Below are 288,358 nucleotides of genomic sequence, written 5' to 3'. Positions count from 1 at the left end.
AAACAAAGTACCCAACATCCAGTTTGGTCCAGACGTTGGGTACTTTGTTTATTGAATATTACCTGAATCTTATGAATTAAAATGGACAATAGGGGGTCATTATCTTAATTTCTCAGATTAAATTCTATTTCAACAAAATAATGTTTCAGGAATGCTAATCGTATCAGTTACTCACTACTGAAACAATTTCAGAAAAATCTGGAGATTGGTGTCGAAATCCTCTTGCGCTTTTTGAGGTGGAACGACCCTGCATCTTTGGGCATTTAGTGGTAAGTTGTGTCTAATAACCACCAAAAGATGGGGCACTTTTTAGGGTTTAAAAACCCTATTTGTTTACGGTTTGCATTTCGATGTCCTCTGACCTATTCTGACATATGTGTGAATGCACTGGTCTGGGACCAAGACATGCCACTGTAGAAGACAGCCATGCAGTCAGTAACATACACTGTGATAAACATTATACTTCCATACTTATAACTCCACTATCATCGTAAGCCTCTGGTCATTTCAACAATACAAAAACGTCAATGAAACTAAGCCATCAGTGCATGCACCAAGCTGTCTACAGAGTAGTAGGATAAAACAAAAGTTAATTCATATTACGTACAACTATTGTCTTTGTCAGCATTATGCATTCTTTTAAATATTGTAAAAATATTCCAATACTATGTAGTGATTATTTACAATTCAGTAAGGCATGCTAGTCTCCGCTGTGTAAGTTGTTAAGAGCTATTGTTCTTGTGTTAGTGGTTTACATTTCGGCGACACAACTCAACCCTTCTTCATGATCCAAACTAGGACATCAATAATACTTAATGGAACGAGCTTTATGTCAGCCTGTTGACCTTGACGTGTGTCCACCGGCTTAGCTGTTGGTGGGGTTCCCTGGTATCAACTAGTCCACAACCAAATAACAACCTTTTATCTCACACAGTCCTCTCCACCGGCTTTGCTGTTGGTGGGTTCCCTGGTATCAACTAGTCCACAACCAAATAACTTTTTATCTCACACAGTCCTCTCCACGAGGCTGAAGAGCCACAGAGTGGAGTTCGATCTATTGACAGATACAGTCCAATAACAATTCTCACCATTACAAATGCATCACTTTTAAAGTGGAGGCAGATACAGTGGCCCCTGTAAAGGTATTTACAGAGCATGTTCTGTTTTAACAAATTAAGTACATTCAGGTTGACCACTACCAATCACATTGTCTAACTTGCTTTGGTTCATGTGAGACATCTTTTTAACTTCATAAACATGATTAGCCATGTAAGACAGACAAACCCACAATTCTTCAAGAGGTTACAAATGAGAAAAGAAAACCAAGTACAAATTCTACAGGCCCTTCCAAAGTAAAAGTGCAATGGTAAACTTACAGCATACTAAAAGATTCCAACGATGAAAGTGAGTAACCACATAAATTGCATAATGTAACATTTTTGCATGTATAATCAATATGAAATGACCAACATTAAGATCCTAGCTAAATGTTTTGTGAGATGTATTCTGCCACCCAGTGGCAGACCAGATTCTACAGCTATTGACATCAGTCACACAAAAAACATCACAAAACTGATCAACAATTAGTCACTAGACTGCTGTGTTGACAATAAATGGTGCATCAGATCTCTGGAGCATAGCTGCCATGTCTATAAGTATCTGTTATAACAGCCTTTACTGTTCTTAAAGTCTTTAAAACAGAAAAATAGTTCTAATAAGGCAGTCAGATATGGCTCTGCTACACACCACAGGTCTCACACAAGGTGGCCTATGTGTAAAATATGGTTTTCTGACCCATTCTATTTCTGTAACAAATGGCCATTAGACTTTTGAGACCTCTGTCTTTGTAAATCATGGTTTCAGGTGATATTTTAATTTCCTCTATATCGCCTGATCTCCAAGGGACTTTCTTCAGTCTCAACCCCTACAAACATCTGGATTTCTTCATGGTTGGCCAGGGGCAGCAGTTTACTCTTTAGTTAAGTTATCACATGACTGTGATTGTGCACCATTCGCTTGCTATATGATGGTAACAGGGTGCTAGGTGGTGTTAATACCATATTTCTCACATCTACTCAGTTGTGGTACTCAATCTTTGAGAGTAGATGGAGAAGTGCACAGAGGTGAGGCTAAAACATTGTTTGAAATTGGGCCTTCTGTACCTCAAAAGATGCTATGCTTTTCAAACAGTCATGCAAGGACATGGTCGAGCTCTCCACCAGTGGCAGAACAGCCAAAACGAGGCAAACATTCTAAATCCTGTAGTCTTGACAAAACTGTTGGGGGTCTCTGTTCTTGTGGAAGATGAAGAAAACTCAGCAGAGAGAAGGAAGGATGGCATTGTGGGAGGACAGAGGAGGCTAGTGGGATGAGCTGCCGGCGCAAGTGCTCATTGTAATGGTTGGTACCATTCCAGCCATTACATTGAGCCCGTCCTCCTATAGCTCCTCCCACCAGCCTCCTCTGGTGGAGCTCCAATGGAGATGATAAGAGATGGATCCTCCAGGGGAGAAGCTAACTCAACTCCAGCAGAGGGTCACTGATAGTAGCCAGCAGAAGGTAAAGGTCAGGGGTCAGACGTAGATGCCTTCAGGGTTGAGGCCTGAAGACACTGGACTCTGCAGAGTCCGGAGGTCACTGGGGAGGAGGCGGGAGGAGCCCAGCCGTTTCAGTGAGCCTGACTGGAGGTCTGGAGAGAGGGGAGGAGGAAGTCAAAGTCTACATTAAGTAGTATTTTTTATTTTAAATTATACTTCTTTACTTTCAGGTTGAGCAGTTAGTGTGTAGATTGGACTCTGGCGTGACAAAACGTAACATTACTAGCCAAATAAAGAGCTTTACAAAATCCTGACATGGTGTACTAACTTCCACTAGGGGGTAGTGTTGGATAATACAATAATGTTTGAAATGTCTGAGCCAAGATTGGGCAAAAACATTCTGACTAGGATGCTTTGTAATGCTTGTGTGTACCGGTCTTATTCTTCTGGTCATTGAGCTGGGCTGGTAGAACGGTGACCTTGGTGCCCGTCTGATGGATGAACTGCTGAAGGTTCACCTGTCTCAGCTCCCTGGTCAACTGCTCCAACTCATGCTCCTTCTCCTGCAACAAACAACCACTCAACTAGTCATTTACTTGCCCTGCAGTTTCTACTGTCAGTTCCACTTCCCTGTATACTTGGTTTGTCCACTGATGGGGGCCCGCCTGGCCACTCACGCCTAACAAGCAACTTTATAGATTCATACGATGTTTAAAATATACTTTTCTCTTGTGGAATGTTATTCCTTTACATTTAAGGCTATTTGCAGGTGGAATTGTTGCATTGAGAAGAACATTTAAAATCAGACAGTTTACCGTTGCAGGTTGTTAAACCCACTAATAAAGGAGCAGTTTTCTAGGAATAGTTGGTTCAAGGGAAAGAGTCATGTAAGTCTGGTGGAGTAGATCTGCAGTTCTTTTCAGGCCTCAACATCACCAGTTGTATACAAAACTCACCACCCGATTCTTTAAAAAACATTTTTTACCTCACGCCCACACTATGGTTGCCTTTAGACAGGCAGTCCAGATTTTTTCAGGGTGGAGTACAACATATAGGCTGCGTTTTGACAGGCAGCCAATACTGATCTTATTTTCACTAATTGGTCTTTTGACCAATCAGATCAGCCATGATAAAGAGCTGATGTGAAAAGATCAGTTTTAATTGGTCAAAGGACCAATAAGTGAAAATAAGATCAGTATTGGCTGCCTGTCAAAACGCAGCCTATATGGTGTACTCCACCCTGTAAGTAAACATTACATCATGAGGACTAATAAGAGGCCTCCAAAATGTTCCTACTAAAAACACAGGGCCCTTTTCAATCAAACACAGTAACTTCAAAAACATTTGTCCCAAGCAGTGAGAAACGATGCTTGAATTAATAAAACAGTTCTGTTTCATTGTAAACATGGTTTTGTCAAGTCGGAAGTTTACATACACTTGGGTTGGAGTCCTTATAACTCATTTTTCAACCACTCCACAAATTTCTTGTTAAGAAACTATAGTTTTGGCAAATTGGTTAGGACATCTACTTTGTGCATGACACAAGTAATTTTTCCAACAGTTGATTACAGATAGATTATTTCACTGTATCACAATTCAAGTGGGTCAGAAGCTTACATACACTAAGTTGACTATGCCTTTAAACAGCTTGGGAAATTCCAGAAAATGTCATGGCTTTAGAAGCTTCTGTTAGGCTAATTGACATAATTTGAGTCAATTGGAGGAGTACCTGTGGATGTATTTCAAGGCCTACCTTCAAACTCAGTGCCTCTTTGCTTGACATCATGGGAAAATCTAAAGAAATCAGCCAAATTGTAGATTGAGACCTCCACAAGTCTGGTTCATCCTTGGGAGCAATTTCCAAACACCTGAAGGTACCATGTTCATCTGTACAAATAATAGTACGCAAGTATAAACACCATGGGACCACGCAGCCATCATACCACTCAGGAAGGAGACGCGTTCTGTCTCCTAGAGACATATGTACTTTGGTGCAAAAACTGCAAATCAATCCCAGAACAACAGCAAAGGACCTTGTGAAGATGCTGGAGGAAACAGGTACAAAAGTATCTATAACCACAGTAAAACGAGTCCTTTAAATCAACATAACCTGAAAGGCCGCTCAGCGAGGAAGAAGCCACTGCTCCAAAACTACTATAAAAAAGCCAGACTACGGTTTGCAGCTGTACATGGGGACAAAGATCGTATTTTTGGAGAAATGTCCTCTGGTCTGATGAAACAAAAATAGAACTGTTTGGCCATAATGATCATCATTATGTTTGGAGGAAAAAGGGGGAGGCTTGCAAGCCGAAGAACACCATCCCAACCGTGAAGCACGGGGGTGGCAGCATCATGTTGTGGGGGTGCTTTGCTGCAGGAGGGAGTGGTGCACTTCACAAAATAGATGGCATCATGAGGCAGGAAAATTATGTGGATATATTGAAGCAACATCTCAAGACATCAGTCTTGGAAGTTAAAGCTTGGTCACAATTGGATCTTCCAAATGGACAATGACCCCAAACATACTTCCAAAGTTGTGGCAAAATGGCTTAAGGACAACAAAGTCAAGGTATTGGAGTGGCCATCACAAGGCCCTGACCTCAAAATTTGTGGGCAGAACTGAAAAAGAGTGTGCGATCAAGGAGGCCTACAAACCTGACTCAGTTACACCAGCTCTGTCAGGAGGAATGGTCCAAAATTCTCCCAACTTATTTTGGGAAGCTTGTGGAAGGCTACCTGAAACGTTTGACCAAAGTTAAACAATTTAAAGGCAATGCTACCAAATACTAATTGAGTGTATGTAAACTTCTGACCCACTGGGAACGTGATGAAAGAAATAAAAGCTGAAATAAATCATTCTCTCTACTATTATTCTGACATTTCACATTCTTAAAATAAAGTGTCGATCCTAACTGGCCTATCACAGGGAATTGTTATGTGGATTAAATGTCAGGAATTGTTAAACTGAGTATAAATGTATTTGGCTAAGGTGTATGTAAACTTGTGACTTCAACTGTGTGTATTTACACTGCTCAAAAAAATAAAGGGAACACTTAAACAACACAATGTAACTCCAAGTCAATCACACTTCTGTGAAATCCAACTGTCCACTTAGGAAGCAACACTGATTGACAATACATTTCACATGCTGTTGTGCAAATGGAATAGACAACAGGTGGAAATTATAGGCAATTAGCAAGACACCCCCAATAAAGGAGTGGTTCTGCAGGTGGGGACCACAGACCACTTCTTAGTTCCTATGCTTCCTGGCTGATGTTTTGGTCACTTTTAAATGCTGGCGGTGCTTTCACTCTAGTGGTAGCATGAGACGGAGTCTACAACCTATACAAGTGGCTCAGGTAGTGCAGCTCATCCAGGATGGAACATCAATGCGAGCTGTGGCAAGAAGGTTTGCTGTGTCAACGTAGTGTCCAGAGCATGGAGGTGCTACCAGGAGACAGGCCAGTACATCAGGAGACGTGGAGGAGGCCGTAGGAGGGCAACTACCCAGCAGCAGGACCGCTACCTCTGCCTTTGTGCAAGGAGGAGCAGGAGGAGCACTGCCAGAGCCCTGCAAAATGACCTCCAGCAGGCCACAAATGTGCATGTGTCTGCTCAAACGGTCTGAAACAGGCTACATGAGGGTGGTATGAGGGCCCGACGTCCACAGGTGGGGGTTGTGCTTACAGCCCAACACCGTGCAGGACGTTTTTCATTTGCCAGAGAACACCAAGATTGGCAAATTCGCCACTGGCGCCCTGTGCTCTTCACAGATGAAAGCAGGTTCACACTGAGCACATGTGACAGTCTGGAGACGCCGTGGAGAACGTTCTGCTGCCTGCAACATCCTCCAGCATGACCGGTTTGGCGGGGGTCAGTCATGGTGTGGAGGGGCATTTCTTTGGGGGGCCACACAGCCCTCCATATGCTCGCCAGAGGTAGCCTGACTGCCATTAGGTACCGAGATGAGATCCTCAGACCCCTTGTGAGACCATATGCTGGTGCGGTTGGCCCTGGGTTCCTCCTAATGCAAGACAATGCTAGACCTCATGTGGCTGGAGTGTCAGCAGTTCCTGCAAGAGGAAGGCATTGATGCTATGGACTGGCCCGCCCATTCCCCAGACCTGAATCCAATTGAGCACATCTGGGACATCATGTCTCGCTCCATCCACCAACGCCACGTTTTACCACAGACTGTCCAGGAGTTGGCGGATGCTTTAGTCCAGGTCTGGGAGGAGATCCCTCAGGAGACCATCCGCCACCTCATCAGGAGCATGCCCAGGCATTGTAGGGAGGTCATACAGGCACGTGGAGGCCACACACACTACTGAGCCTCATTTTGACTTGTTTTAAGGACATTACATCAAAGTTGGATCAACCTGTAGTGTGGTTTTCCACTTTAATTTTGAGTGTGACTCCAAATCCAGACCTCCATGGGTTGATAAATTTGATTTCCATTGATCATTTTTGTGTGATTTTGTTGTCAGCACATTCAACTATGTAAAGAAAAAAGTATTTAATAAGAATATTTAATTCATTCAGATCCAGGATGTGTTATTTTAGTGTTCCCTTTATTTTTTGAGCAGTGTATATATGGTACCAGTCAAAAGTTTGGAACACCAACTCATTCCTGGGTATTTCTTTATTTTTACTATTTTCTACATTGTAGAATAATACTGAAGACATCAAAACTATGACATAACACATATGGAATCATGTGGTAACTAAAAAAAGTGTTTAATAAATGTATATTTGAGATTCTTCAAAGTAGCCACCCTTCGCCTTGATAACAGCTTTGCACACTCTGGTACTGTATATGTTCCAGATTGTCTTACTTCATTATATTGTTTTCTGCAAAAGGTATCATCACAGTATAATCCCCATCATCCATTTTACATAAGGTGTTTGTGTGTCTTCCAATCAATGATAAATGTTGTTTTCAACCCCATTTTGATAAATGTTGTTTTCAACCCTATTCTGCAGAATTTGTGGTGTTTTCCTATACATTTTTCCTTCTACCAAAGCTCACCTGTAGTTTCTTGCTGGACTGTCCAAGTGAGCGGTCCACAGCCCTGCAGCTGCTCTCTAGCTGCACACTGTGTTGAACCTGCTGCTCCAGCTCCGCCCTGAACTTCCCCAGCTGGGCCCGGGCCTCCTCCTCGTCCACCTGCCTGCTCTGCTCAGTCTCCTGCTCCAGGCCAGCCTCCATGCCCTGGATACGGGTCAGGTACTCCCCCAGCCGGGCTTCACACTCCCGCACCCGTCCAATCAGCTCCTGGAGCTGCTCCCTCAGCTGCCGCTCGCTCTCCTGCTCGATCTGCAGCTCGTTCTGCCAGAACTCCTCCTCGGACATCTCCACCTCGTTCCTCCGCAGCTGCTGCTCCAGACGCGCCAGCTCCTCCTCCAGCACACCGACGCCCTCCTGACTCTCGACGCACACACCACCATCACCGCTTTCCCAGCCATGTAGCTCCGCCTCACAGCCCTGTAACCGGCTCTCCAGTAGTTGGAGCTTGTCTTTCTGCAGCTGGACCAGGCACACCAGCTCCCGGGCTGGACTGAGGGGAACAGACACCACCCCCCTGCCCTGGTTCAGTGCTCTCTGCTGCTGCTTGGCCTCGGCATCTCTGCCCTTCCCAAAAATATCCCTCAAGCCCTTGGACCCAGCCGTGAAGGTGAGGGACTTACGTTTGGGATCCCGACGCTTGAGTGAGCGGTCATTGGCCGACGGGCGCAGCTTGGCCAGAGGAGGCAGGCTCTGGCGGTAGAGGCCGCGCTCGGGCACACGGGATGTGCCGTCGGAGTTGGGACGTTCGCTGAGGGAGGGGCCGGTGCGCTGGAGAACCAGCTGCACATCGCTGGCATACTGGCCCCACATGTTGAGGGACACCACAGGGTTCTCATGAGGAGCCAAGTGGCGTTCCGTCTCCCGCCATCTCTCGATCAACGTGTACCTGCCAGTGCGCCCTGCAAAAGAGTGAAATAATGATTTGATCAGATTAATTAATTGAAGCTTTACTAAATAACTGGGCTTAGATGACCAATGTACAGTAGTCACACGGCAACGTTGTTTGCTATTTCTTGCCAAATACCAGCCGGTGACCAGTTACATACAGACCAGTAGCTAGACTACACTCTGCAGTAGCAGCAGATTAGAGATCATCTACCATTGACTGTGTCATTGTTATCCCCTCCTGCATTCAGAAACACAGCCACAACCCTAATCTGAACTCTTTACCTCCGCTAAGAACAGGGAAACTCTATGGAAGAGCCATTCACAATTACCCCACTTGCTTTCAGACACAGTTTAGTGGATGTGCACTGTGCAGTGTTTTCAGAGTAATGGGTTGTTTTTTCTAGGAAGAACAGGGATTTCTCTATTCAAATATAGGAGCAGTTGTTCAGTTCCCATTCATGCTAGGGTTGGCGTAAGGTTCAATAAAAATTCCTCCAGACCCAAATCTGTGTGTGTGTGTGTGTGTGTGTGTGTGTGTGTGTGTGTGTGTGTGTGTGTGTGTGTGTTCTGCGGCAGATAAGAGCACAAGCCACAGTCTTTCACCTCTCAACAGCAGAACCCCTATGAAGGGAACACAGTTGTCACTACAGCTGAATCTGGCTGAAGACCTTTCACATCAAAGTACCCTGGGCCAGACAAAAGACTGAACACATACAAAAGAGGCCCTGGACCATAACTCCTGTACTGTTTATGAAGACACAGCATTTAGCTGTTAGTCCTACAATTATGTATCTGTGCATGGATCACAATGGAATAGCATGTACAAATCTAATGGATTCATTTAACATGAACATGACTAGGACCATTTAACATGAACATGACTAGGACCTCCAAGTATTTTCTCTAAGAGCAAATGACCTATGTAAACCATGACATCTCCACATCATTTTGCTTCTAAGCAGCACAAAGTGCAAGTGCAAAACTGTGCCAGTATGAAATGACAACAGTATTTTTTTTTAATGTTTTAATCTTTATTTAACCAGGTAGGCCAGTTGAGAACAAGTTCTCATTTACAACTGAGACCTGGCCAAGACAAAGCAAAGCAGTGCAACACAAACAACAGAGTTACACATGGGATAAACAAACGTACAGTCAATAACACAATATAAAAAAATCTATATACAGTGTGTGCAAATGTAGTAAGATTAGGGAGGTAAGGCAATAATTAGGCCATAGTGGCGAAATAATTACAATTAGGCAATTAAGCACTGGAGTGAGAGATGTGCAGAATATGAATGTGCAAGTAGAGATACTGTAGTCCAAAGGAGAAAAAAAATCACAATATGGGGATGAGGTAGTTGGCTGGGCTATTTATAGATGGGCTGTGTACAGATGCAATGATCGGTAAGCTGCTCTAACAGCTGATGCTTAAAGTTAGTGAGGGAGATAAGACTCCAGCTTCAGTGATTTTTGCAATTCATTCCAGTCATTGGCAGCAGAGAACTGGAAGGAAAGGCGGCCAACATAGGAGTTGGCCTTGGGGATGAGCAGTGAAATATACCTGCTGAGGCGCGTGCTATGGGTGGGTGCTGCTATGGTGACCAGTGAGCTGAGATAAGGTGGGGCTTTACCTAGCAAGGACTTATAGATGACCTGGAGCCAGCGGGTTTGACAATGAATATGAAGCAAGGGCCAACCAACGAGAGCATACAGGTCGCAGTGGTGGGTAGTACATGGGGCTTTGGTGACAAAACGGATGGCACTGTGATAGATTACATCCAATTTGCTGAGTAGAGTGTTGGAGGCTATTTTGTAAATGACATCGCTGAAGTCAAGGATCGGTAGGATAATCAGTTCTACGAGGGTATGTTTGACAGCATGAGTGAAGGATGCTTTATTACGAAATAGGAAGCCGATTCTAGATTTAATTTTGGATTGGAGATGCTTAATGTGAGTCTGGAAGGAGAGTTTACAGTCTAACCAGATACCTAGGTATCTGTAGTTGTCCACTTATTCTAAGTCAGAACCATCCAGGGTGGTGATGCTGGTCAGGCGTGCGGGTGCAGGCAGCGAACGGTTGAAAAGTATGCATTTAGTTTTATTTGCATTTAAGAGCAGTTGGAGGCCACGGAAGGAGTGTTGTATGGCATTGAAGCTCGTCTGTAGATTTAACACAGTGTCCAAAGAAGGGCCAGAAGTATACAGAATGGTGTCGTCTGCGTAGAGGTGGATCAGAGAATCACCAGCAGCAAGAGCGACATCATTGATGTATACAGAGAAAAGAGTCGGCCCGAGAATTGAACCCTGCGGCACCCCCATAGAGACTGCCAGAGGTCTGGACAACAGGCCCTCCAATTTGACACACTGAACTCTATCTGATAAGTAGTTGGTGAACCAGGCGAGGCAGTCATTTGAGAAACCAAGGCTGTTGAGTCTGCTGAATGCGGTGATTGACAGAGTCGAAAGCCTTTGCCAGGTCGATGAAGACGGCTGCACAGTATTGTCTTTTATCGATGGCGGTTATGATATCGTTTAGGACCTTGAGCGTGGCTGTGGTGCACCCATGACCAGCTCGGAAACCAAATTGCATTGCGGAGAAGGTACGGTGGGATTCGAAATGGTCGGTGATTTGTTTGTTAACTTAGAAAGGCAGGGTAGGATAGATATACAGTGCCTTGCGAAAGTATTCGGCCCCCTTGAACTTTGTGACCTTTTGCCACATTTCAGGCTTCAAACATAAAGATATAAAACTGTATTTTTTGTGAAGAATCAACAACAAGTGGGACACAATCATGAAGTGGAACAACATTTATTGGATATTTCAAACTTTTTTAACAAATCAAAAACGGAAAAATTGGGCATGCAAAATTATTCAGCCCCTTTACTTTCAGTGCAGCAAACTCTCTCCAGAAGTTCAGTGAGGATCTCTGAATGATCCAATGTTGACCTAAATGACTAATGATGATAAATACAATCCACCTGTGTGTAATCAAGTCTCCGTATAAATGCACCTGCACTGTGATAGTCTCAGAGGTCCGTTAAAAGCGCAGAGAGCATCATGAAGAACAAGGAACACACCAGGCAGGTCTGAGATACTGTTGTGAAGAAGTTTAAAGCCTGATTTGGATACAAAAAGATTTCCCAAGCTTTAAACATCCCAAGGAGCACTGTGCAAGCGATAATATTGAAATGGAAGTATCAGACCACTGCAAATCTACCAAGACCTGGCCGTCCCTCTAAACTTTCAGCTCATACAAGGAGAAGACTGATCAGAGATGCAGCCAAGAGGCCCATGATCACTCTGGATGAACTGCAGAGATCTACAGCTGAGGTGGGAGACTCTGTCCATAGGACAACAATCAGTCATATATTGCACAAATCTGGCCTTTATGGAAGAGTGGCAAGAAGAAAGCCATTTTTTAAAGATATCCATAAAAAGTGTCGTTTAAAGTTTGCCACAAGCCACCTGGGAGACACACCAAACATGTGGAAGAAGGTGCTCTGGTCAGATGAAACCAAAATGTAACTTTTTGGCAACAATGCAAAATGTTATGTTTGGCGTAAAATCAACACAGCTCATCACCCTGAACACACCATCCCCACTGTCAAACATGGTGGTGGCAGCATCATGGTTTGGGCCTGCTTTTCTTCAGCAGGGACAGGGAAGATGGTTAAAATTGATGGGAAGATGGATGGAGCCAAATACAGGACCATTCTGGAAGAAAACCTGATGGAATCTGCAAAAGACCTGAGACTGGGACGGAGATTGGTCTTCCAACAAGACAATGATCCAAAACATAAAGCAAAATCTACAATGGAATGGTTCAAAAATAAACATATCCAGATGTTAGACCAAATCAAAGTCCAGACCTGAATCCAATCGAGAATCTGTGGAAAGAACTGAAAACTGCTGTTCACAAATGCTCTCCATCCAACCTCACTGAGCTCGAGCTGTTTTGCAAGGAGGAATGGGAAAAAATGTCAGTCTCTCGATGTGCAAAACTGATAGAGACATACCCCAAGCGACTTACAGCTGTAATCGCAGCAAAAGGTGGCGCTACAAAGTATTAACTTAAGGGGGCTGAATAATTTTGCACGCCCAATTTTTCAGTTTTTGATTTGTTAAAAAAGTTTGAAATATCCAATAAATGTCGTTCCACTTCATGATTGTGTCCCACTTGTTGTTGATTCTTCACAAAAAAATACAGTTTTATATCTTTATGTTTGAAGCCTGAAATGTGGCAAAAGGTCGCAAAGTTCAAGGGGGCCGAATACTTTCGCAAGGCACTGTAGGTCTGTAGCAGTTTGGGTCTAGATTGTCTCCCCCTTTGAAGAGGGGGATGGCCGCGGCAGCTTTCCAATCTTTCGGGATCTCAGACGATACGAAAGAGAGGTTGAACAGGCTAGTAATAGGGGTTGCAATAATTGCGGCGGATAATTTTAGAAAGAGAGGGTCCAGAATGTCTAGCCCTGCTGATTTGTAGGGGTACAGATTTTGCAGCTCTTGAAATGAAATGACAGCAGTATGAAATGAAAACAGTATGAACTGAAAGCAGGGTATTGTCGGGCTGAGCCATACTCACACAGACAGTTCAATACATCTCCATAATGCAAAAGAGGTGAACCTTTAAAAGTGGCTCCATGCTGGTTCTACAGCTATTTCTCCCTAGAAGCGGTGGGAACAGACAGCTTCTTTCAATCTTATTTTGTTGCCTCTACATGTGGGCTGGGGTAATAGCTTCTCATACATAAATGCGGTATCATTATGGGAATACAATAGTCATCATGTAGTTCTCTCTTCTCCTCAGCGAGCATCTCAATGACATCTACGAATCATCCCAACACAGTTCATCTTGATTCTCACAATATCTGTTCACTCCGTCAACTCTAATCTTGATTCTCACATTCTCGTGATCAACTCCCAGTCATCTCGCATCTTGATTCTCACAATCTCCGTTCACTCCCAGTCAAGTCTAATCTTGGTGCACTCTACCATCTATATGTGGATGTGGATGTGTGTCCTGCAAAAGGATCCATTCTCACACGAAGTGTGGTAAGGCTTAATTAAAAGGGGTACAGTAGTTCACTTTAGTTTAATCTTATTTCAATTTATCCCTTGAACTCTCTTTAATTATATATTTTTTGTTGAGTTTTGGACAATATTGCAGGATGAATTGACTCACCAATGGCCTGGGCCAGGGCGATGACCACCTCCTGGCATGTGGTGAGCTCTGTGACACCACATACGATCCGCTGCACTCCATCCACCCACACTTTCAGCTCCATGGCTCTCATCGAAGGGGCGTCGTCATTCCTCATCCACACAAGGGGGCGCTACACAGGATCTCTCCAGCATTCTATAGAACAGAGAGACTGTCAAATGCTGGGTTTACTACAGTATATAGCTCTGTGAGTTCACTGTATTCCAAAATGCACACACACAAACACTAAAATACAGACACTCACAAACAATGCTAAATTATCCATCTTGCTCAGTAAGCTTAAAAATGTACAAATCAGAGGTTCTGGGAAATTGCAACTTTCTTGATGACTACAATTGAGATGAGACAGCAAAGAAGATGCCAGTTCATTGATGTGAATTAAACCACTCAACATCACTTCGTATCTTTGACCACATTGCAGCTGTGCCAATAATCACAATAACAAACCTACTCTGGTGCAGGGTTTCCCAAACTTGGTTCTGGGGCCCCCTCCACCTGGGTGCACATTTGAATTTTTACACTTGCACTTCACAGCTGATTCCAATAATCAAAGCTTGATGATGAGTTGTTATTGAATCAGCTGTGTAGTGCTGGGGAAAAAAACAAAACGTGCACCCAGGGTTGGGGCCCAGGACCAAGTTTGAGAAACCCTGCTCTAGTGTCTTATTTATTTGTCATATTCCTCTCCCATTACTGCTACAGTCACTATTGGCAGCCAGCCAATCCCATAGAATCAGAGCATTGAATTTCCAAACCGATGGGGGTTACATGGATAGAAAAAAAGCTTAGAAATCAAAACCGCAGTCTCTCAACAATTAGGAATCTGTTGCTGCACTATATGCACTTTAAAGCTAGTTCAGGAGTCCCTCTGTAGCTACTAGCAAGGACGAAGAAGAAACTTCAGCAGAAGTTCAGTTGCAGTTTCTGGTTTCGAGGTACACATTTAATCATTGGAATAATGGGTTTAATGCAGTGTCTGTCGGTCTGTCTCGAAGGCCCTATCTGAAGATGGCGGTTATATTTGGTAATGCCTACGGGAAAGCTTTCTCTGGTCGCTTGCATGAGGAACCCTTTAAACTGCTGACACAATCACCTTAGCTGAAAGGCACTCATTACAGACCTGGCAAGGCATCAGGCAGATGCAACAGTGCAGCTCTGAACCACCAGCCTCCCGGGCTAGGGAAACACAGATGCCCGGAGTTTAAGCGTCATTTTTTATCCCTCTCTCGGAACGGCCATACGTTTTCCCGTTTCGTCTCATTATCTACTTTCTGATCCTTAACTCCCTAATGACACGTGAGGCGGCAACAGCTCCCTTGCCTCTTTAAGCATCTTCATCACACCTGCTGCCAGCCTCACAACAATTCCCTGTCACGTTCCCTCTGGTTCGACACCATCCTGCCGCGGGTATCCCTCCGAGACGCCTCTGGTTACTGAGGCCTTCCCTGACTGAGCTAGCCATTCAGGGGCACCACGCTACGTATACAGGCCTTTGGACTCCCTGTAGACAATTACTGCAGAATCCCCAGGCCAGAGCCGCCTGGTAACTGGCTGTTAATAGGGCCATTCCCATGCTGCACACAGCCCAAGGGTAGGAGAGTGAGGTGCAGACTACCAGGTATTAAACGTTCACATGGAAATGATATTTTGGGTGGCAGAGGTGTAAATATATGGGATTATATGATACAATGTAGAGGTTTGGTGGTTTTCCAATCTAATAAATTCCATTCCTCAAGCATTTGATAAGATCATAAAAAAATACCCTTTGTGGAATACTGAGAAATATGGATTGGGGTATACAATCTTGACCACAGGACCTCTGAAGGCAGGGGCTGGGTGTCAGACTGAGGAGCTCCCTGTGAGATCTCTCTCCATCCTCTATTCAACATCTGTCACATGTTAAGTTGAACTGAAACCACCCTTCTTCAACTGAGAGCCTTGATGGAAAAAGAAGTTTGACTACTAAGGATGAAATATGTCATTACTTCACAAGGGCGAAATTGTGGTGTACATATTGGCGGGGAAGAGGGGGGGACATGTTGGGGGACATTTTTAAAACCCAAAACAAAGAGCAAATGTAATCCAACAAATGTGTAGAGTCACACGTTTGATGCAGTCATTGTGTGCTATGAATATGGGAACAAATACTTAACTTTCTACTACTTTAATACACATAAGTGAATGTCACAATACTTTTGCTCCCCTAAAATGGGACTATGTACAAAAAGTGCTGTCATTTCTAAACTGTTCACCCGATATGGATTCAAATGCTCTCAAATTAAAGCTGACAGTCTGCACATATGGAATTCCATGTGTTATTTCACAGTTTTGATGTCTTCACTATTATTCTACAATGTAGAAAATAGTACAAATAAAGAAAAACCCTTGAATGAGTAGGTGTCCAAACTTTTGACTGGTGCTGTATATATATTTTTTGTATATGCTCTGATTCTATGGAATTGGCTGACTGCCAATATTGACTGTAGCAGTAATAGGAGAGGAATATGACAAAGTAATATGACACTAGAGCAGGATTTCTCAAACTCGGTCCTGGGGCCCCCTCTGGGTGCAGATTTTGGTCCCCTTTGGTAATTTTGGCTGTTACTTTATCCTGTAAGGCTCACACTCACATCAGCACCCATACACAGTGTGAGGGCCCTGAATTTTTCTGAACCATCTCAGTGCTTCTCCTTCCAATAGGGCGCTTCCCCTTCAATCCCCAATTAAATAGTGCTTCTCCTTCCAATAGGGCAATTCCCCTTCAATCCCCAATTAAATAGTGCTTCTCCTTCCAATAGGGCGCTTCCCCTTCAATCCCCAATTAAATAGTGCTTCTCCTTCCAATAGGGCGCTTCCCCTTCAATCCCCAATTAAATAGTGCTTCTCCTTCCAATAGGGCAATTCCCCTTCAATCCCCAATTAAATAGTGCTTCCCCTTCAATCCCCAATTAAATAGTGCTTCTCCTTCCAATATAGGGCGCTTCCCCTTCAATCCCCAATTAAATAGTGCTTCTCCTTCCAATAGGGCGTTTTCCCTGTAATTCCCAATTAAATAGTGCTTCTCCTTCCAATAGGGCGTTTTCCCTGTAATTCCCAATTAAATAGTGCTTCTCCTTCCAATAGGGCGCTTCCCCTTCAATCCCCAATTAAATAGTTATTCTCCTTCCAATAGGGCTTTTTCCCTGTAATTCCCAATTAAATAGTGCTTCTCCTTCCAATAGGGCGCTCCCCTTCAATCCCCAATTAAATAGTGCTTCTCCTTCCCATAGGGCGTTTTCCCTGTAATTCCCAATTAAATAGCCAGCATCAGCTGCGCAAAAGTGGGGTTGTGATGGAGACGTGAATGAGGATGTGTTCAACCCTCAGTTCCGAAGCGTCTCTATTCCGTTTGTTTAGTTGCCTTTAAAACGTGTGTTTTGTAGCCTAATAGAGTTTTACCCAGGATCGGATCCACTCTTTGCGTCCGTGGACTACACCTCTGTTCTTCGTGGCCTTTCTCCGCTGGAGACCTGTTAGCGGATTGGATTGTCTGATTTACCGACTACAATCTTTTTCTATACGGTATTTCATTTGTTTTGATGTGATGTATACTGTGATGATTTATGTAGTTAGTTGTAGTTGAGGACTTAGTAAGAGTTGATATGCTTTAAAGTTCTGTGGTAAAATAATTGTTATATTGATTGTATGATTTAATACTGGGTTTACGCTACACTTGAATGAACGGACAAACATTGCGTGACAAAGGTCACTTGAGTTCCCCGAAGTCCTTTACCGGGCTGGACTCTTTTTAGGCCCGAGGTACAGGACATTTCTGGAGGAACCAGAACTCATTGTGTTATGTGTGTGTGTGTGTGTGTGTGTGTGTGTGTAATCATTTATGTTGGTAATACAACCCACGCAAAATAATCTAGTTGTTTTTGAAGTTCTTTCCAATGTTTTAAGGGTTTATGAAAAGTTTCCATCCTGACTTTTACATAAGTCCTTTGGATTGGTGTAGACTTGACGGACCAGATGGGACTCATTCCCTCCCAAACCAAAAGGAGAAACCAATGTTTTCTCTGGTAGGCACAACCTACCTGGCACCCCTATAAATAATAACCTCTAGTCAAAACCGTTACAACAGGGACTACAAAATGTATGAATTAGCACTTAGATCAAAGTTATTTATTTAATGCCAAAGTATTTGCTTGGGATGAATATCAACAGTCATGGTTCTTGGTTCTTTGGTGGATCATGTATAAATGTCATCTGACTCAGAACTCTTCGAATTGGCTTTGTAGAAAACATCTGTCTTTCATCAAAATATTGATGTGAATTTGGATGCTTAATGCCTTAATAGATGTTATGAAACAATGAAATACATAATCAATTATCATCAATGTGGAAAATATGCTGTAATGGATGACACATTGCTAATCAAACACAGTACTACTGTTACTGTCTTAATGCCAACTGACACTCCATCATAGTTTTGACCCGAGTTGAACTACCAAAGACCACATACACACAATATTGTGTGTTTCTAATTACCAACAGGACATGGTATGGACACATCTATGAGAATATTTGTGCTGAAGTCATTTGCCCCTCCATCGTAAGATTATCACTTAGTGCTGGGCATTAGGCAACCAGATGCAAGCACAGCCTCAGAATTGGCAGTGGAGAAACTTGAGCCCTTGAGCGTCATTTAGCCTACTTGCAGTGTTTGAATGCTTCACAGACAAATTAGTATACCTACATGCATAAAACATTTGTTAGTGTGTTTTCCTCAATACCTCAATTCTGGTGGTACCAAATTCACTTTCAGGGAAATGGGAAATCTGGACTTTTCTTCTGTACAGACCTACCTTGACTATAACTAAATCATGGGGCCAGTTTAGGCAAGAGATTGTGAAGCACGATGACCAAAAGATGGCAGGTCTCCTTGGACTTTGGTGGATCCCTGCTCAGGGACTGAGCACATGGCTGAAGCCTGCTTTCCCTGACAGCTGAGGGGCTACAGTATCTACAGTTTACCCAAGAAGGGTGGCCGTCTGGCCTGGCCTCCACTGAAAACCTGGAGCTAAACTTAGGGTTCCCTTTAGCCTGGCCCTCTATTCAACCTGCATTCTCTCCATGCCTCAAAGGCAGGGGGAGGGGAATTACTCTACTGCACAGTAAGCTCACAGAAGAGTAAAAGGTTGGCTGTTTTGCAAAGCTTCGCACGAGAGAAAATGTGAGAATAGAAGTTGGTGTGGTTGAGCCACATAATAAATTGCTCTTTGATATCATGATGTTGCCTGTTGAGTTATTTCTTTAGGAAATCCAAATACTAATCCATTGAAAGAACAGTTGATAAAATACAGATATTGTTCCAGATTTTCCACTGGCAAAACTAAAGATGGACCTGAGTGATAGACCAATGCACTACGGAGAGAACTTTAAAGGGTCCAAGGATTTGTTCACAGAGGAGGTTGGTTGGTTGTTCTAACAAGTGGTACACAAACAAAGAAGCATGCTGATGAGGGGACCGCCCACATGGGCAGTGCTGGCATGACTGGATGAAAACAATATCTCGCCATGGCAACTGGCCCCTAGATTTGTAAGGCCCCAACAACGCTGACCGGATTGGTTGGCTCAGCCCTGGGAAAGAACAAACATTCACTGGCAATTAGGAAATAATCCATGTTTTTCTGTCACTTCACATGTTTTCTACAATATGGTCAGAGTGGAGTGGACTAGACTGTGGATAAGCATAAACTCTATCAAAGCTAGAGGTAAGAGTTCCTCTGTGCAGGTTTTGTCTGGGTAATATATAGATTTTTAAACAATACAGGAGAGGAAAAGTGGTGCAGTGGATGACATTGAACACAATGACATCATTCAGCATTTTTACCCCAGGTCAGCAATTGATGACCGTCAGTTACATACTCATCACACACACTGACTCTGGCCTACATCACAGACACATCTGCAGAATCATAGACAAAAACACAGCCACAGCAACAGACAAAAACAGAAGCCATGTTAATGATGCCTGGGGTGAGGTCTTGGTGCGAGTATTTTTTTAAAGGGGGCCAAACAGAGCCCTCTTAAAGCTGGAATTCGCAGTTGAAACAAAGTGACACTGCCTCGGTTTTGGTAAAAAGCTGAGGGATGGGACAAATGTTACCACTCTCAAATTCATAGAGTTAAGGATGCAAGGACTGACCACATGTCCTTAATGATTACAAGCAACCCATAACATGATGCAGTCACCACTATGCTTGAAAATATGGAGAGTGGTACTCAGTAATGTGTTGTATTGGATTTGCCACAAACATAACACTTTGTATTCAGGACATAGTTAATTGCAGTATAAATGTACTGTGTTTTTTTTCCAAACAGGATGCATGTTTTGGAATATTTCCTTCTTTTCAATGTCAATTAAGTTAGTATTGTGGACAGTGGCATGTATTCATGGATGCCAAGGGAAGTCAGGATTCCTCCAAAAATGTACCTAGAAAAGAACATAAAATGATGTATATTTTGTCTCTCTATATTTTATACCTTTCCTACAATTCGCAAGAGGCTGAATGAACAGTGCCTTGCGAAAGTATTCGGCCCCCTTGAACTTTGCGACCTTTTACCACATTTCAGGCTTCAAACATAAAGATATAAAACTATTTTTTTTGTGAAGAATCAACAACAAGTGGGACACAATCATGAAGTGGAACGACATTTATTGGATATTTCAAACTTTTAACAAATCAAAAACTGAAAAATTGGGCGTGCAAAATTATTCAGCCCCCTTAAGTTAATACTTTGTAGCGCCACCTTTTGCTGCGATTACAGCTGTAAGTCGCTTGGGGTATGTCTCTATCAGTTTTGCACATCGAGAAACTGAATTTTTTTCCCATTCCTCCTTGAAAAACAGCTCGAGCTCAGTGAGGTTGGATGGAGAGCATTTGTGAACAGCAGTTTTCTGTGGATTGTTGGATTCAGGTCTGGACTTTGACTTGGCCATTCTAACACCTGGATATGTTTTATATCTTTGTTTGAAGCCTGAAATGTGTCAAAAGGTCACAAAGTTCAAGGGGGCCGAATACTTCGCAAGGCACTGTATGTATGTGTATGTGTATGTGTGTATGTATATGAGAACCCTTTGAAGAACTCCTTTTGGGTCCAGGTATAACCATGTTTGTTCCAGGTAGAACCCTTTTGGGTTCCACATAGAACCCTTTTCCACCCTCTTTTCCACCTGTGGAAAAGGTTCTATGTGAAAGAGTATCACATCGAGAGAAATTCGTCATTAACAGAAACAACTTTAATTGTTGCATCTTGCGTTATTTTCCTAAATTAGCCATGGATGGAGGTAGGAATTTGGACTTGTGGTTTTACTTAATTCTCCATACTGGCCAATGATTATAATGGCGATTCTGATCCAACCATAAATATATACATTGTGCCCCTGGACTGAGAGGATGGAAGTTCAATATGAAACTATATGTAGAAGGCTAATGTTAACAAGCTAGCATTGCCCATGAAAGGAAGTTAGTCTAGCGAGCAAGCATTTTAGCAAGGTAGCCTAGGACAACAACAAATAAAAGCATGTACTGTATGACAGAGCCATAGACAGGATGGCATTGGTGTTTCTCTCCAAGTAGGGTGAGTCATGTTTTTTTCTACTTGCATGCTTGCACACACAAAAAAATCTGAACCATGGACAACCACATATTTATCTTATGTTGTTTGGACTAAATAGTTTTTAGTATCTTTTAGTTGTCACTGTATTAGACTAAGCAGAGGTGATTTGATGATGTTGAAATGTTGAAGTTGAAATGGTGCTGGAATAGTGGAGGGAGCTCCTGTTTTCTTTGTGACTTGCGGTAACTCTCCATAGTTCTAAATCAATAGTTGTTAAGTAGTCTGAATTTTTTTTGACCATGCAACTGTTTTTTTTACATGCAATATGCTTTGTGGACTTCACCAGACAGAGGTTGCTCCCCGGTTTTATGATGAAACGAAGGTGAGGTTTAATTTATTCTACCCATGTCTTCTTATTGTCTGGGCCTTAGTTCATATGCCTTGCGACCGTGATATAGGCAGAACAGATTTAAAAGCAAACAACGCAATTATTGGCTTCCCCAGTGATTTGGGGCGGCAGGTAGTCTAGTGGTTAGAGCGTTGGACTAGTAACCGAAAGGTTGCAAGATTGTATCCCCGAGCTGACAAGGTAAAAATCTGTTCTTCCCCTGAACAAGGCAGATAACCCACTGTTCCTAGGCCATCATTGAAAATAAGAATGTGTTCTTAACTGACTTGCCTGGTTAAAAAAATATGTTTTACCCACACACCACTACTGACTGCGGAGTAACTACAATGTTTTGATCCATCCTCAGTTTTTTCTGATCACACTCATTAAACTCTGTAGCTGTATTAAAGAAACCATTTCCCTCATGGTGAAATCCATGAGCGGTTTCCTTACTCTCCAGCAACTGAGTTAGAAAGGACACCTGTATCTTTGTAGTGACTGGGTGTATTTATGCACCATCCAAAGTGTAATTAATAACTTCACCATTATATGTAGGCCAGTGACACAATCTAAATGTAATAAATGTTAAATTCAGGCTGTAAAACAACAAAATGTGGAAAAAGTCAAAGGGTGTGAATACTGTCTGAAGGCTCTGTATATCTTTCATTTAGAAGTCCAAAAATGGTTGTAGTAACTAAGGATTCTAGATTTACAAGCTCTCCATTGCAGAGAGTTTATCAGCCTAATTGTGCTGACATTTTTTGCATGTATTTTATACTAATTGTTGGTATGGTGACGATGCCTTCATGCTTCAGAAACCAAGCCAAGGGAACTCTGTCCTTTGAAACAGCTAATAGAAATGTCAACGTGGGCGGCTAGTCTTTCAAGTGTGAAAAACTGGAAATGTCAAGATTTTACCTCAACATATCCCTTGGATAAAGTGATATTTCATTTTGAAGCAAAGATGGTTTGGAATTGAAACGTGTAAAATGCCTGACTCATTCCACCATAGCGAGAAGAAGGCCTAAACAGACAATTGATGTTAGGGTGCTGTACTGGAAATAAAATGGATAGTATTGCTGATTGGCACTCTGCATCATCAGACATTTGTCAAATATCTCCATCCCCAACTGTTGCATTCTTCACAAGACATGCGATATTCAACAGGTGAAATTTGCACAGGTGTAAGCCCCTCAGCACGAGGACAACAGACTTGTCCCACTCTCTGCAGAGGAGTTCCTAGGATGGTCTTGCCTGGAATTATATCACAAAGATTTCCCAAAATGTCTCAAACTGGGTGTTTTCAACACTTGTTACAACATGTGACTGAGATTTCTTTCTCACAATACCTGAAACGTGAGCCTAGACTTACCTTTCCAGCAGTGAACAATATGCACTTTGCCATACAGAGAGATGTCAGTTTTGTTAGAATCAGGGGATATTATTATTACTAGTAGATTGGTAGCCTTACACTCAGTTCAGAGAAGTTCATTTAAATTCACAGAGTGAGGTTAATGAGGCAATAATTTACTGCGCCGTTGTGATGACTCACTGGGCACAGCGAGAATCTATTTCTTGATCTCATTCAGTGCTGGAAATGACTGAGCAAATGCTGCTCCTAGAAAAATTCTAGCACTTGGCTGTTAATCTATAGTTGGACAAGATTAACGTTCAAATCAATTCCATTATATAGGCTTTAAGAGTTCCAAAAATAAATGACCTTTCCTAGTAGGCCTTTTCTTGAAAGGTCACAGGATGCGTGAATGAGCTCACTCAAGTGTTGCGTAGTTGGACTGACAGGGTGGTACTGGCTAGTCTTGCTTGGCCAGATTTACTAGATGACTTTACCTGAATAATGGAAGATTTGCCTCAAATTATAACCAAAGCACATGCTTAGAACCTTGTGTTTTGGAAGGGTTCAGTACAAAAGAAGAGACACATGGTCGAGTCCCACATGACCAAGTGTGGCTGTCAAGATCTAACTCAGTCTGCTCTGAAGGGGTGGGAGGGGTTGCAGGATTAGTGCCTCATGGAGTAATTGAAGGCAAAGACTGCAGCTTCGAATAAATCTCAAATTTCAGGAGGCCAGGGGTAGTTCAACAGGACACGATATGAAGAATCTTCAAATTAAAACACAAAATGTGCCTTCAACTGAAACTCAAGCTACTTCTACAACAGTCTGGTGGTCTACTGTAGTCGGCAGACATTATCAAACCCATATCTTCCACTACTGATGACAATACCAGTGTAAAAACAAAATAGATGTTTGAAATTGCATGTTGGTTCTGAAACAGTTTTTTTTTATAAATGCACAGCCGCCTTTTCCAGTTCTAAGGCCAACCTTAACGAATAGTGAACTAAGACACATGGCTAAATCTGCTCACTTTGTTGGTCACATGCTTAAACTCCCATCACTCAGGATGGCGCACCTAATCATCTTCCACGGCATCACTCCTAGTGAGAGAATGTGGAGCCTCAAAAGGTTGAACGTAAGCAGCTTGGGGAGAGCAATAAGCTGATAACATAAGCTCCTTTTACAGGGTTAACAACAGGGACGGAGAAAGCCAAGTAGTAGTAAACAAGCCACAGCGTGCAATCTGTCATGTGTTTTCACAAGTTCATCTGGGTTCTCAATAGTCCTTTCATTAACTGGTATAACAAGCCGCTCAATAGTTAATGGAATGTATGAAACATTAGGAACACCTGCTCTTTCCATTACACAGACTGACCAAGTGAATACAGGTGAAAGCTATGATCCCTTATTGATGTCACTTGTTAAATCTACTTCAATCTCTGTAGATGAAGGAGGAGAAAGGTTAAAGAAGGATTTTTAAAGCCTTGAGACAATTGAGACATGGATTGTGTATGTGTGCCATTCAGAGGGTGAATGGGCAAGGCACACTGGTTTGAGTGTGTGGAACTGCAACGCTGCTGGGTTTTTCACACGCAACAGTTTCCTGTGTGTATCAAGAATGGTCCACCACCCAAAGGACTTCCAGCCAACTTGACACAACGGTGGGAAGCATTGGAGTCAACATGGGCCAGCATCCCTGAGGAACGCATTCAACACTTTTGCAGGCTATCGGAAAACCTCCCTGGTCTTTGTGATTGAATCTGTGTTTGAAATTCACTGCATGACTGAGGGACCTTACAGATACTTGTGAATCTAGGCTAACAATTTGAATCAGCTGTGTAGTGCTAGGTCAAAAAACAAAACATTCACCCAGAGGGCTCCAGGACCGAGTTTGGGAAACACTGTCCTAGGCCACTATTGTGAGCTTATTGTATGAGGAGGATTTCAAGTAGGCTAGCAATTTGTGCTAATGTATAACAGCATCTAGATCAGAGATTCCATGCATGGGTGAGAGGCAGGGGTACACAACTCCTGTCCGGCTAGAGGACCACAGTATATGCCGGGTTTTCCACCTTGGCCTTTCACAGACTAATTAAGACCTGGTGTGTAGACCCTCAAGACACACTAGTTGAAATAATAACTAGCTCAGCTAATAATTCATTGCTATATGGAGTGTGTACACTTTACCTTTAAAAACATAGTTTCATCCAAAAACAATGAGCCCTAAACATGTGCAACCTTCCAAAACCCCCCAGCTATGCTCGACAGAGTAGAGTTTTAGCCCATGTGCAATTTTCACTTTAAAATGTATGCCAAACAAAAACCAATGATTGCAAAGTTAAACAAAACATACAACTCTATGCACAAGGACTAATTTTAACAATTTCCACAGAACATTTTACAAAAACACATTTACTTGAAGAACAGTGCAGATGCAATGTTTGGTAACAGAATGACAGACAGCACAAACAGTCATTCTGTTACCAAACTTTGCATCTGCACTGTTCTTCAAGTAAATGTGTTTTTGTCACATTTTCCATGTATGTGGTTAAAAAGTAGTCCTCATTCCTTTGGTTTATTTCAAGGATGAACTTTAATTCCAACTGTGGGTCCTGGTAGGCCACCTGTAATTACAGCCCAGTGTATATACTCTAGCAATGAAATAAGATCCACGACTCTGGAGAAACATGCTCAGTCTCCCCACAGGGGGAAGAGGAGGCCTACAGTGCAGGGGAGTAAATACTGGTCTCTCTTGATGTCTGAAGCTGCCTGAAAAACAACCGTTTCTGCCCCACCCACTGTACAACCCTAGTAATCCCTCAAAGATGTTTGACCCTCTGATAATTCAAATTTGTTTTAGCTAAAAGACAGTATAAAAAGTACTTCATCCCCAAAGCTGGTCTGCTCTTTTAGGTTTAGCAAAGGACGTTTTCTAGTGTTGTTTCATTCCAGCGGTACTGTATGCCTCCGTTCACCTCTTCCCAGTATTTTAATGGCAAACTGGAATATTTAATCACTGCTGATAACATTCAGCAAATCCACCTGTATAACATGAACAATGCCTCATTTCCTGTGATGCCACTCATCAGGTGTCACTATTAACAGGGATTCCATAAAACCTGTGTTTGTGTTGTTCACCGGCTGTGCCTCAAGCAGTTTCACAGTCCTTTAACTCACAGATTAGCACCAATCCTAAAAGAGCTTTGGACCATTACACAATGTAAATTCATGACTAACACAGCCCCATACACAGACAGTGTATTGATGTGAGGAGAAAAGTGCATGGAAGTTTGTCAGTGACAGTACAAATGTGTTGGTACTTACAGTAGTCTGCTTGAGTTCAGTGGATTGTCTGTGTTTGATTGCACATTGTCATACCATGTAAATCATCCAGTAGCTGGTTGTTCACTTGAAGGGCAAAATAACCAAACCAAAATATATTGGAGTATTTTCTGACATTTTTGTATTTATTTATTTGATTAACTTTTACTCATTTTTCTCCTCAATTTCGTGATATCCAATTGGTAGTTACAGTCTTGTCTCATCGCTGCAACTCCAATACGGACTCGGGAGAGGCAAAGGTCGGGAGCTGTGCGTCCTCTGAAACACAACCCAACCAAGCCTCACTGCTTCTTGACACAATGCCCACATAACCCGGAAGCCATCCGTACCAATGTGTCGGAGGAAACGCCGTGCATCTGGCGACCGTGTCAGCGTGCACTGCGCCTGGCCCGCCACAGGAGTCGCTAGTGTGCGATGGGACAAGGACATCCCTGCCGGACAAACCCTCCTCTAATCTGAACGACCCTGGGTCAATTGTGCGCATGGGTCTGCCAGGTCGCGGCCGGCTGTGACAGAGCCTGGACTCAAACCCAGAATCTCTTGTAGCACAGCTAGCAGTGTGATGCAGTGCCTTAGATCACTGCGCTGCTCAGGAGGCCCTCTGGACTGTTTTAAATTGTAAGAGCAAACAGCAACAATTTGAAAAGATGTGAGTGTTTGCTTTTTCTGAAACTTCTGCTGTCCCTTTTACAACTTGTAGTTCTATTTTCAGTGGCTCTTTATTTTACGATAGGCCTACTATTTCCACAGCTTTAATAGGAAATTACCGGTATGTATATATGTAGTAACAATGTGTACTTTTTGGTAAATAACTAGTAACAACATGGCATGGTATGGTGCCTAGTGGTACCTGTTCAAATGAATACCAAAGAAACAAACAATTAATTGGTTATTGCATTGTGTGATTACCATGGTACCCTGTAACTTTCAGTAAATACCTGGTAACTTATGTACCATGTAATGAAGTGCTACTCTAAATGTCCTTGGCAAGAAGCTCAATAGGGACAGACTCCAACTTGTTAGACAAACAGTCAGCAGAAAACATAACTGCCACATCAAACAAATAAATGAGACGGAAGGTTCAATTCAAACAAGCACTTATGCTTGTGTTTTTTCACCACTGTCACATAAAAAAGGTGCCTTCAGAAGTATTCATACCAATTGACTTATTCCACACTTTGATGTGATACAGCCTGAATTCAAAATGGATTAAATAGATTTTTTCCCCCCTCACCTTCTTCTACACTATTATGTTTGCAAATTCATTGAAAATGTCTCATTTATATAAGTATTCACACCCCTGAGTCAATTGGCCCAGCGTCGTCTGAGGTAGGCCGTCATTGTAAATAAGAATCGAAAGAATCAATAGATCTATAAAATAGGTTCAGAATATTAGGGGTCAAAGACAGAAAGGCATCTACAGTGCCTCCAGAAAGTATTCACACCCCTTGACTTATTCCACATTTTTGTTGTGTTACAAACTGAGTTCAAAATGTATTAAATTGTTGTTTTTCACACATCTACACACAATACCCCAGAATGACAAAGTGAAAACATGTTTTTAGACATTTTTGCAAATGTATTGAAAATGAAATAAAACATTTATGTAAGTATTCACAGCAGAGTCAATATTTTGTAGAATCACCTTTGGCAGCGATTACAATTTAGTCTTTCTCTAAGAGCTTTGCAAACCTCAATTGTACAATATTCTTCAAGTTCTGTCAAGTTGGTTGTTGATCATTGCTAGACAGCAATTTTCAAGTCTTCCCATAGACTTTCAAGACGATTTATGTCAAATCTGTAACTAGGCTACGCAGGAACATTCAATGTCATCTTAGTAAACAACCAGTGTATATTTGGCATTGTGTTTTAGGTTATTGTCCTGCTGATGCGTGAATTTGTCCCACAGTGTCTGGTGGAAAGCAGACTTAGGCAAAATCCTAGAGGAAAACATGGTTGAGCTTAGCTCTATTCCGTTATTTATTTTTATATCCTAAAAAACTCCCTATTCCTTGCCGATGACAAGCATACCCATGACATGATGCAGCCAACACCATGCTTGAAAATATGAAAAGTGGTACTCCCTGATGTGTTGGATTTGCCCAACACATAACACTTTCTATTCAGGACATAAAGTTAAGTTATTTTTCACATTTTTTGCAGTTTTACTTTAGTACTTTATTGCAAACAGGATGCATGTTTTTGAATATTTGTATTCTGTAGAGGCTTCCTTTTGTCCACTCTGTCATTTAGGTTAATATTGTGGCGTAATGTTGAACCATCCTCAGTTTTCTATCACAGGCCTCAGGGTTTCCTTCCTCTCCAGCTGCTGAGTTAGGAAGGACACCTGCATCTTTGTAGTGACTGGGTGTATTGATAGACCATCCAAAAAGTTTAAATAAAAACTTCACCATGATCAAAGGGATATTTAATGTTTGCTTTTTTATTATTACCCCTCTACCATTACGTGCTCTTTGTGAGGCATTGGGAAAACCTCCCTGTTCTTTGTGGTTGAATCTGTGTTTGAAATTCACTGCTCAACTGAGGGTCCTTACAAATAATTGTATGTGTGGGGTACAGAGGTGAGGTAATCATTCAAAAATCATGATAACCACTTATCACACACAGTGAGTCCACACAAAACATTTTTACTGCTGACTCAAGACATTTCAGCTTTGCATTTTTTTTTTTCTAAAAACATAATTCCCCTGACATTATGGGGTATTGCACATAGGCCAGTGACACACAATCTCAAATTTTAAATTCAGGCTGTCACAACAAAATGTGGACATGTTAAGGGGGTGTGAATACTTTGAAGGCACTGTAGATTCTTTTCAACACAGATGCTTCCAGTTATGGCACAGTACAGTCATTGAAAAAGCCTATTGCATGAACATGATGACAGGTTTGATTGAATCCAGCCCCTTGTGTCACACAACTTTCACATGGGATGGAGCATTACACAATATTTCTAGTTGTTGAATACATTTATTAAGAAATTGCTCACCAATGTTTAATATATATTTGTAGTCATTTTCAGATCCTGTTGACAAGTTGAAGCGAGTTACAGTAGTAACAACACACGCACACACTTTTTCTTATTAATCCAAATTCTATTGACATTCAAATTGGCAAGGTATTCTCTCTGCAACTAGTCCAGATAGTCCAGAGATTTGTTTAGGTCACATAGCCTACTCAAGGGGGCCCTACATCCATAGGCTATTAAATTAGGGAAAATGTCCCTAATCACATCTGGCAGTATTTTTTTTTTATATGATCACTCTTTTTTGGAACCCAAACTTAATATTTGGGGCCAAACAAAATGTATATGGGTGTATTTCTCTTGGTAGAAATAACATAGATTAATTAATTTAGTGAGAATGAAAATGCATTGGCTGTACCACAGGTAATTTTACATTTCCAGCTATAAGCACCATCATACTTGAGTTATGGTGGGCTCTTTTTTTGCTCTTAACGCTGGAATCAGGAGCGGTCTTCGCAGTACAGTGTTAAGTATTGGCTGCGCCTATTGCAAAATCCATTTACCTCTTTCCAGCCGCAGTCCTCCGGCTAAAAGTGTATGAGAAGCTCCCCTCTTTCTCTGGTACCACTCTGAATTTCCTCAGACATTCAATCCGGTGATATATAATTGTTCTCGGCGGCTTATTTTATTGCATAATCCAAAGGTTTATATATTGTGCAAATAGGCTACATAATTAAAGTTTGCGCTCTGCATATCCACGCGTGTTTACTGTGCAATCCGTGGTAGGACATCTGATTCCAGCTCCTTTTTGTGTAATGTTGGCAACTGTAAGGGGACCGCGGAGTACGTATCCCTTCCGGGTAAATTCCTTCAGCCTTCACAATAAAGGTCCCTCGTATAATAAAAATAAAAAAACATTATAAAGGGGAATACCTTGTCAGTTGTTCAACTGAATGTCTTCAACTGAAATGTGTTTTCTGCATCTCTCTGAATCAGAGGTGAGTGGGGCTGCCTTAATTGACATCCACGTCTTAGGCGCCCTGGGAACAGTGGGTGACCACCTTGCTCAGGGGCAGAATGACAGATTTTCAGCTCAGGGATTCGATCTAGCAACCTTTCGTTACTGGCCCAACGCTCTAATACAATATTAAGCTATATTTAGTCAACTATAAGTGAGGTTTGTACGTTTTTTGTTTTAATCAAGCACATTATGCCTACAACATGTGTTATGCACATGTTGAACTTTTTTTAAATTTTTTTAAATTTTTTAAACCAGGTAGGCTAGTTGAGAACACGTTCTCATTTACAACTGCAACATGGCCAAGATAAAGCAAAGCAGTGCGACACAAACAACAACACAGAGTTACACATGCTATAAACAAACATACAGTCAATAACACAATAGAAAAAGTCTATATACAGTGTTTGCAAATGAGGTAAGATAAGGGAGGAAAGGAAATAAATAGGCCATAGCGGCTAAATAATTACAATTTAGCAGTTAAACTCTGGAGTGATAGATGTGCAGAAGATGAATGTGCAAATAGAGATATTGGGGTGCAAAGGAGAAAAAAAAATAGAAAAAAAATAACAGTATGGGAATGAGGTAGTTGGATAGGGTATTTACAGCTGGGCTATGTACAGGTGCAGTGATCTGTGAGCTGCTGTGACAGCTGGTGCTTAAAGCTAGTGAGGGAGGTAAGAGTCTCCAGCTTCAGTGATTTTTGCAATTCGTTCCAGTCATTGGCAGAAGAGAACTGTAAGGAAAGGCGGCCAAAGTAGGAATTGGCTTTGGGGGTGACTAGTGATATATACCTACTGGAGCCCGTGCTACAGGTGGGTGCTGCTATGGTGACCAGTGAGCTGAGATAAGGCGGTGCTTTACCTAGCAAAGCCCTATAGATGACCTGGAGCCAGTGGGTTTGGCAACGAATATGAAGCGAGAGCCAGCCAACGAGAGCATACAGGTCGCAGTGGTGGGTAGAATATGGGGCTTTGGTGACAAAACGGATGGCACTGTGATAGACTGCATCCAATTTGTTGAGTAGAATGTTGGAGGCTATTTTGTCAATGGCATCGTCGAAGTCAAGGATCGGCAGGATAGTCAGTTTTACGAGGGTATGTTTGACAGCATGAGTGAAGGAGGCTTTGTTGCTAAATAGGAAGCTGATTCTAGATTTAATTTTGGATTGGAGATGCTTAATGTGAGTCTGGAAGGAGAGTTTACAGTCTAACCAGACACCTAGATATTTGTAATTGTCCACATATTCTAAGTCAGAACCGTCAGGCGGGCGGGTGCGGCAGCGATCGGTTGAAGAGCATGTGTTTAGTTTTACTTGCAATTAAGAGCAGTTGGAGGCCACGGAAAGAGAGTTGTATGGCATTGAAGCTTGTCTGGAGGTTAGATAACACAGTGTCCAAAGAAGGGCCAGAAGTATATCGATTGGTGTCGTCTGCATAGAGGTGGATCAGTGAATCACCAGCAGCAAGAGCGACATCATTGATGTATACAGAGAAAAGTGTCGGCCTGAGAATTGAACCCCGTGGCACCCCCATAGAGACTGCCAGAGTTCCGGACAACAGGCCCTCCGATTTGACACTCTGAACACTTTAGGAAGGCAGGGTAGATTAGATATAGGTCTATACGGGTTTGGGTCTGGAGTGTCTCCCCCTTTGAAGAAGGGGATGACTGCGGCAGCTTTCCAATCTTTGGGGATCTCAGACGATACGAAAAAGTGGTTGAACAGGCTAGTAATAGGGGTTGCAACAATTTCAGCGGATAATGTTAGAGAGAGAGGGTCCAGATTGTCTAGCCCAGCTGATTTGTAGGGGACCAAATTTTGCAGCTCTTTCAGAACATCAGCTATCTGGATTTGGTTGAAGGAGAAATGGGGGAGGCTTGGGCAAGGTGCTGTGGGGGGTTGCAGGGCTGTTGACCAGGGTAGGGGTAGCCAGGTGGAAAGCATGGCCAGTCAGAAAAATGCTTCTTGAAATTCTCAATTATCGTGGATTTATCGGTGGTGACAGTTTCCTAGCCACAGTGCAGTGGGCAGCTGGGAGGAGGTGCTCTTATTCTCCATGGACTTTACAGTGTCCCAAAACGTTTTGGAGTTTGTGCTACAGGATGCAAATTTGTGTTTGAAAAAGCTAGCCTTCGCTTTCCTTACTGCCTGTGTATGTACAGTGGGGCAAAAAAGTATTTAGTCAGCCACCAATTGTGCAAGTTCTCCCACTTAAAAAGATGAGAGAGGCCTGTAATTTTCATCATGTAATTTTCACCTTTACCCAAATCCAGACAGCAGATGTTCTGAAAGAGCTGCCAAACCTGGACCCGTACAAATCAGCTGGGCTTGACAATCTGGACCCTCTATTTCTGAAACTATCCGCCGCCATTGTCGCAACCCCTATTACCAGCCTGTTCAACCTCTCTTTCATATCGTCTGAGATCCCCAAGGATTGGAAAGCTGCCGCAGTCATCCCCCTCTTCAAAGGGGGAGACACCCTGGACCCAAACTGTTACAGACCTATATCCATCCTGCCCTGCCTATCTAAGGTCTTCGAAAGCCAAGTCAACAAACAGGTCACTGACCATCTCGAATCCCACCGTACCTTCTCCGCTGTGCAATCTGGTTTCCGAGCCGGTCACGGGTGCACCTCAGCCACGCTCAAGGTACTAAACGATATCATAACCGCCATCGATAAAAGACAGTACTGTGCAGCCGTCTTCATCGACCTTGCCAAGGCTTTCGACTCTGTCAATCACCATATTCTTATCGGCAGACTCAGTAGCCTCGGTTTTTCGGATGACTGCCTTGCCTGGTTCACCAATTACTTTGCAGACAGAGTTCAGTGTGTCAAATCGGAGGGCATGCTGTCCGGTCCTCTGGCAGTCTCTATGGGGGTGCCACAGGGTTCAATCCTCGGGCCGTCTCTTTTCTCTGTATATATCAATGATGTTGCTCTTGCTGCGGGCGATTCCCTGATCCACCTCTACGCAGACGACACCATTCTATATACTTCCGGCCCGTCCTTGGACACTGTGCTATCTAACCTCCAAACGAGCTTCAATGCCATACAACAGTCCTTCCGTGGCCTCCAACTGCTCTTAAACGCTAGTAAAACCAAATGCATACTTTTCAACCGTTCGCTGCCTGCACCCGCACGCCTGACCAGCATCACCACCGTGGATGGTTCCGACCTTGAATATGTGGACATCTATAAGTACCTAGGTGTCTGGCTAGACTGTAAACTCTCCTTCCAGACTCATATCAAACATCTCCAATCGAAAATCAAATCAAGAATCGGCTTTCTATTCCGCAACAAAGCCTCCTTCACTCACGCGGCCAAACTTACCCTAGTAAAACGGACTATCCTACCGATCCTCGACTTCGGCGATATCATCTACAAAATTGCTTCCAACACTCTACTCAGCAAACTGGATGCAGTTTATCACAGTGCCATCCGTTTTGTCACTAAAGCACCTTATACCACCCACCACTGCGACTTGTATGCTCTAGTCGGCTGGCCCTCGCTACATATTCGTCGCCAGACCCACTGGCTCCAGGTCATCTACAAGTCCATGCTAGGTAAAGCTCCGCCTTATCTCAGTTCACTGGTCACGATGGCAACACCCATCCGTAGCACGCGCTCCAGCAGGTGTATCTCACTGATCATCCCTAAAGCCAACACCTCATTTGGCTGCCTTTCGTTCCAGTTCTCTGCTGCCTGTGACTGGAACGAATTGCAAAAATCGCTGAAGTTGGAGACTTTTATCTCCCTCACCAACTTCAAACATCTGCTATCTGAGCAGTTAACCGATCGCTGCAGCTGTACATAGTCTATCGGTAAATAGCCCACCCATTTCTACCTACCTCATCCCCATACTGTTTTTATTTATTTACTTTTCTGCTCTTTTGCACACCAATATCTCTACCTGTACATGACCATCTGATCATTTATCACTCCAGTGTTATTCATCTGCAAAATTGTAATTATTCGCCTACCTCCTCATGCCTTTTGCACACAATGTATATAGACTCCCCTTTTTTTTCTACTGTGTTATTGACTTGTTAATTGTTTACTCCATGTGTAACTCTGTGTTGTCTGTTCACACTGCTATGCTTTATCTTGGCCAGGTCGCAGTTGCAAATGAGAACTTGTTCTCAACTAGCCTACCTGGTTAAATAAAGGTGAAATAAAAAAATTATAAAAAATAAATACAAATCATAGGTACACTTATGACAGACAAAATGAGAAAAAAAATCCAGAAAATCACATTGTAGGATTTTTAATGAATTTATTTGCAAATTATGGTGGAAAATAAGTATTTGGTCAATAACAAAAGTTTATCTCAATACATTGTTATATACCCTTTGTTGGCAATGACAGAGATCAAAGTCTTCACAAGGTTTTCACACACTGTTGCTGGTATTTTGGCCCATTCCTCCATGCAGATCTCCTCTAGAGCAGTGATGTTTTGGGGCTGTTGCTGGGCAACACAGACTTTCAACTCCCTCCAAAGATTTTCTATGGGGTTGAGATCTGGAGACTGGCTAGGCCACTCCAGGACCTTGAAATGCTTCTTACGAAGCCACTCCTTCGTTGCCCGGGCGGTGTATTTGGGATCATTGTCATGCTGAAAGACCCAGCCACTTTTCATCTTCAATTCCCTTGATGATGGAAGGAGGTTTTCACTCAAAATCTCACGATACATGGCCCCATTCATTATTTTCTTTACACGGATCAGTCGTCCTGGTCCCTTTGCAGAAAAACAGCCCCAAAGCATGATTGTTTCCACCCCCATGCTTCACAGTAGGTATGGTGTTCTTTGGATGCAACTCAGCATTCTTTGTCCTCCAAACACGACGAGTTGAGTTTTAACCAAAACCGTACCTATGATGAAAATTACAGGCCTCTCTCATCTTTTTAAGTGGGAGAACTTGCACAATTGGTGGCTGACTAAATACTTTTTTGCCCCACTGTATTTTGGTTCCTAGCTTCCCTGAAAAGTTGCATATCGCGGGGCCTATTCGATGCTAATACAATACGCCATAGGATGTTTTTGTGCTGGTCAAGGGCAGTCAGGTCTGGAGTGAACCAAGGGCTATATCTCTTCCTGGTTCTACATTTTTTGAATGGGGCATGCTTATTTAAGATGGTGAGGAAAGCACTTTTAAAGAATAATCCGGAGGCATCCTCTACTGACGGAATTAGGTCAATATCCTTCCAGGATACACGGGCCAGGTCGATTAGAAAGGCCTGATTGCTGGTGTTTTAGGAAGTGTTTGACAGTGATGAGGGTTGGTCGTTTGACCACAGACCCATTACGGATGCAGGCAATGAGGCAGTGATCGCTGAGATCCTGGTTGAAGACAGCAAAGGTGTATTTGGAGGGCAGGTTGGTTATGATGATGTCTATGAGGGTGCCCGAGTTTACGGATTTGGGGTTGTACCTGGTAGGTTCAATGATCATTTGTGTGAGATTGAGGGCATCAAGCCTAGATTGTTGGATGGCCGGGGTGTTAAGCATGTCCCAGTTTAGGTCACCTAACAGCACGAGCTCTGAAGATAGATGGGGGGCAATAAATTCACATATGGTGTCCAGGGCACAGCTGGGGGCAGAAGGCGGTCTATAGCAAGCGGCAACGGTGAGAGACTTGTTTCTGGAAAGGTGGATTTTTAAAAGTAGAAGCTCAAATTGTTTGGGCACAGACCTGGATAGTAAGACAGAACTCTGCAGGCTAACTCCGCCCCCTTTGGCAGATCTATCTTGTCGGAAAATGTTATAGTTAGGGATGAACATTTCAGGGTTTTTGGTCTTCCTAAGCCAGGATTCAGACATGGCTAGGACATCTGGGTTGGCAGAGTGTGCTAAAGCAGTGAATAAAACAAACTTAGGGAGGAGGATTCTAATGTTAGCATGCATGTAACCAAGGCTTTTACGGTTACAGAAGTCAACAAATGAGAGCACCTGGGGAATGGGAGTGGAGCTAGGCACTGCAGGGCCTGGATTAACCTCTACATCCCCAGAGGAACAGAGGCGGAGTAGGATAAGGGTATGGCTAAAGGCTATAAGAAAGGGTCGTCTAGTACGTTCGGAGCAGAGAGTAAAAGGAGCCGGTTTCTGGGCACGGTAGAATAGATTCAAGGCATAATGTACAGACAAAGGTATAGTAGGATGTGAATACAGTGGAGGTGAACCTAGGCATTGAGTGACGATGAGAGATGTATTGTCTCTAGACACCATTTAAACCAGGTGAGGTCACAGACTGTGTGGGAGGTGGAACAAAAGGGTTAGCTAAGGCATATTGAGCAGGGCTCTACAGTGAAATAAGACAATCACTAACCAAAACAGCAATGGACAAGGCATATTGACATTAGGGAGAGGCATGAGTAGCCGAGTGATCATAGGGTCCAGTGAGTAGCTAGGCGAGCTGGAGGTACTGCGATTCAGACAGCTAGCGGGCCGGGGCTAGCTGAAGGGCCTTAGAGAGACGTTGCGACGAAAGAAGTCTGTTGTAGCCCCCTCATATGGTTACGTTGGCAGACCAGTCGTGATGGATCAGCAGGGCTCCGTGTAGTAAAAGGGTCCAGGCCAATTGGCAAAATAGGTATAGTGGCCAAAGAAATTGGCTGATGGACCTCTTCAGCTAACCGTCTGATATGCTCTAGACAGCTAGCGGGCCGCGGCTGGCAGGCTAGCAGATGGACTTTCAGGGGACGTCGCAATGGAGAAGCCTGTTGATAAAAAACCTCGGCCAGATTACGTCGGTAATCCAGTCGTGATGAATCGGCTGGTCTCTGTATTGGCAGTAAAAGGGGTCCAGGCCAATTGGCAAAATAGGTATTGTAGCCCAAGGAGTGGCTGATGGACCTCTTCAGCTTGCCGGGAGATGGGCCTAGCATGGGCCTAGCATGGGCTAGCTCCAGGCTTTCTTTCGGGACAGAGACGTTAGCCAGTAGTAGCAACTTGGATTGCAGCTAGCTAGCTGTAGGAATCCAGAGATATGGAGAAGAAGTCCGATGGGTTGAATCTCGCTGTGCAGACTGGCACAAAGTTGTCCGGGCTAAAGGTTAGCTGATGACTGCTAGCAGTGGTTAGCTGACTATAAGCTAGTGGCTAGTTAGCTGGATAGCTTCTTTGGGGGTTCCGGTTCTAAAGTAAAGGAAAATAGCAGATCCATACCACATTGGGTGAGGCGGGTTGCAGGAGAATATGTTGAAGTTGAGGTTAGTTGAGGTTAATAATATATGAGAAGAAAAAAGTTCTAAAAAGATATATACATGGGACACGACAAGACGAAGACAAAGAGGCCTGACTGCTACGCCAGTGGAATAGAAAACAAATATTGATTGTGTTTCTGGGTAGATCCCTACTTTCATGGAAGCACAATTAATTTGTTGTACAGTCCAAAATGTTTTTGCAATACAACAAAATAAAAATTACATTTTAATAATCTAACGTAGCAATTAAACTGAGATTGAACTGTGGGCTGGACTCAAACTCAGGTCCCAGTCTAGTTCTAAGGGTAGGTAGCCTACAGTGGTGGCTAGCGGCACTTAAAATGGGGAGGACGGCTAATAGTAATGGCTAGAACAGAATAAATGGAATGGTCTCAAACACATCAAACACCTGGTTTCTATGTGTTCTATGTGTCCGTTCACTAGATTCACTGGGGACTTTTATTTTGATGGCAGCTATCGGAATAAGAAGTTATATTATTGCCAGTTGTTGGTTATTGTTGCCAGGATTACAGATCTCTCACTGCTCACACTTGTAAATTACATTGTAATGTAGATTGGACACTGCAAGGCATTGTGGACAGGTTTAAAGCCGCACATACCAATTGGAACCGCAGATCCACTTTTCCTCAGGTTCTGAGCACTTAACAGTCAGCAATGTGCAGGAATGTGCTGTTAATCAGTAAACTCATTAACTGTCCCATCTGCATCATCCTAAAATTGTTTTCTAACCCAACATAAACGATGGATGTGTGGTGAACTTTTGGTTGACGATGTAAAAATGATCTACAACACTACCAATGTTATGCTCTTGAGGACACCTGCCTTTAACTAAAAGGCCTTTGATTCTCTGCATATTCAACCATTTTTGTTAAAATGAAAAGCTAGCAGGAGGTGGGGGGGGTTGTTGAAAGCCTAAAACTAAACAAATGATATACAGTGCCTTGCGAAAGTATTCGGCCCCCTTGAACTTTGCGACCTTTTGCCACATTTCAGGCTTCAAACATAAAGATATAAAACTGTATTCTTTTGTGAAGAATCAACAACAAGTGGGACACAATCATGAAGTGGAACGACATTTATTGGATATTTCAAACTTTTTTAACAATCAAAAACTGAAAAATTGGGCGTGCAAAATTATTCAGCCCCCTTAAGTTAATACTTTGTAGTGCCACCTTTTGCTGCGATTACAGCTGTAAGTCGCTTGGGGTATGTCTCTATCAGTTTTGCACATCGAGAGACCGAAATTTTTTCCCATTCCTCCTTGCAAAACAGCTCGAGCTCAGTGAGGTTGGATGGAGAGCATTTATGAACAGCAGTTTTCAGTTCTTTCCACATAACTATAGATAATCATACAATTTTAGACCTTAGGGGCTTTGGTGTGTTATTTTTTTTAATTCACTTTGACACTTTCATACATCAATACGGTACGAGACACAACAGCATTGGGGACAAATATATAACACTGTAGGAATGATATTTTCTTTGCTTCTATAGATTGTTTAGACTTAGTCTTTCAGTTGAGAGCTGTGAATCACTGGCCTTCATACTCCCATCAGCAGACTCACTTCTAAAAGAGCTGGACCTGAGGAGAGTTATGGTGAGGGCAGACTGTGTTCTCTTAGCTGGACTGAAACAATCACACTGTAAACTAGAGACCTTGAGGTCAGTGTCCTGTCCAGGGGGTGTGCTTCTACATAAAGCTGCCTCATGATATAGAAACAGGAGATAGGCTCCTGCCACATGAACTGGTCTGGCTCGCATAAGGCTACTTACTTCACATTATGATAGCCTTTAGATCTCTTAATTTTTGGACAGTTTGTTGGGGTCAAAATGTCTCCTGTTTTGTTCTAATAATTATTTTTATTGGTACTCACACACCTACAGTCACATGCATACAATGAGTATACAAACATTAGGAACACTTGCTCTTTCCATGACATAGACTGACCAGGTGAATTCAGGTGAAAGTTATGATCCCTTATTGATGTCACTTGTTAAATCCACTTCAATCAGTGTAGATGAAGTGGAGGAGATTTTTAAGCCTTGAGACATGGATTGTGTATGTCTGCCATTCAAAAGTTGTTAAGTGTCTTTGAACAGGGTATGGTAGTAGGGGCCGGGCACAGAGGTTTGTGTCAAGAAGCTGCTGGGTTTTTCATGCTCAAAAATGTCCGTGTGTATCAAGAATGGTCCACCGCCCAAAGGACATCCAGCCAACTTGATACAACTGTGGGAAGCATTGGAGTCAAAATGGGCCAGCCTCCCTGTGGAATGCTTTTGACACCTTGTAGAGTCCATGCCCCCATGAATTGAGGCTGTTCTGGGGGCAAAAGGGGGGAGGGGTGCAACTCTATATTAGGAAGGTGTTCTAAATGTTTTGTACACTCAGTGCATGACTACAACCGATGACCCAAGACATGGACTTATCTCAACAGAGGACCACTTTCGAGGTCTGAATAGATTTCACGAAATGAACGTGATTTTGGGATGGAATGTCCCTTTAATTGTTTTATCTCTAATAGTAGACACATCAATATTGGATTTCACTCATTGTATTAAATGTAACATTTATGTTTCATCCATAGGATCAGATGGTTGACTATCACAAGATGGCAGGTAAAATATGTCACCAATGGCAGTAGGGGTGTGTGTCAGCATACAGTATGTAGGCTGCTGTAAATCATATCTTAAACCCTCTATTGTTGCCTGGTCTTATGGACTTCAAGCTGCCCCATGGCAACGACAAACAAGCCCTTGACAAAGAAACTCCTGCAGCATGGAAACACAGAGAGGTCCAGAAAACAAGGCGCACATTAATGTTACATTACAAAGTGCCTGAAAATATGTCACACATGCTGGTGAGTTTGACATTTTCAATCGCCTTACAGAAACTTGACTCTTTTTCTCGAGCCTTTCTAAGAAAGAGAAAGGTTAGGTTCTTGTTCAGTCACACTGTTCATATAAAGGGAGATGGACATGTATGCACAAAAACATAAACAGTTTTGAATATTTCATCTCTGAATTACTGTGGACCGAAATTATGTTCTTTATATAGACTTCAATGTTTACATGGTGGATCATTTTGGTCTATTTTCAGTATTAATTTCAGTTTGATTAGGAGCAATCTGTAGCATGACCAGTGAAATGTGGCATATCAGGGGAGGAGGAAAATATCCATCTATCTTGTCCTCCTCTCCAGGGTGGTTTTTAGAGTCTTGGTCAGAGCAGGAGGACTCTTCTACTCATTACGTTATACAGTACATTTGCTCTTAAGGTAGGGTCAGGGTGATACCAAAACATGACTTTATGCTGTGTACTGTAGTATTGTGTTTAGTGTTCTGTTTAGAGGCTAAGTTAGCCTGATCCACCTGCCTGACCACTGCGCTGAACTTATGTACGTTTGCGAGATCAGGATGGTCGCGCGAGGCTAACCCTACTACTGTAAGTAGACACTAAACATTGTTGTAACATTGTCATAAGAATGACTATATACCTGACAGGACATGAAATGACAAGCAATGACACACTGAAGTGATTTCCTCTGAAGCATCATGGCAGTTTCTTAAGAGTGTTCGTAAGGAACACTAGGAACCAGCTGGATTGCATCCGCAAAGAGGGACCTTTTGGCTTGCACATTAGGAATAGCAACCACAGTTGTAGCTATAGCAATGTGCCCTTAACTGACCCTGTAGAGTGGTTGTTTTATTACTGGGATATATATTTAATCCTGGCTATATCACTGACCCTAAAGCCTGTTAAAAGATGATCAACACAACATGGCAGTATTAGATTTGAAAGTGAGTGTATTTCCACTGTAAACTCTGAGACTGGTAACTAGATTGAGGGATGTAGAAAGCAATTCTCATTCTAGAGTAGTATGAGCATTAATCATGAGCCCTGCGTGTGGTGCTGATCAGGCAGAATCCTTAATCACTTCTCTCGCGACCCTCATTTCCGCTTATCCAGCCCACTCCCTATACATGTGTAAGCAGAAAAAGAGAGGGTGTGGGAGTATGATGTGGTGATTAAGAGCACTTGGAGGGAATCAATATATTACAAAGGACGATATATAAATATATATATATATATATATATATATAAAAAAATTGGGGAATAATATTTTTAAAAAAATGTACATTTACATTAAACATTTTTTTATGAACAACAACTTACAGACACACACAAACAATGACTACATGTCATCTGCTCAGACCCTGTCACGACTTCCGCTGAAGTCGGCTCCCCTCCTTGTTCGGGCAGCGTTCGGCGGTCGACGTCACCGGCCTTCTAGCCATCGCCGCTCCATTTTTCATTGTTCCATTTGTTTTGTCTTGTTCCCCGCACACCTGGTTTTCCCCGCAATTCCCAGAGACGGGGAGTCTCTCCGTCTTCCAACACCCCCGCTCCGGTGCCCATGGAGCTGGGAGGGGCTGCGCTTAGGGAGACTGGAGGAGGGGCCTTCACTGCACCATCTGTGGCCGCAGAGGGCACACTGCCGGTCGGTGCCGGGTTGTTCCCTCTGGGAGTCGAGGCAGCAGGCAGGGCTCTCTGGCATCACCCCAGGTGAGTCTGAACCACTCTCATCCAGAGCCCTCTGTTGACCACCTGTTTGTGCATGTTTGTTTTCCTGAGTTTTCCCTGCATTCCCAGCATAAGGCGCTCGTCGATTCAGGTGCGGCTGGGAATTTTATCGACAGCGCGTTCGCCCTTAGTTTAGGGATTCCCATTGTTCCTGTGGTTAGACCATTCCCGGTACACACTCTGGATAGTCGACCATTAGGGTCTGGGTTAATTAGAGAAGCCACCATCTCCCTGGCCATGGTGACGCAGGGGAGTCACGACGAGAGAATCAGTCTCTTCCTCATTGACTCTCCTGCGTTTCTCGTGGTACTAGGCCTTCCCTGGTTGGCTAGTCATGACCCCACCATTTCATGACAACAGAGGGCTCTAACGGGGTGGTCACCCCATCGACGGGGAGATTGTGCAATAAATCTCCTAGTAGACGCTGCACTTCACAGGAGTCACGTGTATCCCCTGTCGCAAGCGGAGACGGCGGCTATGGAGACATGTCTCTGAGACATGCCTTCTCGAGTTTCTTTTTCGTGAAGAAGGAGGGAGGTCTGCGCCCGTGCATTGACTATCAAGGTCTCAATCAAATCACGGTGAGGTACAGCTACCCGCTACCTCTCATCGCCACGGCAATTGAGTCAATGCACGGGGCGCGCTTCTTCACTAAACTGGATCTCAGGAGCGCTTACAACCTGGTGAGTATCCGGGAGGGGGATGAGTGGAAGACAGCGTTCAGTACCATCTCAGGGCATTATGAGTACCTCGTCATGCCGTACGGGTTGATGAATGCTCCATCAGTCTTCTAATCCTTTGGAGACAAGATTTTCAGGGACCTGCAAGGGCAGGGTGGAGTGGTGTATATCGATAACATTCTGATATACTCCGCTACACGCGCCGAGCATGTGTCCTTGGTGCGCAGGGTACTTGGACGACTGTTGGAGCATGACCTGTACGTCAAGGCTGAGAAATTCCTGTTCTTCCAGCAGGCCGTCTCCTTCCTAGGCTATCGCATTTCCACATCAGGGGTGGAGATGGAGATTGACCGGAGGTTTTTAAGGTTTGCCAATTACTACCGGGGTTTTGGCCAGGTGTCTGCTCCAATTACCTCACTGCTGAAGGGGGTCCTGTACATTTGCAGTGGTCGGCTGAGGCGGACAGGACTTCTGGGCACCTAAGGGCTCTGTTTACCTCAGCTCCCATGCTGGCCCATCCGGATCCCTCTTTGGCGTTCATAGTGGAGGTGGACGTGTCCGAGGCTGGGATAGGAACCGTGCTCTCTCAGCACTCGGGCACGCCACCCCCAGCCCGGTGGAGCGGAACTATGATGTGGGAGCTGTTGGCTGTCGTCAAGGTTTTGAAGGCATGTAGACATTGGCTTGAGGGGGCTAAACACCCTTTCCTCATCTGGACTGACCACCGCAACCTGGAGTACATCTGGGCATCAAGGAGACTGAATCCTCGTCAGGCAAGGTGGGCCATGTTTTTTACCCGTTTTCTGTTTACCCTGTCCTACAGACCAGGCTCCCAAAATGTTAAGGCAGACGCACTGTCCCGGCTGTATGACACAGAGGAGCGGCCCATGGATCAGACTCCCATACTCCCGGACTCCTGCCTGGTAGCGCCGGTCGTTTGGGAGCTGGACGCGGACATTGAGCATGTGTTGCATACAGAGCCTGCTCTCTCCAGTGTCCCGTCGGGCGTCTGTACGCTCCGTCTGCTGTCCGTGACCAGTTGATCTATTGGACCCACACGTCACCCTCCTCTGGTCATCCGGGGATCGGACGGACGGTGCGTTGTCTGACTGGGAAGATGTGAGGGTTTATGTTTCCTCCTGCTCAGTGTGCGCCCAGTGTAAGGCTCCTAGATACCTGCCCAGAGGTAAGCTACATCCCCTACCCGTTCCACAACCGCCTTGGTCACACCTGTCGATGGATTTTCGAACCGATCTTCCCCGCTCACAGGGAAACACCACGATCCTGTTTTTTGTGGATCGTTTCTCTAAGTCCTGTTGTCTCCTCCCTCTGCCCGGTCTCCCTACGGCCCTACAGACTGCGGAGGCCTTGTTTACACACGTCTTCCGGCACTACGTGGTGCCTGAGGATATAGTGTCTGATCGAGGTACCCAGTTCACTCCGAGAGTCTGGAGGGCGTTCATGGAACGTCTGGGGGTCTCGATCAGCCTCACCTCAGGTTTTCACCCCGAGAGTAATGGGCAGGTGGAGAGAGTGAACAAGGATGTGGGCAGGTTTCTGTGGTCTTATTGCCAGGACTGGCCGGGGGAGTGGGCGGCGTTCGTGCCCTGGGCTGAGATGGCGCAGAACTCGCTCCGCCACTCCTCGACTAACCCTCCCCCTTTCAGTGCGTATTGGGGTACCAGCCGGTTCTGACGCCATGGCATCAGAGTCAGACCGAGGCTCCTGCGGTGGACGACTGTTTCCGGCGCGCAGAGGAGACATGGGAAGCCACACATGTTCACCTCCAGCAGGCCGCGCTGAGAGTGAGTGAGGCCCCGGTGTTCGCACCAGGTCTGGCTCTCGACCCGAAACGTACCCCTCCGCCTGCCCTGCCAGAAGCTGGGTCCGCAGTTTGTGGGGCCATTCAAAGTCCTGAAGAGAGTGAACGAGGTGTGTTACAGGTTACAACCCCCCCCCCCCCCCCCGCCTACCGCATTAACCCCTCGTTCCATGTGTCTCTCCTCAGGCCGGTGGTGGTTGGTTCGCTGCAGGAGTCTGAGGTGCGGGAGGTCCCTCCGCCTCCTCTGGACATCGAGGGGGTCCCGGCATACTCCGTCCGTTCCATCCTGGATTCGAGGCGTCGGGCTGGGGGGCCTTCAGTACCTTGTGGAGTGGGAGGGGTACGGTAGAGAGGAGAGGTGCTGGGTTTCGGTGGCGGACGTGTTGGACCCTGAAATGCTGCGGGAGTTCCACCTTCTCCAGCCGGATCATCCGGCGCCTCGCCCTCCGGGTTGTCCCAGAGGCCAGTGTCAGCACGCTGCTGGAGCCGCGCTGTCACAACTTCCGCCGGAGTCGGCACCCCTCGTTGTTCGGGCGGCGTTCGGCGGTCGATGTCACCAGCCTTCTAGCCATCGCCGCTCCATTTTTCATTGTTCCATTTGTTTTGTCTTGTCCCCGCACACCTGGTTTACATTCCCTAATCAACTGCATATATATATTCCTCTGTTCCCCCCCATGTCTTTGTGTGGGATTGTTTTGTTACGTGTTTTGTATTGACGCGCCTAACTGGTTTTTCCCCGGGTACTATGGTTCAACCCGGAGTATGTTTAATTGTTAAACATTTTTGCTTATTTGTGACTGTCGCGCTTTGCACTCTTGCCTTTGGCTGGAGGTTTGTTGGACACTGTTGCGTCTGTCTGTTGTTTGCTTCTGCCGACTAAAGTGTGCGCCTGATCACAACTCTCTGCTCTCCTGCACCTGACTTCAGCACCAGTAGCGTATACGCTGACAGACCCACATGCTCACACCCCCATCCCTAGTGCTTGCATTATTGTTTGCCACTTGGCCTTAGATTGTACCAATCTGTTTTTCTAAGTCATTACATATTGTATCATGCAAGATGTTTATTAAGGACACCCCATCAAGGTTGTTCAGGTATTCCCAATGACCTGTGTTATGTTCCAATAGGGTAGAAGGGATTTGATTTGACCTCACCCTCTGAACCTACAGGAATTAAAAGGCTCCATGTTTTGACCTTGCCTGCCTAACCAGATGAAGCCTCTAGGATCTTTGACAGATGTTTGTCTACAGCTTTCAGGATATAGTCAATGTTACAAAATAACGGACTACTCAAGACTTAAATACCTCCGCTCAATTACCTGGTTATTTTAAATTACACCAGTCTTCCAATCAAATCAAATTTTATTTGTCACATACTTCGCAAAAAACAGTTATAGACTAACAGTGAAATGCTTACTTGCAGTTCCTTCCCAACAATGCAGGGAGAAAGAAAATAGCAAAATAATAGAAATGTAATAACATGTAATAGTAAAGGTAATAATAAATACACAATGAGCAACGATAACTTGTCTATATATACAAGGTACCATTACGGAGTCAATCTGCAGGGGTAAGTGCATTGGCTATGATGTCATTATGGTACAAAGTCCATGATCAGCTCTTTCATTCAGAAACTAGGCTCGGATTTGGATTACGAGATTGGATGATGTTTTATCGTGTTTGCAATTGTGGAAGATCCCAAAGGCAATATGCAATGCCATCTGTTTGCTATTACAGTATTGTTGGATGTTAATACTGTGGGTGGATTTAGTATTTCATTTGATTTATTTAGTATCTACTGTTGGTTGACATAAAGACAGATATGGTATATAACAGTTCACTAAAGCCAGATACAGACATAGAGGAATACTAAAGAAAATCCACAGTGCCAAAAATCCATGTACCGTGTTTTATATACACGGTACACCACAAGTGATAAACAAATACAAATAAAATATTAAAGTTGTGGCCTGTGAGACTGCCTGAGAATGTTGTATGGTACATGAAATTACTTTAAGCTTGTCCTTTAACTTGATTTGTGACTGAAATGTCCTGCCTTTGTGACTCCCATTTTGGAGGAGAGCCAGATGAGAGACGGAAGGGTCTGTGTAAGTTACTGACCTACTCTACTCACACAAACAAGATAGCGTGTGTAAATCAAACGTTATTTTATCAACTATTCTCTATAGCTTAGCTTGCTTTGTACAATAGTTTCAAGATCGTTCTCGTGTGTGTGCGTGCGTGTGTGTGTGTCACTGCTTGGGAAAGAGCTGGACTGAAAAGGAGGGATGTGGGGAGGACACACTGATTCATAGTATAATCGATAAAATCTCCTCTCTCTCTCTCAAACCCCCGCTGCGATTTCCTCCCCAAAAGTTTCAATCTGTGGTCAAACCCGCCAGGAAGAAACGGTGACCTCAACAAGATGATATGGTGTTTAAAAACCCTTTCAAACCCCCTCTCAAAAAGGTTCTCGACAAAGAACAAAAACCTTTGCATACTTAGTGGTTGCCATGGCACGGCCTCACAATGTTTGTTACATCATAGAGGGTGTTACTAGATTCCATAAATTCTTAAGAGAACAGAGGGATATTTTGGCGTGTTATATGCGCTCCACCTCATGAAGCTGATATATGGAACAACTCTCCACAATGCTGGGGTGAGTGCTGCATAGTACAGGCCTCAATGACTTCATTATCTTCCAGAGTCCTTCTCTGCGTGAACGTACTTCAGTGGATGATAATTCCCTCTATGCAGAACACCACTAGCAGTGAGAGTCGGTGTGGGGGATTAGGAAAAGAGACAAGACTCTGCAAATTGACTCTGCATGCCTTGGCTTTCATCGCGGGTTGCCTTTCAAAAGATCCCGAAAATACAGTTGTTTTTTTCTCCATCTATGTCTGAGAGTTGAATAACAACTACAAAGCAGAGGTGGAAAAAGTACCCAACTGTTATACTTGAGTAAAAGTAAAAATACCTTAATAGAAAATTATCCAGTAAAATACTACTTAAGAAAAATATCTACCTTTATTTAACTAGGCAAGTCAGTTAAGAACAAATTCTTATTTCCAATGACTGCCTTGTTCAGGGGAAGAACAACAGATGTTTACTTTGTCAGCTTGGGGATTCAATCTTGCAACTTTTTGGTTACTAGTCAAACACTCTAACCACTAGGCTACCTGCCGCCCCACTACCTGCCGCCCCACTTGAGTAAAAATCTAAAAGTATTTGGTTTTAAATATACTTAAGTATCAAAAGTAAAAAAATATATAAATAATTTCAAATTCCTTATATTAAGCAAAACAGAAGACACCATTTCTTGTTTTTTTAAATGTATTTACAGATAGCCAGGGGCACACTCCAACACTCAAATATAATTTACAAACAAAGCATGTGTGTTTAGTGAGTCTGCCAAATCAGAGGCAGTAGGGATGACCAGGAATGTTATCTTGACAAGTGCGTGAATTGGACCATTTTTCATGCATTCAAAATGTAACAAGTAATTTTGGGTGTCAGGGGAAATGTATGGAGTAAAAAGTATATTTTCTTTCGGAATGTAGTACAGTAAAAGTATATGTTGTAGAAAAATATAAATAGTAAAGTACAGATACCCACAAAAACTACTGAAGTAGTACTTTAAATGATCTTTACTTAAGTATTTTACACCACTGCTACAAAGACAGTGCTCCACCCAAGCAAACTAAATACTTGATTGAAAACATCTGGCGCTTATTTAATGTAGACATCTTGAGGGAGTGCCAGATATGACTGGTGGTTGACTTTAGAGATGCAAAGTAATGCCTGAACATAATGGTTGTGTTTACATCACTTCTCACATAGTCAAGTCAAGCACACGTTCATGGACTGCTTTCAGTCATGTAATGGATATAAGACACAGTAGGCTACTGCACAACATTTGCTAGTCAAACATAAGCTCCAAACACTGTAAACAAAGACTGCTCTTCACGTTCCAATAGTTCTTAGAACATCCATATTGGAGCCTCAAATGAACACATTCATTGTGGTATCAGTAACAAAACAAAAGGCTTGACATACAAATGAGAGTTGACTTTAAAGTATAACTTGTGCATGTTATCAAAGGTTTGGTGTTATAGGTATGTGGCTACTAGGAAAGCATCGGCAAGAGCATTTCATTGGGGATGTGACTGACGTTAACTGGCTTCAGCAACTCTACGTGACAACTGAATAAACTTAAAGGTCCTGAGTGTGCTCGTGCAGTTGGTGAGGTAACGTTGTCGGCTAATTGTATTAGATTACATCACTCGATACAGATTGATCCATTTAGAGCTCTGTGGAATGATTACAGGGATTACACATTTACCTCCAGGAAAAGATGTCTGTAGCCTCAGTAATGTATCACTTTCTGAGGAATGAGAAAACAAGATAACACCTTACTTGATTGGAAGAATGATAGGTGGTGATATAATGTACAGCCCACCATAGTGTTTTTAGAAAAATAGTTGTATGTTGTTTTGCTTTGTAAAATGGATCAAGGCACAGATGCTGATGTTACGTGGTAGTGTTAATTATTGTTGCAACATTGCCCTCTGTAGGAAAGATATAGGAATGCCTGACTTGTGGTAGAAAAAGACAGTCAGATCATTGTGTCAGTTCTGCATATTACATTTCTATGTCCAGATTTCCAAACCTAAAGGATGCTGTATGACTGTTTCTGTTGATGCTCCAGCTTGGTCTTTTGAAGTGACATTTTAACAAATAAATAAAGTGAAGCCAGTTCAGAAGGGAAACCAGAGTGTGTTGGCATGAAATCAAAAAGTGTCGACCTTACCGTGAAATGCTTACTTACAAGCCCTTAACCAACAGGGCAGTTCAAGAAGACCTTACCGTGAAATGCTTACTTACAAGCCCTTAACCAACAGGGCAGTTCAAGAAGACCTTACCGTGAAATGCTTACTTACAAGCCCTTAACCAGCAGGGCAGTTCAAGAAGAGTTAAGAAAATACTTACCAAATAAACTAAAGTAAAAAATAAAAACAATTATAAAAAGTAGCACAATAACATAACAATAACGAGGCTATATGCAGGGGGTACCGGTACCAAGTCAGTGTGCGGGGGTACAGGTTAGATGAGGTAATTTGTACATGTAGGTAGGGGTGAAGTGACTATGCATAGATAATAAACAGTGAGTAGCAGCAATGTACAAAACAAATGGGAGGGGGGAGGTAATAGTCCGGTGGCCATTTGATGAATTGTTCAGCAGTCTTATGGCTTGGGGGTAGAAGCTGTTAAGGAGCCTTTTGGTCCTAGACTTGGTGCTCCGGTGCCGTGCAGTAGCAGAGAAAACAGTCTATGACTTGGGTGACTGGAGTCTCTAACAATTTTATGGGCTTTCCTCTGACACTGCCTATTATATAGGTCCTGGATGGCAGGAAGCTTGGCCCCAGTGATGTACTGGGCCATACACACTACACTCTGTAGCACCTTACGGTTAGATGCCGAGCTGTTGCCATACCAGGCGGTGATGCAACCGGTCAGGATGCTCTCGATAGTGCAGCTGTAAAACCTTTTGAGGATCTGGGGACCCATGCAAAATGTTTTCAGTCTCCTGAGGGGGAAAAGGTTTTGTCCTGCCCTCTTCACAACTGTCATGGTGTGTTTGGACCATGGTAGTTCGTGGGTGATGTGGACACTACAGCCCCGTCGATGTTAATGGGGGCCTGTTCGGCCCGCCTTTTCCTGTAGTCCACGATTAGCTCCTTTGTCTTGCTCACGTTGAGGGAGAGGTTGTTGTCCTGGCACCACACTGCCAGTTCTCTGACCTCTCTATTAGCTGTTTCATCGTTGTCGGTGATCAGGCCTACTACCACTGTTGTGTCGTCAGCAAACATAATGATGGTGTTGGAGTCGTGTTTGGCCACGAAGTCGTGGGTGAACAGGGAATACAGGAGGGGACTAAGTACGCACCACTGAGGGGCCCCAGTGTTGAGGATCAGCGTGGCAGACGTGTTGTTGCCTACCCTCACCACCTGGGGGCGGCCCGTCAGGAAGTCCAGGATCCAGTTGCAGAGAGAGGTGTTTAGTCCCAGGATCCTTAGCATAGTGATGAGCTTTGTGAGCACTATTGTGTTGAACGCAGAGCTGTAGTCAATGAACAGCATTCTCACATAGGTATGATCTAAGGCAGTGGTTCCCAAACTTTTTATAGTCCCGTACCCCTTCAAAACATTCAGCTTCCAGCTCCGTACCCCCTCTAGCACCAGGGTCAGCACACTCTCAAATGTTGTTTTTTGCCATCCTTGTATGCCTGCCACACACACACACACACACACACACTATACGATACATTCATTAAACATAAGAATGAGTGTGAGTTTTGTCACAACCCGGCTTGTGGGAAGTGACAGAGCTCTTATCGGACCAAAGCACAAATAATAACATAATAATAATAAATTATTTGGCTCTTTATTTAACCATCTTACATATAAAACCTTATTTGTTCATCAAAAATTGTGAATAACTCACCACAGGTTAATGAGAAGGGTGTGCTTGATAGGATGCACATAACTCTGCAATGTTGGGTTGTATTAGAGAGAGTCTCAGTCTTAAATAATTTTACACACACACAGTCTGTGCCTGTATTTAGTGAGGGCCGAGAATCCACTCTCGCATAGGTCCGTGGTTGCAAAGGGCATCAGTGTCTTAACAACGTGATTTGCCAAGGCAGGATACTCTGAGCGCAGCCCAATCCAGAAATCTGACAGTGGCTTCTGATTAAATTACATTTTCACAGAACCGCTTGTTGCAATTGCGATGAGGCATTCTTGTTCAAATATCAGTAAGAGGACTGGAGGTAGGGCATGAAAGGGAAAACTAATCCAGTTGTTTGTGTCATCCGTTTTGGGAAAGTACCTGCGTAATTGCGCACCCAATCACTCAGGTGTTTTGCTATATCACATTTGACATTGTCTGTAAGCTTGAGTTCATTTGCACACAAAAAAATCATACAATGATGAAAAGACCTGTGTGTTGTCCTTGTTAATGCAGACAGAGAAGAGCTCCAACTTCTTAATCAAAGCCTCAATTTTGACCGGCGCATTGAATATAGTTGCAGTGAGTCCCTGTAATCCTAGATTCAGATCATTCAGGCGAGAAAAAACATCAGCCAGATAGGCCAGTCGTGTGAGAAACTCGTCATCATGCAAGCGGTCAGACAAGTGAAAATTATGGTCAGTAAAGAAAATTTTAAGCTCGTCTCTCAATTGGAAGTCAGTCATGTCTACCGACGTGAGTGCTACGGGGCGGTAATTATTTAGGCAGGTTACCTTCGCTTCCTTGGAAACAGGGACTATGGTGATCTGCTTGAAACATGTAGGTATTACAGACTCTGTCAGGGAGAGATTGAAAATGTGAGTGAAGACACACACTTGCCAGTTGGTCTGCGCATGCTTTGAGTACACGTCCTGATAATCCAATCCAATCTTAATCCTATATTGACGCTTTGCTTGTTTGATGGTTTGTCTAAGGGCATAGCGGGATTTCTTATAAGCATCCAAATTAGTGTCCCACTCCTTGAACGCGGCAGCTCTAGCCTTTAGCTCAATGCGGATGTTGCCTGTAATCCATGGCTTCTGTTTGGGGTACGTACGGTCACTGTGGGGATGATGCTGTCGATGCACTTATTAAGACGATAACTGAGGTGGTAGACTCCTCAATGCCATTGAATGAATCCTGGAACATATTTAAGTCTGTGCTTGCAAAACAGTCCTGTAGCGTAGCATCCGCGTCATCTGACCTCTTCTGTATTGAGCGAGTTACTGGTACTTCTTGCTTTAGTTTTTGCTTGTACGCAGGAATCAGGAGGATAGAATTATGGTCAGATTTGCCAAATGGATGGCGGGGGAGAGCTTTGTATGCATCTCTGTGTGTAAGGGGTGCGTACTGGCGGCAGAGAAGTCAGACACAGGAGAGCAAAAACTGTGTTTCCAACGGCGCAGTTTAATAATAAAACCCACCGGAAACAATAACAATCAACATGGGTCCATAACCCGACACACACCAGGACAGATGTGCACAAGCACTTACGATAAACAATTACCTGACAAGGACATGTGGGGAACAGAGGGTTAAATACACAACATGTAATTGATGGAATTGAAACCAGGTGTGTCGGAAGACGAGACAAATCAAGTGGAAAATGAAAGGTGGCTCGGCGATGGCTAGAAGAGCGGTGACGTCGACCGCCGAACGTCGCCCGAACAAGGAGAGGGACCGACTTCGGAGGAAGTCGTGACACTGTGTGTGGAGTAAAGGTGGTCTAGAGTTTTTCTTCCTCTGGTTGCACATGTGACATGCTGGTAAAAATGTGGTAAAACTGCCTGCATTAAAGTACCCGGCCACTAGGAGCGCCGCTTCTGGGTGAGCATTTTCTTGTTTGCTTTATGGCCTTATAGAGTTGGTTGAGTGCGGTCTTAGTGCCAGCAACGGTCTGTGGTGGTAAATAGACTGCTACGAATAATATAGATGAGAACTCTCTTGGTAGATAGTGTGGTCTACAGCTTATCATAAGGTACTCTACCTCAGGTGAGCAATCCCTTGAGACTTCTTTAATATTAAAACATCGCGCAGCAGCTGTTACATCAGAGAATATTGCACCAATTGGATCCGCACTTACATGCCGTCCATGTAAATTGACCAGTTCTACCTGGTCTACACATGCTACCTCAATGCCGGATGTCGCACACACACATGTGCTGGTGTCTCTTGCTGCTATTGCTGTTGCTGCTGTAACTAGCTATTACTTGCTATGCTTGCTGTTTTCTGATATCCCAGGGTTCTGTGTTTCTTCATTCAGGGGATTTGGTATAGCATATCGTGCTCACTACCTGTAGTTATTGGATCACCTTTATATGACGCTTCACTCTGGCAGTGAGCTACCCTGAAGGAGCAGAGCCCAAGACAATGCATTGTACTCTTTTCTAATATATGATTAAATGGTTAAACGTACACGTGGTGTTTCCTTTCTGAACTATGCCTTACTGATACACATTAAATGAAGTTGACATATGGTATTTGAGAGAATAGCTTGTCTTATCAAGGATATTTTTTTTAAACTGTACCAGACCTAATTCAGTATACATATGGAATATAATCTCTTCCACACAGGCAATGTGGAAGGTGCCCTGGGATACCCATGGGACTTCAGCATTGGTCCCCAGGTAGGAAACACATAACATATACAAATATATGTGCATTTGTGTGTGCACAAAGTTTCAAGTTTTCCACCTGGTCCATCCCCAAAGACAGGCCCATGTGAAGAGACCTGCTACAGCTGCAGACATCTGCCCCAGAAAACCGCATCAGGGAGCAGATAGCAGTATGTATTTTTGCATTTGAATATAAGTATTGAGTACGCAGACTAAAACATTCAGGCAACAAGTCAAGTACTGTCATATTTAACAAACTAATTGTTTAGTTTCTATACATTGTTCTTCTGCTTCCAAAACCTAAACCGAGTGTGTGTGAAAGACGTGTAAATCAGCATATGCTGGGGTGGTGTCTGTATACCTAGTAGAGACAGCTGCTCATCAGTAACGCCTCGATCACACCAACAGTGTTTTTGCGCAAAATGGCACACAGCATCATCTTGATATGTGTGCAACAAAGGTTCAACATTCACCTTCTGCTGCCATTTATGCCAAGCCTTCTACACATACAGTCGTGGCCAAAAGTTTTGAGAATGACACATTAATTTTCACAAAGTCTGCTGCCTCAGGTTGTATGATGGCAATTTGCATATACTCCAGAATGTTATGAAGAGTGATCAGATTAATTGCAAAGTACCTCTTTGCCATGCAAATTAACTGAATCCTCAAAAAGCATTTCCACTGCATTTCAGCCCTGCCACAAAAGAACCAGCTGACAACATGCCAGTGATTCTCTCATTAACACAGGTGTGAGTGTTGACAAGGACAAGGCTGGAGATCTCTGTCATGCTGATTGAGTTCGAATAACAGACTGGAAGCTTCAAAAGGAGGGTGGTGCTTGGAATCATTGTTCTTCCTCTGTCAATCATGGTTCCCTGCAAGGAAACACGTGCCGTCATCATTGCTTTGCACAAAGGACTTTACAGGCAAGGATATTTCTGCCAGTAAGATTGCACCTAAATCAACCATTTATCGGATCACCATGAACTTCAAGGAGAGCGGTTCAATTGTTGTGAAGAAGGCTTCAGGGTGCCCAAGAAAGTCCAGCAAGTGCCAGGACCGTCTCCTAAAGTTGATTCTGCTGCGGGATCGGGGCACCACCAGTACAGAGCTTGCTCAGGAATGGCAGCAGGTAGGTGTGAGTGCATCTGCACACACAGTGAGGTGAAGATTTTTGGAGGATGCCCTGGTGTCAAGAAGTGCAGCAAAGAAGCCACGACTGTACAGTTTGACGCATATGTTCGATAAATCCAACTGTGCACCACACAGAACGCACTGAAACTGCCTCTGAAACACAAGGCAAGTGCAGCGTTCCATTGGAAATGAATGTACTTCTGGTGTACCAAAATGCATTTTCACTGTCGGTGTGATCGAGGCGGAATCTTAGTTCGAGGTGTGTCCAATCTGGACTATGTTAGATGGACAACCCATGCCAATGTTCAATTGTTTAAAAAAGTGATGGTCCACAAAAATGAAACAAAAAATCCAAACTCTCCTCTTCTTCACCAGGTGAAAGCCAGCCTAATAATGAGTTTCCAACATATTATTTTTTACCTGTTAAGTCATTTCCAATCAACTTCAAATGCCTTCGCAGGTAGGGACAAAATGGTTGCTCGTGCCAGGCGTTCTGAGTCGGCTGAGGACAGTCGAGCCGGATGCACCACAGATATCTGGCACTCCCTGACAAAGGACCTGGTGGAGGAGAGCATTCCCTGCGGGACACAGGAAATGAAGAGGAGGCCGTCCACAGCCAGGCAACACAGGCATGAATACTCCAGGTATGACCCTTGAACACAATAAGTTTGGGAGTATGAAAGTGTCAAGTCATGCCAAGGTGACTGTGGTGCTGGCTTACTGTGATGATTAAGATGGTGATGATTGTGATGGTGATGGAAATGATGATGATGGTGGTGGTGTTGGGATGTGCTAAACTTTGAACATTGAGATATTAAATGAATGATAGGAAATGAAAAAGACTGGGTTATGTTAGAATTTAATGGTTCTCAGAAGAAAGAAGGCTTTGGAATGTGTTTGATGGAGGAGAGGAGAGCGATGTGTTGATACAGTGGAGACAGATGGACATCTGTGTATTAGATGAGAGGGGTTGAGGTCAGGAGGTGAGGACAGATTCTCTTAAGAGAGTAATACATTTTTGGAATCCTGTTACCCTATTTTTTTAGCTTCCTGTAGTGCCATAAAATGTAAGGATTGGAGAGAAATTGGAGTGTTTTAAGTAGGATGCATATAAACTGTGAAGTCTAAAATCTTTTGCTGTCTGTTTTCAGCTGTACAGAACCTTTGGGGAATGTTTAAACTTGGTTAAAGCTTCTATAGTGTCTGAGTAATTTACTCTGAAAAATAAGGACCTAACAGTGGTGATGAGGATGGAGGTGATGAGGATGGAGGTGATGAGGATGGAGGTGATGAGGATGGAGGTGATGAGGATGGAGGTGATGAGGATGGAGGTGATGAGGATGGAGGTGATGAGGATGGAGGTGATGAGGATGGAGGTGATGAGGATGGAGGTGATGAGGATGGAGGTGATGATGAGGATGGAGGTGATGATGAGGATGGAGGTGATGATGAGGATGGAGGTGATGATGAGGATGGAGGTGATGATGAGGATGGAGGTGATGATGAGGATGGAGGTGATGATGAGGATGGAGGTGATGATGAGGATGGAGGTGATGATGAGGATGGAGGTGATGAGGATGTTTATGATGATGGAGGTGATGATGATGATGGAGGTGATGAGGATGTTTATGATGAGGATGTTTATGATGAGGATGTTTATGATGATGGAGGTGATGATGATGGAGGTGATGATGATGGAGGTGATGATGATGGAGGTGATGATGATGGAGGTGATGATGGAGGTGATGATGATGGAGGTGATGGTGATGGAGGTGATGATGATGGAGATGATGGTGATGATGACTGCGGTGCTATGCAATAGTGCCTCAGGCAGTGTGCGGATCACGGATGTCCAGCTGCAGGGTCTGTTAGTGAGGCTGGGAAACTCCTCCCAGAGAGAGCAGGACATCGGGGGATTCCGTCTCCAGCAGAACGTAGCAGGACGTCCCATCGCAGAGTTCCTCTTCCCTCCCAGAACACTCCTCCAGCCAGCTAGCTCTGTTACGGTAGGCCTGTGATGAAAACACAGACATTAATCCTTTGGTGAACATTGGTATAGGTTGTCATAGTATATCAACTTTTGTTTACAAAAAAAGCCTCATTTAATTTTCAATTTAACAACTTAATCAATCATTCTAGGAGGTAGTTTATGCTTTGACAGAGGTTTATGAAGTCGACTCAGTTTTGACCGTGATTTGTACTGTAAGGTTTGGTCTGAAGCCTCTGGAAGGAAGACACAGAGCCCAGGGGACTTCCTTTGGGTTGGGTTGGAGCGCATCATGTTGAGACCAGAGTGCACCACAGTCCTATGCAAAGACAATGGCCAAGTGAGAACACTGTGAGGGGTGAAGGATGATTGAGTGTTCTGCCCCTATGGTTTGATAGACTGATAGTATATAATTGATCCAGGACTACATTATTTGCCCTTTTTCACATAATTAATCTAAAAACACATTTCCTACAAGTCTCTTGTATGTTAGCATTGAATGTGCTGTATACATAACATGTAATGATCTGCATACTCTGGTGGGTGGGGTGGCTAGGCCATAGCATGGTACACACCTGCACGCTGTACTGGGATAAAGCCACAAAAGGCCTGGGCTGAGCATCATGAAAAAGTGGAGAGCTGCAGAGAGGACACTTTGTCCTGTGAAGAGGCAAGCATCCCTGCTACAGAGATCAACTGCCCTGACAACACACCCTTTCTTCTGATTAAAAGGTCATCTGTGTATTCAAATGCAACATTCAACTAATGCTCTGTTGACGTACCATTAGAACAAGAATTGATTGAAGCATTACATAAAGTGATACGATTTCTTTAATGCTAGTGGTTTGATTTTCCTACAGGAAGAAGCATGTGTTTAGGGTGTGCCACAGTCCGTGGACCCAGAACCCTTCATCCATAACCCATCCCTCCTGCTCCCCCTGTGCTCTGCTAGACTTCCGGGCCCAGCCCCAGAGCAACCCTGCAAGGAAGCACACCGGTACAGATCTCCATAGTTAAAGTCAGAACTCTTATTCCGTCATTGAATTGAATTACTTTTTTTCTTCTGATTCCTTAATTGAATTTAGAATGCGTGACACATTGAACTTGAGAGATAAGTATCATAGTATGGTTCTCAAAGTCAAACTATGTGTGTACCATCACATGCAGCCGGTGTCCAGGCCAGAAGACCTGCCACTCTACGTTCCCAGGGGACTGGAGTGGGGGGAGGGCCTGTTCGATCAGCAGGGGTATGTAGATATTACACATGCTATTTCTTCTTGCTGCTGACACTGAACAATGTAACCGGTAATTTTGTGGATAGAGAAACTATATGATTCAGTAGGGGACAATTCAAAGTCAGTGTTAGTAACATCCCACTGGGCACAGATATCAATTCAATGTTAATGTAACTGAAATGACGTGGAAACAATGTTTATTCAACCAGTGTGTGCCGAGTGGGATGACCATTACCCAGAGTACAGTAAACATATGGCTGTTTTGTGTGTTGTGTCTCAGCCCTGTGTAGGAGGCATGATGTTCCTTGGCTCTCAGCCCCCCTGCACCTCCCTCCTCCAGCAGTACCGCACTGCAGCTAAACTACACAGCCACAACATGGTTATTACTGCTTAGGTGCATGAAAGTCAAAGCGGTAGCTACTGCTGCACAGGCACATGACTGTCCAGGGACTACGGACATGAGACTGAAACCACCTTGGGCAAGCAGCAGAAACAGAGCCCCACTCTAATCTTCATCTGTTTCATTAGATCTACTTAACAGAAGATCCTCTGTACTGTCAGCTTTGGCGTCTATTGGTTGCCTGTTTAAAAATAAAATACAATGTACATGGTTAAATAATCACAAATGTCAATATTATTCAATTGGATAAAATAGTTTTTTTTTTTTTTTTTTAAATAGGCAGGTTGCAAGTTGGGATGTATTTTATTTTCCTCCAGGTCAAAGAGGTGTAAGAAGTTCAAATGTATTATTCTCAATAAAAAGTCTAACTATAACCTGTCCTTTATCAAAAAGCATTCCACGTAATTTAAAAAGACAGTCAATTGACAAGGTCACGAAGGTGCTTCTACATCTGCATGGCTTGTTGTTAGGGGTTGTAGGTTGGGTTTCTGTACAGCACTTTGTGACATCTGCTGATGCAAAAAGGGCTTTATAAATACATTTGATGAATTGATTGAACCAAACCAACACAGGTGATGGAACAGGGTCAAGGGGAAACACCACAACAGTGTAAGTGGATCTAGAGCTGTCAATCACTGTCAATCATCCAAATTCTATCTCCTGGTTTTTCCTCACATAACAAAACAACAACTCCCCAATACTAACTCTAACCCCCCCCCTCTCAGGAACTTTAGTTTTGTTCTTTATTTTATCAAGTTAGAAATTATACTATAAACAAAAGATGTATTTTATTTATTAATGTAATCTTTAAAACATAGGTCCCAGCCCTCCCCAATAGTAAAGCTGGACTCAAACATTGTAGATAAAGAGAGGCTTCGCAGCAGGACTCCTAAATGAAGTGTCAACTCCCTTCATCCAGGTCACGATTTTAAGCAAATCAACTTTCGCCAGTTTTCCCAAGTGATCTGTCTTATATTTCCTTCATATTTTCATTGACCACTGGCTCTATACACTCACTGGACTCTACCCACACACACTACACTGACACGCCAACACACACACTGATGCCACACACTCACACACAGACAGAGTTTCACACTCTTCGCATACACTGCTGCTACTCTGTTTATTATCCATCCTGATTGCCTAGTCACTTTTACCCCTACCTACATGTACATGTTACCTCGTACACCTGCACATTGAGGCAGTACAGGTACAACTTGTATATAGCCTCGTTATTTTGTGGAGGAGTGTCATTGTATCCGAGACGCTGTAGAAGGCCAGAGTCCCTGCCCTGCTGTCCAGATACACTCCTACTCTGGTGGAGCAGGGGACAGGGATATCAGTCCTATTCTTATTGTGCCAATAGGAACAACTCGAGTTGTGACACACCAAACTCCAGGACTGATCATTGGAACCAAAGCAACATTCCAATCCGCCCTTCCTGCTGATGCTTCTGTATGTGATGGCTACCTCACACTCCCCCCTCCTATCCACCTCACAGTAGCGGGTTCCAGACAGATCCTCTTTACACAACACCTGGTAGTGGTCTGTGAATCTGTCTGGATGGTCAGAATAAGACAGAGCCTTGTCACTCCATGACACTTCTCTATTGCACTCAGACAGACGCAGGTGTTGATACGCCGAGTTGGGATCCAACGTGAGATGGCAGTAGTCTAAGAAAGTGAAAAAATTAAATGAAGGTGAAATATGCATTCGTGATAAGGTGTGTGTGTGTGTGTGTGTGTGTGTGATATTACTTACTCTCCAAGAACTCCACTCTGGTCTTGGGCTCATGATGGAAATGTACTTCAGCAGCAGCCATTACTATATAGAGTAGGGAGGTATATTAATTAATTCATGTTTTATTAAGGAGCATTCAACACAAATATATACAACATTTAACCAAGATTAAATATTCAATTGTGTGTGTGTATTACTCACATTCTGGGCTTGGGCTGAGGACACAGACTTCGGAGGCAGCCGTTACTATACAGGATAGGCAGACAAATGGATGTATTCATTTATAATCAAGAAGCATTTAACAGAAAGTTAACCAAATATTTTATCTTCGCTATATCTGGTACACTTACCTTTTCCAGGTATCTGGACCATTTCCTCCTTCAATACATCCTCCAATCGCTCCATCTTTCCAGAGATGGAGCTCTTCACTTCTTCAAAGGAGAAGTGCTGGTTGGCAGTGATATAGGGTAAGAGCTCAGATGCAGGAGCCACACAAAGAGACTGGAAAGTCTACAGCGGGAGAGAGAGAGTAGGAGAGGAAAAATAGACAATAAGAAAATATGAAGAATTCTGGAGCTCAGAGGTTATATGTTGTGTAGAAGTAAGGAATCCTGGGTCATGCTTGATGGGCACAAATGGGGAACATATTATGACACAAAAATAAACATTCTTATTGAACAAGCTCGGGTAGTTTTGTGCCTAGCTCTGAACACCACCCTGCCACTGTGGATAGAAAGACGTCACCTTGAAGAAATTAATGTTATCCTCTGTTTGTGCGAGCTGCTCCAGATCCTTATCTCTCCTCTTCAGCTCAGCTATCTCCTGCTCCAGTTCCTCCAGGAGTCCTTCAGCCTGGCTTACTGACGCCCTCTTGTGGGCACTGATTAGCTCCTTCACCTCACAGCGCCTTCTCTCAATGGAGTGGATCAGCTCAGCAAAGACCAGCTCACAGTACTCCACTGCTGCCTTTGCAGAAAGCTGTTACGAGAGGAGAAGGACGGGGGGGGGGGGGCATTTTAACCAGCACATTCACTCTGCTCTCACCTAGACCCATAGAGATAGATAGAGCATTCCTCTTTGTATGTGTGTCATTGTAGTGTCTGTGACAGCATGGGCAGTGCAATTGAGTCAGTCTCCATTTTGAAGTAGTACATTTTCTTCCTCACAATTGGCTAATCCCTCCTGATGACACAGTTGGACATGACTCCAACAAAGTCACCAGGAGTGATCAGCCAATGAAGTTAGAAGTCCCACCCAGTTAACTACATTAAAATAGTGGAAGCCCTTAACGGCGCTGCCCACACTAATTCGGCCTTCTGGCCACTAGAGGCCTCTATCATTCTCTATGCCTAGACCCCAGACAATCTGTCTGTTCCCTATAGTGTGTCCCAGTGGTATTTGGCTCCTCCCTGGTTTTAGTTCAGGAATAGTATGTAACTTTCTGCAAAATAAATGTACATACTCTAAATGGTTAATAAATAGTGAAAGGGACATCACCGCCTGTCTTATGTCCTGCATCTCCTTCTCTCTCACACAGATTCTCAGCCCGACTTGCTGCCGTTTCTCACTCAACTGCCCCTGTACCAAAATTAAAACAGTTTTCATAACAGATTTCATAACAATTATTATGCTAAACAAATCACTTAGACTAATTTAACTGATAAATGAGTGCCTTCAAGACAAAAAGGTTACGATAGTTCAGAGTTCATGCCTCTGCAGTGTATGTAAATGAGTGACCTTTGACTTTTGAGGATATGGTCTGGATGTTATCTGGCCCATCCTGCTGTTTTCTGTAATCTACTCCATCCTTTGTTTGTTTTAAAGTGATTTTGTTGTGACAGCCTATTTTGTCTAACATAGTTGGTTTTTCACTCTATCAGTCAATTTGAAAGCAGAATAGAGAATTTACAAATAAGAACCTAATTGTGGATTATGTGATACTGACCCCTGAGTGTATGTCACTGGAAAAAACTCAACTTTGGAGTTGGCTGGAATTTCCTGCTCTTCCAGTTTCTGGCAAAACAGTAAGCAATAACGAAGCTGATCTCTAAATATAAAACATTATAGATGGCAATATTATGTTCCAGATCCATAGGCCTACCTGTTTCTCAGTCATCTCTGCTGCTGCGGCTGAGTCATCATGATCATACTTCACATATTCAGGTCCAGGGAAACAAGAAGCAGAGGGAACCGTTTTGAAATCGGTCTTCAATTTCTCTACCAACTCAGCCAGCAGAATGTTTCTGTTCAGAGCAGGTCTTGGGGTGAAGGTCTGTCGGCACTGGGGGCAGCTGTGAATTCCCTTTTGGTCATCAAGAGACCAATATCCCTTGATACAGCCTTTACAGTAGCTGTGTCCACATGGAATAGTCACTGGATCCTTCAGTAGATCCAGGCAGATCGAACAACTGATCGAGTCCATGGTCTCGACTATTCTGGTGCACACACCAACCAACTGAGTCCCAAGTGGTGAATGCTGAGGAGTCGAAGAGAAGGGCTATCACGTGCGCTGCTGTTACGTTAGAAGTGTTTACACTTCCAGTTTGGGTTGGGTCGTGGGTAATCTCGGAAAACCCACATTTGTGTCCGCTTTGACGGAACATTGATGGGGTTCGATTCATCCTGTCCGGGCGCCCGTGTAGGCGTATTTCGCTTCGGCTGAAAATGTATTGCATTCGATTTGGAACCGGGCTGCCTCCCATGTGGGGTACACCCGGTACGGGTGCCCCGATCAAAGGTCCGTGCGAAATCGGCTCAAAACAAAAGTGATGTCCATAATGCTGAAGCTGATCTAGAAGAGAGGAGGGAAAAAGGGAGAAAAAAATAATAATAATAATAATTACAAAATACTAAAAATACAAAATAATACAAATAAAGAAAAATGTATGAAAATGTGTAGATATATGTGATCGCACTCCTTAGCACCCCGACCCCTCTCCCCATGCACAGCTGTGAGCTACAGTTTTAATGAAGTCCTTTTATCCCTCTTATCTTTTACCTCTATTTTTAAAACAAAACACCACGAACTCATGTCGGGAAAAGCAAAAAGGCGAAACTAACCGTTCTGATAAAAACCTTAGGGCACTCAGCCTCGGGGGATGCCCTGCTGACCACACCCTTCTTCCTTGTTCCTGGCCTGCCCTGCCTCTTCCACTAATCCAATTGTTTTTTATGGACAGAAAAGAGCAGAGGCTCTGAGCTGTCCGATCAGGTCCATTGTCTACTTGTCGAAAACAAAAGTGACGTAGGGCTAATTAAAGCACGTATAGTAATTAACAAGGATTATGTGTTTACCCATGTAAAATTGATTACTTTTGATAAAAACGCGTTATGTGCATGCCATCCCAATGAAAACTAGTTAGGCAATTCTACAATTTTATGGATAAGATTGTTATGTTTGTGGACGATGCCTTGACAAAATGACCGAGTGGTGGAGATGACTATTCAATTCGAGAATGGAACGCCTCCCTCCCCGCTTTCGCCCAATTACGTTACTGGTTCATGCCCGGTGCTCCGCGTTTCAGCATAATCGAATCTGCCCATTGGTAACATTGTAGAATAAGAAACCATGTATATCTGCGACGTTCGTGGCTCTGTTAGATTGATTGACCCCCCCAAAAAATATCCATGATTGTGGACATTTGTAATAGACCAACAGGTAGTTAATTTAATATAGTTTACAACCAACTATGTTAACATCAAAACTATATTTTACAACTTCAGTTAGTTACTTCAGTTATGATATTAATTCATAACATACAGTAGATAATGTTACCCTTATCTTGTCTTCCACTTCTATGCGGATTCATTTTCTTCCTCAAAATCCTTCCTACAAATGGAATTCAAGTCATTGCTGATCCTCCATTTTAGTTTTTAATCATTGTTTTTCCCCATTGTAGACAGCTTGGTCTGCTACCAAGAGCTTTCAGCAATTGTTGTTACTGGAACACACTCACACACAGTGGAGAAGTCAACACACAAAACAAGTATTTTATAAAAGCAGTGAATTGAGTCATCCAAGTGCACACAGAAGAGAAACTACACTATTGCCTCAATCAGCACAATGCTATGTGATTGTCCACTTAGTCCCGTATTTAATGTACAGCCTTTGATGTCCTGCTGTTGACGAAGTCTGCTTTCTTAGATCCAGCCTACCAAATGATGAGAGGAAAAGCAACACAGATTAATTAAAAACTATTGTCACCACACAAAATGTTTCTTATCCTTTGAGGTTATACTGTGTATGGGGCCTTATCTTCCTATAGGCCCTGTGGAGCTCTGAGTGGCTCCACATGCTGTGTAGTAGGATGCAGGCTGCCTGGCCAGCCCTGGTGGGACCAAACCTAAAGGGACACAAGGTTAAGGTCATTGGACATAAAATGAACAGCATAAAGCAAGGAGAAGAGGTTTAACAGATTCAAATAAATTCCCTCCAATCCAACTCATAATGTTCAGGAATAATACAGTGCATTTTAAGCCCATCTAGTCTTTGCATAGCATCAACCAACAGTGCCACATCGACTGTGCAGTCGGGCATCAGATTACTATGTACAGTATATCATGTGGTTAGTGGACATGTTAAATCCAGACAATGTAGTCAGCCTGGAACGCAGCCGTGGTCTTCAGAAGCTACCCACTGACCCGTTGTCCTTTGCGCTGATGTTGATGATCTTGGGCAGCGCCCCGTGGTTGACGATGGCCCTGACGTGCTGCGTCTCGTCCTGGCTCAGGTTGATGAGGATGTGGCACAGGGACACAGTCACCTCTGTAGGCAGGTCTGTGCTCGTGTCTGAGTTGGGTAACATGACCACCAGCTGTGGCAACAACTGTTTGACTACAGAGAGTGGAACGCTTCGTGAGAGATTGATTTTCTACAGCAGCAGGTTTATGCTGCTGTGCTTTTACATACACTTACAAGTCCAAAGACAAATACTTTGTGGGACTTATGTAGGACTAAAACAATGCAGTTGATGAGTCAATTGACAGCTAACCAATGTGAGCGTGAAGCTCTCTGTAGCGTGAGATGTTACATCGCAGGGACACAGCAGTCTTCTTCACAACCATCCCTCCTTCCTGGAGCATCTTCATGGCCTGGAGTAGACCATTCTCCCGCTCTACTATGGTGTGGGCGATGGCCTGGGATACCTGCCCAAACAGAGCCATGAGCCCAACATCACCAACTGACAGTCAATATAGTAATGCATAATATAGTATTCACATCAATTTAATACTTGCCATACAGTCAAGTCATGACAATATAATAGATGTGTGGCTGTATTGTAGTTATTCCAAATCAAACCCATGGGCAAATCAATTCCACACTCCCAGAAGTGTACATAGCCCATAGAAATCGGATCACAGATCTGTGATATAGCCTTACCAGGCCGTTCCCAGCTGTGATGTTCTGTAGGGCTCCGATGGCAGCCTCCTGGGTGTAGGGACAGATGCTGCGTGCCATGATTGACAGGTACATGCGCACTGTGATGGCGCTCCACAGCCACTCTATCCCACAGGGACTACCCTTCTCCTCCAGCAGAGGGCACTTTGGTTCAAGACGCTTTAGGACCAAAACAGCCAAAAAACGTTGAATTAAAGGGCTTCCTGTTAACTCCCAGATTTCACATAAATGTTCAATTAACGTGTATAAGGCTTTTAATAAATACATTTGTCAAAGAAAACCGGGCTTAAAGAGTTCGTTCAAAACATATGCTTTACCACTTACCAAGGCGGATTATCCATAACATAGGAATTGCTCATTTTCTTTAGTGGTAATAACTTACTTATAACCAGATATAAACAGTGCATGTCAAGTACATAAGGGCCACAAAGATGATAACAGCCACAACATAGAGGTCATGGGAGCCCACCTGGATGATTTTGGCACTGCGGGAGCCGAAACAGCCGGGGGTCTTGTTCTTTGGAGCCAGGTTGAGTCGAGACTCATGGAGGTCGCTGGCATACTTCTGTGGAAGCTCCACCTGGTAGGAGAGATTGTGTAGGATGCACACACAGTTCTCTGTGGACTGTGGGAGGTAAGAAGTGGTTCTGATCAGGGGACTATGATTTTAAGATCAAACATTCTGCAGATGTCTGTTGCACAAAAATTAAATTGGAGAACAGAGCTGGTTCATGATGTTCTCAATATTTAACACTAAAAGGAGAGATTAATAAGTTGTTCTAGAGACATAAATTAATCAAATATAGGCAAAAACAGTCTTATTTAATTTCCCTGTGTCAATATTTATTCCACCTACAAATGTTCAGTAATGCTTGTATGAAAATAAACAAGTGAACACTTTGCACAAAAGGGATGTAGTATTACCACTGAGTCAATAAGGTTCTCACACTGCCACATGGCTGATCTCCCTTCTGGACCAGCCGAGCTTATGTTTCTGACAACAACAATGACAGGTTGTCATTATCGCCACTAGGCAACAACAAAAGCATTCTTTACATTCCAGACATTGGCCAAACTGGCTAAATATCTATCCTAGCTGTTGGCCGGATGAGCCAAATGTTTATGTAACGGAGAGATATTTGGAGTACTTTAAAGTGTTTTTGTTAACGTCAAGCCAAATACATTAACATTAGTGATGACCCAAGGTTATGGCTGTGAGTTGGAGTGTTGGACTAGTAACCGGAAGGTTGCAAGTTCAAACCCCCGAGCTGACAAGGTACAAATCTGTCGTTCTGCCCCTGAACAGGCAGTTAACCCACTGTTCCTAGGCCGTCATTGAAAATAAGAATTCATTCTTAATGACTTGCCTAGTTAAATAAAAAAAGTTTTTGTTTTAAATCATGCCAAAGACTGAGGAATTCCTCAGTGTTACACAAGTCAATGGTTGCCAGGGCTTGATAGCACCAGCCAATATGGATTCAGAGGTTTCAACTCTACTAGAGCCACTAAGAGGGAGAGGGCTCCATTAATAATTTAGTCCCTGCCTGTTTTCAGTTGTATCGGTTGCTAGGCAAAAGCAAAACACTCCTTGTTATACCATGTTGTGTTTGTCAGGTGGTATAGTTGTGCCAAACCAAAGGCTGTCAGATCAACAGGAACACAAGGTATGCAGGATATTGTTTCCAGCGCATTGCTGCTCCATCGAGGTGATGCTGCCTAGGCAGAAGTCATCATGCCTGTTTTGCCAGGTAGAAAGGAGTAACAGGATGACGCTGGCCCTTTGAGGAACCTCACAGTTCTCACTCATGGTGAGGAGGCTGTCAGAGATAAATATAATGATCTTGACAAAGCCTTGTGAGATGTAACACTGTGGTGAGAGATGGATTGCTCATGAACCGCCTGGGTCACCGTATAATAATCAGCGCCTTAAGTATTCACACCCCTCGACTCTTTCCACATTTTGTTGAGTTAGACAAAATTTAAAATGAATTCAATTGAGATTGTGTCACTGATCTACACACAATACCCTGTAATGTTAAAGTGGAATTATGTTTTTAGCCATGTTTATAAATGAATTCAAAATGAAAAGCTGAAATGTCTTGAGTCAATAAGTATTCAACCCTTTAACAGCAAGCCTAAATAAGTTCAAGAGTACAAATGTGCTTAAGTCACATAATAAAGTAGCATGGACTCACTGTGTGCAATAATATTGATTAACATGATTTTTTTAATGACTACACCTTCTCTGTACCCCACACATACAACTATGTGTATGGTCCCGCAGAGAATTTCAAAGATTGAACGAAAATGACCAGGAAAGTTGCTTTTTGTTGCCAATGCCTCGCGAAGAGCACCTATTGGTAGATGGGTAAAAAAAGACATTGAATATCACTTTGAGCATGTTGAAGTTATTAATTACACTTTGGATGGTTCTTGAGTGGCCTAGTTACAGTTTTGACTTAAATCAGCTTGAAAATCTACGGCGAGACTAGAAAATGGCTGTCTAGCAATCATCAACAACCAATTTGACAGAGCTTGAAGAATTTTTTTCCATTAATAAGTAGACAAATATTGTACAATGCAGGTGTGCAAAGCTCTTAAGAGATTTCCAGAGAAATACTCACAGCCAAAGGTGATTCTAACATGTATTGACTCAGAGGGTTGAATACTTATCTAATCAAGATATATTAGTGTTTTATAGTGCAATATTATATCTTTTTTTTAATCTTCCACTTTGACAGAGTATTGTGTAGATTGTTGAATAAAAAAAATATGACATCCATTTTAATCCCACTTTGTAACAACAAAATGTGGAAAAAGTCAAGGGGTGTGAATACCTTCTGAAAGCACTGGATACCATTTAGCAGAAGCTTTAACCAAAGCGGCTTACAGTCATGCATGCATACATTTTACATACGGATGGACCCGGGAATCGAACCCACTGTCCTGGCTTTGAAATACACCACGCTCTACCAACTAAGCTACAGAGGACCATCAATCAAGAAATTATTTCATGATCATTCCAAACATAACTACTATACCCCTTTCTGCATCCCACTGCCTAGTGTCTATCCCAGGATGCCCTAAGATGGATCCCTAGAAATACTTGACCACAGATACTACATAGGTCAGTGTCAAACACACAAATGGCCAATAAACGCCTTTGTCCAGACCAGACGACCTACCGGAGGCAGCCAGTGGCGTTGTAAAAGGTGTCTGGGTCAGCCAGCATGGCGTCTTTGGGGTTCTCCCCCTCAGACAGGCCTGAGCAGGGCACCAGCACAGAAGTGGTCAGGATCTCCATGGCCTCTTTGGAGAAATGCTCCTTCAGCAGGTCATGGGAGGATAGGTTCCACAACAGCCCTGTGGAACATGTTTCATTCTTAGGTTACTACTGTGTCATTACCATTTTACCATGTAAGTTCATGTCAATCACATATTCACAAAGCGTCTCAGAATAAGAGTGCTGATCTAGGATCAGCCCCCCCCCCCCCCATTCATTGTGATTTAAACGGCTAAACTGATCCTAGATCAGCTCGCATGCTCTGAGGCACTTTGTGAATACGCGCCCTGGTCATTAATAAAGTTCTACGACGATTTCTTTCAGATCTACATGAGCAGGTGTTCAAACTAACCAGTGAGCTGCCGCCGGGTCGCTATGTCGCGACTTCTCCTGAGCAGACACAGTGCAGGGGCCACGCCCTCGTTGTCCTTCATCTCCATCTTGTTCTCGCTGCTCTCGAAGACGACGTTTCAGAGCGCCCCCGCCACTATGCGCTCCAGCTCAGCTTTGATCAGCTTGGGTATACCGTGAAGGTAGAACACCTGGGGACAGACAGGCAGAGATCTTCATCTACACTGGTTTCCTATGAAGAGTGAGCTCAACATGAATTTCTCATGCAAATCACCCACATAATCTCAATATAAATTGAAGGGTAAATACCCCTACCAATCCAATTATTTGAAAATAGCACATACTGTATAGTCAACATCAGCTGTATTGTAGGCCTCCAGCCTGGGAACCTTTAACCTTAATTGAGCGGCCAAGTCAACAGTAGTAGAGATGGGCCCCAGCTCACCATCTTCTTAGCGTCAGCGCTGTTGAAACATTGGTCTGTATCTCCTCATTCTCTTGGCCCAGCAGGTTCACTGCCCTCTCCAATGTCAGCTCAGGCACCTTGCTCTCTGGCTTCCTATGTATGGGAGAGAGAGCAATGAAGAGGAACTTCCGGTCAATGACACACTCAATTTATCAATCCCAAAGGCTGGTTCATCCAATTTCTCATCCCCACAACGCTTTCCATTGTATTCATGTATATACACCCATTACAAAATCTAGGTAAATCATTGATCTGAAACCACAGATAAGCAACTGAACCACCGATAATTCTCTGGAAGACTCTTTTATAACAGCTTTAGTGCCAGCCGAGATAAGTCACCGAAGTCTGGAACCAACAGGACCCTGAACAGCCATGAAACTGCTAAATAGCTAGTTACATAGTTAACCAAATAGCTACCTAGACTGCTACCTTGACCCGTTTTGCTGCTGTTTATTATCTATCCTAGTCACTTTATTCCTAGTTATACAGTATGTACATATCTACCTCAATTACCTGGTACCGCTGCAAATCAAGTCGGTACTGGTACCTCGTGTATATAGCCAAGTTATCCTTACTCATTGTGCATTTATTATTACTTTTGTATTATTTCTCTATTTTCTTTCTCTGCATTGTTGGGAAGAGCCTGAAAGTAAGCATTTCACTGTTAGTCTACGTGCATGTGACAAATTACATTTGATTTGAGTTGTTGAGAACTAAATTAATTGCCAGATGTAATCAACTACAGGTTTGTGTAGAACACATAAGCCATCTTACAGCGCAGTGACTTCCTTCACGTCTGTCTGCTGGATCTCTGGTTCCGCCGCCGCACTCATCTGGCCCATGTCCACCTCCATGCTGACCAGCGAGGCCGGGTACGAGCGAGGCCATTTGGCTCCCACATGCTTCTGGCTCTTCCTCCCCACCTGGCCCAGCCAGGCCAGGCCCTCTGCTCTCTGGGTAGCATTGAATGACCCATAGCCTGTTTGTCTCCTCGCCCCCCTTTGAACCTCCATCAGGTAGGGGCTGTTGTCGGTGCGAATCGCAGGGCTGCTGCACAGGAATGAGTGGTCTGCAGAGAGGGGCTGAGGCCCTCGAGTCTGTCTGAGGGACTGGCCCCAGTGGTAGTTGCCGCCGTTAGCCATGGGGTGCGTCCTTGTGCTACTGGCCACTTCCGAATGGGCATAACGTTGCATCAAGTCTGTCCCGTACGACCGCTGCTCTGAAGTCCATCATGGGCGGCTGGCTAGGGCCGGGGAGGGTGCAGGTTCCAAAACTGAGTTTCCCGTAAGCCAGATGGGAGCGAGGTAAATCGGGGCTGGTGACTGGGGTCAAATCCACCCTCTTAGGTGGACTTCTTATGTTCTCTTTCAAAGACGACAGGCTGCTGAAGTCCCTGCCTCCGACCTGGCCAAAAGATGAGTGTGTCTACATGGAAAGGTGAAAAGCAGAGGTTGCCCCGTTTCAGAAGGCTCACAACTGAATCAACCCTAAAGACATTTCTGGTAATAATGCTAAAACACCTGTGTAAAGCTGTTGCATATAATTGGACACAGTCTTGATGACTCAAAGCAACACAAAAGGTTTAGGGAAAAAGATCCTACAAAATGCTCTCTCTGATGTCTGAATAACCACGGTTCTGTTTGTATTGTTACATCATCCCGTATTGTGTGTTTTAAAGCCACACTTTAGGTTTCCTCTATGAATTATAAAAGCTATTATTCAATAAAATGCAGTTCCATCCATTTGTCTATGTGAGATGATATCATTTCAGCGTTTGGTAGAACAGACAAAGGGGTGATAAATATGTCATGTGTGTCAGGAGGAAAGGCTTTATTTGTCAAATTTTTTAGATAGAGTTAGATACCCATCTCTGCCCTATGGGCTTGGGGCTTACAATAGAGATGGGTATCTAACACTCTCTGCCCTATGGGCTTGGGGCTTACAATAGAGATGGGTATCTAACACTCTCTGCCCTATGGGCTTGGGGCTTACAATAGAGATGGGTATCTAACACTCTCTGCCCTATGGGCTTGGGGCTTACAATAGAGATGGGTATCTAACACTCTCTGCCCTATGGGCTTGGGGCTTACAATAGAGATGGGTATCTAACACTCTCTGCCCTATGGGCTTGGGGCTTACAATAGAGATGAGTATCTAACACTCTCTGCCCTATGGGCTTGGGGCTTACAATAGAGATGAGTATCTAACACTCTCTGCCCTATGGGCTTGGGGCTTACAATAGAGATGGGTATTTAACACTCTCTGCCCTATGGGCTTGGGGCTTACAATAGAGATGGGTATCTAACACTCTCTGCCCTATGGGCTTGGGGCTTACAATAGAGATGAGTATCTAACACTCTCTGCCCTATGGGCTTGGGGCTTACAATAGAGATGGGTATCTAACACTCTCTGCCCTATGGGCTTGGGGCTTACAATAGAGATGGGTATCTAACACTCTCTGCCCTATGGGCTTGGGGCTTACAATAGAGATGGGTATCTAACACTCTCTGCCCTATGGGCTTGGGGCTTACAATAGAGATGGGTATCTAACACTCTCTGCCCTATGGGCTTGGGGCTTACAATAGAGATGGGTATCTAACACTCTCTGCCCTATGGGCTTGGGGCTTACAATAGAGATGAGTATCTAACACTCTCTGCCCTATGGGCTTGGGGCTTACAATAGAGATGGGTATCTAACACTCTCTGCCCTATGGGCTTGGGGCTTACAATAGAGATGGGTATCTAACACTCTCTGCCCTATGGGCTTGGGGCTTACAATAGAGATGAGTATCTAACACTCTCTGCCCTATGGGCTTTGGGCTTACAATAGAGATGGGTATCTAACACTCTCTGCCCTATGGGCTTGGGGCTTACAATAGAGATGGGTATCTAACACTCTCTGCCCTATGGGCTTGGGGCTTACAATAGCTGCACATCCCGGAGACTATCCAATTTGTTTTTTATTCAAACCATATGGGCGGTACATTCAAAACCAACGCAGCCCACAGTTTATTTTAGGGACAATAGATAGATACCATCTCATTTTCCTGCTGTTTCTTGTGAAGTTCATCACCTCGGTAACCCACTAAATAGGGAATTCAAGTTTTTTTTAATAAATAAAAATTAACACACTTCACGTAACCTCCAGACACATTGCACATTGCCATGTAGGGTGAAGTCCCTTGCTCCGGTGTTGAATCGCGTAGCTGTTCATTCTAACATTCAGGCTCTCTGATGAACTAAAGCACCTGTGACTGTGGATAGTGTGTATATTAAAGGACTGGCCGTACCTTCATGTTTGACAAGATAATTGATGGCTTTCTGGATAGATGAAGACTACCTGAAAGATACACCACATGTGTTCTGAAGGATCATGCCATCTCGCCAATTCCCTAATTACCATCTGGCTGCACGCCCTCTCCTATTGGAAAGGTAAATGGGAAGGACTGCAAATACAGTAGACTAGAGGAGATTGAATATAATAGTTTGCTGACATGATTGCAAACATCATGACAAATACAATGTCACTAAGAATTTGACACCAATGACCAGGCCTGCATGTCCATTCGGTTGCGTCTGGTTTCGACCCGTCCTGTATTTCCTGGTAGACTATGCCGAAACATTTTTACCCCCCAATCATCAACTTCTGATTCCCTTGGCGATTTCAATAGGCTAATCTTGCAGACCTTGTTTTTTCGTACAGACTCAATGAAAAACACATGTTAGACTACCATTTTACCATTGGACGTTGTCTTTTTGCCCTTACGAGCAAGTGTGAGCTGCACTTGTTGCTGACCACGAAAACTCTGGTCGTTTGATTGGGTATATGTATAATCCTCTGGTGGTAATACCAAACTCGTGTCATCTGCGTCAAGTGTGAATGAGTCTAGTGCAGGTAAAACCGACTTATTAAATTGTGACTCTTCCATGATTCCGTAGCTCTCCAAACGTGTAATTCCATAAAATAGCCCGCAGATTCATCAAAAGTGTCACTATCGTCCTTTCCCGACCCGTTCATATACAGTGAAGTACTCGGGTGAGTCTGTTCCAGTGCAAGTGAGACAGTTGAGTTCATTGTCACTGTGGTGTGGTCTGTATTAGTCGACACCTGTCATATCATTTTACAAATAAGGAAGCGAGGACACGCTGGGGAGAATGCCAAAATATTATCGTTGATAGGCTACAAGGCCAATTCTCTGGCAAATAGCAACCCTTGTAGATCCGGGATGGGCAACTGGCACCCTCCCCTTTATAGGCCCGCGGATAAGTCTCCCCCCAACCACTTTTTTTTTTTAGGAACTGTCAGGGTTTCAATTTACTGTTGATAGTTGGACTATTAGAAAATACAATATGCTATTTCGAAATGTGGTTGTGCATCAGCAGTTTTTCTCTTATGTCAGTTACTGACTGTCACTCACTTAGTTCATATCAGCAAAACTTTTTTAGATTGGTTTGTTAGTCTAGCGCCCAGCTATCTAATCATGTTCGAATTATCGACCGGCCCCCATTGACCGGCCCCCATTTCGCCACCCTATGGCGAAATGTAAAAACATTGCAGGAAATTGTCTGTAAAACTGTAAATGTTTCTCTCTGCCCAACCTGGTCTCAGAGCATTTTGTATTATTATGTATGTAAATTAGAGACATTCCATTTAGTATGATATGTTATGTTTAGTATGGTATGTATTATTTTGTGGATGCCCATCATCTATTTCTTATATGTGTTACGAATGACAATTCGTATGAAACTAATTTGCTAAACTTATGATATGTTACGAATTCCAATTTGTTGTGATTGTCGTTAGCTAGGTGGCTCACGCTAGCTAGGCTAGGGCTTAGCGGAAGGGTTAGCTAACATGAAAAGTAGTTGAAAAGTTGCTAAAGTTATACACCCACCCATCCACCCTGACCAACCACCCTCCTTTTATTTTTGTCTTAAGTAACCTGTCTTGTGTAATTATACCATACCAAATAAAACATATCGTACTAATTTGATTGTCTCAGATTTACATTTACTATGTTACATATAGCCTGAGACCAGGCTGCTCTATTGAAATAAATGAGCAGAATTGCATGAAATGAGTTATACAATTGCAAAATCTTCTCTCTGGCCCATGGCAAAATGTGTAGAATTGCAGGAAATTAATTCAAACTTCCATTTTCTCTTTGCTGTCAAGAGGGGGGGCTGATAAAATGTTTTGCTTGCAAGGTGGGGGGAGGGGCAACTTCACATAAGACACCCAAAATGCTAGAGCCGGCACTGACTGCACTTGTAGGTTAACAAACCAGCGAGCCACTGCGGCCCCTCATGAGTGCCAAATGTATTAATTCCGTTTTTTGTGGTGGCCCCACCCCCATCAACATTGCCCATCCCTGTTGTAGATCAGTGGTTCCCAACCTTTTTCGGTCACTATACCACCAACTGAATTTTTCTGTGCCCGAAGTACCCCTGAAATACCCCCTCGTGCATTTTAACAGTAGGCCTATGGTCTCTGAGTATTCTCAAGTACCCCCTGTGGATAGGCCAAGTACCCCAAGGGCTCCTAGTACCCCTGATTGGGAACCACTGTTGTAAATTATGCAGAATTTCTGGATGAGGTCTTTTTTTTGCCATTGTTTCCATTTACTATCCAATCATTTCTGATATGCAACACCTGTATCACACCTGTCAATTACTAATACCATTTGAATCTCACAAAGTCACACTTTATGATTTCTATACCAAAGTTGGGTAGTTCTGTGTCATAATCAAGCAAAAGTTTTGTTTATGCCTGAAGAGCAAGCAGGCAGGCATGTACCTGAAAAGGAATGTAATGCTCCTAAGCATGTGACGTGTGTGTTGTGTGTCAAGTTGGGTACTGTGACAAATATCAAGAATATTAGTGCAAATGGATAAAACAAGTATTTTATTAAACTAATGCACATTAGTAGTAACAAGTGTTATAGGCACGACCATTCACCTCGCTGTGTAATGGCTCTCTACATTTTCATTAAAGGAGATGTTCCCAGTGCTGTACGGCACTAAGTATGACACAGCACTGCAGATTCTGGTGTGGGAGTTCTTCTCCAGATTGGAGGAGCTGCTGCTGGTACCCAGTTTTACACAGGTACTGATATGACTGCATCTTCATCCTATCAATTAAAATGTGAAAAATGTTGCGTTTACAGTTATGAATGAATGAACCCCCTTTAATAAATGAATCAATGGATTGAACATTCACACATTTCCAGTGGGTAGGAGCTAGGGGTTGATTTGGGATTGGACTGCACTCTCCTTTTCCATTTTAACTTTAAGTTTGTCTCTCTCACCCTCAGACAGCATCTTGTCTCAGCCTTGCCTTCTCTGACCTGGAGGAGTGTGTTCAGTCTGTCTCTGACCTTGAGCACCTGAAGACACTGCTACAGCATCAAAGACACCTGGGACACCTAAACAGAAGTAGGTAGCCTTCAGGTTATCCATACTGAACAAAAATATAAATGCAACAATTTCAAAGATTTACAGTTCATATCAGGATATCAGTCAATTGAAATAAATGCATTAGGCCCTACATCTATGAATTTCACATGACTGGGAATACAGATATGAATCTGTTGGTCACAGATACCTTCAAAAGAAAGTAGGGGCGTGGATCAGAAAACCAGTCAGTATCTGGTGTGACCACCATTTGCCTCATGCAGTGTGACATCTCCTTTGCATAAAGTTGATCAGGCTGTTGATTGTGGCCTGTGGAATGGTGTCTCACTCCTCTTCAATGGCTGTGTGAAGTTGCTGGATATTGTCGGAAACTGGAATACGCTGCCATACATGTCGATCCAGAGCATCCCAAACATGCTCAATGGGTGACATGTCTGGTGAATATGCAGGCCATGGAAGAACTGGGCAATTTTCAGCTTCCAGGAATTGAGTACAGATCCTTGCGACATAGGGCTGTGTATTATAATGCTGAAACATGAGATGAATGGCTATAAAATGCTATTTTATTTATTGTCTGTAGCTTATGCCTGCCCATACCCTAACCCAAGGGGAGGCAACGTACTTTAATCTGGCCCGCAAAACATTTTAAAATAATTAAAAAAAAAATATATATATATATATATATATATATAAATATATATATATACACTGCTCAAAAAAATAAAGGGAACACTAAAATAACACATCCTAGATCCTAGAAACAAGTCAAAATGAGGCTCAGTAGTGTGTGTGGCCTCCACGTGCCTGTATGACCTCCATGGGACCACGCAGCCATCATACCGCTCAGGAAGGAGATGCATTCAGTCTCCTAGAGATGAACGTATTTTGGTGCGAAAAGTGCAAATCAATCCCAGAACAACAGCAAAGGACCTTGTGAAGATGCTGGAGGAAACGGGTACAGAAGTATCTATATCCACAGTAAAACAAGTCTTATATCGACATAACCTGAAAGGCCGCTCAGCAAGGAAGAAGCCACGGCTCCAAAACCGCCATAAAAAAGCCAGACTACAGTTTGCAACTGCTCATGGGGACAAAGATCATACTTTTTGGAGAAATGTCCTCTGGTCTGATGAAACAAAAATAGAACTGTTTGGCCATAATGATCATCGTTATGTTTGGAGGAAAAAGGGGGAGGCTTGCAAGCCGAAGAACACCATCCCAACCGTGAAGCACGGTGGTGGCAGCATCATGTTGTGGGGGTGCTTTGCTGCAGGAGGGACTGGTGCACTTCACAAAATAGAGGGCATCATGAGGATAGAAAACTATGTGGAGATATTGAAGCAACATCTCAAGACATCAGTTAAAGCTTGATCGCAAATGGGTCTTCCAAATGGACAATGACCTCAAGCATACTTCCAAAGTTGTGGCAAAATGGCTTAAGGACAACAAAGTCAAGGTATTGGAGTGGCCATCACAAAGCCCTGACCTCAATCCTATAGAACATTTGTGGGCAGCACTGAAAAAGCTTGTGCGAGCAAGGAGGCCTACAAACCTAACTCAGTCACACCAGCTCTGTCAGGAGGAATGGGACAAAATTCACCCAACTTATTGTGGGAAGCTTGTGGAAGGCTCCCCGAAACGTTTGACCCAAGTTCAACAATTTAAGGGAATGCTACCAAATACTAATTTAGTATATGTAAACTTCTGACCCACTGGGAATGTGATGAAAGAAAGAAATGCTGAAATAACTATTTTTCTGACATTTAACATTCTTAAAATATAGTGGTGATCCCAACTGACCTAGAACAGGACATTTTTACTTGGATTAAATGTCAGGAATTGTGAAAAACTGAGTTTAAATGTATTTGGCAAAGGTGTACGTAACCTTCCGACTTCAACTGTATTTATAATTTGTTTTACCCCTTTTTTCTCCCCAATTTCATGGTATCCAATTGGTAGTTACAGTCTTGTCCCATCACTGCAACTCCCGTACGGTAGAGAGCCGTGTGTCCTCTGAAACATGACCCAGCCAAGCCCCACTGCTTCTTCTTGGCACAATGTCCTCTTAACCCGGAAGCACCAATGTGTAAGAGGAAACACCGTACACCTGGCGACCGTGTCAGTGTGCATGCGCCTGGCCCGCCACAGGAGTCACTAGAGCGGAATGGGACAATGAAATCTCGGCCTGCCAAACCCTTTCCTAAACCGGACGATGCTGAGCCAATTGTTCACAGCCTCATGGGTCTCCCAGTAATGGCCAGCTGTGACACAGCCTGGGATCAAACCCAGATCTGTAGTGACGCCTCAAGCACTGCGATGCAGTGTCTTAGACCATTGCGCCACTCGGAAGGCCCCCGATTTGCCCATTAAATTCTTTGACAACAGCTCTGGTGGACATTCCTGCAGTCAGCATGTCAATTGCACGCTCCTTCAAAACTTGAGACATCTATGTCATTGTGTTGTGACAAAACTGCACATTTTAGAGTGGCCTTTAATTGTCCCCGGCACAAGGTGCACCTGTGTAATGATCATGCTGTTTAATCAGCTTCTGATATGCCACACCTGTCAGGTGGTTGGATTATCTTGGCAAAGGAGAAATGGTCACTAACAGGGATGTTATCTTTTTGTGCGTATAACATTTCTGGGATATTCTTCGGCTCATGAAACATGGGACCAACACTTTACATGTTGTGTTTATATTTTTGTTCAGTGTACATGGTAGTTGCATGAGCAGACACCTTACTATAAAGCACCTTGTGATGTCTGATGTAAAAAAGGGCTTTAGAATATCAATTTGATTGACTTTTTTCCAACTTTATTTTCAGTTCATTGGGCTGCAGCCTATCGTTCTTTCAACAACCCTAAAAATATTGAAGGCCAGTATGTCTCATGCACCCCTCCTTAGTGCCCTGGAGCAGTCATCTTGAGTCCCTTTCCATGCAGCATCATTGTGGACTTCCTGTTCTATGCTGTCTTTTTAAACAAACACAAAGTAACACCTGACCCCACCCACTAACACCTCCCTCACACAACCATGCACCAACAACCTACCAAAAGACTGGGAAAACACTGAACAAAATGAGTAGATACAGTACAGACATTACAGACAGAATGGAGTCAAGTAATTCCCTTTTAATTCATTATTATTCCAAACAGAATAGTCTTCAATCTACTTTATCCAATTTCACTGTTCATATGATCATAAAGGAAATTCTGTTTGCATTGATAAACAAGTGAGTTCTTCAAGACACCTTAGTGAGAGAGTGCCTGATCAGCACACATTCACAGCAGTCCCCCACCCATTCATTATACAGGGACTGTTTAGTGTCAGTAATAAGGGACCATGGGGGTAATTCATTCAAAATAAAACTATAGCTGCTGTACATTTTCCACTTTTCCCCTGCAATTTTTTTAAAAAAGAAGGTAAAATTCAGAACAAATAGCATTCATGTCCTTACTTTCCTTCCTGAATGTAGTGTACCAGTATGCATAAATTGTTATATCCATAAAAAATACAACCGGTTCAAGGTGATAGTTTCATGAATAACCATGTTGCTTTGAAATCCTTAGAACATTACCAAATGTACCAATTATTATTATCATGTATTAGACATGGCTAGAGTAAGTAGATTTTGACTTTATCATTCTGCCTGGCCAACAATACCAAACATTTGTAATTTGGCACAGGATCAATATTTATTTGTCACACAGACACAATGTATGCAACAAAAAACACATGTAGTCTGACCAAGTGGCAGACATTATCCAATGACAGGTTTTATAGAAAGACTGGACCAGCCAGATGACTGTCCAATCAGACAGGCCGGTGAAATCTTTTCATGCAACAGATTTTAAGAAGGGTCAATATCAAACTCACAATAGATCCCACCTTCATCTTTTAACACTTTCTTGGGTTATTTACTTGCTCCTAAACACTCCCTCCCAAAAAACTGCTTTGATGAAGCATGAGCACAAATTAAAACAAGCATTATCCACAAGGGCAGACCCTGGTCAAGTACACTTGTAAAATACAGTGCTCTTGATTTAGCTTACCTAGTAAAATTGAACCAATGGAATAATCCCAAAAGTACAAACTCCACCCACCCAGCAATACCTCAAGTATTTGAAAGTTGACATACTGGTATGTATTTGACAATGTCTGCCTCAGAGGGGTATTCTTGTGATAAAATGAATGCTGGGAGTCTGGGTGAGATAGTGGTTGAGTGATAAGATTAAAAAGTGAAACCACTTATGTTTGTGTAATCTCCAGTAAAACACTACAATTTCTCAACTACAATATCACACATCCATGTCCATCGTAAGAACATTTCCATGTTCAGCCTAACCATCAGTGTCGTTCCACCATGAATCTAACACGGAAAGCACTCATTTCCATCCATTCCCTTTCTCTTTCAGACTACTTCCCTATTCGTTGTTCCATGTCATCTCATCTCTGTTCTCAGGTGGAACTGAAAGACTGAAAGGGGGGAAAAGTTTACTGTCACACCTTCACTACAGGGCACAGCATTTTCTCCATGAAACACTTTTTTTTTTTTTACATCATTAGAAAAACAATTGCAAATATGGAGGAGAAAAGTTAATATGGTTGCATTTCTGTTAACCAGACACACAACTCTACACTTCTCTGCAACAGAGTATTTACAGGTCCCCTGTGTGGGGGGGGTTCCATGCTCATTCAGCGCTCAGACAAGATGCTCAACTGTGGATTAAGGTACATTATCTCAGCATAGAGGAGACATCATTTCTGGAAATTTAATGAAATATAGATATTATTATATTAAAGAGGGCCTGCCTTCAACTAGTAAAGAGACTATTTTGAAGGTTGACCAGATCATATATGGGGCGGGGGTTAAAAATTAAATTAGTATATCAAATTATTGTTATTTATGATGATGATAGATGGAGAAACTGATGACAATCAAGGCAACACAATTAAAGGCAATTAAATGTGAAATTCTCCATATAAGAAATTCAAAATGTGTTGTTTTTACAACTAAACTTGAAGAGCACCAATTACTGAGGTGAACGGGGAGGGACAATAGTGAGCCCTTGTCTTCTGCCCACACAGTATGGTACTACTTGAAGTAGGTAAACAGTCATATTTTTGAGCTGTAGTTTGTTTGTACAGTTTAAACACCAGCCAAAGGGAATCTGACACCGTGCTAAGACATCCTTCCAGTGCTCGTCCAACTGAGGTAGCATCTCTTTGTTGTCAACACTGCTCCAGCTCCCGAGGTCCAATGACACTGTCATTTTCCATCCTATTGTCAGCCAATGACCCATTTTCTGTGGCAGCCATGTTGTGTGATGTTCTTAATTATGGATGAAAATAATAATACAATTGACCCCAATAGAACATTCTTAAAGACGTTACTGAAAGGCATTCCTTAACTGAATCATCCAGACACAGTTCCAAGTATGGCTTTGGTTTGTCCAAGTATACAGTAATATACATACATGTGGCGTGAGCCGTGACTCTGAGGATTTGTATATTCATGCAAAATGTCAGTTTTCAGTGTATCTGTACAGGTAGAAGATAGTTCATAGGCGTGGGAAGGGGCCAGTCCTATCTGCGCGAGGGGCCCAGAACAGATCCTGTGGTGAGGGGGCCGTAACGGGGGAAGTTGTCATTAGGGGGCTGGCTGGGGAGCAGGGAGTTCCCATTAGTTGGAGAGCAGCTGAGATGAAGCCGCTTCAAATACTCAGCGTGGTCCGGCTTGTGGTGCTGCAGGACTTTGATGGCTTCGTCCACTGTGAACCACTCCCGTTTACGACCTGCAGGGGGAGACAGAGACTGAGTGTCAATCACTCCTGCTGTTGACCACAGGAGGGGGGGGGGGGTCTTTAATACACTCCCAATAACCAATCAGCATTCAGAACTACTGGGGTTTTCCACATGAACTTAGTGTGACATTTGCCCTTTGAGGGATGGGGATCTTCTCACAAAGAAATGGGATCAGGATCAACCCCATGTGGCACTGTCAATAAAATATTCTGGTATCCCCTTACCAATCTGCAAACATGCCCAACATTTGTCATCTAAACATTCAAAATGCCCCTATTAATTTCAGCCTACCAAAAGTCTTGTGAAGGGTGCTAATAGCCCATTTGAATACATGTTTCCAGAATAGATGTTATCAGAATACATTGATTATCTCTAACAACAGCTACATTGTTATTGCGTGAAGATGAGGCCATAGACATGAGCTCATTTAAAGGTCATTCATAGTGGCATGCTTTAACAACATTCTTTTTGAGGAACAAGTTGTAGCCCATGTTTGGTAATCCTGTGTGTTAACAGGAATGAGTTTTATTAGTGCAAAGGAACAAATATTGGTGCGGATAAGTCGGTAAACAAAACCGAAAGAAAGACTGAGGCTGATATTCTGCCTACTGTAAGATCTATAAGGACTGAAAGCTCCAGCCACCCAGGAAAAAGACTGATTAAGTCTAAAGGATGATTAATGGATTTCATCTGCTCGGTAATCCAATTGCACGTTCACATTTTACTCTACCTTTGACCAGCTATTTTAGTCCACCTCTCCAAAGCCAGCAGGCTGGTGTGATTTAGCTGTTAGCAGCATAAGTTGAGTCTTAATCAGCCACTTTGGAATTGATGTGTTATGACTCCAAACTTTAGATTAGGTGAAGCCGGATATTATTGGAAAAATGTTGAACTTGTTTGTTGCTTGTTTTCTGTAATCCCAGGCCTTTTAGTCAGTGAGTGGGATTTCATTATTTAGTCTGTGAGGCCTGTTGGAACTGGCAATATCCTTCCTGGAAAAACATATTATTATACTAGACATTGAAGTCCTGATTAGAGGTCGACCGATTATGATTTTTCACCGCCGATACTGATCATTGGAGGACCAAAAAAGCAGATGCCGAATAATCGGCCGATTTTTATATATTTGTAATAAAGGCAATGACAACAATACTGAATGAACAATGAACACTTTTATTTTTACTTAATATAATACATAAATAAAATCTATTTAGTCTCAAATAAATAATGGAACATGTTCAATTTGGTTTAAATAATGCAAAAACACAGTGTTGGAGAAGAAAGTAAAAGTGCAATATGTGCCGTGTAAAAAAAGCTAACGTTTAAGTTCCTTGCTCAGAACATGAGAACATATGAAAGCTGGTGGTTCAATATTCCCAGTTCTTCAAAATTCCCAGTTAAGAAGTGTTAAGGTTGTAGTTATTATAGGAATTATGATGCATCGACTATTTCTCTCTATACCATTTGTATTTCATATACCTTTGACTATTGGATGTTCTAATAGGCACTTTAGTATTGCCAGCCTAATCTCAGGAGTTGATAGGCTTGAAGTCATAAACAGAGCTGTGAAGAAAGCATTGCTAAGAGCAGCTGGAAAACACAGTAAAGTTTGAATGAAAGCTTACAAGCTTGCTGCCGCCTACCACCGCTCAGTCAGACTGCTCAATCAAATCGTAGACTTAATTATAATATAATAAACACAGAAATTCAAGTCATTAATATGGTAAAATCCAGAAACTATCATTTCGAAAACAAAACGTTTATTCTTTCAGTGAAATACAGAACCATTCTGTATTCAACCCTAAGTCTTAATATTCCTGTTACATTGCACAACCTTCAATGTTATGTCATAATTATGTCAAATTCTGGCAAATTAGTTTGCAACCAGCCAGGCAGCCCAAACTGTTGCTTATACCGACTCTGTGTGCAATGACCGCAAGAGAAGTGACACAATTTCCCTAGTTAATATTGCCTGCTAACATTACATTTTTTAACTAAATATGCAGGCTTAAAAATATATATACTTCTGTGTATTGATTTTTAAAAAGTCATTGATGTTTATGGTTAGGTATGGTTTATGGTTAGGTACATGCTTTTTTCACGAATGCGCTTTTGTTAAATCATCCCCCGTTTGGCAAAGTAGGCTGTGATTCAATAAAAAACCACATTGATTATACGCAACGCAGGACAAGCTAGTTAACCTAGTAATATCATCAACCATGTGTAGTTAACTAGTAACTATGTGAAGATTGATAGTTTTTTTAATGCTAGCTAGAAACCTACCTTGGCTCCTTGCTGCACTCGCATAACAGGTGTTCAGCCTGTCACTCAGTTTCCTCGTGGAATGCAATGTAATCGGCCATAATCGGCGTCCAAAAATACAGATTACCGATTGTTATGAATACTTGAAACTGGCCCTAATGAATCAGCCATGCCTATTAATCGGTCGACCTCTAGTCCTGATGTCATGTGACCATAAACTCACCTATGTTGACAGAGTCTTCCCATGCTTCCAATGTCTCTGTCACTGTCAATACGTAAACGTACGTTCGGTGCTTTCGGTCTTGATTCTGCTGTAAAGTTGAAAAGAAAACTACATTTCAAAATTCAGGTTGGAAGAATCTCTACCTGTGGCACCTCAAGAAAAAACAGCTTCTTTCAGAGGGTGCACATGCTTTAGGGTAGTTTATCAACCCTTGACTAGGCATCAACCAAATCCACTCATTTTCTATTCTTGAATTCCATTCATGTGACAATTTACACAAGAGAGCAATGACAGTTTTTCAGGGAGTAAAAATGTAACTGTCTTATAATTACTGTCAGCCCAGAGTCACACCTTACCTCAAACACACCTAGGAGACGTCCCAACTTGCCTTTCACTCCTGCCTGGTGGGAGAGAGGCATTAGGGGGATGTGAGATGAAGTATTGGGCCTATGGCTATTTGACAAACCAAAACACTTGTGTTATATTAAAAAGGAAAGTAGAGAAATCCCAATACTGAGTGGGGGTTTAGAATGAAAACCTTTGACTGGAGTTAGGAGTGTGTTTAGATGTTGAAATGTGAAGATAGAGAGAGTGTGTGTGTGTGTGTGTGTGTGTGTGTGTGTGTGTGTGTGTGTGTGTGTGTGTGTGTGTGTGTGTGTGTGTGTGTGTGTGTGTGTGTGTGTGTGTGTGTGTGTGTGTGTGTGTGTGTGTGTGTGTGTGTGTGTGTGTGTGTGTGCGTGTGAGATCAGAACACGTTGACCAATATAACATGATTGAATATCACAACACAAATCCAGTCCTGCTGTATATTTAGAGGTCAAAATCAGAGGTTACTGTTTCCAAAAAAACACATGACCCATCCCCTATTCCCCTTCCTGCCCCTTTATCAAGCTTCACAAAGAATCTGCCCACGTCCACTGGACAGGCTTTAGGACCCGTGAATGTGCTGGAATCCAGCAGGGAGCCAAGTTTAGCCTGCTGACGTACCCAAGTACGTTAGGTTTCCCACCAGCTGGACCTTTGGAATACCACGAGCTCCTCAGTCCTTTCTCTACAAACTCACTTTGGACCCACCAAAATGTACCTCCCAATTGTGTCATGTCATAAGTGAGTTCCCGTCACCCACTATCATTGCATACATCAAGTCTCTCAGAATGGAACCCTTTTTAGCTGTGAAGCCACTTTGGAGAGGACATGCTATGAAGTGCCAGTGAGATATCCCAGGAGATCGACAAGGTCAGTCACATGCCACAAGGAAGGCAGTGGTGAATTATAGAGTGTCTCTCTCTCTCTCTCTCTCTCATAGTGTATATGAGAAAATGTAGGGCCTGCACGTTGCCTTTAAATGACCAATCAGGGGCCAGCAATACTTTTGATACTCATATAGATGACATGATCACTACATGACTTGAAGCCAGAGTTTACAACTAACACATTACAATAGTCTCACCCATCACTAAAAGGCATGTTCTTTACAGACAAATCAATGAATGACCATCAGATCAATGTGTGTTTTGTGCGTGCATATAGCTGTTACACACCCACTTTGTGATTCATTTCAAATTCATCATCACTGATGATTATGGTGATGATTGATTGGATTAAAGTAAAGATCCAATCATTCTGAATGTGATATTGTTTTTGTGCATCTCTGAGCGATGCTCTATCGACTCCCAGGTCATTCTTTAATTTTGATGTGCATCTGAAAAGGTTTTGCATCATATGAAAACATGAAATGACCCTGGGAATTGACAGAACATCGCTCAGAGATGCACAAAAACAATATAACATTCAAAATGGTTGGATCTTTCCTTTATCTGATGATGATGATGATAGGTGAACTCACCTCTTCAAACACTTCTCTGACCGCTGCGCCACAGGGCTCCTCCTCAGGCTCCATCCCTCCACCTGGGACGATCCACTGGTCCGGGTGCCGACTGCTGCTCACCAGCAACACCTGGAACAGGAAACACAATAGTTCTGTGAGTCCAGCTCCACCACAGGGCCCTCTGCTCCACCTTTGCTAATCGATTGACCCAGATCAGGTCCTTTTGGGAGCATCGAAGCAGGTGCCTGAGCTTAAATTACACGACAGTCTTCCGTGTACAACAATCTGAACAGATTGAATGAGCCTGTATCTGCATTTTCATGATGCAATAGACACACATGACCTAAACACACTCACACTCATGAACTATGGGGCTCATAGTTGCTCAGTTGTCTCTTTCACCATGCTGAGGAAACATCCAACTCAAGTCAGTCGAATACGACATACGACAGTAATGCAGCGTCAGCTGCAGCTAATGTGGCTTTCACCTTCCATCTTTTCCCCATCCAGACCCCTCTATACGGGACCAGTCTGTCAGCCTGACAGCCATGTAATATCAGCTAGCAGCTCGGCTTTGACACTCCTCTGTGCTGCTCTAATGGGATTGTGGGATTGCTGGAGCAGACTTGTTGTGGTCCGAGCTTGGAGCCAGGTAGTGACAAGTCAAGTGGCCAAGAGAGGCCACCCAGTGGATACGGCACGTGTCACCCTTCCACTCTGGGTCCCCATGTCATGTTCCCGGGCCTTAACTGAGCCAACATCTCATCTGGCTCGTCCCGGGCTAAGAGGGGATGGAGGGTGGACAGGGAGTGGGACGGTTAGCTATATTTACGGGCACCACATACAGATGAGGGGATCCAACTGAAGCAGCGGGGTAGACCAGACTGTCTGCTTAGTACCCTACATTATAAAGCCATAAACCATGGAGATAGAATGAACCTACTAACCTATTTATAACAGACTGCTAGCGCTTCAGAATGTGAGTGTACATGTGTGTACACAAGTGTTTGTGTGTGTGTTGGGGGGGTACTGTCTGTGTTTATATATGGGGGTGGGGCACCGTTGTGTGCCTTTTGCAAATATATTTTTTGGGGAGCAAGGCTTTAAGCTGCTCAGGGATGTCACTGTGTTTAACAGTGTCTGCTGTGGAGTTTACAAAACAAAGCTAGTTATACATCCTGCCAGTGTTATTTTTGCCTCATTTTAAGCCCTATTTTTTCTATTTCTTGCTCAAAATGTGGTTGGATATGAAATGTTACGAATGTAACTCTTTCCAGGAAAGACATAAGGCTTGTCAGCACCTCATACAAATTCATGCAATATACAAAACAATGTTCATGTCATTTATGTCAACAGCTTAGGCTAACAAGGTATGTCCCACTGAAAAATCATGTCACTGAGGAACACTCGGAGCAAAACCCTATACCAACATATTAGATAGGTCAAAGGTTAGGTGCAGATGGAGGGGGGAGACCAAAGGGAATAGAGCAGCATCTCCCAGCGAGATTCCAGTGTGTTTTGTAAGCCTGCTAAACGGGCCAGGAATATCAGGGAGGAAATAAACACCGACTTTCTCGGAGGAGCAACACTGTGGCTGTCAAATAAACCAGTCTCCCACATGCCAGCCTAAGGAGGTCTGACGTTTTAGACAGGAGTATTTTAATGCATTAGGAGAGTGGTTAGTCATAACCAAAATAGACCTATGAAGTAAACATACAGAAGTTTGCTGCCCCTTGTTTTACACCAAATACTCCTACTTTCAGCCTAGTCGGTATAAAAAAACTAAGCCCAAATATATGCCAATTCCAGACAACACACATTCAATACAGCTTTAAATTCTATCTAGCAATGTACAAGTAGGGCAACATCATTTGCCTTGTAATAGGCTACCCTTTAGTCCATCCAGACCAACAATAAACCGTACTTCAACTTTACCAAGCGTCAACAAACCCTTAGTCTTGTAGTGACACAATGGACTGAAAACACACAATGTACTGTAATACAGTCTCAGGGAGACACCCATTGCTGGATGAAGGCACCCATAACAGATTGCTCCTACCCTCCGGCATGAACGCTCTTCTAGTCTCTACTGTTGTTGGAGGCAAATGACCCACCCACTGGCCCTGAGGGATGTCATGTTCCTGTTTTCCCTTGATGGACTTTAAACCTTGTCACTGAACACCTGACCCAGGGGGGTCCTCTTTCTCCTTTTCCATTCCTTAAACAAAGTCTCTGACATCACAGAGTTCCTATTAACCTACTCAGGCACGCTCAATGGGGGGTCGTCTAACATGTCATGTGTGTGTGGGGGTGGGATTCAACAGCATGGGATTGGCACAAAGAGGTGGTATTGGCATAGACAGTATCGGCCACTCGGGAGCCACAGAGGCTTTTCTCCTATTCAGGCTTAACGAGTTCATGCAATTACGACAGAGTAGCTGGACAGACCCAGAGCAAACTCTGTAAAGATGTTCCTGGGGATGGGCTCTATACATTACAACAGCTCAGTAACAGTTGAACAGACACAGGCGAAGCATTTCTTGACCTAACAATATCCTTGACCAGAGACACAAGTGGGTGATTGAAGATGGTCTCCATTTGTTCCACCACAGGTATCTTAAATATTAAAACAAGCTAAGATATTACACAAAGGTTGACTTGTTTTATAGCATCACAAATTAAATATCAGCAACAAGATTGTATGTGTAGATAATTACTAATGTTAATAAACATTTCCCAAGTAAAAATCAAAAGGGAGATTGGGATGCAGTATTGAGACTGAGATTGGGCAGTCTCATTAATATAACTCAGTGAGAAAGCCTTCCAGCTACCCAGCTGCCCTACCACAATGTAATGTGCCTATGGCACGGAACACACTGATACACAGCAAACTGATATATCTCTATTCCTTGTTCCTGAAAGAACCGGCTATACATGAGGGAGGGAACTCCCGCAGTCATAAGGGACAACAGTTTCTCCTTCAGGCCACCTCTCTCTCTGTGTGTGTGTGTGTGTGTGTGTGTGTGTGTGTGTGTGTGTGTGTGTGTGTGTGTGTGTGTGTGTGTGTGTGTGTGTGTGTGTGTGTGTGTGTGTGTGTGTGTGTGTGTGTGTGTGTGTGTGTGTGTGTGTGTGCGTGTGTGGTACAAATACTTGAGTGCTCTGATAGAGTTCTTCATGACAGACAGATAAAGTCTGCAGCTTATTTATTGCATAACAGTGGTGCAGGGAAGTCAGAGGCTGCAGTGTCTTGAACTGTCTGATACAGATTTGGATTTCTATCAGACAGTACAAATGTAGGAGCTGTTCATAAACAAGGCGTGTGGCTCAGTAAGAGATGAAGAGCATCACCACTTTTACAATAATGACCCGCCTTAATAGTATTCTCGATTTTAGTTCATGCACTGAAAAATGACATAATTTGCTTACTAAGTCTCCTATGACAACAAATCAAATCAATCCAATTGTATTTGTCACATGCGCAGAATAGAACTGGTGTAGACTTTACCGTGAAATGCTTGCTTACAAGCCCTACCCAACAATGCAGTTTAAATAAAAATAGTAACACAACACAATGGAATAGGTCCATAGATTTTGGTTATGATAAAGTGGGCCAATTTAACTTGTTACGGTAGAAGATATAAGTCATATCTGTATAAATTGTGCCTTTAAACATTTAAATAGACCTAGGCAGAAACAATTGGAACATGCTATATTGACTGAAAGGACACATGCACAACAATATAGCCAATTACATGGAAATAATTGCTTCTGATTTAATCAAATGTTTTTTTTAAAATAAAACATGTGTGGAACGAGTCCTATATGTTGTTATAATTTCGGGGAAATTGACTTTGGTAGATAGTCCATTTTGTCAAACCATAGACAGTGAACGCTTGCATCATGGTGGTACGTAGGCTATGGTGAAGCCCGTTAAAAACCAGAAACTATTACGAGGAATATGTCTAGGTCTACAGCAGTTTGTTAAGAATATTCTCTCAAACCAGAAATATAAAAGCAAAGCCTTGATTGAGACTACTTTTCAGTAGACTACCTTTGGTTTCAGCCTAGGATACTTGAAAACCTGTCTTACAAAATGGCCACTTCATCAATAACGTATTTTCATTTCATTTTTATGAGGCAGCAGAGATTATAAGGTGTAAAATGATGACGGTGATATTGTTACTAGTATTTAAACTCGTATGCATTAGTACAGTGGTATCGTCATACAATGTAGCAATGGCTGGACTGATGTCCCGCCCGTCAAATGAAACATGCAACAGAGCGCCTCGACCCCCTTGCATTTTCTCAAACTAGCCCAAACTGGATAGCCGCGGGCAGTCACACAACACCACTGAGGATGTATTCCAAAAGCCATGGAATGTAGGCTAAAAAAGCGTATAAATAGACTATAACACTCCTGGTTTTTTTTGGGAGGGGGGGTTGTTTACCATCAAGCCTACTTCTCTAATCATTAGGTTTGAAAAACCCGCAGAAGCATTTATTTCAGACACGGCAAGACAGCCCCCCGCACATCGACATTTTCTGAGTAATTAAGTGGTAAACCCACAATAAAAACCTATTTAAGTCTATTACAATTGGCAAATATAGATAAAATATTAACAAGTGTAGGATATAGCCGAGAACAGTGGTTTGGTTTAAAGACAGGACAGTATCGGTCCCCTGAACTGTCAATGAGAAATATAACCATCTAACGTTATACCTCTTCTTCACGTTCGTTCTTGAAGCACAAGCATGCCGCTCGTTTCTTGAAGCCCTCGCCATCATAAGTTCTGGTCTGGTTCGGCTTGAACTTCATTATGTAGGTTACTCCTCTCCTCACCGGGCAGGCAACGAAATCCAGAAAATGAACGAACGAAGAGTGAGTCACCAAACCAAGATTCTGGATGGCGAAGAGAAAACCGGCATATGTGTATCACTGAGGTACAAGAACGCGATATACCGGCAATCTACCCATTTACGGTGTATTTTCCCATTCACTCCAATTGCGTTTAGTGCGTTCGTGTCAGGGAATTCCCTCCGTGATGTTAGGTTAATGGATGCAGTTCAGTCCCCCATAACCTCCACTTCTATGTGCAATCTCTTATTTAAGTAGAGTAAGTCGATAATGTACCCTCCTCCGAAGTCCTCCCACCTTAGGTAGTAGCCTACAAGGTAGGCTTTGCGCAGTCGCTGACTGTAAATAGACAGAAGGCAACCTAGCGGAGCGCTGTTACGCACCGCACCATACGTCCGATAACTGTTGGAGGATAGGATAAAAGAAAGTAGGACAAATCTAGCTGTGATTGAACACCTATGCACTGCTCACTCCATCTGACTTTATGCTTTCTTAAAAAGTAGCCTATCCTGTTTGTATCATGGGCCCACCCATATGGATAAGCAATCTAGAAAATAGTAAGGTTACCATTTTTAACCCTTAAGCCTATAACTTCATCAGAGTATTTTCTCAATATAAGATGTAATGTATTGCCCTGAAATGTCAGTAATCAAGATATTTAAAAGACTCCTTATAATAGCCTCCACTATAAACGTCTGTCTTGGGATTGGGGGTGGTGGAAAAGACGGTTTCTGACCTTCCACTTTTTCTGTATTCACATCAGAATAATAATTTCACAAATAAAGCACTGTCAATTTTATAGCCTACCTTAGCTACTCTGTGACGACTATTCATGCTATTGACTGAAAGCAAGTTGGGGGTATAGATCTAGTCTAGGTTTGTTCTGTTTATAGCCTATAAAGGAAGGTGGGCCCACTTGAAGAGGTCTAGTTTTGTGTGTTAATGTATAGCTTTTACGTTATAGAAGACAGGTCAGACAGGTCTACCTTACCCTCATAGAAAAAGGTTCTATATAGAACCTTTTGGGGGTTCCATAGATGAAGCAAGCGATATAACCCTTCTTTTTTAAGTGTATACACATACAAAGACATGTTGTATAGGAGTTCCTCTATCTTAGTCACTGCATTTCACTGTTAGTCTACAGCTGTTGTTTACGACGCATGTGACAAGCATTTGCTGAGGGTGTTGTCAAAGTAGAAAATAGTTATTATTGAGTCAATGTTTTAGCAACTGTAAATGCAACTTTGTTTTGTTACTTACTGAAACTAGTATTGCATAGCAGTAGATAAATTGTACAGACTATACATTCAACAACATCTCTACCGGAACCTGAATATTATATTTGTCATTACTGCTACAGGGTTCCTTTAGTTGGTATTGAAATACAAAGTCTCCTGGACAACACTGTTTTTCCTCTGCAGAATCTTTTATCAATGTTTCGGTCAGAGACCTTTGTCAAGACAACGTGAGATTCACACAAACATACACATTTATGGTATATATACACACTTCTGAGTTCATTCATTACACCTGTGTGCTGTAACTCTCTGCACCACAAGCGAGAAAAGCATGTAATTGTAAGTGTTAACCCTTCACCTCTAAAGGTTTTTGCTCTACCAGTAAGGCCAGTGTAGTCATCTGTCAAACCTGTGTTCTTGTCAAAATTGGAATTCAACGACTGAATCAAAAGAGCTGTTAACTTGATTGACTTTTCTAACTGGCTGCCAGCAGGACAAGCATCCTACCTCACACTCTTCATCAAAGAGATGTCACTCACAGAGTATCAGAGTTTTGGAACTGACAACCAGTGTATCGTGATTGTTTTTAAGAGAGGATGGATTGAACTTCTTAAAGAGAGAAACATTGATTAGGTCATGGGGTGAGATAGCCTGCTTTTTCTTAATATAATTGATCGTTACAGTTTGAAATGACTAGTCAAAATCTTATTAGGGTCTTACGTCAGATTGAGCAATGATTCCGCCTGCACTGAGCGAGGAGCGTTGAGTGACGAAAAGCAACGGGGTAGCCTTTGATGTGTAAAAATATGAGCGGAATTGCAAAGATGTCAGACTGTGTTGTGGAACACCAAAATAACATATGCCTCGATGTTCTCTTCCTTGTCTCAATGGATCTCTACCATCTTTCCATAACTCGAATTGGTCTCTAAAATCACTTTTACCAAAATAATAACTTCTTTCTACCCTCTTCTCTTACACAAAGTACTGTATATCTCTGTCATTATCTTAGAATAGACAGGGTCTCAAAGTCAACACTCCCAAAGAATAGACAAAAAGTCAATATCGTCATCTAACCCAAAAGCAGTCATCTACAGCATCATCTTGCCCAAAGTAGAAAGGATATCAACAACCCATAATATTAGCTGCAGTCCAAGTGAGAAGGAGAAGGGGGATTTGATTTCACATGCTTTAAGGATGACAGAAAGATTTGTATGAAGGTACCAGATTTGAACCTCTGCCCATTCCTGTCACCACTCTAATGATAGTGCCGCAGTCTAACACATCTGTTCTCTGCCATCGCCAAGGCAATCTCAAAACACACACAGAACACACACAGCTAGGCTAATCCGACTGTTCTTCATCGATTCTGTCACTTTCCTCGTTTGCTAATGATCCACTCTCTCAGCACAGCCGGCTCGGATTGCCCTTTGTGCCAATTAGAGTTTGAGATGATCAAGTCACTTGCTGTAAGTCCCTTTTAGACAGTATTAAAGGGGAGGTGCTTTGGTCTTTGAATCTCCCAGAATCATGAGGGCATGGGCCATTGCCAGTTAATTCTAAGAGCAGCAGGCTCTTGAGCAGCAATAGCACAGCCCCCACCACGACCCATAAACCTTTCCCTAAAATGTCACTTTAGGATATTTATATATGGCTTGTTAAGCAGCATGGGGTGTAATGTATAGGTCACTACTACTGCCTGGATGGGTTAGCGAAAGCTAATGGTCCTTTAAGCATAATTTATCCTATATCACACATCCACACTCTCTCTCAAGCACGCACGCGCGCACACACACACAAACACACACAAATGCTGCAACCAGACTCGTATTTACTATTGCTAATACTGCTCAATTTAAACACTTGTCCCCCAATGCTCCCTTCTCTGATAAATGTGTACATTTTGGACTATAAATTGTATTCTATTCTACTGAGTCTTTTACTTTATGTTCCTATTCTTATCTTCTATTATTTATTATTGTTGTTGATTGTCGAGAAGGAGACTGCAAGTCAGCATTTTATTGGACAGTGTATACCATGTGTATCCTCTACATACGTCTAATAAAAACTTACAACTTGAAAATGAAACTATATATCATCCGTACATCTAGATATTTGAAGTGTGTGTAATTTGAAATCATACCACTATTACTACGAAGAATAATAACAGTAATCAAAATATCATTGTTATATCTATTCTTTAAAATATTTCTACATGTTTTAATGTTGAGACTGTTGTTTTTTTTCTCTCTAGAGAAATCAAATCAAATTGTATTTGTCACAAGCGCCGAATACAACAACCTTACAGTGAAATGCTTACTTACAAGCCCTTAACCAACAATGCAGTTTAAAAAAGATATCTACAAAAAAAATAAGAATAAGAAATAAAAGTAACAAATTATTAAAGAGCTGTAGTAAAATAACAATAGTGAGGCTATTTCTGAGCAATAATAGATATCCATCCACTTGATGCGAGTTTTTCTTGATGTCATACTCTGACAGTGTGTCCTCATTGAGAGACAAATAACGGATGATTAAGTGCTTCGACGGCCATGATGGATCTGTTGCTGTTGTCACTATTGAATATAGAACTCCCCTCTATCTGTGTGAAACATAATCCTCTGCCTCCATATCAGTATTTACCAATGAATGATCAGTGACCCAAAAATAGAACCACAAAGAGCAAAATCATGCAGCGTCATTCTAGGTTACCATATAAGGCTCTTAAAAAGCCTTTATAAGCATTACATGAAACATTTGTATACATGTACTCACAGCAATTGTCATAACTGATCACCAGGAAACCTGGTAGATGTTCTATACCATACCAAACAAATGGCTGTTGGCTTAATTTGATATATATTTTTTTTCTTCCCTGACCCTAAGGTCAATAGTACATTGCCCTCTGACCCTAACTCTATAAATTGAAGGGTCAAACAAGCAAACAAACAAAATGATAGGATTAGGGAATGTCACAAGGTAAAGGAAACAGAGCAACTATTTGACAGGGAATGAGGCCATAAGTAAACACAGCTTTCACAATCCTTATATCATCACAATAACCTGCTCTTACAGATATAAGACTAACAATGGGTGTTTATCACGGCCAGGTCTTTCTCATGGCCTTTCATTAGGATAGGGGAAACATCACTTAGACACGGACCACCTGACATTATAAGCTACGCTATTATGTGTGTGTCTCTCTGTGTGGGTATATGTGTGCATATGTGTGTGTTTATGTGCCTCACTGTCTCTCTGTGGGTGTCTCTGTGTGAGTGGGTGTGTGTCTGTGCGTGCGTGTGTGTGTGCGCATGTATGTGTAATGGTATTATATTACCAACTACAGTTACTTATAGGCCTGTTTTACCTCCCCCTGCGGAAAACAACCTAGTCCTCTGTTGTGTTGCACTCACAATGATAGCACTGTCTCCTTGAGCTGGAACAAACATGGACATGCTGTAATCATGGGCAGAACAGTGTGCTGAGACGTAAACAAGGCCAGGGAGCGACAGTGTAATTGCTAGATTGTGGGAAAGTTCTCTGAATCAAAATACACAGCATGGACAGGGGATATTGTGGAGAACAGTCTGACCTCCTCCAGGTAGACAAAGGCAGTTCACTTCATTCTTTGAATGGGCAGTGGATTAATATGTGTTTTATTATACTTAGGGCTTCTGAAGTAGACTTAAACTGAAAAAGCAACTTTTATGGTGTGGTGTCTTGTGGGGTAGAAACTTAACGGGTAACTAGTCAGCCTGGAACGCTCATGCTGGGGTAGAATAATAAACTATATGGATTTTTTTAAAGAAGGTCATACCGAAGATAAAATTCCAAATCAAATAGCTAAATTAAGACTCCTTGAAGTATAAAAATTATATTTGATGAAATACATTTTTTGGCCTTACTGCTATTAGCCCATTCAAACGCATTGAATAACAGATTCACTACATGGAACAACAGGTAGTCCCCCCACCAAAATAAAATCTAAGGAAGTTTGTTCTGAAGTGTCTGTCCTATATCTGAGAGATACCCCTTATTTTTGGCGCCAAACCGTTTGGACTCTACAGAAGATTTTGTGAGAAGAACGATTTTCGGGATGTCTCATGGTCTGACAAACACCACTTTAGCTCTGTCACCTTTCACCGCAGATGCGGAATTGCGAAATCGGCGAATAGAGACTCATCCAATGCAAAAAAAACAGATCTCTCTTAAACTAACAGATTTTACGGGATTTTTTTTATTACGCTAGTTAGATTTATGCGGGGGCTCATTGAGGGCTTGATGATTAGTTGACAAGTTGATCAGGTGTGCTCACAAAAAAATGTGAGCTGTTGAGGGTACTAAAGGACGAGTCGGGAAAAACTGGTTTAGAGGAGAGGACTGAGAGCAGGTAGCTCTGTTCGCATGTTTGTGTTGCTGAACATTTACGTTTGATTCATTATTGATTCTTTAGGTTGTAAACTTCATAGGCAATAAAGCTATTTTGTTTTGACTTTACCCTGTCTCATGAGCCTCTGTAGTGGAAGCCTAGATCTGGCCATTGTGCTGACACAATGGCTTTAACCTGGCATTATAGTTTCAATTTTTTTTAACTAAACAGAAATTATGTTCAATCTATGACAAATTTTACCATGAATAACACTAAGCAGAATGACACATCTAATGTGACTGCAGAGGGGGTTTAGACGGACAGTGGAATCTTGAGCAGGTTATATTATAGCGCAGTACACTGTGGCTAAAAGCCTGAGTGAACAGATGATACGCCTGAAGGACAGCATCATCCATCCTGCCTGGTCAGCCATAGAACTCGCAAGATGAAGAGGTGACAATATAAGAAGCTCCATGACATGAATTGTAGCCCTCCCTCTAGTGTTCAGAGTACCTTGCTACTTATGTAATGCCCCATTCATAAATCAACATCAGCCTGCTGGGAAATGAGATGCGGACTCAGTTCTGGATTTGGAAGTGTAAAAGGGGTCCTTGCTATCTGGAATCCTTGGGACATCCCTACCCTATTGAGATTGACAAGTTAAGGTAAGGGTAAAGGTTAGGATTAGGGTTTGGCAAGGGTTATGATTAAGGTTAGGGGTTATGGTTTAGGACGGGGACGGCCCAAGGATACCAGATTTTTTTGTATTTTTTTGTATGTTCTATAGATAGCACTAACCGTGTTGAAATGGGCAGTCGGAAAACAGGAATTCACTGCAGTTTGTAAATCTGTCTTTCTCCCAACAAATCCTAGCATTGGTTGTGTGTTGCTAGCAATTAGGTAAGAGTCATACTCATTTCTCTCCACTTTTAAAGCAAATTATTCCTCCTCTGTTGACATTGTTGGGCAATGTCACCCATACTAGCTACCTAATCTCTGTCCTCTGAGACTTGTGGACTGGGTTTGGGTGTTCCATAAGCACTGATCTACAACATATTCAAATAGTGTCATATAGCTATTATCTAATCACTCACAAAGCTCGCCTACTGAGTAATATCATATTCCAATAGATGTCACAACACTTTGACCCTAAATGTCCAACCCCTGCAATCAGTACGTCTACACGAAAAAAAAGTAATAATTTCTATTTGAATGTAACAGGACAGGTAAGTCATCACTGCTATAGTTGTTATTGTAACGGCTGTCGTGGAACCCCCTCCAAAGGTGCGGACTCCGGCCGCGAAACCTAAACCTATAGGGGAGGGTCTGGGTGGGTGTCTGTCCGCGGTGGCGGCTCTGGGGTGGGACATGGACCCCACCCCTCACCGCCGACCTCGGACTGAGGACCCAAGCCACGGATCCCGAATGGACAGGAGATTCCGGCAGCACCGGACGGAAACTCGGGAGTGAAGGGTGGCTCCGGCAGCTCCTGGCTGACCGGCGACTCCGGCAGCTCCGGACAGGCGGGAGACTGCGGCAACTCCAGACAGGTGGGAGACTCCGGCAACTCTGGACAGGCGGGAGACTCCGGCAACTCCGGACAGGCGGGAGACTCCGGCAGCTCGGGACAGGCGGGAGACTCCGGCAGCTCGGGACAGGCGGGAGACTCCGGCAGCTCGGGACAGATGGGAGACTACGGCAGCTCGGGACAGATGGGAGACTCTGGCAGCGCTGGGCAGGAGGAAGACTCTGGCAGTGCTGGACAAGCGGGAGCACCTGTAGGGAGGAGACGGAGAGACAGCCTGGTGCGGGGGGCTGCCACCAGAGGGCTGGTGCGTGGAGGCGGCACAGGATAGACCGGACCGTGGAGGCGGCACCGGATAGACCGGACCGCGGAGGCGCACTGGAGGTCTCGAGCACCGAGCCTGCCCAACCCTACTTGGCTGAATGCTCCCCTTTGCCAGGCCAGTGCAGCGAGGTGGAATAGCCCGCACTGGGCTGTGCTGGCGAACCGGGGACACCATGCGTAGGGCTGGTGCCATGTACACCGGCCCGAGGACACGCACTGGAGACCAGATGCGCTGAGCCTGCTTTATGGCACCTGGCTCGATGCCTACTCTATCCCGGCCGATACGAGGCGCTGCAATGTACCGCACCGGGCTATGCACACGCACTGGGGACACCGTGCCCCTCACGGAATAACATGGTGCCTGCCCGGTCCCTCCATCTCCACGGTAAGCACGGGGAGTTGGCTCAGGTCTCCTACCTGACTTATCCACACTCCCCGTGTGCCACCCCCCCAATACATTTTTGGGGCTGCCTCTCGCCGCCGTGCAGCCTCCTCATACCACCACCTCTTGGCTTTCGCTGCCTCCAGCTCAGCCTTGGGCGGCGATATATTCTCCAGCCTGTGCCCAGGGTCCCTTGCCGTCCAGAATCTCCTCCCATGTCCAGGAGTCCTGCGATCGCTGCTGCTGTCCGTTACCACCCTGCTTGGTCCTTTGGTGGTGGGTGGTTCTGTAACGGCTGTCGTGAGAAGAAGGTGAGGACGGAAAGTGTGTTCATCTTATTATTTAATGAAAACTGAACACTGAATAACAAAACAACAAAGAAACAACCGGAACAATTCTGTCTGGTGTAGACACACAAAGTCTGAAAACAACCACTCACAAAACACAATCGAAAACAGGCTACCTAAATATGGTTCTCAATCAGGGACAACGATTGACAGCTGCCTCTGATTGAGAACCATACCAGGCCAAACACAGAAATAGAAATTCATAGAAAAACTAACATAGACAACCCACCCAACTCACGCCCTGACCATACTAAAACAAAAGACAAAACAAAGGAACTAAGGTCAGAACGTGACAGTTAAGATGTATATAGTGCTATTTCTATTGTTTTATTTACCATTTTAATTATTTTATTTCACTAGTTTTACCACTGAGCTGTGGTTTATTTCACCAGTGGTTTTACCACTGAGCTGTGGCTTGTTTTCTTCCTGATAACACACTCAGTATTTCATAACCTAATTTCAAAATGTACAATATCTACAGGAAGAGAGGATATGAATCATTGGCATTGAACACAATTGTGTGTGTGCTTCTTCTGTACCTTTGTTTGTGTCTGCTGTACATTCTGATAATATAATGCAGTGAATCGCTGTTCATACTGCATCACACCCATGTCATCCTCCTATCTTGTCACACCAACACCAAATAAGACATCTTGCACCATTATTCCATACAGCACTCTTGGAGGCCATGCACTACCACCCTTTCCCTGCAGTCTCCACCTTGGTGGCTGGTTATATGTAAAGGTCAGCGAAGGAGAACCCTGACACAGAAGTCTGTTATCCCACTGCAGATGAAATATTCACAGGAAGAGATCCCCCCCCCCACCCACCCCTCCCTGTCATGTGGAGAGTGGATCTCCAGGCAGTGCAGACATTCATAGTCACAATTGACTCTCATACTGACTGCAGAAGGTGAGGAATCCCATCACAACAAACAAATACTTCATAATGACTTCAGATCAAAAACAGTTATTACCATGCAACCACTAAGACTAGAGCATCACACCACAAATAATGTATTTCTACTAGTGAACAAGCAGAAAGTGTTATATTTCCGTGACACATTGATGACGCGACATCCAAAACATACGGTCTACTGTGAGTGGCCAGACAGTGTTCTACCCTGTGCCGTAAGCACCTGGTGATGAGTAATGTTCACCTGTCAGGTCAATAAATCAATGCCTGTCACAAAGATTCTGTTTATATTTGGAAGTTTTTGAGCTGTCAGCAGTAAGTCACCTAATATCAACAGATCGCCTACCCTGTAACAACGCCCTGTAACAATGGATAATCTAATATCCCCCCTTCATGACTTACTTTGAGGAAAAATTTACTTACTATGACTGGGATGTGGTTGTCCCACCTAGCCATCTTAAGATGAATGCACTAACTGTAAGTCGGTGTGGTTACGAGTGTCTGCCAACGGACTAAAGTGTACAAATAAAAAATAATAACAAAGTGATGGACTAATTTCACTGACAAATCTTTATTGCTCTAAGGTTAGTTAATGTTTAGTCTCTAAAAGATAAGACAAGGAATAAAATCCTGCATTTATATTCTGAGGATTAGTTCCTACACTGAGTGACTCACTGTTGCCATATAAACGAAGACAGGACCATAATACAAGGAATAATTTCCTGCATTTACATTCCAAGGATTGGCACATGGGTCATTCTATGAAAATGGTATCTTTCCTTTCCCCACCTTAAGCACCAGGGAAAACACTTAAGTGTCAGATAATGACACAAAATGTTTGTTTTAATTGAAGTGTTTTGTGTTAATAGACAGTATATACAGGGCGTTCTGAAAGTATTCAGACCCCTTGACTTTTTCCACATTTTGTTAATTTACAGCCTTATTCTAAAATGGATTAAATCCATTTTTCTCCTCATCAATGTAGATTGATGAGGGGAAACAAACTATTTAATGCATTTTAGAATAAGGCTGTAACATAACTAAATGTGGAAAAAGTCAAGGGGTCTGAATACTTTCAGAATGCTCTGTATATAGTACAACATGCTCAATACCATGAAATTGGCTTGTCATACTCCCTAGGGTCATCAATGAGTTGTGGTTTAGTGACATATTTTGAGTAAAAATATATTTTTCTCTCGCACCTTAAAATGTTATAATATAAAAGTATTTAGTGGAATACTTCAACTAAAATATCAACTAAATAGTATAATTTACAAGGAATAGCTGTCCCTCAATTTCATGTCACCTGTGTTACCCCGTTATAGATGACCACTTTGAAAACAATTCAACATCTTTGCCAACTTCTTCCTGGGTCAAAGGTTCATTGGAGGCAGGGCTGTTTTGAAAGGAACATGGTGGGTCTGCACTCTCTCTCATTTTAGCAATTTTAAGATTAATTTGGTAATTTCATGCTAAACCTTAAAGACATGCTCCGGAACTTTGGCAACTAGCATGTTTTTTTTTTAACCTCCCGCTTTGGCCAATGTGGTCAGTTTATACATGCATAATCCAGGAGCAGAATTACAGTCTCACCTTGATTTGCCACAAAATCTCTAGTTGAAAGTGACTGTTTCTGGAAACTGTGCAACAACATTTTCTCTTTTCCCCCATGCAATTCGAGTTTCAGGCAATGAGATTCAGCCCCTTGCCATTTGAGTGACAGCTAGCAAGATGCACACAGCAGGTCGAGAGAGCAATGACACATCGGGGACCGCTTTTGGCTAATGAGTGCTACTTTCAGAACTACTACCAAATAAGTACCGGAGTGTTACACAGTTTATAGTAAAGGGAAAGGAAAGTTGATTACAATAATTTACAAACACAGCTGGAGCTCGGCCACCTTCCACCGCAGATGCGGAAGGCCGACATAGGTGGATGCCGTAGATTGAAACGCAGCCCATGCAAAAAGCCAGATATCTTAAATTGACAGATTTTGATGGGGATTTTTTGTTGTTGTTACTTAGATTGATGCACAGGTGCGTCAATAGAAACTTAAGAATTACTTGATTTAATAACAATTTAATAAGTGTGGTTTGAGCTACTGTGGCCGACAGCTATGCCATCTATCCTGCAAATTTGTCACTGGTGTTATTGTAAAGTTAGTTTGAAGTAAATTACTAATCAAAACATTTTCTTAATATTATCATTAACCTTATGTCTTTGATTATATATGCAAATTAAATAGTCAACTTACATGGAAAGCCCGAGTTGTCATTAAAATATATCTAACACCAGTGACAAAAAGGGAAGGCATAATTTTCAGGGAAATGTAACAAATTAAAATGCATTAAGCTGTCATTTATGGTGATCTACAATGTTACGGGGTGTTAACTATTATCTGACTATGTTTTGGTTAAAAACATTTTATTTTAATTGCTGGTCAAAAGCCATTATTTTCATGGAACGACCCCCACTGAGTGGCTCACTGTTGCCATATAAACAAAGACTGAACAATAAAACTATTGTGACATACTGGCCCCTAAAGACAAGCATGGCCCTGACATACAGGTATCCATCTACTCCGACAGAGCAAGGGTGTCAATAAACAAAACAAGTGTGTCGTGTCCCCTCCCCAGATACACAACAGCACAGACACATTCACAGGAGTCTTACTCAACTTGTTTTATTTACAGGAGCCACGTATGCAAATGCATTGTTTTTTTCCCCCATATAATTTCAGACACTGGTAATACACAATTATCTTTGCCTTTTTCACATGAAGAGTTGACTAACCAGAGACATGGAAGCCATTCTCAATCTAAAGGCCAGACATTTGGATGACGAATCATTGATATTTAATTCCAAATCCCTTAGAAAAAGATAACAAATAAATTAGAACATTCTCTGACTTTCTCCCCTCTTTCAGGATGTTGGTTGAATTAAACATGAATACACTAGCAGTAGAGAATTGTAGAAAAGACACTGGTGAGGACATAGTATGGGAAAAGCAATGAAACACCACCTACCAGAATATGTAGCTAGCAAGAAAGAGATCAAACAAAATGGCACAACAAAAATATTTTTACTACAACATAACATTTACAGAAAAGCAGTACAGAAGCAACACAAGCCTGTGAGGATCTCAAGCAATGAAGTGACGATGATAGTATTGTGACTCGTTGTTTCATGTCAGAATTGGGTATACATTTCCCCCCCATCAACACCCCAAAAGTGATACTTCTCAATATCAATACAGATCAAACTAGTTAGAACAGTCATGTTCTGAGCTTGGTTAAGTACATGCTTTTAATGAAGTATCATAGGAGGGGAAAAAAAGAGACACCTGAAAAAAAATATATAATAAAAATCGACATTAAAAGAAAATGAAAAGAACGCCATTATCCCCAGAAGGGCGTCGTAACAGACACCCTTACCTCCCTAATCTGAGCTTCTGCCAAGGACTTGCAAACACAGGGCTTCCGAACCCACAACTTCAACTGTCTGAGGGAAACAAAGGTTACGGTAAATTCAACAAGAGACTAGGCGGCAAAACCTCAAGTGGACATTTTTCAAATGGGTGGGTATTTGGTGGCTGTGTCACAAACTCCCTCAATTTATTGACCTTTGAATAAACTGACCCATTGTATGACTGTGGGTCCAGGGCGACTTTCTATGTTTGTAACCCCTAGGTGGTGTGCCGAGACTTGTTCCCCCCCCCCCCCCCGCAGAAAAACAGAAAGCATCAGCCTCTGTCCATGCATTCGAGCAGTGAGCCGGGACAAAAACAAAACGCATTGCCATGTGTCATAAAATCACCAGAGGGCTGCAGTAGTCTTGTTTTCTTTTAAATATATTCTTTACCGTTATTTTTTTGCTTGCTTTTATTTTGTTTTTTTGTCTAAGACTGTGTCCTTTAAATGCAAATAAAGGAGATCTTAGGTTGTGATAACATCCAGTGCCCATCTTTTCTTCTATACCTCAATGCTGTTTCCCGCGTAAAGCCTGGTCCATGTCCGAGCTGCAAGGTGCACAGAGAGGGGGTTCATTAACTACAGGTATTAGCATTCTTCTTGAAGGAATGTCTTGCTATCTCTGAATTGATTTGACCTGCAGTGGAACTTTAGGAGGCTGAAGTGAAGAGCACTACAAGAGCAGTAAGTAATTGGTTCCTTCTCACAATCACTGCCTCTGTTTAAAACAAGGCTTTGTTCACATTCAGAGATAGGTACTCTTGATCAGAAGATGCAAAATCATTTAAATGCCAAGGGGTGAGAATTTAAACTGAGTTCACTTCAAAACATGACATGTGCGTGCGCTGTCTCACCTGTCTCAATGGCTTGGGCTTCGTTTGATTTCCACTGCTCTGCAACATCGTTTGCAAGTGGGTCATCAGGGTTAGGAGCGCTTAATAATGCTTGGATTGATAGCAGCACTGTGCGGATCTGCAAAGCTGGGGACCACTTATCTGTGAGAGAAAAAGAAAATGGTGGAGGAAGGAGTCATACTTTGAGTCAGGTCATGACTGTGACCAATGATAACTGAATCTGGATAACTCACCTTTCAAGATGTCTAGGCATATCCTACCCAGCTTGTCCACATTGGGATGGTAGATTTTGGTCATGAATCGCACTTTGGGAGCTGCCATGGGATATTCTTCTGGCAGAAAGAGTTCAAGTTTAAAGGTGCCTCCTTCGAAAGGGGAGTCCTGGGGTCCTGAAATCACCACATGGAAGTAGCGTGCATTCGCCTCATCAGGCTCTGCCTTTATTCCAGGAACGGGTTCGGCCAGCAAACGCTGAGTCTCCTGAACACAGACAGATATACAGATCGAGACATGCAGGTAGATAGACAAACACATGCAAACAGAAACGTGTCATGTTCATGTTTGAAGTGAACCCAGTTTAAATTGTCTCAAGCAGAATGAGACACACATGTAGCGAGACTGACAAGCGCCAACAACCAGATGTCAGGGTCAATAGTTACCAAGGTTTTGGACAACTATGTTTAGGTGCAAGGACAGCCATTCATACATTCAAGGTCAGGTTTGACATTCTGTTTCTGAACTTTTTGGGGGCAAAGAACATCCACTCGGTCTTGTCTCTTTCAAGAGCACAAAATGGTCACTCGCCCAGTGTTTTAGATCCTCAGCTAAGAGCTCATAGGATACATTCTATTGCAGTTAAATTAAAGGTGAAATAAAAAATATATAATAATTACATGCCTGGATGTGAACTTGCTGCAAAGTCTTTTTTGTTAATTATTCTGAAGCCTAGTGAGAACCAACATGTAACATCTTCATGGTATGACCGTCATTCTGATAAAAATAGATGTATTAACAATAACTTTCAAATAGAACTCTGATAGCCCCATGTAAACTATAACACCCACTGTAAAATGTTTGTCTTCTCGGTTTTTGTATTCAACAACTAGGCAAGTCAGTAAGTTAGGCAGTTGAGTAGGCTGATAATTGAATGTTTCTGTCAAACATTTGTTTTTGTAGCCACCTAGTATATGTATGACAAACTATTGTCCCATGTCGCTTCATTCATTTCTGACACAGAACTCCTGCAAGACAAACAAGATCTCCTGATCATTGGGCCTAGACACAGTTTGAGAGAAATACCTGCACTGCCACCAGTTTCTATACTACAGCCAAGTTAGCTTTGCTACCCAAAGCACTTTCATACACAGTAAACCAAGCAAGTAAATGTGAGTTTATAATGCATACTCTGGAGTCCAGCAAGTTCTACCAATATCTAACTAGCTAAATCTGCTAGCTGTATGTACGTTGCTAATGTTAGCTTGCAGTGCCAGTCGAGTGTCACTGTTGAGATCGTTAACTTGAGACCATAGAAAGGTTACTTCAATACATATATATACTAAGAAAATTATTAATTTCAACACAAATAGACAATTAAGCAGACTTGGGCCTATTCAGCAGGAAGGATAATACATTTGACCAAACATTCCTCTGACTTGGGGCTGAGCCTGAAACACAGTACCTAGCTAACGGAAGTACCGTTAGCTAGCAAATACATGGCAATGCACGTGCCTAGTCGTATTTTTCTTCGCAACTCAAAGGGGACCGAACTACGGCTTGTGAACCATTTATCGCATGTGGTTTTTGGAATTACCTTTATAATCCTGCGGGGTAGTCCTGCCATCTTGTTTTACTGTATACAGTATTTTTGTATGTTCACTCCTTCGTCGCCGACAAACACGCCTTCCGGTGAATGGTGTTGGCCTCTGACGGTATTGTGAATGCTGGGAAATGTATTTTTGTCAAGGACCAGCGCGAACATATTTCAATTAAACGAACTTAATGTTCCAGTAGTGGGTGCTTTCGAAATCTTAGAGAAAATACTAGAAATATGAACGTACTCTTTATTGTAATTTCTTTGAATCACAAAAACCTGAAAGATATGGACTGAATTGAAATGATCGTAAAAATGGACAGTTCTCACAAATCAATGTAATATTGTTCTGCACCGTATGAGCCAAAGTTTGAGTAGTCCCAGTTGCAGCTTTGTCTTTCTCCCGTTACACTGGTCCCCATTGCAGTGCTCTCCTTCCACAATAACATGCAAATACCCTAACCATGTCTCAGAATTTCATGAAATACAAGGTATTCAGCAAATAGGGAAAATATATATTTCACTGACAGTTTTGGTAATCTGCTTCAAAACAAGTGCGCAACTTCAGATATGTTAATTTTTATTTTACAGCACAATTAATTACACCAAAAAACAGTTTGGGATTTGGAGGGTGAGCCAAGCTAATAATTATGTAAGGTATCAATGATTCTGAAGGTAAGAAACTCCTTAACAACTATCGGTCTTTTGGGGGATCTCTCTTTCTGCGTCGTGTATGGTACCTAAGAAAAAAAAGGAACAAAAGTTCAAATGTTCAACATACAGTGGATTCCGAAAGTAAGTACAGCCTTATTCTAAAATATTCTCTTGATCTATACACAAAATACCCCATAATGACAAAGCAAAAACAGGTTATTAGAAATGTTAAAAATCTGAAATATCACATTTACATAAGTATTCAGATCCTTTACTCAGTACTTTGTTGAAGCACCTTTGGCAGCGATTATAGCTTCGAGTCTACTTAAATATGACGCTATAAGCTTGGCACACCTGTATTTGGGGAGTTTCTCCCATTCTGCTCTGCAGATCCTATCGAGCTCTGTCAGGTTGGATAGGGAGTGTTGTTGCACAGCGATGTTCAGGTCTCTCCAGAGATGTTCGGTTGTGTTCAAGTCCGGCCTCTGGCTGGCCACTCAAGGACATTCAGAGACTTGTCCTGATGCCACTCCTGCATGGTCTTGGCTGTGTGCTTAAGGTCGTTGTCCTGTTGGAAGGTGAACCTTCACCCCAGTCTGAGGTCCCGAGTGCTCTGGAGCAGGTTTTCATCAAGGATCTCTGTACTTTGCTCCGTTCATCTTTCCCTCAATCCTGACTAGTCTCCCAGTCGCTGCAAAACATCCACACAGTATGAACCTGCCACCACCATGCGTCACCATAGGCATGGTGCCAGGTTTCCTCCAGACGTGACGCTTGCCATTCAGTCCAAAGAGTTCAATCTTGGTTTCATCAGACCAGAGAATCTTGTTTATCATGGCCTAAGAATCCTTTAGGTGCCTTTTGGCAAACTCCAAGCAGACTGACTGTCATGTGCATTTTACTGAGGAGTGGCTTCCGCCTGGCCACCACCATAAAGCCCTGATTGGTGGAGTACTGCCAAGATGGTTGTCCTTCTGAAAGGTTCTCCTTTCTCCAGAGGAACTCTGGAGCTCTGGCAGAGTGACCATTGGGTTCTTGGTCACCTGCCTGACCAAGGCCCTTCTCCCCCGATTGCTCAGTTTGGCCAAGCAACTAGCTCTAGGAAGAGTCTTGGTGGTTCCAAACTTGTTCCATTTAAGAATGATGGAGGCCACTGTGTTCTTGAGGACCTTCAATTCTGCAGAAATGTGTTGGTACCCTTCCCCAGATCTGTGCCTCTACAGAATCCTGTCTCAAAGCTCTATGGACAATTCCTTTGACCTCATGTCTTGGTTTTTGCTCTGACTTGCACTGTCAACTGTGAGACCTTATCTAGACAGGTATGTGCCTTTCCAAATCATGTCCAATCAATTGAATCTACCACAAGTGGACTCCAATCAAGTTGTAGAAACATCAAGGATGATCAATGGAAACAGAATGCTCCTGAGCTTAATTTCTAGTCTCATAGCAAAGGGTCTTATTTACTTAAGGTTTCTGTTTTTTAATAAAAATGCTAACATTTTTAAAAACCTGTTTTCACTTTGTCATTATGGGGTATTGTGTGTAGATGGATAATGTTTTTTCCTCAATTTTAGAATAATGCTAACGTAACAAAATGTGGAAAAGGGGAAGGGGTCTGAATAGTTGCAAATGCACTGTATAGGTGATTTTAAAAAGGACTGAGTGAGGATTGTACCCACCTTCATGCAAGTTTCTCACTCAATACATTCATTTCACAAATTAGCAACATAAGGTACATTTTGAATACTTAAAAAGCCCAATGCAAACATTATCTCAATATCAAATCATTTCTGGGTAACAATTAAGTACCTTACTGGGATTATTTTCAATCAAAATTGTCAAAAACAAACAAAAATAGCTTCTTAGCAAGAGCAATTTCTCAAGCAAGAATTTTGCTAGAACTTTCGGAGTGGGGAGGGGAAAACCAATACCAATATTTAATATGGAACAGGTGTGGCTTTATGTATTGCCCTGCTTTGAGCAATCAACAACATAATTTTCCCCTTCTGAGCATCTTTATAATTTAGACAGTGATAGTCAGTACTAACTGGGCACTAAAGTGATTCAATCATAGAAGGTGTACTTACTGTCCCACTGGGTACCAGCGGTGCTTGGTGGTGTGAAACATTTTGCTCAGCTCCTCGATGGTGGGGGCCTGTTTGTTCTGCAGCACCTCCCTGCCGAGGTGGGCCTTCAGCACCTGGTCATGTGTCTCTGCCGGATTGGTCAGGGGGTCTGGCCGTAGAATGGGCTACAGTGTCACAAATACATAAGCCCAAAACAATCAAGGACCATTTATGCTGTTTTTCAACTTAAATCGTAGGGCTTATTTTGCCATTTAATAGCCGCCATGATGAGAAAAGGGGCATATTGCTGGCAGGGAAATCGCGGTCTTCCACAGACATCATGATTTTACAGATCAACCTGCAGGGCTTATTGTGTTTGCAAGTGCAGTATTTACAGTATTTAAGTGGTTTCCTTTTCCTCATCAGCTCTGTTAACGTCAGTATCGGCAAATCCAAGTTCTAATTTATTACCTGGGTAAGTTCATAAGGAACATCCTCAGAGGGATGGTAGCACACTATGGTCTTCCCATCAGATGTCACACCAATTTCCACCTTACTGCAATGAAGGTGACAAGAAATTAACAAAGTCATCACAATACACACAGTTACAAAATTATGATTTACTGTAACTAAGGCAACATAGCAAGCTATCTACTTACCAATCATCATCAATGGAAGGTCCACGGATAGTTGACTTGTGAAGGACAGGCACAACGCCTGTTGTGGATATATTGGTTTACATAAATCAAAAGGTACAGTATGATGTGATTAATAACAGCCAAGCTACAGTCACAAGATTGCTAGCTAGCTGGGTTCTCTGCCTCAGAAATGCTTACTAATATATGTGCGCTAACATTAACTATATAGCTAGCTGACAAAATCATTTCAGCACTTGAGATTGTGTTCACAAAACGTGTTCCTCAATCTTGCAAGTTTTAAAATAGACAGTACTCACCTGTGCAGTGTTTCAGTTGAGTAACAGTTGAAAACCGTGTAAATAAACAACTCAACCTATTTAAATGACCTGTAGCAGCCATGCTCAACAGAAATGTTGCATTTGTGTTTGATGGAAATAATTCCGTGTGAAAACGTAAATCCTACATTCAGTTCCGCCATACAAACCTTTACGAACAAATCCTTTTTCTTTACCAAAGCCAAAGTAAAAATACAAAAATAAAACAACTGGGGCAGTTTAACTGTCAAATTTATTTTGGGAAACGTATTTATCACATTTGTAGAAATATCTTTTTAGAATTGGAATAGAGTAAACTGAGAAATAATGGGATTTTAACATTTTGCTAATTCGTTAACATGAAACTCCAGTTGCAGCATTGCTCTTAACCTCCATATAATGGCAACTGACATCGAAAGGGTTACCGATGTGACGTCTTACTGGAACCCTCAGTATTCCACAGTTCCACAGCCAATGGAGGAGGGGAAGGCAAATGTATCAGTGAAACTTCAGCCAGAGATTTTTAACCCATTCATCCTGTCTCCTCTGCCAGAACAGACGATCCGTGATGTTCTTGTTGACTGGGTGCAAAACAAACATCTCTTTTCACCCACTGAAGCCAGAGGAATGGTCATCACTGACGTAACCCATGAGGTTGCATACTGTTACAGACTGGAAACATTTACAGAGCACAGGTCTGTGTGCTTAAGATTTGAACCGCAATGCAAAACTTCCAAAGCAACAGTGTCTCCAAAACCAGCAGGGGAAGTACAGGAGCCACAACCCTGGATGTTCCACAACCAGGTGTTAAATTACAGGCTGATTCACACAGACCGAGTGACCGGGTGCTCTTACTGCCAGGAGCAGAAGTGGGTTATGTGCAAGGCCTGCTATGCCTCTACTAGGGTGAGCTTCCCTGTGTGCCATGGGCGAGGCAGGGGCACCAAAAAACCCTGCAGAGATGCAAGGGTGAGAAGATGGTGCCCTGCATGTCCCTGGGCCGGGTTTGCTGTGAGATGTGCGTGGGAAAGGGCCAGATGTGCTACTTCAAAGAGCTGCAGGTGGACTACTATCTCGACAGATACCTGCTAGGTGTCCCAGGCAGCATCCCAGAGGAGAGGATTTCCCATGCCAAAGGGGAGATCCTCCACAATGGCTTGGGCCAAAAGGTGTGCCCCATTAGTACCTTCTCTGTGGAAGAGGTCAACGCAGCCTCATGGCGGATGGTGCGGTCGTCCCACTCCAGCTGGCCCCAGTGCCGCATCATTCAACAGAGACATCCACTGAGGGCAGTGCCAGTGACTCGAGTCCAGTATCGCTGGAGGGATACTTCTGGGAGTGTGTTTATTTTTGGAGTAGACCACTCCATCTATTGGCCAGACTACCCAGAGAGGAGGATCCGTCTCTGGTTATAGAACTGGTAATGCTCAAATCCCAGATAAAAGCTTCCTCAAACACATGCGTATGATAACAAAAAGATTTTCATCCTTTCCTTTTCAAATATCAGATTTACTACAGTACCAGTCAAAAGTTTGTACACATACTCATTCAAGGATTTTTCTTTATTTTTAATATTTTCTACATTGTAGAATAATAGTGAAGACATCACAATTATGAAATAAAACATATGGAATCATGTAGTAACCAAAAATGTGTTAAACAAATCAAAATATGTCTTATATTTTAGATTCTTCAAAGTAGCCACCCTTTGCCTTGACAGCTTTGCACACTCTTGGCATTCTCACAACCAGCTTCACCTGGAATGCTTTTCCAACAGTCTTGAAGGAGTTCCCACATATGCTGAGCACTTGTTGGCTACTTTTCCTTCACTCTGCGGTCCAACTCATCCCAAACGATCTCAGCTGGGTCGAGGTCATTTGATTGTGGAGGGCAAGTCATCTGATGCAGCACTCCATCACTCTCCTTCTTGGTCAAATAGCCCTTACACAGCCTGGAGGTGTGTTGAGTCAATGTCCTGTTGAAAAACAAATGATAGTCCCACTAAGAGCTCACCAGATGGGATGGTGTATCATTGCAGAATGCTTTGGTAGCCATGCTGGTTAAGTGTGCCTTGAATACGAAATAAATCACAATGTCACCAGCAAAGCACCCCCACACCTTCTCCTCCATGCTTCACGGTAGGAACCACACATGCAGAGATAATCCGTTCACCTACTCTGCGTCTCAAAGACAAGGCGGTTTGAACCAAAAATCTCAAATTTGGACCAAAGGACAGATTTCCACTGGTCTAACGTCCATTACTCGTGTTTCTTTGTCCAAGCAAGTCTCTTGTTCTTATTGGTGTCCTTTAGTGGTTTCTTTGCAGCAATTCGACTATGAAGGCCTGATTCGCACAGTCTCCTCTGAACAGTTGATGTTGAGATGTGTGTTACTTAAACTCAGTGAAGCATTTATTTGGACTGCAATTACTGAGGTGCAGTTAACTCTAATGAACTCATCCTCTGCAGCAGAGGTAACTCTGGGTCTTACTTTCCTGTGGCTGTCCTCATGAGAGCCAGTTTCATCATAGCGCTTGATGGTTCTTGAGACTGCACTTGAAAAAAAAGTTCTTGAAATTTTCCACATTGACTGACCTTCATGTCTTAAAAGAACGGACTGTCGTTTCTCTTTGCTTATTTGAGCTGTTCTTGCCATAATATTAACTTGGTCTTTTACCAAATAGGGCCATCTTCTGTACACCCCTACCATGTCACAACACAACTATTTGGCTCAAATGCAGTAAGGAAAGAAATTCCACGTTAACGTTTAACAAGGCACACCTGTTAATTGAAATGCAGTCCAGGTGACTACCTCATGAAGCTGGTTGAGAGAATACCAAGAGTGTACAAAGCTGTTAAGGCAAAGGGTGGCTATTTTGAAGCATCTCAAATACAAAATAGATTTTGATTTGTTAAACTCTTTTTTTGGTTACCACATGATTCCATATGTGCCATTTCATAATTTTGATGTCTTCACTATTATTCTACAATGTAGAAAATAGTAAAAACAAAGAAAATTCTGGAATGAGTAGGTGTGTCCAAACTTTTGACTGGTACTGTAAATGTTTCACAAGTTAGTCAAATCCTTATTTCTTTACAATTTTTCTCTGATGGGCCTTTCAGTAAATGTTTGAGTAGGTATTTCAGATTTCACACATTTCTCTTTGAACCAATGCAGGAATGTCAATGACACAATACATAGTTTATTCTGAGGGAGAAAAATAATAATCATCTCAGGATTTCAGGCCAAGATCAGCAAATTCCTACACAAATAATCATTGATGACATTAAACCAGATACCTGTGCCTTCAAAATCACATTTCAATAGTTATTCCATTGATTGTTAGTAAAAAAAAAAAATCTATTGAAATATTTAGACATATATTCAGATAAATATTCACCTTCCTTGTTGCAAAGACATTTTAGCTCACAAAAACAAATATTTGTGGTGCTTAATTATTAGGAGATGTTTTAGAAGAAAAGTTTGAAGAGAGAAAGTCTATCCACAGTTCTGGCAATGTTCTTGAAGTGCCTTCTTGGCCTCGGGTTGACCGAAAGTCTTTGGCTATGTGGATCTCTCTGTGCGAGTCCAAGGTGTCGCTCTATGTTGATTGGAAGTTGGTCCAGAGTGGTTCACTAGGAAAGCTCCATATCTGCTGTGGAGGAAGTGCTGCTGGATGCCTCAGGCGCTGTGGTTGCCACCAACCGCTCCCGATTGCCAAACACCTCAGTGACTGGAGACAGCACATACATGGATGGCACGCAAAGTTAGTGAACATACTCGGTCACGTACACACAAACACACCATGTTGATAACCATCAGCTACTGATCTAACACCTCAGTGGCCAAGCAGACACACAGATATACAAACCCATGACTCTACTACCAAGCAGGAGAGATGATAGCTATATAAACATAACTGTCAAAGCCCATAATAAATAGATGTTCAATACAGAGGGAGAGAGATACTATCCCTCTATTGAACAGGTAGTTTTTTCATAGCCACTGTGCTTCTACATCTGCACTGCTTGCTGTTTGGGGTTTTAGGCTGGGTTTATTTGTGACATCAGCTAATGTAAAAAGGGCTTTATAAAAATACATTTGGTTGATTGATTAAAAAAGTGTAAAGGCTAGTTGCCATATTCTAAATATATATATATTTTTTTCTGGAACAAAAAGAAAATACATGATAGACTCGGCTCCTTGTCAGGCCTAGAGCAGAAGGTAATGACATTGAAACTGTACCTGCTGCCACATCACTTATGTCCCAAACCCGCAGGCCATCCCTCTGTCCTCCAAATGCATATACAAAGGGCATGTCAGGACAGCACGCTGCACAGAACAGCACCCCCTATCAACAGAAAGGGAGCATTTCACCACAACAGCCACATATACAGCACACATCCAAACATTCGCTGTTAGACCGAAAAGTGACGGATCTTAATGCAATGACATGGCAATGATTACAGCGACAGAGAAACCATCTTTACCATTTTCATGTCCCGGGTGTGAACCAGATTGGGCTTGTTCCCCAAGATGTCCCAAATCTTGACGTGTTTGTCTGCTGACGAGGTGACCAAGCATCCCCGGATCTGGCTGCTAAGGTCCAAGCCTATAGGGTCAGAGACAACCGATTTCAATTCTGTTTCCCTGACTTTGAATGCCATGTTTGTGTACCAGTACTCATCCAGTATTTTAAAGTCTGAATATGAAGGGGTAGGGGCTAGAGGAACTGGGGGCAGAAATTGCCCTGTCTCCACACCCACCTGACACCTCTCCGTCATGTGCCCTTAGTGTAAACACCGGCTTGTCCGAGCGTGCGTCCAGACAGTAAACAAAGCCATCCTCTGTGCTCGCCTAAAACACAGCCAACCGTCAGTGAGAGTGGAAACAGGAAAGTGCACCAAGCATTTTCCATGTGAAAGTTAGCCAATATGCAATGCTATGTGAGAGGTGGCAAGAGGGCAGCTTACCAGGAAGTTGCAGGGCGAGAAGTGGTTCCAGGCGACCCTTTCCACCTGCCCGCTAAACCTCCAAGTGCGATGGCTGCTGTCCGGGCTGCGGCAGTCATACAGGATTGCCGACCTAGCCAGAGGAAGAAGACACAGGTTAAGACTTGTTCGTTTTGTACAGTCACAATCCCAACCTCCTATATACAGGAGAAGACATTATTATTTTTTTATATATTTTTTTTTACAATTTTAGAGGTTGTAATAGATAAAGTTTGGACATACTTATCGTATGATCCTGATATCAGGGTCTGAGCTTCAAAGGGGTGGAACATCAACGTCTGGACCTAAAAGGGACTTGACTTTAATGTTCGAGATCAACATTACAAGTAAGCAGGCGAGGCTACATCCAAAATCAATTTCACATTTTATTTGTATTATTTATTTAGAGTAGGCCCATTATGGGAAGTTAAACAGGCTGTGATGACTGGATACGCGTACCTTGTCAGTGTGTCTGCACAGTGTTGTGGCCGGCTTTCCCTGTGCCAGATCCCACAGGATCACTGTTTTGTCGGCTGACCCACTGGCCAAGACGTTGCTGTGGAAAAGAGAAGCAACACACAGAACCTCAGAGTAAAGGTGGAGGGTAGGTTTGTGACAACGCAAGTGACATTGTCAGTAACCACATGAGTGGAAAGGTCTGGGGCTAGGGGTGAGGGGTAACGGGTACCACTCCAATATGACTCACCGGACCAGTTTGTTCCAGGATAAGTCGAGTACAGCGTCTGTATGACCTTCCACTGGCTCTGCTGCAGCCTAAAAATTCAAATTGCATGTTAGGATTCAGGCCATAGTGAGGAGACACCAACACCATAAACATAACAGTAGAAACTACCACATCCAAGTCCTTGTGGGAAAATGACCTTTTTGCTTTTCTTTTTCTTCTTGGAGGCCTTCTTGCTCCCCAGAGTGAAGGCAGGCTCTAGGCAGTCCACCACATCCAGGTCCCACACGTCAATCTGCGGTGTCATGTTGCCTACAGCCGCATAATTGCCTGTACAAACAGATGGGATTAATGTGAAGTCAAAAAAATCAATGTTATACACTAAGAAAACACTAAATTGAATGTCCATTTCGCAGAGTCGGGTTGAGATAAACTGCTGTTTGAGTTTAACTCAAAGTCAAATCTGAGAATCCATTCAACACTATAAAAAGTGAAAACACTCACCTGTGCCTTCTGGACTAGGGTCAAAGTTAAGCCACTCCACACACAGTGGATAGGCTGGCAGGAGTATGTCATGGTGAACATAGAGGGATTCCTCCTCAGCATTGTATACTGTGCAGAGGCAAATAAATATTTATTAAAAACAACCTTTGTTTTTACACTGGCATGTACACAGAGTATACCAAACATTAGGAAAACCTTCCTAATATTGAGTTGCAAACCAAGCAGTGTTGCAAGTCTTGACACAAACCATTGCGCCTGCTACCATACCCTGTACAAAAGCATTTAAATATTTAGTCTTCCCCATTCATCTGATTGGCACACATTCACAATCCATGTCTCAAGGCTTGAAAATCCTTCTTTAACCTGTCTCCTCCCCTTCATACTGACTGAAGTGGATTTGACATCAGTTGAAAGCTATGGATCACATGTTGGTCAATCTATGTCATGGAAAGAACATTTTTTGTACAGTCACTATGTCTACACTGATACACAAACTCCCGCTTCACAACATCAAATAGTAAGTTTCAGCTGAGAATCAAATTGCCAGTTAGAACAACAGTCTCTGCAACTCACCGTGAATCTCCAGGTTGCAGCAGTCCTTCTCTGCTCTGCCTGAAATTACAAGGTTATCATTGGGCTTGATTTGAAAGTCCTCTCGCTCATACTGGTCCTGGAGAGACAAAGAAAAGATGCCAACAACTATGTCTGAATGACACAGAATTACCAGAAATTAAGAGCTGGGACGATAAACCGAAAATTATCAGTACGACCATTTATCGCAAGCATTTTGCTGATATCATTCATCATGAGAAGTAGCCTAAACTAGAGAAATGTGATGTTTGAAATTAAATAAGTTGGTTTAATGGGACAATTGATGGCTACAACCATCAAACTAGTAATAGTTGTTTAAAGGATAATAAATAAATAAAATACTGTAGTGCACATTATAAACTTATTGTTACTATTTATCGGTATCACAACAATTAGGTCATTTTTCACAATATGGATTTTTAAGGTGGCAGGTAGCCTAGTAGTTAGAAGGTTGGGCCAGTAACCGAAAGGTCGCTGGATCGAATACCCGAGCAGACATGGTGAAAAATCTATCGATGGCCCTTAAGCAAGGCACTTGACCCCAATTTGCTTCAGGTGCGCCGTACTACTACGGCGGACCCTGTAAAACAACACATTTCACTGCACCTATCAGGTGTGTGACAAAATATATTTTGTGTGATATGTATGGCATGTACTACCAGTTGGTACCAAACCAGACTGGTGAGATGTTTCATCACTCTGAACTGGCACACAGCCCTGGACTCACTGTGTCTTTGATGGTAATGTAAGGATCCTCCTCATTGGTGCTGAACACTGTGAGGCCGGCAAGGCTGTCACCAAGGTTGGCAGTCACTGTGCCAGAAAAAAGAGATGAACAGTAAGTGAGTTCTTTTGGGGGGGGGGGGGGGGGGGGGGGGTACAAACAGTGATTAATACAGTCCTCTTGGCATATTAACAGACAGACAAAGATAACACATGAATTTAAGATCAGACATAATCTGAAAGCAGACGCAGGAACGATATTTACCAGAGTCTTCCTCGTCATATCTATCCAAACCATACTCTGCTAGTTCATCAGCTTCCTCCCTTCCTGCTTCATTTTCATCTTGCTCTGGCTCCTGTCCCTGAACAGCTTCTGCCTCGTCACTCTGTTCCTGCCCGCTGGCCATGCCTTCATCATCCTCCTCTTCACCTACGCGTTCACTGAGCAAACACAAATACCTGAATTGCTAATCCTGAAAATGTATAATGTTGGGGTCAATTCCATTTTGAACTTATTTGATGAAACCCCCACCCCCCATTGAGAAAATTATTTCTTAGTCACTTCGCTGGTCCAGAAATAATGAGTATTTGAACCATTTAGCTACACATTTCAATTCATTTCCTATATTGACTGGGTTTAAACAGCAGTTTCAGTCTCATACTCTCACTCAGGTCAGTGTTCTTTTCTAAAGCCTTCCAAACAAACTAAACAAGTTATGTCAAGTAAGTCATCCAAAAACTCCACCAACCCCAATTGTTCTTTTGCCTCTGCTATAATGCGTTGCAATTCTTCTTTGCTCAACTCCACCTGTAACAAAATGTGGTAGCAGGTTAAAACAGACATTACCTAGCTGGTGCCATTAATTTTATTTGCATGAATTAGGCTGTTTATTAACTATAAATGCTGTAATTCCAAACGAACGTATTAGCGACATGCTAGCTGGGGCGTATTCATTAATTGGATTCCGTTGCAAAATGTTTATCTGTTGCAAAACGTTTTGAAAACATTTTGCAACTGAAAACGTTTATTCCAAACTTAAAACGTTTTGCAACGAAAACGAGTTTATATTTGTCAAATTATGGTAGGTCCCTCCCCGTGTCGTTTAGGTTCCTAGTATAAATGATAACCGGTTTCGGTTTTGCAACGTAATACGACTAATGAAAACACCACAGATGTATTTTCTGTCTGGTTGACAATTTAGATTCGTACCTTATCTGGTGTTTCCTTCGAAACGCCTCGCTTTACCCATCCAACACAAGTGATCTGAGAACTCATTATTGACAACGTACCAGTTTCCTAGTAATGCACACGAAATTCAATGTAATGTACAACTCTAAAGTGTCCAAAACAGTTCGTAAAGATCCAGAAGTTACATAAAAATGGCACATGTGAGTTGAGTCCTACTCTGTCGAGACAGGCAGTGTCGCAGACTGATGACGTACTTCTTCTTTTGAGTTTTTAGTGCCGGATCGTACACTTACGGTACTTACCGTACTGGAGTGTGAGGCCGGTCACGACCTGTCTCTACCACTATATCCAAATAAAATTGTATTGGTCACATTCAAGTGTTTAGAAAACGTTGTTGCGGGTGTAGCGAAATGCTTGTGTTTCGAGCTTCGACAGTGCAGTAATATCTAACAAGTAATATCTAAAAATGTCACAACATATACCCAATACACACATCTAGTAAAGGAATGGAATTAAGAATATATAAATATATGGACAAGTAATTTCAGAGCAACATAGACTTAGTACAGAATACAGTATATATATATATATATATGAGATGAGTAATGCAAGATATGAAAACTAGTACAATTTGGGTTACGTGACTTCCTCAAGGGCAAATCAACAGACTAACCTTGTCAGTTTCGGGAGTCTAATTAGCAACCTTTCAGTCACTGGCCTAATGCTCTAACCGCTAGACATGGTGCCGGAGGGAATAGCTGCCGTTTTATGGGCTCCTAACCAACCGTGCTGTTTATTTATTTATTTTTCCCATTGTTTGTAACTTATTGCGTACATAATGTTGCTGATACCGTCTCTTATGAACGAAAAGAGCTTCTGGACATAAGAACAGCAATTACTCACCTTGAACTGGACAAATAATTTTTCTTTAATGAGTCGGACGAGGGGGATTTACTCCAGACAACCAACAAGGCCCTCATCCCCGCCATTCGGAGATATTGCGGAAGGAGGTCGTGGTGCCTTGTAAGGATCCGGCAACGAGTGGCTAATCTGCCTTTACCATCGGTACTATTCGCCAGCGTACAGTCATTGGATAATGAACTAGACAAACTACAAGCACATATATCCTTCCAAAGGAACATTGAAAACTGTAATATCTTATGTTTCACCGAGTCATGGCTGAATGACGACATGAATAACATACAGCTGGTGGGTAATACATTGTATCGGCAGGATCGAACAGCAGCCTCTGGTAAAACAAGGGGTAGCGGTCTATGTATATTTGTAAACAATATCTGGTGCACGATATCTAAGGAAGTCTCAAGGTTTTTCTCGCCTGAGTATCTCATGATAAGCTGTAGACCACACAATCAACCGAAATAGTTTTCATCTATATTCTTCGGAGCTGTCTATTTACCACCACAAACCGATGCTGATTCCAAGAACACAGGATGAGATGTTACTATCCTTTGTGCAAGCACTTCCAAGAGTTAATGAACAGTGAGCCTGGTGAAATTTGGGGAGCGCATCGTCAGTAGTATACCTTTGGTTCCTAGGGTGTTTCGGCCTTTCACACTATACACCCTCCCCAAAGGCGGCCAGCGACAGGGTGATCAATCCTACGCTTGCGTCCCATTCCCAATTAGTCATAGGAGTTGCCTTGTTGATGATAGCCAACACCTGAGTCCTCCCAGGGTACTGTGAGCTCAATGATGAAGACCTTCTTGAGCGAACGGGACCAGAGCACCATGTCAGGTCTTAGGGTGGTCGTTGCGATCTCCGGAGGAAACACAAGTTGCCGGCCACTGTCAGCTAGCATTTTCCAGTCGCGGGCCAAGCGCAGCTGGTCTCGCTCTAATGGTGTCGAGCCGCGCTTCGGTGGTTTAGCCCCTTCGCGGACAAAGTTTGTCCGTAAGGGGTGTGATGCTGCTGGGGGTGGTAGGGAGTTGGTGGCAGCTCGCTTGTCCTCCAGGGCGGATGCAAGGTTTTTACGGACTTGGTTGTGACGCCAAGTGTAGCGTCCTTGGGTGAGGCTTGTTTTACACCCTGTGAGAATGTGCCTGAGGTTGGCTGGCATGGAACAGAGGGCACAGTCCGGATCTTCACCATACCATTGGTGAAGATTAACTGGAGTTGGAAGAACGTCATATGTTGCTCTGATGGAAAAGCTCAACCGCCTCGCTTCCATGGCCCACAGATCCTTCCAGCTGATCTTCCTCTTCTCCACACTGTCCCATCGAGTCCACTGTCCCTGTTTGGAAAGAGAGACTGCCTTGGCCCACCTTGCAGCCTCCTCCTGATGGCGTACTTCCTGCACTACCATCTTCCACCGCTCTGGTGCAGTGGCCTTACTCCAAGCAGCACGACTAGTTAGCCCAAGGCCTCCTCTCCCTTGCTGAACATGACACACAATGTCAGCATGTCTGAGGGCTGCTGTTGCCTCCTGGACTGCTTTTCCTGGCCTCCATTTGCGCCCAGTTGCCAAGGTCGGCGCGTTGTTGCTCACCACTGGGTCTCGAGATTCATTCAGTGTCATCTGGAGCCTGGTTTTTGAACACTTGAATTCCTCTGTTAGACTGGTGAGGGGCAGCTTGAGGACACCATCTCCATAGAGGCCTATGGTGTTAAGGCATCGTGGAACTCCGAGCCACTTCTTTAAGTAGCCTGTGACTCCTCTTTCCATATTCTCCACTGTTGAGATTGGAACCTCATACACTGCTAAGGGCCACAACACCCGGGGTAGGAGACCAAACTGCAGACACCAGGCCTTTAACTTTCCAGGTAGCTGGGTGTTGTCGATGGACTGTAGGCTACTACTGATGTCTTTGCGCAGCTGTTGCTCCTGGTCTTTGTCCTTCAGGCTTGCATCATACCACCTTCCAAGGCTTTTTACCGGCTGCTCAGACACTGTTGGGATTTGGTCATCTCCGATGAAGAATTTCAGGTCAGAGAGTACTCCCTTCACAATCGAGATGCTGCGTGACTTGGATGGTTTAATCTTCATACGGGCCCAGCTGATGTTCTCCTCAAGTTTTCTGAGCAGTCTCCTGGTGCATGGGACAGTGGTGGTCAATGTTGTAATGTCGTCCATGTAGGCTCTGAGTGCAACCCATTTTGAGGATCTGATGATAACCTCCATTGCCATTATGAATGCCAACGGAGAAATGGTACATCCCGCCATTATACCTACATTCAGGCACTGCCATGAGGTGGTGAACTCTGAGGTGGTGAAGCAGAACTGCAGATCCTGGAAGTACGACTTCACCAGGGTTGTGATGGTGTCCGGTATGTGGAAAAATCTGAAGGCAGACCACAGGAGTTCATGGGGCACAGAGCCAAATGCATTGGCGAGGTCGAGAAAGACTACATGGAGGTCCCTTTTCTCCACCTTGGCCATTTGGATCTGGTGCCAGATCATGCTGGAATGTTCCAAGCAGCCAGAGAACCCTGATATTCCTGCCTTCTGTACAGATGTATCGACGTACGCATTCCTTTGCAGGTACTCGGCCATCCTCTGGGCAATGACCCTAAAGAAGATTTTACCCTCGACATTGAGTAAGGAGATTGGGCGGAATTGGCTGATGTTCACTGCATCCTTCTCCTTAGGGATCAGGACCCCGCCTGCCCTACGCCACACTTTGGGTATTATCTTATTTTTCCAACCTGTTCTCATAAGCCTCCAGAGGAACCTCAGGACGTCTGGTGCGTTCTTATACACTTTGTACGGGACTCCATTTGGCCCCGGGGCTGATGCTGTTCTTGCCCGTCGAACTGTGTTTTCCACCTCTTTCCATGTCGGAGGGCTGGTCTCAATATGATGTTCCGGGGGTTCAATGGGTGGGATATCTGATGGGATGGCCAGATGTTCATGTTGCTTTGAGTCAAAGTTTGTTGTTCTCAGGTGCTCCTCTAGGTCTTTCTTTGTTGTTTTTAGAGCTCCACTTTTTTCCTTTGTGAAGAGACTTTTACGGAACTTGAAGGGATCTTTATAGAATCGAGTTCTAGTTTGTTCTTTCTTCCTTCTGCGTTTCCGTAGGTTCTCTGCTCTACGGAGGGATGCCAACCGGGTTTTGATATCAGCCTGAAGTGCCTCTATGCCCTCCTTTTCCACTTCCGAGGCCTTCTTCCACTGTTTCTTAAGCTGTCGCCTTTCTTGAACGAGGCGCTTGAGTTCTTGTTGCCTCCTGGAAACTGGTGGGGTTGGAACCTTTCTCCCGCCTTTTGCCTCTTCCACTCCAAATCTTTCTGTCCCGTACTCATAGATAATGTCCCCCATCCTCTCCAACTTCTTCTCCACTGTGCCTCGAAGTTTCTCGAGGGTCAAGGTAAGGTCAGTATTCACTGTTTCCCACAACTTCTTGTCACTGGCGCCAGGCCACTTCACATACGGTCTGTGCCCTGGTAGTCTCCTCTCGACTGCAGGTCTGGGAGGCTTGGTGAGTTCCACTCCTGTTGTTGGTTCCACCTCAGTTGTTACTTCGGTGCTTGAGTTTACGTCCTCCATGACAGTGGTACTGATGCACTGCAAACTATGGTTTGCGTCCAGTTGCTGTGCTTCATTCGACTGATTTGATCGCTTTCGCAGAAAGTAATCAATGCGAGGCCTCTGTCTCTCTTTACCCAAACACTGGCACTTAGACTGCACTCAATAAGCTGTATACGGCCATAAGCAAACAGGAAAAATGCACATCCAGAGGCGGCACTCCTAGTGGCCGGGGACTTTCATGCCGGGAAACCCATCCATTTGACCTAATTTCTACCAGCATGCTAAATGTCCAACCAGAGGGGAAAAAAACTCTAGACCACCTTTACTCCACACACAGAGACACGTACAAAGCTCTCGCTGTCACATTCTGACCTTTATTTTCCTTTGTTTTGTCTTTATTTAGTATGGTCAGGGCATGAGTTTGGGTGGGCAGTCTATGTTTTGTATTTCTATGTTTTTCTATTTCTGTGTTCAGCCTAGTATGGTTCTCAATCAGAGGCAGGTGTAGTTAGTTGTCTCTGATTGAGAATCATACTTAGGTAGCCTGGGTTTCACGGTTGGTTTGTGGGTGTTTGTTTCCGTGTCTGTGTTTTTCACCACACGGTACTGTTTCGGTTTTGTTATTTCACGTATTCATTTATTGTTTTTGTATTTTATAGTGTTCAGTGCTTTTGTTATTAAAATCGTCATGAACACTTACCACGCTGCATCTTGGTCCGATCCTTACTCCTCTTCAGACGAAGAGGAGGAAATCTGCCGTTACACTCCCTCGCTCTACATTTGGTAAATCTGACCATAATTCTATCCTCCTGATTCCTGCTTACAAGCAAAAACTAAAACAAGAATCACCAGTGACTCGGTCAATAAGAAAGTGTTCAGATGAAGCAGATGCTAAACTACAGGACTGTTTTGTTAGCACAGACTGGAATATGTTCCAGGATTCTTCCGATGGCATTGAGGAGTACAATACATCAGTCACTGGCTTCATCAATAAGTGTATCGATGATGTCGTGCCCACAGTGACTGTACGTACATACCCCTACAAGAAACAATGGATTACAGGCAACATCCACATTGAGCTAAAGGGTAGAGATGCCACTTTCAAGGAGCGGAACTCTAACCCGGAAACTGAATGGAAATCCTGCTATGCCCTCAGACAAGCCATCAAACAGGCAAAGTGTCAATACAGGAGTAAGATTGAATCATACTACACCGGCTCCGACGCTCGTTGGATGTGGCAGGGTTTGCTAACTATTACAGACTACAAAGGGAAGCACAGCCATGAGCTGTCCAGTGACACAAGCCTACCAGTCAAGATAAATTACTTCTATGCACGCTTTGAGGCAAGAAACACTGAAACATGCATGAGAGCATCAGCTGTTCCAGATGACTGTGTGATCACACTCTCCGTGGCCAATGTGAGTAAGACCTTGAAACTAGTCAACATTCACAAGCCCGCAGGACCAGACGGATTACCAGGACGTGTGCTCCGAGCATGCACTGACCAACTGGCAAGTGTCTTCACTGACATTTCCAACCTCTCCGACACCAACATGTTTCAAGCAGACCACCATAGTCCCTGTGCCCAAGGAAACTAAGGTAACCTGCCTAAATGATTACCGACCGGTAGCACTCACGTCTGTAGCCATGAAGTGCTTTGAAAGTCTGGTCATGCCTCACATCAACACCATTATCCCAGAAACCATAGACCCACTCCAATTTGCATACCGCACCAACAGATCCACTGATGATGCAATCTCTATTGCACTACTCCACACTGCCCTGTCACACCTGGACAAAAGGAACACCTATGTGAGAATGCTATTAATTGACAACAGCTCAGCGTTCAACACCATAGTGCCCTCAAAGCTCATCACAAAGCTAAGGACCCTGGGACTAAACACCTCCCTCTGCAACTGGATCCTGGACTTCCTGACGGACCGCCACCCGTGTGGTAAGGGTAGGTAACAACACATCCACCACTCTGATCCTCAACACTGGGGCCCCTCAGGGGTGTGTGTGTGCTCAGGCCCCTCCTGTACTCACTCATGACTGCATGGCCAGGCACGACTCCAACACCATTAAGTTTGCCGATGACACAACTGTGGTAGGCCTGATTACTGACAACGACGAGACAGCTTATAGGGAGGAGGTCAGAGGCCTGGCCGTGTGGTGCCAGGACAACAACCTCTCCCTCAACATGATCAAGACAAAGAAGATGATCGTCTACTACAGGAAAAGGCGGGCCGAACATGCCCCCATTAACATCGATGGGGCTGTAGTCCACATCACCAACACACTATCATGGTTCAAACACACCAAGACAGTCGTGAAGAGGGCACGACAAAACATTTCCCCCCTCAGGAGACTGAAAAGATTTGGCATGGGTCCTCAAATCCTCAAAAAGTTCTACAGCTGCACCATCGAGAACATCCTGACCGATTGCAGGACGACACTGGGCCAATTGTGCACCGCTCTATGGGACTCCCAATCATGGCCGGTTGTGATACAGCCTGGAATCAAACCAGGGTTTGTGATGCCTTTAGCTGAGATGCAATGCCTTAAACTGCTGCACCACTCAGGAGCCCTGTTGTCATAGAGATAGATAGAGGACTCATCATGGATATAACCCGTTTTAACATGGACATTGCCATTGAGAGCTTCCACCATTTTAAAGTCGTCAATTGGGTGGGGATTCCTATGAGTTAGGAGAAATCAGCCAAAGAAAACTAACTACTTTAAAATGCAGTCACAGAGGCTATAATAGCACAGATGTGCAATTATAGCATCATTACACGTGCAGTTTTTTGGAAGATGAGCTGTATCTGACCTGAATTTTGAAATGACGACCAACACAATCACAGTTCTATATAAAATACAAATAATTTTGATTTGATTTGGAATAACATACAAATTACAATACACTAGACAAAATACTTGAATGACAAATATTGTACAGGGGCAGATTGTTAGTTCATAAATACCTTTGGTTTAAAACAAATCACAATATAATACAGCAACATGTATTGAGAGTGTCACGCCCTGACCTTAGTATTCTTTGTTTTCTTTATTATTTTGGTTAGGTCACGTTGTGACATGGGTGATGTATGTGTTTTTGTACCTGTCTAGGGGTTTTGTATGGCTATGGTTAGTTGCCTGTGTCTGCACTTGTTTATGTATAGCGTCACGTTCGTTTTTGTTTTTTGTATAGTGTGTTTCTTCGTTAATAAATAGAAGAATGTATTCACATCACGCTGCGCCTTGGTCTCCTCCATTCAACGAACGTGACAGAATAACCCACCAAACAAGAACCAAGCAGCGTGAAAGGGAGGAACAGCACTTTGTGGAAGAATGGACCCGAGAGAAGGATGAGTGGGTAACAACCTGGGAGGAGATAGAGAGGTGGTCAATCGATCCAGGGAGAGTATCAGAGCCCGCTGGGGATTCTATGGAACAGTGTGCGGAGGGATACAGGAGAATGGAGGAACGGCGACGATATAAGGGTGCACGGCTAGCACCGAAGCCCGAGAGGCAGCCCCAATATCTTTTTTTGGGGGGGGGCACACGAGGAGATTGGCTGAGTCAGGTAGGAGACCTAAGCCAACCCCTCGTGTTTACCGTGGGGAGCTTGTTACTGTTCTGGCACCGTGTTATGCGGTGGAATGCACAGTGTCTCCAGTGCGCATTTCTATCCCGGTGCGCTCTATTCCAGCTCCTCGCATTTGTCGGGCTAGAATGGACATCCAGCAAGGAAGGAGGGTGCCGGCTCTGCGTACTGTGAGTCTGCACAGCCCTGTGCGTCCTGTGCCAAGTATAAACATCCAGCCAGGATGGGTTGTGTCAGCTCTACACTCCAGATCTTCAGTACGCCTCCACAGCTCAGTACGTCCTGTGCCTGCTCCCCGCACTCGCCCGGAGGTGCGTGTCCCGAGCCCAGTACCAGTGCCAACACCACGCACCAGGCTTCCTGTGCGTCTCCAGAGCCCTGTACGCCCTGTTCCTCTTTCCCGCACTCGCCCTGAGGTGCGTGTCCTCAGCCCGGTACCACCAGTGCCAGTACCACGCACCAGGCCTCCATTGCGTCTCCAGGGTCCAGTACTCCCTGTTCCTGCTCCTCGCACTCGCCCTGAGGTGCGTGTCCCCAGCCCGGTATCACCAGTGCCGGCACCACGCACCAGGCCTATAGTGTGCCTCGGCAGTCCAGTAAGCCCTGTTCCTCCTCCCCGCACTCTCCATGAGGTGCGTGTCCCCAGCCCGGTAACACCAGTGCCGGCACCACGCACCAGGCCTACAGTGCACCTCGCCAGTTCAGAGCGTCCGGCGACAGTACCCAGTCCAGAGCGTCCAGGCGACAGTACCCAGTCCAGAGCGTCCAGGCGACAGTACCGAGTTCAGAGTGTCCGGCGACAGTACTCAGTCCAGAGCGACCAGGCGACAGTACCCAGTCCAGAGCGTCCGGCAACAGTACCCAGTCCAGAGCGTCCGGCGACAGTCTACAGACCGGAACCTCCTACGACGGGCCGCAGACCGGAACCTCCTACGACGGGTCACAGTCCGGAACCTACCACGACGGGTCACAGTCCGGAACCTACCACGACGGGTCACAGTCCGGAACCTACCACGACGGGTCACAGTCCGGATCTGCCAGAGTCTCCCTCCAGTCCGGATCTGCCAGAGTCTCCCTCCAGTCCGGATCTGCCAGAGTCTCCCTCCAGTCCGGATCTGCCAGAATCTCCCTCCAATCCAGAGGCGCCACTCACTCCAGACTCGACCATCAGTCCAGTGGCATCCTCTAGTCCGTGGTCGGCGGTGAGGGTTCCTGCTCCAGAGACATTAAGTAAGTGTGCCGAGCCAGAACCGCCACCTCGGAGTTATGCCCACCCAGACCCTCATATATAGGCTTAGGTGTGCGGCCGGGAGTCCGCACCTTTGGGGGGTCTGGGTGCACTTGTTTATATATAGCGTCACATTCGTTTTTGTTGTTTTGTATAGTTTGTTTAGTATTTCTTCGTTAATAAATAGAAGATTGTATTCACATCACGCTTCGCCTTGGTCTCCTCCATTCAACGAACGTGACAGAGAGGTTATATAAGAGGTTAGTCTATGGCGATAGACTTCTATCAAAATGCTTAAAATCAAATACATATGTCAAAAATGTTAATGTAAATACTTGAGGTGACCATGAGTTTGTATGGAAGCCCGTTCCCGCCACCAAAAAATAAAATCTGACTCAAGAGTTATGACATAGTAAGTCATAATTATATGATGGTAAGTCATTATTATGAGATACATTCAGGCGATATAAATCCAATGTACACTTTGCATCAGGCCCTCAACTTAAGATAGACTAGGATATGCATAAGGTTATCACACATTGTGTGTGTGTAAGAAAGAGAGATTGTGGTGATATTGTTCAATATTAATGTATTGAAAAGTTTTGTTGATGTGAGTTGGTGCCTGTTTGATGACATCTGGTTGACATCAGATTTAATTAATATGTACAAAACATTAGGAACACCTTCTTGATATTGAATAGCACTCCCTTTTGCCCTCAGAACAGCCTCAATTTGTTGGGTCATGGACTCTACAAGGTGTCGAAAGCGTTCCACAGGGATGCTGGCCCATGTTGACTTCAATGCTTTCCACAGTTGTGTCAAGTTGGCTGGATGTCCTTTGGGTGATGCACCATTCTTGATACACGCGGGAAACTGTTGAGCGTGAAAAACCTTGTAGCGTTGAAGTTCTTGACACTCAAACCAATGCACCTGGCACCTACTACCATACCCCATTCAAAGGCACTTCAATCTTTTGTCTTGCCCATTCACCCTCTGAATGGCATACATACAGAATCCATGACTCAATAAAAATCTTTCTTTAACCTGTCTCTTCCCCTTCATCTACACTGATTGAAGTGGAAGATAAATAAGGAATCATAGCTTTCACCTGGATTCACCTGGTCATGGAAATATGTTTTGTACACTCAGTGTAAAGCCACTGATTATTCAATACTGTAACTTAGAAATGAGTTACCCAATCAGAACCCAAAATATAAGATTGGTTTACTCTATTGTGCGTAAACAATGTAATTGTAAACAACACAGTATTGCTTCAAAACATGGTTAAAAATATAATTTGTATCTGATGGATGGTCAGTCCTGCATCCATATGTGAGTCCTTGTGTCTATGTATTTGAGATTGGTTACATTTCTCCTGCCCCATTCCTCAGCTATGGTGGGAGAAGCTTTGTTATTGTGTGAATCCCAGATTGCCCCTTTAAAAGGGGTCGACCTGCAGGACTATTCAATGTCCATAATCCAGACATTCTATCTCATAATTATGACTTTCTATCTCATAATTATACCTTAATATCTCATAACTCGTAGTCAGATATTTTTTCCTGGGTGGCGGGAACGAGCTTCCATACTTGATGGCTTGCCTGGTTCATGCAATTTGAGCTTTTGGAATTATTCCTGACTAAATCCAGCACACCTTGAGTATTATAAATGTTTGGATAGGCCTAGGCCACAAATTGTATAAAAATCTGTATGCTTTGTTTAAAGAAGAAAAGTATTGTTGTCATTCATAGTCTTCCATATGGCATTGAATCCGAATGTTAACATTACAAGACACATTAAATGTAACAGTGTATACATGTGCTGTATGTATCACTCAGGCACTGTTGTGTTCCTACCAGAAGTGTCTAAGTTAAGACCTCCAAAAAATGTCATCATTGTAACAATACAAGACACATTAAATGTAACAGTGTACATGTAACAATCAGTGACATAAAAGTGTTAAATATGCAATTGATCCAGAGATCTGAGCAACAGAGCTGAGCTTCATGGCTGGTTTGGTTGGTCATAGTCCCCACCAAGCTATTAAGCTACTAATAATATTAATTCATATTAATTAAAGTTATTAAAACATGTATTGAATACATCTTTAACTGCTCAACAATACTTGTCCTGACAAAGGCAGGACTCTCTCTTCTCTGACAAAGCTTCAGAGATTAAAAGTAAAGGTCCATAATCTCCTCCTCCTTGTCCTCATTGTGTTTAAGTATCTTATCACCGACAGGCTTTAAGCGTTTGGTCACCAGTTTGAGGTTGGTCTCGTGAAGGATGACCTGGCTCAAGTACTTCTCTCGTTTGATCTGTTCCCTCACTGTGTAAGGCACGTCCGGGATCACGTAGGACAGAACGAACTTGGTCAGGTATACAATGTGCTGAGGAGACAAGGGTATAAGGGTCGGAAGGAGGGAAAACATTATTAGGATTTCTTGAAAGGCTAGAAAATGTCCATCTGGCATTAGACTACACTGTAGAAAGAAAAATCAGGTCAAAGCAACGTTTCAGAGAAATTTCTACTCACCTCTACAACTATTATGAAAGCCATCTTGGCAGCTATCACATGCCAGTAGTAGATACTGTATTCATATTGTCTGTGGTGTCCTGGTGGGTATCTGAAATCTCGATATCTAAAGTATGACAGAGAGACTGCATGAAATATTTCTATGTCTAACACGATTTCATTGAAACCCATCTCATATACATTCACATTACCTGCAGGTGGTGCTGTTATTGAACCAGTAAGGTGTTTGCAAGGGCTGGCTCTTGTTGGAGAAGTCCTGGATGTCGAACACAGAGAGCGTGTTGTTGATGTAGCCCTGCATGGTGTGACTGGAATGGTCTCCATAGGGATACACAGAGAAAGACCAGTAGTAAACCAATCGTGGGATCATGTCTGATGTGAAGGCAATGATCATGGCCTGGCAGAGAGACAAGGAGGACAAGGAGGACAAGGAGGAGACAGTGCACTTTAAACTGGTGCTCATCATAATAGATGATCTAAGAATGTCACTACATCAGCATGGTAACAATCAAATCATATGACTGACATCCAGTGATGGGATTATGCAATGGAGAATAAACCAAGATAAATACATCATCTTAAAAAATATATGTATGTTTCATAATACTTCATAATCCAATGGAGGAGCCATCACTCACATTTGATGCCACAGCCAAGATGGCGACACCTTGGAGAATGGGTTGCCACGCCCCGATGTCTTGGGCCTTTTCTGGAACCATGCGGCGGAACTGGGTGATGATCTTCCAGGCGTCCACCCGGATCTCAAAGAGGTTATTGACCAGAGCCAGGACAGGAGCCAGGGGGAAGGAGGCCACAAACAGAGTCACAAAACCAAACTGGATCACTGTAGGAAAAAGCCACGCAGACACAAAGCCACATCACTGCACTATAATAGTAGCTGATAGGCTAGCTATGGGGCAACCTGATACTGTGATAGTAGCTGATAGGCTAGCTAGGGGCAACCTGATACTGTGATAGTATTAGGTTCCCCTCTAGCTAGCCTATGATAGTTAGTAGCTGATAGGCTAGCTAGGGGGGAATCTGATACCATGATAGTAGCTAGGGGGGATTTGCATCATATAGCTTATGTCCATCCAATCCTTCTAGATTAAGTAAATGCCTTGGGGATAGGTGGGTTCTGGACAGAGTCCAAAGAAATAGCAGGATCAGCTTAAATAACTTCCCGAGCATACGGATATAGCTACCACCATATTGTGTCCACACCTATCCAATCCTCTCAGATCTACTGAGGTGCCAGGGGATAGGGGCTAGGGTGGGGGAGAGGGAGAGAGTTTGCCTCATTCTTCATATCTTACCCATCTCCAGGTATTCATAGAAGAGGCCCAGCTTCCCAATGGGCTGCAGCTGATAGTCCTGCTCCCAGCGAGGAATCACCTTTTCAGACCCCACACGTGTGCAGTAGCGGAATATCAAATTCTTCATCCACCTGATGATGAGAAACATGTCAATCGCAGAATCATGATGCTTATAACAAGGTAATAGAGCTCGCCAGCTTGTAGTCCTAAAAAACGGAAATTAGTTAACATTTTCTAAGGGGAAAATCCTAAAAAACTTTAAAAAATTGCATTTCCTATGGGGAAAATGAATAGGGAAAGAATGGGGTTTTGGGATAAATGCCGAAAATAAGGTCTGAGGTTGAAATAGGATTATGAGATATTATATGTTTTGTCCAATGAGATAATATCAGTCAGTTAACATGACCTTAATGAATTATGAAGCCTTTATGTGCATTATGTTTTTGTTTTGATTACATAAATGCTTTAAAAATCACAAAAAGCGATGTTAGCTGATGAAGATGATCTCATAGAACAAAACGTATAAGATCTCCTAAGCCTGTGTTTTTGGCATTTATCCAGAAACCAAACAAAAAAACATTCATTTCCCCACAGGCTTTGGCCAATAAGCCATGGTGTAGTTAGTCTCCGTTAGTGCCTACAAAAAGACGCCTTTATGATTGCTCTCTGAATCAGATGATAATGATGTCTGAATACAGATACACTTGAAGATAAGGGGGTATTCCATTTTGAGTTGGGATGGAATAAACCATTGAACCAACCCAGATCCAATGTAACTGGGAAACTTTACGGTTGCTGGGCTCCTAGAGAGCTGATGTGGTTGGCCATTTTGTTCTTCCATTGAACCAACCCTGATCCAATGTAACTGGGAAACTTTATGGTTGCTGGGCTCCTAGAGAGCTGATGTGGTTGGCCATTTTGTTCTTCCATTGAACTAACCCTGATCCAATGTAACTGGGAAACTTTATGGTTGCTGGGCTCCTAGAGAGCTGATGTGGTTGGCCATTTTGTTCTTCCATTGAACTAACCCTGATCCAATGTAACTGGTAAACTTTACGTTTGCTGGGCTCCTAGAGAGCTGATGTGGTTGGCCATTTTGTTCTTCCATTGAACCAACCCTGATCCAATGTAACTGGGAAACTTTACGGTTGCTGGGCTCCTAGAGAGCTGATGTGGTTGGCCATTTTGTTCTTGCATTGAACCAAAAACTTACGGCAGCAACACCTCCTGAATGTTATTCCAGATGGCTTTACCGCCCATGATGACAGTAAGCTGGGTTGTCAATTCAATCAGGCATCCTCCTGGATCACACTGGTAAGGATAAGACACAAACAATGCATCAACCAATGTCGGCCATCTTGTAGTATTACATGATTAAGCACCTCCATTCAAACAACTTGTATTTAGTGGAACATTTCCAGGTTCATTCATTTTAAATATGAAGGTCTCTTTTAGTCAAACACAAAGGCCACAGAATTCAACAGCTAAAATTTGGCAACGAAGTTAGAACACAAGCGAAGTGGAAAAGCAAAACACTGTCATACTGTGTTATCACATATTCTGTACCAAGCACCAAGCTCCAATCAACTGAGCCTTCAATCAACTGATCTTTCAGTCAACTGATAGGCGTACGTACCTCCTCATTCCTGTACTTGCCCAGCAGGTAAACAGGTTGCCCAGGGTAACCAACCACTTTCCCTTTGGCAAAAGCAATGTAGAAGCAGGAGGAGTAGTAGTTGACAAACTGGAACAGGAACATCTTCAGAGTCAGACTGTTCTCATAATCCGTCTTGGTCCTTGGTAGCTCTTTAAAATGAAGTAAGGTATCTTCTCAGTCTCATCAAAAAAAAATCAGGCTTAAATCAAGCTTTTGCTGTGTCGATATTCTGCAAGTGACTCTGGATAAGGACATCAGCTAATGGCTATTGTGGTGGTGCTAATTTCTGTATAAATCTGTTGGCATACATATATTTGGATTACTTCAGACCTATTGGCGTGCAATATTTACTCATACCATGATATAATTGCAGAATGTTTGGGGCACTGCATAAACCTTGCTACGGCATATTTGAGTGAATATTAGCCCTTGTCTGAAAGCAGTTTGAGAAACACCATAGTTCTGTATAGCAAACAACATATTTCCTGTTTGACATTGTTTGACATTGGGGCGTCTCACCAAAGTCAGTGATCCAGATGGCAACCCTCTCATACAGGATGTTGAGCACCATGATTACTACGAAGCTGATGACAGAAGCAGTGACAGAGGTGGCCATTTGGGCGGTCACATACTCCTTAAACGGTTCGAGCTCCTTTAGGTCAGACTGGAGTCTCGTCGAAAATGAGAAGAACACTGCCAGTCGGTATACGATGATGGCCACCACTGATGCTAGGATCAACACAATCTGAACACAAGCGCAAACACAAGAATTGGAGGGGTCAGACCTGAATCAAAGGTTAGGGTTATATAAAACATGTTTTGCTGTTGGAGTGCATATGAATTGGCCTATTCAGAACAAGATAACAGTAGAGAAATCCAAAAGTTTTTACCCAGAATAAGACAGTCCCAATTCCTAAAGACACTCTTATACACCGTCCACAGGCTGTATAAGGTACTTTCTCTTTTGCCTAAATGAAGAATAACATGTTTTAGAATTAAGTAATGATACAGGTAATATTGTCCTTTTAAAACAAGTATATAACATTACTATCATCGGTTGTGGAGTGTTCTTCTAGCCTCCTGAGTCTGACGCTATGGAATCACCATAGGGACTGTGTGACGATCACATCTTCCTTACCCGTGTGACAGGGTTGATTCTCTCATGGTTACACTTGGCCTCATACTCGGGACGAGGTTGCTCCTCCTGCTCCAGGAACTCCACGGTGTCCCACTCATACTCCAGCTCTGCCTGGTAGCGCTTCCAGAACTCCAGAAACACGGTCACTAGAACCAGGATGGGAACAAGAGTGTAAAGCTTTATTTTACTTGCCTGGTCCTAGACTGTAGCATGTGCTGAGGAAAACTCTAATATCGATAAAATAATGCCGTTTATGAAACCTCTACATTTGAACATTTGGTAAGTTTAATAAATTAAATGACTCACCCCAAATGGCCATAAAGACAGCAAACACGAGCGTCCCATAGTTATCAAATATGCACAGTTTCTGAGGAAGGCAAGGTCTCATGAAGTACTTCGCTTTTCACATAATTTTTCTCTCCATCCATGACTCTTTTTAAATATATACGAAAACAAACCCTGTTCAAAAAGGTTTCATATGACTTGTAGCATGTCTCATGGGCCAAAGAGTCTAAGAAAACAGTCTGACATAAAAAGCATTGGCAAATAGAATTTTAAGGGACTCACTATGCATATAAGTCACTTTCATAATCATAATCACTCTGAATTGACCATGTGAGTGAATGAGAAAAAACCTGTACAGCCATGGACTGGAATTAGTGAACCCTAATATTTGCAATACTTACTTTAGAAGATTCACAGGTGCTGTTGAGCCTCCAGTATGTGCACTCCTTATCACACTGCGGACACATCACAATATTTCCTCCAATCAAAGGGTCGCACACCTCTTTGCTGTCCAATAAATGAACAGAGCAGATGGGTTAAACTTCACCAAAAACTCAACAACAAAATGCAACAAAGTTGTTAATCATTGGGTTTTCACACTGTTAGCGTGTCAGGGAACAGCATGGAAGGAACATCAAGCAACTTATATTTACTCTACTTAACCTTGTGTCCTGTCCTGCACTAATTGATCTTAATCTGATATACACTAGATTTAGCAACTTGTAATATATTTATATGGTGTTGTGGGTTTCTGAAGTACTTTCTTTGAGTTTTAAACTTACCTCCAGGTGCTTGTTTCTTGAGTCGTGTACCCATAAATGAAACAGCCAAGTCCAACAATAGCAGCGAGGGCGAGCATGGCTGTATAGAAGCCCAGCCAAGCAAAGTAAATGCCAATCTTCTCCCCATAATACTTTCTGTGAGAAAATGAAAGAAAATATTATTTCCCTCCCTTATTTGCTATAATTACAATGATTAGGCCTCCAAGCAAATTCTGTTCGGAAGAATAATTTTCAACCTCTTATTAAACTAAAGCAGTGATGTGCATGCAATGTGCATTTTTGCAAAAGTAGATTAAAGTATGAACCTTATGAGATCAAGTGGCTGCATCTTATAGAAACTTTTAGGGTGAGCCCACTCGTTATACAGGAGGTATCTCTCATTGGGGCATTCATCTTCCTTCGACCTGACGTTGAATCTGCACTAAAGTAAGTTCACAGAAAACAAAACTAAAAAGTCCATAAAAACACTGCTCAGTCTTTTCACAGATTGATTGGTGTTTAATGTACTATGTTGTCAGTTACTAGTGCCACCCTTCACCGCCACTCACATCATGTAAGGGATAAGCAGCCTTGTACACCCCCCCATCGAGCAGCTTGGTGACACCAAACTTCTTGATGTTCCCTCGCACCTCATAGGGGGCTCGGCTGAGGATGTAGTAGGCCTGAGGAGGAAGACCAACCATTCTGTTATCATTGAAGTGTAAAGAAAAGAGCATTAACACTGTGTTTTAAGTATAGGTACATTGATATTTTTGTAGTGCAAGGGCTGAATAACCTATCTAAGTGGTCTACCGACCAAATATCTTCCGATACCATTTAGCAGCATCAGAAACCTGAGATGCTTAATCTACCGAAAGAAAGTCAATGAGGTGACTGCTTTTTAGTGATTTATTTTTCATCTCTATCAAAATCTAGTGCGCTGCTACATCTTTAACTTCTTATTGGTTGACTTTGGGGTTTATGTCCCATGATGAGGTAAAGAAAGCAGTGCACTTGCCATTCTACTCCTCATGGACGGGGTGAAGAAGAGGTCCCGGTCCTTCACGTAGAAGTACTCCAGTCTGTCCTTCTCGAATGGGGCAGTGAAGTACTCCGTCTCCTTCGCTATGAGGTCCTCGCTGGGGTAGAAGTGTTTGGTGATACAACTGAGGAAGTTGAAGGGCGAGGAAGTGGTGCACAGGTCATTGGGCTGAATGGGCATCTTGATGTGGAGAACCTCGGCGTAGGTACACAGCATGTCCCAGGGCATGTGCACCTTGACGAACAACAGCTTCTCATCCACCACCTTGTTGAAATGATGAAGATAAAACAACAAGATAAGGCAGCCCTTTTCATTTCAACTAAATATATTACAACTTCAGTAATCCCCTAAAGGGAAATTAAGAAGATATTGCCATGATCCTAAATGACATCCTCCACATAAAACAAGTACTAAAACATCACATTAATCTAATGTAATGCTTTATTATCTACAAAATCAGAAGTTGGCTCTGTGTTTATCAATGTTAACTCATTGATCCTGTTCCATAAAATACCACTAAAGTTTGCCAATAATTGGTCAACTACACAAATAATTGAATTGGTGCCATACTTTTCCACTCCAATTCAATCTCTACCCTTTCTGAGGAAATAGTTGGCTGTTTAAAAGGAAAACTTTGTAAAACAACTGTGTCTGCCATCTAAAATGCAGCCAAAAACAAGATCCACAAGGTCACTTAAATAAGCAGCATGATAATAAAACTGTGTAACAAAAACAAACATTAGGTGTTTCTCTACCATTTAAGACCAAACGAATGTAAGATACTAAATATTGTTTCCACCCAATCGTCCCTGAAGATCTACACACTCAACCCCACTCTGCAAGCTAACAGCAGAGTAAATACGTAAAGCCAGTCCTTGTAGAATGCATTATGTGGCCACTCACAGATCTGGCAGCCTCTAGTTCCATCCCCATTTTCATCAAGCTGGCCTCAAAGTACTCTCTCCGTTGCTAGGGAAGAGAATACAGGATGTTAAATCAATGGATCCCTTGTTTGTAACACTGTCCCTTCTGTTTCCCTATTGGATGAGATCCAATCTGTTTCCCTATTGGATGAGATCCAATCTGTTTCTCTTATTACTGTTGTAATGAAAAGTGCTTTACAAATGTTAAATGTAATATCTAATACATTATTACATTATTACTATTAACCCATCTTAACTGTGGTTGTGTATAATAAATAATTAATGAAAAGTGTCATTATATTGACTGATTTCCCCTCGATGGATAGCAATGCATTGACTGATTTCAACAATGTATGAAACTGACTACATCTATATGGGAATTGTGTGTACGATACAAGACTTCTGATAAAACCACGTCAAATAAATAAAAGCTCATTGGTCAATCAAAATACATTGCTACTACATACGTCTGTATGCTTCTGTTTAGTGCATCCACAATACTTGTAAAGAATTGTAAATACAGTATATATATATGTAAATGACCTCATATTAATCATAGGGATACCTTAGATCTGACACACAGTGACTGAAGCAAAGAAAAACTCCCTGTACAAATATTCAGAGTCAATATTCTGGGTGTACAATGAGAAAGCGTTGTGTGAATGCCTTAGGTCCTGGCATAATATAACACAAGCTTCTATGACGGAACATAACACTGATTCCTACAAGTTAACATCCTTGATGGAATGCGGCTTCAGTAACTTGTTTCATAGATAATACAGTACTCCTCTTAAGCTATAAGAAATCACATTTAGATTCACATATTCCTCAAAACTATGCTTACATTGTGAAACTGCATTTCATTTCAAACATGCTTTTTCACAGCACAGTAGGAATACTGTTTTTAACTTCTGTCAGACAGAAACCTGCTGACCATGTTGAATGTGAATAAGGATGCTTAGACTCACAATCTGCCACCAGAAATGCACTTACTTTACGTTTCTGGAACGTTCTATTCTTGTCGATCTCCTTCATGTCCTCATCTTCATAGACTAAGACAAAGTCGATCCGTCTAACCCCATCATTGAAGAACAGAGAGTCAGATTTGCCGTTGAACTCAGCCTGTGGGCAAAAACAACAGGCGATATCTGGTAGCTCCACAGTGATATCTGGTAGCTCCACAGCCTCAAACTCAAACTCTTCTTCTTCCATGATATCATACATGTCCTTTAACAAGAGAGGGACTGATAGACAGCCTCACTGTGCTTGTACGAGACCCTACTAGACAACGTCTTTCTCAACTGACATCAGACGTAGATGGGAGAGAGAGGGAAGAGTCTACAACGGCAAAAGGTGACACACCTTTTTTTGTTCCATGAATAATAACAGTCCACATTTGAATTGGCATCAAACATAGACCTCTCTTGTAATTACAGAGATTTGGCACATTGATTCATGCATTTTCTGCATATGAAAATACAAAAGTGAATCAATCCACATCCCTCTTGGTGAAATACATGCAAGAACAAGCCATGTTATACAAATATGGTATTAATTGTAAAGTTATTCATTGGCAGATCAAACTAATACTACCAAAGCTATGAGTACTAATCATTTTCATAGTACAGAAATGTTATACAATTCAAAGGGTTGAGACTCACCTTCTCCACTTTGGGCACTGATGCCCCCTCAGGTATAGTCTCATAGGTTGGCAAAAACTCCTGAGAATAGACTGCCCCCCCCCAAAAAAAAAAACATGTATTAAAGACATGAGAGACATGCATGACAAGATCTTGATGGAGATTTGACTCTTCTTAACCACCATCTTTTGTAAGACTCTGACAAGGCCCAGCAGATACACATTATCAGATTTACTGAGCATATGCACCAGTGCAAAGTACTCACATCTTTATTTCAGAGGGGAATATAATACCAAAGTAAAGCACATTCAACAACCCACATTAAATTGTGTTTATTCAGTTAAATGTGACATTTTATTGTGTCTGATACTACATTCATACGTTACACTACAGATGCCATTCCATCAGGAACACTTCTAAACGTCCCATGGTAGAAAGTACTATGGAAACCTAATGTAACTGGAATCAGATGGTGTTTGGAAAACATTACCCCTAGTAACGCCCTGGAAAAGACTGTAAATGTTCAAACTCAGATACTCCATGATGGAATAGTTTGTTTATGTCTCTTAGGCAAATACCTCCATTCGACAAGTTGATAGCAACTGTGCTAATAAAACTGTGCTGAAAACATTATTTTAAAATCTTCCAATGTTATTGAATTGAAGCATGCCTGATGTACTTCACTTGACTTGCTTGTATGTAATATCTCTCACTTTTTTTGGCATGCAGATCTTTTGAAGTTACCAGAAATACTTAGATACTTGCATACTGCATGCCATGTGTCATGTATTTCTCCAAGTTTGACTGTGAACATATGAGACACAATACAATATTTAACTTCAGCAAAACCATCTAGCTATGTGATTTATACAGGCAACCCTTTCCCCCTGTAGAGTGCTTCCCTAGGAACAGACCTGCTACACTGAGCCTGCTTGTACTGATGCTAGACCAGGTGAAAGCCTGTGTTTACTAGCTCATGGTAGAAAGACAGACTGATGAAGCACCAGCACTTGTTGGAAGCACTTTCAAAGTACTTTGTTAAATGGAGAGAGTACAAAACACACTAAATGGATGTGGATGTTTTTCAGGCCCTTCCCTCATTACATATATATAACCTGAAACTACAATTATTATCAATTAATTATCTATTAAGGAAAACCTGCCTGATCCCAGAGAATTGATACATTGTAGGAGAGTGGGAGTCCACATTGGGCCAATAATAGGTTCGTTTTTTGAATTTAGACTGGGGTAGGGGAAAGCTGTGCAGTCAGCCATAGGCTATGACTGAAATCTGGCATCTGTGAATGTAATCAGTGCAGTTGTTAGGCCTATGCCTATCTATTGCTATGTCCTCCAGTGTGATCAAGGAATACTTATATATTCCAGAGACCTTAATACAACAACTAGCGACTTAGTCAAGTAAGTCACTGTAATGGCTAAGGCCTTAGCCTGACAACCACAGATATCCCAAAATTCGCTGCACTTGTGTCAAAAATGGGATGGGGCATCCTTCATGGTAAACACTGAGACCATCGAAGGTGTGCCTGTGCATAAGGAAGGCTACATTCTTCTGCCCTTTTCTTTTGCGATAAAATATATCGTATGGCGAAAGATAATGGAATGCACGTGAATTTACCGTAGTCCTCTATCATTCCCATCTCTATCTCCGTGTCGCCCTCCAATTCTGTTTCAGACAGATAATCATTTTAAAAATGTTGTACCCGTCCTCACTCATTTTAATAAATCTGTCGCATATCACAAGTCATCAATGGTTAAACGTGGAGGGTTGTCTGGAAAATCTTACCGCGGGAATAACGCATCGTGTAAATTACTGCCAATGAGCTACATTTGTTTAAAAATTCCCACTTTATCTGTCAACATTGTTTCAAAAGAAAAAAACGCTGCATGCTTTTCAGAACAAATTCTAATTTCAAAGACTGGGTGGGGTAGTCCTATACGGACTATTTGCACTTTAGGAGGAGGGTTTTTGAGTAGTCTCTCTAGATGTACCGGTTCCCTCTCACCAGCCTTTGAGCGAGTTGGCAGCTTTGTTATGCCCACAAACTGTCTGAATAGCATTCGTTAGGCCCGTAGTGTAGTTGTCGTTTTCCGAATTCCATATGAAGTGAATGATTCTGATTGGGAAATGTCATTATTGCATTTGCTGGTTATTATTAACCAGTGGGCCCGTGAGTGTCCTCAAAGAGCTTTAGGGTCCTGAAAAGGCAGGGACAAAGCAAACAAATTGAACATAACAGTACAATCAAAATATCTCATATTTAATTGAAGGATTGTTTGACATCCATATTGTGGAATTTCATATATTGAGTGTTGACAATAAATATAGGGCACATATTTTACTCTTAAAATGTGACCCCTTGTTATCTGTTTTGTTCCCAACCAAATTCCCTGTCAGATACTGTTCCCTATACTGTTCCATATTAGATAGACCTACGGTTCCCCCACCATACTGTTTCCCATTAGATAAGTTCAGTTATTTTGGCATTAATACGTGTCACATATCAGTTTGAAAACAATGTAAAGCAAATATACACTACCAGTAACAAGCTTAGAAACAAGCTTAGAAATGTCCTTGTTTTTAAAGAAAAGCTATTTTTTTTGTCCGTTAAAATAACATCATATTGATCAGAAATACAGTGTAGGCATTGTTAATGTTGTAAATGACTATTGTAGCTGGAAACATAGGGGTACAGAGGCCCATTATCAGCAACCATCACTCCTGTGTTCCAATGGCACGTTGTGTTAGCTAATCCAAGTTTATCATTTTAAAAGGCTAATTGATCATTAGAAAACCCTTTTGCAATTATGTTAGCACAGCTGAAAACTGTTGTCTGATTAAAGAAGCAATAAAACTGTCCTTCTTTAGACTAGTTGAGTATCTGGAGCATCAGCATTTGTGGGTTCGGTTACAAGCTCAAAATGACCAGAAACAAATAACTTTCTTCTGAAACTCGTCAGTCCATTCTTGTTCTAAGAAATGAAGGCTATTCCATGCGAGAAATTGCCAAGAAACTGAAGATCTCGTACAACGCTAGAAGGGGCAATTACTTAAAAGAGAAAATAATGGATTAGTTTAAAAATAATAAATGGCTTAAAACGACCAATATATATTCCACTTACAGTCAAGAGGGTGGAACACTATGATGCATAAAATTCAAGCTTGTTGGGAAAATATTTTCGATATCCCAATACCATGGCATCAGGTTCATGAACTGATATACAAAACAACAATTGACCAGTGGTGGAAAAAGTACCCAATTTTCATACATGAGTAAAAGTAAAGATACACTAATAGATCATGACTCAAGTAAATGTGAAAGTCACCCAGTAAATATCTACTTGAGTAAAAGTCTAAAAGTATTCGGTTTTAAATATACTTAAGTATCAAATGTAATTGCTAAAATATACTTAAGCATCAAAAGTAAAAGTACAAATCATTTCAAATTATTTTTATTAAGCAAACCAGAAGACCCATTTTTTTTGAAAGCCAGGGGCACACGCCAACATTCAGACATTATTTACTAACAAAGCATGTGTGTTTAGTGAGTCAGCCAGATCAGAGGCAGTAGGGGTGACCAGGGATGTTCTCTTGATAAGCTCGTGAATTGGACCCTTTTCCTGTCCTGCTTAGCATTCAAAATGTAACGAGTACTTTTGGGTGTCAGGGAAAATGTATGGAGTAAAAAGTAAATCGTTTTCTTTAGGAATGTAGTGAAGTAAAAGTAAAAGTAGTCAAAAAATATAAATAGTTTAGTAAAGTACAGATACCCCAAAAAACTACTTGAGTAGTATTTTTTACATAAGTACTTTACACCACTGCAACTGAGCATCAATCCATTATTTTCCATTTAAGCTATTATAGGAATTTCTCGCCACAAAAAGAATGCTCTGTATATTGGGCATCAAACAGTCAGCCCTGTGCAGACTCTGCCATGTGGAAACAGAATCAAAGAGTATCTCTTTTGGTACTGTCCATCGGTGGCTTGTTTTTGGAGTCCAGGAATGGTATGTTATGTCATCATATCAGGGCACGGTTTGACCTACAAACTGCATTTTGGGGGGATTTGAAGGACCACAGTCAGTCAATAGGAAATATCATTGTGCTGTTGGGTAAAATGTTTATTTTGGGGTCAATTGCAGCAGAAATATTGAATATGGGGAGTTTCAAGTCCCTAGTGAGACACCGTGGGAGAATGGAGAGATGTAGCAAGAGGAAATGGTAGAATTATGATTTACTGGGAAAGCTGGGTTGATCTGTGGCTGTCTAAAGGTTTGAATTAATGAGTGTGGAAATAAATACATACACACATGCACAGTACAAAGGTTTGAGGTTCTCCAATCAGGGGTGAGGGTGGGGATGTGATTATTGTATGTTTTGTGTTTAGTTATTTATGTTTTGTATTTTGGTTTAATGCTGTGAGTGGTGTCTGTACTGGTCCTGGTGGTTATCGGTGTGCTTGCTTCCATGCCCTCCTTTGGTCCAGGGAAGTGGCTTCGCCCTTCAGGCCTCTTGGGGCAGGTGGGGGCGAGCGCACACACTGACCAGAGCACCCACTGATGGGAGCAGCCATTGGTATTGTCATTGCATTGTTGTTTTAATATATATATATATATATATATATATATATATATATATATATATATATATATATATATAGTGTTTAACATACACATCCAAAATGTATGAATAAAAAACTGTAATATTTTACACACACATGAAGGTACCCACCCATAAGCAATGATTTCTGATTATTTTATTTTTTAACACAAATGTGACAAATTGGTGGATATAGCATTTTGGAAATAAACTCTAAAAGAACTATAAAGTAATGATCTAGTTATTAACAAACTGCCCGAAGATCCCGACGATCGAAGGATATTTGACTGTGTGGGAAAGTGGGTGCGAACATTGGGCCAATAATAGTAGGGGCAAGCTGTGCAGCCAGCCATAGGCTATGACTGAAATCTTGCATCTGTGAATCAGTGTGGTTGTTAGCCTATGCTATGTCCACCAGTGTGATAAAGGAATATTTATGTATTCCAGCGACCTTAGTACAAGAACTAGCGACCTCGTCAAATGAGTCTGACTGATTGGTGTAATGCTAGTCTGAGCACCACAGATATTCAGGTACGAGTCCCGGTCACGACACCCCAAATTCGCTGCATTGTATGAAGTTGTATGGAGCACCCTTCATGGTAAACACTGAGAGCATCGAAGGTGTGCCTGTGCATGAGTGACCTTGGACTGACAATCGCAGAAACAGTTTGAGTCCAAGCTAATTTACTACAATTTTACTGATGATAATGAAGTGTATGATAACATATAGTGTAGGGTATATTGAGGCAGATAGATAGCGGCAGACAAAAAAAGATAACTGAGTTGAGCATTCCTCAGCTAAGCAGAACCCTCTCATTACAGAGGGCAATGTTGGTGCCAAAAGTCAATACTGTTATTGCATACTTTTTAAAGTTTGAAATAACAAAGGAGAAAATATACAAGGGACACAACAAAATAGAATTTGAGCAAATAAAATAAAATGTTGGTTCGTGATAGGCGGAAACGATTAGGTTACAGAGGAAGGCTACATTATCCTGCCCTTTTGCCTTGCAATTAATTCTCTCCCGTTGCAAAAGATAATGAAATCCACGTTAACTCACCAACTTCCATTCCCATCTTTATCTCCGTCTCGCCCTCCAATTTTATCTCGGACAAAAAATCTATTTCAAGAATGTTGTCCACACTCTCATTCATCTCAAATATGTCACATAGTACAACAAGTCATCAACGGTTAAACCTGGATAGCAAAATGTCACGGCGGAATTAACGCATCATGTAAGATCACTACCAATGAGCTGCATGTATTCCAAAAGTTCCCACTTTATTTCTCAACGTCGTTTCAAAAGAAAAAACATTGCATGCCTTTTAGATCAAGTTCAAACTTGAGAGAATGGGTGGGGTAGTCCTATACGTACTATGGGTACTTTATGAGGAGATTTTTTAGAAGTCTCAGACAGGCGGGTTTCCTCCCACAATATTGTTACCAAAACATTGTAGGTCTGCCATTTCCGAGTTCAGTTTTTGAGCGACTTAGCAGGACGTGCAGCTTTGTTATGCCCATATAATTACGGTCTGAATAATTGACTGTGTATATATACAGTATATATATATATAATATATATATATATATATATATACACATATACACAGTCAAATATAAATATATGCAATGAATGATTCTCATTGGGAAATGTTATTATTGCATTTGCTGGTTATTAATAGGTCTGTGATTCTCAACCAGGGGGCCCCTGGGGGGCATCAAAGAGCTTAGGGGTCTTGAAAAAGCAGTGGTAAAACGAACGAAATGAACATAACAGTAGGAAGGCCAAAATACCTCACATTTAACTGAACAATCGTTTGACATCCATTAATATATTGTGCAATTTCATGTATTGAGAAACCCGAACACTGCTCTTGCCAGTATCACTGCTCGTTATTAAGTACGTAGGCAAGGCCTGCGTTAGAGCTTTTTCAAAAAAATTAAAAAGCTCTGACGAAGGCCTTGAGGCCGATACGTAAAGCTTAATAAAGAGCATTGATACTAGCAAGAGCAGTGTGCGGGTTTCTTCTTTTTTTCTCATATTGTTAAACTATTACCATGCACCTGCAACAAAGACCGCTCAGATGTGCGAGTGCCTTTTGAATTTTATATCTTGAGTGTTGACAATGAATATCGAGCACATCTTGTTATCTGTTCTGTTCCCAACCAAATTCCCTGTCAGATACTTACATTTTTTAAAATATATATATATATATATATATTTCACCTTTATTTAACCAGATAGGCCAGTTGAGAACAAGTTCTCATTTACAACTACGACCTGGCCAAGATAAAGCAAAGCAGTGCAACAAAAATAACAACACAGAGTTACACATGGGATAAACAAACGTACAATATAACTCAATAGAAAAATCTGTGTGAAAATGTAATAAGATTAGGGAGGTAAGGCAATAAATAGGCCATAGTGGCCATTTATTTACAATTTAGCATTAACACTGGAGTGATAGATGTGCAGATGATGATGTGCAAGTAGGGATACTGGGGTGCAAAAGAGCAAAAACAAATAACAATATGGGGATGAGGTAGTTGGGTGAGCTATTTACAGATGGGTTGTGTACAGGTGCAGTGATTGGTAACCTGTTCCATATACTGTTCCTTATTAGATAGACCTACTGTTCCCCGCTCCATATTTGATGTACCTACTGTTCTCCACCATACGGTTTCCCATTAGATAATCACAGTGTTCGCAGATACTTTACTTCCCCATCTTTGCTTCCTATCAGATACTGATACCCCATCAGATAGGTTTGGGTCAACTGTTCCTTATACTGTTCCCTATCAAAAAGATACTGTTCCCCATCATAATAGTGCCCATACAAATATTGTTATAACCTTTCTTATCAGAATACAGAGTATAGCCACGATGACAAATTGAAATGAAAGCAAATACAATATTTGTCGAAATACATTATTTATATGATAAAATGAAAAATATTTAATATTGAACGCGTCATATGCTGCACATTGATTGCGCACATTTTCAACACCAGGGATCATCAGCTAGATTCAGCCATGGGCCATTTTATTCTTGAGATGGTCTTGGGGGCGGAACATAATAAAAACATTTTTGTAGACTTCAAATTGACCGCAAGAAGCCTAAACATATATAATATTTGACTAAAACGGAATCATTTCAAACCTTGATTACATTTGGGAACATTGGGTGCCTTCTTTTCGGATGGGACATTAAAACTGGAGTCCTGACTCTGTGGCTAGTCAAAATCCCATGAAGTTTATTTTAAGAGTATGGGTTTTCACCCCGGTGTCATGGCTAAATTCCCAACTTGGCCACATTCCATCATGACCGCCTAATCATCCCCCTCATTCCTAATTGGCATCCATCACTCATAACTTCTCCACCTGATAGCTGATGTGTGGTGAACGTTCTGACACAAAAATGGTTGCTCAGTCCGTAGATAGGTGCTATATAAATGTATATTTTTTTGGTATACAATCACATACGTGGCAGGTAGCCTAGTGGTTAGAGCGTTGGGCCAGTAACCGAAAACCTGTCCTTCTGCCTTGGCACAACGCAGTTAACCCACTGTTTCCCGGTAGGCCGTCATTGTAAATAATAATTTGTTCTAAACTGACTTTCCTTGTTAAATAAATACAAAATATGAGTGTGAATACTTGGGGACATATTTCCAAAATTAAAATCAATTGGAGCTGATTTCCTGGTGTTTTACAGTATTTTATGTCCAACAATGACAATTCAGAAATCTTGGGGGGGTCAAATAAAACCACATTGGGTCCGCGGGCCTCTACTTGGGGAACCCTGCTCAATGTCTCTAAGCAAAGAAGACAGGAACCATGAAAAGATGTTGAAGTACGACACGGACCATCCATACCCGACGGACATAGTTCCATCAATAACATCTACGGCTACGTCCGCTTTTGATTATTTTGCTCCAGCATTATGTCGTTTTATTACCTAGATAGATAGCTATTAACTTAGTTGTACAACTACAATCCGTATTTTCGTTGGTGGAAAGGAACCATACAGTACGGGTGCTATATGGTGTGAAAATCTGACTTTATTTTAGACTAATTTGTTAGCTAACTATGTTTGATAGCTAATCTGGCTAGCAAACTTAACTAACATTAGCTTGGGTTAACGGCAGCAAATCGACGCACCTCAGTCTCATTTGGTCCCAGGTACTTCTGCAGACTGCTCACCCACTACTTAGCTAGCTAGCTAACGTAGTAATGAAGTGTTTTAATAGGTCTAGAAACTATCTGGCTAGCTAACGCTACTAAGTAAATCTAGCTAGACAAGTTAAGTAAGTAAGCAAGCTAGCTAACGACCGTTATCCTAACGACATTGCAGGGGCCAGGGTAACTTATCTTAGCCAACTAACGTTAGCTAGCTAAATCTATAGCTATAGGACATTGTCATAGGGAATGTTTCTCTAGCCTAGTTAGCTACAGTATATATTAGCAATGTAAATTGGTGTCTACGTAGGCTGCAGCTAGCTAACGTTACTGGTGCCTTGCTCTTTTCATCTAAATTAAGAAGAGATGGTATCTTAACACCAGACGAAATTTTTCCTCCGATCACCTCTGCAGAACTCACACAGGGCTGAACCAGAGATGAAGATGTTCTCAGTCTCCCACAAGACTGCCTTCGTGGTCGACCACTGCCCTTACATGGCAGAGTCCTGTCGGCAGCAGGTGGAGTGTGACGTGCTGACAAAAAGCCGTGGTCAGGGCATGATCCCGCTGGCCCCAGTGTCCAAGTCCCTGTGGACCTGTGCTGTGGAGTGCTCCATGGAGTACTGCCGCATCCTCTATGACGTTTACCCCCTCAGGAAACTGGTGAGTCCCTCCATCCCATAGCCTGGCGGTCTAGTCTGTTTTAGCCAAGGTCAGAACAGAGTATAGTCTATCTGTGCGGTTGCCAACTCGTCTCTGTTCATTCATATTCTGAGTTGGGCACAGCACATTATATTGCTTCAGTGGTTATGTTTCAGATCAACTACATTGTGAGTGATTCAGAGTTCCATATTCTGAACAGCTGGAGGCAAGAGGACCAAAGCACTCATGAGGTACTTTATTTCCATCTTCGCGAGATGGATGCTTATTTATCAACAGGGAAACCATTTTGCTTAGAATCATAGAATTAGTGATGTGAGATTGAGGTTTTGTTGTAATGTATGGTTGACTTAACCTTCTTCCCTTTGTATGCATGTGATAGCTCATGTCTGCTCTGGCAGCTGTGGGTCCACCTAACCCGCAGGAGGACCCTGAGTGTTGCAGTGTCCTGCACGGCCTGGTGGCAGCGGTGGAGTCACTGTGTAAGATCACTGAGTACCAGCACGAGGCACGCACCACCCTCATGGACACGGCTGACAGGGTTGCCAACAGGGGACGCATTATCTGCCTCACAAACGCCAAGAGGTAAACATGAACATAGTTAGTAAACCTGTATTTCTGATAATACCATTTTTTTTTAAGGGATAGATCAGCTATGAAATTAACAGAAAGATTTGAAACTATCAAATAACATTACTTGAATCATTTCTAATCCCCTTTTATACAGTACCAGTCAAAAGTTTGGACACCTACTCATTCACAGGTTTTTCTTTATTTTTTACTATTTTCTACATTGTAGAATAATAGTGAAGACATCAAAACTATAAAATAACACATATGGAATCATGTAGTAACCAAAAAAGTGTTAAAAAATCTAAATATATTTTGAGATTTTTCAAAGTAACCAACCTTTGCCTTAATGACAGCTTTGTACACTCTTGGCATTCTCTCAACCAGCAATTACCTGGAATGCTTTTCCGACAGTCTTGGAGCTCCCACATATGCTGAGCTGCTTTTCCTTCACTCTGCTGTCCAACTCATCCCAAACCATCTCAATTGGGGTGAGGTCAGGTGATTGTGGAGGCCAGGTCATCTGATGCAGCACTCCATCACTCTCTTTCTTGGTCAAATAGCCCTTACATAGCCTGGAGGTGTGTTGAGTCATTGTCCTGTTGAAAAACAAATGATAGTCCCACTAAGCGTAAACCAGATGGGATGGCTTATTGCTGCAGTAGCCATGCTGGTTAAGTGGGCCTTCAATTCTAAATAAATCAGACTGCCACCAGCAAAGCACCATAATACCTCATCTTCCATGTTTTACAGTGAGAAATACACATGCGGAGATCATCTGTTCACTCACACCATGTCTCACAAAGACACGTTTCCACTGGTCTAATGTCCATTGCTTGTGTTTCTTGGCCCAAGCATGTCTCTGCTTCTTATTGGTGTACTTTAGTAGTGGTTTCTTTGCAGCAATTTGACCATGAAGACCTGATTCACACAGTCTCCTCTGAACAGTTGATGTTGAGATGTCTTGAACTCTTGAACCCATTTATTTGGGCTGCAATTTCTGAGGCTGGTAACTCTAATGAATTTATCCTCCGTAGCAGAGGTAACTCTGGGTCTTCCTTTCCTGTGGTGGTCCTCATGAGAGCCAGTTCCATGATAGTCCTTGATGGTTTTTGTGACTGCACTTGAAGAAACTTTCAAAGTTCTTTTATTTTTTTATTTTACCAGGTAAGTTGACTGAGAACACATTCTCATTTACAGCAACAACCTAGGGAATAGTTACAGGGGAGAGGGATGAAAGAGCCAATTGTAAACTGGGAATGATTAGGTGACCGTGATGGTATGAAGGCCAGATTGGAATTTTAGCCAGGACGCTGGGGTTAACACCCCTACTATTACAATAAGTGCCATGGGATCTTTAGTGACCACAGAGAGTCAGGACACCTATTTAACGTCCCATCCGAAAGATGGCGCCCTACACAGGGCAATGTCCCCAGTTACACAGGGCAATGTCCCCAGTTACACAGGGCAATGTCCCCAGTTACACAGGGCAATGTCCCCAGTTACTGCCCTGGGGCATTGGGATATTTTTTTAGACTAGAGGAAAGGGGGCCTCCTACTGGCACTCCAGCACTTCTTCCAGCAACATCTGGTCTCCCATCCAGGGACCAACCAGGACCAACTCTGCTTAGCTTTAGAAGCAAGCCAGCAGTAGAATACAGTGTGGTATGCTGCTGGTTTATGTCTTAAAGTAATGGTGCACTGTCATTTCTCTTTGTTTATTTGAGCTGTTCTTGCCATAATGTGGACTTTACCAAATAGGGCTATCAAACACATTAAGAAGGAAAGAAATTCCACAAATTAACTTTTGAGGCACACCTGTTGATTGAAATGCATTCCAGGTGACTACCTCTTGAAGCTGGTTGAGAGAATGCCAAGAGTGTGCAGAGCTGTCATCAAGGCAAAGGGTGGCTACTTTGAAAAATCTAAAATCTAAAATATATTTTGATTTAACAGTTTTTTGCTTACTACGTGATTCCATTTGTGTTATTTCATACATTGTTGAAAATAGTACAAATAAATAAAAACCCTTGAATGAGTAGGTGTGTCCAAACTTTAGACTGGTACTGTATATATATATATATATATTTTTGTATTATTCCCCTACCCCCCTCTCCCCTAGTTGGAGGACCTGGGGAAAACATTACAATTCTATATATACACTGAGTGTACTTTACATAGACCAGGGATCATCAACTGGATTTAGCTGCAGGCCAATATATATTTTTTTTTAATGTTCAGGGGGCTGGAACATAATTACAAATAAAGTATAGACTACATATTGACTGCAAGAAACTCAAACAGAAGTCTGAAACATAATCACTTCAAACCTTACTGATTTTTGTATACAATTACATATTTCTATTATGCGTGGGAATACTTTGGAACAGATTTCTGAAATTAAAATGACTTGGAGATGATTTCCACGCACAACAGTTTCCCGTGTATATCAAGAATGGTCCACCACCCAAATGACATCCAGCCAACTTGTCACAACTGTGGGAAGCATTGGAGCCAACATGGGCCACCATCCCTGTGGAACTCGTTCGAGAGCTTGTAGAGTCCATGCCCTGAAGAATTGACCACTACAATCTTAATTCCAACCCTCAGATGTCCACAGACTAACCCATCTTTCCCAGTACACTACAGTTTTAATATTTCCTTTTGCAATACATTCTTCTATTTTTACTGTGAAGACTTACAAAGGTCTTGAACCTCTCTGTTTGTACCAAGATTTCCCTTAAAATAAATACTCATATTTACCATTGATTGATGCTGGTGTTTCAGATCTCCTAACAGTACTGTTTGTAGGTCCCTCTGAACACAGACATTATGACTTAACCACTCTAGGACCTGTCTCCAAAAGCGAGCCACCGAAGGACCGTACCAAAAGAGATGATTTATTGATTCTGTTAAACCTGGCTATTAATTGAGAACCTGTAGATACTGAAGTAATGCCCATCTTTGAAGGCATCCATGGAAGTCCTAATGGGGTATTGTGTGTTTCTGTCTGTTACACAGTGACACCCATGTGCGAATGCTGGAGGACTGTGTGCAAGAGACCATTCTAGAGCAAAACAAGATGGCAGCAGGCTCAGACAGGTATGAGAGATTGAGAAGAGAATACCACTGTTTTTACACTCTTTAGTGTGGATAAAAGATGAACTCTAGAAGTCAGATTTTTGATGGGAGAATTCAAATGGATTTAGAGGAGGAGATTTGTTAGACTGGGTTAATTTCATTGGTCATCTTAGAAGGGCTTTGAGAGGATCCTAAGGAAGTGTCTTGAATCCTCCCGATGCATTCCAATGTGTCTCTGTGTTTCAGACTGATGCCTATCCAGCAGTGTGAGCTGGTGCTCGTCCACATCTTCCCTCAAGGAGAGGACACCCTGGTCTCAGACCGGCCAAAGAAAGAGGTAGGTTTAAACCTGCTCAGGGTTGCATTAAATTGACTCTGTTTTCACCTAGTCTAAAGGTTAATCTAGATATGTATAACATCGCTCCAAAAACACTTTGTCATATCAACACATACTTAATCTGATGGAGATAAAGTATACTGTTAGTATCCTGTTAACGTGTGCTCATTTCCACATGCTGTAGTTACCAAGTTCTATAGAGATGCCATACAATAAAAAATGGCATGCTACTTTGTTAGTGTTCAAGTCCTACATAGTCCTCCTCTGTACCGACAGGTCTCCTCTCTGCTGACCAGCGAGGTTCACAGTGTGCGGGCAGGGAGGCACCTGGCCACCAAACTCAACATTCTAGTGCAGCAGCACTTTGACCTTGCCTCCACCACCATCACCAACATCCCAATGAAGGTACGTCTTCTGTCCTCTAGCTCTCCCAAGGTTCAGGCCTTCACCAGCCCCATCTATAACCTTTCACCCTTTTCACTGACTCCCACTCATTACTTCCTTCAGAGCTGTGTCCCAGCAGTCTCTATTTTCCCGCCTCCTTCATGTCATGACTGATGTTAGATTAGTTATTTAAGGAATAAGGTGGGCTATTTTTGATGGCTGGACGAGTTTTTGAAAAGGGCGACGTCCCGTCTGCAAAATGACCTATCCTGACCCGTCCACTTATTTTCTCTACATCCACAAACCAACACATTACACATTTCTGTTGGCCCTTCTACCCAATGCACCTATCGCTTCACTCGCCTCAACCTTCTGATACCCTAACCTTGCCCCACCCCATCCTCGGGCCCAAAATGTCACAAACTTCCTTCTTCTTCCCCGTCAGCCATTTTGCACTATGATTTTACACACTGTTCTTTATTTGTTCATCATCATGTTGAAATGACTCTTGGAACCGCTGCTGTTTTCATGCTGTATTTTCTGTTTTGCTAGCCCACATTAAATGTTTGCGAGCAGGTCAGTACTCTTAAACACACACCAAGAGGGACCGCAGAACGCAAGGCTGTGTGGATTGGTTTTGTCCATCCATCGGACGCTCAACGGCCCTCACTTTTGATTGACCGCCGATTGTCCACGTTACATTCCAGCAGCCAATCAGAGTTGAGAGTGTTAGCATGTTTGTTGGATGAGAATGTACGCATTCCGTGCCCTGTAGTTTGCCCCCCCCCTCCCGGCCTCATGTCCTGTCTGACTCCTTGTTGGTGCCTACTCTACCTCAGAGTTGATTGGTCGCAGTCCCTCCTTGTAGTGTCTTGTTGTGGTCCTTTGTGTTGTGTTGAGTAGTACGTATTGGTATCAGACCACCCTCTGTCCCTCCTTTCCTTTCCCTCTCTCTTTCTTTCTCTCATTTGAATAGTAAGTCATTTAGTCCTTAGCCATGATAGGCAGGTAGACGCCTATCTTTCACCCCAAATGTTTTTGTCCCCCATGTAGTCCCATGTTATTCATCTGGGTTAGAAAACATGTACGCCCCTTTTCACTGAAATACACGTCAGACCCTTAAACTTTAGTCTGCAACAACCACAGCTGTCAATCTTCACATCACCGGAATCACCTTATAGGAAGAACGAAAGAGAGGGAGACAGAGACGATGCTAAGATCAGTGGTTTATGCATTTGCTGGTACTTCTCGAACCCTCGAACAAGAAAGCAGCCATGTTTGTTTGTCTTGATGGCATCAGTGGATAGGCACTCACTACTGCAAGTAGGATAAGAGCGTCTGCCAAATGACTACAATGTCAATGAAAATAATACCTCGCTGATGTCTTTTTTTTCTCTTCCCCTTCTACTGTGGGTGTGAAGGAGGAGCAGCACGCCAACACGTCGGCCAATTACGACGTAGAACTCCTGCATCACAGGGACGCCCATCTTGAGTTCTTCAAAAGTGGTGAGGTCAAATTTTTTTTTATAATAATAAAATAATCTATTGTTTTGGCCACTAAGTTATTGTGGCTTTTAGTGGCTTGGCCATAAACCACTAAAATAAACATTTAGTTCTCCCTTTCATCTATCCTCTTTTTCTGTTGTTCAGGCGACCTGCACATGGCTGGTAGTACGAGTCGAGACAGTGGACTTAAGGAGACGGTTACTCTTAAGTGGTGCACTCCTCGCACCAACAGTGTAGGTAGGCACCATGAACCCTGGGAAACGTAGTTATTTTTTGTATGTTTGACGTCACGCTAACTGAAAGTAAAGTCCCGGTAGAGGTGGGGCTTGAGTGATGTTTGAAATTATAAAGATAAAAGAAAAATGACTGAAAATATCCTTGATATCGACACATCAAAATCCCGAGAGCATTTCATGTAATATTCTCCTTTGGCTTATCTGGATATTTCCCATCTTTCTTGCGTGTGTCTGTGTGTGAACTGGTGGCTCAGAACTGCACTACTGCACTGGAGCCTATCGGATCTCGCCTACGGACGTCAACAGCCGACCCTCATCGTGTTTGACCAACTTCTTGCTGAACGGTGAGCCTGAATATTTTTGCCCTGACCTCATGCCTCTACCCCCTACCCTAAATGTTAATACTACTTGCATATGGAGAATACAAACAAATGTAGTTGAAATACAGATGGTGATTGATTGCAGGTCGCTCAGTGCTGCTGGAGCAGCCCAGGAAGTCTGGGTCAAAGGTCATCAGCCACATGCTGAGCAGCCACGGCGGGGAGATCTTCCTGCACGTGCTCAATAGCACCCGCTCCACCCTGGAGGACCCTCCCTCCATTAGCGAAGGCTGCGGGGGCCGGGTGACTGACTACCGCATCACTGTAAGCCCCTCCCACCTCTTCCTCCTCTACCACATTACTGTAAGCCCCTCCCACCCCGTCCTCCTCTACCCCATAATGACTGACTACCACATTACTGTAAGCCCCTCCCACCCCGTCCTCCTCTACCCCATAGTGACTGACTACCACATTACTGTAAGCCCCTCCCACCCCATCCTCCTCTACCCCAATAGTGACTGACTACCACATTACTGTAAGCCCCTCCCACCTCTTCCTCCTCTACCCCATAGTGACTGACTACCACATTACTGTAAGCCCCTCCCACCCCTCCCTCCTCTACCCCTTAGTGACCACTTCACTGTAAGCCCCTCCCACTCCTTCCTCCTCCAGCCCTTAGTGACCACATCACTGGAAGTCCCTCCCACTCCTTCCTCCTCCACCCCTTAGTGACTGACTACTACATCACTGTAAGGGGCAGAGGAGGTTTAGTCACAACTAATTGGAGTTTGTTTACAAATCTAATGCATATAAAATGTCAACGTGAAAACACACAAACAACAAATTGGTATAGCAGCTGTGTACTGTGTTCTATATAACAATGTGTACCTGTAATGTTTTATATTTACACTGTGTCTATGTAACTACCATGTTAACACTGGTAGGTATAAAATACACTTATTCTAAAGTGGGACCAGAAGTTTTATACCAGTCTTTTTGGTGTGTCTGCTGCAGGACTTCGGAGAGTTCATGAGGGAGAACCGTCTGACTCCTGTCCCTGAGTCCCCAGACACTGAGGCTAGTGGGAAGCCCCCGGCGGAGAGGGCCAAAGCCCAGCTGGAGCGTTACACTCGCTATTGGCCAATGATCATCTCCCAGACTACCATCTTCAACATGCAGGCGGTGAGCAGGACCTTAGTCTTCCTTCACACACTGCACAGTTGTTCACCTTACAGCACTCAGTTTGTTTATTTTTCAACCGTGTGTGTAATTTTGTCTGTGTGTTCATTGTATGTGTGTGTGATCCAGGTGGTTCCGCTGGCTAATCTCATAGTGAAGGAGAGTCTGAGTGAGGAGGACTTGCTGACCTGCCAGAAGACCGTTTACAACCTGGTGGATATGGAGAGGAAGAACGACCCTCTTCCCATCTCCACTGTGGGCTCCAGGGGAAAGGGCCCTAAAAGGTAGTCTGTCTCTGTGTGTGTTTGAGACAGAGAGAGACGGATGTTGTGACTTAGTGTCACACCTTGAGTGTTTAGGGGTGGGAACAGCGTATGTGTGTGTGTTTGTATGTTTGGGATGTGTGCTGGAGAGAGTCAAAGTGTAACTGTGTCGCTCCCTGAGTGTTTGCAGGTGGGAACCGCATATAAGTTCAGTGTGTGTGCCTGGTCTCCTGTCCTGACTGGTTAATGTCTCCTCCGGGATTTAGGGATGAGCAGTACCGCATCATGTGGAACGAGCTGGAGACTCTGGTGAAGACCCACGTGGCTGGCAGTGAGCGACACCAGAGGGTTCTGGACTGCATCATCGCCTGCCGCAGCAAACCCCCCGAGGAGGAGGAGAGGAAGAAACGGGGGAGGAAGAGGGAGGACAAGGAGGACAAGGCAGAGAAGAATATCAACAAGGATTCAGAGGACAAGAGCTGGCAGGAGTCAGAGAGGTCATGGTGACACAATACACATTTTGTTGGACCCAGGCCTGATCTACTGTTTTAAAAAACAGACGTGCATCCAATCAACTTTGTGATTCTGAAAAAAATTCTGTCCCAAAGGGTTTTTCTTTATTTTTCCTATTTTCTACATTGTAGAATAATAGTGAAGACATCAACACTATGAAATGACACATATGGAATCTTGTAATAACCAAAAAACTGTTAAACATACAAAAATATATTTGAGATTCTTCAAAGTAGCCACCCATTGCCTTGATGACAGCTTTGCACACTCTTGGCATTCTCTCAACCAGCTTCATGAGGTAGTTACCTGGAATGCAGAGGATAAGTTCATTAGAGTTACCAGCCTCAGGAATAATGGCAGCCCAAATAAATGCTTCACAGAGTTCAATTAACAGACACATCTAAATATCAACTGTTCAGAGGAGACTGCATGAATCAGGCCTTGCTGCAAAGAAACCACTACTAAAGGACACTAATAATAAGAAGAGACTGGCTTGGGCCAAGAAACAAGTGCAATGGACATTAGACTGGTGGAAATCTGTCCTTTGGTCTGATGAGTCCAAATTTGAGATTTTTGGTTCTGGTAAAAAGAAAAATGCTATTGCAACCTCTTTGCAATAAGGAATTGAGCCCAAAAGCTCAAGAGAAGTTTCAAGTGTTTAATACCAAGGATACAGTCAGCTGAGTGCATACATTTAGAAAGTTCACAAAACATCTCCTCTTCTTCCCTCCTTTTGGTCACCACCCTCCTGTAGGCTATACATTTTATGAATGCAATGAGTTTCCCTCCTTTCCCCTGTGGAATGTCCATGGTCCTCCCGTTGTTTAGCTAGATGTCAGAATCACAACCCGTCCATCTTCATTGTCCTGGGCCTGACCCTGCTCTCTGATCCTAGGCAATTTTCTCTTATCTGATTTAGGTCAACAACCTTTCTGAATTAGCATACACACAGTTTCATGGCCTAAACTCCATTCATACTCACTAAACAGGATACAAACAAACTACAGTTTATCTTGAAACATGTTACATTTTAATAGAATCCATCAGTTCCAACCGCCGTGTCTTTGTGAGACGTGGAGTAGGTGAACAGATGATCTCTGCATGTGTGGTTCCCACCGAGAAGCATGGTGGAGGTGCTTTGAGGGTGCGTTGCTGGTGACAGTCTGATTTATTTAGAATTCAAGGCACACTTAACAAGCATGGCTACCACAGCATTCTGCAGCGATACGCCATCCAATCTGGTTTGCGCTTAGTGGGACTATCATTTGTTTTTCAACAGGACAATTACCCAACACACTTCCAGGCTTTGTAAGGGCTATTTGACCAAGGAGGAGAGTGATGGAGTGCTGCATCAGATGACCTGGCCTCCACAATCACCTGACCTCACCCCAATTGAGATGGTTTGGGATGAGTTGGACAGCAGAGTGAAGGAAAAGCAGCCAACAAGTGCTCAGCATATGTGGGAACTCCTTCAGGACTGTTGGAAAAGCATTCCTGGTGAAGCTGGTTGTGAGAATGCCAAGAGTGTGCAAAGCTGTCATCAAGGCAGGGTGGCTACTTTGAAGAATCTCATATATAAAACATATTTTGATTTGTTTAACACATTTTTGGTTACTACATGATTCCATATGTTATTTCATAGTTTTGATGTCTTCACTATTCTACAATGTAGAACATAGCAAAAATAAAGAAAAACCCTTGAAGTAGGTGTCTCAACTTTTGACTGGTACTGTATATACCAGTTTAGGATTTTACCCTGGTATTCTCCTGGTCACTGTGTCATACTGTGTTGCATTCTACCCCCAAGCCATAAGACTCCTGAACAGCTAATCAAAGGGCTACCCAGACCTCTCTTTTACGCTGCTGCTACTCTATGTTTTTATTATATGCATAGTCACTTTAACTCTAACTACATGTACATATTACCTCAATTACCTCGACTACCCAGTGCCCCTGCACATTGACTCTGTACCGGTGCCCCCTGTATATAGCCTCCACATTGACTCTGTTCAGGTGCCCCCTGTATATAGCCTCCACATTGACTCTGTTCAGGTGCCCCCTGTATATAGCCTCCACATTGACTCTGTTCAGGTGCACCCTGTATATAGCCTCCACATTGACTCTGTTCAGGTGCACCCTGTATATAGCCTCCACATTGACTCTGTTCAGGTGCACCCTGTATATAGCCTCCACATTGACTCTGTTCAGGTGCACCCTGTATATAGCCTCCACATTGACTCTGTACCGTTACCCCCTGTATATAGCCTCGCTTGTTATTTTACTGCTGCTGTTTAATTATTCGTTACTTTTATTTTCCATTTTCTACTTTTCAATTTTTTACTTAAGATATTTTTTTAATAAGTGTTAACCAACAATGCTTTAAGATGTTAAGGGCCTGTAAGTAAGCATTTCACTGTAAGGTCTACTACACCTGTTGTGTTCGGTGCATGTGACAAATAAAATTTGATTTGATTCCTTCACCAGGCTGAAGGGGGTGGTAGAGCGTGTAAAGGAGGAGCAGGGGGAGTCTGAGGTCATAAAGGATTCTCCTGACTCGCCAGAGCCTCTCAACAAGAAGCCCCGTCTGGAAGAGATTCAACTACCTGAAAAAGCCAAAGGTGCATACCCCCCCCCCCTTCTGGTTGGCGTGGACCTTATTGTCCTCAGATCCATGGTGTGACCTGGCATGTTTGTCCAATGCCAAGTTCATGGTTATCATTGCAATGAGTAGTATTCTATTATTATTATTATTATTTGTTTTGTATCATCACTGTATTACCTTTTTCATTTAGAGACAATACGCTGATTAGGCGTGCCAGTACCAGTATTGTTCCTTTCAACTGATCTTTCTGTCTCTGTGTGTGTTTTCGCCCTGTGGTTACAATGTAGGTCCGGTGTCCCTGCTCACCATGTGGACTAACAGAATCACTGTGGCCAACTCCAGGAAACACCAGGAGTTTGCCGGAAGGATCAGCTCTGTGAACAACAAGGCAGAATTATACCAGCACCTTAAAGATGAGAATGGGTGTGTGATAGTGTACTGTATATAACCATTCCCCACATCAGTGTATTATAGCCCCTAGTTCTGATTAAGCAATAAGGCCCGAGGAGGTGTGGTGTATATAGCCAATATACCACGGCTAGTGGCTGTTCTTATGCACAATGCAACACGGAGTGCCTGGATACAGCCCTTTAGCCGTGGTATATTGGCCATATAGCACAAACCCCAGAGGTGCCTTATTGCTATTATAAACTGGTTACCAAAGTAATTAGAGTGGTAAAAATACATGTTTTGTCATACCCGTGGTATACAGTCTGATGTACCACGGCTGTCAGCCAATCAGCATTCAGGGCTCGTACCACCCAGTTTATAATGTTTGATAGAGATGTTGTAGTTTGTTTTCTTGACTGAAATCTGATTGTCCCGTACCTGTTATGGAGTAGATGGTCTTATGATAAATAATTAGTTGACTTGGTTTCTACTGTTAACAGAATGGACCTCCACGAGAATGGGAAAGCCACCAGATGATGTGACCTGTCTCTATACAGGATGCACCCACTCCACCTTACCACAGTAGGAATATGAGCTTGGACCAGAGATCATGTCAATCTGAGGTGTATGGACTGTCCTCCCCTACTCTGTCCATACCAGGCATAGTTGAATGGATAGCAGTCAGACTTTGTAATTTTTAGAGTGATTTTTGTTAGTTTTCTACCCACGTTTGTATGGATAGGCTCACATATTGTGTGAAGCAATAAAGTTGTCAACAGGCAGTATTTTCTTTCTGTGCCGTTCTACATTTCTCATGGTTTGGTTAATGGTACGGTGACCGCGAATGGTTGGCATCAAGTCTCAAATATAACAAAATACTGTTTTGTCAATTTGGAAGGTCTTTGTCTGAAATATAGTCAAATCCAGCTATGATGGATATTGTATCTTAATTCTACTTTAAGATTCCTCAATGAAATGAAAAACAACAATTTTCATGCTTTATGTTGTATGTTTTGGTACATAGAAGTACAAATGTGTGTAGATTATCACAGCAATACAACGTTCCAGTATAAAAGACACATTTATAATTGCCCTCCTAAGATCCATTAATACTTTGTCTTCCAAAACGGTTGTGCAACACCGTTGTCTCAACAACCCTCGTAGTGGCATGAGTAGTGTGTGTATGAACATGTCACAACCTCACTTCCAAGAATGGATTCATTTGTTTGTATGCTTTTCTTGGGATTTGTGTTCCCATGGTCTGTTATGTGGGTATTGTGGTGGGAACTGGTATTGTGGAGGTGGGTGAAAAGACACTGGTCTTTGATAAGGCTGTCTGCCCTGGAGATATGTGGGAGAGAGATGCTCTCCACTGGCTGGTGAGGTGTTCAGCCACAACCTTGGGGGAGGTGGGGGTACTTCTGGTTGGAACAGGGGGGGCATCCTTGGCCTTATTGCCCTCAGATCCATGGTGTGACCTGGGACAACCCCCTCTGAGGGCCAAATCGCACGAGTCCTTACCCTCACACGGCTTCTACAGAAATAGAAAACTATAAATGTAACGGTGACTGCCAGAAAGAGACAGCAGACCACTAGCAGAGCTGTTAACACACTGGCCATCCAATGATAGGGGTCTGTCTGTCGCACTGATGCACCAGTGGGATCCGAGGCTGGGACGGTGTTGATAGAAGTGGGATATGGAGTACTGGGGGAAAGAGTGGGACTAGAGGCTATAGTTGTGGCAGTAGTTGGGCTGGAGAAACAGTCACGTCTGAAGCTCACAGGGCCTACCTTGCTGATGGGGAACTCTGGGAGCATTGCCTGGCTGAACGCAGGGCTACTCTGTCTGGCCTCTGAACTAATTTCCTCCCACATGCGCCAGACCTGACCCACAGGGCACCGTCCCTCGTCACCATCACCCCACACCTGGCATAGGGTGAAGTTGTACCAAGACACAATAGTGGATCCAGGTGCCAGGGACAGCACGGCAAGGTGGTGGCTGCCAGAGTCATTGAAGAAGCGGGACAGCTTGTCCAGGAGAAGCTCCACCCTGTGGCGCTGGCTGAGGAGGGAGTAAAGGCTCCGGTGAGCTATGAGGCTAAAGCTGTGGCAGGGCTCCGCATGGCTGCGGTGGATGTCCAAGGTGAGGGGGAGCCAGGCAGCCAGGCCCTGATTGTCCCGAGCAGCCAGCAGCAGCTGCTGAGGGGCAAACTGCAGGTCCACTTCCAGAGGGACACCATGCAGCTCAAGTCCATCCAAGGCCACCCAGGACCCTAGAGTCACAGGAGGGCCATCTATGAACGTCAGCTCCAGGGAGAGGGACTCTGCTGCCCCATCCTCTGGATCCAGAAAGGTCCTTGATGGTATTGTGTAGTGGAAAGGGAAGCCGACTGTGGCTTCCAGAAGTGGGATGGACTGCAACACTTTGGGAGGGAGATTGGAGGGCCCTGGAATAACATCAGTACATATTTAGAAAGACCGTTACATCATGCCAAAGTTCATACAGAGAGGAAGTTATGCATGAGAAATGTGATGTGAAAGTTAGTAGTACACTAACCTGAGGAGGCAGCTGAAGGAGACATGGGTGCAGAAGATGCTCTAAGTACTCCAGTTGGAGCAAGGCCCAAAGACACCTCTCGCATCTCAACTGGACCTGATGAGACGCTTGAAGTTGCGTCATACTCTCTCCAGCCGGTGCTGAGAATCAGTAGGGAGGTCAAAGGGCAGTAACCTGTGATTGGACACACTGTGATTGCTCTGCCCATGCTTGTGATACCTTGAGTCCTGGGCAGTGATTGGTGCATTGATGACACAGCTGACCTGTTTGTGGCACTGAGGACAGATGCTGGAATGCTGGAGGTTTGTGTGGTTACTGAGATGCTGGGTAGACTTTGGGAAGAGTGAAGGGATGAGAACGATGTAGCAGTTACAAGCTGATTGGTCTTGGAGAGAAACTGCAAAGAGATGTATTCTGAATTTTTATCTGTTATGGCAGCTGTTTGTGGACGATCCTTGTGTGACTCTGAGGAAAACTGCCTTGAGGTGTCAGTTTGGATGTAAACTGGATCAGAGTAGTGGTCTCTTATCTCTAAATCACTCAACTTTGATGGGAGCGGAGTCTGTTCTTTCTCCGCACTCTGTGACATGAAATCTAGAGAATCGGTGGGAAAAGTCTGAGTGGAGTTACCCAGTGTATTCTCCTGGGCTATGGACTGGATATACTGAGGGTAAGAGGGATCCAGACTCTGCAACAGAAGGAGGGAGGATTCTGTGTATAGTCTTTGAACAGCAGACAGTTCTATTGGCCAGAGCTGGCTGTGAGCTGTTGTCCCCAGGATCTCTACAGTTGCCTGTGGAATACTATATGAACTGTCAAAGTTGGATTCAAAGTCAGCCGTTGTTGGCGTCATCATGAATAACACTGAATCTACGTATAATTCCGTCCTTGGTACTGAGGTTATTTCAGAGTACAGTTCACTTGTGGCTGGAGCAGCTAATGGTATTTGAGTCAAGGAAGGCTCCAGAGTCATGTTGCTCTCCATTTGCCAGGATTGCTTAGCTGATATTGGCGATAGGAGAGGTACCTGTGATAGTGAGGCTATGGATTGTGCACCAGTATGCTGTGTCTTTTGGCTGAGGTCAATTGTCTGCGATCCTGGCCTGTCACCCAGTGGTCCTGCAGTTATCTGAACACTGTGGGTTTTAGGTCTATGGTCACCTGCTAAAACAGTCACAAGCGGACCGCTGTGAGTCAAAGGCACTCGGGGCAGGTCCTCGTACAGATAAAGAGGTGAGGAAACATATGTTGTTACAGGAGTTTTGTCAAAGGCTAACTGCCTACCATTTACTCTACTGAATGTCGATGTTAATCGGTTTAGGTCAACCTGTTGAGGCGTGCTTACTAATCTCCCATTTTCAGATTGTGAAACTGTGCTCATTGACCTCTCTAGATTGAATGGCAACGATGTGGTATGCGATATGGTCTTCTCCAGTTCTAACTTTAAGAACATGGCCAATGAAGGTAAGTTTGGTGTGAGTGTTGAACCCTCCAAAGGTGATGCAGACTTGGTCCTTGATTTCTCAAGAGAAGAGAGCATAAATGTTTGCCTCTGCTGTTCTGTAAGTGAAGACATGGTCAGAGACCTCTCGTGTATAAACTGTAGACATTTGGTCGCTGGTTGCGTCAGCTTAGAGCCAAGCCAGATGGAGAGGTGACTCTTTGTCAGATCCTGGCCTGGGACAGTCAGGAGTTGATGGAGATGAGGCGTGGATGTGTCGGACAAGTGAGTTTCAGGCTCTTTCATAGTCTCTGTGATGCCCGTGTTGTTCCCTAGGAAAAATGTGTAGAGATACAGGTCCTTTCAATTATCTATTTTTGTGTCCGTCTTTAAATGTCCTTCAACATGACATAGCAAACAAAAAGTACATTCCCCGACTTACTCCCCTCCCTCTGCCCTTTTGACCTTCTGATTGGATGGGATAGATAGGAGTTTCTACATACGCACACTTGTCCAAATCCTCTCAGATCGTAAAGGGGGAGGGTTGGAGAGTAAGTTAGTCACAGATGGAAGAAAAAGACTTACCAAACAAGTCTAGGCTATACTTTGACTGCCCGCCCTCCAAAGTAGAGGTGGGTAGAAGAGCTGGGCCAGTATCCTCAGCTAGCCTTGATGCATTCAGGGATCCATGTCCCTTTGAAAGGGGGCATGGAGATTGAGGAGTGCCCTTTGGTTGTTTAGTGATGTTGTCCAATAACCCTGTAGAGAGAATGCTTTCAAGTCTAGGGGTCTCTGATACTAATGAAGGATAAATACTGTGGAGGCGAAGGGTTTCCATTAATATTGGAGCAGGCCAAGGGGTCTCAAGTAACGTCATAGAGTAGATACTTTGGGATGCCGATATACTTTTCATAGACAAAATAATGGAGGACTGTTTTGGCACTCCCACAGCACTAAGCAAAGACAAGTGAGAAGCTGGAACAATGGAGCTCAAGCGGGAGTCTGTATAAATGGGGTCAGTCCTCTCTGGACGCTCCAGGTTTATTGAAGTAAGCACAGAGTCTGGTCCCACTAGTTTCCCCATAGTGGTCTTCTTCACCATAGTCTTCTGTGCAGATTGGCTTAGCTGTGCTCTTGTGTCTCCAGGTGGGTCTAATGTTAGCTGGGAGGGCTCCATTATAGATGTACGTCTACTGTGCTCTTTTGTCCATGGTGGTGCAGTTTGGACTATTGTCAGTGGTAGATATCTTTGACTGATGGTGCTCTGGTCTACTAGGTTTATGGTTGGTGTACTTTGTGAAGTCGATGGGTTCATTGTTCTTCCACTAGAATCATACTCTGACAACAAAGTTGGGCTCCTGCTTATAAAGGCTAAATAGACAGTGTTGTGAAAAGCTGAGGCAAGTGTTGTTACGCTATGGGTGTGTGTGTCCATGGAAACGTGTCTGTGTTCTCTGAATGGGAATGTGTATGTTTGCTGTGTTGGAAAACATGTAGTTGAAGATGTCGCGATTAGCTGTGAGTGAATTGATTCTCTGGACATACTAACAGTTGATACCATCTCAGTTTTGGTGGCCGTGTGAAATGTATGCCTCTTCAGTGATTGTGTGAAACACTCTGGGGGGAGTAAGATTGGTTTGAGAGGCATGGACAACAAATCGTCTCTCGTGCCAGATGGTGGTGATTGCAAAACACCCTCACAAGCAACAGATGATATTAGAGGGTAACTTGAGGCCTGTGTTAGTTCTAGGTTTGGGGCCCCAGTCTCCAGGATGGCTGTGGGGTATGACATCATCATACTAGTAGAAGGCTCTGGAGCAGGTATGTGCGAAAGCTTCAGTCTGACTGACACTGGCACCTGTGTTGGTGGTGTGAGAAATACAGTTGGGGTGGCTGTATGATGCAGAGGTTGCAGGCCCCTCCTGATCCTAGGAAGCAACCCCTTGCAGAGAACCCTCCACCCTAGTATGGGGACTCCCAACACGGTGGTCAGCCGACCTGAGGCAGTGCTATGCTCCAAAATCCGGGCTAAGTCTGATAACTTCTCCCCCACCCCACAACCGACCGGCCACAAGAGCTCGGCAGCCTGCCCTCTTCCCAAGGTCACTTGCCCCTTTCCCTGGGTAGTGTCAGCAGTCAGGGAATCCTGCCTGCACACCCTGGTTTTCTCTCTCTGCAGTGCAGTGGGGCCCCTCAACGAGAGGAGGTGGACGGAGCCAGGAGCCATTCGCAGATAGTCAGCCATTGTGCTGGTCAGCTGTACACGTTGGTCTGCGCCCAAACTGCCAGGGTCCACCTGAAGCATTAGATCAGCCCAGATGACATTCTCCCCCACAGGGCAGACGAGACTGGCCCTATCAGACACACCACCAACCAGGATTAGGGTCAAAGGTATTATTCAATTCGGTCAGTTTATAAAGTTAATTTAAATACCTACATTTCCTAAATTGGAAATGAACAAATTCATAAATTGAACAGATCAACTTTATTTAAAGCTGGAATCCTTAAATGCAATTTATTTACATATAAATGAATTATATATACACTTATTGAATCTTGAAGAATATAACTTATAAGTGCCTAATGAGCTTAGTTCAACTGTCATACCTCATCAGAACTCAAAATACAAACATGTTTTACTCCGTTTGTAAACAATATAAATGTAAACAAAGTCTGAATAGCCTTAAAACATGGTTTAAACTCTCATTTTTATATAATGGATGGTCATTCCTTCCATCTATAGCTCTGTCTATGAATTTGAGAGTGGTTACATTTCTCCAGGCCCATCCCTCAGCTTTTTACCGAAACACAGGCGGGGTGACTGAATTTATTGTTAAATTTAATCACATGCAATGCAGATGATGAATATAAAATGATCAATGTCCTCTTACTTTATGTGTGTAGAGAGTAGGCTCCCCTCTCCCACTGTTCCATTAAGGACATGAAGATGAAAGTAGGTAATGGATACACAGTGGCCTGTGACGGATACTTTAAGAGGGTACTGCCCACAATCTTCCCTCAGAGCCAAGCCAAATAGCTTGCCAGTCTTCTCGGTGAACGCCAACCACCTTGGTATTGCATCATCATTGGCCAAAGAGACCTGAAGGAGTGGATGAACTTTCATTCAGTAACCCTTTTCCTCCATGAGTTACTAAATTATTCTGCCAGGCCTATATGGCCATAGTCCATTGTAGTTGTGTAGTCCAGAACTCCCCAACCAAATGAGTAAACAATGTCCCCACTTGCGTGTTTGAAACAAACATTCGCTACCAAGCTATTGATATATCAGCCTCTAGTTGACATTATTAATGGCCTTGGATTTAAATGGCAACTTTCAGTACAGTCAGCTCACCTGATAGTGCTGTAAAGGTCCCCGGATGGCTGGCAGGGGGAGTGGAAAGTAGAAAGCTGTCCCAGCTTGGACTGTGCAGTTTGGGAGGCCCTGCTGCTGTCCCACTGGAGGACAAGAGTGTGGTTTCACCAAGCCCTGGGACTTTGACACACATCCCAGCAGCATCAAGGTACAGAGGAGAGGGGAGAAAAGTTCCAAAAGCATGGACTCCACTTCCTCTGTACCTTCGTATCCAATAAGGAACAACACCCGTTGCGCCAGGTATCCGCTTGGAGGGTGAATACACCGTATCATGTCCCTTGGTCTCCCCTCTCACATTTCCCCCAGTCATCCAAACCGACAAATAAACACATATTCCAATTGAACTTGTGCGAGGATCCTCAGGCTTATGAATACATCTGGTCCAGAAGAATGCAGTAATCAAGGTCCAGGAGAACAGTGGACTGTTCCTAGCAGGAAGCACCAGTTGAACATGATCCTTCAAGCCATCCTCCGCATTGATGTCATACCATGTCCTTATGTGTCCAATTACTAGGCTGCCTGGTTACTAGGAAACCAGAAATGCTACCAGGCAGGGACCCTCCAAAGGCTTCTATGACACATTCAAGGTTGGCTGAACACATTGCTTTCTATAGTTGTACATATTCAGGGTTCCACTTTACTATCATATAGAAAATAATAGAAAATAGCCTTACATTATAACTGTAACTCAAGTTATGTAGTCCATGTATAGGAAATGCGCCTGTCAGCTCATTTATATAGACAAAACACTGTAGCAACATGCACAAGATACAGCAACATCAAAAAGCAGCCCCATCCACCCATATTCTTCAGCCATGTCCTATTTCATCCCCCTCTTACAGTTGTGATGGATAGAGAGGGGGATGTTGACAAACCCAGGGGGTGACATCAACGAGAGACTTAAAAAAAAATAAACTATCACTGAGTTTCTCAATGGCGCTAGGCTTTAGTTGCCCTTATTCAGCTCTCCACTGTGAAAGAATGTGGTCAGGACAACAGTGGTCAGTTGTTGCTCAAAGTCTCTCAGCATTTCCCTTTTGACTTTTTCTTTACTTATGGAGTTGAGTAACAGAGCGTTACTTAGCTTAGATTTTAACTGACCCAGTTTCCCTGCAGTGAAATAATCCTTGGCTTGAGTTGCAAGCTGACCCTTGACAAAGTGACCACCTGGTCCTGCTGGGTTTGGGTTTATGCTGTGAGGTCACACCTGAACTAACTTGTATTGGGGTCCACCATGTCTGAGCAGGGTGTCTGTTCAGATAGCTACCTGGATATGGGCCAGGCAGTTTAATGGTTAACATGAGGAAATTGGCGCACTGGAATCCCAGACCATAATGATTCCTTACAAGGGATGTAACTGATGATGACAGAACACAGCCCAGTGTAGTAGTGCAAAGCTAAAATAAATCAGTAAATCATAAATTCCACTAATATATTTTTCAACGTGTGGTCAACACATGGTTTTACTACAATTGTTTTTGCATTTTAGTCCACATGAGTGTACTGTAATGATCAATTATTAACTTGTTATGTTGACAACACTAATAAACTCCTAGGACTAGAGGGAGGAGTTAGAATATATTCTCAAAGTACATTTGGTTTTTCCTCTGAGAGGATAAAACAAATTGCACATTGAGGTAAGTTTAAACAGTTCTTACCATCTATTTGTTTTGCCATATTGATTGTACTTGGGAGTAGACTTTGGTATGTCTCAATGCTGAAACATCAATCAAAGAAGTGTCTACTGAACTTGAAGAGAAATACTACAAAGTATATAAAACCAATTAAATATGTGATACAGTATCTATTGAATATTGGAACATTAAAATAGGACTACATTTATATTCAAATGTTACACTGTACTTGCATATTTGACTGACATTTAGAAATGAAATAACATTTTAAGGGTGTACTGTTCTGTCTTTGATCTGTTTTATGAAAATATTGCAAAAACATATTCCAGAATTGTATAAGATCCATTTATTTACATAACAATATGATTGTCTCATAGTTTCCATATATGAAACCACAATGAATTTGAATGCAGAATTTTTTATTTTATTATTTTTCTATTTGACCTTTATTTAACCAGTAGGCTAGTGGAGAACAAGTTCTCATTTACAACTGTGACCTGGCCAAGATAAAGCAAAGCAGTGCGACACAAACAACAACACAGAGTTACACATGGAATAAACAAACATACAGCCAATAATACAATTGAGAGAGTCTATATACAGTGTGTGCAAATGAGGTAGGATAAGGGGGTGAGGTAATAAATAGGCCACTGTGGCGAAATTATTACAATATGGCAAATTAAACACTGGGGGGATAGATGTGCAGAAGATGAGTGTGCAAGTAGAGATACTGGGGTGCAAAGGAGCAAAATAAATAACAATATGGTGATGAAGTAGTTGGATGGGCTATTTACAGATTGGCTATGTACAGGTGCTATGTCTGTGAGCTGCTCTGACAGCTGGTGCTTAAAGCTAGTGAGGGAGGTAAGAGTCTCCAGCTTCAGTGATTTTTGCAGTTTGTTCCAGTCATTGACAGCAGAAAACTGGAAGGAAAGGCGGCCAAAGGAGGAATTGGCTTTGGGGGTCTAGAGTGCAGTTTGGGTCTAGAGTGTCTCCCCCTTTGAAGAGGGGGATGACCTCGGCAGCTTTCCCAGTATAAACATACTGTTAGGGTGAACTCCAACCTAATTTGAATGAGAACTTTTTTGTGTGTAGTAATTATAGTGTAATGCTACATTTATGACAAGTCAGAAACTCGGGAACCTCAGTTAAAATAATGTTAGTTATTTGCGTAGAGCTCCCTATTGGTTGATTCGGACACTTTCCAAGTGTGAAACTCGGGTATCATCTTTCTACAAGTTTCCAAGTTTGACATTTCTGAGTTTCCTAGTTCTGACATGCAGCATAACTATTTTGTAACTATACCGTGAATATATTACCATTTTCTTATGTGCATGGCCATCCACAAATTTCCATCCACCTATAGTATGTGGTTCCGGTGTAATGCCTTGGCAAAGAGATTTGTTTTGTATGGCGTGCGTGTGTGTGTGTGATTGTATGTGTGTGTGAGTGAGTCAGTCAGCATGTTAATGGAACCAACTGACTGACTGAATGCAAATCTGCTCTCTCTTTACTGGTTGCCTTGGTGACTTCTTGGGCTAAAGTGAAGTTGAAGATTTATGGTAAAATCTCTGACCACAAATCCCTCTGAGCTTTACCCTTATTTGGGTTTCACGTTAATTTCTCCCATATATTCCATGTGGAGAAGACTTTCCTGAGGAGTGGACTCCTTTCTCTGTTGTTCTAAATGCTGGTGTTATGCAAATTAGGTTGGAGTTCACCCTAACAGCACGTTTATAATGGACATTACTTTGAGAAATCAAACAACCGGAAATCAGTCATTTCCAATGGGAGGAAGAGACACAAGGAGACATTGTCAGAGTTTGTCCACTATATGCGACAAATTGCAGAAGTCATTATTTTTCAAAGGAAGGAAACACCTGTTAACCCTCCTATTGTGTTGCGGATCAATTTGACCCCTAAAATACTAGTTAACCTCTCTTTATCTCCATGAAATGAAATACCTTGTCCTCGTTTTGCATCATGAATCTAACTTCAAAATGTGGACACACTGATGTGTTGTGGAATGTCTGTGTAGATTTTGTATACAAACATGATGTTGTGGGTCATTTTGACCCAGAGGCTTTCATGTGTATAGATATTTCCACGGGTCCAAAATCAACAAGTGTCTGATGTATAAACTTCCTATGCTTCTTTGAGACCTGTTTCAAAGTCACCGAGATCTCTTCCAGCGATTGTAGCCAAAATAATGGGCAACTGGGCATTTTTATACATGACCCTAAGCATGATGGGATATGAATTGCTTAATTAACTCAGGAACCACACCTGTGTGGAAGCAACTGCTTTCAATATCCCTCATTTACTTGAGTGTTTCCTGAATATTGGCAGTTACCCATCATTCTGAGCTTTGGCTTGTTTAATTGCACGAAGCACAGTCGGGGTCCCTCTGGCATCCTCTGGTCCAACCAGGACATCTAGGGCAGTCGCATCCCAGTTCTGAACAGTCACCTGTACGATAACCCTGTAAGCCAGTGCCAGATGGGAGCACACCAGCATGTAATGATTATGAAAATGCTTGACTCAATCATTCATCCACTTTAATGTTTTGGAATGACACAACGTTTACACAAAGGCTAAACGGTCGGCATTTTTAGATGGATATGTTTATTGATATATGAATGCATAACTCAATTACAGAAGAGTAGATTCTGCCGATTATACTGCATTCAACAGAACACTAAATCACTATATCACCATGGAAATAAATCCAGGTGCTGAACATTTAAACAGTTTCACCAAAACTCCATATAACATTACGTAAACAAACAGATGGAACAGCCTCAATATGTACATAAGCCACTCCACTGGTTTTCATCCTCAACTATTATGCAGAGTGATTTTTAAAAAGGGCAAGTTCACTATTTAACAACTTAATGTTAGATGGTTCATCACCTTGAAAGTAGACTGGGCCAGGAAAACCTGGAATCTATGGTTCAGTTTTCTTTAAGCAGCCACTACAAACTTAAGCTAATTTTAAACACCGCTAACTACAAATCAAAGGGAGTGGTCAATTATGCAATTGTTCTAAACGTAATAGCCAAATCACACAAAATAGCTAGTGGGGGCTCAAGTTAGCTTGTTAGTTTGTAGTGTCTGTTTAAAGAAAACTGAAGCACAGATTACAGTGTCTCCTGGCCCATAGACTACTTAAAGGATGAGGAATCGTCAAGCTGTAAATGACTGAACTTCCCCTTGAACTGGGAAACAAGGCTTTAAAAAGTTGAGGATATGATAAATTAGTTTGGTACTGGGTGTATTTCCTGCATCTCCACTAATGCCACTATTACAAAAGCTCTACCAAAAAAAGCCTTTTGTAAATACACACCACAACTTTCAATGATTTTTCTTCATGTGATAGTTCAGGTGTGAACTGCGTTTGTAAGTATTCGGGCAACGAAGACATGAATATGGCCTTTCCCCTGAATGAACTAGCAAATGTTTTTTTAAGCAAGTTCTCCGGATAAAACCCCTCCCACATTCATTACAAGTGTAGGGACGCTCTCCCCTATGCCCACGCATGTGGACCACTAAATGGCTCGACTTAAAAAAACGTTTGTCACACTCTTTGCATTGGTAAGGTCTCTCCCCAGTGTGAAAGCGCTGGTGTACCTGCAGATCCCCTCCTGATGGAAATGCCTTCCCACACACAGAGCACATGTACGGTCTCTCCCCTGTGTGGAGCCTTATGTGCACAGTGAGATTACCTTTCTGAGTGAAACATTTCCCACAGTAGGAGCAGGAAAAGGGACGATAATTCATATGAGTGCGCATGTGATCCTTGAGGCGACGGTTTGTTACGAAGGACTTTCCACATTGGTGGCAATGATGTGTTCTCGGAAGCTGCAATCCTTTCTTCTTTGGAAGGTGCGACGATGGCCTCAGATCCGACCTCTTGTGGGCTTCCACGTGGTGCACTAGACTGGGCAAGTTGCTGAAGGTCATTCCACATTTGTGACAGTCGAGCGTTTGGACGACACTGTGACTTTTTTCGTGGGCGTCCAGTTGATTCGATTCGGGAAAGCTCCTTGCACAGTGACGACACTGGAATGGATATTGCGGTGATGTCTTAAAACTCTTCCCGCTCTGTGGACAGATGGACATGGATTCGTTGTGTGGACACTGGTGTCTCAATTTCTCACGCAGAGAACCAAACTCTCTCCAGCATTTGGGGCAGCTAAAGGCAGTGCCCACACATTGCATCCTCTTATGGTTTGACAGACTTGTAAAGAATTTGAATCTATTCCCGCAGTTGGAGCACTTGTATGGATTATCCCCACAGTGAATTTGCTGGTGTTGGACAAGTTGAGACTGATAATTAAAGCACTTCCCACACTGAGGACACTGGTGGAAAATGTTAATGTGTGATGAACTGGAAGTAGATGGGGCACACTCATTTGAAGCTGAAGAAAGGGGAGTCAACACCTGAAACGACACCCCTGCAACTGGGTCTGTGGAAAAATGAATAAAAACATTGACGTTTCCCCTTCCATTGCCCCACAATGGTCAGCTGCGGCTTTCCAAAGGGTAAATGTACTTGACTAAAAGTTTGTGAGGTCTCACCTGTATCACCACCTTGCATGACACTGGTAGGAGAAAGACCAGAACCAGACCTGTGAAAGGCACAAAACAGAAATGCAAATTGATGACCATTACTAAGTCAAGTGGTATAGTTGTTTGATGCACTAGCCAAGGTAGCAAATGACAAAAATGCATAAATTCATTCTCACATACAGGGTCTCAAAGTATTCACACCACTTGACTTATTCCACATATCGTTGTTACAGCCTGAATTTAAAATGGATTAAATAAAAACAATTCTCACCCATCTACACACAATACCCCATAATGACAAAGCGAAAACCTGTTTTTAGGAATGTTTGCAAATGTATTAAAGGATATACAGAAATAATTAATTTACATAAGTATACACACCCCTGAGTCAATACTTTGTAGAAGCACCTTTAGCACTGATTACAGCTGTAAGTCAAAACTGTAACCCGGCCACTCCAGAACATTCACCGTCTTCTTGGTAAGCAACTTCAGTGTGGATTTTGTCTTGTGTTTTAGGTTATTGTCCTGCATCTCTCAGTGTCTGGTGGAAAGCAGACTGAACTAGGTTTTCCTCTAGAATTTTGCCTGTGCTTAGCTCCATTCTGTTTTCTACATAACGATTACAAGCATACCTATAACATGATGCAGCTACCAGTATGCTTGAAAATATTGAGACTGGTACTGAGTAAGTATTATTTTAGTGCCTTGTATATTTATTTAACCTTTATTTAATTAGGCAAATCAGTTAAGAACAAATTCTCATTTACAATGACGGCCTACTTGTAAAGCCCCCCCAGCCAAACCCTTCCCTAACCCGGATGACGCTGGGCCAATTGTGCGCCGTCCTATAGGACTCTCCCGATCACCGATCACGGCCGATTGTAATACAGCCCGGGATCGAACCCGAGTCTCTAGTGACGCATCTAGCACTGCGATGCATTGCCTTAAGACTGCTGCGCCATTCGGGAGGCCAAGCATGTTTCGCAATATTTGTTATTCTGTACAGGCTTCCTTCTTTTCACTCTGTCAATCAGGTTAGTATTGTAGCGTAACTACAATGTTGTTGTCCATCCCCAGTTTTCTCCTATCACAGCCATTAAACTCTATAACCGTTTTATATTCACCATTGGCCTCATGGTGAAATCCCTGAGCGGTTTTCTTCCTCTCCAGCAACTGAGTGGACGCCTGTATCTTTGTAGTGACTGGGTGTATTGATACACCATCCAAAGTATAATTAGTAACTTCACCATGCTCAAAGGGCTATTCAATGTCTGTCTTTTTATTGATTTATTTGGAACCATCTTTGTGAAGCATTGGAAAACCTCCCTGGTCTTTGTGGTTGAATTTGTGTTTTAAATTCACTGAGGGACCAAACAGATAATTGTATGTGTGGGGTACAGAGATGAGGTAGTCCATTCAACTTCTTATGCGACTTGTTAAGCAAATATTTACTCCTGAACTTATTTAGGCTTGCCATAACAAAGGGGTTAAATACTTAATGACTCAAGACTTTTCAGCTTTTCATTTGTAAACATTTCTAAAAACATAATTTCACGTCGATATTGTGGGGTATTGTGTCTAGGCCAGTGACAAAACATCTCAATGGAATCCATTTTAAATTCAGGCTGTAACATCTATATTTGGAAAAAGTCAAAGAGCGTGAATACTTTCTGAAGGCACTGTACCTTTTCTGTGCTGACTCGTCCTCTACATCTATGTCATCTTCATTCGCTTCATCACAGGTTTCATCGCAGCCTATAATATCTCTTGTGCTCCCCATTGCCACTAAATGTGCTGTCCTCATAGCCACACCAGTGTCTAGATTGGTACGGTTTAACTGGTCAGGGAAGGCATCGGATTCAATATCTGATTCCTGAGGAATGTCAGAGGAGGAAACTGCAGACAAAAACAAATACGTTAAAAATAAATGTAATATCTGCCAGGCTGTTCTGAATACTTATCTCATATCTATCATTTACATTTTAATCTGTCAAATTGTTTATTATTTGGCTAATCCATCCAAGTTTAAATCCCTTTAAAATAAACAAGAAATGTAAATAACATGGTGAGAGGAACTTCCTGCACATAAATCAGATTATGATCCTCAGATGCTGTTGGATCATCAATAAACCTTATCTGACCATGTGGTGCTAAAATTATGTATTAAAAAAAAGAGAGTAATTTTCTTTGAACTTACTGTTTGTGTACAATGTTCTGCATTGTTTGTAATTCTGGAGCAGAAACTGGAGATCTTCTGAGTGAGAGAAAGACTGCAGGCATTCATCCAGGCCAGAGGAGCCAGCACTCAGCAACAATGCAGTCTAGGGAAAAGAAGGACACAAATAAAATGCCAAAATAGATTCCAGGCCAACTACAGTTATTCATTTGAATGCCGTTCTCTCAAGACTGTCTCACGAAAGTGATTTCTGCACCTGCTTAAAATCTGGTAGTGTAAGCAGCTCTTCCAATCTAGTGAGGAAGTCACAGACCAGTTCCTGAAGCGCTTTGTCAAAATCAGGTCTGAATTCCTCAAGGAACACCACCTGAAAAGATGGAGAGTCAGTGAGATAATGCAAAAGGAAAACGGTTAGCCTACTTAATGATTGGTTGGGAGACCCTGCATGATCCTACTTTGGGTGCCAAGTCTTTTCTCTCTTGCCAGGGTCTACTAGTTATGACTTATCATACAACAAAATGCAATTTTTCAAGGACATTATTACTAGCTTCTCCCTGACTGTACCATCGATCCAGTCAAGCCATATGGCAGAGACTGCCTTTCCAAACTGACTAGACACCATTCACTTTCCATTTGGATTATTAGTTATGCCGGTTTGTTTTGCTTTTGAAGCGTTTCGAGACTCTATTTTGTAATGAGAAGTGCTATATAAGAAAAATAAATTATTATTAAGTTGAGTCAGGCTAAAGAAAATGTTAAAGTAAAACAGGTTCAAGACAAGCTTGACATGAACAGCTACTTACTTGAACAAAGTGTTCACGCTCAACTGGGTCTGTAATCAAGCTTTGGGTGAGCTTGGCGAAGTTAGCTTCAGGTGATTCCATGCCTGCATCATAGGACTGTAAAACAATGTGAAAAACACACCGAAACCGGATGGTCATTTTTAGACTTGTTGTTAAAGGGGGTGACAAATGGCACACAAGTGTCCATACCAACACACTTAAGCTCTTGATTTAAATGTGGCTGAATTATCAGGGTGTTAATTCTCATGTAAGTGTCCAGCAGGGGAAAGAAAAGTTCAAATCTTGGCATTGTACTATGACATTTGATTTACCAACCTGAACCTGTGCAAGTTGAGAAGACTTTATAGAATAAAGGAGGGTTTGGAGGCTGACAGGGTGCTCAGCAGAAAATCGCCCCAAAGTTACCTGCAAGAAAAGTGGTGATGGAATCTGATACTTTGCATAAAACTATTCTCTGTACTTCACCAATTGAAGCGATCCTGTATGAAAGATTAGACAGAATTGTCTTACCCTTGCTCTCAGCCCCAAAATAAGGAGGGTCCTCTGTCTGTCAGTCATAAGTTCTGGGACAGTTTGTGTTACCACGGTCACAAACTCCTCTAATTTTCCATAGTGCTTAATGGCCCTCTGTTGTGATACCTGCCACATAAATGCAGACATCAGTCGTAGAGGTGGAACCAAAAGGCGCAGGGAGGAGAGAGGGATGGGGGAATCTATAATGTGAAAAGCACAGTGTGTTACTGTTAGATGGCTAGCTAAATCAATTACGTTTAGCTATGCATATCTAGCTACCATTATGTCATAATAACATTGTCATAACAATCCCAGCAGACAATAGCCTGTGCCAAATTTGCATGTGGACACTCAATAACATAAAAATAGCTAGCTAGCTAGTCAATAACATATTATAAACTGGGTAGTTTGAACCCTGGATGCTGATTGGCTGACAGCCGTGGTATATCAGGGGTATGACAAAATATGTATTTTTACTGCTCTAATTACGTTGGAAACTAGTTTATAATAGCAATAAGACACCTCGGGGGTTTGTGGTATATTGCCGATATACAACGGCAATGCCTTGTATCCAGGCACTCCGCGTTGCGTCGTGCGAAAAGCAGCCCTTAGCCGTGGTATATTGGCCATATACCACACCACCTCGGTTTTATTGCGTAAAAATATAGAATGGCACAGCTAGCTAACGTTAGATATTCAAGAGGTTTTGCTAGAAACCGCACAATAGCTAGCTAGATAGACGGCTACTTCATTGACGTCAGGGTCGTTTTCACTCGACACCAAATGCTAGAAAACTGACCGAAACATGGAGCGAAGACCCGAATTTGTCCAATTAGAAACGCTCGTTTACATGTTCCGTTGCAAAACGTTTAGCTACGGTTTGCTATTATACGAACCTGGTCATAGCTAGCTAGCGACCTGGTTATTACGCCCACCTAGGTTAGAAAGCTAGCTAGCAAACACACAATATTGTTTTCTATCTTGCAAGTTAACACGAATACCGTATACATACCCATTATGGCCCATGTGCCAATCAATATCTTCGCTACCTTGGCTAGTGAGCGCCGCATGAGACAGTAGAAAGTAAATCTAGCTAGCTAACGTTACCACCATAAGAGGATGTGAAACCTTTGCCACCAAGTACTATTTTAACATCAGTGTCCAAAAAGTCTTCAAAATAAAAGTCATCAATTATGCTAAATGTGTAATATTTAACTATCAAGCTGTTCAATAGATGTATTTATGAACTTGATTATTGCCAATACAATCTGCATTTGAGTTATTACTAACTTTATTTACATGTAACCATTAACTTAATCATTAGTTTAATGAGATCTAAGACATCTGTAACAAGGGCATTGTAGACTACCATGAGACATCTACATCATCATGACCATACCATTATAGACCATATCTGTCTAAAATAGTATGCTTACTAATCACTTCCTCATGCTGTGATTGTGAATTGAATAGTCATAATCAATGGCAGCCTAAGATGTGTCCCTATCAAGGGAAACTATGTAAGGGTAGGGCTTACATTAGTTATATACTTACATTTTTTTATTATGTGAGCCACTTGAGCTTCATGGGAGTGGAGTCATAATTCTCTGTGACATGTCAGACCTAGGGACCATAGGGAATTTGGTAATATCTGATAGTTGAAAAGGTATCCACAAATGTGTTTACCTGTGTTGTTCATGATGCCTCCATTGCTATTCACTTCGTGCCAATATAGAGCACGACAGTCACACACACTAAACCCTGTTCATATAACTCACTGTACACTATTCAGGAAGTAAATGCTGATTGCACCCACAATTCTATGAAACTGTATGGAAGAGGGTGAATGTTTTAATAAACCGTGTGTTGTGAGTAGGGTTGCACATTTTGGGGAATATTCAGTGGTGGAAACTTTACATGGGAATTGATAGAATATTTCTATTTATTTATTTCACCTTTATTTAATATATGGTATATATGGTAACTAATTATATGGTAATTAACGGGAATATATGGGAATTAATATTAATACCACTTAAATGTAGATGCTATTTTGCATTGGATATACAGTTGAAGTCAGAAGTTTACATACACCTTAGCCAAATACATTTAAACTCAGTTTTTCACAATTCCTGACATTTAATCCTATTAAAAATACCCTGTCTTAGGTCAGTTAGTATCACCACTTTATTTTAAGAATGTGAAATGTCAGAATAATAGTAGAGAGAATTATTTATTTCAGCGTTTATTGCTTTCATGACATTCCCAGTGGGTCAGAAGTTTACATACACTCAATTAGTATTTGGTAGCATAGCCTTTAAATTGTTTAAATTGGGTCAAACATTTCGGGGAGCCTTTCACAAGCTTCCCACAATAAGTTGGGTGAATTTTGGCTCATTCCTCCTGACAGAGCTGGTGTAACAGGTTTGTAGGCCTCCTTGCTCGCACATGCTTTTTCAGTTCTGCCCACACATTTTCTATGGGATTGAGGTCTTTGTGATGGCCACTCCAATACCTTGATTTTGTTGTCCTTAAGCCATTTTGCCACAACTTTGGAAGTATGCTTGGGGTCATTGTCCATTTGAAAGACACATTTGCGACCAAGCTTCAACTTCCTGACTGATGTCTTGAGATGTTGCTTCAATATATCCACATAATTTTCCTACCTCATGATGCCATCTATTATGTGGAATGCACCAGTCCCTGCTGCAGCAAAGCACCCCCACAACATGATGCTGCCAACCCCCTGTGCTTCACGGTTGGAGTGGTGTTCTTCGGCTTGCAAGCCTCCCCCTTTTTCCTCCAAACATACAGATGGTCATTATAGTTCTATTTTTGTTTCATCAGACCAGAGAACATTTCTCCAAAAAGTACAATCTTTGTCCCCGTGTGCAGTTGCAAACTGTAGTCTGACTTTTTCTTTTTTTTTCTTGTTCAAATATTTTTTATTAAACACACAAGAATGGTGTAAAGGTATAAAATACAAGTATACAATTGTTATCTAAACAAAAGAGAGCAGACAGGAACAACAACACCCAAAGTTCTGGGTACAAAACACAACATACAAAACAAGGACAGGTAGAAAGAGGATAGATATCACCCCCCCCCCCCCACTTATTCCCCCCTGTTCCATTGACTGCTCGGGTGGCGGGCCAGCACGTGCTGCACAAAGTTAGATTAAAATATTACAATTGAGAGTGCGTTAAGATGTACAAATTCACAGCGCCGACTGGTCCAACAGAGGAAAGGCTGCCAGATTTGATCAAATGTTGATAATTTATTGTTCAGAATATATCTAATTCTTTCTAAGTGTACAGTGTGTGCCAATTTGCTGAGCCATAATTTGGTAGAGGGCGCTTCCCACCTCTTCCAAAACAACAAAATTATTTTCTTTGTAGTCTGTCTTTTATATGGGGCTTTTGGAGCAGTGGCTTCTTCCTTGCGGAGTGGCCTTTCATGTTATATCGATATAGAACTCGTTTAACTTTGGATATAGATACTTTTGTACCCGTTTCCTCCAGCATCTTCACAAGGTCCTTTGCTGTTGTTCTGGGATTGATTTGCACTTTTCGCACCAAAGTACATTCATCTCTAGGAGACAGAACACGTCTCCTTCCGGAGCGGTATGACGACAGCTGGTCCCATGGTGTTTATACTTGCGTACTATTGTTTGTACAGATGAACGTGGTACCTACAGGCGTTTGGAAATTGCTCCCAAGGATGAACAAGATTTATTTATTTGTTCCTGAGGTCTTGGCTGATTTGTTTTGATTTTCCCATGATGTCAAGCAAAGAGGCACTGAGTTTGAAGGTAGGCCTTGAAATACATCCACAGGTACACCTCCAATTGACTCAAATGATGTCAATTAGCCTATCAGAAGCTTCTAAAGCCATGACATAATTTCCTGGTATTTTCCAAGCTGTTTAAAGGCACAGTCAACTTAGTGTATGTAAACTTGTGACCCACTGGAATTGTGAAACAGTGAATTACAAATTAAATAATAGGTCTGTAAATTTTTTGGGGAAAAATGACTTGAGTCATGCACAAAGTAGATGTCTTGAAAGACTTGCCAAAACTATAGTTTGTTCACAGGAAATGTGTGGATTGGTTGAAAAATGAGTTTTAATGACCCCAACCTAAGTATGTAAACTTCCGACTTCAACTGTATTTACCATATATGGAGATAGAAACATAAACCTTTTACCTTATCATATGTAGACGATTGTAAATGATTAAATCCTTCCAATAGAAATAAAACAATTTAGTTACGAATTTAACTTTAATTAAATGAGTTGACTTCACATGGGATGATTTCACTGAACAACAAAAGGGAATATTGAATGATCCCCAATGATCCATCGCATCTACCAAAAACGTTTTCAACATACATCTGTAAAATGATAGTCTAGAAACTAAAGCTTTGGTTGTCTTCCTCTCAGGCTTCCATGTCTTCTCCCTGGACCTCCTCAATGCCCACCTCTTGAACATCAGACTGAGGCCTCATCTTCACTGTCACTTTCCAACTCTGTTGAGGATGACTCGTTGTCAGGCTCAAAATGCCAAAACTTTGCACAGATGGCCAATTTTTCAACTCTTGTATTGGTCAGCCTGTTGCGTGCTTTAGTGTGTGTGTTCCCAAACAAGGACTAGTTGTGCTCTGAGGCGGCTGATGTTGGTGGGATTTGGAGGATGATGGCGGCAACAGGGGAAAGAGCCTCAGATCCACAGTCTCTTCCACCAGGTGGCTGATGAGATATGTTGGCACGACTGCCATATTGTATCTCCATCCCAAAGCCCTTGCTTGGAAGTGTACTTTGCCAGACTGCCAAGAACCTTGCCCTCATCAAGGCCAAGGTGGCGAGACACAGTAGTGATGACACCATAGGCCTTGTTGATCTCTGCACCAGACAGGATGTTCTTGCCAGCATACTTGGTGTCCAACATGTACACTGCAGCGTGTATGTGCTTCAGGCAAAAGTCTTCACGCTTTTTGATGTATTTCAGAACTGCAGTTTCCTCTGCTTGGAGCAACAGTGAAGTGGGAAGGACAGTACGGACTTCTTCTCTTACATCTGCAAGCAGAGTCTGAACATCAAACAGGATGGCATTGTCTCCCTCAATCCGTGCAATGGCTACTGCTATAGGTTTCAGGAATTTCAGGCTGCTTACCACTCTCTCCCAAAATACATCCAGGAGGATCCTCTTGATGGGGCTGTCCATATCGGCAGACTGTGATATGGCCATTTCTTGGAGACGCCTTCCCCTCCAGGAGACTGTCACCATGATGACAACACCACCCAAACGGGTGTTGCTGGGCAGCTTCAATTTGGTGCTCTTATTCTTCTCACTTGGGCTTGGTGAGGTAGATTGCTGTTATAACTTGATGGCCCTTCACATACCTAACCATTTCTTTTGCTCTCTTGTAGAGTGTATCCATTGTTTTCAGTGCCATGTCCTTGAGGAGCAGATTCAATGCATGAGCAGCACAGCCAATGGGTGTGATGTGAGGGTAGGACTCCTCCACTTTAGACCAAGCAGCCTTCATGTTCGCAGCATTGTCTGTCACCAGTGCAAATACCTTCTGTGGTCCAAGGTCATTGATAACTGCCTTCAGCTCATCTGCAAGGTAGAGACTGGTGTGTCTGTTGTCCCTTGTGTCTGTGCTCTTGTAGAATAGTAGTTGGGGGGTGGAGATGTAGTTAATTATTAATTTCCCACAAACATTAGACCACCCATTAGAGATGATTGCAATACAGTCTGCTTTCTCGATGATTTGCTTAACCTTCACTCGAACTCTGTTGAACTCTGCATCCAGCAAATTAGTAGATAAAGCATGTCTGGTTGGAGGGGTATATGCTGGGCGAAGAACATTCAGAAATCTCTTCCAATACACATTTCCTGTGCGCATCAGAGGTGAACCAGTTGCATTCAAAGCTCGAGCAAGACATTCATCATAATTTCTCTGGCTACGTTCCTCCATCGAGTCAAAAAAACGTCTGATTCCAGGAGGACCGTGAGCTGTTGCTATCAATAAGGTGTCTGATTCATCATTTTCACCTCAAATAGAAGAAGAGGGACTTTTGTCAGAGGTTGCTTGTTGTGAGTGCTGAGGGAACTTTATGTACTTGGCCAGATGATTCTCCATCTTTGTTGCATTTTTCACATATGATTTGGCACACTACTTGCAAATGTACACAGCTTTTCCTTCTACATTAGCTGCAGTGAAATGTCTCCACAAATCAGACCGTGCCCGTGGCATTTTCCTGTAAATATTAGAAAAATATGAGTAAAAAAACAACAAATACAATTCCATGTACAGATAAATAGTTTAACAGTTAGATTAAACAACTTCTTTGTAAGATTTTTTTATTTTAATTAAACATGTATGGAAACAGGTGAATTAACACTTCAGTTAGCAGGCAAAAACCCACATGGTAGCAAAAACTAACTAGCAGAAATTGTTAAGTTAGACATGATTTAAACACACTTTGCTGTAGGCTACTGTTAACTAGTTAACAAAGAAATAATGTATGCCATATAAAATATATTCATCCCACCCAGTATTGTAATCAAAACTTACCAGAAAGCATGTAGTCCTTGGCTCAGACAGTGTAGTAGTGTGGACTCAATAGCATCTCATTTGTGTGCAAGATCTTGAGAATCAGCTGTACATGTGATGGAAGAGTGCACTGTGCATGCAGAGGGTTGCAATTCCATTGAATTGGGGACAGTTTAACCAAAATATGCCACAATACCTTGAATTGCCTTATTTGTATCCCACAAAAAAAGGTTCACTTTTATGAGCAAACTTTTTTGATGAATTTAAGCTAAATTCCCAGGCTTAACTTCTCACGGAAAATTTCCGGAAATTTGTTTCCGCCCTTTGCAACCCTAGTTGTGAGCAGACAATAACCCAGAAAACAGAACACACAACCTAATGGCCTTGCGATAGCATGCGATTGTGTTACTTGTGACCAACCTGCACAGAGAGAGCACAGTGCCCTTAAAATAAATAAATAAATAGAAGCTTAAGTATTAAAACCTTTAATAATAGGTATAACAAAGAATATCACAACCCTCCAAATATAACACCAGAAAATACACTTTTTCTAGATTCCTTGAAAGTCTAGAAATACGCTTATCAAATAACACATTATCATTATTACTGTTAGAGTAAATACTTATATTACAATTGCACATGCATTTCACCAGCTCAACCTCTATCCATGACTACTGCTCCTATTACATAAACATGTCTACATGCAAACAGCTCTACATGTCTAATACATCTGTAAAGGAATAATATTTGTAATGAGAAAAACAGAACATCACATGAAACTATAAAGTAGCTTCTTAATTGGTCCGGTAACCTTGGCAACCAAATCAGCTACTTGATGAGGTTCTGAGACATGATGTATAGAGAAAGACTAGAGAGTCTACACCCCACCTCACCTACCAAAGCCCCTCCCCCATCAGTGAATGACGCCATTGCCGCACGTTTTTGGAAAACCTACAATGGACAATTCCTTTGTTTCTGTGTTAATGATAAATTCTTAGTTGTTCCAATTCAATTCCGTGCATGAAGCCATTGCAGAGCGATTGTTTGAAACCTACAATGAAAAATGCCGTTGTTTCCGTGTTAACAATAATTAGAACACCCATTAATCTCTCTGGACTAGTATTGATTTTTCCCCATAACTTGTTGCTTCGCTAGCGAATTGCACTCCCAACTTCCCACTAAGAGGGTTACTCAAAAGTGAGAGGTCAGGCCGGAAGGAAAGTATTGGGACATTTTTCCACGCGCATGGCAGCGTTCAACAATTTGAAGGACCGCCTCCTAGTCTCTCCATGGCATAGCCTCGGGACATGCCAACATGTGCCAACATTTTTATGTTAAGGCTGTCATGATAGATCGCTGGTACGGCCACATGTCCAGCCACGGCGGCCACATGACCAGCCATGGCGGCCGCATGTCCAGCCATGGCAGTCGCATGTCCAGTCATGGCAGTCGCATTAGTAGGATTCTCCTTCATGTGATAGCTTGGTTGTGAACTGCGTTTGGAATTATTCGGGCAACGAGGCCGTGAATAAGGCTTCTGCCCTGAATGAACTAGCAAATGTTTCTTTAAGCAAGTTTTCCGGATAAAACTCCTTCCACATTCATTACAGGTGAAGGGACGCTCTCCAGTATGCCCACGCATGTGGACCACTAAATGGCTCGACTTAGTAAAACGTTTGTCACACTCTTTGCATTGGTAAGGTTTCTCCCCAGTGTGAAAGCGCTGGTGTACCTGCAGATTCCCTGCTGACTGAAAGGTCTTCCCACACACAGAGCACATGTAGGGTCTCTCCCCTGTGTGGATCCTTATGTGCACATTGAGATTACCTTTCTGAGTGAAACATTTCCCACAGTAGGAGCAGGGGAAGGGACGATAATTCAAATGAGTACGAACGTGATCCTTAAGGCGTCGGTTTGTTACAAAGGACTTTCCACATTGGTGACAGTGGTGAGTTTTCGGAAGCTGCAATCCTTTCTTCTTCTTTGGAAGGTGCGACGATGGCCTCAGATCCGACCTCTTGTGGGCTTCCACGTGGTGCACGAGGCTGGGCAAGTTGCTGAAGGTCATTCCACATGTGTGACAGTCAAGAGATTGGGGGACTCCGTGAATTTTTTCGTGAGCATGCAGTTGATCCATTTCGGAAAAGGCCATTGCGCAATGACGGCACTGGAATGGTTGTTGCTGTGGCGTCTTAAAACTCTTCCCGCTCTGTGGACAGATGTACATGACTTCGTTGTGTGGACACTGGTGTCTCAATTTCTCACGCAGAGAACCAAACTCTCTCCAGCATTTGGGGCAGCTAAAGGCAGTGCCCACACATTGCATCCTCTTATGGTTTGACAGACTTGTAAAGAATTTGAATCTATTCCCGCAGTTGGAGCACTTGTATGGATTATCCCCACAGTGAATTTGCTGGTGTTGGACAAGTTGAGACTGATAATTAAAGCACTTCCCACACTGAGGACACTGGTGGACAACCATGTGTGATGAACTGGAAGTAGATGGGGCACACTCATTTGAAGCTGAAGAAAGGGGAGTCAACACCTGAAACGACACCCCTGCGGTGTCTGCGGAAAAATGAATACAAATATTAAACTCATGAGGAAGTTACCCCTACCATTGCCCCACAATGGTCAACTGAGGCTTTCCAAAGGGTAAATGTACTCAACTAAAAGTTTGTGAGGTCTCACCTGTATCACCACCTTGCACGACACTGGTAGGAGAAAGACCAGAACCAGCCCTGTGAAAGGCACAAAACAGAAATGCAAATTGTTGACTATTACTGGGTCAAGTGGTAAGTTTGTTTGATAGACTGTCCAAATGCAAATGGTTATTTACCAACTGTACCATTTGAAACAACAAATATACATTTATTCTCATACCTTTTCTGTTTTGGGTCGTCCTCTACATCAATATCATCTTCATTCCCTTCATCACAGGTTTCATCGCAGCCTATAATATCTCTTGTGCTCCCCATTTCCACTAAATGTGATGCCAACTCCATCCTTTGGCAGTCTCTGCTTTGTGTCCCAGTCCTCATCCCCACACCAGTGTCCAGATTGGTACGATTTAACTGGTCAGGGAAGGCATCAGATTCAATATCTGATTCCTGAGGAATGTCAGAGGAGGAAACTGCACAGACAAAAACATTAAAAACACACTTTGAATAATATCTAGGTGACTGTTCTGAAAGCCTAGAGGAAAAACTTCTCAAATCCATAATTTACATTACTTTACATTTTAATCCATCACTTTATTTGGCTAATCCTTCCAACTTTAAATCCCTTCCAAATGAACAAGGAAGGTAAGGAACATGGTGAGAGGAACTTCCTGCACATAAATCAGATTATTATCCTCAGATGCTGTTGTTCCATCAATAAACCTTCTGACCATGTGGTGCTAAAATTACATATACAAAAATGGATACTTTTCTATGAACTTACTGTTTGTGTACAATGTTCTGCATTGTTTGTAATTCTGGAGCAGAAACTGGAGATCTTCTGAGTGAGAGAAAGACTGCAGGCATTCATCTAGGCCAGAGGAGCCAGCACTCAGCAACAATGCAGTCTAGGGAAAAGAGGGACACAAGTAAAATGCCAAAATAGATTCCAGGCCAACTACAGTTATTAATTTGAAAGCTGTTGTCTCAAGACTGTCTTACGAAAGTGATTTCTGCACCTGCTTAAAGTCTGGTAGTGTAAGCAGCTCTTCCAATCTAGTGAGAAAGTCACAGACCAGTTCCTGAAGCACTTGGTCAAAATCAGGTCTGAATTCTTCAGGAAACACCACCTGAGAAGATGGAGAGTCGGTGAGATAATGCAAAAGGGAAAATAATTTGATGTTTTATATTTATAGACCCTGAATGATCCTAGCCTGGGTGCCAAGCCTGTTTCGGCTGTCTTGGCACCCAGGCTAGCACAATCCAGTACCCACAGTGGCATAGACTGGCATCCCAATTCTGATATTTGCTTACACCTTTGACCAATCACACCAGATTTTTTCACATCAGATCTGATTGGTCAAAATACCAATGACTGAAAAAAATTCTGAATTGGGTTGTCTGTGTATACCCAGTTTAGACAAATTAATGTTAGAGAATGACTAGTTATGATTTATAATAGCGTAGGCTTATTCACTATTCAAATGCTATCTTGACTAACAATCTTACTGAATCTCAACTCAACTATATTTTCCACGAACATCATAACTAACTTGAGTCAGGCCAGAGAAAATGTTCAAGTAAAGGCCTGCACAGACTGCATGATTTTAGCCGTCTTATGCCACGATTTTGCCCTCCCAGACAAAATGTCCATGTGGTGATCAAATTCTTAGGTCGTAAACGATTGTCGGACATCTTGGCTTGTTCAGTGTGACAGGGTCTACTGATTAAAGGAAAACTCCATTCTTTTGAGTTAGTCCATTGTTGATGTATAACTTTCAAAATACAGCTGTGTTTTGGTATTTGTGTATTTCGAAAGTTATACATCTTGAAAACTTGATTGCTGACATGTGCCCTCCAAGCGCACCACTAAGCTAAGGACCCTGGGATTAAACACCGTCCTCTGCAACTGGAGGAATGGTGGAAAATAAGTATTTGGTCACCTACAAACAAGCAAGATTTCTGGCTCTCACAGACCTGTAACTTCTTCTTTAAGAGGCTCCTCTGTCCTCCACTCGTTACCTGTATTAATGGCACCTGTTTGAACTTGTTATCAGTATAAAAGACACCTGTCCACAACCTCAAACAGTCACACTCCAAACTCCACTATGGCCAAGACCAAAGAGCTTTCAAAGAACACCAGAAACAAAATTGTAGTCCTGCACCAGGCTGGGAAGACTGAATCTGCAATAGGTAAGCAGCTTGGTTTGAAGAAATCAACTGTGGGAGCAATTATTAGGAAGTGGAAGACATACAAGACCACTGATAATCTCCCTCGATCTGGGGCTCCACGCAAGATCTCACCCCGTGGGGTCAAAATGATCACAAGAACGGTGAGCAAAAATCCCAGAACCACACGGGGGGGGGGGGGGGGGGGGGGGATCTAGTGAATGACCTGCAGAGAGCTGGGACCAAAGTAGCACACTACGCCGCCAGGAACTCAAATCCTGCAGTGCCAGACGTGTCCCCCTGCTTAAGCCAGTACATGTCCAGGCCCGTCTGAAGTTTGCTAGAGAGCATTTGGATGATCCAGAAGAAGATTGGGAGAATGTCATATGGTCAGATGAAACCAAAATATAACTTTTTGGTAAAAACTCAACTCGTCGTGTTTGGAGGACAAAGAATGCTGAGTTGCATCCAAAGAACATCATATCTACTGTGAAGCATGGGGGTGGAAACATCATGCTTTGGGGCTGTTTTTCTGCAAAGGGACCAGGACGACTGATCCGTGTAAAGGAAAGAATGAATGGGGCCATGTATCTTGAGATTTTGAGTGAAAACCTCCTTCCATCAGCAAGGGCATTGAAGATGAAACGTGGCTGGGTCTTTCAGCATGACAATGATCCCAAACACCGCTCGGGCAACGAAGGAGTGGCTTCGTAAGAAGCATTTCAAGGTCCTGGAGTGGCCTAGCCATAGCCAAGGAGTTGGTACATATGTTCACAAGGGTGGGCCTTCCAAGAGTTCAATCCTGGTGACCGAGTGCTCCTTCTGCCCACCACAGAAAGAAAAGTTCCTCGCCCGGTGGCAGGGGCCCTACGCGGTCATGGAGACCCAGTGACGTGCGGGATAAACCAGCCAGATCGCCGTAAACGGGAGCAAGAATATCACATTAACCTTCTGAAGAAGTGGGAGGAGGATGATGTTACTGTGGCCTTTGTCTCCACAGAGCTTCCTCAGGAAATACCCAGAGATGTTGTAAACATGGGCCTAGACCTTACTCCAACAACTCCAAGAAGTAAAACACTTTATTGATCAGTACATGAATATCTTCCCTCAGGGATGTCTTCCGTGGACAGATGTGCTAGAGCTCGATATCATTACGCTACCTGGGAAGACTGTACATGTGAAGCCGTATAGGGTCCTTGAAGCTCATTGCAAAGCCATCTGCGCCGAGGTCAAAAATGTGTGTTGGACGCCATAGAGGAGTCAAAAAGTCAGAAGGCCAGCCCCATCGCCCTAGTATCCAAGCAACTAGCCCTATCCAGCCACCAAGACTCAGGTGAGAGCCTTCATGGGACTGGCCAGTTACTACTGGCGGTTTATTCCATGGATCTTCAAACCCCCCTCTGTTTAGGACCAGTCCTGAGGTCACCAGACTACTCCCAGCCTTTCGTCGTCCAAACATGCGCCTCTGAAACTGGACAGGGAGCCGTCCAGTCCCAGGTCTGGGATGGTTAAGAACATTATGCTTTAATCAGCAGTCTAAAGCTCCTACCTAGGTAACAGAAGTATGCTACCGTATAAAAATGTCTGGCTATAAAATGGGCTGTCTGCTCCCTATCCTACTACCATGGGAAGGCAGTTCACCCTGGAGACAGACCATGCACCCTTGCAGTGGATGGCCAAGGACATAAATGACCGGGCGACCCGCTGGTTCCTCGAGCTACAACCATACAACTTTGTGGTTCGACACAGACCAGGGTCTGCTCATGGGAACGCTGATGCCCTCTACCAGCTCCATTTTCTCTTCTCTCCCACCAATTCCTCTCATGGCTCGGAGTTAAAGGGACGGGTGTGTGGCACCATGAAAGGCATGGGCATAGGTGTGGCTGAAGGACTCTCAGTGCAGCAACATGGACAGAACCACCCCACCTTAGCACAGGAGACAGGTGCGCTCAATTCAGCCCCATGGACAACGGCACTCAGTTTAGCACTGTGCAAGGCCGCACTACCTTCAGCACAAGGCCAGCTGAAGACAGTGCCACAGCGCTGCTCAACCTGTGCAGGATTACTAGTCAGCACACCTGCAAGGCATTCCCTAATCAACTGACTGGCACAAGATTGGAAGGCTGGACCTAACTCAAGTGAGCAGTTAGGAAGACACAGCGTGCCTACTCTTCTTCCACAGACTTCTCAGAAGGAGAGTTACGGACTCTGCCAGTGAAGCCACACCGCCGCAAGAGACTACAGGTGGCCGCCCACTTTAACCACCCACTTGCCTGAACAGCTTGTGGACTACAACGCCAGAGACACAAAAAGCTCATGTAAAAGCATCTCAAACTTGAACTCTTGTTGCGTTTACACTTACTGCCACTTGTGTAGTCGGGGACAACCCACTCTTCCCGACAGTACACCATGTATATAGTCAAGATATCATTACATTTACACCTTATTCATTTATATAATTTCTCTGCATTATTGGAAAGGGACACATTATCAGAACCCTGCATAATGCACATTCACTAACAATGTAGCAGGCATTAGACTACAGAAAATTAACACAGGTTAAATCAAGATTTATTTATACAGCACACTTCAGAAATGAATGCAACAATGTTCTTCACAGGATTTTTTTTTTTTACTACAAAAGATGAGGATGAATAACAAAAACTGAATGACTAAAACGCACCCGAAGGAAAAGCAAAGCTTAAAAGGTGTGTTAAGATCTTTTTAAAATTGTAATTACAGTTTTGGCCCCTTCAGGTTATTTCACCTTTATTTAACCAAGGAGGCCAGTTGAGAACAAGTTCTCATTTACAACTGCGACCTGGCCAAAATAAAGCAAAGGAGTGCGACAAAAACAGAGTTACAAATGGGATAAACAAAACGTACAGCCAAAAACACAATATAAAAATATATGTACAGTGTGTGCAAATGTAGTAAGATTAGGGAGGTAAGGCACTAAATAGGCCAATAGTGGTGAATTAATGACAATTTAGCATTAACTCTGGAGTGATAGATGTGCAGATGATGATGTGTAAGTAGAGATACTGGGGTGCAAAAGAGCAAGAAGATAAATACCAATATGGGGATGAGGTAGTTGGATGTGCTATTTACAGATTGGCTGTGTACAGGTGCAGTAAGCTGCTCTGACAGCTGATGCTTAAAGTTAGTGAGGGAGATATGAGTCTCCAGCTTCAGTGATTTTTGCAATTCGTTCCAGTCATTGGCAGCAGAGAACTGGAAGGAAAGGCAGCCAAAGTAAGTGTTGGCTTTGGGGATGACCAGTGAAATATACCTGCTGGAGAGTATGCTACGGGTGGGTGTTGCTAGAGTGACCAGTGAGCTGAGATAAGGCGGGGCTTTACCTAGCAAAGACGTACAGATGAACTGGAGCCAGTGGGTCAGTCAACAGAGGGCCAGCCAACAAGAGCATCCAGGTCGCAGTGGTGGGTAGTATATGGGGCATTGGTGATAAAACGGATGGCACTGTGAAAGACTACATCCAGTTTGCTGAGTAGAGAGTTGGAGGCTATTTTGTAAATGACATCGCCGAAGTCAAGGATCTGTAGGAAAGTCAGTTTTACGAGGGTATGTTTGGCAGCATGAGTGGAGGAGGCTTTGTTGCGAAACAGGATGCCGATTCTAGATTTAATTTTGGATTGGATATGCTTAATGTGAGTCTGGAAGGAGAATTTACAGTCTAACCAGACACCTAGGTATTTGTAGTTGTCCAATTTTATTTCACCTTTATTTAACCAGGTAGGCTAGTTGAGAACAAGTTCTCATTTGCAACTGCGACCTGGCCAAGATAAAGCATAGCAGTGTGAGCATACAACAAAGAGTTACACATGGAGTAAACAAGGTCAGAACCGTCCAGAGTAGTGATGCTAGTCGGGCGGGCAGCAATCGGTTGAAGAGCATGCATTTAGTTTTACTAGCATTTAAGAGCAGTTGGAGGCCGCAGAAGGAGTGTTGTATGTCACTGAAGCTCATTTGGGGGTTTGTTAACTTCTCTAGGGTAGGGGGCAGCATTTGGAATTTTGGATGAAAAGCATGCCCAAATTAAACTGCCCTCTACTCGGGCCCAGAAGATAGGATATGCATATAATTAGTAGATCTGGATAGAAAACACTAAAGTTTCCAAAACTGTTAAAATAATGTCTGTGAGTATAACAGAACTGATTTGGCAGGCGAAAACCTGAGAAAAATCCATTCGGGAAGTGGGAATTTTTTGTTGTTGTTTTAGTTTTCTATTCAATGCCATTACAGAATCCATTGACTTAGGACTCAAATTGCAGTTACTATGCCTTCCACTAGATGTCAACAGTCTTTAGAAATTGTTTCAGGCTTGTATTCTGAAAAATGAGGGAGTAAGAGCACACTGAATGAGTGGACCCTGCTGTGTCACAGAGCTTTTTCATGCGCACGACCAGAAAGAGTGCCTTTCTTGTTTACCTTTTATATTGACAACATTATTATCCGGTTAAAATATTATAGATAATATAGGCTAAAAACAACCTGAGGATTGAATATAAACATCATTTGACATGTTTCTATGAACTTTACAGATACAATTTGGATTTTTTTGTCTGCCTGTTGTGACTGCGTTTGAGCCTGTAGATTACTGAATAAAACGTGAAAATCAAACAGAGGTTTTCGGATATAAAGAGAGACTTTATCAAACAAAAGGAACATTTAAAAAAATAAATTAATGTCTTCTGAGTGCAAACACAATTGGCTTTCAAAGACTTTAGAAAGTCAGGGCAGGATGGATATAGGTCTGTAACAGTTTGGGTTTAGAGTGTCTCCCCCTTTGAAGAGGGGGTGAGAGCGGTAGCTTTCCAATCTTTGGGGATCTCAGACGATACGAAAGAGAAGGTGAACAGGCTAGTAATAGGGTTTGCAACAACTGCGGCAGATAATTTTAGACAGAGGGTCCAGATTGTCTAGCCCAGCTGATTTGTAGGGATCCAGATTTTGCAGCTCTTTCAGAACATCAGCTGTCTAGATTTGGGTGAAGGAGAAGAGGGGGATGCTTGGGCAAGTTGCTGCAGGGGGTGCAGAGCTGTTGGCCGGGGTAGGGGTAGCCAGGTGGAAAGCATGGCTAGCCGTAGAAAAAGCTTATTGGAATTATCGATTATCATAGATTTAATCGGTGGTGACAGTGTTTCCTAGCCTCAGTGCAGTGGGCAGCTGGGAGGAGGTGCTCTTATTCTCCATGGACTTTACAGTGTCCCACAACTTTTTGGAATTAGTGCTACAGGATGCAAATTTCTTTTTGAAAAAGCTAGCCTTAGCTTTCTTAACTGCCTGTATATTGGTTCCTGACTTCCATGAAAAGTTGCATATCGTGGGGACTATTCGATGATAATGCAGAACGCCACAGGATGTTTTTGTGCTGGTCAAGGGCAGTCAATGCTTATTTAAGATGGTGAGGAAAGCACTTTTAAAGGCATTTAAAGACTATTCCAGAGGCATAGTAACTAAAGGATGCCTCTCCAAGACTCATGGGCCTAGGCTTTGGGATAGTTAAAAGACCAGTGAGCCAGAGGACCTGAGAGACCTACTGGGTACATAACTTAAAAGCATGTCTGACATGTATTGGGGTGAACAATCATGGATTGATTTAAAAATCAATAGAAATTCATTCTAAAAATGCACAGGCAGCCAGTGCCGAGACCTTAAGACCGGTGTATTGTGTGCTGTCTGTCTGGTCTTGGTCAGTACCCATGCTGCAGCATTCTGTATGTTTTTTTGCAGTTAACCAATGACTTTCTTGGGTAGATCAGACAGAAGAGCATTACAGGAGTCAAGCCTGCTTGTAATACAAGCATGGATGAGTCTCTGTATCAGCCCAAGAGAACATTGGACACACCGTGGCAATGTTCCTCTGGTGGTAAAAAGATGAGTCGAAATAGAGTTCAGAATCTAAAATAACACCTAGGTTTTTTATCTGTCTTGTCCGTGAATTGATAGGTGTGGACAGATTCTCTCTGTGCTTTGGCTCCAACAAGTACCACCTCGGTCTTGACTTGATTTAGTTGGAGGAAGATGTGAGCCATCCAATTATTTAAATCACTAATTCAGTCTAATAGTTTATCCGTGGATCTAAAATCCTCTGGTGACACTATTGTAAAAGGTTGTGTATCGTCTGCATAGCAGTGAAAATAGCACTTAAATCCAAGATTACAACGGACAGAGAGCTGTTTGGCATCTGTGTTGCCTCTAAAATAATTTACAATTTTAACAAAGGCTGTGTCTGTGCTAGTCCTGAAAACCAGATTGGGAAAAAAAGGAGCTGTTTGAAAACAATTTCTCCAGATTTTTGCTTATGAACAGAAGGTTGGAACATAGCCAAAAATTGCTAAAAGCTGAAGAATCTAGTTGACTTTTCCTCTGAAGGGGTTTCACCATAGCAGTTTATTGCAGTGGGGAAAGTGCCTGTGAACAGGGAGTGATTAACAATAGCTTTCACTTCTTCAGATATGCAATTAAAAACTGTTTTGAAAAAGGTGGTGGGGATAGGATAGAGAAGGCAGGTAGAAGGTTTAAGTTGTGATATCACTTTCCTGAGCATGTCTGTGTCAACCAGGGAAAATAAATCCATAGTGGCTTTGCGTGGTAGTCTAGGGCACATATCAAAACTTATCATCGGGTCTTGCTTGACTGACAAACATTTTAGGCTGGGTATCTCTGAAATATGCCGCAAACTCTTCACATTTAGATGTAGAGGAAAGTTCACATAGGTTTGCGAGGGTAGGATTTATCAGGCCATCAATGGTCAGGAAGAGCACTGACAAATTATTCTGATTAATAGAGATCAAGTTACAAAAATGAGCCCGTCTAGCATTTCTAATTGCTTTGTTATACATGCCAAGATGCTCTCTCAGAATATCATAATGGACTTGTAACTTTTACTTTCTCCACTACTACTTTCTGCAATTTCTCTTTAAAATGTAATAGTTTCCTCTCTCAAACGCAAATAGCGAGTTGAAACCACTTGTCAAGGAGGAAGAAGTGATCTCTCATCTTTGTTGTTGTGAGTGACAGGGAGAGGGGCTTGGTGTGTGTGTGTGTGTGAAACAGAGTAAGAAGCGAAGCGAGCAGTTTCGTGCGCACTCAAATCTGTCCAAAATATGCCCAATGCGTTTCAATGGGCTTATTTTGTACCTAAGCTTGTCGCTTGCTTTCCCGCCTTTGGGACAACGACCCCCATTGTTAGGGTGGAGACGTGCATCTCATCATTATATACAGATCTCTGGTGTAAATGGGAAGGCGCACAGAGCACAGAAGGGGCAAAGGAGACGAGAACCAAAAAGACAACATGAGAACAAGTGAACATAAAAGCTCATAAAAACAAAAACACTTGATTCTTGCAATACATTTACTTGGAATATCGCACAAAACATCAATTCAAATTAAATTTGCTATAATCGCCCAGCCCTATAATGGACTAATAAAACAAATACCAAAAGATAGTTTTGGGAATTTTCCTTTAAGTACCTCTACTTTCCCTAAGCTCCGAAAAAGTTATGGCAGTATGAAGGGTACAAATCTGTCGTTCTGCCCCTGAACAGGCAGTTAACCCACTGTTCCTAGGCCGTCATTGAAAATAAGAATTTGTTCTTAACTGACTTGCCTGGTTAAATAAAGGTTAAAAAAAAAAAATGAATAAGAACATGACCAGAAATGACACCATTCATAAAAATAAAAAATAAGAATCACACATTGTATAATGAAAGCTTAGTGCAAGTAATTGGCTCTGTAGTTATAAATAACCATCACACCTTGAATGTTAAAATTGCAATGCTTTTATTGAGCAATCCCAATAATCATGCTACGGGGCTTATATTTGGCATTAGCTTTTCCATGTTGTGATGTACCTCTTCAATTCGAGAGTTAAGCTTTTTATTACAAGGACCGCTCAGTCACAGAGGTAGGAAAAGCAGTGTCTGTCAATCGACATAGCAACAGCTTATTGTTGTTCTTTTGACGCCAATGCTTGATACGCCCAGCTGACGTAGCCTAAGTCGACTGACGTAGCCTCGCAAGCCAATCGCAGAATGTGACAACAGAACTGAGGCAAACCTTACAACCCAGCCAGGTTGATGTCAAGATTGTAATTTGGTCACGTTGCACAGTGTGACATGTAATAATCATAAAAGACTGAATCTGACGTAGTGTGGGAAGGCCTTGTAGGTTCAAGACAAGCTTGGCATTAACAGCTACTTACTTGGACGAAGTGTTCACGCTCAACCGGGTCTATAATCAAGTTTTGGGTGAGCTTGGCAAAGTTAGCTTCAGGTGATTCCATGCCTGCATCATTGGACTGTAAAACAAAGTTTATTTTTAAGATTCATTTTTAGACAACTATCCATACCAACAATCTTAAATCTCTTGTATTTAAATGTTGCTTAATTATGAGGGTGTTAATTATCTCAAAGTGTCCAGCAGAACAAAAGCTCCAATCTTGGCACAATATTTATACTTTGATTCACCAACCTGTGCATGTTGAGAAGACTTTATTCTATAAAGGAGGGTCTGGAGGCTGACAGGGTTTACCTGCAAGAAAAATGGTCCAGTCTGATACTTTGCATAAAACTATTTTCTACATTTTACCTATACACTAAGAAAGTCCCCCTACTTCCTGGATAAAGTCTCATACTGTTTTTTTTATGGGCTTCAAGATATCATCAAATTCATGAAAACACAGTAATTTGAGATATGTGAAATTCTTCCTGATGCCTTATGGTTTTCGATTACAAAAACACAATTGAAAACATGAATAAAAGGCCTCGGGTAGAAGTAAATGAATCTACAAATAGAATGTAATGTCTTAAATGCCCATGTTATCATGATTTTTTAAAAGCCCATTCAAAAACAGTATGTGACAGGATGCAGGAAGTAGGTGGAACTATCCCAGCATTTTGAAGTGATTCTGTATGGCATAATATGTGGCATTTCTTACCCTTGCTCTCAGACCCAAAATAAGGAGGGTCCTCTGTCTGTCAGTCATAAGTTCTGTGACAGTTTGTGTTACCACGGTCACAAACTCCTCTAATTTTCCATAGTGCTTGATGGCCCTCTGTTGTGCTACCTGCCACATAAATGCAGACATCAGTCGTAGAGGTGGAACCAAAAGGCGCAGGGAGGAGAGCGGAATGGGGGAATCTATAATGTGAAAAGTAAGGTGAAGTGTGTTAGATGTCTAGCTAAATCAATTACATTTTGTAAGAACATTAACATAGCAGAACTAACTAAATGTGCTAGTTTTGCATATCTTAACTACAGATAGTTATTCATTGAGTGATAAGAAATGTTACGGTTGATATAACATTGCCAGCAGATAGCTAACTTAACCTTATAGTTTAGCTTGCACTTACGTATTAGCTATAAGGCTAGCTTGCACAGAATGTGCCCAAGTGGACACAATAACATAATTCAAATCTGAACGTGAGTTGGTCAATAACATAACAGATCGCCGTAGCGGCACTGCTAGATAGATCAAGGGGTTTTGCTAAAAACTGCAAAGTAGGCCTAGCTAGCTACCCAGCTACTTCCTTGAGATCAGGGTCGTGTTCATTATGCACCGGAGGAGAAAAAAACGGACAGGGACAGTCTGAACTTATCCAATAAGAAACGCTCGTTTTCATTTTGCGTTGCAAAACGTTCAGTAAAGTGTACACTAATGAGGACGACCCTGCCTGATCATGGCTAGTTGGCCACCTAGCTAGAAAACCCAACCTAGACAGATGTATAGCAAGCAAAAACAAAATATTGTTTTATATAATATAAGTTACCACGAATACATACCCATTATGGCCCATGTGCCAATCAGTATCTTAGCTACCTTTGCTAGTGAGCGCCGCATGAGACGGTAGAATGTAAACCTAGCTAGCCAACGTTACTGCCGACGAACAAAGAGGATGTGAAACCTTTGCCACCAGTAGGCCTATTACTCCAGCGTCCAAAATTGTCTTCAAAATAAAGGTCCTAATTACGGGCACACAGCAATAATGTACTACTGAGTTTTGCAGTTCATAACACAAACCGGTGCGCCTGGCACATACTACCAAAAATACCCCGTTCAAAGGCACGTACATTTTGTGTCTTGCCCATTTACCCTCTGAATGGCACACATACACAATCCATGTCTCAATTATCTCAACTATTAAAAATCCTTATTTAACCTGTCTCCTCCCATTCATCTACACTGACTGAAGTGGACTTAAAGCTGCAATATGTCATATTTTTAGGCGACCAAATATTTACGAAATAAACTTAAGTAAAAAAAAAGTATTAAATCAAAAAGTAACAAGAAAATGACATAACAATAATGAGGCTATATACAGGGGGTACTTGTGCTGAGTCAATGTGGGGTACAGGTTAATCAAGGTAATTTGTAAAGTGACTCTATGCATAGATAATAAACAGTGAATAGCAGACGGGTGGCCATTTGATTAATTGTTCAGAAGTCTTATGGTTTGAAGGTAGAAGCTGTTAAGGAGCCTTTAAGGTTCTAGACGTGGCGCTCCGGTACCGCTTGTTGTGCAGTAGTAGAGAGAACAGTCTATGACTTGGGTGACTGGAGTCTTTAACCATTCTATGGGCCTCCCTCTGACACCACCTAGTATATAGGTCCTGGATGTCAGGAAGCTTGGCCCCAGTGATGTACTGGGCCGTACGCACTACACTCTAACGCCTTACGTCAGATGCCGAGCAGTTGCCATACCAGGCGGTGATGCAACCGGTCAGGATGCTCTCAATGGTGCAGCTGTCGAACCTTTTGAGGATCTGGGGACCCATGCCAAATCTTTTCAGTCTTCTGAGGGGGAAAAGGTGTTGTCGTTCCCTCTTCACAACTGTCTTGGTGTCAACTTGGTGTGTTTGGACCATGATAGTTTGTTGGTGATGTGGACACCAAGGAACTTGAAACTCTCGTCCTGCTCCACTTCAGCCCTGTCGATGTTAATGTTAATATAATCAAAGGTCTGACTGCACAGAGGTGCTTGGGGAAATGATCACAACGGGGGACCAGCGTATCTTTCAGGGGAAGGGGGTGTATCTGATCTCATTCACCAAGGACTTGACAACGTTTAATCAAATCTCCCCGTTTTTGCTCAATTTTGCATGCCTTCTCAAACAGCAACTGTATATGCATTTATAAATCAAGTAATTGGCAATCCTGGTTATAGGTAAGAACCCTTTGCATGAACTGCCTACAGTGCCTTGCGAAAGTATTCGGCCCCCTTGAACTTTGCGACCTTTTGCCACATTTCAGGCTTCAAACATAAAGGTATAAAACTGTATTTTTTTGTGAAGAATCAACAACAAGTGGGACACAATCATGAAGTGGAACGACATTTATTGGATATTTCAAACTTTTTTAACAAATCAAAAACTGAAAAATTGGGCATGCAAAATTATTCAGCCCCCTTAAGTTAATACTTTGTAGCGCCACCTTTTGCTGCGATTACAGCTGTAAGTCGCTTGGGGTATGTCTCTATCAGTTTTGCACATCGAGAGACTGACATTTTTTCCCATTCCTCCTTGCAAAACAGCTCGAGCTCAGTGAGGTTGGATGGAGAGCATTTGTGAACAGCAGTTTTCAGTTCTTTCCACAGATTCTCGATTGGATTCAGGTCTGGACTTTGACTTGGCTATTCTAACACCTGGATATGTTTATTTTTGAACCATTCCATTGTAGATTTTGCTTTATGTTTTGGATCATTGTCTTGTTGGAAGACCAATCTCCGTCCCAGTCTCAGGTCTTTTGCAGACTCCATCAGGTTTTCTTCCAGAATGGTCCTGTATTTGGCTCCATCCATCTTCCACATGTTTGGTGTGTCTCCCAGGTGGCTTGTGGCAAACTTTAAACTACACTTTTTATGGATATCTTTAAGAAATGGCTTTCTGCTTGCCATTCTTCCATAAAGGCCAGATTTGTGCAATATATGACTGATTGTTGTCCTATGGACAGAGTCTCCCACCTCAGCTGTAGATCTCTGCAGTTCATCCAGAGTGATCATGGGCCTCTTGGCTGCATCTCTGATCAGTCTTCTCCTTGTATGAGCTGAAAGTTTAGAGGGACGGCCAGGTCTTGCAGTGGTCTGATACTCCTTCCATTTCAATATTATCGCTTGCACAGTGCTCCTTGGGATGTTTAAAGCTTGGGAAATCTTTTTGTATTCAAATCCGGCTTTAAACTTCTTCACAACAGTATCTCGGACCTGCCTGGTGTGTTCCTTGTTCTTCATGATGCTCTCTGCGCTTTTAACGGACCTCTGAGACTATCACAGTGCAGGTGCATTTATACGGAGACTTGATTACACACAGGTGGATTGTATTTATCATCATTAGTCATTTAGGTCAACATTGGATCATTCAGAGATCCTCACTGAACTTCTGGAGAGAGTTTGCTGCACTGAAAGTAAAGGGGCTGAATAATTTTGCACGCCCAATTTTTCAGTTTTTGATTTGTTAAAAAAGTTTGAAATATCCAATAAATGTCGTTCCACTTCATGATTGTGTCCCACTTGTTGTTGATTCTTCACAAAAAAATACAGTTTTATATCTTTATGTTTGAAGCCTGAAATGTGGCAAAAGGTCGCAAAGTTCAAGGGGGCCGAATACTTTCGCAAGGCACTGTACATTATTACACATATTACTAGTTAATTATGGAAATTAAGATACGCAGTATTTGCGTATATATATTTTAAATAGCTATATATAAAATGCAAATTGAGTTGGGGGTGATGGAAATGCTTTTGGGGGTTGATTTGCTTAGAATCTGTGGGTGGCACTGTGTGCTCTTTTCGAAGGATGGGTCTCGGTCTCTCGGGGGCTCTGGGAGGAATGGGGTGGTCTGCCGGTCCAAACACACCAAGACAGTTGCGAACCCCTCTCCAACCCAACTTGGGATGGGGAGGGGTTCTAGCGGCCGGAATAGTGGGGAACAATTGGAGGTTTACTTAGTAGCAATGCAAATATCATGGTACAGCTATATGGACACTCAATCACCATGGTACTTTTTAATGGTGAGTTTACAAATGTATATTATGATAAATAGATTTGAAATTTGTATCTCATTATGGTAAATGGTGAAGTAAGTATAGCCAGTTATAATTGTAATGGCTTAGCTAATAATAAGAAAAGACAATCCGTATTTACCTGGCTAAAAGAGAAGGAATATAATATCTATTGTTTACAGGAAACTCATTCAACAATTGTAGATGAAGTTGTGAGAAAAAAGGACTGGGGGGCGAAATATGGGCAAAGAAATTCAAAAGGTGTGATGGTATTGATTAACAGTCATTTTGATCCGAATGTGAAAATTGTCCAAACAGATCCTCAAGGTAGATGGTTGATTTTAAATACGTTATTGGACCATAACCAGATATGGCTCATTAACCTATACGGTCCAAATAATGAGGATCCACGCTTCTTTGAAGATATGTATAATAATTGATCAACACTACAAGCAATATAAGACTATTATTATGGTGGACGGTTTTAAATACCTCTATGGACCGTAAAGGAAATCACACTACAAACTATCACCCTCATGCACTTAAGGAAATCACAAATGTCATGTATATCGTCATGCCCTGACCTTAGAGAGACGTTTTTTCTCTCTATTTGGTGAGATCAGGGTGTGATGTGGGGTGGCCATTCTATGTTTTGTATTTCTTTGTGTTTGGCCGAGTGTGGTTCCCAATCAGAGGCAGCTGTCTATTGTTGTCTCTGTTGGGAATCATACTTAGGTAGCCTTTTTCCCCACCTATGTTGTGGGATCATGTTTTTGTACAGCTCTTGTAGCCTACGGAACAGTACGTTTGTTTTGGTTTCACTTTGTTATTTTGTTCCTGGTTCGCATTTAATAAAGATGATGATCACAAATTACGCTGCGCCTTGGTCTCCTTCAAACAACGCACGTTACAGATATATTAGAACTAGTGGCTATATGGAGGCTTAAATATCCTGACCTAGTGAGGAATACATGTTGGAGGCTCAGTCAAGCTAGTAGTCTTGACTACTTTCTTATGTCATTCTCACTGGCACCAAAAGTTAAGAGTGTTGATAGGGGACAGAATTCAGTCAGACCCTCAAATTATTGGCAAAAACAGTCAATTGCGAAAGTATTCAGACCTCTTGACTTTTTCTACATTTTGTTACGTTACAGCCTTATTTTAAAATTGATAAAATTATTTTTCACCTCAATCTACACACAATACCCCATAATGACAAAGCAAAAAACAGGTTTTTAGAAATGTTAAAAATCTGAAATATACCATTTACATAAGTATTCAGACCCTTTACTCAGTACTTTGTTGAAGAACCTCTGGCAGAGATTACAGCCTTGAGTCTTCTTGTGTATGAAGGTACACGCTTGGCACACCTGCATTTGGTGAGTTTCTCCCATTCTCTCTCTGCAGATCCTCTCAAGCTCTGTCAGGTTTGATGGGGAGCTATTTTCAGGTCTCTCCAGAGATGTTCGATCATGTTCAAGTCCGGCACTGCCTGGGCCACTCAAGGACATTCACAGACTTGCATTGTCTTGGCTGTGTGCTTAAGGTTGTTGTCCTGTTGGAAGGTGAATCACCACCCCAGTCCTGAGGTCCTGAGCACTCTGGAGCAGGTTTTAATCAAGGATCTCTCTGTACTTTGCTCTGTTAATCTTTCCCTTGATCCTGACTAGTCTCCCAGTCCCTGCCACTGAAAAACATCCCCACAGCATGATGCTACCACCACCATTCTTCACCGTAGGGATGGTGCCAGGTTTCTTCCATACGCGACGCTTGGCATTCAGGCGAAAGAGTTCAATCTTCGCTTCATCAGACCAGATAATCTTGTTTCTCAAGGTCTGAGAGTCCATTTGGTGCCTTTTGACAAACTCCAAGTGGGCTGTCATGTGCTTTTTACTGAGGAGTGGCTTCCGTCTGGCTCAAGGATGATCGATGGAAAGAGGATGCACCCGAGTTCAATTTCGAGTCTCATAGCAAAGGGTCTAAATACTTACAGTTGAAGTCGGAAGTTTACATACACTTAGGTTGGAGTCATTAAAACTCGTTTTTCGACCACTCCACAAATTTCTTGTTAACAAACTATAGTTTTGGCAAGTCAGTTAGGACATCTACTTTGTGCATGACGCAAGTAATTTTTCCAACAATTGTTTACAGACAGATTCATTCACTTATAATTCACTGTATCACAATTCCAGTGGATCAGAAGTTTACATACACTAAGTTGACTGTGCCTTTAAACAGCGTGGAACATTTCTGAAATTATGTCATGGCTTTATAAGCTTCTGATATGCTAATTGACATCATTTGAGTCAATTGGAGGTGTACCTGTGGATGCATTTCAAGGCCTACCTTCAAACTCAGTGCCCCTTTGCTTGACATCATGGGAAAATCAAAAGAAATCAGCCAAGACCTAAGCAATAAAAATTGTAGACCTCCACAAGTCTGGTTCATCATTGGGAGCAATTTCCAAACACCTGAAGGTACGACGTTCATCTGTACAAACAATAGTACGCAAATATAAACACCATGGGACCACGCAGCCGTCATACCGCTCAGGAAGGAGACGCGTTCTGTCTCCTAGAGATGAATGTACTTTGGTGCGAAAGTGCAAATCAATCCCAGAACAACAGCAAAGGACCTTGTGAAGATGCTGGAGGAAGTACAAAAGTATCTATATCCATCTATATCCACAGTAAAACAAGTCCTATATCGACATAAGCTGAAAGACCGCTCACCTAGGAAGAAGCTTCTGCTTCAAAACCGCCATAGAAAAGCCAGACTATGGTTTCCAACAGGGCGTGACTGGGGATGTTCTAGTTTATTATTTCTATGTGTAGTCTAGTTTTTGTATTTCTATGTTGGCCTGGTATGGTTCCCAATCAGAGGCAGCTGTCTATCGTTGTCTCTGATTGGGGATCATATTTAGGTAGCCTTTTCCCACCTGTTGTTTGTGGGATGTGGTTTTTGTATTGTTGCTTTTGTGCCCTACATGGCTGTACATTTGTTTGTTTCTCTTTATTGTTTTGTTGCTGGTTCACATTTTAATAAAATATGATGAACCCAAATCACGCTGCGCCCGCACTATTTGTGCTGGTTAAGGACGGCCAGATAAGATTAGTCCGTCGGGCCGGAAAGATAGGACGGTTGGACAGACAGGTCAAGTTGGCCACATTGGATAAGTTCGGCCGGCTGCCCAGATAGGACAAGGCGAAAAAAATAGGGCAAGTTGACCGGACGGACAGATAGTATAAGTTTGGCCGGCTGCCCGGATAGGATAAGTTCAGCCAGATAGGACAAGTCAACTGGATGGCCAGGTAGGATAAGTCAGACAGATAGGACAAGTAAACCGTCCAGAAAGATAGGATAAGTTTGAAAGGACAAGAAAGGACAAGTCGGACAGATAGGACAAGTCTGCCGGACAGATTATGAATGAATAAAGTAAACTTAGGGAGGAGGCTTCTGATGTTAACATGCATGAACCCAAGGCTTTTATGGTTGCAGAAGTTAGCAAATGAGAGCGCCTGGGATCACACAGGACCTGGGTTAACCTGTACATCACCAGAGGAACAGAGGAGGAGTAGGATGAGGTTATGGCTAAAGGCTATAAGAACTGGTCGTCTAGTGCTTTGGGAACAGAGAATAAAAGGAGCAGATTTCTGGGTGTGGTAGGATAGATTCAGGGCATAGTATACAGACAAGGGTATGGTAGGGTGCGAGTACAGTGGGGGTAAACCTAGGCATTGAGTGATGATGAGAGAGGTTGCATCTCTGGAGGCGCTAGTTAAGCTTGGTGCGGTCTCCGCATGTGTGGGGGGTGGGACAAAGGGGGCAATCTGAGGCATGTTGAGCGAGCCTAGGGGCTCCGCAGTAAAATAAAACAATGAGAGCTGCCCTAAACAACAGTATACAAGGCATATTGACATTAGATAGACGCATAAAGAAATCACAGGTGTTGATTGGGAGAGCTAAGACAACAACGGGTAAACAGCTAAGACAACAACAACAACAACAACAGGTAAATGGCAATAAATGGGCAGAGAGGGTCAGTTAGCTACACACAGGGCCTGAGTTCGAGGCTGGGGTCGACAGACAAACAAAATTAAGTACCGTGTTAATGAACAGTCCAGCAGGCATCAGCTGTGTAGCCGAGTGATCATAGGGTCCAATGAGCAGCAATATAGAAAACAGGGAGCTGTACGGTAGTCGATTACTATGCTAGGCGAGCGGGAGACAGTGTTCAGGAAGCTAGCAGGCCGGGGCTAGCAGATGGATCTTCACCACATCCACGACGCAGAGGCCGGTTGAGATCCAGGCCAAATTGGCAAGAGAGGTATTGCAGTGTACTTCGTTTGCTAGCCGAGAGATGGCCCTAGCTCGAGGCTAGCTCGAGGCTAACTGGTGCATGCTTCTGCACAAGGGTGTTAGCCACAATAGCCACTCGGTAGCAGCTAGCTAGCTGCGAAGATCCGGTGTAATGGTCCAGAGCTTGCGGCAGGAATCCAGTGAAGTAGTGGAAAAAATAAGCAGTCTGACATGCTCAAGGCTGATATCGCGCTGTGCAGACTGGCAGATATTATCCGGGCTATCCGGGCTAAAGCAGCTGGTGTCCGTGCTAAAGGTAAAGACCGCTAGCAGTGGCTAACAATGACTACATAGCTAGTAGCTAATTAGCTGGCTAGCTTCTGATGGCTAGCTTCTGATGGAGATTCAAGTTATAAGGTCTAAAAAATAGCAGATCCGTACCACATTGGGTGAGGATGGTTGCAGGAAGGTATATTTAATTCTAAAATGGAAAAAAGATATGGAAATATAATGAAATGTATACAAAACCCCTGAAAAAGACAGAATATTTACATGGGTCAAAATCAAATACGTCTTACTGCTGCGCCATCTTGGGATAAAAAAATAGCTGCCATAGAAAGGTTATTTATCATCCAATATGATTACGTAGTACCTGTCCTGACTGCATCAAGCTACCACTCAGATTTTTTTCTTAACAGGACTTAAAAAATATGGCCGCAGTAAGATGTTTTTCAATTTATCAGAGGGTGTTGCAGCACCCTCAGCACCCCTTCTGCCTGTGGCTATGCCTAAGCAACATTAACATAGAAAAACAGTTCTGTAGCAATGTGGTTTGTGCATTAGGCTATAGGACCAATACATTATCATCACTGCATATTGGCTATGCTTGAATTGCCATTCCAATGTTGTTCTTCTCAGACCATTTTGAAATTATATTTCAAAATTGTAGTTACATGATCACACTGGTAATAGATAATTGTTGTATTACTTGTGAGCATAATCATTTGCTTTTTATTTTATTTGACTGGATTGACAGTCTGTATCTGATGGGGCCATTCTGAGGGGAGGGAGGGAGCAGCGGTGAGGCGACTCTCCGTCTCTCCGCTGACAAAAAGGGGACATTCTTCCAGCTGATGGCATGTTGTTACTCATGGTAGCCTAGTGGTTAGGTAGTTGAAAGGTTGCTTGTTCGAATCCCTGAGCAGACTGTGTGGAAAATATGTTGTTGTGCCCTTGAGTCTCTCTCTAGTCATGGCTTTACAGGTTTCGAAATTTCACAGTATTAACTTTACTGTGTGCTTGAGGCTTCTCTATATAGCCTAAGGCTTGAGGAAACCATAAAGACACGGTGATATGAGGTATCTGATTGGCCAGCGGTAGACCTATACGTGCACTTGATTTGCTCTATGGGCCTGCTGGATATGCGGAGTTCTACCTTCAGACACATGAAATGGTTCAAAATGGGAACACAACAAGAAAAAATAGGAATGCAAGGCTTTATCATTGTTTGTTTTTTTACAGAAATGTTATTCTACATTTGAGGCTCAGTGCTACCAGACATCCTGGTAGGGACGGCTGATGTGTGTGAGACTACTTACTTGCCAACAGCAAAAGCGGTTGTGGCAATGCTGAGGTGCATAGGCTTGTAAATGCTGTCAACAACCAAGGGATTAAAGGTGCCTTCCCAGACAATTGGTGCCAACCAAGGGGTAACAATTACCACATTGGTGCGCCTGAAAAAACAAAAGATATGTTAAAAGCTTGTGAACGCCCAGAGATATTCAATGCATCATAAGCAACTCTTTCATAGTGACTACATTTCCTGTACTTCCAAATACACCTTCTCCTACGGATACTATGTCTACTACTAACAATAATACATTCATAATAACTTACCCCTTTAACACACTGAGCTGCTTATTCAGGAGTCTGAAAAGACCATGCAAAAAATGACATCGTAAAATAGCGTACTGCTTTCAAAATGGCTGCAGTTGGTGAGTTTTGCAAAGAGGTGGTATCGGGTGTGATGATTATATTAGAGTAGACCAAAGAAGAGTCTCACCCCTGTGGGGACAGCATGTCCCGGGTCCTACAACTACAGTTATCCTGCCTGAAATTGACAGGGTCCTGCTGACACAACCTTCAGAGGGGGTTCAAAGTTAATACTGTGTTAATACTGAATGATAGCATCATTAGAGGTTGTGGAGGGTTAGGGGTTCACAAAAAAGTATGCAAAAATAAGTTGTTAGTTTATTATGTCAGTAACACAAATTGTCTTACCCCCAAACTTCTAGAATTCTGACGTCCTTATTTTTCATCTCACTGTTGAAGATAAAAAGGAACATTTTAGGTGACTGAACTAGTATGTCAAATCAAACAGAAAAGAAGTACAAAATGTAATTATTTCCATATTTACAATGGTGATGTAGTCAGAAAATGTGATCTCAAATGAGATCTTACTCCCTGGTCCTGACTCTCATTGTCATGAGCCCCCTGGGCTTTTTTAGAAGAATACATTTCAGCAACCACCTATAAAATAAATGATGGCATAGTGTCTTTCTGATGGGTTTATATAAGGGATGGGATTTCTATCAAGATTGGAGTATATCATTGACAAAGGTGCAAACAAATGAACACTAAACAAGTTCTGATCTTACCCAAATGATGAGTAACAATATGTTAAAACCAGGACTCTACATAGGAGATAGAAAGAGGATTGATTAACACCATGTACATTAGCTATGATATCGACAATGCCCCAAAACGTATATGTAAAAAAAAGTGGTATGCAGAGAAGCGTACATTTTGGTTAAATGCCATTATCAGCTCTGTGCAAACACAAGTGTTAACACACATACAGAAGAACAATGGTGTGCAATCAGAGTACATACACAACAAGTGGACGTAATTCAACAATGTGAGCAGGAGCTAATAATAGAGGTATATTATAATTAATTATCATGAATATCATAAGTGGACATCACAATATTCATAGATTGACATAATGAATGATAATATCATCACCGTGGAAAACATCAGTATGACAACACTCATACATTGTATTCTGATGTTTTGGTGTATTCAGAATGAGAACACTTGTATTCTGATGTTGTTCTGATGTATTTAGAATGAGAACACTTGTAATTCTGATGTTGTTCTGATGTATTTAGAATGAGAACACTTGTATTCTGATGTTGTTCTAAGACTATGATGAAGTTTCTCCAAAGATCAGATATCACTAATTTGACTTAATAATACACGGAAAAAGCAACATACACCAAAAGTGTGATTCCAAGAACTGGCAGAGTGATGGAAGGACGGATATTTGTGCAAATATCACAACGTTTGTAATTCTATTCAATCAAACTTTGAGTGTTTGAAGTAATGCAGGACTGTATCCCAAAGCCAGTAGAATCTGTGCCTTACTGTTTTACCAGCAAGGATGTAGGCCTACCCAGTGCCAGTGGACCATGTAAATATGGGTGGGACCGATGCTCATGTGTAAGGTAAGAAAAGCACCATATATCTATAGAACAAACACACTATTGAACAGGTTAAGCATGTTGTTTTTATGTTGGAGGGTGTTGAATGGCAGGAATACCATAAACTGTTCCACTTTTTTTTGTTAAAGTGGCACTCCAGTCTCCCTTTCACCAGATCTGTCACCTGATTGACTTAAAAAAAACGTATTTTGTTCTCTATTGCTTCTATATTGTTCCTCAAAGCAAGGTTCGAGGCCGATGGCGTCGCTGGAGGAAGTCTTTAAACAACTTTGACTTAAAGGAATGAACCGGAGGGTAATACCACCCATATTTCAACATACAGTGCCTTCAGACTTATTCCACATTTTGTTGTGTTACAACCTGAATTCAAAATGCTTTAAATAAATAAAAAATCTCACCTATCTACACACAATACACCATAATGACAAAGTGAAAATATGTTTTTAGGCATTTTTGAAAATGAAATACAGAAATATCTAATTTACATCAGTATTCACACCCCTGAGTCAAACCTTTGTTGAAGCACCTTTGGCAGCGATTACAGCTGTGAGTCTTTCTGGGTACGTCTCTAACAGATTTCCGCAACTGGATTGTCACACTTTTGCCCATGATTTTTTTTGGACTCGCCCCAAAATAACACTTTGTATTTTTGCAGGATTACTTTAGTGCCTTGTTGCAAACAGGATGCGTGTTTTGGAATATTTGTATTCCGTACAGGGTTCCTTCTTTTGACACTGTCCATTAGACTAGTTTTGTGGAGTAACTACAATGTTGTTTTCTCTTATCATAGTCATTAAACTCTGTTTTGAAGTCACCATTGGCCTCATGGTGAAATCCCTGAGCGGTTAACTTCCTCTCCGGGAAGTGAGTCGGACACCTGTGTCTTTGTAATGGCTGGGTGTATTGATACACCATCCAAAGTGTAATAACTTCCCCATGCTCAATGGGCTATTCACTGTCTGTTTTTTATTACATTTCTACCCATCTACCAATAGGTGCCCTTCTTTGCGAGGCATTGGAAAACCTCCCTGGTCTTTATGGTTGATTCTGTTGTTGAAATTCACTGCTCGACTGAGGGACCTTACAGATACAATTGTATGTGTGGGGTACAGAGATGAGGTAGTCTTTCGTAAATCATGTTAAACACTGTTATTGTACACAGTGAGTCCATGCAACTTATGTGACTTGTTAAGCACATTTTTACTCCTGAACTTATTTAGGCTAGCCATAACAAAGAGGTTGAATACTTATTGACTCAAGACATTTCAGCTTTTCATTGTTAATTATACTGAACAAAAATATAAACGCAGCTTGCAAGATTTTTAAGATTTTGAGGAGTTCATGTATAGAAATCAGTCAATTTTAAAAAATGATTTAGAAACTAATGTAGGAATTTCACGACTGGGAATACAGATATGCATCTGTTGGTCACAGATACCTTATTTAAAAAAAGGTAGGGGCGTGGATCAGAAAGCCAGTCAGTATCTGGTGTGACCATCATTTCCCTCAGGCAACGTGACACATCTTCTTTGCATAGAGTGCAGGCTGTTGATTGTGGCCCTTGGAATGTTGTCCCACTCCTCATCAATGGCTGTGTGAAATTGCTGGATATTGTCGGGAGCTGGACCACCCTGTCATAAACTTCGATCCAGAGTATCCCAAACATGCTCAATGGGTGACATGTCTGTTTACTATGCAGGAAATGGAAGAACTGGGACATTTTCAGCTTCTAGGAATTGTGTACAGATCCTTGTAAAATGGGGCAGTGCATTATCATGCTGAAACATGAGGTGATGGTGGTGGAAGAATAGCATGACAATTTTGTCACAGTATTTCTGTGCATTCAAATTGCCATTGATAAAATGCAATTGTGTTCATTGTTCGTAGCTTATGCCTGCCCATACCATAACCCGACCGCCACCATGTTCACAACATTTACATCAGCAAACCACTTGCCCATACAACGCCATAGACCTGGTCTGCGTTTGTAAGTATGGCCAAAATAGAGAGAAATAAACATTCAATTATCTGACAACAGCTCTGGTGGACATTCCTGCATGCCAATTGCATGATCCCTCAAAACTTGAGACATCTGTGGCATTGTGTTGTGACAACACATTTTAGTGACCATTTAGTGTCTCCAGCACAATGATCGTGCTGTTTAATCAGCTACACATATAAGGTGGATCGATTATCTTGGCAAAGGAGAAATGCTCACTTACAGGGATGTAAACAAATGTGTGCACCAAATTTCAGAGAAATAAGCTTTTGTGGATATGGAAGATTTCTGGGATCTTTTATTTCTGCTCATGAAACCAACACTTGTTGAGTTTACATTTTTGTTCATTGTACATGACCTGTAATACAATGAGCTCAAGGAGAAACACCGAACACGAATGTAAAAATCACTATAGTCTGACAAAGATCCAATGAGTTTATTTCTTACAAGTTTTCAAACATAGTCTCATGTTGCTCATCCGAGTAATTCCTTTCCCACACTTAAACAGCGTTTGACAGATAATACATGTAGCATCATGTACATAATAATATACATATATCATACACATGCTGTAGTATTAGTTAATTTACAAATGATTGGAGTCACCACAGACAATTACTGAGTGATTATTTATTACAATCAGACCTGGGTTCAAATATGCATTTGGATATCTGGTATTTAAAATACATTTTTCAGTGTATTTGAGAATGTTCAAATACAAGCACCAAACAAGTACTTCTATTTGAATGGCTATTTGTAAAAACCAAGTAGTACGTGTATTTTCAAACACTTATTTTAAATACTATTTTCAAAAACCTGGGTTAAATGCATGGGAGTGTATTTTCAAATACATAAAAATATTCAACTTGTCTTTTGAAATAAAATATATCTGAATACTTACTTGGACAATGTACAGTGGGGGAAAAAAGTATTTAGTCAGCCACCAATTGTGCAAGTTCTCCCACTTAAAAAGATGAGGCCTGTAATTTTCATCATAGGTACACTTCAACTATGACAGACAAAATTCCAGAAAATCACATTGTAGGATTTTTAATGAATCTATTTGCAAATTATGGTGGAAAATAAGTATTTGGTCAATAAAAGTTTCTCAATACTTTGTTGGCAATGACAGAGGTCAAACGTTTTCTGTAAGTCTTCACAAGGTTTTCACACACTGTTGCTGGTATTTTGGCCCATTCCTCCATGCAGATCTCCTCTAGAGCAGTGATGTTTTGGGGCTGTTGCTGGGCAACACAGTCTTTCAACTCCCTCCAAAGATTTTCTATGGGGTTGAGATCTGGAGACTGGTTAGGCCACTCCAGAACCTTGAAATGCTTCTTACAAAGCCACTCCTTCATTGCCCAGGCGGTGTGCTTGGGATCATTGTCATGCTGAAAGACCCAGCCATGTTTCATCTTCAATGCCCTTGCTGATGGAAGGAGGTTTTCACTCAATCTTATGATACATGGCCCCATTCATTCTTTCCTTTACACAGATCAGTCATCCTGGTCCCTTTGCAGAAAAACAGCCCCAAAGCATGATGTTTCCACCCCCAAGCATCACTGTAGGTATGGTGTTCTTTGGATGCAACTCAGCATTCTTTGTCCTCCAAACACGACGAGTCGAGTTTTAACCAAAAAGTTATATTTTGGTTTCATCTGACCATATGACATTCTCCCAATCTTCTTCTGGATCATCCAAATGCTCTCTAGCAAACTTCAGACGGGCCTGGACATGTACTGGCTTAAGCAGGGGGACACGCCTGGCACTGCAGGATTTGAGTCCCTGGCGGCGTAGTGTGTTACTGATGATAGGCTTTGTTACTTTGGTCCCAGCTCTCTGCAGGTCATTCACTAGGTCCCACCGTGTGGTTCTGGGATTTTTGCTCACCGTTCTTGTGATCATTTTGACCCCACGGGGTGAGATCTTGCGTGGAGCCCCAGATCGAGGGAGATTATCAGTGGTCTTGTATGTCTTCCATTTCCTAATAATTGCTCCCACAGTTGATTTCTTCAAACCAAGCTGCTTACCTATTGCAGATTCAGTCTTCCCAGCCTGGTGCAGGACTACAATTTTGTTTCTGGTGTCCTTTGAAAGCTCTTTGGTCTTGGCCATAGTGTCTTTTATACTGATAACAAGTTCAAACAGGTGCCATTAATACAGGTAACGAGTGGAGGACAGAGGAGCCTCTTAAAGAAGAAGTTACAGGTCTGTGAGAGCCAGAAATCTTGCTTGTTTGTAGGTGACCAAATACTTATTTTCCACCATAATTTGCAAATAAATTCATTTTAAAAATCATACAATGTGATTTTCTGGATTTTTTTTCTCTCATTTTGTCTGTCATAGTTAAAGTGTACCTATGATGAAAATTACAGGCCTCACTCATCTTTTTAAGTGGGAGAACTTGCACAATTGGTGGCTGACTAAATACTTTTTTGCCCCACTGTAGGTGAATGTTGAGATATTTGAAATGGTATTTGAACCCAGGTCTGATTACAATGGAAACAAAGTGTACCTAATTGCACTTCATCCCAGCACGAACCAGAAGGGAATCAGGTGCCTGACTGAAAATAAAAATGTCTCAGACAAGGACACGTGAACAGGTGACTATGCAGGAGAAAAGGGAGGACTCTGTTCCAACATACATCAGGAGCTTGCCCCAAAACACATGAATGATTATTAAAAAGACAACTTGATAGTTGCAGTCAAAACTTTTCATTACTTCAGGTACAGAACGGCCTACACGAACTACGTGTGATCCTTACACCATGTTAACCCTACTGTGCTCACAGAGTACAGTGCAGTTGGCAGTGCACTAAGTAAAACCTCAGTGTCATTGTGAAGTCTGTGCCCAAAGTTCCTTAACAGATCACATTACCAAGGGGAAAATAACAGAATGGATACTTTGTCAGGACGATGTACATTACCTATAATACAATTTCATTTTTTCCTTACTTTTTGCTTTGAGCTCAAGGAGAACTAAACATTACACTAGTTAAAAATTCCTTTAGTCTGACAAAGAGCCAATTACATTATTTTTTATGAGTTTTCAAATGTATTCTCATGTTGCTCAACTGACTAAATCCTTTCCCACACGTGTGGCAGTAATGGGGCTTCTCCTCAGTATGAATAAACATGTGTCTTTTAAGGCCACCAGTTTCCGCAAAGCCCTTTGAACACAGGGAGCAGGTGAACGGGCGCTCGTTTGAGTGCCATCGCTTATGCGACGTGAGAGCGCATGACGTGCTGAAAGCCTTTCCACACGGTTTACAGCGGTAAGGTCGTTCCCCTGTGTGAAAACGCATGTGCACTAAGAGTTCCCCAGAAACAAAGAAAGCCTTCCCGCATACGCTACACAGGTATGGTCTATCTCCTTTGTGCATCCGGAGGTGTCTAACTAATGTGTGCTTTTGATTGAACTTCTTCCCACAGACTGAGCAGGAGTAAGGCCGCTCTCCGGTGTGGGTACGTATGTGTATTTTGAGGACGGCTGCACTAGTGTAACTCTTGCCACAGTGCTGGCAAATAGGCCTGTGCATCGGTTCTACGTCGTGACTTTTCTTGTGCAGTTGTAGATATCTCTCCGATTTGAATCTCTTCTCACACTGATTGCACCGGAACGGCTGCACATTGGTGTGAACACTTTGGTGTCGTTTCAGGTCAGTTGTGCATCTGAAACCCTTCCCACACTGTTTGCAGGTGTTGTTATTGATTCTCTTGGCTGACGAGCTCTTGGCTGAGGAGCTCTTGGCTGAGGAGCTCTTGGCTGTTTGACTGGATGGCAGTGAGTTCTCAGCTCCTCCAGAGTCCAGGCTCCTGCTGTCCTCCTCTGTTAGATGTTCCTTCCTGATGTGCTGATGAAGGTCCACCATTTCCCTGTGGGAGAATGGGCACTGGGGGCAGGAGAAGACCTGGGAGGGTATGTCACTAGCCGGTTCTGTCGGCAGAAAGCAGGCATAGAACAATTCAGACACTTTTACATTACCTTCTATGACCCAGATCCTGGAGTGCTTGGTACCATGATCCGCGTTACAAAACATAATGCGAACAAAACAAAGCCTGACTCAAATGAATCCTGGACCTACCAGAGTGGCGGGTCCAAGATCTTGGACCAGAACAGCATGTATTGTGATGCAGCAAATGCAATCACATTTCTGCCAGCTGTAAATGAGCTGGCACGCGGCCATCATGCTGAATGTACCTGATTTAGGGACAGGTATATTGTTGATTCAGCCAGACATTTTTTTAAGTACATTAGCTTATTATTTAGCAAGTTAACGTCGCTCGCCAACCAACATCCCATTGAAATGAATGGTTCCGTTAGCAGTGGCAGCCATTGTTGGAAACAGCCTTCAGTGCAGTGCTCTCAAAAGCACGAAAACGTCCTTCTCCAGAACAATATACACAGCGCCTCTATATTTGATGGTTTTATAAGTAGGAACTGATATCAACCTCTAATTCATAAGTATAACATTTGACAGTGGTGTGAAGCAATTCCTGATTTTTCACCTGAATGTCAAGGAACGTTTTTTTTTTTGTTGCAAATAATATCTCTAGGTAATGTAACAAGTCAGGCTTTTACAAATCACTTAAAAATACATGGTGGAAATGGACTATCATTCTGAATCTCCTTACCATCCGAGTCCTCTGGTTCACTCAGAGGGGAGGTCCACTTTGCGTCATCCTCATCCTTCAATCCCCTCTCAGTGTCTTCATTTCTCTCACTTCCATCATCCTCCAAGTTCTTTTCAAAATGCAACTCTCCTCCTTCCTCACTGTTGATCTTCCACCCCTCTGTGCTCCCTTTCATGCCTTCATGTCCATCAAGGCTTGACTTCAGGCCATGAATTTGAGGAATTGACAATGTGGACAAGATGTTGTCTGCAACCTGGTTGGAGAATTCATCTGAAGGGAGAGAGAATTTATCTCAGGAAAGGAAACGGAAAAATGTAACTCCACTAATTTACAGAAGAGCACATGGCTAACATCCTCTTCATAAGACTCACTTTTGCTCAAGTGACCCAAATGTCTATGATGCTGCAGCAGTGTCTTCAGGTGCTCGGGGTCAGAGACAGAATGCCAGAACTCCTCCAGGTCAGAGGGGGCAAGGCTGAGACAAGATGCTGTCTGAAAGGATAAAAAGGAACATTAGAAAGGTTTCTGCAGCTGTCTCTCACAGAAGATTCATATTCGGTGGGTGTTTCTTTTGTTCTTGCCATGCATAAGCCGTAAAACAAAGGCGTTTACATGTTTCCACTACATGAGAGTGGCTTGATTACTTCTGGAAGTTTGTTTTCACAAAGGCTTTTACAGCATTGTTTACTATCCAGCATCAACTTATTTTTGTTCTATAATATTTCACTCCATAATCAGAGCACCTCATGGATGGTATAGTGGGGGGGGGGGGGGGTTTAGTTGGGATGCCAGGACAGAGAAGAGCTTTGACTGGGCAGAGCGGGAGCTGCCCACCCGTAGGGGTGCGAGGGGCCAAGAGACCAGAGGTGGCAGAGCAGAGTGCTTGGGTTAGGGTGTAGGGTTTCAGCATAGCCTGAAGGTAAGGAGGTGCCGCTCCCTTTGCCGCTTCGCAGGCAAGCACCATGGTCTTCAATCAAAGAAGCACTCCTCTCCTGTGTCTCTACATTAATCATATAGGATTCAACTTTAGTTGAGCCTGTATATTGAGCCTGTACCTCTGTGAGGTCTGGTACAGGCAGCAACTCCTCCAGTCGGGAGAGAAACTCCCACATCAGTATCTGCAGTGCTGTGTCATACCGAGGGCCATAACGTATTGGGAACACCACCTGAGAGAGAAAAATAAAACAAGCGTTGTTGAAACCAACACCTTGCTGGATTATTCATTTTCTATGGCCTTTCATCAGTTACAGTAAAATAAGCAACATTTCTCTACTGAGTTTTACATTGCTGGAACATGCTGTTCTATTGACTCTGAAAGCGACAACTATGATTCATTAGGATATTTCCCACCTGGAAGAAGTGCTTCTTCTCAGAAGGGTCTTCGAGCAGGGTTTTGACCAGCTCCACGAAGTTAGACTCTGAAGACTCCAACTCATTTCTACTCTGTGACTGGGCATGTAAAATGAATAATACAATCAGCTTCAAAAGAAAGACAATATAAGCTCCCTCTATTCAATAGCATCCAGACTACTTTAGACACTGAAAGTTACATACATCCTTGTGCACAGCATGTACTGAAGAAGTTTTGATTCTGTCCAAATTAAGTTGGATGGTCTGGGGGTCCGGTGGGTTTTCATTACGAAACAACTCTAAAACCATCTGAAAGTAGATTTTATGAGAATAATAGTCATTGGACTAAAGATCCTTTCTGAACATCCATGCCTCCACGCCTTCTCCACCTTCCCACTTCTCACCCTTGCTCTCAGACCCAGGATGAGTTGGGTCCTCTGCCTGGAGCTCAGCAGCTCTGGAACCATCTCTGTCACCAAAGTCACAAACTCCTCCAGCTTCCCATAGTGCATCACATTACGCTCTTGAGCCACTTGCCACATGAAAGCTGACATCAGTCGTAGAGGTGGAACCAGGAGACGGAAAGATGTTAAAGGGAACAGTGGACCTACAGTAAAATAAAAAAGGAGCCAGTATGGAAACATAAGGATCATGTCTGTAGCCAACTACACACCTCTAATATTGGCTTACCTGCCTGGTCTGAAAACAAGGGAGTCTGATCCAGGTTGTCATTAGGACTCTCAACTCTGTCTGCTGAGATCTATGGAAACCAACAAAAACAAGAGGTAGTTATTGCACATCTTTAAAATATTAACAGTAAGGCTAGCATGATGCAAACAATAAAACAGTACGTTCTCATTTTATGACTAAATTAATCAGTCACTGTCTTATGTTCTTATTAAAGCCCGATTGCCATAAACAGTTGACTCATTTTTGAAAAAGAAAATGTTACATTAATCTCCGCAATCTCGTATTGATGTATGTGCGTCCTCTGGTGCTGGTGTTGATATTGCACTTATTTGAACTGCGAACCCAGTGCCAAAAATAGTGGTTTCTTCAGTCGAACTATTAGATAATCTTCTTTGATAATACCGATAATTACCGGTCTATAAGTCTATGGTATTACACACATAACTAGTCATGCTAGCAGTATCTAGCTGGCTGTGAATAACACAGGTCTGGCAACTAGGTAAGTGACTGTAACCACACATTTTCTGTATCTTCGCTAACTAGCTACCTCGGGAAAGTTTGGGTTGGTTTGCCGATGTTTTATAAAAATGGTGAGCCAACTCAGGCTTCCAGGCCTCGGTACACCCTCTGGCATGTCCTTAGACTTTTTCAGTGCTCTCACATGACGGTCCCTTGCAAGTCTCCATTTCTTCCTGCAAGTATCTGGATCGGAGTTTAAATATGTAGCAATTTCGCGCCAACTGTGCTCGAGAGCCTCTTTGTCGAAATGTAAACGCATTGAGGTATCATACAAGTGTGTATGCTCTTTGACAGCTTTTACGAGACGTTCTTCAAACGATTCAGCCATTTTCCCAAAATTCACAAGCTGGTTAGCTATCTAGCTAGCTAGATGAGAAGCAAAATAACCGAACATTCACGGTCGTCGTTTATATATGACGTTTTAGGCCAAAAACGTTCACTTCCGGTATCAACATAATTTTCTGAGTTTAACAGCGGTTGGCATGCAATATGTTCCATTAACGGCCAGAACTGGACTATAATATAAATTAATTATACTTTACTACAAAATTGAAATAAAATAAAAATATATACAGTCCCAGTCAAAAGTTTGGACACACCTACTCATTCAAGGGTTTTTCTTAATTTGGACTATTTTCTACATTGTAGAATAATAGTGAAGACATCAAAACTATGAAATAACACATATGGAATCATGTCGTAAACAAAAAAGTGTTAAACAAATATAGCAAAATATATTTAAGAATTTTGATTCTTCAAAGTAGCCGCCCTTTGCCTTGACAGCTTTGCACACTCTTGGCATTTGCTCAACCAGCTTCACCTGGAATGCTTTTCCAACAGTCTTGAAGGAGTTCCCACATATGCTGAACACTTGCTGGCTGCTTTTCCTTCACTCTGCGGTCCAACTCATCCCAAACCATCTCAATTGGGTTGAGGTCGGGTGATTGTGGAGGCCAGGTCTGATGCAACATTCAATCACTCTCCTTCTTGTTCTAATAGCCTTTACACAGCCTGGAGGTGGGTTTGGGTCATTGTCCTGTTGAAAAACAAATAATAGTCCCACTAAGCGCAAACCAGATGGGATGGCGTAACGCTGCAGAATGTTGTGGTAGCCATGCTGGTTAAGTGCGCCTTCAATTCTCAATAAATCACAGACTGTCACCAGCAAAGCATCACCACACCTCCTCCTCCATGATTCATGGCACATGCGGAGATCATCCGTTCAACTACTCTGCGTAATGATGGACTGTCATTTCTCTTTGCTTATTTGAGCTGTTCTTGCCATAATATGGACTTGGTCTTTTACCAAATAGGTCTATGTTCTGTATACCAGCACTACCTTGTCACAACAACTGACTGGCTCAAACGCATTAAGAAAGAAAGAAATTCCACAAATGAACTTTTAAGAAGGCACACCTGTTAATTGAAATGCATTCCAAGTGACTACCTCATGAAGCTGGTTGAGAGAATGCCAAGAGTATGCAAAACTGTCATCAAGGCAAAGGGTGGCTACTTTGAAGAATCTCAAATATAACACATTTTCATTTGTTTAACACCTTTTTGGTTACTACATGATACCATATCTGTTACTTCATTGTTTTTTATTGCCTTCACTATTATTCTACAATGTAGAACATTTTAAAAGTAAAGAAAAACCCTGGAATGAGCAGGTGTGTCCAAACTTTTGACTGGTACTGTATATACACACACACACTACCGTTCAAAAGTTTGGGGTCACATAGAAATATCCTTGTTCTTGAAAGAAAAGCCATTCATTTGGACCATTAAAATAACATGAAATTGATCAGAAATACAGTGTTGACATTGTTAAAGTGGGTAAATTACTATTGTAGCTGGAAACGGCAGATTTTCTATGGAATATCTACATAGGCCCATTATCAGCAATCATCACTCTTGTGTTCCAATGGCATGTTGTGTTAGCTAATCCAAGTTTATCATTTTAAAAGGCTAATTGATCATTAGAAAACCCTTTTGCAATTATGTTAGCACAGCTGAAAACTGTTGTTCTGATTAAAGAAGCAATAAAACTGTTATTCTTTAAACTGGTTGAGTATCTGGAGTATCAGCATTTGTGGATTTGATTACAGGCTCAAAATGTCCAGAAACAAATAAATGTCTATTGAAACTTGTCAGTCTATTCTTGTTCTGAGAAATGAAGGCTATTCCATGTGAGAAAATACCAAGAAACTGAAGATCTCCAACAACGCTGTGTACTACTCCCTTCACAGAACTGCGCAAATGGTCTCTAACCAGAATAGAAAGAAAGGGAGGCCGCTATTTCACGTGTATGCACACCTTTAGGAAGAGCGTGTGAGTATCCCTGGAAGTTTACACAAGCATATTGATACAACTATCCATTGGCACTACGCTATCTAGAATGTTCAAATGTCTAACAATGAAAGTTAAAATAAAGACTCATTCATACAAATATCTGCCTTCACATACACATTTTTCCAGGGTAAGTGCTATCTGGGATACTTGGGACATCCCTACCCCCTACATAACCCTAACCTTAACCCTTACCGTACCCCATTGAAGTTTAAATTTAAAATGGTTAACGTCAGATTTGGGACATCCCAAGGATCCTGGATTGTGTGGACCATTTCTCCAGGCCAGAGTTTTCAACAACGGACACATCAAAGTAAAAAAAAAAACAAGATTGTGGTTGAGTCCATATTTAAATGAAAAACAACCAAGAACTTAACAAAGGCTTTGAGAGTCAAACAGAGTTTGAAAATGAACATCTATGAAGAAATGTTGTGTTCGAACAAGACAACTACCTGAACTATGGCCTATGAGTTTTATTTATGGATTCTCAAATTAAACCGCCTCCCACATAGACATGGATGAGGTTTCTCTCCAGTATGAATAAGCATGTCATGTTAGGGCGCTTTTGAGATGAAGTGTTTCTCACAATGAGAGCAGGGGAATGGGAGCTCGCCTGTGTGAGTCCTTCGTTGCAACATGAGCATCCAAGACATTCTAAACAGCTTCCCACAAAGTTGACATCTGTGGGGGCATTTACCCGTGTGTGTTAATGAGTGTACCAACAAGGCCCTTGAGGAATAAAATGTATTTCCACAAACGCTACATACAGTATGTATGATTTCTTTCCTGTATGCATCCTGATGTGGTGTGTTAGTAATTACTGTTGGATAAATCTCCCACATATATCAAATCAAATTTTATTTGTCACATACACATGGTTAGTAGATGTTAATGCGAGTGTAGCGAAATGCTTGTGCTTCTAGTTCCGACAATGCAGTAATAACCAACAAGTAATCTAACTAACAATTCCATAACTACTGTCTTATACACACAAGTGTAAAGGGAAAAAGAATATGTACATAAAGATATATGAATGAGTGATGGTACAGAGCGGCATAGGCAAGATACAGTAGATGGTATCGAGTACAGTATATACATATGAGATGAGTATGTAAACAAAGTGGCATAGTTAAAGTGGCTAGTGATACATGTATTACGTAAAGATGCAGTAGATGATATAGAGTACAGTATATACGTATACATATGAGATGAATAATGTAGGGTATGTAAACATTATATTAGGTAGCATTGTTTAAAGTGGCTAGTGATATATTTTACATCATTTCCCATCAATTCCCATTATTAAAGTGGCTGGAGTTGAGTCAGTGTGTTGGAAGCAGCCACTCAATGTTAGTGGTGGCTGTTTAACAGTCTGATGGCCTTGAGATAGAAGCTGTTTTTCAGTCTCTCGGTCCCAGCTTTGATGCACCTGTACTGACCTCGCCTTCTGGATGATAGCGGGGTGAACAGGCAGTGGCTCGGGTGGTTGTTGTCCTTGATGATCATTATGGCCTTCCTGTAACATCGGGTGGTGTAGGTGTCCTGGAGGGCAGGTAGTTTGCCCCCGGTGATGCGTTGTGCAGACCTCACTACCCTCTGGAGAGCCTTACGGTTGTGGGCGGAGCCCGCCAGGATGCTCTCGATTGTGTATCTGTAGAAGTTTGTGAGTGCTTTTGGTGACAAGCCAAATTTCTTCAGCCTCCTGAGTTTGAAGAGGCGCTGCTGCGCCTTCTTCACAATGCTGTCTGTGTGGGTGGACCAATTCAGTTTGTCTGTGATGTGTATGCCGAGGAACTTAAAACTTTGCTACCCTCTCCACTACTGTTCCATCGATGTGGATAGGGGGGTGTTCCCTCTGCTGTTTCCTGAAGTCCACAATCATCTCCTTAGTTTTGTTGACATTGAGTGTGAGGTTATTTTCCTGACACCACACTACGAGGGCCCTCACCTTCTCCCTGTAGGCCGTCTCGTCGTTGTTGGTAATCAAGCCTACCACTGTTGTGTCGTCCGCAAACTTGATGATTGAGTTGGAGGCGTGCATGGCCATGCAGTCGTGGGTGAACAGGGAGTACAGGAGAGGGCTCAGAACACACCCTTGTGGGGCCCCAGTGTTGAGGATCAGCGGGGTGGAGATGTTGTTGCTTCCCCCACCACCTGGGGGCGGCCCGTCAGGAAGTCCAGTACCCAGTTGCACACGGCGGGGTCAAGACCCAGGGTCTCGAGCTTGATGACGAGCTTGGAGGGTACTATGGTGTTAAATGCCGAGCTGTAGTCGATGAACAGCATTCTCACATAGGTATTCCTCTTGTCCAGATGGGTTAGGGCAGTGTGCAGTGTGGTTGAGATTGCATCGTCTGTGGACCTATTTGGGCGGTAAGCAAATTGGAGTGGGTCTAGGGTGTCAGGTAGGGTGGAGGTGATATGGTCCTTGACTAGTTTCTCAAAGCACTTCATGATGACGGAAGTGAGTGCTACGCCCCGTACTACCGCCCCGGTAGTCGTTTAGCTCAGTTACCTTAGCTTTCTTGGGAACAGGAACAATGGTGGCCCTCTTGAAGCATGTGGGAACAGCAGACTGGGATAGGGATTGATTGAATATGTCCGTAAACACACCAGCCAGCTGGTCTGCGCATGCTCTGAGGGCGAGGCTGGGGATTCCGTCTGGGCCTGCAGCCTTGCAAGGGTTAACACGTTTAAATGTTTTAATCACCTCGGCTGCAGTGAAGGAGAGGCTGCATGTTTTGGTTGCAGGCCGTGTCAGTGGCACTGTATTGTCCTCAAAGCGGGCAAAAAAGTTATTTAGTCTGCCTGGGAGCAAGACATCCTGGTCCGCGACGGGACTAGTTTTCTTTTTGTAATCCGTGATTGACTGTAGACCCTGCCATATACCTCTTGTGTCTGAGCTGTTGAATTGAGATTCTACTTTGTCTCTATACTGACGCTTAGCTTGTTTGATTGCCATGCGGAGGGAATAGCTACACTGTTTGTATTCGGTCATGTTTCCGGTCACCTTTCAGTTTCACACAAATGCTGCCATCAATCCACGGTTTCTGGTTTGGGAATGTTTTAATCGTTGCTATGGGAACGACATCTTCAACGCATGTTCTAATGAACTCGCACACTGAATCAGCGTATTCGTCAATGTTGTTGTCTGACGCAATACGAAACATATCTCAGTCCACGTGATGGAAGCAGTCTTGGAGTGTGGAATCAGATAGAACAGGTGAATGGTCTCTCCCCAGTATGAGTAAGTATATGGGAAGCTAAAAGGGCCCAGATGTCATAAACCCCCTGCCAAAATGTGCGCAAAGATATGGTCTTTCTCCTGTGTGGACACATTGGTGCAGTATTAAAGTACCCTTTGATTTTTGAATTTCTTCTCACACTGGTCACAATGAAACAGCTTTTCCTCTGTGTGAACATGTTTACGTTCTATCATGTGCCCTTCGGTGGAACACTGTTTACAGATGTACTTCTTTGTCTTCTTGGCTGAGGAGTTATTTACTGTTTCATTGGATGGCAGTGAGTTCTCAGCTCCTCCAGAGTTCAGAGCAACTCAATATTAGGAACGGGTCCTTCATGTTTTATACACTCAGTGTAAGTGAATTTGTCCCAATACTTTTGGTCCCCTAAATGGGGGTGCTATGTACAAAACGTGCTGTAATGTCTAAAAGGTTCACCCGATATGGATGTACAGTTGAAGTCGGAAGTTTACATACACTTAGGTTGGAGTCATTAAAACTCGTTTTTCAACCACTCCACAAATTTCTTGTTAACCAACTATAGTTTTGGCAAGTCGGTTAGGATATCTACTTTGCGCATGACACAAGTCATTTTTCCAACAATTGTTTACAGACAGATTATTTCAATTATAACTCACTGTATCACAATTCCAGTGGGTCAGAAGTTTACATACACTAAGTTGACTGTGCCTTTAAAAAGCTTGTAAAATTCCAGAAAATTGTGTCATGGCTTTAGAAGCTTCTGATAGGCTAATTGACATAATGAGAGTCAATTGGAGGTGTACCTTTGGATGCATTTCACAGCCTACCTTCAAACTCAGTGCCTCTTTGCTTGACCTCATGTGAAAATCAAAAGAAATCAGGCAAGACTTCAGCATTTTTTGTTGTTGAGACCTCCACAAGTCTGGTTCGTCATTGGGAGCAATTTCCAAACGCCCGATGGTACCACATTCATCTGTACAAACAATAGTACGCAAGTATAAACACCATGGGACCACGCAGCCGTCATACCACTCAGGAAAGAGACGCGTTCTGTCTCCTAGAGATGAATGTCCTTTGGTGTGAAAAGTGCAAATCAATCCCAGAACAACAGCAAAGGACCGTGTGAAGATGCTGGAGGATACAGGTACAAAAGTATCTATTTCCACAGTAAAACGAGTTCTATATCTACATAACCTGAAAGGCCGCTCAGCAAGGAAGAAGCCACTGCTCCAAAACCGCCATAAAAAAAAAGACAGACTACGGTTTGCAACTTACAAAGATTGTACTTTTTGGAGAAATGTCCTCTGGTCTGATGAAACAAAAATAGAACTGTTTGGCAATAATGACCATTATGTTTGGAGGAAAAAGGGGAACGCTTGCAAGCCGAAGAACACCATCCCAATCATGAAGCACGGGGGTGGCAGCAATCATGTTGTGGTGGTGCTTTGCTGCAGGAGGGACTGGTGCACTTCACAAAATAGATGGCATCATGAGGTAGGAAAATTATGTGGATATATTGAAGCAGACATCAGTCAGGAAGTTAAAGCTCGGTCGCAAATGGGTCTTCCAAATGGACAATGACCGCAAGCATACTTCCAAAGTTGTGGCAAAATGGCTTAAGGACAACAAAGTCAAGCTATTGGAGTGGTCATCACAAAGCCCTGACCTCAATCCAATAGAAAATGTGTGGGCAGAACTGAAAAAGCTTGTGCAAGCAAGGAGGCCTACACACTTTACTCAGTTAAACCAGCTCTGTCAGGAGGAATGGGACAAAATTCACCCAACTTATTGTGGGAAGCTTGTAGAAGGCTACCTGAAGCATTTGACCCAAGTTAAACAATTTAAAGGCAATGCTACCAAATACTAATTGATTGTATGTAAACTTCTGACCTACTGGGAATGTGATGAAAGAAATAAAAGCTGAAATAAATCACTACACTATTATTCTGACATTACACATTCTTAAAATAAAGTGGTGATCCTAACTGACCTTTTTTTACTATGATTTTACTATCATTTTTACTATGATTAAATGTCAGGAATTGTGAAACACCTTATCCAAATGCATTAAACTCAGTTCATGTAAACTTCAACTGTAAATACCCTCAAGTTAAAGCGGACAGTCTGCACTTTAACCTCATAGTCATTGTATCATTTCAAATCGAAAGTGCTGGAGTATGTACCTAAAACAACACAAAATGTGTCACTGTCCCAATACTTTTGGAACTCACCGTAAATTCCATGGAGGAATTAAATGCCACTGGGAGAAAGGCAAAGCTGATAGATGTCCACAAATCACTGGACCCTACACACACCACTAGCCAGCTTTGTTAGTACAATAATGGTCATTTTATTGAATCTGTGTTTATCACCAAATCACCTACAGTGCATTCAGAAAGTATTCAGACCACTCTACTTTTTCCACATTTTGTTACATTACAGCCTTATTCTAAAATGGATACACTTTTTTTTTTTTTACTCGGCAATCTACACACAATACCCCATAATGACAAAGCATAAACAGATAAGGAAAAATAACAATTTAATCCAGTTTATAATAAGGCTGTAACCTAACAAAATGTGGAAAAAGTCAAGGGGTCTGAATACTTTCCGAAGGCACTGTATATAGTGAAGTTTACGAGTGGAGTGAGCAACAATGGAAAAAGGCTAAATAGAATTGAGCAATTGTTCAATTACTTTGAAATAATCTAAATATATTTAGGGTCTATAGGAAACAACACAACAGATACAGTGGGGAGAACAAGTATTTGATAACCTGCAAAATCGGCAGTGTTTCCTACTTACAAAGCATGTAGATGTCTGTAATTTTTATCATAGGTACACTTCAACTGTGAGAGACGGAATCTAAAACAAAAATCCAGAAAATCACATTGTATGATTTTTAAGTAATTAATTTGCATTTTATTGCATGACATAAGTATTTAATCACCTACCAACCAGTAAGAAGTCCGGCTCTCACAGACCTGTTAGTTTTTCTTTAAGAAGCCCTCCTGTTCTCCACTCATTACCTGTATTAACTGCACCTGTTTGAACTCGTTACCTGTATAAAAGACACCTGTCCACACACTCAATCAAACAGACTCCAACCTCTCCACAATGGCCAAGACCAGAGAGCTGTGTAAGGACATCAGGGATAAAATTGTAGACCTGCACAAGGCTGGGATGGGCTACAGGACAATAGGCAAGCAGCTTGGTGAGAAGGCAACAACTGTTGGCGCAATTATTAGAAAATGTAAGAAGTTCAAGATGACAGTCAATCACCCTCGGTCTGGGGCTCCATGCAAGCTCTCACCTCGTGGGGCATCAATGATCATGAGGAAGGTGAGGGATCAGCCCAGAACTACATGGCAGGACCTGGTCAATGACCTGAAGAGAGCTGGGACCACAGTCTCAAAGAAAACCATAAGTAACACACTACGCCGTTATGGATTAAAATCCTGCAGCACACGCAAGGTCACCCCGCTCAAGCCAGCGCATGTCCAGGCCTGTCTGAAGTTTGCCAATGACCATCTGGATGATCCAGAGGAGGAATGGGAGAAGGTCATGTGGTCTGATGAGACAAAAATAGAGCTTTTTGGTCTATACTCCACTCGCTGTGTTTGGAGGAAGGAGAAGGATGAGTACAACCCAAGAACACCATCCCAACCATGAAGCATGGAGGTGGAAACATTCTTTGGGGATGCCAACAACCTCCTTCCCTCAGTAAGAGCATTGAAGATGGGTCGTGGCTGGGTCTTCCAGCCTGACAACGCCCCGAAACACACAGCCAGGGCAACTAAGGAGTGGACCGTAAGAAGCATCTCATGGTCCTGGAGTGGCCTATCCAGTCTCCAGACCTGAACCCAATAGAAAATCTTTGGAGGGAGCTGAAAGTCCGTATTGCCCAGCGACAGCCCCGAAACCTGAAGGATCTGGAGAAGGTCTGTATGGAGGAGTGGGCCAAAATCCCTGCTGCAGTGTGTGCAAACCTGGTCAAGAACTACAGGAAACATATGATCTCTGTAATTGCAAACAAAGGTTTCTGTACCAAATATTAAGTTCTGCTTTTCTGATGTATCAAATACTTATGTCATGCAATAAAATGCAAATTAATTACTTAAAAATCATACAATGTGATTTTCTGGATTTTTGTTTTAGATTCCGTCTCTCACAGTTGAAGTGTACCTATGATAAAATTACAGACCTCTACATGCTTTGTAAGTAGGAAACACTGCTGATTTTGCAGGTTATCAAATACTTGTTCTCCCCACTGTACAAGGTGGTGCCAGGTGTGTAAACACTTTTTTTTAGGGTATTGTTTAAGATGTCCTGCTATATTAGAAATGTGGTTTATAAGTGTTTTTGCCCATTGTTAGTTTTCCAACTGGGTAGCATTGAACTCTGAATTTTTTTCAGGGTAAAATCAAATCTGTTTGCATATAACCAGACATAACTTTAACATTTTACAGAATGGTTACAATAATTAGAGCACAAATTTTGCCAATCATCTCTGAAGTAAGTTACACCGCCTGGTATTATGACAAATTAGAAGATCTACAAATATGTCCTAATCACCTGAAAATGTAGCAGAGAACTATACAGAGCAAAATCTCCAGCTTGGTGTCGCCTTTTTCTCTCTTTTTCATGCATTCATTGATGTATTCTCATGTTTCCCCTTTCAGAGAATCTTTTGCCACACTTTACACATGGGTAAGGTCTCTCCCCAGTATGAATTCGCATGTATTTCACTAGTCTGGTGGAGGTGGAGAAGCCTTTGGGGCACTGTGTACAGGGGTATGGGCGTTCGCCTGTATGACTTCGTTGATGCACTTTCAGTTTACTTGCTAGACAAAGTATTCCCACATTGTTCACAATGATACGGTCGTTCCCCTGTGGAGATCCTTGAGTGTAACATCAGTTACCCTGAGCATGCGAAGGTTATTCCGCAAATGCTACACAAGTATGGTTTCTCTCCACTGTGCATCCTGACATGTCTTGTTAGTACTTGCCGTTGAATAAATATCTTCCCACATATTGTACACCCATAAGGTCGCTCCCCAGTATGAATGCGTAAATGAGACTAAGATATCTGATGTCCTAAACCTCCTGCCACAATGTGAGCAATCATAAGGCCTTTCTCCTGAGTGAACTCGTTGGTGCTGTTTTAGACTACCCTTCGCTTTGAATCTTTTATCACACTGGTTGCAATGGAACGGCTGCATGTCTGTGTGAACACCCTTATGTCGTTTCAGGTCCGATGGGCTTCTGAAACCATTTCCACATTTAAAGCAGATGTACTTCTTGGTTGTCTTGATTAAGGGTCTCTGTATTGTTTGACTGGATGGCAGTGAGTTCTCAGCTCCTCCAGAGTCCAGTTCCTGCTGTCCTCCTCTGTTAGATGTTCCTTTCTGATGTGCTGCTGAAGGTTCACCTCTCTCCTGTGGGAGAATGGGCACAGGGTGCAGGAGAAGACCTGGGAGGGCATGTCACTATCCGGTTCTGCCTGTAAAAAGCACATGGAAGTACACTGAACAAAAATATAAATGCAACATGTAAAGTGTTGGTACCATCTTTCATGAGCTGAAATAAAAGACCCCAGACATTTTCCGTACGCACAAAACGCTTATTTCTTTCAAATGTTGTGCACAAATTTGTTTGCATCCCTGTTAGTGAGCAACTATCCTTTGCCAAGATAATCCAACCACCTGGCAGGGGTGACATATAAGAAGCTGATTAAATAGCATGATCATTACACAGGTGCACCTTGTGCCGGGGACAAGAATAGGCCACAGTTTTGTCACACAACACAATGCCTCAGATGTCTCAAGTTGAGGGAGCGTGCAATTGACATGCTGACTGCAGGAATGTCCACCAGAGCTGTGGGCAGAAAATTGAATGTTCCTTTCGCTACCATTAGCCGCCTCCAATGTCATTTGAGAGAATTTGGCAGTACGTCCAACCGGTCTCACAACCACAGACCACGTGTATGGCATCGTGTGGGCGGGCGGTTTGCTGATGTCAACGTTGTGAACAGAGGTCCCATGGTGGTGGTAGAGTTATGGTATGGGCAGGCATATGCTATGGACAATGAACACAATTGCATTTTATCAATTGCAATTTTAATATCTGTGACCAACAGATGCATATTTGTATTCGTAGTCATGTGAAATCCATAGATAAGGGCCTAATGAATTTCCTGAGGCCAATTGAGGCCCATTTATTTTAAAGGTAAACTATGACGAACAGATGCATATCTGTATTCCTAGTCATATGAGATCCATAGACTTAGGACTCAATGAATTTATTTCAATTGACTGATTTCCTGTAACTCAGTACAATCAATAAAATTATTGCATGTTGCCTTTATATTTTTGTTCAGTATATAATCAGTCCTGCTATTTTAAACTTTTCCCCCCAGATTGCTGTCGATATGTATATAGTATTTGACAAGGCAATGACCTCCAAAAAAAGGTCATCCTTGTCAAAAATCTCATTACAATTTTATGACCTTTGTTTAACTAAATAACAATAAATTCTTATTTACAATGACGACCTAGGAACAGTGGGTTAACTGCCTTGATATGGGGCAGAACGACAGATTTATAACTTGTCAGCTTGGGAATTTGATCTAGCAATCTTTCGGTTACTGGCCCAATGCTCTAACCACTAGGCTACGTGCCCCCTCAAATGAAAGAGTGGTCAATTTTGAAATGTAGTTGTGGTCGAGTAGAGTTTTAGTACAAGCTCTATGAAAAGCCCTGTTAAGTAAATAACGCACACAATACGTTCCTAAATGTTTTAAGTCAAATCCAGATCTTATCTCAAGTGATATTGGCGCAATAGAAGTTGGATTGCAGTGTGTGAGATATCTTAGGAAATGTTTACACATTTACTTCACAGGCCCCTCCGTCGTGTTTGTACTAAAATTGTAAGACAGACAACTTCTTTCAAGGTAAAAAACTAAACAAAAATCATTAAGATTGTGTTACATTTTTGTAAAATTATCCCATTAACGAATTTGGAGTCTCTATGAAGACATTCCCAAGGCAAAATGGGTTTGACAGACATCCCTCCTTGGTGGGTGCAGGAGAACACCGGGAAGGGCATGTTGATTTTACAGCAAGGTAAAATGAGTACGGCTACTGTAACGGGCGGGATCTGAACCCGGGTCTCCCACAGGAGAAAAACACCTTGACAGTGAGACCAAGAGGATACTCTCTCTAAGGCCAAGGGTGAGGCAGGGCTACCTCATCACGAGACCATGAGCCTGACTCATGTCTGCTACATGTACAGTATGTACAGTATAGTGCCTCAGCTGAACAAGCAATTTAAGATAAACTGAATATTGGTCATCATGTTGGATTGTGGCCTTCTGTCCCGTAGAGGGTGAAGAAGGCATGGAAGAAATATGCAGAAATTCTACTATTCAAACTCTCAACAGTGTTTTCCTTATTTTTTAAAGTCAGCAATGCGTAGTGCATGGTCTGCATATAGGGCAAGCTGGCCCTGGACCACAATCAACTGTTACAGTATATTGTCAAACAACTGTCAAAACCCTGGCTAGCTAGCAAATTATTATTGTAAATGTACTCAAACTATTGTGGTGACTGATTACATAGCATCTTCACAGGTGGTTCTCTATTTCAGCTGGTGACTGACACAATTATAATAGGTATTTTCAGCATGCAGTGGCCAGACCACAGTCAACTCATCCATCATAAATACACCCCCATAGAAGAACTCAACAAAGAGCAGCTCAAGCAGATGGGTTTTTCTAGGAGGTCAACTCATTGTTACATCACATCAACTTCCCAACAATGTGGTGCATTTTAACATTTTGAAACATGTCGGCTTCTAGGAATTGTGGTAACAGCAGTAACCACTACCTCACCAGCTATAGAAGTAGACCTGATTTCAACTTCAAATAGTCTACTATTTGAAATAATTTCACAATGGAACCAATAGAGTAGTCACAAAACCGCAAACCACACCCATCTGGCACTCTAGGCAAGCTAAAGCAAACGCTAAACACATTTCAGAGATTTCAAATAGTATTTGAACCCAGGTCTGAAGGGAATATATTATGAAATACTGAATTGTGTAACTTGTTAAAATCTACAATTTGGAATCTTAGTTGCCCATTGGTTACCTATATTTAGAGCTAAAATAGAATACATGTCATTAGAATTAATGTCTTACTTAATTCAACCATTAAATCCTTGGCTTTAGGGTACCAATATCCCCCCCAAAAAATAAAAACAGACTTCACTTTTGGGGAATAGTCAACGTATTTAACTCTGACTGCTCTTATTAGAATTTTACATTGCAAACAGTGAAAATTATGTTTCATGCCACAAGAGGTACCGGATCCGGGAAAACTGGTTCCTATATCGGCAGGATCCAGCTCAAATAAAGCTCTGTTGGTGGAGTAGCTACAGCCACAATGGAAACAGCAGATAAAAGTAGCCTGACTAGTCTAATGGAAAAAGCACTGTCGCTTAACTTAATATTGTTCCAACTAGTAATAACAACCAGTTATCAATAACACAGTTTGGCAATCGCCATGAACAGTGCACAGAGGTATGTAATGTACTCTGCTCCGAATGTCCTTCCCGTCGACGGCCATTGGGCGTGTAGTGATGATCCTGGTTTCTGCTGTCCAGAACTAGTGTCACAACCTCAAGCCTCCACTGAAGTTTGTTTCGAGTTTACCAAGGAAGTGAGGGTCAGAGCGGACAGGATGGTGTCAGAGTCGTAGAACAAATGATCTGGAAAAGAGGGAGAATCCAAACCAATTTTATTTACTAATACCTTGGAGGTGAATACAGACATCTTTAACAAAACAAGGCACATTTCATTGGTGGAAAATGCAATCAAATCTAAAGAACTTCAAAGAATTTACTCCAGCAGAAATAGATAACCTGAATGCTACCTACCTCTGTTTAGGTGTCCCAGGTGTCTTTGATGCTGTAGCAGTGTCTTCAGGTGCTCAAGGTCAGAGACAGACTGAACACACTCCTCCAGGTCAGAGAAGGCAAGGCTGAGACAAGATGCTGTCTGAGGGTGAGAGAGACAAACTTAAAAGTTAAAATGGAAAAGGAGAGTGCAGTCCAATCCCAAATCAACCCCTAGCTCCTACCCACTGGAAATGTGTGAATGTTCAATCCATTGATTCATTTATTAAAGGGGGTTCATTCATTCATAACTGTAAACGCAACATTTTTCACATTTGAATTGATAGGATGAAGATGCAGTCATCTTGTGTAAAGCTGGGTACCAGCTGAGGTTAGCTGACAGGGGTCTTTACGTCAACATTATTGTGTTTTGATGTATTTCTAATACTTTCCTGGTAGGCTAGATACTTTCCAAGACACCTTTTCTAAGACCCCATCAGTTTATCCAGAAATCAAAGCCTTTACTTATGACTCATTTTGAAGATACATTTTTCAACCATCTTCTATCATGACTTAATTTCCTCAAAATATAGACTCTTAACTTTCATTTGACACTCAAATTGATATGTACCTTAACATGTTGGTGCCCATGGGTCCATTTCGATGGAAATGCCCTGAAGGAATCGCAGACGTTTTATGTCGCAACACTTTCATACAGGTGTTGACTCCACTATGGGTTTTTACCCAGTTAGTGCACGCCTAGCTGCTAGTCACTAGCTATGTGAATTTAACCAAATATTGTTTTACATACTGCCCGCATTTTCCTTCTCTAATCTTGAACAGAAATACATTTTGGGTGAAGCATTTTAGGAAAACATTACTTATAAACGCCAGAGACAAACCGTTTGAATCCATATCGCCAGCAAAACAAGCTGCTAAAATGCTGCTACGACGGTATGTTAACGTTAGGTAGGTAGCTAGCTAGCTTGGAGGCTTGAAACGTTTTCAACGTCCATGGACATCCAGTGTTGGTCGGTGCTCAGTGGTTGAGGATGCTTGTTATAGTAAATGGGAAAATAGTGGGCTCATGGGTAGGTGTCAGTAATGTTTGTTGTGACCACAAATCATCAGTCTTCAAAATAAAGGTCTCCCGTGTTGTAGCTAAGATCAAATATTTTTTTTATAACTGAGACAGACCACACCCTGTCGTTTCTAATGGGAACAAATTAGTCATAGTGGGCAGAACAAGCAAGATCCTATTGGCGCGTTCTAGCAACGTTGCATATTTCCGTTAGGGAACGCCTTCTCTGTGAAGTGCGTATGTAATAACTAATTTCGGTATTGTCACTCCTTCTAAACAACGCACGTTTTAGAAATGGAGTAAAGTCTACAAATCTTGGTCCACTCTGTTCGTAACAGATTATAGTTTTGGGAACTGAAAGTTGTATTGAGATCAAATGTTTTTATCGATGAGAAAATGTGCAGAATTTGGGCCAAAATCCATCTCGTTCCATCTTCTCCCACTTATGCATTACCGGTAGTTTAATAAAATACTTGTTTCATCCATTTGCATGAATATTCTTGATATTTGTCACAGTACCCAACTTGACACACAACACACACATCACATGCTTGGGAGCATTATATTCCTTTTCAGGTACATGGCTGCCTGCTTGCTCTTCAGGCTTATCCAAAACTTTTGCTTGATTATGACACAGAACTACCCAATTGTGAAAAGTTAGATGTTTGATATTATCTCACCGGAAGAAAGTTCTCCCTCTTCGCTGGGTCTTCCAGCAGGGTTTGGACCAGCTCCACAAAGTTAGACTTTGATGCCTCCACTTTCTTGTTTTTGCTCTGAACATGAAATTACACCCTAAAAAAGTAAGTTAAGAACTAAAATAAATTTAAAAAAAATGTTGTATAGAGATTTAACAATCCACATACTCTGTGGTGTATTGCACACAACTTACCACTTTGTGCTTTACTGTGCATGACTGGATTCTATCCAAGTGGCGTTGGATGGTTTGATGGTCCACCATGTCCTCTTTACCACAGCACAACTCAAGACCCAGCTGAAATAGCAGGCACACTTTAATAAGCAGGAATGGAAACATTATAGATTCAGAGTCAGAGTGTTTAATGTACAGGGTAGCAGGTGTGATTGCAGGGTTCAGTGAAAATCTTAGGCTCTGTGCTCCAACATGCAGGAAGTGAAATAAAATAACAAAAATGGTCATGGAAAAACAATAGAAATAGAACTATATACACAATAACAACTGTAGCAGAGATGAATTAATAAGGGTCCATTGGGGTGGAGGCAGAGTAAAGACTGTAGAGGGGAAAGGGGGAATGACCATAGGGGAGCAGCAGGCAGACTAAATTACCATTGAGCGGGTGTGGGGACCAAGTGAAATAAAAACGATAACAATTATAATAAAAAGATAATAATATAAATATTAACAACTGTAATAGTGATGAATGTATACTAATCAAAAATATAAACACAACATGTAAAGTGTTGGTCCCATGTTCCATGAGCTGAGATAAAAGAACCCAGAAATGTTCCATATGCACAAAAAGCTTATTTCTCTCAAATTTGTTTACATCCCCGTTAGAGCATTTATCCTTTGCCAAGATAATCCATCCACATGACAGGTGTGGCATATCAAGAAGCTGATTAAACAGCATGATCATTACACGTTGTTTAATCTTGTGCTGGGGACAATAAAAGCCCACTCTAAAATGTGCAGTTTTGTCACACAACAAAATGCCACAGATGTCTCATGTTTTGAGGGAGCGCGCAATTGGCTGCAGACTGCAGAAATTGCCAACAAAGCTGTTGCCAGAGAATTTAATGTTCATTTCTCTACCATAAGCCACCTCCAACATTGATTTAGAGAATTTGGCAGTACATTAAACTGGCCTCAGAACAACAGATCACGTGTAACCACGCCAGTCCAGAACCTCCACATCTGGCTTCTTCACCCGTGAGATCATCTGAGACCAATCACCCGGTCAGCTGATGAAACTGAGGAGTATTTATGTCTGTAATAAAGCCCTTTTGTGGGGGAAAATGAATTCTGATTGGCTGGTCTTTGCCCTCCCAGGCCCACCCATGGCTACGCCCCTGCCCAGTCATGTGAAATCTATAGACTACGGCATAATGAATTTATTTCAATTGACTGAAATATATGAAATCGTTGCATGTTGCACATATATTTTTGGTCAGTATAAATGGTATGGGGGCAGAGTAAGAGTAATTTGGGGGGGTGGGAGGGGTGAAATATCCACAGGAGGAGCAGCAGGTAAGTTAAGGGACCATTGGAGGGGTGGGGAGAAATGTTCATAAGGGGGGGGGGGGGGGGGGGGCTGACCATTTAAGACAAAGGGGACACAAACTAAGAAGTCAATGACAACAGAAGTTGATCATGAAAATGTGACGAGAACAATCTTCTGTCCAAATCCCTGGCCTTCAAGATCCAGGGGCTTATGAGGAACTAAGTTCTGAATCTCACCCCACATTGGTCACTTTTACATCCTCCCAACCCTCAACATTTCCACCTCTCTCACCCTTGCTCTCAGTCCCAGGATGAGTTGGGTCCTCTGCCTGGAGCTTAACAGCTCTGGAACCATCTCTGTCACCAAAGTCACAAACTCCTCCAGCTTCCCATACTGCATCACATTACGCTGCTCAGCCACGTGCCACATGGATGCTGACATCAAGCGTATTGGTGGAACCAGGAGACACAAGGAGGATAGAGGGAGATTTTGACCTATCATGAAAACGAAAGTGAGGAATTTGTTAACATAACTTACAACCATCAAATTAATATGGACCCCTGCAACTAGACAGGCATTTTATGAGACTCCTGTTTCCACGAATCCAGGACGAAGACCGTATAGCCAAGCTAAGGTTGGTCGGAAATTCTCTGTGCAACACCATAACAGTACCTATCCTGTAACTCCCAGTAATAGATATCAAAAATCTTTGGTTAAATTACATTATCTGGTGTAACAATCTGTAGCTAAGTTGAACTAAGCTCATGAGGCATGTATAAGTTATATTGTTCAAGAAGAAATGGGCATACAGACAATTAATTTAAAATGACTGAAAATGAAGGGCGATTCCGCAGTAACAGAATTACTGTACTACACAGAAATGTGTAATTATGGATATTAATGTCACTCTCCTTTTACAAGTTTAGACATCACAGCGCAGCACTGGAGAGCGCAGTACAATACAGCACAGCATAGTAGAATAGAGTTCAATACAGTGCAGTATAGTAGAGTATATTTCAGTACAGTACAATATACTGTCCTCTACTTTTCTTTACTGTACAATATTGTACTCAGTATTGTACTGTGCTCTACTCACAGTAGTATTGTACTGCTTTACTCACAGTACTGTACTCAGTATTGTACTGTGCTCTACACACTGTACTGCTTTACTCACAGTACTGTACTCAGTATTGTACTGTGCTCTACACACTGTACTGCTTTACTCACAGTACTGTATTGTACTGTACTCAGTATTGTACTGTGCTCTACACACTGTACTGCTTTACTCACAGTACTGTATTGTACTGCTTTACTCACAGTACTATACTCAGTATTGTACTGTGCTCTACTCACTGTACTGCTTTACTCACAGTAGTATTGTACTGTGCTCTACTTACTGTACTGCTTTACTCACAGTACTGTATTGTACTGTGCTCTACACACTGTACTGCTTTACTCACAGTACTGTATTGTACTGTACTGTACTCAGTATTGTACTGTGCTCTTCACACTGTACTGTGCTATCCATTTGTTTCAGTCCAGTACGTCTGTGGACGTTAACATCAAGGCCAGGGTGGACTGACCAAATATCAACTACTTTTCAATGTCCATGGACATCCAGTGTTTGTCGGTGCTCAGTGGTTGAGGATGCTTGTTACAGTAAATAGAAAAATAGGGGGCTCATGGGTAGGTGTCAGTAAGAGCTGGGAGAGGTTACATTAACTGGAGAGTGAGAAAAGGAGAGGTGTTGTCCAGAGTCATGACTGTTCGAAGACAAAAAAAACTAAAACATATCTGAACATAACTGTACACCAGTGGGAGGTCAGTAGCAGGTGACCAACTGTGCTTTGTGACTATTAGGATTTCCCATTGTAGCCAATTCAGTTGCAGTAATTCTGTTGCTGATTTTGGGGTAATTGCATTACCAATTTGGTGATAGAATTACAAGTTTTAATCACTTAATAATTAATTAAACATTAAACATCAGTAAAAATCATTTTATATCAGTAAAATCACTATAACTTATTGGTAAGTCTACCATTACTTGTTACTTCAGTGAACTTTCATTATTCTCCTCACGAGGGAGAGAAATTAGAAAATATATGTGGGTTTTTGGTAACAGAATTACAAGGCAATATTTCTTAAACTTACAGAAGGTAAATCATTTATTCAAAACTAAATATAAAAGTGTTGAGATTAGCTGACAGGGGTCTTTACGTCAACATTATTGTGTTTTGATGTATTTCTAATACTTTCCTGGTAGGCTAGATACTTTCCAAGACACCTTTTCTAAGACCCCATCAGTTTATCCAGAAATCAAAGCCTTTACTTATGACTCATTTTGAAGATACATTTTTCAACCATCTTCTATCATGACTTAATTTCCTCAAAATATAGACTCTTAACTTTCATTTGACACTCAAATTGATATGTACCTTAACATGTTGGTGCCCATGGGTCCATTTCGATGGAAATGCCCTGAAGGAATCGCAGACGTTTTATGTCGCAACACTTTCATACAGGTGTTGACTCCACTATGGGTTTTTACCCAGTTAGTGCACGCCTAGCTGCTAGTCACTAGCTATGTGAATTTAACCAAATATTGTTTTACATACTGCCCGCATTTTCCTTCTCTAATCTTGAACAGAAATACATTTTGGGTGAAGCATTTTAGGAAAACATTACTTATAAACGCCAGAGACAAACCGTTTGAATCCATATCGCCAGCAAAACAAGCTGCTAAAATGCTGCTACGACGGTATGTTAACGTTAGGTAGGTAGCTAGCTAGCTTGGAGGCTTGAAACGTTTTCAACGTCCATGGACATCCAGTGTTGGTCGGTGCTCAGTGGTTGAGGATGCTTGTTATAGTAAATGGGAAAATAGTGGGCTCATGGGTAGGTGTCAGTAATGTTTGTTGTGACCACAAATCATCAGTCTTCAAAATAAAGGTCTCCCGTGTTGTAGCTAAGATCAAATATTTTTTTTATAACTGAGACAGACCACACCCTGTCGTTTCTAATGGGAACAAATTAGTCATAGTGGGCAGAACAAGCAAGATCCTATTGGCGCGTTCTAGCAACGTTGCATATTTCCGTTAGGGAACGCCTTCTCTGTGAAGTGCGTATGTAATAACTAATTTCGGTATTGTCACTCCTTCTAAACAACGCACGTTTTAGAAATGGAGTAAAGTCTACAAATCTTGGTCCACTCTGTTCGTAACAGATTATAGTTTTGGGAACTGAAAGTTGTATTGAGATCAAATGTTTTTATCGATGAGAAAATGTGCAGAATTTGGGCCAAAATCCATCTCGTTCCATCTTCTCCCACTTATGCATTACCGGTAGTTTAATAAAATACTTGTTTCATCCATTTGCATGAATATTCTTGATATTTGTCACAGTACCCAACTTGACACACAACACACACATCACATGCTTGGGAGCATTATATTCCTTTTCGGGTACATGGCTGCCTGCTTGCTCTTCAGGCTTATCCAAAACTTTTGCTTGATTATGACACAGAACTACCCAATTGTGAAAAGTTAGATGTTTGATATTATCTCACCGGAAGAAAGTTCTCCCTCTTCGCTGGGTCTTCCAGCAGGGTTTGGACCAGCTCCACAAAGTTAGACTTTGATGCCTCCATATTCTTGTTTTTGCTCTGAACATGAAATTACACCCTAAAAAAGTAAGTTAAGAACTAAAATAAATTTAAAAAAAATGTTGTATAGAGATTTAACAATCCACATACTCTGTGGTGTATTGCACACAACTTACCACTTTGTGCTTTACTGTGCATGACTGGATTCTATCCAAGTGGCGTTGGATGGTTTGATGGTCCACCATGTCCTCTTTACCACAGCACAACTCAAGACCCAGCTGAAATAGCAGGCACACTTTAATAAGCAGGAATGGAAACATTATAGATTCAGAGTCAGAGTGTTTAATGTACAGGGTAGCAGGTGTGATTGCAGGGTTCAGTGAAAATCTTAGGCTCTGTGCTCCAACATGCAGGAAGTTAAATAAAATAACAAAAATGGTCATGGAAAAACAATAGAAATAGAACTATATACACAATAACAACTGTAGCAGAGATGAATTAATAAGGGTCCATTGGGGTGGAGGCAGAGTAAAGACTGTAGAGGGGAAAGGGGGAATGACCATAGGGGAGCAGCAGGCAGACTAAATTACCATTGAGCGGGTGTGGGGACCAAGTGAAATAAAAACGATAACAATTATAATAAAAAGATAATAATATAAATATTAACAACTGTAATAGTGATGAATGTATACTAATCAAAAATATAAACACAACATGTAAAGTGTTGGTCCCATGTTCCATGAGCTGAGATAAAAGAACCCAGAAATGTTCCATATGCACAAAAAGCTTATTTCTCTCAAATTTGTTTACATCCCCGTTAGAGCATTTATCCTTTGCCAAGATAATCCATCCACATGACAGGTGTGGCATATCAAGAAGCTGATTAAACAGCATGATCATTACACGTTGTTTAATCTTGTGCTGGGGACAATAAAAGCCCACTCTAAAATGTGCAGTTTTGTCACACAACAAAATGCCACAGATGTCTCATGTTTTGAGGGAGCGCGCAATTGGCTGCAGACTGCAGAAATTGCCAACAAAGCTGTTGCCAGAGAATTGAATGTTCATTTCTCTACCATAAGCCACCTCCAACATTGATTTAGAGAATTTGGCAGTACATTAAACTGGCCTCAGAACAACAGATCACGTGTAACCACGCCAGTCCAGAACCTCCACATCTGGCTTCTTCACCCGTGAGATCATCTGAGACCAATCACCCGGTCAGCTGATGAAACTGAGGAGTATTTATGTCTGTAATAAAGCCCTTTTGTGGGGGAAAATGAATTCTGATTGGCTGGGCCTGGCTCCCCAGTGGGTGGGTCTTTGCCCTCCCAGGCCCACCCATGGCTACGCCCCTGCCCAGTCATGTGAAATCTATAGACTACGGCATAATGAATTTATTTCAATTGACTGAAATATATGAAATCGTTGCATGTTGCACATATATTTTTGGTCAGTATAAATGGTATGGGGGCAGAGTAAGAGTAATTTGGGGGGGTGGGAGGGGTGAAATATCCACAGGAGGAGCAGCAGGTAAGTTAAGGGACCATTGGAGGGGTGGGGAGAAATGTTCATAGGGGGGGGGGGGGGCTGACCATTTAAGACAAAGGGGACACAAACTAAGAAGTCAATGACAACAGAAGTTGATCATGAAAATGTGACGAGAACAATCTTCTGTCCAAATCCCTGGCCTTCAAGATCCAGGGGCTTATGAGGAACTAAGTTCTGAATCTCACCCCACATTGGTCACTTTTACATCCTCCCAACCCTCAACATTTCCACCTCTCTCACCCTTGCTCTCAGTCCCAGGATGAGTTGGGTCCTCTGCCTGGAGCTTAACAGCTCTGGAACCATCTCTGTCACCAAAGTCACAAACTCCTCCAGCTTCCCATACTGCATCACATTACGCTGCTCAGCCACGTGCCACATGGATGCTGACATCAAGCGTATTGGTGGAACCAGGAGACACAAGGAGGATAGAGGGAGATTGAGACCTATCATGAAAACGAAAGTGAGGAATTTGTTAACATAACTTACAACCATCAAATTAATATGGACCCCTGCAACTAGACAGGCATTTTATGAGACTCCTGTTTCCACGAATCCAGGACGAAGACCGTATAGCCAAGCTAAGGTTGGTCGGAAATTCTCTGTGCAACACCATAACAGTACCTATCCTGTAACTCCCAGTAATAGATATCAAAAATCTTTGGTTAAATTACATTATCTGGTGTAACAATCTGTAGCTAAGTTGAACTAAGCTCATGAGGCATGTATAAGTTATATTGTTCAAGAAGAAATGGGCATACAGACAATTAATTTAAAATGACTGAAAATGAAGGGCGATTCCGCAGTAACAGAATTACTGTACTACACAGAAATGTGTAATTATGGATATTAATGTCACTCTCCTTTTACAAGTTTAGACATCACAGCGCAGCACTGGAGAGCGCAGTACAATACAGCACAGCATAGTAGAATAGAGTTCAATACAGTGCAGTATAGTAGAGTATATTTCAGTACAGTACAATATACTGTCCTCTACTTTTCTTTACTGTACAATATTGTACTCAGTATTGTACTGTGCTCTACTCACAGTAGTATTGTACTGCTTTACTCACAGTACTGTACTCAGTATTGTACTGTGCTCTACACACTGTACTGCTTTACTCACAGTACTGTACTCAGTATTGTACTGTGCTCTACACACTGTACTGCTTTACTCACAGTACTGTATTGTACTGTACTCAGTATTGTACTGTGCTCTACACACTGTACTGCTTTACTCACAGTACTGTATTGTACTGCTTTACTCACAGTACTATACTCAGTATTGTACTGTGCTCTACTCACTGTACTGCTTTACTCACAGTAGTATTGTACTGTGCTCTACTTACTGTACTGCTTTACTCACAGTACTGTATTGTACTGTGCTCTACACACTGTACTGCTTTACTCACAGTACTGTATTGTACTGTACTGTACTCAGTATTGTACTGTGCTCTTCACACTGTACTGTGCTATCCATTTGTTTCAGTCCAGTACGTCTGTGGACGTTAACATCAAGGCCAGGGTGGACTGACCAAATATCAACTACTTTTCAATGTCCATGGACATCCAGTGTTTGTCGGTGCTCAGTGGTTGAGGATGCTTGTTACAGTAAATAGAAAAATAGGGGGCTCATGGGTAGGTGTCAGTAAGAGCTGGGAGAGGTTACATTAACTGGAGAGTGAGAAAAGGAGAGGTGTTGTCCAGAGTCATGACTGTTCGAAGACAAAAAAAACTAAAACATATCTGAACATAACTGTACACCAGTGGGAGGTCAGTAGCAGGTGACCAACTGTGCTTTGTGACTATTAGGATTTCCCATTGTAGCCAATTCAGTTGCAGTAATTCTGTTGCTGATTTTGGGGTAATTGCATTACCAATTTGGTGATAGAATTACAAGTTTTAATCACTTAATAATTAATTAAACATTAAACATCAGTAAAAATCATTTTATATCAGTAAAATCACTATAACTTATTGGTAAGTCTACCATTACTTGTTACTTCAGTGAACTTTCATTATTCTCCTCACGAGGGAGAGAAATTAGAAAATATATGTGGGTTTTTGGTAACAGAATTACAAGGCAATATTTCTTAAACTTACAGAAGGTAAATCATTTATTCAAAACTAAATATAAAAGTGTTGAGATTAGCTGACAGGGGTCTTTACGTCAACATTATTGTGTTTTGATGTATTTCTAATACTTTCCTGGTAGGCTAGATACTTTCCAAGACACCTTTTCTAAGACCCCATCAGTTTATCCAGAAATCAAAGCCTTTACTTATGACTCATTTTGAAGATACATTTTTCAACCATCTTCTATCATGACTTAATTTCCTCAAAATATAGACTCTTAACTTTCATTTGACACTCAAATTGATATGTACCTTAACATGTTGGTGCCCATGGGTCCATTTCGATGGAAATGCCCTGAAGGAATCGCAGACGTTTTATGTCGCAACACTTTCATACAGGTGTTGACTCCACTATGGGTTTTTACCCAGTTAGTGCACGCCTAGCTGCTAGTCACTAGCTATGTGAATTTAACCAAATATTGTTTTACATACTGCCCGCATTTTCCTTCTCTAATCTTGAACAGAAATACATTTTGGGTGAAGCATTTTAGGAAAACATTACTTATAAACGCCAGAGACAAACCGTTTGAATCCATATCGCCAGCAAAACAAGCTGCTAAAATGCTGCTACGACGGTATGTTAACGTTAGGTAGGTAGCTAGCTAGCTTGGAGGCTTGAAACGTTTTCAACGTCCATGGACATCCAGTGTTGGTCGGTGCTCAGTGGTTGAGGATGCTTGTTATAGTAAATGGGAAAATAGTGGGCTCATGGGTAGGTGTCAGTAATGTTTGTTGTGACCACAAATCATCAGTCTTCAAAATAAAGGTCTCCCGTGTTGTAGCTAAGATCAAATATTTTTTTTATAACTGAGACAGACCACACCCTGTCGTTTCTAATGGGAACAAATTAGTCATAGTGGGCAGAACAAGCAAGATCCTATTGGCGCGTTCTAGCAACGTTGCATATTTCCGTTAGGGAACGCCTTCTCTGTGAAGTGCGTATGTAATAACTAATTTCGGTATTGTCACTCCTTCTAAACAACGCACGTTTTAGAAATGGAGTAAAGTCTACAAATCTTGGTCCACTCTGTTCGTAACAGATTATAGTTTTGGGAACTGAAAGTTGTATTGAGATCAAATGTTTTTATCGATGAGAAAATGTGCAGAATTTGGGCCAAAATCCATCTCGTTCCATCTTCTCCCACTTACGGTCACTGGGCTTCTTCTAACTCCCATATTTGGCAGTGAGTGGAAACGCCAAGCGGATGCTTCACATTTATTCACCCGGTGAAATATCTGTCTCATTGTTCTAGCTGTGGCTAGAGCAAGACCAGCTATAGACGGAAGTGACGTAAATATCATCGTACCAAGAGCTCCAATCGCAGACATGACGACACAAGAATACCAAGGCCACTTGCACTTTCCCTTCAATTAAAGTGTTTGAGGTGAATGAGAAAAAAGCTCGATGTGGAGATGACCAAATTCTACGTTTCATCTAAAGATACAACTTTTGGTCAATAGGTAGCCGAATTCTCAGTCGGTGGTCGCAAACATTTTCTGTTCTCTCCCCTAACAAAAACGGAACGTTAGCGCCCCCTGATGGAGAATGTTGTTAGATCTAAGTTTGGACAGAGACAGGTCTCAGTAATGTTTGCAACAGACTTCATGATCTACCATGGTTGATATGTGATTACCGGTAAAACTCATCTATGCTCAGATTTTGCAAATACTATGAATATGAGTAGGCTATTCTGATCAGATCCATTCATAAACAATATCTGTATGACATGTATAACTGCTACCGTATGACTAGTAGCTCTAGTTACTTAACTACTTTATACTTGTTTGGTTCATAAATCTGCTTTGTATCATATTACTTCAGTGTTTTCTCCACATCTTTTAAACTATCTAACTTCTACATTCCTGTTTAGAGGGCATTTCCAGTTTACTTTATTTTGATGTGTACTTTGCTGAAGATAATCTCTTACTGTAGTTGTAGTTGATGTAGTTACTTAGTTGATGATATGTTCTGTTTGTTCCAGGTAACAGTGCCCCCACCCTCACCGTCCTGCCCCCCTCTAGCGAGGAGCTGTCCAGTAAAACAACAGCCACACTGACGTGTCTGGCCAACAAGGGCTTCCCCTCAGACTGGATCATGAGCTGGAATGTGGACGGGACCAGCCAGAAGCAGGCCAATCCCGGGATCCTGGAGAAGGCCGGCCTGTACAGCTGGAGCAGCACCCTGACTCTCACTGCCCAGGAGTGGACCAAGGCAGGAGGTGTGACCTGTGAAGCCCAGCAGAAATCCCAGACTCCAGTCACCAAGACCCTGAGGAAGGTTGACAGTTCTGGGTAGGACCCCTCAGTCACACACCCCTGTGGAGAGTTCCTCTGCTTTGACACCCCTGCTGATTCCTCTGCTTTGACTCTGTTCTGAGTTCAGATGTTCTCTGTCTTATTGATCACTGACATGTAGACTAACAGTGAGCTTTTCTTGAGTTCATGTGTCATTCCTCTCTGTAGACTGAGGTTGTATCTATCAGGTATGAAGAGAAGACCCAGATGCAGACCACGTTGAATAAACAATAGTTCAATGTTCCAACAGGGGCAGGCAGTAGACAGGTCAATGCAGGCAGGGGTCAGAAAACCAGAGGTCGGCAACGGTACCGGATAGCAGGCAGACTCAGGGTCTGGGTAAGGCAGAGGCAGGCGGGCTCAGAGTCAGGACAGGCAAGGGTCAAAACCAGGAGGGCAAGAAAAGAGAGACTAGAAACAGATCAGGATGTGACAGTATCAGTGTGAGATGTGATGTGTTCTGTTTTATTACTATTAGATACTACAGGAATGTTTGCTTTGATGCTTTGATTAATGGATGAAAATAAAGGTTTCCTTTTGGAACAAATATTTTTCTTGTCTCTTTCAAAAATTAGACTTTTGATCAATATCTTGGACTCACCAATGTGACCACTCCTGTATTTATCTTATTCATATTACAAGTATCACATCTTCAAGATAGAGTCTTCTCTCACTCCAACCCCCTGGTGACAGTGCTGTTCTATTCTGGGACAAGCAGAACCACCCAGCCCTGTCTATGTAAATCTCAGTTTCACTCCCATAGCTACCAGTCTAGCAGTTGACCACTATCTGAAATACCCTGGACTGGGCCAGATGAGTGAGTGGACTGGTTTGAACCTTTATGGTGGATTGAGGGAGGAAGACATAAATGATATGCCACCATGCAATTAATGACAGATACAATTGTTATTATACTTTATGTAGATACTGTATATATGTAACAGTATCACTTTAGACTGTTCCCTTGCCCATACCCGGGCGCGAACCAGGGACCCTCTGCACACATCAACAACAGTCACCCACAAAGCATTGTTACCCATCGCTCCACAAAAGCCACGGCCCTTGCAGAGCTAGGGGGACCACTACTTCAAGGTCTCAGAGCAAGTGACGTCACCGATTGAAACGCTATTTAGCGCGCACCACCCTTAACTAGCTAGCTATTTCACATCCGTTACATATAGCTCCTCCCACCAGTAGTGTAGTGATGGTTGAGCCCAGCATCATGTCTCATTCACAGATCTAACAGTCACTAACCCGCTCATTAAAATAGTTCATATAATGTTAGAAGATCACATCCATTTACATCAGACATTTGATTGAGGTTCATATGAGGACTTGTTTTGGGGCCTGAAGTGAATGTAACTTTGAACTAATGTTGAGGCCATAACAACTTTGTTTTACTTCTGGAGATCTTGCTTTGCAAATGGACAGGTATTGTGTTTCAAAACATCAAATAACTTTTATAGGTCATGATAACAAATACAGTGCCTTGCGAAAGTATTCGGCCCCCTTGAACTTTGCGACCTTTTGCCACATTTCAGGCTTCAAACATAAAGATATAAAACTGTATTTTTTTGTGAAGAATCAACAACAAGTGGGACACAATCATGAAGTGGAACGACATTTATTGGATATTTCAAACTTTTTTAACAAATCAAAAACGGAAAAATTGGGCGTGCAAAATTATTCAGCCCCTTTACTTTCAGTGCAGCAAACTCTCTCCAGAAGTTCAGTGCGGATCTCTGAATGATCCAATGTTGACCTAAATGACTAATGATGATATATACAATCCACCTGTGTGTAATCAAGTCTCCGTATAAATGCACCTGCACTGTGATAGTCTCAGAGGTCCGTTAAAAGCGCAGAGAGCATCATGAAGAACAAGGAACACACAAGGCAGGTCCGAGATACTGTTGTGAAGAAGTTTAAAGCCGGATTTGGATACAAAAAGATTTCCCAAGCTTTAAACATCCCAAGGAGCACTGTGCAAGCGATAATATTGAAATGGAAGGAGTATCAGACCACTGCAAATCTACCAAGACCTGGCCGTCCCTCTAAACTTTCAGCTCATACAAGGAAAAGACTGATCAGAGATGCAGCCAAGAGGCCCATGATCACTCTGGATGAACTGCAGAGATCTACAGCTGAGGTGGGAGACTCTGTCCATAGGACAACAATCAGTCGTATATTGCACAAAGCTGGCCTTTATGGAAGAGTGGCAAGAAGAAAGCCATTTCTTAAAGATATCCATAAAAAGTGTTGTTTAAAGTTTGCCACAAGCCACCTGGGAGACACACTAAACATGTGTAAGAAGGTGCTCTGGTCAGATGAAACCAAAATTGAAATTTTTGGCAACAATGCAAAATGTTATGTTTGGCGTAAAAGCAACACAGCTGCCAACACAGGTGGTGGCAGCATCATGGTTTGGGCCTGCTTTTCTTCAGCAGGGACAGGGAAGATGGTTAAAATTGATGGGAAGATGGATGGAGCCAAATACAGGACCATTCTGGAAGAAAACCTGATGGAGTCTGCAAAAGACCTGAGACTGGGACGGAGATTTGTCTTCCAACAAGACAATGATCCAAAACATAAAGCAAAATCTACAATGGAATGGTTCAAAAATAAACATATCCAGGTGTTAGAATGGCCAAGTCAAAGTCCAGACCTGAATCCAATCGAGAATCTGTGGAAAGAACTGAAAACTGCTGTTCACAAATGCTCTCCATCCAACCTCACTGAGCTCGAGCTGTTTTGCAAGGAGGAATGGGAAAAAAATGTCAGTCTCTCGATGTGCAAAACTGATAGAGACATACCCCAAGCGACTTACAGCTGTAATCGCAGCAAAAGGTGGCGCTACAAAGTGTTAACTTAAGGGGGCTGAATAATTTTGCACGCCCAATTTTTCAGTTATGGATTTGTTAAAAAAGTTTGAAATATCCAATAAATTTCGTTCCACTTCATGATTGTGTCCCACTTGTTGTTGATTCTTCACAAAAAAATACAGTTTTATATCTTTGTTTGAAGCCTGAAATGTGGCAAAAGGTCGCAAAGTTCAAGGGGGCCGAATACTTTCGCAAGGCACTGTACTATAAGTCATAACCATGATGATGATGAGGGTCATGTCATCTGAATGTGTCACGCCCTGATCTGTTTCACCTGTCCCTGTGATTGTCTCCACCCCCTCCAGGTGTCGCTTATTTCCCCCAGTGTATTTATCCCTGTGTTTCCTGTCTCTCTGTGCCAGGTCGTCTTGTATGTTTAGTCAAGTCAACCAGTGTGTTTTTCCCCGTACTCCTTTTCAATTCTCTTTTGCCAGTCTTCCTGGTTTTGACCACTGCCTGACTCTGGACTACTTTCCTGCCTGCCTGATCATCCTGCCTGCCCTGACCTTGAATCTGTCTGCCCTTCAGTACCTATTGGACTCTGAACTGGTTTTGACCTTTTGCCTGTACACAACCATTCTCTTGCCTACCCCTTTTTGGATTAATAAACATTGTAAGTCTCCAACCATCTGCCTCTTGTGTCTACGAGCCTTGTGCCTTGATAGAATGATTGCTTTCTAACCATATTGTCATGCCACAGTTGACCGCATCTACTTATCAGTGTTCCATGTCACTGTCTCTTCCCCCTCAGCACCTGCAGTAGATCACATCTGTATCAGTACAGTCACTGTGCAGTCTGACTGAGGGAGGTTTTTGTACGACTCTGTATCACTGTGTGAACACTGGACCACTGTGGAAACTCTGACAGTAGTAATCTCCTGCATCTTCAGCCTGGACTCCACTGATGGTCAGAGTGAAGTCACTCCCAGATCCACTGCCACTGAATCTAGATGGAGTCCCAGAATGGAGTGTGTTCCCCGGGAGCATCATTAGTTTGGGTTTTTCTCCTGGTTTCTGTTGGTACCAGGATAGACACTGATGGCCCCATGACTGACCATTGTAACAATTACTATACACATTACTGCTGGCTTTACAGATCATAGAGACTTTCTGTCCTGAGAGAACAGTTTTCACTGCAGGAGTCTGGGTCACAGTGACCTGTCCACTGGATTCTGAAACAGAGAAAACAAGTAATTGTACATTACCTGGAATTAAAAACACAATCTCAGTCTTTCAGTTCACTCAAATAGTTTACTTTTCATTGTACAAACACAACTCTTATTGTTTTTTACCCTTGACGTAGAAAGCAAGTGTCCAGATTAAGATGGTGATAAAAGTCATGGTTGTTGTGGGTTCTGTTGTCATGAAGGACGGCTCTCAGTCATGAAGTGTTCAACTCACAGGGATATAAATGCTCTTAGAGCAGAAGGGAGATGCATTATGCAAATGAATGTTTCAAATCTATTTCCATTTCGGCTCCCATCAGAATATATTTTGTCCTGGTTGAACTTTCTTTTATAATAATTAGGTGGTGCTTATATTTGTCCTATTTCACGCATGTGTTTATGTTTTTATATCCCAACTCCCCCTGAGACAGCCTCAGAGAGGCGGGTATCGGCCAGGATCTGCCATTATCAACTGCGACCCTGGAGCAATTAGGGTTAAGTGCCTTGCCAAAGGAAACATCAACAGGTGTTTCACCGTGTCGGCCTGGGGATTTGAACTAGCAACCTTTCGTTTACTGGCCCAACACTCTAACCGCTAGCTACATGCCACCCCTTCAATAACATCAAACAACTACTGTTAACTCTGATAACTGATGTATGGCAACTATTATGACACACCACCATTGTATTGTTATTCTGATGATGATCAGATATAATGAACTGTCTGTTCACTCATGGTTGGTCTCTGATATAAGTTCCTCTAATCAGTTAGTGAACACTTCTCTAAACTAAAGCTGGTAGGATTCCTCTGGTAGTGTTGTCTGTCCTCTGTGACTTTACCTCCACTGTTAAATGTGAGATCAACATGTTTAATAAAGGAATATACAACATGGATCACTATCACTACTGCTGCTGCTGTTGTCTTTCATATGGACAATCTGGAGGAATACTAGCAACACTGATCTAATGCTGGACTGTACCTACAGACTAGGAGAACACCTGATACACAGAGGAAGGAAAACATACTATTATCTGGATGTAAGATACAATTCATATTTGTACCCCCTAAAAATGGTAATATGAAGTGTTTGTTCTACCTGGAAGATGTTAAAGTGTATCTGTGTTGATTATGATTCTGTATGAGTGATCTTCACTGTAACAGCTGCAGCATCACAACACAGAAAGGTTTTTGTACCAGCAGTAATAGTGATTGTATCACTGTGGTTGACTTTTGGTAGCGGAACCAGACTTGATGTTGGAAGTAAGTAACAACCTCTCTTGATATTTCTTTCTGATTACATTTGTATTTGTATTTCACTTTCTTAAACTCTGTCTCCATGAAAATATATTTTCTATTACTTTTGACTGAGCCTTCTTTCAAATAACATTTTATTGAATTAAAATGATGAATTGTAAGTTTATTTATGTCTGGTTTGTATGATTGCGGACTATAACGTAAATCTGGAAAATAACTATTTAATAGTATTGTATATAATACTAATCATTGTTGCATTGTGTTCATGGTAGACTTCACTGTTAGTGTGAAGACAAAGGGTCTCAGTTATGGTTGTAACTGACTTCATAATCTAACACAGATGATATGTGATGAAAGTAGTATGAATGTGTTCTAGGCTATTCTAATCAGATCCCTTCCTAAACAATATCTGTATAACGTATATCTGACACCGTTTGACTAGTAACTCTAGTTATTTAACCACTTTATATGTGTTTGGTTCATAAATCTGCTTTATATCATATTACATTAGTGTTTTCTCCACATCTTTTAAACTATCTAACTTCTACATTCATATTTAGAAGGCATTTCCAATTCACCATATTTTGATGTGTACTTTGCTGAAGACAATCTCTTAGTGTAGCTGTATTTGATGTAGTTACTTAGTTGATGTGTTCTGTTTGTTCCAGGTAACAGTGCCCCCACCCTCACCATCCTGCCCCCCTCTAGTGAGGAGCTGTCCAGTACAACAACAGCCACACTGATGTGTCTGGCCAACAAGGGCTTCCCCTCAGACTGGACCATGAGCTGGAAAGTGGACGGGACCAACAAGAACCAGGAGACCAGTCCCGGGGTCCTGGAGAAGGATGGTCTGTACAGCTGGAGCAGCACCCTGACTCTCACTGCCCAGGAGTGGACCAAGGCAGGAGAGGTGACCTGTGAAGCCCAGCAGAAATCCCAGACTCCAGTCACCAAGACCCTGAGGAAGGCTGACTGTTCTGGGTAGGACCCCTCAGTCACACACCCCTGTGGAGAGAGGCTGCTGATTCCTCTGCTTTGACTCTGTTCTGAGATCAGATGTTCTCTGTCTTATTGATCTCTGACATGTTGACTAACAGAGGGCTTTGCTTGAGTTCGTGTGTTAATCCTCTCTGTAGACTGAGGTTGTATCAGTGTTAGATGTGATGTGTTCTGTTTTATTACAATTAGATACTGTAGGAATGTTTGCTTTGATGCTTTAATGAATAGATGAAATAAAGATTTCCCTTTGGACAAATATTTTTATTTTCACTTTCAATAATTAGACTTTGGTCTTATCGGTTGTTGAATGGTGTAGTCATATATTCATGAAGCCTGAGTCATAGTTTATTTTAAAACTATCAGACCTAAATGTCATTGCTTAGTTATTTATGTTCTCACTTGAAACCACATTGTCATCAACCAGTAGTTCATATTAACACAAGATACTACAATGTTAACAGATTACCAGGAGAGGTCTAGAGACTACAATGTTAACAGATTAACAGGAGAGGTCTAGATACTACAATGTTAACAGGTTAACAGGAGAGGTCTAGATACTACAATGTTAACAGGTTAACAGGAGAGGTCTAGATACTACAATGTTAACAGGTTAACAGGAGAGGTCTAGATACTACAATGTTAACAGGTTAACAGGAGAGGTCTAGATACTACAATGTTAACAGATTAACAGGAGAGGTCTAGATACTACAATGTTAACAGGTTAACAGGAGAGGTCTAGATACTACAATGTTAACAGATTAACAGGAGAGGTCTAGAAACTACAATGCTAACAGATTAACAGGAGAGGTCAAGCTACATGGGGCGGCAAGTAGCGTAGTGGTTAGAGCATTGGACTTACAACTGAAAGGTTACAAGATGAAATCCCCGATAAAATAAAAATCCACTGTTCCTATGCCATCATTGAAAATAAGAATTTGTTTGTAACTGACTTGCCTAGTTGAATAACAGTAAAATAATTATAGTACTACAATGTTAACAGGAGAGGACAATCTAATGGGGCGGCAGGTAGCGTAGTGGTTAGAGCATTGGACTTGTAACTGATTGAATCCCCAAGCTGATAAAATAAAATCCACTGTTCATACGCCATCATTGAAAATAAGAATGTGTTTGTAACTGACTTGCCTAGTTGAATAACAGCAAAATAATTATAGTACTACAATGTTAACAGGAGAGGTCTTGACACATGCAGTAGATGGTATTCATTTTTCTTGGACAGTTGTTTAACGTCTTGATTTATAGACTCATAAAGAGAGTAAACTAATGTTATTGAACATTTGATCAATATCTTGGACTCTCACCAATGTGCTCAAACCTACATTAAACTAAATTTATTTGACATGATCCTCATAATATAGCCAGTATCACTGCTTCACGATAGTCATAGAGTCTTCTCTTCCTCCAACCCTCTGGGGACAGAGTAAACATCTGGTGACAGTGTTGCTCTATTCTGGGACAAGCAGCACCACCCAGCCCTGTCTATGTAAATCTCAGTTTCACTCCCACAGCTACCAGTCTAGAAGTTGAACAGTTTCACTGCCTGAAATACCCTGGACTGGGACAGATGTGAGGAAGTGACTGGTTCTAACCTCTTTGGTGGATTCAGGGCAGTTACAATAACAGATATTCCATCATATAATTAATGACAGATACAATATATATTATTCAAACCTGTTTCATATTTGAGCCCAGCATCCTGTCTCATTCACAGATGTTACAGTCAGTAACCTGCTTATCAAGAAAGTTCATATAATGCTAGATGATCACATTCATATCTGGTTGTGAGGTACACATGGGGATTTGATTTAGGGGGCTGATGCTGGTGTAAATTCACCATTATTTATTTTTTACATCTGGAGATCTGACTCTGCATATGAACAGATAGTGTGTGTTTTAAAACTTAATTTAAGTGAACTTTTCAACCATGACAATAATTTTTCACAAGCGTGAGGATGATGATGATGATGATGATGGGGAACATGTGATTTGAATGATGCTTTGTAAACATATTCAAAGTTGACCTCCTCTACTGATCAGTGTTCCATGTCACTGTCTCTTCCCCTCAGCACCTGCAGTAGATCACATCTGTATCAGTACAGTCACTGTGCAGTCTGACTGAGGGAGGTTTTTGTACGACTCTGTATCACTGTGTGAACACATTACCACTGTGGAAACTCTGACAGTAGTAATCTCCTGCATCTTCAGCCTGGACTCTACTGATGGTCAGAGTGAAGTCACTCCCAGATCCACTGCCAATGAATCTAGATGGAGTCCCAGACTGAAGTGTTGTAGTATAGTAAATAAGTAGTTTAGGAGCTCCTCCAGGTTTCTGTTGATACCAGGCTAAACATGGTTTCCCTGAACTCCAACAGTTAGTTTGCACATCAATGCTGGCTTTACAGTTCATAGAGACTATCTCTCCTGGGAGAACAGTTTTCACTGTAGGAGTCTGAGTCACTGTGATCTGTCCTCTGGATTCTGAAACAGAGAGAAAACGGATAATTGTACCAGGAATTAATATAACAATCTTAAAAATATTCAGTTCTCTCAAATTGTTTACTTTTCATTATTCAAATGTAAAACTCCTATATATTTTGTACCTTCAATGTAGAAGACAAGTGTCCAGATGAAGATGGTGATAAAAGTCATGGTTGTTGTGGGTTCTGTTGTCATGAAGGACAACTCTCAGTCATGAAGTGTTAAACTCACAGGGATATAAATGCTCTTAGAGTAGCAGGGAGATGCATTATGCAAATTAATGTTTCAAATCTATTTTTTCTCAGTTTCCAAGTAGGCTCAATGAATTAGAATGTATTTTATACTGATTATGCTGTCTTTAATAACATCAAACAGCAACTGTTTACTCAGATCACTAATGTATGGTACCTTTTATGTCACACCACCTTCACATTATTATTCTGATGATGATCAGATATAATGAACTGTCTGTTCACTCATGCTCGGTCTCTCATGTAAGTTCCTCTAATCAGTTAGTGAACACTTCTCTAAACTAAAGCTGGTAGGATTCCTCTGGTAGTGTTGTCTGTCCTCTGTGACTTTACCTCCACTGTTAAATGTGAGATCAACATGTTTAATAAAGGAATATACAACATGGATCACTATCACTACTGCTGCTGCTGTTGTCTTTCATATGGACAATCTGGAGGAATACTAGCAACACTGATCTAATGCTGGACTGTACCTACAGACTAGGAGAACACCTGATACACAGAGGAAGGAACAAATACTATTATCTGGATTTAAGATACAATTCAGATTTATATTACCCAGAAACAGCTAATATGAAGTGTTTGTTCTACCTGGAAGATGTTAAAGTGTATTTGTGTTGATTATGATTCTGTATAAGTGATCTTCACTGTAACAGCTGCAGCATCACAACACAGAAAGGTTTTTGTACCAGCAGTAATAGTGATTGTATCACTGTGGTGGACTTTTGGTAGCGGCACCAGACTTGATGTTGGAAGTAAGTAAACACCAAATTAACTGTTTTATTCATGTTTTTATGTCATGTTTCAATTTCTCTAAACATTTAACCTCAATATTGAGGATTTAAATACAAAAAATACACAAGGCCAGCAGTACAAGGCCTTCACAGACTATGGTCAAATAGAATATAAATGTTATTACATCTAATCAAATTTGACTTGCATTTTTGAAAGATGTTAGAGATTAGCCTACATCTTAGACTAGTTGTATGAATAAACACACGGCACCGAGTCTAAACTATAAAATAAACAGTAGGTCTAAAAAAAATAAACAATAAACAATGTAGAAGATTAAACAATATTTGGCAAGTATTCATACCATATTAGAGTTAGATATTTGAACCACAGTCTAAAGAAATTCAGCTTCCCCAATAGTCAGAAGGTTTTTGTACCAGCAGTAATAGGGATTGTATCACTGTGGTACACTTTTGGTAGCGGAACCAGACTTGATGTTGGAAGTAAGTAACAAGCTCTCTTCATATTTCTTTCTGATGACATTTTTTTTTTACTTGCTTAATATATTACGATTTTATAAAACTTTATTTGAAATACATTGCATTTTTCTATTGCTTTACACTGAGCCTTCTTTCAAATAATATTTTATTCAATCAAAATGTTACATAGTAGTTTTTTTGTATCTGATTTGTTTGAGAGCAGACTTTATAACTCTTAAAGTGTTGGTTATTACGGTTATTGTTGCGTTGTAAAAGAGTCTTATGTTTGTATACAACCTCTGGATTATCTTAATATACTGTAGATGTTCTTAGTATTCTGATCAGAAACAATCCTAAAATATCTGACATAATAGTAACGCTGAAGTTAACCACTTACACTTGACTCATATTGTTCATAATTCTGTTTGTATATCTATCATATTGTCTTTTGTGTTTTCTTCAAACCTTTACCAATCTAACTACATTATATTTAGAAGGCATTTCCAAATCAATGTATTTGTATGTCTATTGCTTTTATAAATCTTTTAGACATAGTAGTTGCAGTTGATGTGTTCTGTTTGTTCCAGGTAACAGTGCCCCCACCCTCAGCATCCTGCCCCCCTCTAGTGAGGAGCTGTCCAGTACAACAACAGCCACACTGATGTGTCTGGCCAACAAGGGCTTCCCCTCAGACTGGACCATGAGCTGGAAAGTGGACGGGACCAACAAGAACCAGGAGACCAGTTCTAGGGTCCCGGAGAAGGATGGCCTGTACAGCTGGAGCAGCACCCTGACTCTCACTGTCCAGGAGTGGACCAAGGCAGGAGAGGTGACCTGTGAAGCCCAGCAGAAATCCCAGAATCCCAGAGAGGTCTAGATACTACAATGTTAACAGATTAACAGGAGAGGTCTAGATACTACAATGTTAACAGGTTAACAGGAGAGGTCTAGATACTACAATGTTAACAGATTAACAGGAGAGGTCTAGATACTACAATGTTAACAGATTAACAGGAGAGGTCTAGATACTACAATGCTAACAGGTTAACAGGAGAGGTCTAGATACTACAATGTTAACAGATTAACAGGAGAGGTCTAGATACTACAATGTTAACAGATTAACAGGAGAGGTCTAGATACTACAATGTTAACAGATTAACAGGAGAGGTCTAGATACTACAATGTTAACAGATTAACAGGAGAGGTCTAGATACTACAATGTTAACAGATTAACAGGAGAGGTCTAGATACTACAATGTTAACAGATTAACAGGAGAGGTCTAGATACTACAATGTTAACAGATTAACAGGAGAGGTCTAGATACTACAATGTTAACAGATTAACAGGAGAGGTCTAGATACTACAATGTTAACAGATTAACAGGAGAGGTCTAGATACTACAATGTTAACAGATTAACAGGAGAGGTCTAGATACTACAATGTTAACAGATTAACAGGAGAGGTCTAGATACTACAATGTTAACAGATTAACAGGAGAGGTCTAGATACTACAATGTTAACAGATTAACAGGAGAGGTCTAGATACTACAATGTTAACAGATTAACAGGAGAGGTCTAGATACAACAATGTTAACAGATTAACAGGAGAGGTCTAGATACTACAATGTTAACAGATTAACAGGAGAGGTCTAGATACTACAATGTTATCAGATTAACAGGAGAGGTCTAGATACTACAATGTTAACAGATTAACAGGAGAGGTCTAGATACTACAATGTTAACAGATTAACAGGAGAGGTCTAGATACTACAATGTTAACAGATTAACAGGAGAGGTCTAGAGACTACAATGTTAACAGATTAACAGGAGAGGTCTAGAGACTACAATGTTAACAGATTAACAGGAGAGGTCTAGATACTACAATGTTAACAGATTAACAGGAGAGGTCTAGATACTACAATGTTAACAGATTAACAGGAGAGGTCTAGATACTACAATGTTAACAGATTAACAGGAGAGGTCTAGATACTACAATGTTAACAGATTAACAGGAGAGGTCTAGATACTACAATGTTAACAGATTAACAGGAGAGGTCTAGATACAACAATGTTAACAGATTAACAGGAGAGGTCTAGATACTACAATGTTAACAGATTAACAGGAGAGGTCTAGATACTACAATGTTATCAGATTAACAGGAGAGGTCTAGATACTACAATGTTAACCGATTAACAGGAGAGGTCTAGATACTACAATGTTAACAGATTAACAGGAGAGGTCTAGATACTACAATGTTAACAGATTAACAGGAGAGGTCTAGAGACTACAATGTTAACAGATTAACAGGAGAGGTCTAGAGACTACAATGTTAACAGATTAACAGGAGAGGTCTAGATACTACAATGTTAACAGATTAACAGGAGAGGTCTAGATACTACAATGTTAACAGATTAACAGGAGAGGTCTAGATACTACAATGTTAACAGATTAACAGGAGAGGTCTAGAGACTACAATGTTAACAGATTAACAGGAGAGGTCTAGAGACTACAATGTTAACAGATTAACAGGAGAGGTCTAGATACTACAATGTTAACAGATTAACAGGAGAGGTCACGCCACATGTAGTAGATGGAACTCCTTATTAATCTTTCTTGGAGCAGTTTTTAACATGCTTGATATATAGACTTAGTCTAATGCATTTGAACATTTGATCGATATGTCTGGCTCTCACCAATATGATCATTCATGTATTTTGCTTAAATGCAATACATTTGTCCACTTAATATTAAAAGTATCACATCTTCAAGATAGAGTCTTCTCTACCTACAACCCCCTGGGAACAGAGTGAACATCTGGTGACACTGCTGCTCTATTCTGGGACAAGCAGAACCACCCAGCCCTGTCTATGTAAATCTCAGTTTCACTCCCACAGCTACCAGTCTAGAAGTTGAACAGTTTCACTACCTGAAATACCCTGTACTGGGTCAGATGTGAGGGAGTGGATTGGTTTTAACCTCTATGGTGAAATCAGGGAGAGGGACATAAATGATATGGCACCATGGAAATAATTACAGATAAAATGGGTATTATACTTCATGTAGATAGTGTATGTAGTGCAGAGGAGGCTGGTGGGAGGAGCAATAGGAGCATGGCATAATTGTAATGGCTGGAATGGAATAAATTCAACACAACATGCATTCCATTTCAGCCATTATGATGAGCCTGTCCGTCCAATAGCTCCTCCCATCTATAGAGTACATGTGTCTGATGTTTGAGCCCAGCATGATTTCTCATTAATAGATGTAATAGTCAGTAACCTGCTCATCAAAATAGTTAATATAATGTTAGAAGATCACATCCATTTAAATCAGACATTTGGTTGAGGTTCATTTGAGGACTTGCTTTGGGGGGCTGAAGTGATTGTAACTATGAAGTAATGTTGAGGTCATAACACCTTTTGTTTAACTTCTGTAGATATTACTTTGCATATGGACAGGAATTGTGTTTAAAAACATACAATCATTTATATATAAAACTCTGACAGTAGTAATCTCCTGCATCTTCAGCCTGGACTCCACTGATGGTCAGAGTGAAGTCACTCCCAGATCCATTGCCACTGAATCTAGATGGAATCCCAGACTGAAGTGTTGTAGCATAGTAAATAAGGAGTTTAGGAGCTCCTCCAGGTTTCTGTTGGTACCAGGCTAGATAGTTATTAGAATTCACATTACTGCTGGTTTTACAGTTCAGAGAGACTGGCTGTCTTGGAGGAACAGCTTTCACTGCAAGAGTCTGAGTCACAACGTACTGTCCTCTGGATTCTGAAAAATAAAATAAAACATTTATATGTACATATAGTCATGAGTAGTTCTGAATAGAAATATTAACATTAATATACAATGGAGTAGATTTAATACATTTTCAACAATATATTGAGAAAATTTCATTTGATTTTTTTAACCTTGAAAACAGAAACAAGTGTCCATATGAAGATGGTGATAAAAGTCATGGTTGTTGTGGGTTCTGTTGTCATGAAGGACAGCTCTCAGGAGCAGATGCATTATGCAAATGTTTCAAATCTATTTCAGTTTCCAAGTCGGCTCCCTTCATTATAATATATTTTGTCCTGCACGAGCTTGCTTTATAATAATAGTAATTAGGTGGGTGCTTATATTTGTCCTTATATTTGTCATTTAAAGTACAGATACCACCCCAAAAACGACTTAAGTAGTAGTTTAAAGGGTTTTTACTTACAGTGCATTCGAAAAGTATTCAGACCCCTTGACTTTTTCCACATTTTGTTACATTTCAAACTCATTCTAAAATATACTTATTGTTTTTTTCCCTCATCAATCTGCGAACAATATCCCATAATGACAAAGCAAAAACAGTTTTTGTAATTTTTGCAAATACAAAATACAGACCCTTTACTCAGTACTTTGTTGAAGCACCTTCAGCATCAAGCCTTCTAGAGTATTTATTTATTTTTATTTTTTATTTTTTATTTAACTTGGCAATTCAGATAAGAACAAATTCTTATTTTCAATAATGGCCTAAGAACAGTGGTTTAACTGCCTTGTTCAGGGGGAATTTTATTTTGCAACCTTTCGGTTACAAGTCCAACACTCTAACCACTAGGCTACCTTCCGCGCCACAATGACGCTAAAAGCTTGGCACACCTGTATTTGTGAAGTTTCTCCCATTCTTCTCTGCTGATCCTCTCAAGCTCTGTCAGGTTGGATGGGGAGCATTGCTGCAGAACTATTTTCAGGTCTCTCCAGAGATGTTCGATTGGAATCAAGTCCGTACTCTGGCTGGCCACTCAAGGACATTCAGAGACTTGTCCCGAAGCCACTCCTGTGTTGTCTTGTCTGTGTGCTTAGGGTCGTTGTCCTGTTGGAAGGGGCAACTTCACCCCAGTCTGAGGTTCTGAGCACTTTGGAGCAGGATTTCATCAAGGATCTCTCTGTACTTTGCTCTGTTCATCTTTCCCTCAATCCTGATTAATCTCCCAATCCCTGCCGCTGAAAAACATCCCCTCAGCATGATGCTGCCATGCTTCACCACAGGGATGGTGACAGCTTTCCTCCAGACGTGACGGTTGGCATTCAGGCCAAAGAGTTCAATCTTGGTTTCATCAGACCAGAGAATCTTGTTTCTCATGGTCTGAGAGTCTTTAGGTGCATTTTGGCAAACTCCAAGTGAGCTGTCATATGCCTTTTACTGAGGAGTGGCTTCCGTCTGGCTACTCTATCATAAAGGTCTGATTGGTGGAGTGCTGCAGAGATGTCCTTCTGAAAGGTTCCCCCATCTCGGCAGAGGAACTCCGGAGCTCTGTCAGAGTGACCATCGGGTTCTTGGTCACCTCCCTGACCAAGGCCTTTCTCCCCCGATGCTCAGTTTCACCAGGTGGCCAGCTTTAAGAAGAGTCTTGGTGGTTCCAAACTTCTTCTATTTATGAATGATGGAGCCCACTGTGTTCTTGGGGACCTTCAATGCTGCAGAAATGTTTTGGTACGCTTCCCCAGATGTGTGCCTCGACACAATCCTGTGTTGGAGCTCTACGGACAATTCCTTCAACCTCGTGGATTGGTTTTTACTCGGAAATGCACTGTCAACTGTGAGACCTTATACAGACAGGAATGTGCCTTTCCAAATCATGTCCAATCAATTGAATTTATGACAGGTAGACTCCAATCAAGTTGCAGAAACATCTCACGGATGATCAAGGGAAACAGAATGCACCTGAGCTCAATTTCGAGTCTCAAAGAAAAGGGTCTGACTACTTATGTTGACACACGTAACTTTATCCACCGAACTACACAATCCAATGCCCCATGCCCTCCTGCATACTTATCACATCTTGAAATCTCCCTCCTACACACTGCTGCAACATGACCATGAACATTGCACCTGAAACAGAGCAGTGGATTCTGCACAAAAGTTCTAACAGGATAACTAATACATCATAACATTACTTTGTCAGACTCAAATCAAAAGGACTGACAATGACTCCTCTGTTTCACCACTCTCCTCCCCGGGTCTGCGTTGCACCAAACGACGCGCGTCAAAAACACCAGATATCACCATTCAATCGCTATATCCACACATAATGCCACCCCAGAATTCACCCCATTCAACTATGCCCTGTTCCTAAGAGCAAAGCAAGAAACAGATCTTGATCCAAGTTGGGTGACACGGAGCGCCCTCTCCCGCTGATCCAGGTTACCTTCACTGATTCAGCTCCAGTGGTTCCTCCTTTAAAAGTTGCATCATACTGCGGCAGCACGCTAGGTGTATTGTGTGCTGCTGCAGCATTTTGTGGCACGTCATTTAATTGTCAGACATTTTTTCTGTTACTGCAAGTTATTGCTAGTTTGACCACCAGAGGGCATCTTTGAGAAGCATTTGATAGTATTCAGTATTGGCATTACCAGAGAATTTAAAACCTTTTCTGTAAAAACATAGTTAATGGATTGATTTGACAAAATTTGGCTTAATTAATTAGATTTAATATTATGATGTTTCTATTCAGAGAAAAAAGAAAAAAAAGAAACCCTCAGGGTATCCGTTAGGATGGAATAGAAAATATGGCGCTGTACAACGTGACGGTCAGGAGTAGGCTAGAGGTGTCACGCCCTGGTCTTAGTATTTTGTGTTTTCTATATTTATTTGGTCAGGCCAGGGTGTGACATGGGTTTATTTTGTGTTGTGTTTATGTATGGGGGTTTTTCGTAGGTTTTGGGATTGTGGCTTAGTGGGGTGTTCTAGCAAAGTCTATGGTTGCCTGAGGCGGTTCTCAATCAGAGGCAGGTGATTCTCGTTGTCTCTGATTGGGAACCATATTTAGGCAGCCATATTCTTTGAGTGTTTCGTGGGTGATTGTTCCTGTCTCAGTGTTTTGTATTCGCCAGATAGGCTATATAGGTTTTCACGTTCCATTTGTTGTTTTGTATTGTTCGTGTTCATCTTCATTAAAGATGTATCGTATTAACCATGCTGCATTTTGGTCCGACTCTCTTTCGACGGAGGAAAACCGTAACAGAATCACCCACCACAACAGGACCAAGCAGCGTGGTGACAGGCAGCGGCAGCAGGAGAGACACAGTTTTGAATATACGACTTGGGAGGAAATAGACAGGTGGGCGGTCGACCCAGAGAGAGTGCCGGAGCCCGCCTGGGATTCGCTGGAGCAGTGCGAAGAGGGTTATAGAAGAATGGAGTCGAAGAGACAAGCACGGCGGCGCAGAAGGAAGCCCGAGAGTCAGCCCCAAAAATGTATTGGGGGGGAGGCTCAGGGAGAGTATGGCAGAGTCAGGGTTCAGACCTGAGCCAACTCCCCCTGTTTATCGTGAGGAGCAGCGATCACAGGACTTCTGGACTTGGGAGGAGATATTGGACGGAAAAGGACCCTGGGCACAGCCTGGAGAATATCGCCGCCCCAAAGAAGAACTGGAGGCGGTGAAAGTGGAGAGGCGCTGGTATGAAGAGGCAGCACGGCGACGCGGATGGAAGCCCGAGAGTCAGCCTCAAAAAGTATTGAAGGATTCTAAATTGTTTGCCTTTAATTAGACAATATTTCTGTATATCAGTGATATTTATTCCCATTTATTATGGATCCATAACTAAATCAACATCTGCATTTTGAAAGAGTATTTTTAATTATTATTTTATTTACAAAATGTGAATACATACTGTAGTAAACATGGGAAAGTGCCTGTACTAAAGAACGTGGGGCACGCGGGAGACTGGTGTTATTTCACAGTTGTGATGTCTTCACGATTATTCTACAATGTAGAAAAAAGTACAAATAAAGAATAATCCTGGAATGCGTAGGTGTGTCCAAACTTTTGACTGGTACTTGCTTAATTAATTTGATTAATATTGTTTTTTCTATTCCAAGAAAAATGAAAAACCCTCAGGGTTTTTATTAGGATGGAATGGAAAATATGGCGCTGTACAACGTGGCAGTCGACAGTACAGTACTGGGCTATTTAGCTAAAGAATCCCTGTGTCGTGCTGACAGGAGACCAGGGTTCAAATCCCCGACAGGGAGGAAGGAGTAGGCTTGTCTCGGAGACAGAGCAGTGCAAAACTGTGCTAAAAGTTGTAGTTGTAGGCTTTTGCTTCTAACTTCCATATGCTCTTTAAATAAATAAGACCTACACCATTTTTAACAGTATATCTAAAAATAGATATAGTTTTCATGTTCTCGTAAGACTGTCTCAGATTGATTACATCTTCAATCATTAGATGGTTCTATAATCAAATTAGTCCCTGCATACAAATACCTTTTGTAATTTAGATTGACAATGATTTAACGTTTGAAAACATATGAATGAGCTTGATATGAAGCTAAGATTTAAAGTGGGCTTTTCCTTTTACAGAAACAGATCTTGACACATTTTAGAGTGGCCTTGAATTGTCCCCAGCACAAGGTGCACCTGTGTAATGATCATGCTGTTTAATCAGTTTATTGATATGCCACACCTGTCAGGTGGACGGATAATCTTGGCAAAGAGAAATGCTCACTAACAGGGATGTAAACTAATTTTATTTGTTAAGAAGTAAGCTTTTTGTGTATATGGAATATTTCTGGGATCTTTTATTTCAGCTCATGAAACATGGGACCAACACTTTACATGTAGCATTTATATTTTTGTTTGGTGTATAACGAACAACTGGGCCGCCTCCATAGATACAGAACAAAAAGACGGGCTAGGCCCCTTTTTTCTCCACTTCCTGTCTGAATGACATGCCCAAAGTAAACTGCCTGTAGCTCAGGCTCTGAAACCAGGATATGCATATAATTGGTACCATTGGAAAGAAAATACTTTGAAGTTTGTAGAAATGTTAACATAATGTAGGAGAATATAACACAATAGATATGGTAGGAAAAAAGCCAAAGAAAAACCAATCAGATTATTAATGTTGAAAAAGACCATTGTTTTAGAAAGGCAAGAGAAAGGTCATATTGAAAATTAACTCCCTGGATGCAATTCCTATGGCTTCCACAGGGTGTCAGCAGTCTATGTTCAAGTTTTCAGGCTATTAACTTCAAAATCGAATAAGAAATATCAGTTTTAGCAGAAGGACACAGTCTTGGAAATTCATGAAGACATTATGCAACAGCTAAAATCGGTTTCCTATTGAACATACTTCTTTCCGTAAGAAATATTATAGGTTGATTACAATTCAGTGTATTTGAGGAGTAATAAGAAATGTATTTTGACTTGTTGAAATAAAGTTTATTGGTAGATTTTCGGATTCCTTTCTCTGCATGTTGAATGAGTGGATTACTTAAATCAATGGTGCCAACTAAACTGACTTTTTGGGATATAAAGAAGGATTTTATCTAAAAAAACGACACTACATGTTATAGTTGGGACCCTTTGGATGACAAATCAGAGGAAGATTTTCAATAAGTAAGTGAGTATTTAATCGTCATTTGGGAATCTATGAAACCTGTGCCGGGGGAAAAATATTTTATGTGGGGCGCCGTCCTCAATCATTCGCATGGCATGTTTTTATTGTAATAGCTACTGTAAATTGGACAGTGCAGTTAGATTAATAACCTCTTCGGGCTAGGGGGCAGTGTTCGGAAGTTCGGAGAGTCTGGCGTGCCCAATGCAAACTGCCTGTTACTCAGGCCCAGAAGATTTGGATAGAAAATACTCTAGAAAATATATAGAAAATATAATTTCTAAAACTGTTAAAATAATGTCTGTGAGTATAACATAACTGATATGGCAGGCGAAAATCAGAGCAAAATCCATCCAGAAAATGTGATTTTTTTGATGTGATTGTTTTTCCATTGACTTGCAATTGGCTGTATAGTGATTTTGATCCCTGATTGCAGTTCCTATGGCTTCCACTAGTTGTCAACAGTCTTTATACATGGTTCCAGGCTTGTTTTTTGAAAAACGACTAAGAATAAGAAGTTTTGGAAAGTGTCTATTGAAACTGGAACTACTGTTTTGCGAGCGTGACTGTGTGCGCGCTCTTCGTTATTTTTCTTTTCTATTAAATAGACTGTTCTCCGGTTTAAATATTATTGTTTATTTAGATATTTGACAACCTGAGGATTAGAAACATTGGTTGACTTGTTTTGATGAACTTCACCAGTACTTTTATGATTTATTTGTCTGCATGTTTGAATGCCTTTGAACAGGTGGATTACTGAACAAAACGTGCCAAGCAAACAGAGTTTTTGGGATATAAAGAGGGACTTTATAGAACAAAATGACCGTTTATTGTGTAGCTGGGACCCTTTGATTGCCAACAGAGGAAGATCCTCAAAGGTAAGTGATTTATTTTATCGCTATTTTTGAGTTTTGTGACACCTGTGATGGTTATGAAATTATGCTAATGCAGGAAGTATGCGGTCCTCAGACAATCAAATTCTATGCTTTCGCCATTAAGCTTATTTTAAATCGGACAATGCGGTTTGATTACCAAGATTCTAAGCTAAAGAACGGTGTATAACACTTGTATTTTCATGAATGTTTAATATTACGACTTTTGTATTTTGAATTTGGTGCTCTGCAGTTTCACCGGATGTTGTCAAGGTGGAGCGCTAGCGCCCCACTGATCCGTAAGAAGTTTTTAACTTCTTATGGCTGGGGGCAGTATTGAGTAGCTTGGATGAATAAGTTGCCCAAAGTAAACGGCCTGCTCCTCAGTCTCAGTTGCTAATATATGCATATTATTATTAGTATTGGATAGAACACACTCTAAAGTTTCTAAAACTGTCTGAATGATGCCTGTGAGTATAACAGAACTCCTATGGCAGGCAAAATCCTGAGGAGAAATCAAAACAGGAAGTGAGAAATCTGAGCTTTGTATGTATTCACTGCAGTCCCCAATGAAATCCCCTTGAGATATTAATGATGTCTGCTGTGTTGTGGTAGTGAATGAGAGCAGAATCAATCATGTGTCTGGCAGTCAGCCATTTTCTGATCACGCACATTTTTTCATGGTATCCACTTGCGTTCCATTACTCATGAAGACACAAAAGAATACTTCGTTGGAGTGTTGCCATCGATTCCTTGTAGAGACGCCACACTGCTGCTTTTGTCACATGGGATGGCAGCAGCTTTCCACTAAAGTGTTTGTGTCCTGGGTGGTGTCCTGGTAACACTATTGCATTATCCTCTGCGTAGTTGTTGAGGAAGTTCACCACTCGCTGCAAGTCCTCATGCTTCAGGTGTAACCTGTGCTTGCTTGGGCCAGCTCTCATTTTGATGGGAGGCATTAAACCATTCTCCTTGTATGACTTGTGGAGGACAGTCAGGCATGTTCTACTGATGCTGAAGTTCGAGATACAAATATTTAAGCATTATTATACAATAGATGCAAAATGGCATTCTGAGATATCATTACACACAGTTCATACACGTAATGCTAGCTAGCTAGCCAGCCATCTAACGTCAGCTGGCTAGCTAACAGCAAGCTTTAACTTGCAATACAAACTGATTGTCATAGCTAGCTAAAGTTAACCAAATAGGCTATAACTAGCCATGCGAAATGGCATTCTGAGAAAACATCACTAACGTTACACACACTTCATACACGTAAATTAATCTACAATGTCTTCAATTAACATGTTTTTTTACCTAAATCAGGGATTTCCTCATCGTCTGATTCCTTTTCAGAGTCAGAGAGAGTCAGCATGGCACGAATATCCTCCAGGAAGTAGTCCATCACAACATTTTACCACTGGCCTTTTCGATAGCTCCTGTTAAATTCAGGGCAGCAATGTTATTGAGAGCAGTAGCAACATATTTGTAGTTCTCTATGGCTAATGTTATATCTTTTGGAAAAAAAACTGCAGTCAAAAGGATTATCTACGCATAACAAGCAGCTCATTTTATAGACACAAGATGCTACACCGCAGATCAATCTGAAACTCATCTCTCGGCATGTCCAGCCAACTCATTATTCTTCTTCAAAGGGAATCTTTCTGGATCCACAGGCTCAAGACACTGCATCCTTCGACTTGAAAGTTGAAGAGACTTGAAAGAGTTCGACTTGAAATTGTTTTTATAGTTTCAATATGTCCATTTAAAAAAAAATGCTAATTGAATATTGTATGTGTATTACTGTAAATATTGAACACATTCTCTGTGTATGATCATATATTTTGATACATTAAATGATAATATTGTGAAACTATGTTATACATTTTTACCTTTTTCAGGAAGTGATGTCACTGAGTACTGCCACTATATAGGACCTTCCACCTCCACCTGGGATATGGATACCTAAGGATCGAAACTTTGTTGTAAATAAATATCAGCTGGGAGCAGGAGCAGCAGTGTGCAGAGTTTTCTTTTCTGTTTTCATGAGTTTGCCAACCATTCCAGCACCTGCGGAAAGTAGCTGGATGTGCGTATGTTCTTCAGCTTTTGAACATGAACTCTCTACCATACAGCACTCCTTTTTGAGACTCTCTTTTCACAAGTCTAGCTGTCTTTTGACGTTATGGCTGAAATAGCAGACTCTCAAATGGCAGGCCAAGTAGGTCATTTGAGTTCTCAGAGGATGATTATTCCCGGATCATAATGAAGTACTCGCTTTTTGATGAAACTGGCCCAACAACAGACTGCAATGCAGACTTAGTTATCACGTCTCTCAAGAATCTACGGATCCTTGAGACAAAACAATATTATCATGCAGTCACCATAAGTGATTATCTAAGGAATAAAATCATTCCACGAGGATTACAGATACAGAAAGCACCTGCTCTTAGTTCGAACAATCCCTCTTTTTGTGACCGATGGTGCAAGATTCTTAATAAATACTCTCTTTTGATTTAATGGCGCTTACCATACAATAAGGGACAGAACAATTGAGAGCAACCAGAGATCAAGTGACAGTTAAATGTTGATCTAAAAACCAAGATCACTGATAAGGACAAAAGAGAGAACATTCTGACCAATGTGGAAAACATTTGTGATAAACTTGCTGAGGAGAAGACAAACAAGCGGAAAAAGTTTGAGCGTGATACAATGCACTACAAGGCGCGAAGGTATATTTTTGGAGGGATGACCGGAGACAGACAATTGGCACTCCCCCACAAGCAAGCTGGAAGGGTTAACGCCAGCCCAGCAATAATCCTAGAGGGCCACTACTGTGGCGATCAACCAACTCCCTTACATCTGACTCCAGTGACTGATGTGGTGTACTCCTCAATGTCATCGGAAGAAACCCGGAACATATTCCAGTCTGCGCTAGCCAAAAGTTCACTGGTGCTTCCTCCTTAAGTTTTTGCTTGTAAACCAAATGGAGGGCAGGGGAGAGCTTTGTACGCGTCTCTGTGTTTGGAGAAAAGGTGGTCCAGAGTGTTTTTTCCCTTTGGTTGCACATTTATCATGCTGGTAGAAATGAGATAAAATGGATTTAAGTATCCCTGCATTAAAATCCCTGGCCACTAGGGGCACCGCCTCTGGATGAGCGTTTTCCTGTTTGCTTATGGCCGTATACAGCTCATTGAGTGTGGTCTTAGTGCCAGCATTGGTTTGTGGTGGTATATAGACAGCTACGGAAAATACAGATGAAAATTCTCTTGGTAAATAATGTGGTCTACAGCTTATTCTGAGACACTCTACCTCAGGCGAGCAAAACCTTGAGACTTCCTTAGAGTTCGTGCACCAGCTGTTGTTTGCAAATATACATAGACCGCCACCCCTTGTACCACCAGAGACCACTGTTCTATCCTGCCTAAAAAAGCTTAAACACTCTCTCCATGCAGACACTTTGATAGTTTTTTTGTTGTGTGTCTTGGTGGTTTTTGGTTGTTTGCCTTAGCACCTTTCAAAACCCTACATTATCACATTCATGCATGCAAAACACTCACTTACACTACTGATTACTGATTACACACACCATTGTATATTTTCCTTAGTTGCTTTAGTTAATAAATATATATTTTGTTACTTCTTATCTCCACGTTGTCTCCCTTTTGTTACGGGCTTTGAGCCGGTTCGTGACAAGTGGGGGCTCGTCCGGGATATTTGAACTATTGGTTTGGGAGACCGTGGAGGTACGTGTTTGGTTTGCATATTGTGTTTGAGTTTGATAGGCCCAGTATTGGTTGCCTTTGTTGTTTGGTTTGTGTGCTGCGTTGGAGAGGGATAATGGTTAGTTTCCAGGCCCTGCCTAGTGTTAGAATTGCGTCAATTCGAATCCGGTATCAGGATAAATATGACAATGAGTCACCGATTGTATACTATGTATTTTTTATTAGCTAAGCAATAAGTGGTAAATGCAATTTTTGATATATACGGGCTCTCTGTCCCACCTCGCAGGGCAAAACAGAGAACTGACAGGATGTATGTAAACAGTATTCTTTATACTGTGATAGACATAGTTCCAACCCGTCTTGTTGGCCTATCACAGTAGAGGCTGTGGTTTAAACTTTAAGTTCAGCCTATTGCAGGCTCTCAGGCGGGTCCCTGCCTCTTGGCGCTTCTGTTGATAGATGTAACTGTTGCTGTGAAGAACATCCATGCGCTCATGCTCGATACCGTTATCTCGCACCTGGCTCCTGTTATCTTACAAAAGGCCGCTTGTTCTCGCAACACCCCGCTCTGAATGTGCCCCCCGAAACTCATTGTCTTCTGTATTTTTCCATCATGAGAAAGGCCCATGGCCTTGAAACTGTTAACAATGTTTCAAGTCAGCTATGTTGCATAACACATACATACATCCACACAAGCCAACAGCAGATAATATTCAATCACATATATGGTAACGGGCTATAGTGCATAACACAGAAACCTCATACTAGCCTGGAAACTCTTGTTCTACTTTCTGTTGGGAAGTCAGTCTGAGGTGAGTAATCGGCTGTGTACCTCGGTGGGAGATTTGGGTAGGGTAGTGGAACTTGCTACCCGGAGCTATAGCCTTTTACCCTGATAGGCTTAGCGACATGTTTCATTTTTTGGAATATGTTGGGCATGGTTAATGTTTGTTATTTTTGTGTGGTGTCTGTGGACTGACCAGTTGTCTCGGGGGCACATCCGTGGCTTGGTGGAATTTGCCAGCATGCTGGGGAGTTTTTCCTTGCCAGCAGGCTACAGTGCGTAAATTCCCACCGCAAATCCGCACGAAGACTAGGGTTGAGTTATTGTAGGTTTTGGGGAAGCTCCATATCTCATCTCTCTTCTGTGGTGCTCAGGGTGATTGTCACTTCTCTGGTTGTGCTCAGCAGAGGGGAAGAGCGAGAATTTCTTTGTGTGACTATGGCGTCTTATGTAGATGCGTTCATTCGCTTTCCATCGGAGGAATTGTTAGATTTAGGTACTAAAGAACAGCTGTTGGTCGCTGAACACTACAAGGTTGAGATTAGTGATAAACGTCTAAAGAATTCTATTAGGGTGACACTGAAGGCCAATCTGATGGAGAGTGGTATTCTTGAAGTTACCACTGGGCCAGCCTCTGCTGAGGATTTGTCGTCTCCCCATAACGTTACAATGGCCATTCCATCGGTTAGTCCTAGTAGTCTTCTTTTTTAACAGCAGAAAGAACTGCTTCTGTTACAGCTGGAGCATGATCGTGAGAAGAGAGAGCATGATCGTGTAAAGTATGAAAAGGAATTGGCATTTAAACAAGATATGGAGCGTGCTAAAATCAAGTTGCAACAAGAACGTATAGAGTTGGTTAGGGAAGGAAAGATCTCAGGGGAGAGTTTGTTTTGGGTGACCCAGATTTACCTAGGGGTAGTTCCTCTTTTGTTCGTGCCCCAGAGACATTTGATATTGTTGGGAACTTACGGTTATTGCCTCAGTTTAATGAAAGGGACCCCGAGACATTCTTTTCGTTGTTTGAGCGGGTTGCTGACGCTAGGAGTTGGCCTGATTCTGACCGCACTTTAATGTTGCAGTGTGTGCTGACTGGTAAAGCGCAGGAAGCATATTCAGCTCTTAGTGTACACGAACGACAGTGCCAGTTATGATAAAGTTAAAACAGCTGTGTTACAGATTTATGAATTGGTCCCTGAGGCTTACCGCCAACGATTTAGAACTTTAAAAAGGGATGATAAGCAGACTCATGTTGAGTTTGCGCGACAATTATCTTTACAGTTTAATCGCTGGTGTTCCGCCTCTCTAGTTGTGACTTTCCAAGGGCTGTGTGATCTGATTATGTTAGAGCAATTTAAGGACACAATTCCTGATCTTATTGCCACATACATTAACAAACAGAAAGTAAAGAATGTCGCTGAGGCTGCGGTTTTGGCGGAGGAGTATGTGTTGACTCACAAAAGTGTCTTTGCAGAGCCCCGTACTCGGAAAGAGTGGGGGCGTTCGGATAGATTTGGGCTTCGCTCACCGAGATACTTTGGTTCAAGGCAGAGTTCTATTCAACTAGGGTTGAGCCTGACTCCCATGGTAAAGCTGACTTTGGGCAGGAGTGTCACTACTGTCAAGGTTCAGGTCATTGGAAAAACGAATGTCCACTTCTCAGGTCAAAGGTTGCTTACGCTAAATCTAAGCCTACCGCGTTAGCTGCACCTGTTCCACATCAGTTCACTCATGACTCATTTCCTCAGGCCCAGGAGAATGGGAAAATCCATATTGATCCAGACTATTTACCTTTCATTAGGAAGGTTTTGTGTCTATGTTGGGAAGTAAAGACCTAGTGCCAGTGGAGATCCTGAGAGACACAGGTGCCTCTGAATCATTTGTGTTGGAGTCTGTGTTACCCTTTTCTGCTGAGACTGATTCGGGGAATAGTGTTCTAATTAGGGGAATAGGTTTGAACACTGTCAGTTCCATTGCAGGAACTGATGTTGGATTGTGGGCTGGTGAAGGGTGAAGTTGTTGTGGGGGTGTGTCCTTCGTTGCCTATCCTCCAGGACACCTACACCACCCGATGCTACAGGAAGGCCATAAAGATCATCAAGGACATCAACCACCCGAGCCACTGCCTGTTCACCCCGCTGTCATCCAGAAGGCGAGGTCAGTACAGGTGCATCAAAGCTGGGACCGAGAGACTGAAAAACAGCTTCTATCTCAAGGCCATCAGACTGTTAAAGAGCCACCACTAACATTGAGTGGCTACTGCCAACACACTGTCAATGACACTGACTCTACTCCAGCCACTTTAATAATGGGAATTGATGTAAATATATCACTAGCCACTTTAAACAATGCTACCTTATATAATGTTACTTACCCTACATTATTCATCTCATATGCATACGTAGATACTGTACTCTATATCATCGACTGCATCCTTATGTAATACATGTATCACTAGCCACTTTAACTATGCCACTTGGTTTACATACTCATCTCATATGTATATACTGTACTCGATATCATCTACTGTATCTTGCCTATGCTGCTCTGTACCATCACTCATTCATATATCCTTATGTACATATTCTTTATCCCCTTACACTGTGTATAAGACAGTAGTTTTTGGAATTGTTAGTTAGATTACTTGTTCGTTATTACTGCATTGTCGGAACTAGAAGCACAAGCATTTCGCTACACTCGCATTAACATCTGCTAACCATGTGTATGTGACAAATAAAATTTGATTTGATTTATTGAGGGTATCGACGTTATCCTTGGGAATAACTTGGCTGGTGAGCGTGTATGGCCTGTCGTGTTTCCATCTCTGGTGATTTCCACTAAGCCATCATTTGTTGGGATTCCTGATGAGTGTACAGAGTTTCCCGGAGGTGTTCTCTGCGTGTGCAGTGACACGTTCTATGAGCCGTGGCGAACTGGTCACTGCACCGACTAATGATAATAATACAAAGAAGTATGTCAATGTTTTCCCTGTTATCCCGTCATCTGTAACCTGCTCAGATCTAATCAATGTGCAACGGGAAGACCCCACGTTGGAAGAGTTGCGTGACCAAATTGTGCCTGTAGAACAGTTGGGAGATGTCGCCCATGGCTATTTTCTCCAAGAGGATGTCCTGATGAGAAAGTGGGTGTCTCATGATAGTTGTTTTCTGGGGGAGGCAATTAGTCAGGTTGTTGTACCACTTAAGCTTCGTGAGTTGGTGTTGGAAACTTCTCACAGCGACGTTGCTGGACATATGGGGGTGAGGAAAACCTACAATCGCATATTAAGACATTTCTTTTGGCCTAGATTAAAGAGGGATGTTTCTGATTTTATCAAAACTTGTCACACTTGTCAATTAACTGGTAAGCCTAATCAAGCTATTAAACCGGTACCATTGTTTCCTATTCCTGTACTCAGCCAACCTTTTGAGTATCTGATTATTGACTGTGTGGGTCCTCTGCCTCGTTCTAAAAATGGTAGCAGTTACCTGTTCACTGTGATGTGTCAGACCACTAGGTTTCCAGCTGCCTATCCTCTCCGATCTATCACGACTAAATCTGTGTTAAAAGCTTTGACTCAGTTTCTCTCATTGTTTGGAATCCCTAAGGTCATTCAGAGTGCTCAAGGATCTAATTTCACCTCTAATCTGTTTAGTCAGGTTCTTCAACAGCTCCATATTAAACACAATTTGTCTAACGCCTATCACGCGCAAAGTCAAGGAGCACTGGAACGTTTCCATCAAACACTTAAGTCTTTGTTGAGAGCTTATTGTACTGAGATGGATAAGGATTGGGAGCAGGGGTTGCCTTGGTTACTGTTAGCCGCTAGGGAGGTTTCACAGGAGAGCACGGGTTTCAGTCCAAATGACCTTGTGTTTGGACATAGGGTGCGTGGACTTTTATCTGTTCTCCAGGATGACTGGAAGTCTCCCGAGCCTCCTCATTCCCTGTTATCTTATGTGTGTGATTTCCGGCGACGGCTGTATGCCGCTGGTGAAATGGCTAAAGAGAAGTTATCATCTTCACAGGAGAGGATGAAGGGCATATTTGATCGCCGAACTGAGCCTCGTCACTTTAGTCCGGGTGACCAGGTTCTTGCTCTGCTGCCAATTGTTGGTTCTCCTTTTCAAGCCAAGTTTCAAGGTCCATATACAGTGGTGCGCCAGTACACTGAGCAAAATTATCTAGTTGCCACTCCAGAACGGAGGAAAGCACACCAGCTGTGCCATGTAAATCTGTTAAAACCCTATTATGCACGTTCCTCTGAGACTGAAGGACGGTAAACCTGTTCTCTTGGCTGATACCGTTGTTTCCTTGGGTTCTTGTCGTGCTAGATCTGTGCATGAGGAGGAAGATGTTCCTGGTCCTGACGATTGTATATTGCAGGGTAGATTGTCTAAAATATCCAGTGTTTCTGAATTTTTCAGTCTTCTCACTCACCTACCTGTTGATGGGCGGAAAGAGATGGTTGGTCTGATTCAGAGATTTCCAGGTTTGTTTTCTGATACACCTACACGTACAAACTTAATAGAACATGATATTGACATTGGAGATGCTGACCCCATTCGTCAGCGGTTCTATAGAGTTTCTTCAGAGAAACTACGTTGTCTGGATGCTGAGGTCAAGTACATGCTGAGGAGTAAGATAGCAGAGCCTTCTTTCTCCAGTTGGGCTGCTCCCTGTATTTTGGTCAGTAAACCGGATAGAACAAACCGATTTTGTACGGTACCTTTTCCAAAAAGTTTAACGATTATCAGTTGAACTATTCGGTTATTGAAAAGGAAGCGCTAGCACTCATTTGGGTGCTACAACACTTCGAAGTGTATGTCGGGTCGGGGGTAGCTCCTATTGTGGTCTACACCGACCATAACCCCCTCACTTTTTTGAGGTCAATGATGTGTCCAAACCAGAGGATAATGCGATGGTGTTTATTTTTACAATCATTCCATTTCGATGTGCGGCACATCCGGGGGACTGAAAACGTGATTGCTGATGCGCTCTCTCGTGCGCCCTGTTCCTAAATGTTTACGTGACTGCCCATTGTTTTGTATTGTCATGTTCTCTCTGTCCTGTCTGCTCCCTCCTGGTCTTGTTTTCTTCTTTCCTCTTAAATGTTGCTTCCTGTGTGAAGGTTGCTGAGGTCTGTGGAGGAGGTTGGCTGGGCAAATTGTAAGTGTGAACACGTAACCCCTCATCCATTTGTGGCGCAGACGCTGTGTCAATTTGGAACTCAGAGGGTGGTATTTTGTTCCGGGGTCCTTGTTGGTCCCCGGTTTTATGGGGGGGAATGTGACGACCCTCCCACTCTGTCTGCCGTATTCTCTCTTTGTTGTTTCCTTATTAGGATGCTGGTGGGCGGAGTTGGGAGGGTCGTCAGCTACATGGGAAACACCTGGGCCCGGTGTCTCCCAGGATAAATACACCACTTCCCCATTCATGGAGGAGACTCTCTCCATGCAGACACTTTGATAGTTTTTGTTGTGTGTCTTGGTGGTTTTTGGTTGTTTGCCTTAGCACCTTTCAAAACCCTGCATTATCACATTCATGCATGCAAAACACTCACTTACACTACTGATTACTGATTACACATACCATTGTATATTTTCCTTAGTTGCTTTAGTTAATAAATATATATTTTGTTACTCCTTATCTCCACGTTGTCTCCCTTTTGTTACGGGCTTTGAGCCGGTTCGTGACAAAATCTAATTTATCAACCCATGGTCTGGATTTGGAGTCACACTCAAAATTAAAGTGGAAAACCACACAACAGGCTGATCCAACTCTAATGTAATGTCCTTAAAACAAGTCAAAATGAGGCTCAGTAGTGTGTGTGTGGCCTCCATGTGCCTGTATGACCTCCCTCCAATGCCTGGGCATGCTACTGATGAGGTGGCGGATGGTCTCCTGAGGGATCTCCTCCCAGACCTGGACTAAAGCATCCGCCAACTCCTGGAAAGTCTGTGGTGCAACGTGGCGTTGGTGGATGGAGCGAGACATGATGTCCCAGATGTGCTCAATTGGATTCAGGTCTGGGGAACGGGCGGGCCAGTCCATGCATCAATGCCTTCCTCTTGCAGGAACTGCTGACACACTCCAGCCACATGAGGTCTAGCATTGTCTTGCATTAGGAGGAACCCAGGGTCAACCGCACCAGCATATGGTCTCACAAGGGGTCTGAGGATCTCATCTCAGTACCTAATGGCAGTCAGGCTACCTCTGGCGAGCACATGGAGGGCTGTGCGGCCCCCCAAAGAAATGCCACCCCACACCATGACTGACCCACCGCCAAACCGGTCATGCTGGAGGATGTTGCAGGCAGCAGAACGTTCTCCACGGCATCTCCAGACTGTCACGTCTGTCACATGTGTGAACCTGCTTTCATCTGTGAAGAGCACAGGGCGCCAGTGGCGAATTTGCCAATCTTGGTGTTCTCTGGCAAATGCCAAACGTCCTGCACGGTGTTGGGCTGTAAGCACAACCCCCACCTGTGGACGTCGGGCCCTCATACCACCCTCATGGAGTCTGTTTCTGACCGTTTGAGCAGACACATGCACATTTGTGGCCTGCTGGAGATCATTTTGCAGGGCTCTGGCAGTGCTCCTCCTGCTCCTCCTTGCACAAAGGTGGAGGTAGCGGTCCTGCTCCTGGGTTGTTGCCCTCCTACGGCCTCCTCCACATCTCATGATGTACTGGCCTGTCTCCTGGTAGCGCCTCCATGCTCTGGACACTACGCTGACAGACACAGCAAACCTTCTTGCCACAGCTCGCATTGATGTGTCATCCTGGATGAGCTGCACTACCTGAGCCACTTGTGTGGGTTGTAGACTCCGTCTCATGCTACCACTAGAGTGAAAGCACCGCCAGCATTCAAAAGTGACCAAAACATCAGCCAGGAAGCATAGGAACTGAGAAGTGGTCTGTGCTTATCACCTGCAGAACCACTCCTTTATTGGGGGTGTCTTGCTATTTCCATTTGCACAACAGCATGTGACATTTATTGTCAATCAGTGTTGCTTCCTAAGTGGACAGTTGGATTTCACAGAAGTGTGATTGACTTGGAGTTACATTGTGTTGTTTAAGTGTTCCCTTAATTTTTTTGAGCAGTGTATATCATTTAGTCTGTTGCTTAGTGTTCATGGTAATCAGGGTGGCAGGTAGCCTAGCGGTTAAGAGCGTTGGGCCAGTAACAGAAAGGTTTCTGGTTTGAATCTCAGAGTAGACTGTGAAATAGTCGTTCGTTGTGCCCTTGAGCAAGGCACTTAACCCTAATTGCTCCGGGGTTGCCGTCAATAATGGCTGATCCCTGGCTGTGAGTGGCATATGGAATAAACCCATTTCCAATTCACATGTGTATAATACACACTTCTACATGTGTGAAATATGACACATTTAAGCAACCACCTAATTATTTAATATGGTATGGGAACATGCTGTATTGATATCTATGGATCACCTCCCAGTGATCATTGGTCATGTGTCGCCCCTGCAGGCAGATTAGTGTTAGTGCAGTGAACTGTGTAGACTGAGGAGGGGCTCCACTGTGCAGGACTGTTACACTGTTCCTGACTGAGTTCAGCTCCACCCTCCTTTCCTGTGTCTCTGATCAGACACACTGGGACTTTGTGGACAATAATTACAGTACATGAAACCTAGCATCTCTTCTAAATCCCAGACTCCAGTCACCAAGACCCTGAGGAGGGCTGACTGTTCTTCATAGGACCCCTCAGTCACACACCCCTGTGGAGAGAGGCTGCTGGTTCCTCTGCTTTGACTCTGTTCTGAGATCAGATGTTCTGTCTTATTGATCTCTGACATGTAGACTAACAGAGGGCTTTGGTTGAGTTCATGTGTTAATCCTCTCTGTATCAGTGTTAGATGTGATGTGTTCTGTTTTATTACTATTAGATACTGTAGGAATGTTTGCTTTGATGCTTTAATGAATAGATGAAAATAACGATTTATCTTAGGAACCAATTTTTTGTTGTCTCTTTCAATAATTAGACTTTAGTCTTAAATGTGAATGATGTAGAATTGTATTCATAAAGCCGGTTTCACAGTTTGTATGAAAACTATCCGACCTAAACCTTATTGATTAGATGCTTAGTTGTTATCTACCAGTAGTTCATACTAACACAAAATACTACTATTTTCACAGATTAACAGGAAAGGTTTAGCCATATGTATTAGGTACTATTTATTCATATTTCTTGGAAGTTTTTGACCTGCTTGATTTATAGACTTGTAAAGACAGCAATCTATTGAACATTTGATAGATATCTTCGATTATCACCAATGTGATCACACCTGCATTAAGCTACATTTATTTTAAATATTAGAAGTATCACATCTTCAAGATAGTCATAAAGTCTCCTCTTGTCACGTTCTGACCTTACTTCCTTTGTTTTGTCTTTTGTTTTAGTTGGTCAGGGAGTGAGTTGGGTGGGTTGTCTATGTTACAGTTTGTCTATGATTTTCTATTTCTGTGTTCGGCCTAGTATGGTTCTCAATCAGAGGAAGCTGTCAATCGTTGTCCCTGATTGAGAATCATACTTAGGTAGCCTGTTTTCATGGGAAAATCAAAAAGAAATCAGCCAAGTCTGGTTCATTCTTGAGAGCAATTTCCAAACGCCTGAAGGTACCACGTTCATCTGTACAAACAATAGTACGCAAGTACAAATACCATGGGACCACGCAGCCTTCATACCTACTCAGGAAGGAGACGCGTTCTGTCTCTTAGAGATGAGGTGCAAAAAGTGGAAATCAATCCCAGAACAACAGCAAAGGACCTTGTGAAGATGCTGGAGGAAACAGGTACAAAGGTCCACAGTAAAACGAGTCCTATATCGACATAACCTGAAAGGCCGCTCAGCAAGGAAGAACACACTACTCCTAAACAGCCATAAATAAAGCCAGACTACAGTTTGCAACTGCAGATGGGGACAAAGATTGTACTTTTTGGAGAAATGTCCTCTGGTTTGATGAAACAAAAATAGAACTGTTTGGCCATAATGGCCATCATTATGTTTGGAGGAAAGAGAGGGATGCGTGCAAGCCAAAGAACACCTTCCCAACCGTGAAGCACGGGGGTGGCAGCATCATGTTGTGGAGGTGCTTTGCTGCAGGAGGGACTGGTGCACTTCACAAAATAGATGGCATCATGAGGAAGGGAAATTATGTGGATATATTGAAGCAACATCTCAAGACATCAGTCAAGTTAAAGCTTGGTCGCAAATGGGTCTTCCAAATGGACAATGACCCCAAGCATACTTCCAAAGTTGTGGCAAAAATGGCTTAATGACAACAAAGTCAAGGTATTGGAGTGGCCATCGCAAAGCCCTGACCTCAATCCTATAGAACATTTGTGGGCAGAACTGAAAAAGCATGTGAGCAAGGCGGCCTACAAACCTGACTCGGTTACACCAGCTCTGTCAGGAAGAATAGCCCAAAATTCACCCAACTTATTATGGGAAGCTTGTGGAAGGCTACCCTAAACTTTTGACACAAGTTAAACAGTTTAAAGGCAATGCTACCAAATACTGATTGAGTGTAGGTAAACTTCTGACCCACTGGGAGTGTGATGAAAGAAATAAAAGCTGAAATAAATCAAATCAAATCATACTCTCTACTATTATTCTGACATTTCACATGCTTAAAATATAGTGGTGATCCTAACTGACATATGACAGGGATTTTTACTAGAATTAAATAATTAAATGTCAGGGATTGTGAAAACTTCCGACTTCAACTGTAGATAGTGTGGTCTAGATATTGTATGATTATAGTATATGCAGATAGTGTGGTGTAGATGGTGTAGATAGTGTCGTGTCTTTGGCTATGCCGGATTAAGTGATATGACATGCTATTCAATAAAATAATTTATCCGTAATTAATTTCACATGATTGAGCTAATCATGTAAATGTAATTAACTAGAGAGTCGGGCACCAATATTTATAGAGCTGTTATCTTCCGAATAAGCTCTTAAAGACCTAGTAATATTTTACATCCATAACAGTCAACAGTAATCCTCATCTTACTTCAGTCTCATCTGAAAGTTGTAAATTCTTGGTTATCTGCAAGAACCCTGGCTAACAATTTGAATCAGCAATACAAAATTGGGTTTAATTATGTATTTACTAAATACCTAACTAATCACACAGAATTCACATACACACAATTAATCATAACTTGATTATAAATTACGTCATAAAGGAAAACGTCCCTAGCGGGCAGTACAGATATGACAGCTTGTTACACAAAGGAAAAGGGGCTGGGTTGAGTGAAAGAGCGGGAGACTGAGGAACAAAGGGAAAAAGCTGTGCTATCGTAAATAAAGTATCTTATGCACTCTAAATTACTGCCCATTTGGAAAAGGAAAATGGAATAAATATTTACTCTGAGCTGCGCTTCAGTAGGTTGGTGGTAGATGGAAGGCGGTGTTGCCAAACCGAGTCCTCTGTCCTTTGAAGAATGTCTCTGGTTGTCAATTGCATACTTTGTAGTAACATCGTTGTGTGATAGACGGGATACTCTGTCTGTTCCTTCCTAACCTGCGTTTGCAGCTGCGGTCGCTAACTCAACAGCTAGGAGGTATCAATTCTGTTGTGAATAAGAGTTCAAATTCATACCATTCGCAACCAAAGCTCATGCTGATGATGGCTTCGTTCTGTAGTTATTATCTGAACCTTTCTGACATAGGACCGTCGCCCTCATATCCTCGGAACAGGAAGTTATGTTGTCGTCAAGGGCTTATATAGGAAGGGAGAGGAGGGTGTGTTTGAAAATCTCTATGTTAACCAAGGGTTTTTTAAATGTAACCCCAGTAGGTTAGAGAGAGGAAAAAGGGGGGAAGAGGTTTTTATGACTGTCATAAACCTATCCCCCAGGCCAACGTCATGACAATAGATAGTGTGGTGTAGATATTGTATGTAGATAGTGTGGTGTAGATAGTGCAGTCTAGATAGCATAGTGTAGATCAGTGGTTCCCAAACTTTTATAGACCCGTACCCCTTCAATCATTCAATCCCCAGCTGTGTACCCCCTCTAGCTCCAGGGTCAGTGCAAAATTTTTTTGTGTTTTTTTCCATCATTGTAAGTCTGCCACACACACATTATACAATACATTTATTAAACATAAGAATGAGTGAGTTTTTGTCACAACCCGGCTCGTGGGAAGTGACAAAGAGCTCTTATAGGACCAGGGCACAAATAATAATATAATAATAATCAATAATTTTGCTCTTTATTTAAACATCTTACATGTACAACCTTATTTGTTCATCGAAAATTGTGAATAACTCACCACAGGTTAATGAGAAGGGTGTGCTTGTGAGGATGCACATAACTCTGCAATGTTGGGTTGCAATTTGCCAAGTCAGGATACTCTGAGCGCAGCCCAATCCAGAAATCTGGCAGTGGTTTCTGATTAAATTACATTTTCACAGAACCTCTTGTTGCAGTTTCGATGAGGCTCTCTTGTTCAGATATCGGTAAGTGGACTGGAGGCAGGGCATGAAAGGGATAACGAATCCAGTTGTTTGTGTCATCCATTTCTGGAAAGTACCTGCGTAATTGAACACCCAACCCACTAAGGTGCTTCGCTGTATCACATTTGATATTGTCCATAAGCTTGAGTTCCTTTGCACACACAAAAATCATACAATGATGGAAAGACCTGTGTGTTGCCCTTGATAATGCAGACACAGAAGAGCTCCAACTTCTTAATCTTAGCCTCAATGTTGTCCCGCACATTGAATATAGTTGCGGAGAGTGCCTATAATCCTAGATTCAGATCATTCAGGCGAGAAAAAACATCACCCAGATAGACCAGTCGTGTGAGAAACTCGTCATCATGCAAGCGGTCAGACAAGTGAAAATTATGGTCAGTAAAGAAAACTTTCAACTTGTCTCAATAAAAAATAAACTTGTCAATACTTTGCCCCTTGATAACCAGCGCACTTCTGTATGTTGTAAAAACGTTACATGGTCGCTGCACATATCATTGCATAGTGCAGAAATACACGAGAGTTCAGGGGCCTTGCTTTAAGAAAGTTAACCATTTTCACTGTAGTGTCCAAAACGTCTTTCAAGCTGTCAGGTATTCCCTTGGTAGCAAGAGCCTCTCGGTGGATGCTGCAGTGTACCCAAGTGACGTCTGGAGCAACTGCTTGCACGCACGTTATCACTCCACAACAGTATGTCTCTCTGTCATGGCTTTTTCGCCATCAGTACAGATACCAACATGAGCAGCAGCTACGTTTGGCTACATACGGACCGTTAGTGGAATTCCCGTAAGAGAAACACGGTTAATGTGATTGGATGTTAATTATTTGACATGGATACCTGCATTTGACATTGTGTTGTTATTTCGTTAAAAACACTAGATGGTTTCATTTTTGGCAGTGAACCGAGGCTACTCAGGCGAGAAAAAATTCTCATCCAAAGGGATAGCCCCGTTGGGAAATATAAATGGACTGTTCGAAAATGTGAAGGAAAAAAAAAGGTTCTTATTTTTATAAACAAGCATTATAATAATTTTTATTTGGCGTACCCCCGACGGCAATGCGCGTGTACCCCAGTTTTGGAATACCTGGTGTAGTGTATGTAGACAGTGCGGTGTAGATAATGTACTGTAGATAGTTTATGTATATGGTGTAGAAAGTGTAGTTTATTTAGTGCAGTGTAGATAGTGTATATAGTCTATGTATATAGTGTAGATAGTGTAGTCCAGACAATGTAATGTAGATAGTATACTGTAGATAGTGTAGTGTAAATAGTGTGTGTATGTAGTGTAGTATAGATAGGTTGGGGTCAATTAATTTAAATTCCAGTCAACTCAAACCCAAACTCCAATTCAAATTCAAATTGAAAAGCATTGAAGAGACCTGGAATTTGAGTGTTGCTGTACTTACTGAAATTAACTGGAATTGACCCCAACCCGGGCAGATAGTGTATGTAGTGTCCAGCATCATGTATCAAAATAGTTATAATGTTAGAAGATCACATCCATTTAAATCAGACATTTGGTTGAGGTCCATATGAGGACTTGTTTTGGGGGGCTGAAGTGATTGTAACTTTGAAGTAATGTTGAGGTCATAACACCTTTTGTTTTACTTCTGTAGATCTTGATTTATATATGGACAGGAATTGTGTTTCAAATCATTGAATAACTTCAGGCCATTATAAATACTTATTAAGGCATAACCATAATGATGATGATGATTATGGTCATGTGATCTGAATGATCGCTTTCTAACCATATTGTCACATTTCACAGTTGACCTCCTCTAGTGACCATTGTTCCATGTCACTGTCTCTTCCCCCTCAGCACCTGCAGTAGGTCCCAGCTGTATCAGTACAGTCACTGTGCAGTCTGACTGAGGGAGGTTTTTGTACGACTCTGTATCACTGTGTGAATATTGGATCACTGTTATAACTCTGACAATAGTAATCTCCTGCATCTTCAGCCTGGACTTCACTAATGGTCAGAGTGAAGTCACTATCAAATCAAAATCAAATCAAATTTATTTATATAGCCCTTCGTACATCAGCTAATATCTCAAAGTGCTGTACAGAAACCCAGCCTAAAACCCCAAACAGCAAGCAATGCAGGTGGAGAAGCACGGTGGCTAGGAAAAACTCCCTAGAAAGGCCAATACCTAGGAAGAAACCTAGAGAGGAACCAGGCTATGTGGGGTGGCCAGTCCTCTTCTGGCTGTGCCGGGTGGAGATTATAACAGAACATGGTCAAGATGTTCAATGTTCATAAATGACCAGCATGGTCGAATAATAATAAGGCAGAACAGTTGAAACTAGAGCAGCAGCACAGTCAGGTGGAAGTTGAAACTGGAGCAGCAGCATGGCCAGGTAGACTGGGGACAGCAAGGAGTCATCATGTCAGGTAGTCCTGGGGCATGGTCCTAGGGCTCAGGTCAGTTGAAACTGGAACAGCAGCATGGCCAGGTGGACTGGGGACAGCAAGGAGTCATCATGTCAGGTAGTCCTGGGGCATGGTCCTAGGGCTCAGGTCCTCCGAGAGAGAGAAAGAAAGAGAGAAGGAGAGAATTAGAGAACGCACACTTAGATTCACACAGGACACCGAATAGGACAGGAGAAGTACTCCAGATATAACAAACTGACCCCAGCCCCCCGACACATAAACTACTGCAGCATAAATACTGGAGGCTGAAACAGGAGGGGTCAGGAGACACTGTGGCCCCATCCGAGGACACCCCCGGACAGGGCCAAACAGGAAGGATATAACCCCACCCACTTTGCCAAAGCACAGCCCCCACACCACTAGAGGGATATCTTCAACCACCAACCTACCATCCTGAGATGAGATCCATGAGATCTCTGAGATCCACTACCACTGAATCTAGATGGAGTCCCAGGCTGAAGGGTTTTAGCAAGGGAAATAAGGAGTTTATGAGCTCCTCCAGGTTTCTGGTGGTACCAGGCTAGTACTGGATATTTGGCATTTACATAACACACATTACTGCTGGTTTTACACTTCAGAGAGACTGTCTGTCCTGGGAGAACAGTTTCCTCTGTAGGAGCCTGAGTCACAGTGTACTGTCCTCTGGATTCTGAAACAGAGACATTTAAGAACTCATTATTTATGTGATAGCATTTGGCCATGTAAATCTCTAATGTCTAATTTCCTCAATTTGAGGCAACATTATGATGAAACACTTCAATAAGAAAGGGATTTTAGACCAATAACTTGTAAAACCTTACCTTGAATAAAGAACATCAATATCCACACAAAGCTCATGATGAAAGTCATTGTTGAAGTTCTGTTGTTATGAAGGACAGCTCTCAGTCATGAAGTGTTAACTCACAGGGCTATAAACACTCCCAGAGCACTGAAGTGTGTGCTGCTAATGCAAAGTGTTCTATGTAAATAGCCTTACTGGTAAGGACCCACATTCATATCTGTTAACTATGATACAGATTATACCGATACAGATTATGTTACCAAAATATTTTCATATTTCAAATACCTCATAATGTAAATACAGAATTATCAGTGTTCTTCAATGGATTTACTCATTTTAGCAGTTGATTTACTCTTCAATTACACAAACCCCAAAGCAAATCAGGGGGAGGAAAATAGGTTTATTCAAAGAGGATAACTCATAGATATTATGCTGAGGTAGATGACCATTTTTTCCCTGTCCTCAGTGATTCTCTCCTGTGATTCTCTCCACAGAACAAAGGGCCAGGATGTAGTTTATAGCCCAGCCCTAGCCTGTGGTTGACCAATTAGAATTCCTTGCAATAAAACTGGGCCAATGGCCAAATAACAAATATCCTATTTCAGAAGACATATACATTAAAAGCTCTATTTCCATTCATCAGTACTCTATTGACCTCTCGTCCTCTGTCTCTGCGTTGTGTATTTATCTTCAAAATATTCTTACATTCGTAACACAGGACTATCAATTGCTAATGTATTATACTAGTACTTCAGTACTATAGTCCCTATTGTACTATACAAGTACTTCAGAACTATCAGTCCCTATTGTATTTCTGACATGTTTTCTATTTCTTTGTTGTTGGCCGAGTGTGGTTCCCAATCAGAGGCAGTACTATCAGTCCGTAGGCAGTGCATCTCAGTGAAAGAGGCATCACTGCAGTATCTGGTTCAAATACAGGCTGCATATGGGAGTCCCATAGGGCGGTGCACAATTGACCCAGTGTTGTCTGTTTTTGGCAGGGGTAGGACTTTATTGTAAATAAGAATTTGTTCTTAACCTCTCTGCGCACGGAACCCGCTAGCGGGCTGAAATTCCACAACATACGGTGATCGCTACAGAAATAGTCATATTAAACATTCATGAAAATACAAGTGTCTCACATGTATCGGAAGCCTAGAATCTTGCTAATCCAACTGTGTTGTCAGATTTAAAAAATGATTTACTGTGAAAGAATACGATGCGAATATCAGAGCATAGAGCACAGGCGTAACATAATCACAAACTGCATTAAAATAAATTGTTTACCTTTGACGATCTTCGTCTGTTTGCAATTCCAATGCTCATTGTTACACAATGAATGATCTTTTGTTTGATAAAATCCGTTTTTATAGCCTAACACAAAACATTTTGTGAACCGCTTGTGTCGTGAATTCCGTCTCATTCCATTTTCTACGACACATTCCAGGTAAATAACCCACACAGAACGTGACTTTTCCAGTCATGTTTGGTTTCACTGCAATCAACTGGTTTGTTTGTAACACAATCAAACATGATGGGTCATTTCGCGGGACGTATTGACTGAAAGAAACCGATTTGAAGACAACAAGTCATGACATCATTGTGCACCAATGATTTGCCCGCTGTTTCGTTGATTGACTGTCTTTTAACCCAATGATCACTGATCGTCTTGAAATCTAGCTGGGTAGATAGCCAATGAGCTGAGCTAAACGGCAATAGGCCATGTTTATGTGTTGCAAGACCAACCCATGTAGTAAGCTCCAGCGTAAAGAGAGTCATTCGCTATTGAAGTTTCATACCGGAAGGAGAAACACATATTACGCACTGCATTGTTTGGTAAACGCGCAGATTCAGCTGTTTATATATCAGTCAGTATGGCGACTAAGTCAGGGAAAGCTAAATCTAAGTCTAGATATACAGATGTACACCCAATTTTTGAAAAAATGTATTGGGATAATGAGACAGAGATTGTTGTAGGACGATTCATTTAGCGTTTGTGGAGGAATATTTTTTGAACGGGAGAGGACATCGTTTTGGACTGGTAAGTTCTTATCATGCTAATGCCCTTGTTTGAAATGAATAATATAAACTATTATTTGTGATTTTATTTCAATTTTACAAGCAATATATAAACATGTAATGTCATGAAATGTGAGATGCGTGTGTCTGCCGCCCCACCCCAACCCACACAAAATAGCCTATTTGAGGCTGTTGAGGGGAGGGCAGGCCCAGAACAATGGCCAAAGTGAAATGGAGACAGTAGATACAGCTGGTCTGTTGTAATATAATAGAGACAGTAGATCTAGATGAAATGTCATAATATAAAAGAGACAGTAGATCTAGCAGGTCATAATAATATATTCAACCTTATGTTCCCTGTACTCTCTATATACAGTATATCTGTTTATTATACCTGTTGATACAGGGCTCATATGTGAAACTATTCTAACTGAACATTTTCTTTCACAGTGACACTGACTCCGAATGG

At 42.3% G+C, this 288,358-nt stretch overlaps 14 protein-coding genes, 1 long non-coding RNA gene and 6 gene segments (V, D, J or C); 6 read left to right on the top strand and 15 right to left on the bottom strand.

The window, feature by feature from the left end:
* LOC116354991 (zinc finger protein 250-like) overlaps positions 1 to 1,634 on the top strand; it is a 10,142-nt gene extending 8,508 nt beyond the window's left edge. Inside the window, exon 8 of the mRNA XM_031797448.1 lies at positions 1 to 1,634. This exon is cut by the window's left edge and continues 4,900 nt beyond it. The gene's annotated coding sequence lies outside the window, so the exon portion shown is untranslated.
* On the bottom strand, positions 616 to 30,190 carry LOC109878978 (ras association domain-containing protein 8). Its single transcript, XM_020471172.2, has 5 exons — positions 29,951 to 30,190; positions 13,677 to 13,850; positions 7,567 to 8,504; positions 2,971 to 3,100; positions 616 to 2,689 (listed from the first exon to the last, which is right to left on the bottom strand). The coding sequence occupies exons 2-5, from the start codon at positions 13,810 to 13,812 to the stop codon at positions 2,574 to 2,576; spliced, it is 1,320 nt and encodes a 439-aa protein (XP_020326761.1). The 5' UTR covers positions 13,813 to 13,850; positions 29,951 to 30,190; the 3' UTR covers positions 616 to 2,573.
* On the top strand, positions 16,989 to 58,867 carry LOC109878979 (lamin tail domain-containing protein 1). Of its 2 annotated transcripts, none has more exons than XM_031797452.1 (10): positions 16,989 to 17,276; positions 53,855 to 53,907; positions 53,992 to 54,065; positions 55,490 to 55,673; positions 56,852 to 57,035; positions 57,237 to 57,356; positions 57,573 to 57,748; positions 57,877 to 58,013; positions 58,184 to 58,263; positions 58,532 to 58,867. In XM_031797452.1, the coding sequence occupies exons 2-10, from the start codon at positions 53,858 to 53,860 to the stop codon at positions 58,643 to 58,645; spliced, it is 1,119 nt and encodes a 372-aa protein (XP_031653312.1). In that variant the 5' UTR covers positions 16,989 to 17,276; positions 53,855 to 53,857; the 3' UTR covers positions 58,646 to 58,867. The 2 variants fall into 2 exon arrangements, with proteins under 2 accessions (XP_031653312.1, XP_020326763.2); XM_020471174.2 differs by lacking the exon at positions 16,989 to 17,276 and adding an exon at positions 40,333 to 40,486.
* LOC109878957 (E3 ubiquitin/ISG15 ligase TRIM25-like) lies at positions 57,831 to 63,745 on the bottom strand. 2 transcript variants are annotated; one of them, XM_031797450.1, is made up of 8 exons: positions 63,455 to 63,745; positions 62,496 to 63,185; positions 61,892 to 61,972; positions 61,139 to 61,372; positions 60,745 to 60,904; positions 60,596 to 60,640; positions 60,416 to 60,478; positions 57,831 to 60,327 (listed from the first exon to the last, which is right to left on the bottom strand). In XM_031797450.1, exons 2-8 carry the CDS (start codon positions 62,814 to 62,816, stop codon positions 59,831 to 59,833), a joined length of 1,401 nt encoding a protein of 466 aa, XP_031653310.1. In that variant the 5' UTR covers positions 62,817 to 63,185; positions 63,455 to 63,745; the 3' UTR covers positions 57,831 to 59,830. The 2 variants fall into 2 exon arrangements, with proteins under 2 accessions (XP_031653310.1, XP_020326744.1); XM_020471155.2 differs by lacking the exon at positions 61,892 to 61,972 and having other exon boundaries at positions 63,455 to 63,742.
* A 123-nt stretch (positions 63,746 to 63,868) lies between these two features.
* LOC109878975 (plakophilin-2-like) lies at positions 63,869 to 71,034 on the bottom strand. Its single transcript, XM_031798156.1, is given in 10 exon segments — positions 63,869 to 64,737; positions 65,036 to 65,228; positions 65,386 to 65,539; positions 65,775 to 65,951; positions 66,262 to 66,439; positions 66,649 to 66,786; positions 68,978 to 69,155; positions 69,428 to 69,617; positions 69,872 to 69,899; positions 70,667 to 71,034. Coding segments are annotated over 10 exon segments (1,728 nt in total). The 3' UTR covers positions 63,869 to 64,613.
* An 8,384-nt stretch (positions 71,035 to 79,418) lies between these two features.
* Positions 79,419 to 91,610, bottom strand: LOC109878981 (diphosphoinositol polyphosphate phosphohydrolase 3-beta-like). The gene is made up of 5 exons (XM_020471178.2): positions 91,146 to 91,610; positions 86,444 to 86,554; positions 84,954 to 84,998; positions 84,598 to 84,685; positions 79,419 to 82,102 (listed from the first exon to the last, which is right to left on the bottom strand). Exons 1-5 carry the CDS (start codon positions 91,239 to 91,241, stop codon positions 81,894 to 81,896), a joined length of 549 nt encoding a protein of 182 aa, XP_020326767.1. The 5' UTR covers positions 91,242 to 91,610; the 3' UTR covers positions 79,419 to 81,893.
* An 11,434-nt stretch (positions 91,611 to 103,044) lies between these two features.
* On the bottom strand, positions 103,045 to 106,640 carry LOC109878967 (ubiquitin-conjugating enzyme E2 N-like). The gene is made up of 4 exons (XM_020471160.2): positions 106,512 to 106,640; positions 104,935 to 105,181; positions 104,702 to 104,842; positions 103,045 to 104,395 (listed from the first exon to the last, which is right to left on the bottom strand). The coding sequence occupies exons 1-4, from the start codon at positions 106,539 to 106,541 to the stop codon at positions 104,349 to 104,351; spliced, it is 465 nt and encodes a 154-aa protein (XP_020326749.1). The 5' UTR covers positions 106,542 to 106,640; the 3' UTR covers positions 103,045 to 104,348.
* Positions 106,641 to 106,747: 107 nt separating this feature from the next.
* On the bottom strand, positions 106,748 to 110,322 carry LOC109878976 (39S ribosomal protein L42, mitochondrial). The gene is made up of 5 exons (XM_020471166.2): positions 110,187 to 110,322; positions 109,891 to 109,948; positions 109,703 to 109,787; positions 109,253 to 109,416; positions 106,748 to 107,251 (listed from the first exon to the last, which is right to left on the bottom strand). The coding sequence occupies exons 1-5, from the start codon at positions 110,266 to 110,268 to the stop codon at positions 107,206 to 107,208; spliced, it is 435 nt and encodes a 144-aa protein (XP_020326755.2). The 5' UTR covers positions 110,269 to 110,322; the 3' UTR covers positions 106,748 to 107,205.
* Positions 110,323 to 113,365: 3,043 nt separating this feature from the next.
* LOC109878980 (periodic tryptophan protein 1 homolog) lies at positions 113,366 to 119,181 on the bottom strand. Of its 2 annotated transcripts, none has more exons than XM_020471177.2 (15): positions 118,885 to 119,181; positions 118,424 to 118,482; positions 117,940 to 118,115; positions 117,679 to 117,764; positions 116,934 to 117,030; positions 116,361 to 116,468; positions 116,056 to 116,186; positions 115,881 to 115,948; positions 115,634 to 115,730; positions 115,418 to 115,479; positions 115,157 to 115,268; positions 114,950 to 115,040; positions 114,674 to 114,795; positions 114,429 to 114,534; positions 113,366 to 113,916 (listed from the first exon to the last, which is right to left on the bottom strand). In XM_020471177.2, the coding sequence occupies exons 1-15, from the start codon at positions 118,948 to 118,950 to the stop codon at positions 113,819 to 113,821; spliced, it is 1,479 nt and encodes a 492-aa protein (XP_020326766.1). In that variant the 5' UTR covers positions 118,951 to 119,181; the 3' UTR covers positions 113,366 to 113,818. The 2 variants fall into 2 exon arrangements, with proteins under 2 accessions (XP_020326766.1, XP_020326764.1); XM_020471175.2 differs by having other exon boundaries at positions 118,965 to 119,119.
* Positions 119,182 to 128,793: 9,612 nt separating this feature from the next.
* On the bottom strand, positions 128,794 to 145,474 carry LOC109878974 (anoctamin-6-like). The gene is made up of 20 exons (XM_031798314.1): positions 145,162 to 145,474; positions 139,504 to 139,574; positions 138,836 to 138,964; positions 137,823 to 137,888; positions 136,896 to 137,183; positions 136,447 to 136,560; positions 136,204 to 136,319; positions 135,899 to 136,033; positions 135,518 to 135,623; positions 135,138 to 135,198; positions 134,832 to 134,977; positions 134,584 to 134,661; positions 134,213 to 134,438; positions 133,673 to 133,842; positions 133,250 to 133,347; positions 132,037 to 132,167; positions 131,359 to 131,564; positions 130,912 to 131,117; positions 130,721 to 130,826; positions 128,794 to 130,574 (listed from the first exon to the last, which is right to left on the bottom strand). The coding sequence occupies exons 1-20, from the start codon at positions 145,253 to 145,255 to the stop codon at positions 130,359 to 130,361; spliced, it is 2,763 nt and encodes a 920-aa protein (XP_031654174.1). The 5' UTR covers positions 145,256 to 145,474; the 3' UTR covers positions 128,794 to 130,358.
* A 2,419-nt stretch (positions 145,475 to 147,893) lies between these two features.
* Positions 147,894 to 161,208, top strand: LOC109878977 (integrator complex subunit 13). 7 transcript variants are annotated; one of them, XM_031797833.1, is made up of 17 exons: positions 147,894 to 148,280; positions 148,692 to 148,940; positions 149,096 to 149,170; positions 149,320 to 149,522; positions 152,529 to 152,609; positions 152,835 to 152,925; positions 153,202 to 153,330; positions 154,731 to 154,815; positions 154,960 to 155,052; positions 155,306 to 155,395; positions 155,517 to 155,695; positions 156,386 to 156,553; positions 156,680 to 156,834; positions 157,080 to 157,310; positions 159,811 to 159,944; positions 160,216 to 160,351; positions 160,819 to 161,208. In XM_031797833.1, the coding sequence occupies exons 2-17, from the start codon at positions 148,716 to 148,718 to the stop codon at positions 160,853 to 160,855; spliced, it is 2,112 nt and encodes a 703-aa protein (XP_031653693.1). In that variant the 5' UTR covers positions 147,894 to 148,280; positions 148,692 to 148,715; the 3' UTR covers positions 160,856 to 161,208. The 7 variants fall into 7 exon arrangements, with proteins under 7 accessions (XP_031653693.1, XP_031653690.1, XP_020326757.2 ...); XM_031797830.1 differs by having other exon boundaries at positions 147,904 to 148,143; positions 155,297 to 155,395; XM_020471168.2 differs by having other exon boundaries at positions 147,904 to 148,143; positions 155,297 to 155,395; positions 157,080 to 157,316.
* Positions 161,209 to 171,927: 10,719 nt separating this feature from the next.
* Positions 171,928 to 178,535, bottom strand: LOC109878960 (zinc finger protein ZFMSA12A-like). 2 transcript variants are annotated; one of them, XM_020471157.2, is made up of 9 exons: positions 178,400 to 178,535; positions 177,385 to 177,587; positions 177,190 to 177,279; positions 176,875 to 176,970; positions 176,328 to 176,438; positions 176,093 to 176,216; positions 175,581 to 175,791; positions 173,905 to 173,954; positions 171,928 to 173,792 (listed from the first exon to the last, which is right to left on the bottom strand). In XM_020471157.2, the coding sequence occupies exons 1-9, from the start codon at positions 178,455 to 178,457 to the stop codon at positions 172,678 to 172,680; spliced, it is 2,058 nt and encodes a 685-aa protein (XP_020326746.2). In that variant the 5' UTR covers positions 178,458 to 178,535; the 3' UTR covers positions 171,928 to 172,677. The 2 variants fall into 2 exon arrangements, with proteins under 2 accessions (XP_020326746.2, XP_031653936.1); XM_031798076.1 differs by having other exon boundaries at positions 177,385 to 177,513.
* A 5,876-nt stretch (positions 178,536 to 184,411) lies between these two features.
* Positions 184,412 to 198,743, bottom strand: LOC109878973 (zinc finger protein ZFMSA12A). Its single transcript, XM_031797847.1, has 9 exons — positions 198,587 to 198,743; positions 197,742 to 197,944; positions 197,276 to 197,335; positions 197,007 to 197,102; positions 187,627 to 187,737; positions 187,392 to 187,515; positions 186,831 to 187,080; positions 186,639 to 186,688; positions 184,412 to 186,515 (listed from the first exon to the last, which is right to left on the bottom strand). Exons 1-9 carry the CDS (start codon positions 198,642 to 198,644, stop codon positions 185,203 to 185,205), a joined length of 2,265 nt encoding a protein of 754 aa, XP_031653707.1. The 5' UTR covers positions 198,645 to 198,743; the 3' UTR covers positions 184,412 to 185,202.
* A 15,176-nt stretch (positions 198,744 to 213,919) lies between these two features.
* Positions 213,920 to 219,205, bottom strand: LOC109878983 (zinc finger protein 2-like). Its single transcript, XM_020471179.2, has 9 exons — positions 218,825 to 219,205; positions 218,278 to 218,347; positions 217,992 to 218,194; positions 217,792 to 217,896; positions 217,588 to 217,686; positions 217,293 to 217,403; positions 216,609 to 216,729; positions 216,238 to 216,507; positions 213,920 to 215,539 (listed from the first exon to the last, which is right to left on the bottom strand). The coding sequence occupies exons 1-9, from the start codon at positions 219,122 to 219,124 to the stop codon at positions 214,635 to 214,637; spliced, it is 2,184 nt and encodes a 727-aa protein (XP_020326768.1). The 5' UTR covers positions 219,125 to 219,205; the 3' UTR covers positions 213,920 to 214,634.
* A 9,446-nt stretch (positions 219,206 to 228,651) lies between these two features.
* On the bottom strand, positions 228,652 to 234,734 carry LOC109878966 (uncharacterized). Its single transcript, XR_004204329.1, has 3 exons — positions 233,895 to 234,734; positions 233,306 to 233,426; positions 228,652 to 233,137 (listed from the first exon to the last, which is right to left on the bottom strand). It is a non-coding gene; the product is annotated as an uncharacterized LOC109878966 (long non-coding RNA).
* A 10,822-nt stretch (positions 234,735 to 245,556) lies between these two features.
* Positions 245,557 to 246,665, top strand: LOC109878972 (Ig kappa-b4 chain C region-like). The segment is given in 2 exon segments: positions 245,557 to 245,572; positions 245,812 to 246,665. Coding segments are annotated over 2 exon segments (330 nt in total).
* Positions 246,666 to 249,323: 2,658 nt separating this feature from the next.
* Positions 249,324 to 250,433, bottom strand: LOC109878963 (immunoglobulin kappa variable 3-15-like). The segment is given in 2 exon segments: positions 249,324 to 250,178; positions 250,299 to 250,433. Coding segments are annotated over 2 exon segments (417 nt in total).
* Positions 250,434 to 251,137: 704 nt separating this feature from the next.
* On the top strand, positions 251,138 to 252,685 carry LOC116355052 (Ig kappa-b4 chain C region-like; the record flags this gene model as incomplete). The annotated part of the segment is given in 3 exon segments: positions 251,138 to 251,210; positions 251,335 to 251,433; positions 252,096 to 252,685. Coding segments are annotated over 3 exon segments (489 nt in total), but the record flags the coding sequence as incomplete, so codon positions are not given.
* A 1,637-nt stretch (positions 252,686 to 254,322) lies between these two features.
* LOC109878961 (Ig kappa chain V region 3381-like) lies at positions 254,323 to 255,171 on the bottom strand. The segment is given in 2 exon segments: positions 254,323 to 254,922; positions 255,045 to 255,171. Coding segments are annotated over 2 exon segments (408 nt in total).
* A 210-nt stretch (positions 255,172 to 255,381) lies between these two features.
* LOC116355051 (Ig kappa-b4 chain C region-like) lies at positions 255,382 to 279,051 on the top strand. The segment is given in 4 exon segments: positions 255,382 to 255,416; positions 256,278 to 256,408; positions 256,972 to 257,236; positions 278,818 to 279,051. Coding segments are annotated over 4 exon segments (483 nt in total).
* Positions 279,052 to 285,128: 6,077 nt separating this feature from the next.
* LOC116354988 (Ig kappa chain V region S211-like) lies at positions 285,129 to 286,977 on the bottom strand. The segment is given in 3 exon segments: positions 285,129 to 285,179; positions 285,479 to 285,738; positions 285,890 to 286,977. Coding segments are annotated over 3 exon segments (351 nt in total).
* Between the last annotated feature and the right edge of the window lie 1,381 nt (positions 286,978 to 288,358).

Source organism: Oncorhynchus kisutch, linkage group LG19 (assembly GCF_002021735.2).
Source record: "Oncorhynchus kisutch isolate 150728-3 linkage group LG19, Okis_V2, whole genome shotgun sequence".
Lineage (NCBI taxonomy): Eukaryota > Metazoa > Chordata > Actinopteri > Salmoniformes > Salmonidae > Oncorhynchus > Oncorhynchus kisutch.
This window is presented reverse-complemented; position numbering and strand designations above follow the sequence as displayed.

Coding starts and splice junctions, on each gene's coding strand:
- LOC109878981 (XM_020471178.2), bottom strand. CDS start 91,241: ATGAAGTTCAAGCCGAACCAGACCAGAACTTATGATGGCGAGGGCTTC. Junction 84,999..86,443: donor TCAGAGAAGTGTTTGAAGAG/GTGAGTTCACCT, acceptor CTCTCCCACCAG/GCAGGAGTGAAAGGCAAGTT. Junction 84,686..84,953: donor GTCTCCTAGGTGTGTTTGAG/GTAAGGTGTGAC, acceptor TCAACTTTACAG/CAGAATCAAGACCGAAAGCA.
- LOC109878967 (XM_020471160.2), bottom strand. CDS start 106,541: ATGGCAGGACTACCCCGCAGGATTATAAAG. Junction 105,182..106,511: donor TACCCCGCAGGATTATAAAG/GTAATTCCAAAA, acceptor GTCTGTGTTCAG/GAGACTCAGCGTTTGCTGGC. Junction 104,396..104,701: donor AGCCCAAGCCATTGAGACAG/GTGAGACAGCGC, acceptor TGCACCTTGCAG/CTCGGACATGGACCAGGCTT.
- LOC109878980 (XM_020471175.2), bottom strand. CDS start 119,063: ATGTGCCATTTTTATGTAACTTCTGGATCTTTACGAACTGTTTTGGAC. Junction 115,949..116,055: donor AGAAAAAGAAAAGCAAAAAG/GTCATTTTCCCA, acceptor TTGAATTTTTAG/GCTGCAGCAGAGCCAGTGGA. Junction 113,917..114,428: donor CATAAGTGATGTGGCAGCAG/GTACAGTTTCAA, acceptor TGCTGTCTCCAG/TCACTGAGGTGTTTGGCAAT.
- LOC109878977 (XM_020471168.2), top strand. Junction 149,523..152,528: donor TGCCTCACAAACGCCAAGAG/GTAAACATGAAC, acceptor TCTGTTACACAG/TGACACCCATGTGCGAATGC. Junction 155,053..155,296: donor TCCTCGCACCAACAGTGTAG/GTAGGCACCATG, acceptor GTGTGTGAACTG/GTGGCTCAGAACTGCACTAC.
- LOC109878974 (XM_031798314.1), bottom strand. CDS start 145,255: ATGAATGAGAGTGTGGACAACATTCTTGAAATAGATTTTTTGTCCGAG. Junction 136,320..136,446: donor CTGCTTATCCCTTACATGAT/GTGAGTGGCGGT, acceptor AACTTACTTTAG/TGCAGATTCAACGTCAGGTC. Junction 135,624..135,898: donor CAAGAAACAAGCACCTGGAG/GTAAGTTTAAAA, acceptor TTTATTGGACAG/CAAAGAGGTGTGCGACCCTT.
- LOC109878957 (XM_031797450.1), bottom strand. CDS start 62,816: ATGGACTCGATCAGTTGTTCGATCTGCCTGGATCTACTGAAGGATCCA. Junction 60,641..60,744: donor GGTCCAGATACCTGGAAAAG/GTAAGTGTACCA, acceptor TATCCTGTATAG/TAACGGCTGCCTCCGAAGTC. Junction 60,479..60,595: donor CCTCAGCCCAAGCCCAGAAT/GTGAGTAATACA, acceptor TACTCTATATAG/TAATGGCTGCTGCTGAAGTA.
- LOC109878976 (XM_020471166.2), bottom strand. CDS start 110,268: ATGGCTGCTACAGGTCATTTAAATAGGTTGAGTTGTTTATTTACACGG. Junction 109,788..109,890: donor CCTTCCATTGATGATGATTG/GTAAGTAGATAG, acceptor CCTTCATTGCAG/TAAGGTGGAAATTGGTGTGA. Junction 109,417..109,702: donor TTCCTTATGAACTTACCCAG/GTAATAAATTAG, acceptor GTGACACTGTAG/CCCATTCTACGGCCAGACCC.
- LOC109878978 (XM_020471172.2), bottom strand. CDS start 13,812: ATGAGGAATGACGACGCCCCTTCGATGAGAGCCATGGAGCTGAAAGTG. Junction 8,505..13,676: donor CGCCCTGGCCCAGGCCATTG/GTGAGTCAATTC, acceptor ACTCTTTTGCAG/GGCGCACTGGCAGGTACACG. Junction 2,690..2,970: donor TGACCAGAAGAATAAGACCG/GTACACACAAGC, acceptor CCCTCTCTCCAG/ACCTCCAGTCAGGCTCACTG.
- LOC109878973 (XM_031797847.1), bottom strand. CDS start 198,644: ATGCGGCGCTCACTAGCAAAGGTAGCTAAGATACTGATTGGCACATGG. Junction 187,516..187,626: donor CACTACCAGACTTTAAGCAG/GTGCAGAAATCA, acceptor TCTTTTCCCTAG/ACTGCATTGTTGCTGAGTGC. Junction 187,081..187,391: donor CAGAACATTGTACACAAACA/GTAAGTTCATAG, acceptor TTGTCTGTGCAG/TTTCCTCCTCTGACATTCCT.
- LOC109878979 (XM_020471174.2), top strand. CDS start 40,343: ATGGACTTCAAGCTGCCCCATGGCAACGACAAACAAGCCCTTGACAAA. Junction 53,908..53,991: donor ACTTCAGCATTGGTCCCCAG/GTAGGAAACACA, acceptor CCATCCCCAAAG/ACAGGCCCATGTGAAGAGAC. Junction 58,264..58,531: donor GGCCTGTTCGATCAGCAGGG/GTATGTAGATAT, acceptor GTTGTGTCTCAG/CCCTGTGTAGGAGGCATGAT.
- LOC109878960 (XM_020471157.2), bottom strand. CDS start 178,457: ATGCGGCGCTCACTAGCCAAGGTAGCGAAGATATTGATTGGCACATGG. Junction 176,439..176,874: donor AGCGTGAACACTTTGTTCAA/GTAAGTAGCTGT, acceptor CCATCTTTTCAG/GTGGTGTTCCTTGAGGAATT. Junction 175,792..176,092: donor CAGAACATTGTACACAAACA/GTAAGTTCAAAG, acceptor TTTTGTCTGCAG/TTTCCTCCTCTGACATTCCT.
- LOC109878983 (XM_020471179.2), bottom strand. CDS start 219,124: ATGGCTGAATCGTTTGAAGAACGTCTCGTAAAAGCTGTCAAAGAGCAT. Junction 216,730..217,292: donor CTGTACCAGACCTCACAGAG/GTACAGGCTCAA, acceptor TTATCCTTTCAG/ACAGCATCTTGTCTCAGCCT. Junction 216,508..216,608: donor TTTGGGTCACTTGAGCAAAA/GTGAGTCTTATG, acceptor CTCTCCCTTCAG/ATGAATTCTCCAACCAGGTT.